The following is a 285,008-nucleotide window of genomic DNA, read 5'->3' as shown; positions in this document are numbered from 1 at the left end:
CGGCGGCGTCGTCGTCCTATCATTGACCGGTCAGTCATACATATATATTGATGCAGTTCTTTGATCATTGAACGTTTTCGCGGTGGACCAAACCAAACCAACGATTTGCCAATTGAAAAATCTGGAAAAAAATGCACTTGTACGCAATGATGAAATTCCGGAAATTCCTTTATATATCTTCAAAAGCCATAGAGCAATCTCCGCATAAAGAAATTGCATTGAAATTGCCGATCGATCATATGATGGCGGCAGCAACGACGCCGACGTGCGATAACATCAAATTAGCGAAAACACGCTTTTGTTTTCGGAGCAATTATGTTATGCGACAATCGTCGATACAAATTGATCACTTTTTATATTGTCCCCGAAAAATCGTTCACAAAAAGAAAATCTTGGAATACCTACCGCTCTACCGCTATACCGCTATCCCTACCCTACCCATATACTTGTTGGTATACTTAATTTTTTGTTTCGTCCTGAAAACATCGAATTGCAGTAATATAACTTTCATCTTAAAATAATGCCGACAAGCATCAGACATCAATAAGATTTCAGAGAAGTTCAATTTTATATTGCAGATTGGAATGCCACCTGGATTTACATTATTTCGCAAACTTTTTCTTATAAACTAGATATTTTTATGAGAAAATTAAAGTGTTGGATTTAATTTGAAAAGATTAAACTCTTTTCCTTAAAACTCACGACTGTTGTTATGCCTACTCAAAAGGTCACACCTGCCTTTAAAGCCTCTTATCTTGAACGTGGTCGTACGTTTAAATCTAGAAGTAATTATTGATTAAATGAATAATTTTCACCTGTAGCTGTAGGTATACTTTTTCGAGCCCTATGGCCCATCATTATATAAAGAGTATCTGAGCAAGGATATTTTGTCGGTTGTGCAAGGACAATGAAAATTACAAACTTATGTATGTATGTATGTTCCTGAATTGAATCCTGTTTTTTTATTTCGTTATAGTTGATGCTGCTTGAGATTTAAATACATCGGTTTTTTAGCTTATTGTATCTTCATGGTTTAGTTATATTGCAATGAAATCTAATCTAGCTCTAGAGAAATTGCATATCCATAAAAAGTTTTGGCTTGACAATAGAATCAAGATAGGATAAGATGATCCAAAATTTAAGAAGAAGTTGTTTAAATAAGTTTCAATAGTTTTTTAAAAGAGTATTGAGTTACCTTATGACCTTACTTAAAATGTCCATAGTTAGTCGAATTGAACATGAACATGTTTTATAACAACAATGCCGAAAAATATTGGTTAAAAAACGGACCCCATTTTATTTTATTTTAAAACATTTATATGCTACAATAATGCTTACATGTCTCTGTCATATTAAAGGTATTTAAAAGCCGTTTTTGAAACATGTCAATTATATTATTTAATTTAACCAAAATTTAAATGTTATGCTTAGTATAATATGAAATAAGTTTTAAGTCAATAATATGCATAAATCGAGCCGAAAATCAATTTTACCAATTTTAGTATAACTTTTTGTTTGGGATTTTATTTTTGTGAAAAATGATGTCAATTCTATTTATCTAGCAAGATGCCAAAAACGTTGTATATGTTGGAGGTAATATTATTTTTCGTTTATAAATATTCAAGGTAACAAGTATTTTTTTTAAATGTAAAAAAAATGTTTGTTAAACAGTTTTAAGTCAATGCTAATTCGGTTCTACTTCCACATTGTAAAATGTAAAATTTAATTGAATTATTATTTGTATTTCGTAAGATAATTGCAGCGACGAAAGTTATTGCTTTTTTTAAATAGGAAAAATTGCATTTCTTGATGTTATTATCTTTAAAACTAAATTTAATTGAATTATATGTTTTTATGGTCGACGAAGCACATTTTTAATTTGAAAAATCGAAACAAATAAAACATATTTCCATCATGTTAAGTTAAAATTATATCTTTCATTTTCTAGAATGGCAGGTGAACAAAATAACATGAATGGATTTTGTTTGCGTTACCAATTTATTCATATATTTAGACAATCTTACATTTTTTTTTTAATTTAAATGGCTCAAAATAGTTGGAATGCCTCATAACCCAGACAATTTTCTACTGATTTACTTGAAATGTTAAATATATGTATCTTATGTACTTTTTGGCAAATTTTATTACTCTTTTTAGAGGTGTACGATTTGTACGTATTTACAATAGTTATTATGTTTAAAATTAAAACAATTATTGGAACATTAAATAAATTAAATTAAACTAGGTGGCGAGACAGTCCGTAGAGAACTATAGGGCCTAGTGACTTGCAACTCTCAACCATTCCTTTGTGTGAGTAATTGCAGGGATGGAGGGGACCTACAGTTTATATGCCGAATCCGAAGGGCTAATTTGAGAAAGCACCTATCATGACAAGAATTATTCTTGGAGAATTTGTCAATTCCTCGCAAGAGGCAGTACCCGTGAAAAAACTTTAGGTGGCACAGGCAGGGATCGAACCCAAGACCTCTCGCATGACAGTCCAACGCACTTTTTTTTGTTTAATTCGTTTTTATTAATTTATTCTTAAAACTATCTTAAAGCTAGACAAAAATTCATAAAACTTGCCTAATTAACCATAACTTACAACTGCCTTACTGTTCCCACACAGACATTCTAAGTTAAAATACAACATTTAATACTGATGCCTTTCGGCCCTAAGATCTATTTTACTGTAATTCATTTTATTTATTTTTGTTTATTCGGAAAATAAAAAAATACTAATTTCAATATCTTTTTTACTTAAAAACTACTTAAAATTAGGTCCTTAAATAAAACTTTAAACTAACTAAAATTACCTATTCTACCTATAAACTACCTATACGACTAGCTCGTGCAATGTGACCTCGAACGAGTTTTTTCATGAAATTGTCAATTCTGTTGACTCGAGCCCCGTTGTATATGACCTCGTTGGGATAGTAATGCACGTAAGAAGATTCGGCTGTTCGTTATAAGCCGGAACAACGTCGTAAGCACTGCCGCTCGAACACCCGAAACAGAATTGTCTTCGACTTCTGGACATTTATTTTTAGTTTCCAGTCGTCGCAATATCGCTGAATCTTGTCGGAATCACGCTGCAAGAGAATTCTAATAACCTCAACCTTTCGGGACGTTATGTACGCAATTAGATCGTCGGCGTTTGCAATTGCCTTTGTAAGACTACCTATCAGATCGCTGGTGTAAATACTGAAGAGAATCGGCGAATTCACCGCTCCCTGTTGAAGATCATTTTTAATTAAGAATGTTGTGTTAGAAGTTACATTGCCACTTTTGACAACAAACTTTCTACGGTTAAGCATATCATAAAGTATATACAACAATGGCTGGCTTATGCCAAAACTGCTCAGTTTAAGGTAAAGACCCTCTAACCATACAGTGTCAAAGGCCTTTTCCAAATCAACCAGAACAACTTCTGTGGATTGTTGTTTTGACTTATTTATTGATATATTTTTGGAAATCAGAATCGAGTTTAGACTCAGCATGAATTGTGTCATGACCCGCCTTGAAAACTTTTCGAAAACTTATCGACCGAAGATTTGACGGGTTGGAGTTGTCATTTCCTTTTTCGGGAGAGGATGAACCCCAGCGGTATTCCAATACACTGGATAATATGCATTATTCAGTGCATTATTGAAGAGTTTGGTGTAAATGTCCATTGCCTCCATCGGTAAATGTCTTAGTACAACGTTGGATATACCATCCACACCTACCGACTTTTTTTTTTTTTTTTATTGAGTTGACGATGAGCTGAAGCTCAACCCTCGTCACTAACAAGGGAACAGTCCAACGCACTAACCATCATGCCACGGGTACTTTATTGGAACATTATGATGCAAAATTAAAGGAACTCTTAGTTCGGCGCTTTAACTGGCTTATTTTTCAGTATTTCTGAAAAAAAAGTCCCCAATTAGGCTATTTTTTCTTCATCTAGGTTGGCCTAACCTCTAAACTTTTAACTGTTAACTCCAAACCCCTGCTTTTACCACATTTGAACAGCAAACATACTTGCAAAAATTCTCCCATTTATGTCCAACATATGCACATGTTCAACCATGGTTGGATTCTCTTATGATAAAATAAAATTTTCAAAATCGCTATTACAAAAGGGAATTGTTTTTGTCATGTAATCTCATCTGTAAGTCGAAAACAATGAAAACAGACAAAATTCAACTGCAGAATTTAATAAGAACCTACCTCGAATCAAATCATTCATGTCGCTCACCAAAGCCAATTCAATACCACTTCATGCCCATAGATACAGATATCTTCAAATGAACCTACCCAGATCCATACCAAACATACATACATTCGAACAAAACAAACAGTTTTATAACTATTTTGAACAATAGTTAAATGAACCCATTCCTTCAAACTATGAGTACTGTCACGTAATCATAATGATAGCAATGAACTTCAACTGACAGTCGTTTATCTTTTTGTGCTGTTCGGAATTAGACCCAAGCAACTACCCCAGTCGCCAGTTGCTAGACCCCAGTCAACGAACTGGGGGTTTCTCTTATACCTACTTCCTAAGACTTGCCTGGCCACATATGGATAACCATTAGGACCCGCATCTCATGCTAATACGCCACCAGTAGAAATAATATGGCTTCTGCACTCTGTATTGGAGATAGAGACAGATGTTGAAGCTTGAAGTTGTATGAATTCTTTAAAGTTATGTATTTTTTTTTCAATTTCAAAATTGCATGTCGCACTTCACGATCATATTCTGGTTAAAAAAAAACCAAAGGAGTTAGCTGCCAGCAATAAAGAAACAAAACAAAACAGCGAATGAATCTTCAAAAGGAAAAGAAAAGAGGAACTATTTTGTCGTGTGCCATCCGTCATTAAAAAAATGGTCTTCATTTTATTGATCTGTTTACGGACCTTCCTTACCTTATGCTATGGAAGATCATGGCATCTTGCTTCACGCAGGAAACTAAAAAAAAGACCCAACATAAAAGTGATCATCGAAAACGACATACGGTGTGACGATTAGGGATCACTTCTGCAAGATTCTTCTTCTCTTGTAGTTGTAGGTACGATCTTTTGTGGATACTACACAAATTTAAAGATTTGTGGATTTTTAAATTGACCTTTGAAGGTATCTACTTCACTTACCTATGAAATGATGGAAATGTAATACTACTGTGTTACCACGTGCTGTCCAACTTCTTATTTGATAAAATAAGCGTTAGCGCGTGAAAATTGAACAGACAACTATACGTATATTTTTGGAGGAAAACGCTTGATATGAATATAAACGGCGGTGTTAGGCGAGGCGGCGGCGGCGGCGCTTTGCTTGAAAATATACTGTTTCGGGGTATTTTGAACAATTTATTAATTAGTGTACATTTCTAATATGTTCGTAAAAACAGCTGATGAATAAGATATAGCAACTTCGTTATAGGTCTTTTTATGAAAATCAGGGAAGTTTTGGCGCCTATTATAGCTGGTTTTAATCATTGGAATTTTTTTGGCAGGTCGTTTATATATGTAGCTAGGTTCCATTTAAAATGATTATTAACAGAAATCTGTTATTCGAATTGCGTAAAATTGGAACCCAAATCAGTTTAACGATTTGTTTCTTTCTTGGACATAAAAGGATCAGCTGTTCATTAAAATGAATTTCCGTCCGGAAAATAGAAAAATACATTTTAAGAGAAAAATAAATGCGTAATTACACTTTTTTTCTTAAAAAAAATCCTTGTGCGATTTCTGATCGATCAGTACATCATTTTCATTTCTAAACAAAGGAAAACACCGTCACATACCGATTCAAAAATGTTTCCAGATGTATTTCAATGTAAGGCGCCAGTTATAGCTATCATTGAAATCGATCCGGAAAATCTTTGAATCGGAATTTGACCGGGTTTCCTTTTCCTTTGATAAGAAATGAATATTGTATACCGATGGACAGGAAATCACACGAATTTTGTTTGAAATAAACTTTAGTTGCAAATGTTCAAAAGTGAAACGAATCGTTCCATTGGCTTGTGTTCCAATTTCACTCAATTCAAATGACAGATTTCTGTCAGTAAAAATTTTTCGGTGAATTTCAAACAAGACATTTTTTTCAATGACAGACATTTTTAATGATAGCTATAAACGACCTGCCAAAAAAATTCCAAAGTTTGTTTTGAATGATAAAAACCAATTGTATCTATATATGTTATATATATATGTTTTAGCTATCAGTAAAATCCATCAGTAAAATGTTTGTTTTTAGTTTTTGAACATGTTACAAACTTATTTCTAGCTAAAGATTGATGCAATAAGATGAATCCTATATTCAAGTATTTTTTTAAAAAGAAACTATGCTTTAATAGTTTTATTTAATTTATAAATCCATTTTAATTTTTTTAATGATGAAATTTCATTTTACTGAACAGCTGACTGTCAAAAGCCAAAACAAGATTCAATTTCGTTTTACTGTTGCAATTGTTTACTGTTCCGATCACGTCATTCAAAATATTACTGATGAAAGCAACAGCAGAAAAATTGTCTGTGGCGCGAAGCTCGATGTTATGATCGAAAGAAAACAACATTTAATATCTTAAATTTACTGATTGCTATAAACGCTCATCAGAAAACATTTCAGATTCCTTCTATTTCAAATTTTACTGATAGCTATAATCGGCCCTAAGCTAAAAATGTCCCCTTTATTACGTTTTTAAATTTTCCGTGCTAATACTAAGCCTTACAAAGAAATTGAATAGTCACTATATGGATTTATGAATTTTGGATCTAAACAGAGCACAGAGTTGATCGAAGCCAACTTCACTTATTTTTGTTAGTGGTTTGAACGAAAATGACAGTTCTGGTTCATAATTTTACCAGATGGTCTGCAAATATGTTGCTTTGATCGCTCGTAACTTTTTACAAAGCCAGAAAAGATAAACGCCAAAGGATTTCTTGTCAGCTACAAATAAAATTGTTTGTTTTATCTTTGTCCGAGGAATTCTGACTTTGTGTTTGCTTTCAGTTCAATGTCGAATCTGGATTCCAAGAAAGATTGGGATCAAAATTCCTATTGGGAAAAAATCCATATTCGAATTTTCCATAATCATGTAAGATGTATATGCAGTATGGTGATCAGTCATTTCCGGTTAAGACCAACAAGGCTTAACAGTACAAGTATAGATATGTCAAAAATGGTACCTTCCTAAAAAAATAAACAATTGGATTAAACCCAATAAATAGAGGAGTATAGTTTCAAGTTGACAACAAAACAACAACAACTGGCTCTTATTTGATTTAGTATTGATTTGCCTTTTAATACAAATCATCCAAGAAAGCGAAAATAGAATCCAATTTATGTTTCTTCAACCTGCTATAGCTGCAAATCCTTAACCCTTTTGTTGGTGTACTTAAAAAACACAGTTTCTTCTTAAGTATGTAAGAAATCAAACTAGCTATAGAATAAACAGGGTTACCATATCCTAAAATAGTTGAAAAACTAGTTAAAAAATATTTGTAGCCCAAAATTTGGAAAACCAGTAGATTAGTGCAAATCCATTAAACGTTTCTAAAAACTTAAATCATAATCGCAACTTATCATTTATTATTTATACATATATAATCAGATTTATGGTACCTAAATATCCGGCTACAAATATGACATCCTTACCAGAATTATCGTCAGTGTCAACCTCGTTTTTCTAAAAGTTCTTTTGTCTGTGTTTTGTTTAAATGATTTTTTCATACGATCTTATAAATTGACCAAAGTTAGATTTGAGCTATTTGTAGCCCAATTATAATTGGGCTGTCAGAATAAAATAGTTTTGAGAAATATTGGAAAAAATAGCCCAATTTCCTATAAATATCGAAATATGGTAAGCCTGAGAATAATCCCAGCGACCACCGATGTCAATGTACATATGTATGAATTTTTGTATTTGTTTCGTATCGCATACATGCTTATGTAGGTATTCATTCGATGTGCATTTTCTGAAGTAAATATTTCTTTCTTTCCTATAAAACTGTCAATCTGAATCCATACAACTGCATCAGTTTCTGATTAGCTAAATCCTTTTAAATTAATCCTAGAACCCTGACTGGGTTGATTAGAAAATCTAAACATTGTGACTTATTGTTGGTGGTGCTTACTGCTTTGTGAAATAAAAATGACATGATGTGTGAAGTAGTGGATGTTTGTCTTTATATTGGTTGTTGACAATATTGGCGACAATGGCCATCAACCTATAGACAAAGTATTTTTATTTTAAAGCTTAAGTGTCCAAAGCATGCTAAACGAAGAAGGCAAACAAAAACCCCTATATGTTAAGGTATATAGAGACATTATGTATCTGTTGGTCGAAAAGTACGTGTCTATGTATGTTCTTAGGAAGTTTTATTACTGTCATGTCATGTACTTTTCTTGGATATGACACGGAAGTCATAAGTCATATAAGAGCTCATCAAAGTTTTTGTGTGTATAACGATTTTTGAAACTAATAGACCAATATTTGTGAATTCAAATGTGACCTTTTTCAGCTATTCAGCGTTTCTGTAGAGTAATTTCATGGAACACCAATTTTCGCTTGGGAATCAGAGCCACTGGTGGCGCTAGCTGTACAAGAACGTTTAGGGGTGATTTAAGAAGGACATAATCTTAAAACAAGAAGTTGTAATGAGATAGGTGTACCTATATTATTTGTGCACTAATAGGAATTAAGATTTGTGAGGAAATTACAAGAAACAGCTATTAGCTCCGAAGATCAGCACAAAATTCAAATAAATCAAAATGTTGTTTAAATTTCTTAAGATTATTTTTATGCTTGTCCTGAATAAATGTATATGTATGTTAGATTTGCTCCATTTTTCACGGTTTATCCTGCGTCAACTCTGTAGATAAGATAAATTGACGCTAAGGATTGGATAAGCTTAACACTTCACAGCCATCCACACACAAGCTGGGTTTATGTAATCATTGGATATGTTTTGAAATAAACAAATCAGTCATAAAAGTCGAAACAACATGAAATTGATTTTTTTTTCCTGAAGGAAAGTGATCTTCTTCACGCCCAATGGGAAAACTTTCTTCGTAAACAGTTTTTTTTTTTTTCAGAGGAATGACTTGTATTATTTTATTTGAAAAGTAATCAGCTGGCTTGATCAGAAAAATTAATAAATAATATTAGAAACATGTATGCATCTAGATTGATTTACACTTTTATCACCTTGATATTTTGAATTTGTATTTTTCATGTTCGATGACGGCGTCGTAAATAATCCGTTAGAAAAATCCTTACTTAAATTTAGTAATTTTATTGACTTAATTCTTAATCTGTCTAGTTCGTAAAATCTTAATTACACAGAGCTATTTATAAGCAAATCAATAAATAATTAAACACTCACTACAGACACCTTAATAAAATTTGACAAAATTGTTTTTTCTGATCTTAAAGTATATGTTGCTTTATGAAAAAACTTTTTTATTTATAATAATTTGGATCATTTTTAAATTTCTCAAAAAGCTTCAAATATAGTTAATTCCTTAGCTTTTTTCTGTCTTTCTTTTAATTTCAAATTTTCTTATTTTAAATGGCCATTAGATGTTTTGATGGTTCCAGGTGAAGTGAATACAGGTTTTCTATGTGTCTTACGGCTCTTTTAGCACGTCTTAATGTAGTTGATTTATTATGTCAGTTTCCATTCAACCAGAAATCAAATTTTTAAGGATTTTCCTTGAATTGTTCATATCTCAGTTTGCAGCGAACTTAAATAATTACCTTTTTTGACTTGCTCAAATTTAGATTCGAACTAAAGTGATATGTATGGCCCAATTTTATTCTATAAGAAACTAAACCTGGTAATTTTAAAACAAACCAAAAGTAGTTTTGTGTTAAAAATTTGTTTTCTTAAAAAAATGGAGTCTAAAAAGAGTGTATGTTGAAGGTAAAGGCCAGTCGTAGCTTTCAATAAAATGTAGGATTTTTATAATTAAACATAGTAGAATTTCAAGTATTTAAAAAGAAATAATGCATTTGAAGCTTAATTTATTTCGTATATCCACTTGAAAAATAATAATTTTTTATTGAACAAATGAATGCCACAAAAAATTAATTTTGTTCCCGATTCTTTACTTTCCCAATGACATTAATCAAAAAAAAACTTACAGAAAAAGCAAAGAAAATAGCTTTTGTTGGGAACTTCGAATTTAATAACACAAATTTACTGATTGTTGTAAACGCCCAAGAGTAAAACATTTCTAATTCCTATACCCCTAAGGTTCCAGCTAAAGATTTGAATAGTTTTTATTAATGGACATAATAAAATAAAATAAATAAAAAATTTCTTGATTAAAGAAAATGTTCTTTTAACCAAAAATCCTATAACTCTTTAACTTCATTTTAATACCAAATATGATAAATTTACATTTTCAAATCGCTTTCAAATCTCTAAGCATAGTTTTAATTGATGAAAACAGTAAAAAGCTCTTACTCACCCTTAACACTTACTGATATCTGAAATAATTATACCCCTAGATCTGCAACACACGAAATTCACATAAAAAAATTACACTCAAAAATGTGTACTCAACTTAAACCTTTTTGCATTCTGGCATCACTTTTTTTTAATGGAAGATGACATTTGTCACTTGAGACAGAGCGGTACGTCAACACTATCCGACTGTGACTGTTGACTGATAATACGACATAATTGAACTTCGCATTTAATCATATATCATAATCATTTTCGGTGTTTTACTGTTTTATATATTTAAGCAATAACAGATTTATTTATCTTATTTAAAAACAAAACAATGGTCCTTGAATACATCTAAGAAAATGAAGCTCTCAATGAATACACTACTTATCTTTCTGTTAGGCTTAACGATATACCCTTCGGCTAGTGCCAATGACAATCTTCTTCGATTCTCTAGAGCCGCTCTAGCCAACAACGCCAAAGTAAACCTCATCGATAATCCGGCTTGTCCGGAAATAAAAAATCTGTGCGACCACTCAAAGTCACTTGATGACCTTTCCATTCTTGAATGTATAGAAACATTTCCACCTCACCAACTGGAATCTCTAACCAACAAGTGCCAGCAAGTCATTTGGAATAGCAAAAGACTCCTACTCGCTGACCATTCAGTTCATCAACTTGTTGACCAACCGTGTGAGAAACATGAGGCAAAGCTAGCCGAGTGTTACAATTCAATTGCGGCTGCAAATTCCGCTGATGGGACGTTCCTCTCCTGTCTTATCGATAAGAGCTCAACCCTTGACCAACAGAGCCCGTGCAAAAATGTGATCCAGCGTATTCAAAGTGTTGTCTTCAATGACTTTCGGTTTCTGAATGAGTTCTTTCAGGGGTGCGACAACGATATACAACAGCTGCACTGTGGCCGGATGAATGTCGAGCGAACTGCAGTCTCCCAAATAGAGACAGTAGCCTGCCTGCAGGATTCACTGGACAATTTAAGTCCAACGTGCAAGAGTTCAGTTGGGAAACATATTGAATACCAATTCACTCAGATATGTGGGGACGACCTGCGCCGCTTCTGTGTCAGTGAGCATCCAGGAACAAGTGCTGCCTACAAGTGCCTCGTGAAGCACAAAAGCAACCCCGACATGACCGGCAAGTGTAGGGAGCAAATAATTCAACGTGACAAGATCCTCGCCAAGGATTATCGCATGAGCAGAGGACTCGCAAAGGCATGCAAAGATGACATTCGTGTTCATCATTGCAGGCGTGGGGTGTCCGATGATAAGAATGTTCGCTTGGCGCAGATCTTACTCTGTCTTGAGTCCGTCATCAAAAACGGAACCAAAATATTGGAAGAGTGCAGGATAGAAATCAATGATCACCGTCGAATGTTGTTGCTGGACTATCAGCTATCGCCAGAGATCCTCATTGGATGTGCCGACGATATACCAAAGTTTTGCGGTGATAACGATTTCATTCAAAACACAGCAGGTGGTGAGATCATTCATTGTCTCATGGATCACGCACGTCCAAAGCGTCGCAAGGATCGTCGAGTAACATCGACGTGTCAGAGAGCCATTGAACAGCTTGTGAAGACATCGGACGTTGGAGAAGACTGGCGGGTTGATCCAGTATTACGACGCGCCTGCAAGCCTGTAGTCGATGTTGCATGCACCGACACAGATGGTGGGGAGGCTAGAGTGATGACATGTCTAATGGAACACATTGGCACCCAGGTCATGACCCCAGATTGTGAACAAGCTCTACTTTTGATACAATACTTTGTGGCCAGAGACTTCAAACTTGATCCGCAACTCTACAAAAACTGCAAGCAAGATGCAGTTAAATACTGCAGAGCCAAGAAATCCTGGGACGATGTCAACGACGCTCAAATGGATCCCGAACGAGGGCCTCTAATATTGCCATGTCTGCATCGAATCGCATACAGCGCCGATACCAAGATAGTGCTGCGCAGTGAATGCTACAAGGAGGTCAAGCGGGTGATGCGACAGAGAGCAATATCGGTTGAACTTATTCCCGAAGTCGAAGATGTGTGTCTTGAGGATTTATCAACATTCTGCTATGACAAAACCAAGAAAGGCGAGGAGATGAATTGTCTACAGGAAAATCTCGAAAAACTCCAAACTAATTGCAAGGTGAGTAGAATACGATGGATGTCCTGACATTTGTGTCTTTGATTGAACAAATATTGTAGGCAGCGGTGACGAGTTATACAGAGGAAGAAGCTGGTCATGTGGAATTGAATCCAATTATAATGTCAGTATGTTCCGACGCGATGAACACGCATTGTGGACATATTTTAAAGAGAAAGGATGATGGTGAGTAGTGTTTGGAAGCATTTTTTTAGAAAAATCCAATTGGTTTTGCATTTTATAGGAGATATGATGGATTGTTTGATTTCACACAAGAATGACGCCGATCTTCGTCAGGATTTAAAATGTCGAGCAGCAATTGAACATTTTCAAATAATTTCACTTAAGAACTACCACTTCACTTATAAGTTCAAAGAAGCTTGCAGACCATATGTGGTGCGGTTCTGCGCTGCCAGCACGACCAAAAACGAAGTGGTGTCCTGTCTGAGTGAAGTCATGCGAAACGACACGATTCGGGGACAGCGCCATTCGATTCCCAAAGAATGTCGACAACAAGTCAAAGCGCAACTCTACCAGCAACGAGAAAGTATTCTTCTCGACCCAAAATTGGCAAATGCTTGCAAAAAGGAACTTTCTGAGTTTTGCAATGACGCGACGGGACCTGGCCAGGTGATGAAAAATGCAAGTTCACCGCATCATGTTTCCATATCTATTTTTTATTTCAACTCATTTTGTTTTTGTTTAAAACTGTTTTCCCAATTGATATATAATTTGATTGTTTCTTTTTTTCTAATTTAAGGCTTTGGAATGCCTCTCGACGAACACAGCCCGACTTGGTAACTCTTGTCACCATGCCATGTTCTTGGTGAAGAAATCTGAGCTCGGAGACAGTGCCACAGACTACACTTTGGTTAATACCTGCCGCGAAATGACTTATAAGTTTTGTCCTAGCTACGATACATCAAGACTGCTGGATTGTTTAAAGGTGTACAAAGATGACCCGCAATTCGATTCAAGATGTCATTTGGTTGTAGTTAATCGAATGATTGAACAAAATACGGATTTCCGGTTTAATCCGTCCCTACAGTTGGCCTGTGGCAAGAATATTGACCAATATTGCTCACACATAGTGGCACAAGCCAAGCCATACGAAGAATTAAATGGAAAAGTGAGTATTGTTGAACTTAATAAAGATTTCCCGATGCTCATTTTAAATGCTTTTCTAAAGTAACCAATTTGCAAGAGAGCTTGAATTGTGGCACTGTATTTCGTTATAAAAAAGGATACGGGATGGATATTAAAATTAGGAAATAAAAAGTTGGTTTAGGAAAAGTGGGAAGGGTTGGATAGGAAGTGTCGGTGTAGATTGATTTTAAATTTCTGAAAAATTGCAATGACAGGGAAAGATAGAGGGTGGCAAGGCGTTCCACATTCGCGTAGTACGGCTAAACAATGAATCTTTGTTCTTGATAGTACGGCCGAAGTTGGTCTCAAGGGTAAACTGGTGGGCATTCCTAGAATCGCGAGTATTACGGTTGAACTGTTTAAGGGGAAGAATGCAGCTAGCTATTTCTCTAGAGTATAGACCATTAAAATAACGGTAAAATAGGGTGAGACAAGAAACATTTCGACGATGTTCAAGTGACGTAAATGATCTTATGATGGTAATATCACCAAGCTATCTGAATGCTCTACGTTCAATACTATCCAAGAGGCTTAAGTAAGTTGCAGGAGCAACAGCCCAGCAATGGGAGTTATACTCAAACGTTGGACGTATATAAGTCTTGTAAATAACAGCCAGATCAGAGGGGGAAAAAAACTTCTTGCATCGCCTTAAAAAACCCAAACATCTTGCGGCATTTTTGGCAACATCGCGTTTGTGATCTATCCACAAAAGGTGGTTGCTGATGCACATTCCGAGGATGTCGAGATTTTCCGTTTCGTTGATGCAAGTACACTTATAGATAGTTGCAAAGAGGGTTTATCTCGCTTTAGCATTGCGTTTTCGAAACATTACATTCCACACGAATTTTTATTCCCCATTGTACAATGCTGTGTAGGACGGAATTTAAGGGGCTAACCATATTTTGCCGTTGCAGTTCCACATCCGAAGAGGATGGTTGTGTGTCTGGAAACGAATATGAAAAGCTAAGAGTGCCATCGTCAGCGAAACAATGTATTGGATTAGAAGTTGAGACAAGATATCATTAATAAAAATGAGAAAGTCGTAGACAAAACGGGGCACACCAACATTTATTTTATGAGTTTCAGACTTGAATCCGTCCAAAACAAGGGTTCGAAAGAAAATTTCTAATCCAACGAAGAAGAGATTCGTCGATACCGAAAGCACGCATTTTCGATAAGACAGCAAGATGCCAGACTTTATCAAGGCCTTTGAAATATCAAGGGCAATAATCTTGCTTTCTCCAAAACGATGTAAAGATTTGTTCCACTGTTCGGTGAGATGAATAATGAGATGAGTGGACATATTGCTACGAAAGTGAAATGTTAAATTCTTTTAACAAGAAGTATTTACGTTCAATTAATAAATCCATTAGTGCCATTGGGTAAGAAATCCCTTTCAGCACTGATTTGTCTTTCATAAAAAAAGCTTTCTTCAATGGCATTTTTTCACTCTATTTTCATTTTAGACGTATTATAGATAGATACAGATTTCATTGAATCAAAGTAAAATTTACATTACACACCAAAAATGTTTACAAAAATCATAGGCAATTGCCGTCCACCAGATTGACAACAAAACGCAATGAATGTAAAAAGCCCACAATATAATTACTTTTAAACATTAAAAAAGGTATTTATAATTTTTTAACTATAAACAGTTCATGATAGATTTGCGGAGTTTTGAAAAATTCGTAAAGATTGATAACATTAATTTCATTCAATAAACTTATCACTTCATCATCCGATAAAAAGTCTTTTCTGAATACGTTCCTTCTGATTTCTCTGAGAATGGGGCATTGTCCCAAGAAGTGGACAATATCCTCTCTTTCTGATAGATTGCACATATTACACTCTAGGGGTAAATCAGGTCTGTGTGGAATGAAAATTAAATCTATAAGTTTGCTACGTAGTCTGACCATCATAGAAATCACACGAACATTATTGAAATCCTTAAAATAATTGTTCTCTGCAAGGTTATGATTTAATCTGCTATAAGTTGTTCTGTACAACGAATTAGACCCTTCAGTTCTACATTTCTCATCAACTTTTAAAAGACTTCATACAAGATGTTTTTAGCTGTTATTAAATCCTCAATTGGTAAATTAAAATTAATTTGACATTCCTCAGCAAGATCTTGCCACTCACGATACCAATCGCTTTGATCTTGTATGGCTTTTATGGCCAATTTTTTCACGGCCCGTGAATCATTCATTTTAAAAACGTTAAGCAAGAAGTCCGCTTGCAACTTGCAACTTCAAAGTTTTTATAAATAAAGGAGAGATACCCGTTTCCAGCATTATTACGTAGTTTTCCGTATTTGTGTGCAAATGAAATATTCTTATTATAAAGTGCGTTAGGAGTTTTTCAACCGAATTGTACTTTTATCATCCCCATATCTCCGATCCGTATAAAAGTATGTTCTCAGCTACTGCTCCAAATACTTTAAACTTGCTACTATGTGCTATATACTTATTCACGAATTATTGTTTCCAGGTCATGTTAATAGCAGTTTTCGCCTCAACCAATTTCTTCTCATTTTAGATCTATTATATTTTTTCATAATGGCTTTTTAAAAGCAGATCTACTATAAGTAATCTTACTGAATTAGTTCCTAGAATTCTGAACAAATTAGAGAAAGAAAATAAAATCGGACAAAATCAGTCACCAAATTATTTATTTAAACTGAAAGCAGTTGATTTTTCACCCTTTCCTATTTAGTGGATCAATTATAAACTAGAGAACTGCCAAAAGAATATTGTCTTCAGGTTTTCAATCTGCAAAAACCGGAGTTCTCTAAGGGAGTTACTTTAGTACGTTGGTATTTGTCTTAACAGTAAATGTCATTAATGATTCACCTGTCTGATGACATAAATAATATAGGTATTTTCTACTCCGTCTGATTCTAACTTTCTTGTACTCCAAAAAGATGTCGACCTTTTTCAGAGACTTGGTGCAGTAAACACTACTAAGAACTAAGAACTTTTAAGTTTTCAACTTCATTTTTATCATTTAATTAAGTAGGCCAACTCAACCCTCAAACTCCTCAAACGTTGTCACTAGATCCCCATACTTCGACTCTGTGATCTTGTTTAACTTAAATTTATCACCCTATTTAAATCAAACGATAAAATTAATCTGCATACCCCACAAAAAATCCGTTTATTCGCTGAAATTATTTTTGTGCAAGTTTTTGACACATTCATAGTCTCACCATTTCTTGTAAAATAGATTTCAATTTTTACTAATCCACGAAACGTCGGACATGCTCCTCTCTTTCGCTTTCTTATCATCGTCCAATTTAAAGCCTCTTTGAACCTATCTCAAGAATTCTGTGCATAACTAATTACTCACTTAACACCTTTCATAATCTCTGCAACTCCCTCTCGCCCCTTTTTAATAGTTTAATATTTTTTTAACTTGATTCTAAAAGCTTTTGACACGGGTAACTTCAAAAAAGCCAGCTACAAAGCGACACAAATATTTGTTGTGTATTGTCAGATGGCAATTTCGTGAATTAAAACTAAACAGAAACTCTTTTAACTAAAACACATCTTTCCATTTTTAATAACAGTTAAACAAACTCAGAACTCAACATCAGGTCTGACAAGTTCTTCTTTCCTTGGATCGTTAACGGCCACTCGAAGTTCCTCAAGAAAATCATAGCCAATCGAAATTCGTTCATCAATATGAAAATACGGTCCAGTTTCAGCTAAAAATTTACAGCATTCATATCCGAAATATAAAAAAGAGTATTTTCTATTGTCTTACTCTGTAGGGGCATTAAAGTTGGAGCATCTGGTGTTGCAGGCACTCCGTCGATAGCAAACGATGTCCATAAGTCTATCATCTTCTTTGAAATTTCAGTATCCCGTGCATTCAAATTGTGTGTCGAAAAGATATAAATGTTATCGTTTGAATGATGAACACCACCATTAAATGGATAGTGTTCGTTTCCAAATTCATAACCAAAACGGCTCCATTCGCCTTCATAATCGAAACTATAGACATAAGTTGGGCATTGAGACTTAGAAAGGTGCCTTGCAAATGTGAATATTGGTGATTTTATGAACATACTGCTAGCTTGCTATTAAAAATATAAAAAAATAAGAAATGTTTCATATAAAGTATAAAGTTCACAGCCTACATCAATGTACGAAGGAATGAGCTTTTTATGATCATTGCCATTTAGATCGGTAGCGTTATACAACAAAGTGGTTATTAAATTCTTTGCAAGCCCTGAGGGATCGACTTCATGCGACTCATCGAATAATTTTGACAAAAATTCCCTCGGAGTTATAAGGCTCATGTTTCCGATTGCTCCCTTAATTCCATCGTATAACGCTTAGAATAACACTTTCTTAGTTAACCAAAAGAGCATTAAATAGATACAAAATAAAACAATTACTTGCTAAGACGAATGATCCGTCGTGTTTGGTTGCCCCCGTCATAATGGGGTAACAACGTGTGTTATTATGTAAAAGCTCGATTGGCATTAATGGCATTACTCCGTACACGTCATTTATGGTCATACTAAACGATAACTAGATAAAAACTAATCAAATTTAAAATAACAAATAAATGGGTTAGAATAATAGAAATTTACATCTGTTGTGCTTTTTAATAAAGTGACTGTGTCTACTTCGCGTAGGCAGTCGGCTATGTCAGCAATTTGATCACAATTCGAACATAATCTGTTGCACACTTTTTTTGTGAGGTCAAGTGGTTTGCTATTAGTCGCCCAATTGGCTAAAACCGAACCAGATTGCATAACTGCCCGTTTGAATAGTCCCTGCGGAGTCTTTGGGCTAATGATAAGCATTCCAGTTACAGTTGCTCCTGCAGATTGACCAACGACAGTGACTTGTTCTGGATCCCCCCCAAATAAGTGAATGTACATTTGAACCCATTGTAAGGCAAACATCACATCCAAAACTGGACTATTTCCAGGCATTTCTTGAGTTTGAGTCGAGAGCCATCCTAGCGCTCCTACGCGATATTGTGTCACAACTAGGACAATATCTTTCTCAAGTAAATAGTTTGGCGGGTGGTCTTGAGATGAACCGTTGTAAAATCCTCCTCCGTAAACATAGAAGACCACCGGCCGCCGAGCGGTGAACTGCAATTCACAAAAGACTAACATTATTTGTTTTCATAATAAAAATACAATGGTTACATTTTTTGTATAAACACACAGATTTAAACAATCTTCCAAGTCATCGTTTAGATGATTATCGCTTATCGTATTGAGTTCAGGACAACGTTGTCCATATTTTGTTGCATCTCGTATGTTTTTCCACGGAGAACGTTCCACGGGTGCCTTTGAGAACAGTATTTTTTTTTCAAACAAATCAGAATGCAACTTATTTTTTTTTTTAAACAAACCTTAAACCTCAAATCACCACTAGGAGACTCTGCAAAAGGTACTCCAAGAAACTGATAAACTGTCTGATTTGTCCAAGCTGTATTCGTTTGAGAGCCTCGAATTAAACCTTGACCGGGCAAATCCAACAAAAGTATATCGTCGTTAGTTGCTAGCACGTCATTACCGATATTGATAACGAATATTGCGATCAGCGACACCGAAACAATAGATACGACCAAACACATTGCTCTGCGCATGATAACGAACTAAACTACTTTGTGCCTTTGTAGCTCTCTTTAATCGCATCGAAACACCACACTAATGATGCGTAATCTCAAGTAATTAAGAATTTATAACCGGAATTTGTGATAAAATAGATTTGTAAATTAGTTATAAATGTATACTTTCAGGTTATTGAGTGTTTGAAAATAAAGTTCCGTGAAGCACGATTAGAAGAGAAATGCGAGCAGAAGATTAACATCATACTGCATGATCAGGCGCTGAACTATAAACTGAATCCGTTGCTATTGAGTTTTTGTAAATCAGAAATTGAAGTACTTTGTAAGCCGAGAGGTGAGATCGAAGAGCATGGAATTGTCGAAGAGTGTCTGAAAACAGCATTTCTCAATCAAAAAATCATAAATCGGGAATGTAAAATCGAAGTGGCGACATTGATCGCAGAAGCCAAAGCAGACATTCATGTGGATCCAATTCTTGAAGAAGCATGTACCGTTGACTTACTGAGATACTGTTCGAATGTAAAAAGCGGAAATGGAAGAAGTAAGTTACACAATTATAACGCAAAGGATCGAATTGTTCTAATAATAAAATTCTCAGAATTAAAATGCCTGCAGACTATCCTGCAAGATCAATCAAAAGCAATGGAAGAGGACTGTCGGAATAAACTTCGCCGTCGCATCGAAATGTTCCAAAACGCCGATACTGTAAAGAACTCCCATTGCAATGTTTTAAAGCTTTAAATAAAAATTGTATTTTTTGTACAGGTTTTAGCACTGCCTCCAGAAAACATGGAACAACTGGTGAGCCAAGTGATATCATCGCCAGCTAAAAGATTTTTCTTAGTGATATTACTTACATGTTTGGGAATGGTGTTCATCATGGGCATGTTCTTGGGTCGATTTTCTAAACGGGCGATGACCTCGAAAAATAAATAGATGCTGCTTGTGCCAGCGACAATGATCTTTTCGTTCTACTTAATTAGCTTTTTTTATCCAAAAGTCCAATATTTTGCTGCGTCATTATCGTTATCTTGGATTTATTTACTTTTAAATTGTGTGTTTATTCTAGTTATATCGTCGCCTCAACACAAAACTACCAAAAATAAAAACAAAGCAAATCATATTAAGTCCAGTTAATGATAGGTTTAAAGAAGTTTGTCTCAGCAAGAATTAAATTCAGGTTTAAATTTTATAAAATATCGAAAAAGGAGGCACATAAAAAAGTCTGTGCTTCTAAATCATTTTTGTTGTATCTAAAGATTAAAAATTAAACAATGTAAATTATTTTCAAAGGTATTAAAAGTCGAATTGAATCTTCAAAAACCAAACGCTTAAATGGCGAATATTTAAAAACTTCTCAGACAACTTTTTCAACACTTACTTTTTTACCTTATGGAAACAAAACATCAATAATTATTGCTGATTCTGAATTTCATAAACTTTTCATGGATTAATTTTAGATTTTATTTTTGTTTTAATTCGATTGGTTTATCTTATAAAATTTTTGAATAGAACTTTGTACTGATTGTTTTTTTTTTGTATTTTATTTTCCAATAACTTACATTTAAATCATTTAAATATATTTTTAATAAAGGTGATAATTTTACATTTTTAGAACTTTCTGTCTTTAAATATTACAACGAACGTTAGATTCAAGGTGATAGTAATAAATGAATGACCTTACTATCACCTTCTTGTTACTAAGGATAATCAATATCCAAAATGAACCTCTTAATCGATATCAAAGAATCCTCTGACAATGGCAACAGGGACGAACTATAACGTGCCATATCAAGTTTTGGTATCCCTGGTACGCCTTATCAAGAAAGAAATATTGGAAAAATTCAGAGAAACTTTCGAAACCACCATGTAGCTACTTCAATATTAGCAATATCTTTCAGAAACCACTTAAGGGTGCGTTTTCTAGTATCGAATCTGAAGCGAACATCATAAATTACGATAAAACGAAGTAGATGATGTAACCGATGAGTGTCGATGCCCATCGTAGACTTCGGCAGAACGTGACTACTTATAGGTAAAACTTCGACGTGTTTAATCAATTTATCTAACTGTTAATTCTGACATCTTCCCGAGACGATACAATCATAAACTCTAGAAGCTATGCAGCGACTTGTCACTGATCAAAGAATTTCTTATTTAACGGCCAAAACCCAAGCGAACAGAAACCAGAGACAGAGACCTCATCATCGGTGTTGAGTCCGATACACGCTAGAGGTCAAATAAGCTGGCAGAATCTGTGCCAAGTAAAAAATAAAATATTCAACCTGAAGTTCAAAAACAGGAATTAATAATAATTTAAACATTAATAATTTAATGGAAAGACAACAATTTTTTTTTTTAAATAATTAAAAATGATAAATAAATGAAACGCATTTAAACTGCACCTGACCAAACGAAGATAAGACTAACGAATGAAGATTAATTGCTTAGTCGAAATTTAGAACCATACAAATTTTTCAAAGGATTACGATTTTAACTGAAGCTTGTATAAGAGAGAAAAAAAACTAAAAACTTTTCTCTCTGGCTTGTATAATCTGATTCTGGTAGTCAAAAATAAAATAAAGAAATTGGTTTTATGAATTCAACCAATGATTCAAAAACTGTTTTCTTTTTCAACGGTTACTTTATCCTTTTAATTTTAAATAACATCACAACATAACTGCCATCTGTGTAAAATATCAAATAACAAAACCCAAAGGGTTGTCTTACCCTCGCCACAAACAGATTTTCATCTTCTTAAAATGCTTAAAAGCCAACAAGGATGTCACAGGAAAGCTCTTTCTCTACGTGCGTACGTGCGCACTGCAATGGATTCAATACTTTTTTCCTTGCGGACAAAAAAACCCTAAATTCATAGTGTGTACGATTCAGGACAGTCTGAAATCTCTTTTACAAATGAATACATTTTCACAAAATGAAAAACGAAATAAACCTAAGAAATATTTAAAATCAAAAGAAAACTTTTCAATAAAATTGAAATTCATCTAAAAATTCCGCAATGGATAATCTTAAAGTAATATAAATTAATTCGGTTAAGAAATAAAATTTATTTTTGACTTATGTATCTTCTTCCAAAGTTTTAATGAGTGCATTTTTTGTGAATTTATTAAGAAGGAAAAAAAAGTGCGAATGAACTGCTAATTATAAAATTGTTAACAAACAAAAAAGAAACAACCAATGCTGAGTTTTAAGTTGTGTAACCATCATGTTGCAAATTTAAAGTCATAGAAGTGTTCTCACATCAATTAAGCGCACTCATACGGATTTATGCAACTTTCTTCGTTCTAGATTACATTTTAATCGATTTATTACGTGAACCAACGGCAATCTATGACCGAACTTCGAAAATATTATCGCAGTGTGCCTATATCTATACGGTTCTTGATTTAGTTAATTTTGTGAAGAGAACATGTCCTGGCTCCTGGCAAACAAAAAACACTACAATGTACAATAAAGCGGCTTTCATCTGGACTGTTGCATAAAAGGATTGAATGGAATTTAAAGAACTGCTGAGAACCCTCGCTCGTGTGTGCTTCATAAAGGACACTACTCAAAATCAAAAGTGGATGCATTACAAAACTAAAGACAATGTTCTGCTTCTTCATACGAATATACAAAATATATATGTACGAGTATAGTGGGGAAATATCTTTGTTAAATGTTTTGGCTCACCTTTGAATGAAAAAAAGCAGCATCTACCAGTACGGGTGGTCAAGGGAAACGGAAGTGTCATGTAATTTTCTAAATTATATACGTATAAAACAGAGCAGCCAGCAGCGCAGCGCTGAGAAAAAAATATATAAAACAAAGAAAGCTAAGCTAAGCTAAATGCAATGCGATCGGAAAGCAATTTGTGTAATTTAGCAAAAATGCCGTACAGTATTTTAGATTTAAGATACAACAATCAGAACAAACTCTTAGGGATACGTTGCAAACATCGAGTGAAAAAGGAAGAATTCGTCAGTTCAGACCTTCTTCATAAGGAAATTCACCAGCTGAACAAATTGTACTCTTTAAACGCTAGTTCCAACCGAACTAATGTTTTCTATCTATCTTTGCTTCTACTATTGTACTCGTGTGTGCTCATAAGAGCCTCGACTTCTATTCCGCCAGAAGATTCGACTAGGGCTGGCTATAATGATGATCGTAGTGCGTTGGCCCTAAATAAATCTTTATATCGGAATAGAAGCGACGAAATTACGTCATATATTTCGAGGGAGGAGACTTTACAACCAAGTAGAGTCACTCGTGATGTATCCAATGTGCCTGATGAAGAAGATGATTCAAGTTATCGCGATGACGAAATGGATGAGTACGATCTACTTATAAATAACAAATCCGGTAAGTTGTAGTTTTAAATAATAATAAACAAATAATACGAGTCAGCGTTGAATTTGTGTAAGGATGTCAAGGTTTAAATGTGCTATCGCATTTATAATTGTTGACAAATAAATGCAAAACTATAGTGACCCTGAGCTGAATTAGTAAAACTTGTTTAGTTTCATAAACAATTTCATACAAAAGTCGACTGGTTAAATTGAGAAACCAAACAAATTTTAATTATTTTCCTACTATAAGTGGTGTTACTTTAATTGAATTAAGATTTTTTTTTAAACTATATCATTGTATAATAAAAAATATATGCACCTGAAAGAAGTGATGGACACTTTAAAAAACTGAAATTTTAAACATACGAACATATAACTTCTCATTATATATCTAAATGACATCATTCTTTTTCGAATTGAAATCACTTAGGCGGCATTAGGTCACACTTGTCCAAGATTTATAATGCAAAGTTACATATTTATGGATTTAATTATTCATGATTAAGACTCAAAATCTAAAAGATGAAAGTATATCAATAATGGTGGTGCCAATCTTGTACTTCACTTGAAGTTTAAGTCAAAAGGTATAACTTTGGAAAAGAAGAAATAAATGTTCACTTTGGCGTATACTTACTTTTATCGTTTTCTTAAATTTCGAACAATTTTACTCTTAATTTTTGTCCTAATTTCGGTTAAAATTATCTTGTCAAAATATCAAACCAATATGTCTTTTCAAGACACTATTCAATTGTTCACAATTCATGGCTTATAGGTTATTACAGGTACAAAATTCCGGCCTCCCTCCACAACATGAAACCTCAAATTTTATTTCGGATTTCCTGTTGACTCCTGTTGTCGTATTAACGTCTTCAATTGATAGGACTTTAAATCTACGATTTTAGATACCTTGGTATTCTAATTGATTCGAATCGTATGTGGAATGAAATTTTATCTTTTAAGAACACTTTACTTCAAGAAAGCGTAAACTTTGCGCATTGACAACTGTACTATGGTTTTACTAATTGGGGAGGTGCATACGCAAATAGTTTCAGGCCCTTTTTGACTGCTCAAAAACTTTCGATTCGTATAATTTGCAATAAAAATCTATAATCGGAAAGTTAAAATTTGTAAAAGAAATTTATACATTTGTAATAATAATGCATAAATGTAATATTTAAAATTACAACACATTTTTAATCGTTCTAATTATTATTATTGTAAAATTAATTAATTACCTGTAATTATCATTGAGACTCAAATCCTTTTAACAATTCGTCAAGTCATTACCTAGTTAGCTATATACAAATTAGAATTGATTTGATTAATTAAATTATAGATTTCCTCAAAAAAAAGTCCTTAAATTAGAATAACCAAAAATTTAGTTTTTTTGGCATAGTTGTATTTAAAAACATTTTGAAATTGAACATAGCACTTTTTAAGAAGAAATTTACATAGGAAAGCATAACTTTTTAAAAAAAAAGTTTCTGCAATGATTCTGATCATCCAACGTTTAGTGTAAAAAATTATTAAAGTAATTATTTCCGTGTATGTTCCAAAGCCATCCCAAAATATGCATATCCATTACCCGGGACCTTTATATACGCTTGTAGTAGGTAGGCAAGACTTATTCCATTTTTAGCATTTACAAGAGATGCAAATATGATTTTCTTAGATCCTTTGTTTTGAACTCATTGTTTTATTTAGTTGCTCAGCTTCTATAATAAGAACAACAAAAGGCTAACAGATCAATATTAAGATAAATTTGAATAGCCTTACAAATTGTATATAGATGCAGCAATAAATTGAATCCACTTAACTTGTATAAATTATTGTTACAAGGCTTATGAGCGTCTATACAAGGCCGAGGAATTTTTGTTTTACTGTTTTTTATTTTTAACAGCCCAAATTACAGATACGAGTAAGTATGAATGTTTGAAGCTGCTTTTATGTGCCTAAAGCTTTACACATGATAAACGCTGGCTGGTATGAAATTTTAAGGAAGCTACTTATTCTACTCAGATGATTCTTTTGTGTTGTGGCTAGCTTTTGTTTTACTGTGGAGATAGCTATAGTGCACCTTTTAGTATACGTTTACAGTTGAAGTTACTTAAAAGTATCAACAATTATGCGTTTAAAACATGGAAAATTGTTTTGCGATATCACTTTTTTTGAACGGTTAACAAATCAAATCCGTTCAAACATTTGTTTACCTTAGGAAGAAAATCAATAAAAAATGAAATAATCATTCTTTCATGTTTTATCCACCGTTCAGCCTTGATTTGACATCTTGAAACTTATGGAAACTGATTTCATGGGTCAAAACAAGCTAAGAATATACCTTAGAGGCATCTCACGAGTGGTAAGACCTTTCAACGGCAACACTTATCTCTGAGTTACGCAACTAACTCAGGTCAAAAGAAGGACAGAGCCGCTTTAACGTCCGTCTAGGACGTATCGTATGAGTACTTGTTTCTTTGTTTTATACTTTACGCTATTGTCCTTTTTTTATAATTAAGTCGTCGTTTAAATGAATCTTTTTTGCTTCATTAATTTAGGTATCAATTTGCCTTTACAGAGAGGAAATATTTAAAAAGAGCGACCTTCGCATGTTTGTAAATGAATGACCAACATTTTTACTACTGCAAGCACTTAATCTCGAATTTATGATATTTTTGTGGCATTTTTTTGTTATTGTTATTTTTTGAATAGAATATTATGACTGTTCTCTCAATTAAATAAGTATTGTTAATATTTAGAATAGAATTTCAGTTTTCTGACCCGTTTTTTGTCTATAGTCAGTTTATCAAAATACAAAACTATAGAGTATAATTTAGATTAATTCAGTGTTCTTAAAAAAAAGTTGAGTTACGGCTAGTTATAAAATTCTATGTAATAATTCTCGGTTCCCTTTGAAACTTTGTTTTTAACATATTTAGAACTCGAGCATTTTTTTACTTTATATAATTTCCTGAGAACCTGGTGTACATTTATTAAAGAGTTTTCAACAGTTAAATCTCTGTTTTATAAAATAAAGTTCTAACGAATAATTCAATAAAAGTACTTTTGTCATTAATTTTACTTCATTAAATAAATTATTGGTTAAAGTTTAATAATTTGTATTTATTTGGAATTTTTACTTTTAATATTATTCGTTATTGTTTAAGTTTAATATCTTTATTTGGTTTAAATACATTTTCGACGAATTGTTTACTCTGAAAAGTCTGAAAAGATTATTGGTTCGCATAATTTAATGTAACTTAAGGTTTCATAAATATCCATTGGTTCCATGGGCCTTCTGTCTTTCTTGTAGATTTGATGTCCGTATGATCGCAATGGTAGGTTGGGGGTAAGAAAGTCACGGTGTCGAAGTATAATTGAGGTGTTGAGTGAGTAACGCAGATTTTTGTCGCCGATTAAACTTGAAACATTGAAACTTTTATCGTTTTTCAACATAAAATATGACCAAATGCCATTTATTTAATTTTAATGTTCGTGCATGCAATGACCGTTTGGGATTTGCAGCTATTTGCTGACATAATGCCCACAGCTTTTATATTCTCCTTGAAGTCTTAAGGTTCATGGTCGTTATGACTGCAAATGTAATATGTCTCTGTATAACGTGCAAACAATCAATACAAAATTTAAATTCATGTAAAATACATTCTGCTATTTCAAAAATTATAGTTTTATCTGAAAATGCATGTCCATAAATGAATGTTTTCATAATGTTTTATTATTGCTACGGCCGAATTAATAGGGGGCTAGGGGGTACTGCAGCCCGGAAATTTAAACCGTAAAACCGCGATATTGAAACTGTACAATCTAATAAACCCCAAAAATAAAAACTAAAATTAGTTGGCCCCACAAAATCCAAACTCGAAAGCTATATACCCCAAAAACGTTAAGTCCATATAGCCCAACTCACAATTAATCCCATAAACTTAAAAACCACATAGCTCAACTCACTAATATCTCCAAAAAGCCAAACCCACATAGCCTTAATCTTTTACAAACAGTGTTCAACCTTTTATTATTTCATCTAAACATATATGTATTGCAAAAAGAAAGTAGAAAAGTTACGAGTTTGTCTATAACTCGATAGTCGAAAAGAGCAGATGCCGTTAATGCTCCAGTGAATAATTTTGCTTGCATTTTTAATGCGTTAAGCTGCTTAGCTGATGATCAAAATCAAAAATTAGATACTCGGCATGAAGCAATATCTTGAAAATAGAAAATTATTAAACTTTGAAATGTCTTTTTGGCGGTACTCTGGAAAGAGATCTTAAGTAGATTTAACGCTACCAATTCGTTTTTGCAAAAAGTGGAACTAGATTTAAACGTACATACATACATAGCTAAAAACATGATGTTGTCTTTGATTGAATATTTAAAAAATACACGAGATAATTTTTCTCAAATTTAAATAGAACCGAAAGCCTTGAGCAAAGAAGTTAATCAGGAATTTTCTTATTTCAATAAAAGAAAAATTACTGACAGAAATGCACAAGAGGATTGAAGCTTAAAGTCTTACACTTATATCACTGATTCTTCGGATTTTTTTGCAATATTTTAAGTATGAGTAAAAATGAAGTAAAAACAAAAGCAAACAATTTAGTTGAAATTTATCATAAAGATTTAAAAATTGAATTAACTTACGAACTACAACAGCTATTCAAATGATGAAATTGCAGCCACAAGTGTTTTCTTTTCAAGTTCAAAAAGAAAAAAGTGAACTTGTTTGACTATTTAAAATACTTAAATGGAACGTTGAAAAACGAATGATTGACGTTTTTCCAAATGTTCATATAGCCCTTAGAGTATTCGTAACAGTACCTTTAGCTTATTGTGAAGCAGAATGCCTTTCTCAGTCCTTAAAAGAATACAAAATATGTACCGATCTTCGATGTTTGATGAACATCTTTAACTCGTTTAGCAATCGAATCCGAATTATTAAGATCGATTGAGTTTAATGATATGATTCAATATTTTGTAAAAATTAAATTAAAAAAAAAATGTATTTAATAATTTATTATTTATAATGTATTATAATGTATCTAATAAATCCTTATTACTACATTATTTGTTACTTTTAATTTTTAGAGTTTTGAATAATCAAAAAGGAATGGTCTGAAGGTCTGACGGGTTTGAGTTTATGGTTTTTGGATTAATTACAAATTGGGTTATGTGGACTTAACGCTTTTGGGTTTACGATTCTTTATTTTTGCGATTGCAAAATGAACACATTTAATTTTTCAAAAACGTTAAAAAGAGCCCCCGATGAATAAATAGCCTCGGGTATCAAAAATTCTTAGTCTTATCGGGGGTTGGAGCCCCGGGTTATTGGGTTGGCTCGCTTGGGTTTTAGGACGCTCTGGGTTATGAGGAGTTGGCTTGCTTGGGTTTATATCTTTTTTGGGGGCCTCTAAAATTTGTAATAGCCCTGAGCCCCATTTTCTTTAATCCGGGTCAGATATTGAACATAATGTTGTTATAAATTAAAAAAAAAAATACCTTAAACCTCCTCGTTTGTAAAGGCATTTCTAAGCTCCCAAATTTTAAGGATCTAATAAATCTAAATTCTATCCCAAATTCAGAATTAAATCAGAGTTCTCACGCTTGATAATTTGATGAAGAATTAAGTAAGAACTCAATCGATTTCTAAATTTACAGTAAACAATGTTTTTAGAGATAAGACTTCAGCCTTAACTGCCTTAAAAGACTTTTAAAAATGATACATACACATACTATACTTGACCGATATAAAAGATTCTCTTTAATTTTTATGTACTTTTATAATTTATTTCTAGCAAAAGGGAAGTATATCGGAGCACCGTGCAATGATTTCAAGTGTGAAGCCAGTCTTGTTCACGTAACCTGTGACAAGGAAACTCTCTTATGTAGCTGCGAAAAAAACTATCCAGTTGTACTCGGACGAACAAAGGGATGCGATAAACGTAACTACAGTCATTATAGACCTTCAAGATTATCCGTTATTTCCTGAACTGTTTATTTTTGAATTTGTATCATGAAACAACGGACATCCAAGATTACAAACGATATTTCCCGCGCTTATTTCTAAGTTTACATTACATTTTTAAATTTCAGCTAAGAAACTTGGCGAACAATGTTTTTACCATGAAACATGCATGTACAGTGACGAAAACTCCCTCTGTGTTCAAGTACGCCATAATGCGCGTTGTCAATGCGCTAATGGCTTCCATTCAGTCAGCTATACGAAACCTTCTAGAAGAGTCTTTTGCACTCAAGGTTTGTCAATAAATATAATTTGTTCGTTTAAATGGATTTGAAAATACAGATAGATATTCTTTTTCTTGTTTCGTTCTTTGTAGATATTGATGAACTCACATCGGACCTTCCAACCCTGCTGGGTGTTTCAACTGGTATCGCCGTACTCGCTGGATTAATTTGCATGGTCCTGCACTTGTTCAGCAAAACAAAATACCCTCGCCATCGGAATTTCGGTGATGCCAACCTGCCCCCGCCAATAATGTATTCCAGTGATACAGGTAACGCGAGGGAATAGACCCCCACCTCCCTCCACACCCCTCAATCATCTTCTGCGAATATGATATGTTGATCGTCTTCAGGTATCCCACTCACAGTTCAATCCGGACGGCCATCTTCACGTTCTAGCATGCGTTCCAGCGGATCGATCGGTTCCTATGGCAATCGGCGTTCATCCAGCACCATGCAATCGGGTTCTGGTGGCGGCTCGAAGGGTATATTGGTGTCAACATCACGAACAGGTGCGGCTAGATCAGCCGCCATATTGCTTATATCGTGTCACATTTCTGCAATTAGAAAAAACAAATCCCAATCAGACAATGGTGGTGGTGGTGGCTGTGGCGGTGAAGGTGGTGGTTTTGGACTCAATCATGATAGCACAATGACCAAATATTTACAAAAACAATTGAATCATCAAAGGCAGTTACTTAATTTAGAACTATCCCCAGCTAAGAACAATAATAGAATTAGACAAATGTTGGGCATAAACGGAATAAATAATAGATCCGATGATGACGAATTCAATAGTTTAGAAAACGGAAGCCTCCAAATTGGTGCACTGCCAACCCCAGCCAGTGACACGCCCAGATTCGCGGTAAAAAGCCTTCCTCTTCTCAAAATTCATGAAAAACAATTATTTTGTTTTTGACTTTTTTATTTTTAATAAACTTAAACTTAAACTTAATATTTTTATTTTTATTTATATTTATTATTTAGTTTGTATACTTTTTCAAAAAAATACAGTAAACAAAATTTGGTTCGTCATGTACTACTTGAATTGAATTTAGATCCGTTTTAATTTTCTTTTTTTTTTCTTTTAGTATGTATTCGATTTTTGAGAGAAAATGCCAGTCACTTGTTCAAAATATAAAAGTGTGTCTAGCATTTTATTTTGTTTTAAAGATTTTGTGTTAAGTCTAATACTATTTGTTAGAAACAATTATAACTTCTCGTATATATATATACATAATATATAGTTTAACAGTGACTCTAATAATCGTATATGTTTTCTAATCAGTGTTATGTGTTTTTTCGTATATACGTATGTAATAATTATCAAAATTGTTTATTTTCACCTTTTCCTCTTTTTTATATACCTACATAAACCATAATACATGATTATATCGATGTATACTCACACTATACCTACCCTTATAATATATACAAACACTATATAGTTCAGTAAAATAAGGCGAAAAAGGGGTTAACCTCGGAATGGGGTGTTTTAACATTGTTGTAAAAAGTCTCATTAAATCTTTTTTCCCTGTCGCAACGTAAATAACAGACTGCCAAAAGTTTCAAAAACTTTATCTTTAATTTGTATTTAAAAATATTTTGTCAAGACCTCAACCGTTTCAGAAATAGGGCAAAATGATTAAAACGCTCAGAAATTTACTTTTAACTAGTTGTGCTCGTCCACTAATAAATACAGCAACCCATCAGCACAATAATAGTATCTATTAAAAAAACAAAAACAAGAATAGTTAAGACATCTTTTAGAACGTGAAGAATGAGGCTGGGTGCCCCAAAACGAATTCCTAAATACATAATGAACATGCATTGCAATTCCAGTTTTATACAACTACAGCAAAAACCAGAACTATTGATACAATACTCATTAAACATTAATTTATGTAATTCATCTAGTGAAAAAGTGTTTATCATTGGCTCCAAAAATCCACTTCCATTTATGTCCAATGTCTATATCATTATTATATTTAATAATAGACACAGTTTAGATTAGATTACTTGGTAATCTTACACTTTTTTCTACTAACTTTAAAATGCTGAACGGTGTGCACTATTTGTCCTCCATCTCCGAAATAGTTGAGCGTATGAAGTAGTGCTTGAGACGATTTTTCTATGGCGTTATCACTATTGGAGGTATAAAAATGGTGATAACCACTTGGCCTTTAGCGGTCCACAACTTTCGATGGTGCAGAAACTAGGCTTTCATGACAGTTCTTACTCAATGCTTAGAACACCAAAAGAAATGTATTAACAAATTCCCGGCTTACTATTTCTCATTCCGAAGTGAAACAATTATTTTACTGGACTAAAAATATTGATACATGTAACCAGTTGATATACGAATGGAGTTTATTGTTAATTATACTCGTATTATTTTTTTTAGAAAAACAAAACAATTATCAAAATAAACCTCTTTTGACAAGTGATTTTCATTAATTTTTTTAATTAACTCATTAAACATATTATAAATACTTCTGCGCAGATCCATTATTATTCCTACATGTTTTAAATTTTGACTTTTAACAGAAATGTTAACACAAGAGCAATATGGCGGTGAATATGTTTGAAAAGAATTTCTACGTATTTCAAATATTTTATCTACTATTTAAAAAAAATGTAAAAAATATCGATTCTTATAACATTTTTTGACATATTTTTCTATAACATTTAACTTTTTTATCACACTTTCTTTTGTTTTTGTAAAATATGATACATTTAGAGCACACTACATCAACAATTTGTTTTTAATTTGTTTAAACAATTCGACAATACAAGAACTTACTTATTTATTTATAATTTCCATGCTATGCAATTAAAAATTCACGCGGTTTTATAAAAAGTTAATGCATTGTTCTGGGCTTTTTATTATTCTGTTATCAGTGTTTCTGTACGATAATTATTTTGAAAAATTAATAAAAATAACCGTAATACATGTGGAACAGCTTCTCGAAAGGAATGTTTGTATTTTGATCTATCTCTCTCTCTTTCCAACTTTTTTAAAAATAAAATCTTATCTAGCTACATAACTATTTTCATAGTTCGCGCTATATTTTCGCTTCCTTTGGCTGACAAAAATCAATTTAAAAAAAATATATAAATTATATTATACTATATTCTTGTATGTATCTTTCTCATTAATCCAACTTTGAGCTTCCTTTTTATTTTGAAAATAAGGGTAATTCAATGGATTATCGTGTATACATTAATTTGTAATAGTAACTCAAATTTGCCTGCAGTATTGACCGATTTATTTGATAACACTGACGCACAATCCTCAAGCTAAACCTTACTAATTCTCTCTTTCTATTTTGTTTTAATAAATTTAAATATTCGTAATTTTAATAAATATAAACAAGAACTTATTGTACCCTTACTTTGAATTACCCACTTTTTATGCTTTTATTTATACATAACTCAATCGCAAAATTTAATATAAAATCATACAATTTTTATTTAACAAATAAAAATACTCCTCTGTTTCTAATATTAAAAAGACGTAATTTCTTCCTTTTACAATATAAATCATCGTAGGTTCTCGACGACCAAGTCTAGCATCCGTTCATAGTACAAGTTCATCAGTTCGTAGTTATAGTATGATGCGTTTTGAAAAAGAAACTCAACAGAGGGAGCTGCGGCAAGAAATGAAACTAAGATTGGCACGGCTGCAGCATCAGCAGCACATGAGTCATAATAAGCCGCAAATCGTAATTGGAGACACTGCAGCAGTCCAACAACATAATGCAATTGCTAGAGTTAATGTGCCAACTCCAAGCCCTCTAACGCCTAATTCAACAGATGAACTATTGCCTTCCGTAGATGAAACTCAAGAAGTAAGTTGAAGAGTTAAATAGTTTAGCGTGTTTGGTATTTTGTTTTGTATTTTCGTATTTTTTCAAGTTTGCTACCAAGCCGGAAGCGGTGACAGCCCCAAACGCTTACAATGGTCCGTGTGCCTCTTCAACAGAAGATCTCTGAGTAAAATTATAATTTTTTAAACGATCGATATAGAACAATTTTTTACAAATTAATAAAAATGTAGATGGGGAACAAGGAAAAAATTCTACACCAAATATTATAGGTAAAGTTTGAGTTTGGTGTATATTAGCACGCGTATGCAAAGAAAAATCGTAAACATAAAGGTATTGCTTTTATAAATGTCATCGGTGCTAAATATATTATATTTTTTATTTTAAAAACAGAATTACAGAGAATTTTATTGTTATAAACTGCTTTATGGATTTCGATGTATTTCCTTCTGTGATGACGTTGCTAGCCCGATGTTTTCGTTTCCGTTTTATTCTTCCATTTTTATATTAGTCGTGTATTGCAAAAATTGGTGAGGATAAAATCAGAACAACGATTTTATCTCTCTATAGTTTTTGGAAGACCATTACGAATGGGTTATGATCTTTATCTTTTCAAACTCCGGTACTGAATAAGATTGGCAAATTTTTTTTCGAAAATGATCTCTAAATTAGCATTTCATTAAACTGTTATATTTGGTTTTTAGTTTAAGTGAACGCCAAGTCAGCTTTCAGAGTATAACAATATATGTTATGACAGAAATTGTCAGATGACATTCTCTAAGGAAAAAACGAATAAAAGTTTTCGGTTGTTCGAACGATTTGCTTCATGTAAATAAAAAAAACCAAATCATTAGATTTTACGCATTACATAATCTCTTTATATCGGTTCGCACAATTTATTTTGTTTCTGAGAAAAAGTATCATTCTGATCCTTCCATTGAGTCAGATAGTTACACAAAAATTGAAAGTGTATTGAACATTTGAAATGAATATCATGTAAGACGATGAGCTGTCAAAATATAAGTTACAGGCCGTATTTGGCAAAATAAATGTGAAACCGAGCGGGAAAACATAGCAAACCCATAAATATTTCGTGTTTTTTTCAAGAAAAAAATGAAAGACATTAACCTCTGAATTATAAACAAAATTTCCCATACATGTTTCTTACTGTGCTGAGAATTCTGAAAATAGAAATTGTATGGTTTAATTTCCCAACAATTTCTATCGCGCAATTCAAAACGGAAAGAAACAAATTAAAAAGCTATTTTGATTGCTAGGTGACATTAAATAGTGAATTCTGTTTATAATTTAGTCTCCTGCTTTGCAATCCAATTAGGAAAATTCTCAGAAATCTTGGAAATATAAACTTGCCAAAAATGTGTATTCAAAATTAAAAAACTCTTAACCAACTTAATGCAAAATTTAACGAACGGTTTTGTTACGAATCCGTACCAAAATCTCCAAACAACTCCCAAATGGATACAATATGACAGATGTAAAATAATATTTAAATTCGAACACTATAGTTGTCAGTGTTATATTTCTGTTGGATTAATTTCCTTTAAAAAAAAATTGGGACGTTCAAAACATTAATTCAAAGATTAAATTGGGACACATCAAAATAAACATGAGCTGAACAAATAACATACAAAAATCTGTCTCGGTTTTATTGACAGATCATCTGTCAATATCTACTAATACTAACTTATAAGCCTTAGCTTTCTAAAAACGCTGAAGATTGCGATTAACTCTTGTTGTCATATTTTCCTATATGTGAATAGGACGCTGATAACCAATTTTCACTCACGTAACATATTGTCAAAAGCTTTGACAAATTACATTTTAAAGTTTTTAAACATATTAACTGTTTTAAAAATAGATTTTTTTGGATAAAACAAAACAAAATTTTCAATGATTTTATTACTTTTCCTTTTTGGAAATTATGATACAAAGCAATATAAACCAACCTTTTGATTAAATAATAATACGGATGTAGAAACAATTATTTATTCAAAGTTCCCATCTAGAAGAGAAAGCAAAATCTTATGACTGGTGTAGATAAATTAATTAGGAAGAATTGCTGTTTGTGCATAGAGTATTTTTTTCCACAAAGATCGAAAGCCTAAAATTTATTTTTAATAAATCAATAAAGTCGTATCTATTGATAAAGATAAAATCGACCATTTTCAAACTGAACTATTGAACCGAAGTCATTGTTAATCGTTCATTTTAAACATAAGAGCACAACGTCAAAAATTGAAATTAAAACTAAACCAAACTCTACAGCTATTATTGTTCTAAAAAAAATCCATAGTATTAAAGCCTGAAATGTTAAAGTTTGCATAATTTGATGTTTTCTATATGAATAAACTAGTAAAAGCATGTCTTTTGCTCTTATAAGTTTAACAATATAAAAGCAACTAATATAATGTAAAAGAAACCAAATTATATTATAAAAGTATTTTCTAGGCATTTGGTATAGTATGTATTTCAAAATGATTTATGTATAATATTTGGTATTCGTATTATATTTAAAATGAGTTAATAATATATATTTTAAACGGCAATATTATTTAATGAAAGGTTTATTATTATTATAATTATGATATATATAGATATACATAAAAACAAGCATAAGTAGATCAAACGTGAATAAAAGTATTTAAAGAAAAATACGAGCTTTGCGTGTCAACAACTAAAAATTGCAAATTTTTTTATACACTTAAAAAAAATGTGATGCGAAAAACGTCTCGTATTACCTTGAATGTTGTAAAGTTAAAAAAAAAGAAACAAACATAATTTATAATATAATTATAAAAAACAAAAAACAAAATAATGTACAGGTACAGAGTTAGAATTTGATTAATGAAAAATCAGTATTATAATATTTATTACTGATAGAAATGTGTTATTTATCATCCATTTTAGAAATTAGAAAGTCAACTTGTAAAAATTATAGGAAAAAAATATGTAAAATATTTTAAGATATAATTTAATTTAAAAACAGACTGACATTTTGATAATGATTCCAACTGATATTTAAGAATTGATACGAGCAAAATTGAGTTACATTTTTGTTTGTAATATAATTTGTGACAGACAGGTTCATTCCCACTTTTTTAACACAAAAATTACATCCAACTTAAAAGTGAATTCATCTTATGTCTCTATCAACAGAATTACTTAATAGCAAGTACTTAGTTTATGTTTAATATACGAGTATATACATAAATAATTCACAATAAATTATTTTTTTTTGCTTTTTTAATGTTTCTCCTATCCCATTTAAGTATTTTTTCCAATATCAAAACACGAGTAAAAAATGTTTAGCAATGCCATTAAAACATAACATATGTACAAACTCTGTTTTTCGTCAGGATTGATTATCGCATATAAAACCTATAGTACTCTGCTGGAACATAAAATTTTAGTACATTGACAGGTTCAGCTGGTGGCGCTGGTGATTTTCCCATAATTTTAGATCTACCAGTATGAGTTGTTGGACGGCTGCCCAGATGTCGCCTCATTCGTTCCTCTCCATTAGATTAATGGAGGTTTTATATATAATAGATTTTGGCTTAGCTCCAGTGGCATGATGGTTAGCGCGTTGGCCTGTCATGCTAGAAGTCTTGGGTTCAATCCCTGCCTTTGCCATCCCATGCCTCTTGCGAGAAATTGACCAATCCTCCAAGAAATAATCTTGTCATGAAAAGTGCTTTCTCTGTAGGTCCCCTCCATCCCTGATAATAGTACACACAAATGAATGGTTGAGAGTCGTAAGGCACTAGGCCCTAGTTCCTAACGGACTCTTGCATCACCTAATATATTTATTTAGATTTAGGCTTGCGAAACAGTTTTGGATTTCTAAAAATCAGCTTGACATTTCATAAATCTTAAAACACTGTTAAATAATGAAATCCATTTTAAAAATTAACTTCAAGTATAAACATTGGCTTCACATGAATCCCTTTAAAGCTTCCAAAGGGCATATAACTCTCGGGGTTCGGTTCTCGGGTATAGGATTGATTTACATAAAAGCTTTGTATATGAAAACATATACAGAGATAAAATCTATCGATATGTCGTCTTTGTAAACTGTTTTATTTTTAGTGATGATTTCGTTGCTATACACACAATATTGCTAGATTGTGTTGTATGTTTAATACAAAAACGAAAGATCCTAAAATCGAAAATATGTGGAAACTTCAGATCATGAGCTATAAGGCACCACACTCATTGTTTGTTTTCGCATTCATTTATCTTTTGTTAATGCATTCAAAAATATCTAAAATGTCAAAGGTACATATTTTAAAATTTAATGAATACATTTATTTTATAAAACCAAAAGAAAAAATATTCTGTTTCATTAAGTTTGCTATTAAGTTAAAGAATAACTGGCAAAACTGGACTTGCTTTGTTCCAAATGATTAATACCAATGGATGTACCTACATCAATATCTTAAAAATTGACTTTAACAATTTCATAAACTTAATTTTTGGACCCATTATTTTTCTGCCTTCTCAATTTAACTTTTAAAAATAACTTTACTTAGCGAATCCTTTGTTCTCTAAGACCTTAGATAAACGTCTTAGAAAGTGAAAAGTTATCTTTAATGTATATTAATGTAATTTTGTTGGAGCCTTAACTTTACAGAAATTCTGTTTGGAGATGTAATTTATTACAACATTTTTTAATATTTTGTTTTGGGTCCATTGTTTTTTCATTTAGACTTCACTTCACTTTGGGTATGTAACTTAACTTTTTTGAAATAAGTTTTTTCCGTCTCTTTGCTTATTTCGTGTGGTCCTAAATATGAATGAGTACCAGGGGCGAACGCAGGGGGGGGTTTTGGGGGTTAAAACCCCCCTCGAAATATCAGAATATGTGCAGTAAACAAATATCCATTATTGTTCAACAGAAATGATACAAAATTAATTTCTCAAACTATGTTAAACGAAAAATTTGAATAAATTTGCTACAATTTCAAAATTCAATCAAGCAATCTACGGGAAATTTGAAAATGCGAAAACAAAAAAAGAGAACTGTGAAAATAGAAAAAAAAAAATATACATGCATAATGCATATGAAAATTAAGTTTTAGCTTTGATTTGAAGTCAAAGTTAAACTGTTTTGTGAATCGTGAAAGCAAGTCATTTTTTAGCATTTTTTGATATTTGGATCTGATTTATATTTAGTTTTTGAAAACTTAGAGTAAAATGAGTAAAAATAATTGTTAAGTTCTACTTTTTATGAAATAAAACTTAAACTTCGTATTATTTTTTGTTTATTCATGTAATAATTGTTAGCTTAGGAATAGGTATGTATATAAGTATAATAAAAAGGTTTAATGAGATACTTATTTAGAGGCGTGTGATCGGCTTAACTTACTGATGAAAAAGAGATTCACTTTAAGCTTTTTCAAGCTGATCCCAGCCATGAGATAAGAGAAAGGAAGAAAAGGAAAGAAGCCATTTTATAACACTTCACTTTTGTTAACAAAACAGGGTTGGCTTAAGGCCGTTTATAACAATAATATTCTGAAGTTTTTTAAACAGACAGTGAACACAAATGCTACAAGTGCAACAGTTACGAATGCTGACGAAAAAAGTCCCCCCACAAAAAAGCAAAAACTAGAGGTGTCACAGAACAGTGAAAACCGAAATTAAAGTTATTATATTGCAGTATACAGCTGCTGTAAAAACAATAGCACCAAAAACATATTTTCTTGTCTTTTAAGAATAAAGTTAAATCAATATCAAATGGAAAAATAAGCAACTGACTTCTAAAAAAACTTAAATTTTAATCATACATATAATTTATTCGAAAACTTATTTTTTTCAAAACCTACTTTAAAAATAGCCGGTGAAAAAATAGCATCACTACTACATTTCTTAACAAAAAATTATTACTTTGAAAAACAGGAAAAAACAATCAACAAAATTGTATTCTAAATAGTGTGTTGAAATAAAATTAATACTTCGTGACAAAGTTTTTGTTGGCTAGTACCAACTCACATCGCCTGGTCATCGATCCATATCCTGGAATGTCCTGTAGCGAAATATTTTTCCGGGAGACCTTTATTACGTCCCACAGTGCTTCGTTGCTAGTTGGTTTCATTTCTGGAACTGCTTTGTATAAGTCAGCCCACCACATTCTCAATTGGATTGAGATTAGGCCACTGGACTGGCCACTTTTTCACATTTATTGTATGGAGTTGAAACCAAACAAATAGCCTTCTTGCTCATATTTTTGGGTCTTTAACCTCTTGGAAGACCGACAAAAGCAGAATTTCTTGATTTTCATAGGATAGCATAATGTTTTTGAAAATGTCAATATAAACGTGTTGATCCAACATTGGTTCAAAGCCATAGTAGGAAAAGCAAGCCCAAATCATTATGCTTTATCCTCCATGACCTACCATTTTGAGAGTGAAATTTGAGTTGTTCTCCGCGTGATCATTTTCCTTCAAGCAAAACAATTTTGCTTTCGTCCGTCCTTAAAAATGACGCCATGTTTCTTATGGTGAAAAATGTATTAGGGGTACTATTTTTGTTACCGGCACTGTACGTATACTCTGACTGTATTTAAGACACACAATATTGAGTTTGTATTTAAAATAGAACAAGTACTGAGCAAAAGCTATATTTGTTTGTAAGATATTATACTGGTATACGGTGATAACAAAAAAAAAAAAACAAAGCGACATCAATTTGAAAGATAGATAAGTAAATTGATTAGTTTTGTTAAATAGATTTTTAGTCGAAAACAAATTTTTACCAATTTAAGTAGCATTTTTAAAATTTTTACAAGTTGGATGAATGAAATTGATTTGAGAGATGTCAAGAACCGAACATCAATTTTTACCAAATTTGCGTACTATATCTTGTAGATTTTATTTTTTTTATGAAAAAACGGACTGTTGGATTTTTATAAAAAAAAACTACTGAATATCGAAAACAATATATTTTGTGAAATACAAAAAGTTTGAAGACAATATTTTTAATTTTTGAAAAGCTATTTCAGTCGAAAATAAATTAGTATTTAGTATAGTTTTTATTGTTTTTTGTTAGGTTTTTATTTTTTGTAAAAAAAACTGAAAGTACTCATACGCCGTAGTGTGTGTGTCATCATCATCATAATCATCAATTAAATTCAAATAAATCAGATTGCAATTTGACAAAATCTGTGTTGCATTATTATTTTATAGTTGATCTAAAAGATAATGTTCTCGTGTCAGTTTGTATTATATACATACATATACAAAAGTATAGATATAGGATTTGAAAAGCACGTTATTTCCCTAAAATTGAAATTAGAGACAATCGTTTTTTTTTTATATACGGGAAAGCTACCTAGATACGGGGCTAGTGTGCCTCTTTTTAGAATTTATTTCTGCATACTGCATTAATACATAGGTACTATTTGACATTCTTTTGTATATGTAAATCAAACAAATAAATTATTCAAAAGCTGTGTGATCATTTTCGTTTATTCTAAATCTGTAAGTGCTAAGCTTTGCTATAGACCTTAGGTTACCAATAAAAAAAAGCGACAAGAAAAATAATGATTGTAATGAATATAGCAAGTCTTGAAAAACACCACAAAATCAAAATCTAGGAAGGTAGCCCCTATCTAAATGATACCTACATATATACATATATAAAATAGTGCCAAAAAAGCAAAAAAAAACACTTGAAATTTAAAATAAAAAAAATAATATAACATATATTTATTGAAACCCCCCCCGAAATTTTTTTCTGCGTTCGCCCCTGATGAGTACTGTTCATTTATGAGGTAAAATATTGCTGTTTTAATAACTGATACCGTGAACAAATTGGCTTATCAATTCTTTATACTTTTCTATATGTCTGTCACTGAAAATAACAGGTACCGTACCATTATACAAATGCCTTGCTATCTTAATACCTAGTTTTCAATCGTGGTGTAATTTTTGGCCAATATTGCTCATCCTCCCCTAACTTAAATTTATAATTTATCCAAACCAACAATTCAACTGACGCTCTGATTCTTCCTAACTCACATTAGAATTATATTTTAAAACAAAAGGTGCAGTGTGCAGACAATAATATTTTAACGAATAATTGTTCTAGACAACATCCTGAAACAGATTGTGACAAAATTGGTGTGTTTGGTTAACGAACGCAACTTACTGTGACAACTCATAGAAAGAACTCAAACTGAGACAATTTTCAGAAATTTTAAGTTACCAAACAAGGGTGCACAATCACACAATCCTGTGAACTTTCTAACTTAACTTAACTTAACTGTTTACTCAACACAACCTAGTCTCATAATAGTTTATTTCATATGTACATACAACATTTGTTGCTATAATTTCATCATTACTATAAAAATAAAATCCTTTGCAAAAACATACAAAAATGTTTCTACATAACATACAAAATAGTTAAACCGGACATTTAACCAAAATACAAAACACACGACCATCGAAATGTTTAACATATCGAAATTAATTTTTTGAACAAGCGTTAAATTACGTGTCAACTTAAACGTATCGAAAATATTGACATTTATTTAAAGTCTTATATCTTCTATATTATATTTTAGACAAAGCAAACAAAATGAAAATTGAACCTACTATTGTAAACTTATCGCATTAAGTACAGTGTAGATAGATAAATAGAACTATTATTTAGTAATTAAAAATTGTGTTTTAGATAAATTATAAATTGATTTATTGTGAGCAATTTAAACAGGAGATGCAAACAACACTAATAAATTATATTGTTATTAGCTGAAAATGGCCAATAAAATTAAAACGAGTATTCTTTGATTGTGTGTTGTTTTTTTTTTAATTTGCATATTTTTGTTCTAGATTTTCCTGGCTTAGTCAACCTCTTCGATTGTGGGGCCGCTGCTCGAGCCCCCAGATGGACGGGATGGTGATGGGCCGCCACCTGCTTGTTGGTACATTCTGGATATTATGGGGTTACAAATGTGTTCGAGTTCCTTTTGCTTATACTCGTACTCCTCCTTTTCAGCTTGCTGATTTCCATCTAACCAAGCAATAGTTTCGTTACATTTTTGTAGAATATTTTGACGATCCGAATCGGAAAGTTTGGACTTAACGTTTGCATCGTCGATTGTGGACTTCATCTGGAAGCAGTAAGATTCCAAAGCATTTTTGGAATTGATACGTTCACGTTGCTTTTCATCTTCGTTTCGATAGGTTTCGGCTTCGTTAACCATTCGTTCAATATCTTCCTTACTAAGACGCCCTTTATCGTTTGTAATGGTAATCTTGTTTTCCCGACCCGTGGATTTTTCAATAGCTGTCACATTGAGAATACCATTGGCATCTATGTCAAAAGTTACCTCAATTTGAGGGACACCTCGTGGTGCTGGTGGTATTCCGGTTAATTCAAATTTACCTAGTAAATTGTTGTCCCTTGTCATAGCACGTTCACCTTCGAATACCTGGATCAGTACACCTGGTTGATTATCGGAGTATGTTGTAAACACTTGAGTTTGTTTGGTCGGGATGGTGGTGTTTCTTTTGATGAGAACAGTCATTACACCGCCAGCTGTTTCTATTCCTAAAGAAAGCGGAGCTACATCCAAAAGCAGAAGATCCTGAACGGCTTCCGACTTATCCCCATGTAGAATCGCAGCTTGGACGGCAGCTCCATAAGCGACTGCCTCATCCGGGTTGATCGATTTATTGAGTTCTTTTCCGTTGAAGAAATCTTGTAGGAGCTTCTGCACCTTTGGTATCCTTGTGGACCCACCAACTAGAACAATGTCATGGATCTGGCCTTTATCCATTTTCGCATCGCGAATAGCCTTAGAAACTGGTTCCATAGTACCCCGGAATAAATCCCCATTTAATTCCTCGAAACGAGCTCTTGTGATCGAGGTGTAGAAATCAATGCCATCGCAAAGTGAATCTATTTCTATGCTTGCTTGTGAGGATGCAGACAATGTTCGCTTGGCTCTTTCGCAAGCAGTCCGCAATCGTCGCAATGCGCGCTTATTTGCTGTCAAATCTTTTTTGTGCTTCCGTTGAAATTCTTGCACAAAATGATTTACCATTCTGTTATCGAAGTCCTCTCCACCTAAGTGAGTATCACCAGCAGTGGATTTGACTTCAAATATGCCGTCTTGAATGGTGAGTATGCTAACGTCAAAGGTTCCACCACCAAGATCGAAAATCAGAACATTTCGCTCTACGTCACCTTTTTTATCCAAGCCATAAGCAATTGCTGCAGCTGTTGGCTCATTTATTATTCGAAGGACATTGAGGCCAGCAATGGCACCAGCGTCTTTTGTAGCCTGACGCTGGGAATCGTTGAAATACGCTGGCACAGTAATAACAGCGTCCTTAACGGTTTTCCCCATATATGCTTCAGCAGTTTCTCTCATTTTTGTTAAAACCATCGAGGAAACTTCTTCGGGGAAAAATGACTTTTTCTCCCCCTTAAACTCAACTTGGAGTTTCGGTTTCCCATCACTGTTGACAACCTCAAAAGGCCAATGCTTCATGTCGCTTTGTACCGTTGTATCATCAAATTTGCGCCCAATCAAACGCTTCGCATCTGAAATTGAATATCATTGCTGCATTGGAATTGTGTACTAAAATAATGATTGCAAAAGTGTATTTTTAAAATAATTCGTGTTTATTTTCGCTCAATTTTATAACAACAACAACAAAACTATCAATAAACAGCAAGATGTCATTGAAATATTGTTGCTTCCTCGTGCATTGCTGTTAAAACATATATTAACGAATATTTATAAACATTAAACATTTATAGTTAGCTGCATAATCGAATTGCATTCGAAGAAGAAGCGAAGACGACACAAATGCAAAAAACATGACACAAAATGAAATGAATGAAATCAGCCACAGCAATTAGTTCGTGATAGAAAAATCTAAATTTTCTAATTTTCTATTTTTATCGTGGATTATATGGGTACTTTTTTTTTAAATTTTGCAACAGCCAACAACTATGAAAAATAGAATATTCGTGAATAAAATCTAGACTTGCCCCAAATTTAATGCATTTGCGTGTTAAAAACATCATAGTCTAATTACAAGATGGCTCGCATTCGCACAACATTTATTAATGCTTACCAAAAATTGTATTGTTTGGATTCATTGCTACTTGGTTTTTGGCAGCGTCTCCAATTAGACGTTCTGTGTCAGTGAACGCCACATATGATGGGGTGACCCTGTTACCTTGATCGTTGGCAATAATTTCGACCTTGCCATGTTGAAAAACCCCGACACACGAATACGTCGTTCCAAGATCAATGCCAACAGCCGGGACTTTAGCCATTGCTAATGTTTGTTTTTCTAAAAAGTATAAACGTTTTTATTCGCCTTTTACTGTGTTTGATTGTTACGTAATTCGAGATACCTTTTTATGTTTTAAAAAGCAAATCGGTATAAATATAACGATATTACTATAAAAACTATTACAAAAGTAACGAATTGTAAAAATTCAATCGTTTTCTCCTTTTGCAGCTCCACTGCGTCCACTAGATTTTATCCAATAGAATGTTTTAACAGGAATTGATATCAATTACTATTTTTAAATTACTTAAAAATGTTATTGTACAATCGTCTCACAAGTCACTAGAACTGATCGCCAACGATATCAAGAGCCGAATGATGTAGAACTTGTTCAAGAAACGAGCAAACTTAGAATAGTGCTCTCGAAGTATTTGGCTATAGAAGATAGAATCTGGAACACTTGTTGGCAATCAAGGCGAATAAATGAAATTGAAAATATCTTAGATACTTGCCAATGCATCGTAAATTCTTAACCATGAAAATAGCATAAAGGTACATGTGTCTTTGAACCACAACGTGCATTCGTATCAAAGAGGAAAACAAAAGCACTAGGTTAATTTAAAGTTCTTGGGTTTTAAAAATCTATTTCCGATGTCTGCCACTTCCTGTGTTTCGTTTTGTAGCTTGATGCATTAATCATCGGATGCCATACCATCCCTGTACGGTCTCCCGCACAGAAAAGAAAAGATATTGTGCAACAAGGCAAATATCGCTTGTCACCTTGTCATCTTTTATTTCATGCGAGAAATATACCTTCAGAGTTCCCATTTATAGTAGATATAAAATTTAAGTTTAACATTTGTTGTTGAAGTAATTCGATGAAATTTTAGCAATACAAGCACGGCAAAATCTTATAATGATTTCGTTCGCTGTTTTCTTCGATTTCTATATTCACTCAGTTTCCAGTAGCAACAAACAAAAGTTACTGGTTATTTGGAATATAATGAAATCATTTTTGTACTTCCCTGTTGGAATATATCAATATGTCTACAAGATTTTTTTTCAAACCGACTTTAACATTTCTAAACGTTTATTTAGATTCTGAATTTATATATGTACCCATACATATGTTAGATAGAGCGCAGAGTGAAATATTCAGAATATTTATACATTTTAGAAAATTCGAGATGAAACACTATATGATGATATAAGTATTCGGTAGCCATTACGCTTTACATGATTAGTTTTTTAGCAAAACTTTTAAGTTAATTCTATACATATGTAAGTAAAGAAAGTCAAAAAATCTTGTTAGAGTTCACGTATTTTCATCGGCTTTATAAATGCACCCATTTAATCGAATGGTTTTTGGAGGTGAAAAGTAATGACGAACATGTTCATCTTTATAAAAGCATCTTCGTATACATTTTGTTAAGTTTATGACATTTTCCAATAATAAAAAGCGTTTGTCGATGTTGATTTTGAATAAAACACAAATTATGTAGGAAATTATTGTCATTTTTTGTATTATGATATAATATTGGTATTGGTATGGTTTATGTAAATATATCCAAATGGCTGCCACTGAGGCATACCGTTAATAGGCAGATTTATCTCATCATTCAGCTCTTGAATTGTTGCTGGCTTACACCTTTTCTTTCAAATAACCACAAAGAAATAGGTTCAACGATGTCAAATAACATGATCTTACATAACATGATCAACTGACATCACGGTCATTGAATGAATTTGTTGTACTAAAGAGCCATTTTTTTCGTTAGATGTGTGGCCAGTTTCACCATTCTGTTGAAACCACATATCGTTCACATAAATATATTTCAATTCGGGCCAAAAAAAGTTCGTTAAAATCTTACGATAGCGAACACCCTTCACCGCCAGATGGTGCCACCAGTACATACAACAGTCACTTTTTGTGGTGCATGGGTTTTTAAACAATCTCTTGGATTATCATTCACCAAAATGCGGCAATTCTGCTCATCGACGAATCCTCTGAGGTGAAAATGTGCTTTATCACTGAAGATGATTTTTTTTTAATTTTACTATTTTCTGCCACCATTTTCACCATTGACGGCGCTTGAAATGATCAAGAGGCTTAAATTCTTGAATCAATTGCTCCTTATAAACATGTAAATGCAAGTCTTTATGCATAATGGTCATCAACTACGTGCGTGAGAGGTGCAATTCTTGGGCACGACGGCAAGTTGAACAGCTTTTGTCTATCGCGAGCAGTTGCAATATTTTCTGCAGAACAGATATTTTCACATCTCCTAAGACCCGGTTTCCTCAAAATTTCGCACGATTTTTCAGGTTCTACGCACATTTGCACTATTACAATGAACGAAAATAAATGAAAGATAAAATGACGAAACTTATCTGGCATGGGTCGTTAAAAAAAAAAACTTTTCAGGAGTGGAATCGCGTAAGGTGATTGTTGATTGTTGACCATCAAAATTGATGATTTTGCTCCACGTAAGGTGATTATCAAATTGACTATCAATTTTTTTAATATGGTTTGTTGGTGACAGCTATTTAGGTGTCACTTTCATATATTTAGATTAATTTTTTGTGAAAAAGATAATTTGTGTGAACTTCAGCTCCACTTTAAATTCAAAATTTAGTGAAAAAAATTAAAATATATGAAAGTTAAAATAAAAATAAGTGAACAGTAATGTATACTTCAATGCAAATGTACTATTAGAGCACCAGAACGTGAAATAATTGCACAAAAGTTTAATTGCTGAGAATCAACTTAAGGAATAAAGCAACTTGGAACTTCCTAACCCAATGTTACTATGTAACTTTCTATGAATATTTATAAATAAGTCATTTACATTATGTATATACATAAATTATTTATTTCACATTCTTGAAAAATGTTCGATTGAACAAAGAAACGTTTGTGTATGTTTTGCGGTTGCTCCTATCCTTCAACTGGCTGCAACTTTAAATCTTCTTGGGGGTGTTTATCAACTGTGCTGTGGGTTCTATGTCCACTTTTCATTAAAATTGAGCCTTAGATTCAATAAAGAATATTTTTTTTTGAGAAATATAACAAATATTTTTATTAATTTATAACTAGTATTAAGTATTTTTAGCAGAAACAATACTGAGCTGATTGAAATGACATTTATCCCTGTTGCAATTTGTACACAGTTTCCCAAACTTGGCTAAGTGCTGCCAGCAAATAGTAAAGTTTTAGCGATCACTTTACACAGAACAAAGAAAGGTTGATAATCAAAATTGACTATCAAAACAGTGACAATCAACTATCGCCTTACGCGATTCCACCCCAGGAGATTCATTGAAAATTACTACACCTGCCATACCTTTCTATACCAACGAAAGGGTACAAAAACAACAAGCCATCACTCGCAACAAGCTGTTGAAGCACAAGATAGCTGATTCTCTTACATATTTTTTCAAACGTCTCCGATACTCACAAATTCCAGATATCCCCACAAACTATTATAATGGGTTTTTTAGAAGTGAATCTCTTGAATATTATAAATGAGCAAAAGATTTTGACGCTCGTTTATCAAACGTCAAGAACTGATTTCAAAATTGTATTTCACATATTTGTATGATAAGTCCTTCAAAGAGTCACGTCTGACTATAAACTAGAAGAGAGTTAGAAAAAAACTATAGAAATAGGATTTTGTTCTTTTTAATATTTTCGATTTAATACTTTCCTTTCATCATCCTATTGTATCATTTTTCGGAGTATGGCAACACTGATTTTCCTTGACAGCTGACAAAGCTGTCAGTTCAGTTGTAACTATTTTTACTTTTTTTCGCCCGGAGGATTTGGGATTTGGGAAGTCTAAGTAAATTGAGCTCTTATTTATTTTTTGATAATTAATCAAAATAATGAATGAAAATATTAAAATAACAGAATTGTAATACAGATTAAGAAAAAACCAATAAAAAAAAACAAATCATGGTAAGTACTGCTTCATGAAATAACTGGAATAAATGAGCTGTTAATTATGATCATTGCGAGAAATTAAGTGAACTAATTAAAATAATGTGCCTTTAATTTACACTTCACTCCTTCGCCCACACACTTTTTTGTAGAACGACAAATTGCCATATAATTTTCCCTGCTTTTTTAGGCAATTTTGGGCGCTCAGCTGGTCTTAACTCTTGTGATGGTTAGTGTAATTCAAAAATTCACACCACACTTCTCATTTGCTAAATGGGTTCTCTGCTCGACGGGCTTGTATCGATACCTTCATCCAACGGATGCAGAACTCAGAACTCGAGCTGGAGTTCCAAAAGAAAAACCTACCAAATCAAAGGGCAATCACCATAAACAGAGTGCCACGGAAAAGAGTGCACCGACATTTTTGGTTCCACGAGCAGTTGATATCCAATTGGAAACTGCTCCAGTTACTCCAAGCGACGTTGTTTACTTGAGATATTTCACGGAGTATCAATGGTTGTTGGATTTTAGTTTATACGCCGGAAGTGTCTACGTTATTTCTGAGGTTTAAAATTGAAAACAGGAAAAAATATTCTTTTTATCTAGAATTTGATTTATTTCAGATTTATCACTATTACTTGCCTTTGAAGGGAGAGGTTAACTTGAGCATGGTCTGGTGCCTTCTTGTTGTTTTCTTTGCTTTGTGAGTGATTTCTAAAATTCATTTGATTCGATTATTTTTCTTAACAAATTCAAAATTTAATTGCAGCAAACTTCTGACTTCCTTGACAGTACTTTACTTCCAAACTGATGAGTCTATAGGTGAGCGCTCGATGTGCATTGTGGCCGCACTTGTGTATCTTCTTGTTGCAATGGTTGTTCTAATTGTCGATGAGAGTATGTTGGAAACCGGGTTAGAAGATGCTTATTCCAGCTTCAACCACAGTGCTTCGAGGTTCCTCACCGAACAAGGTCTTCCTTCTTCGTAAGTTTTTAAAATTTTGTTATGTAACTTTTAATTTGCATACAAATTTAAACATATAATTAACACCTATTAACGCTTTGTATGAAAGTTAGAAACAATCTAATCTTTTTCGCACCAAATTAAGATATAGTTCGAAAACAAAGGTTGACTTCGGATTTCGAGGATGCTATGGAAACTTGGTTATACCTTTTTGGTGTTTAAAACATTGCGTAAAAACTCTCATAAGGCCTTTTGTGTCTGTGTCGGTAGTTATGGACCATTAAACAAATGAACAAAAAACAAATTTGCTTTAGGAAAAAATAGTGGGCGTGATCTGCAAAAAGTTGTATTTTTTTAATTTATTACATATTGACTAAAAGTTACTTTTTTCGAAATTTTTATATTATTTACTATTCATTTTTGAATGTTGTTCCTTATAAATAAAATAATTCTACATACATTTGTATAAACTGCCATCATTTCCAACCGCTAAAGAATACTTTTTTTGTAATGATTATTATTCTGCGCAAATCGAATGTATGTACATTTAATTCTTTTTAAAATTTTGAACAAGATTTTAGAAGCTATTTTCGTGAAATTAGTAGTCGAACCCCATATTTTTGCAATGCAAAATTAGAAGACCAACTATAAAAAAGAGGCATTTTAGAATCAGTCTTATGCTATTAAGAAAAATTAGCCCAATATTTATGAATTAATAAATATACGAAAGAAGCCTTAAATAAAGGTTTTTAAAAAAGTAACTAGGAACACGTATGAATCATAAGGAATTAAATAATTGATTCCATCGAAGAACCTAGAGAGGTTTCCTTACTGGTTCCTGCACTGAATAGATATCTGATTTTTAGGTTTTAAAACTTAAGTTCCTCAAAGGAATGAATTTGGAGGGCTTACTGTAAAACAGAATTTGAAATAAGCGTACAAAAATACTTAAGAGTGTCAGCTTCATTACCTAATGCTCAAAAATTTTGGGGAAGGTGCTATCACCATTTAATGAGCCTACCATGAAATCGAAATTGAAAACCAAAATCTATAAATAATAAATAAATTATGGTTCGCAACAGTCCTTAGAGAGGCAGAGCCTAGTGACTTACAACTCTCAAACGTCCATGTGTTCGGGTCATTTCAGGAGTGGATGGGGAACTTTTAGCTTATATGCCGAATAGGAATGGCAATTTGAGAAAGGACTTTCGTGAAAAACTAAATTTTATGTTCAAAACTCGGGGAACAAAAAGATTAAAAGACAAAGGTGTTAACACCATTTCAAGGGCTCACCATGAAATCTCGGTAACCAAAATCTAGAATGCAAACACATATATCGAACACAAAAATCTAGAACGCAAATATCTCGAAATACACAAATCTAGAAGAAATATGTATAAATTGACTATATTTCGGAAGTAATCAAAAAATTTAACTTTGTCTCCACAAAATTTAAACTGGTTTCACATAATCTGGGCCTGTGGTTTTTCCTCGTATTTTTTTCTTTCGCTCATCAAACTTAACTTAACTTACGCAGAAAAAAGACACAAAAAAGTTTATTGAATTTTTTGGTAAAGAATTATTCATTTTTTTTTAATTTTCGGAAAGAACTACTCTCAGACGGGAGCCTTGCCTACAACTCTTCTTAATCAGCTGCAAAAAATAATTTGTTTGACTATCCACATACAATACTGTGTTTTGCTTAGGTTAACCTCTTTAAACCGTTAAATCGAAACCTTGAATTAATATTTTTTCCAAATTCTGTCGTTCGAGATTCTTACATTCTAGATTTAAAAACATATTGTTTCGGGATTTGCAGTATTCGATATTATTTCATGGTCCTTCATTGAAATTAAACAAATTTTTGTAAATTGCAAAGAGTTATTCTGCGTTGAGGTTATTGCTGACACACAAAATATTCCTAGATTCTTTGACCTTCTCGTTAGCAAAAAAAAATATGCCAAGCTTTGCATCTAGTTGGTGATAATGCGCGAGATGATCTTTACCCACCCTACCTGGTTGTTTCCTCGCTAAACAACCCCTAAAACAACGTTCCTCTTCCTCCGCCCTTCTACCTCGGTTTTCTCATACCCTCATATCCTTCTTTTTAATAAAAATTCTAGAGATTCCTTTTTTTGTTGTATCTACGAGTATATGACGAGTTTTATTACCAAATTCTTGTTTATCATAATTATAATTCATAAATCTTACATTTTAAATTTGCTATAGATTAGTAATCAAGATTTTTTTATTTCAATTTTCAAAAATTTAAATTTTTAGGAATTGGCAAACATAAATATGTAAAATTACATTACATTACTTACTACTCAGCACAAAAATGTACAGAGTAGAGACACAGCACCTTGAGCGACTAAGACTATTATAATGTGCTAACAGCACAAGACATTAATATAAGACAGAGAAGAAAGAACAACAGACAGAAAGAACACATGACAACGGCGCGCGGTAGGTTTCGAGACGGTCCCCATATGTCTACTAACAACGCTCACTGATGCTTGATTTCGGTGATCGATGGAAACCCAAGCTTTATCAGTGACTAGGCCGTTGCCTGTATGTAAAATTTAAAAGGCTTAATAAAAAAAAATAAAGGAACATAATATTGTTCAGCCGAATTTAAATCGATATCATCGCATATCGTTATCGAAGAACCTCCACAAATCGCATTATCTACAACAATATCACCTGTCGCGATTTCCATGTTTCATGTTCATCCTCCATAGGCAATCTGGCACTACGTATAAGGATCCTTTTCGATGTTCAATCGGGAAGTCGTACCCTTGGAGTTCTAGGCTCCATCTGGCTTGTCTTCCTGATAGTTCCTTCCTTGACATGAGCTATGGCTGGAATGGTACCTAATGATTTTAAAAGGTAACCCGTCAACATAAGGCCGAAATTTTCGCACGCTTGACACGGCTGCGAGGCATTCTTCTTCCGTGGCCGTATAATTTGTCTGTGATTTGTTGAATTTCTTCGACATGAATGCATTGGGCTTCTCATGGCCGTTCTCATCCACTTGAAAGAGAACACCGCCTACTCCTTCGAGTAGGCGACGAAGCATCGCATTGGATGACAAAAAGTTTTAAAAAGTTAGGTTCAGCTAATACTGAAGCTGAAGTAAGAGCTGATTTAATTCTCTCGAAAGCACCGAGTGCTTCGGGGGTGACTTCGAATTTAGCCTTTTTTTGAAGGCAGTTGGTTAAGGAGCAGATACGTCGGCATAGTTACCAATAAATCTCCTGTACCAATACTATGAGATTTTTCAGCAATGTTGAGAACGCCACATGTTAGGTATGCACAAATATCCGCTTGACTATCTCCCTTGTTTACTGGACTTATATAAAAGATAAGTTAAGTAACTCACTTTACATATTAAAGTGAGAAACTCTTATGGACTTAATAGGTTTAATCTATATGTTTCCACAAAAAAATTGTATTTAAATTTGTACAAGTGTAAAATGTAACATATTATCTTTCTTTTACATTTTAATAGCGGTCCTGCTTCGAAAATCGTCGTGAAGTTCTTTATTGCACTTGGATGTGGCATTTTGGGAGCTCTTTTTACCTTCCCCGGACTTCGAATGGCAAGAATGCATTGGGACTCATTAAAGTATTATATTTTTCCTCACTCATTTTATGTCATAACGATGTGTATTTTCGTGTTTCAGATTATGTAAAGAAAATCGAATGATGCAGATTCTCTTGAACATCAGTTTTATTTTACCCTTCATACTAGTCATACTTTGGATCCGTCCCATTAGTCGAAACTATTTGACCGTGCGCGTGTTTGAGGGAATGGACAAACCATTGTAAACAAATATTTTATCCTTATAACTTTCTCATATTATTATATTAAATTTTAGACTTCAGCCTGAAGCTTTTGAGACAATTCGTCTCCTTCTCGTAGTCTTGACGGTGCTCCTTCGATTCGCTCTAATGCCTATTTACCTGCAATCTTATCTTAACATTGCCCATGACAGAATAGAGGACCTACGTACCGAAGCTGGTCGTATAACGAATCTGGAATACCAAAAGAAGGTGAGTTCTCGGCTCATAAAAAAACCATACAATGTGTTTGACGTTCTTCATTCATCCTCCGCCTGAATAGGTCTCATCGATTTTCTACTATCTTTGTGTTGTGACTTTGCAATTCGCCGCACCATTAATCATATGCTTATTCCTAACACTCATGTACAAAAGTCTGGGTGGGTTCAGCTGGACCGGTTTATTCTTTGACAATTCCCTACAAGGCGAATGCCCTGATGAGGATCCAGGAAAAACGGCAGCCCAAAGGATCTTTGAGCAAATTGACGGCAGCGGTCAAGGAGAAGATAACCAGTTCAATATTATGGAGTCAGCACAAAATATGCAAATTTCTTGGACAAGCCTTAAAAGCGTAAGCGTAGACTTCTTAAAAATGTATACAAGTTAATTTGGGCTTTTGCAGGTTTTTACGACTGAAGTTTTCAAGGGATTTTTGGGCTTCGCAACGTGGTGGAGTTACTTTACGCTCTTTGCCACATCTTCCCTCGGCATCTTGTACCAATCTTACTTCACAAAGACATAAGAATCTGTATCTGTAATTTTTTAAGCTAAAACAACACCAAATAAAATGAAAGCAATGAGTAGAGAGAATTAATTTGCATAATATAAGCATTTGATTATATTTGCCACAATTTTATCAATAATAATACTACCGTACTGTTGAATGAATATAAAATAAGTCCTACTTGTTACTCTAATAACTACTAAATTGCATCCCTTAGATGCATTGTTCCTGTTTGTAGACAGCGTGAAATGCATTCCTGATCAGGACATACGGGAAGCAGGATTCGAGCAAGTCCATTGTGAGGAATGGCGACTGCTTGACAATCTCGTCGAGTAGCAAATAGATCGACTCTCGGTTGCGAGTAGCTTCCTTATCGGATTCCTGGCCTAAGCGTAGCAGTGATGAACTGGCTAATGCAAGGAATTCCTTCATGCGATCTTCGATGTCTTTCTGTCCGCAAATTGTAAAGAGTGCTCCAAAGATGTTGTTTATAGCTACCGCCATGCAATGGGTGTTGTTTGAGTGACCGTCCATGGATGCGCGATAGAAGGAGTTGTCATTTCGAGCCAGCTTTGGAATGGACACGGCTACGAACACCATCAGTAAACATGCAATCAGATGCTCCCCTTCGTCGAATTCGGGTTTCTTTGATTTGAGGGTGGTGGTCAGAGTAGGGTCAACTTTGCATTGGAGGCCTGCTGCTGATGCCATTTCCGAAGCGACTTTAATCTGATCACCGCCAGGCAAATGCTCTTGGAAGTCTTTTACCGAGCTCAAGAGGAAGGGTATTCTCTTTTCCAGGACATCTTCCAGGGATTCGTGAACTAGATTTCTGAAACAGAGGATCACTCCGATTATTGTCATGCGCTGCAAGACGTTGTCTACGTGCTGAAGCCTCTTAAACTGATCCTTCATAACTTCTGGTTTATCGAAACTCGTGCGCAGTGTTATGAGAACCTCTTTGTTCAGACCGACGAGGCTCTTAAGCTCCTGTACTTGGTTTGAAATGTGCCACATGAGTGTCTCGTTCAGTGATTTTATTCCATACGGTCCGACCAGTTCCGAAAGAGCCCGCAATTCATTCAAATCTGAGAATTCCTGCGGATTAAATGGAACACATCCCTCCGGAGCAATCGCCACAAATGCCTTCTGATTCATTGAGTAGACGATGTTGCCAGCACTCACGCGTCGCAACAAGACCTCGCTGTACCAAGTGTTGTACAGCGCGGCGATGGTCTTCTCTCCATGCGAGTCGAGGCTTTGAGTCTGTTGCAACAGGCAGTTGTTGAAAACTCTGGTAATATCGATATGAACGTAGTTCTCGACTGTCTGGAGAACGTTCATGTAAGCGCGCACCGAGGCCAACAGCTCCGAGGGCTTGGCGATCTCCATTGTTTCCTGATTGAACATAACCATGCCAACCAAATCCCGGGAGAAGCGATGTTCCAGATTCTGGCAGAGATATTCGCGTGGGGCGAAGGCAAACTCCCACACGTTCACCGTGGGACAATAGTTTATGGCGAAACACAATTCTGTTAGTGCCATATGCAACTTATCCATGGTTGTTAGGTCCTCGCGGGTCTTGCGATAGCTTTCGTCTCCTGGCTTACGGATGTCATCGTACTGCTTCTTGGATTTATCCTTTTTCTTGCGAGTCGATGCGACGGAGAGAATTTTGGCGCAATGTTTTGGCAAGAGTGCGTCGGCCATGGTGCATTGCTCGTCACATATCGTGGTGATGATGTTCTTGGCTTCTTTGGCCATTTCCTCCAGGAAAATATTCACCACACTTAACGAACGCTCGCGTATGTGATGACGTTCTTCGGGGCACATCTCGTGAGTGCAATTCTGGAAGTGACTGCAAATCAATGGAAACGCTATAATATACCTATTTTGAGCTGGGAACTCCAAGCACATGTGAAACTGGTCGTCAAACATTTTGTTGTAGAAGCAGAATATCGAAAGGTCCGAAGTCTCTACGAGAATTTCATCGAGATTGTCTACGACGCGGGTGTGGAAGACCATTGAGTCGAGGAGTCGTGCTAGATCGATGTTCTCTGCAATACGCAAAGCCGCCTTTCCAACGCTCATGTAAGTCTGCAAGCGGAACCAATCCAATCGGAATGCCCTGAAGTCAAAAAGCTCATTCTCCTCAACTTGCTTCACAGTCAAATTGGATGAGGTGTTGAACAGCGAGGACAGAATTACGCTCTCATCCTCCGGGCAGACCTGCAGATTTTGCATGCGGATATTGAGATCGGTCGAGTCGAAGCCGGAGAGGTATTGGACGTAGTAGCGTTGCATTACTTGGCTGTACTTGCGAACCAGAGCACGCAATTCCTCCATGTGAAAAAGAAGCTCGGGCAATTGGCGGTCAACCAGGTCCTCGTTGCTTTTGCCCTTGTTTTTGTTTGCTGGCGGGTTGTCGTTATGACGAAGCAGCCACAAGATCTCATCCCGAGCCAAACACAGGCCAATGAAGATGAATATGGCCTTCGGGCCCAGAAGTCCCGGTTGGTCGGTCATTATGAGTGCCAATTCCTTCAGTGCGGTGCGCAGGAACTTGCGACGTTCTCGGTGCACCAATGCCGCCTTCTGGATGGCTGTAATGTAGGCGTCTTTAACCTCGTTGATCCGCTTGCTGTAGCCTTTGATTTCATTGAAAGTGTTCTGGATCAATTGGTGGATTGGAAGTACTTCGTCACGGAAAAGGGCTACCACCCAACTCGACTCCAAAGCCGATAGCCACATCTTATTGACCTCGGTGTATTGGCCCAGCATCTGATGATTGAGCAGCAGTCCGAAGATAATCCAGCGGTCCATGGTTTCCAGGGAAATGTACTCACAGGACATGGTATCGGTGCGGACGGCTTTCAGGAGAATTGCCGGGTTACCTACCAGGCTGAGTTTCTGCATTTCACGCCACTTATCTGCAGTTGAGTTCCGCAATGGGTAGATGACGGTAAGGGAACGGATCGCATTCGTCAAAAGTCGTTGGTGAGGAATGAATTCCTCTGAAAGCTTCTTGAGGGGAACCTCGTAGTCTAGAATCATTTGGCCAAGTCGTGGGAAGCCCGAATCGCTCTGATTATGCTGTAGTTCATGGGCGGCGTTGTACAAGCCCAGCACGGCCTTACGGTCTTCCACACGTGAAAGCACAATCATCAGCGAAACATACGTCACCACAAGATCCAAATAGTTCCTGGTTAGATCAAAGTTAAGAGTGATGTCCAGATGAATTTGGCAAGCATCCATGGTCGTAAGCAATTCGCATACGTTGTCCTTGAAATCCAATAAGTCCACAAACGTGTGATAGTACAGAGACAAGGATTTGATGATTTCCGCCTTGATGTTGACGATTGCTCCCAGTCCTTTGACGTCAATGTTGGGGAATCGCTTGACAATGAACTTAATCGATGACTCAAGTGATTTTTCGGAGAGGAACCCCGGTTTGGATTTCGTATCGCCGCATGCCTTTTTGATGTTGTAGATGCGAGTGAGGATGCCTATGCCGCGGTCATTGAGGATGATTAATTTCTCGGCAATTTTCTGCTGATTGGGATAGATTGGTCGAGCCATCTTATTGTTGGACTACAATTTGTGTACTCAGACGGGTAACAATCATCGACCCCGCCTATCTGCGGGAATTTGGGTTCTTTTGCAGCTTAGTTCTGACGTTAGGGGCTTCTTTGCAAGTCAATGTTTTATATTTTGAACTTATTGACAAATTATGTGGGTTTTCTTCAACTTTAGCCAAACATTTATTAACTTTTTCAATAAGAAATCGAATTTATTTATAATTAATGCAGAATTCTGAGACCTGACTTGAGAGAAAAAATAAATATGGATATGTTTTGGAAGTGACAGATGAATCAGAGAGAGAAAGAGATGTTATCGATATATTTGTTATCGATATTTAAAAGTGTTTTTATTTTTCTCACATGAAGAGGGACTAATTTTGTCCGTTTTACATTAACGAAATTTAAGTCTCCGTTCCCATCGACGTATAAACCGACTCAACCTAGATTTATGTGAATTTACTTTTAACTTACACTTAAAATCGGGATTACGATTGCAAACAATTGAATTTATCTCCTACATTTTTAAAGCTCTTTGGTGGAGTGCGTGTTTTATAAAAAATGTATAAAAAATGATCTACGGTCCCGTATGCATCGAAGGGGAGTGGAGGAGAAGATGGAACGACGAACTGTACGGGCTGTACAGCGACGTAGACTTAGCAAGAAAAGTAAAAGTCCAACGACTAAGATGGCTGGGTCACGTAGAGCGCATGGAAACCAATGCTCCGGCCCGGAAAGTCTTCGAATCCGCACCCACAGGACAGCGCAGTAGAGGAAGACCGCGGATCAGGTGGCGCGCACAAGTGGAAGGTGACCTCACCCAACTTGGAGCGCGAAACTGGAGACATCTAGCTAGGGACCGAGCTAGATGGAGAAGTTTGTTGGGTGAGGCCCTAGTTCACACAGGACTGTAGCGCCACCTTAAGTAAGTAAGTAAGTATATACGTCGAAATGTTTCTTGTCTCACCCTCTTTTACCGTTATTTTAACGGCTTATGCTCTAGTGAAATAGCCAGTTGCATTCCTTCCCTTAAACAGTTCAACCGTAATACTCGCGCTTCTAGGAATGCTCATCAGTATACCCTGGAGCCCAACCGTAATATGCGAATGTGGAATGTCTTGCCACACTCTGTCTTTCCCAGCCTCCTTTCAACCCCTCTCTTCCTTTCCTAGTGCTCACACTGTATCAACATAATAAGGGTAGTATATCCCTTTGAGTGTGCGATTATTATTATAAAAAAAAAATAAAAAATTCGGTCGAACGGTCAAGTACTTTTTTAGCTTATTGTAATGTACAGACATTAGAATCAAGAACATCGCCACAATTTTGCACGGGGTTATTGTTGTTTAAGTTTATTCGGAACAACCTTTCCGAAAGTTTCAAGCAAAACTTGAAAAACACTTTTGCCGATTTCATCGATCTTTTAAGTTCAACCAATGTTCTTTCATTGAACTCACAAGTAAATTATGCCAAATCAATAGAACGGTGGAGATTCAAGATTGTTTATTGTTAGAATAAGAGATACATCGTATGAAGTACGATGAGTGGATAATGCTTGGATTTACTTAGTCCCATGCTATCATATACATATGATCTGTATTTAACTGTCTCATTATTTTCTTTAGCTGCATAAGAATGTGGGATGCTTTATCCGGTTGAATATTTCCACCCCATGCAAGGTGCAGACATTATAAAAATCAATCTTTAGGTATCTTCTCCCAAATTCTGAATTGCTTGTACTGTCATAAGCATTATAAGATTCCGTAAAAAAATACTTTCTATGTGCACTTTCTTTTCATCTACAAAATGTACATGAGATATATCCGCGAAGATATTACACTAAGTTATGATTCACCTTTATATCTTCGAAGTCGGTTTAATAATGATTGCCAGCATGATCCCACTACTTCCTTAAATGAAAACTTGCTTTGCTCTGATGGTTGTTTTCAAATTGAGCGCGTTGAAAGTTTCAAATAGCTAGGTATACTTATTGACTTTTGGATGTGTTGGAAAAAACATACTTCTAACTTAAAAGCTTATCTAAACAAAGTTGTAAGGCAAATCTACCAACTCTGTGGTCTGTTAGTTAGTATACAATGGTTTATTTAAACCAGCTACAATATGGACTTTCTTCTTGGGGTGAGACGAATTATAACAAAATTGAACCATTTATTATTAAGCAAAAACATGCTATAAGAGTCTTAGCTAGGATTAATCGTTTTGGTTTCTTCAGGAATCTTAATGTTCTTCTACTAAAACATTTATATTTCTATAAAGAATTGAAAATATTCTTCGAAGAATCGGGATATTCCGCTTCTAGAATGAATGGATCTTATATTTTACGTGTCAACAGCATGAATCTAGTCACGGTACCCTAACATTAAGAAAGCGCACTTTTCACATTTTTTTAGTTACTGCCCCTCGTTCATTTAATAACTTGCCAGAAAATATAAGATGCAAGAGAGTCGAACTTACTTTCTTAAGAAATATTAAGCTTTTGCTATTTTCTTTGAACAACAGTGAAATAGATTATTATATGTAGATATTTGAGAATTTAAAAAAATAAGTTTAATTTCCTTGCTTGAATTTTACTCTTTGATTTGCTCTATTTTAATTTTATTAATTAGAGGGTACGTCCAACTCTTGTCCTTAGACAACAGGAAGTTCCTAACCATTTTATTTGAAGCTTTAAGCTATTGCTTATTTAGTTATTGATAGTATATTTGAATAATGTTAGCTTTAAGTTGTTGTTAAAAATAAAAATTAAAATTAAAAAAAAAGTTGTTTTTATAATAAATACATATTTTTAAAAAAATTCAATAGATACAACATTATGCAAACCTACTCTCACCTGCACCAAAATTGACCTTTTCCTGAAGGAGTGAAGAAAAACCGTTCACATGTTCCTGCCATAATCAATGATTTTTGTCAACTGCATTAGATAATACCTCAAACCAAAGAATTAAAAGAATACAAAGTACCTATCTAAATAATTGTATAACAATTTTATTTTATTATTTTTTATATAAATAAGTTAGAATAATGTTTAGTATTACAGATAATTTTGATTTTTAAGGTTTTAGCACACAATGGCTGCCGCGCATTAAATGTCTTTTGTTTATGATTAAAAAAAGAAGAGTATTAAGATTTTACTTTACATTTGAAATACTTTTTTTACTTCCACAGTTGGGAATTGAGAGAAGTCTGAAGGCGCTGCCCGATGTGGATTTCTTTGAAAGTACTCACCGAGAATCTCAGATGCTAGTGTTCTTGCTTCTCGCTCAATTGACATTCTCTGCCGCTTGTACATCTCAATGCTTGAAGCTTTAGAGGAAGGCGACGTCTTCAAGAAGGACAGTGCCCAATCGTGCTTCATTTTGGCCAATTGGTTCTCTAGCTCAATTATACGTTTGTCCTTAGCCTGTGGAACGTGGATGGGATCAAATAGTTTGAGTTTTTGTTTGATGGAGTCTGCCTGCAGGCGCAATCTTTCATTGCGCTCCTCCAAAAGCACACTCTTCAGGAGATTAACCTCTTCTGCAAGGATAGGTGAACCTGCAGTGACTGTTGCACTCACGATGTTTGACGAAGCTGGGGTAGTGGTGTCACTTCTCTTCGAAGTACTGCTGCCTGTGTTGAGCTTAAGTTTTTCGCGGAGTGTCGATTTTTCACTCTCAAGGGCTTCAATGTCACTCTGCAAGTGGTCCATGGTGTCCTCGAATTCTTTTTCTTTCTTTTTGAGGAGGTCATAGGTTTCTTCGTACTGCCGCTTCAGTTTTTCAATTGTAACTTCATGATCATGCTGCAGTACAGATAATTTCTTCTCCGCAATGTCTTTGCGAATTTGCATCTCAGAGAGCTCGCTTTGCTTCATCTTGGCGGCCAACTTAAGTTGCTTTATGTCAGCCTCACGATTTTCCAGTGTAGCAGCAAGGACATTCTTTTGTTCGAGTTGCTTCTTGATGAATTGAGCCCGCATTAGAATCGGCGAGACCTGTTTTTCGGCGACCTTGGCGTTTGCCCTAGACATTATCTCATACTCGTTATCCAGCAGATATTGAGCGAGTTGAGCTAAGTCTGTGTTAGCGGGAGCCAGTACGGCCTTGAAGTTCTGCGATGGACCTCTATCGTCCTGTTCATAAACGCGTTCACAAGCAGACGATAGAATCTCCCAGAATTTTGAGTGCTCAATTGTGGTCTCTGCCGCATTATCGCTCTCGATCGATGAATTAATTGTTTGCACAGCCTGCTTGGAAGCGATGTGCAGAGCGGACATTATTTTACTCAGAGAGGCGGTTATTGTGCGCATGGTTTCAATTTTATGTGGAGATATGTTGCATTTCACCACATGGAGATCTTGGGGCAGTCGTCGTTTGATCAACTTTATGTTCTGTTTCACATTCTCGGCATTTTCAATTACGTACTGCATCAGAAGTATCGTATCACTGGTGTCGCTGGTTTCCCGAATGATGGCGCGGATCATAGAACCATCAGTAAGGATGGAGTCACAAGCGGAGCCCAATGAGGCAACACAATCTCTTATCATTTGGGTTTCATTCAGGAGGTCTTCTCCGGCTAGAAGTACGGAATTCATTGCATTGAAGAAAGAAACACATTTTTCGATGTTTTCTGTGAAGGAGTTTTCATCGAGTTGGTTTTGCTTTAGGAGTTCTATGATGGAGTCTACAGTTTTCTCCTGCGCAATCATTTCAGGAAGTGAACCACCTGCTCGCAAAAGTGTATCAGGCTGGCAACAGTTCAGGCCATATAGAATTTGATGCAGAGCACATTGAAGGTTGTGAATGTAGTGCAACAATCTGGACTTGAAAGAGAATTGATGCACGCTGTGACCTTGGATGACTGCGTCCTTGGATATATTCTCAACGGCTGGGAATCTTTCGCGTGTCTGGCTGACAATTATGCCACATTTAAAAACGATTCGAGCGACGAGTAAAATTACTAAAATCGAGTCATGGTCCCCTCCTCTGTTCATAAAAGAGTCCGGCATGAAGGCAGTTAGCATTTGAACTCTTTCATTGGCTTGAGTAAGCTCAATCTGCCTTAGCTGGACATCAATGGCTCTGGTATAGGCTTTGGATTCTGCGAACATCTGTTTGTAGTCGATTGAATCATTTACCAGTGCATCCTTCTTTCCTCCCACACCACCGTTGTCGGACAGGGATGCCTTTATGTCTGTGCTCTCAGAACTCTTCTCGCGGAGTTCTATCATTTGCTCATTAAGCTTTTGCACCAGTTCTCGGAACTTCACCAATGTCTGGTCACGGTCGTAGATGGTTTCAATGGCAGCATCGCGCTCTCGGAGAATTTCTTTCTTAGCGGCATTTGCCATATCAAGTTCCTCTCGTAAGTCCATTTCCAAGTCGTGATTACTTTCTACCAACTGTTCGTGAATTTCCTCCAATGCTTCCAACTGCGATACTTCTTCCTCGAGCAGCTTCACTTTGTCTTCCAATTCCATTTTCTTCTCTGCCAACTGCTCAACCATTTCTTCAGCGCCCAAAGCTGCATCTACTTGTTCCTGAAGATCAGCAACGGTTGCTTCCAGTTCGTCCAACTTAACTGAGAGCTTCTCTTTTGTGCGTTCTAGCTCAGCTACTTCGGATTTCTTCATTTCAAGCTCTTTTGTTAGCTTCTGAATGTCGTGCTTATCGTGCGCACTTAAGTCCCGAAGACGCACAAGTGTTTCCTTCAAGCGATGGTTCTGCTGTTCAAGTTGCTTGATTTCGTAAGCAGTTACTGTTCCATCACCAATTGCTCTGTTGCCATGTTCTGAGTCAGCCTTGTTCTGGACTTCTGCTCGGAGAAGCTCCAAATCCAAAGTCAACTCTTCGATTTTTTCTTTCGTGGAATCTAATTCCAACTGAAGAGTGTCGGCTTTCTCCTCTGCCATTTCTTTGTCGAGAGTAATCATTTCCACGTTGTCGGATAAGTCAGCCATTTCCTGGGCATGCCGTTCTTTTGCCTCTATTGCGTCCTTTGCTTCCTGTTTTGCCCTTTGCAAATCTCTCTGGAGCTGCGTTTGGGCATTCATTATTTTTGACCTAAACTCCTGCATCTGCTCAAATTGAATCTTCATTTTGTCGAACTCTCGCAGACGTTCCTTGTCCTCTGAGCGACGCTGCTTAAGCGTTTCCAGTTTTTCGGTCAGATCATCTACTTGAGTCTTCAGACCGTCGATTATTTGCTGTTGTTCTGCGTTAGTTGCCTTTTCCTCGCCAGCTGAAGTAGCACCCAAGGCTGCAGGTGGAGTGGTGAATGAAGGAGATCGAATAGGCTGACTGGGAGTGAACTGAGGCTTCAGAATCTCCAAGAATCCCGTTTCCACGAAAGAAGCCCGCTTAGACGATGGATGAGATTCTGAAGAGGAAGCTGTGGAGGATGTTGCCGTTGTAGTTGTTGTTGGCGGAGTCATCAAACTTTTCCTACCCGCAGTGAAATTTCTTTCTGTGAGAGAAGTTGAGAGCTGCGTCCGAGAACCAGTAAGACTTTGCCTACTCGAGGAGAGCGAAGTACGGGAGCTACTTAACCGATTTCGATTTGAAGCGGCTGACGTTGGTGTGCCGTCTGTGAGATCTTCAGTCGATTCGTCCAGCAGAATAAGCTGCGTGGGACGCACAAAAGTTCCGTACTTATCTATGCAGTGGAAATACGAATGTCCCTTTACGCTTCCATTGTTCTTACCTTTGGGTTCGTCGAGAATTACACCAACCCATTTGCCACCCGCGAAGCCCGTAACACCAACATAAGCAACCTTCCCCCGGACATTCTTCCCAGCTATCTCCACTCTCGCATTTACCTTAATCGTTTTCTCAGACATTGTTTATGGGCGCCTGGCTTAGTGAAAACTAATTATTAGTACTGTCACACAATATGCAGTTTGTTTCTTACCAAATATTTTCTAAGGGGGTATTTTTTTGGTGCTGAGATGGTGTCCCCAATAGTGACGTAGTTTCCAAGTGGAACCACCTTTAAAAATGTATATCCAAGTATTTATCGAGGGTATGGTCAGAACTACATCAAAAATTATACCTATATCCCAGAAATGTTCTTGAATGGTTTTATCTTTGAACTAAAAGTCAATTGAGGCTGAAAACACTTAAAAGTTTGTTGAAATTTCTTGTATTTCTGAAAAAAACTATTGGGATTCGGAAGAATACAGGACCGATTGTGATGAGTGATGACTAGTGTCAGCAGTGTTCGAAGATGTACAAGAAAGTCCTCTTCTTAATGTCATTTGAAAATTTTCCTGTCTGTAGAAAATACGGACAGTTTATTTTTCTGAAATCCAAAAAGAGGAAACAAACTTTTTTATTGCTAAGAGTATCAAAACTTAAAATTTAAGTATTGTGCAGTAAACCACATGTAAAAAGAAGAAGATGTAGAAATGATGATAATTTTGATACCATTGATCCTAGTTTTTATGGCCGAATTGCTGAAGATTTCTGCAAGATTCTGCAAATTACGTTTAAAGATAAACATCATGATTTATCAGAAGTTCTCTGATTGTTCGCTGTGTAAAACAAAAATTCACACGTATCCTCGTTTATTTGTAGTTTTTTCAAAAAACTCTACTTTCACTTGAAGAATACATTTTGAAAATGCATGTTTTTTTTGAGACTGAAATGAAAGAAAAATGTTGCTTAGAAATTCATATTTGACTCGTTTCTCAATCTTAATATCTGGAGCCTATTTCCAGAACTCATTTTCATGAGACTGCAGAACTGAAATTTTAATACCACCCATTATCTCTGTTTCTATAGCTTCATTGATGTTAATACCAGCTTAAAAACTTAACAGCGGAGACAATGAACCTTATTAATAATAAATCGGTACACACATTAAGGTATCGTTGGGTTAAATAGCGAGTTAATTTGCGTGTATGCTAATAACCAAAATAAACACTTCTTTTACTAATTAGCCTTCTATTACAATGTCTACTACATTCTATGTCAAAAAGACAGCAATGAATTGACGGGGTTTACCACGATATCTAGAAATTAATTATCTAGAAAGTAAAAGCTCAAATATAAAAATTTCGAAAACAAAAATCTATAATGGAACAAATCTCGAAAACAAAAATCTAAAATATAAAATCTCGAAATGCCAAAATCTAGAAAAAAAAATCTCGAATGCAAAAATTCAAACATACATTCTGGATAATTTACTTCTCCTTAACAAACTAAAAGTTGACAAGTTAATTTATCAATCATACAATGGCACATTGCTACTCATGCACCGGTGAGAACAGTTACCCATCTAAACACATTGGCAATAAAAATGTAAGAACATCCACAGTAAATTCAGTATTATTAAAATTAGTCTAACGTGAGCTTCAAATTACCTCTCCAAAAAAAAATCTCGTAATTTTATTTTTTTTTAGAAATTTTTTTCTAGATAGTCTTTCGAGATTTTTCTTAATTCTGGATTTTTGTGGATTCGAGATTTTTGCGTTCTAGATAATTTTGTTTTATTTCTGAGATTTTCGGCATTCGAGATTTTTGGCATTCTAAATTTCGTCATGATCCCGAATTGACGTTCGTAAAATTTGCAAGCATAAACAAAAAAAAAATATTTGACTAAAATTAAATTATACAATATTTTAATTAAATTTATTGAGAGTTCTAAATAATAAATGTTTCGAAATTTTTGAGTGAAAAAATAAGAACAAAACAAATTTTTGAGTAACAATTATTTATTAATGACTTTTTGAAAAAGGTACATTTATACGTTGATTTATATTTTAAAACTGAATACTTATTCTACTTAAATAATACAAAGAAAATCACAAAAAAAACATAATGCTTATAAACTTATTTCAAAATAATAGTTATGTACTTATCAATAAAAAAAAACTTCAGCTTGTTAAGTTAGATTAGTTAGTTCAGTTAGATTTTTCAGACAATCTATCTGCCAATGAAATTCCAGTGAAGGAATTGAAGCTAAATTCATTTAAAGGCATAGTTCTCGTTCATTGGCAGATAAATTATCCATAAAATTCAGGTTCTGGTGGATTTGAATAAAAAAAGATATTTTAAAAACAATTACAAATAATAAGGAGTATATATTTTACTTATCAACATAATCATCAAGCCATATTGCATCGTAATCAAATTCTGCGGTATATTCAACAAAATCCAGATTGAAAATTTTAGCAATTTCATAACCGATCTAAGAAGGTTCCTCAGGAGGCTTTCCACCACTGGTCTCTCTCTAAGATCAATTAATTTGACTTAAATTGATCCGCGCCTCCTGTTTGTAGCTGCTCCACCGGTCCACCTGAAAAGTATTTGTTGCGTGTGCTGTCAAAACGACAGTGCAAACCATTGAGTTTAATTTAACTGTCTATTTATAGTTCAGTTTCCCAACAATAAATTCAACTGGACGTTAGCCCTTAACCTAACTATTAAAATGTTTTAGTATTGCAAAATATTTAAAACCCAGTTAAATATTTTAGTGAGCTTTAATTTTGATTATTGCTAAGGCCCAATGTTTACAACACCAAAAGGTACAAGGTACCAGGTGAAGACCGTACTTAAATAGAGTTTTTTGTGTTTCCCATTAAATTTTTTACTAGGGCTGGAAGCACGGGTAGATAAATGAACCAACCCAATGAAGTAAAAGCCGAGCGTCTTTAACTTTACTGTTTTCATTTTAGAAAACCAAATAAAAATGGTTATTAACACTGGGTTGATCTTTTTCTCCAAATAATGAACATGTCTTATTTATTACTTACTTACGTTTTACTTACTTCTATCATATATAAAAACCTTGAAACAGATTTTAACCTTGATTTACCTAAATCGGTGTGAAAAAATGTCACGATCTAACCTTGAAGATAAAATACCTAACCACGATTGTACAACTGGTATAGAATAAGCTATAAGCTATGATATTTTTGATAAATGATAGTAAAGAACAACGAATTTGATTTATGTAAGCTAATAGTCAAAGAGATAGATAAATAGTTGTCTATCAATAGCAAAAAGTGCGATATTAGTTTCCCAAGAAAGAAGTTTTTTTTGTGTTAATTTGAATACAGCTTCCAGACGCTTACAATACTCGCAATATTTTCTCAGTTATTTTTTTCCGGTTGACGCATTTGGCAATAGAAACAACCATATATGACGTTGGTTGATTGCCAAATCTCTTTTTCCATCCGGTCCCTACTTACTTGTCAACTTATTTGACGTCTTGCTGTCAACTCTTTTTCATGAGTGATTTTATTAGAAGGGAAAACTATTGTGTATATTTATTAAATAATATTTTCTTTTCCTTAAAAGCCAACTAAAATGGATGGTTATGAAGATGCACCACTTTGTCGATTTGGAACTCCTTTGGAACCGCTAGAAGAAGGTCAGTATGAAAATGATTTTCTAGTAAACAGTCTTTTCAACACAATGTTTATTGATAGATGAGGTACCTTCTAAGAAACCAGTGGCAATTGAAGATCAAATTGTTACCGATGAGAATGGAAGACGTAGATTCCATGGAGCGTTCACTGGTGGATTCAGTGCAGGGTTTTGGAACACTGTCGGATCTCTTGAAGGTTGGAAACCGCAGAGTTTTAAGAGTTCTCGCAGCGAAAAGGCAGAAAAACGACAACAACAACTACCGACTGATTTTATGGACGACGAGGATTTGGGAGAGTTCGGAATAGCACCTCAACGGATACAAGCAAGAGATGATTTCTCAAAAACCGATGAGTCGCAAAGTCGAAAACGGAAATTTGCTACAAGAGATAGCGGTGCAATACCTGGTGTCCCCATATTGCATCAACTTCTTGAACCGGCTAGAGAAAAAGTAGCCGTCCGACTCTTAAGACGAATGGGCTGGAAGCCGAACCAAGGTATTGGAGCTCGGCAGACTAAACGCGAAAAGAAACGCTCAAAACAGCGAAATGACAGAGAGGCCTATGTTATGAAGATGTATGGTTGCACATCCAAGTCGAATGATGACCAAGCAGAAAGCTCGTATCAACTTCGATCGGACGGATCTGATGATGATGATGACGAAGATGAAGAAGAAGGAGCATTAACTTTTGCTCCCGATGACTATGAGCCTTTTGTATGCGTCATCAAAGACAATGTATTTGGTTTGGGTTATAGTGGACTGAGTCGTCAAGTGGCGGGCGAAACAAAATCTCACATAAACTTGTTCGGACCCTTAGAAGTCTTGGGCAAGAGTAACAAAAAACTATCAATACAAGGACAAGCGTTCGGTGTTGGTGCGCTCGAAGAAGAAGACGAAGACATTTACGCCAAAGACGATATGACCCAGTATGACTTTAGTTTGGAAAGTAAAAAGAAGCGGGGTAGATCAAAACTACCTCCAACGCAAGATGTGTTGGTATTGGAGGGTTTTGCAGAACCATCTATAAATTCCGATATCCAGAAACCATCATATGTAGTTGAGCTAAAATCTAATTTTCAACCAAGAAACTGGTTGCAAAGAAAATCACGCTTTGATCCTCTTCCAGAGGAAAAGCTTGCACTTTTAAAACAAAATGAAGATTCGAAGCGAAAGGGATTAGGTCGTCATGACTTGAATCCAGATGACCGGAGAAGTATCCTTGAGGGAGAAAATAAAGTAACAGGAGAAGATAAAAAGCGCGAAACGGAGGATTCTAGTTCTGGAAAGTCTTATCTACAGCAAATCAATGAAAAATATAAGGAACGGGAAAGCAAAACTAAACGACTTTTAGATCTCCTATCGTCGAAACAGGATAATTTTGTGAAAGGAGGACTGGTAACGAGTGCCGGTGTTGAAATTATGCAGTCCACCGAGCTAGACAAATCCGTTAAAAGCGAAAACCAAGAAGTTTTATCGGAAGCCAAGAAAATTACCAAATGCTTACGTAAGTATATCTTTTAACCTAACGTAAAATTAAAATGTAATAAATATTTTATTTTATTTACAGCAAACACATCTGGAATTTTCAAACCATTTGCTGGGAACGAAGCTAAACAAGATCGCTATGAAAAGTTTCTGGAGAAGAATTTACAAAACACTGAAGATATCAGGACATTTTTAAGGACAATCCAACCAGTTCACCTGTCGGAATGGGACAGAGAAATGGAGCAAAAAGAGTTTGTTCAAGCACGCAGCATTTACAAACCTCTCAATGGAATGATGTCGGAAAGGTATTTGAAGGATTTTATTTAATTAAAGAAGAAAGATCATTTAAATGTTTTTTTTTTTACTGCAGATTTGTTTCAAAATCAACAGATGAAATTGTACCCCAAATAAAAACGAAGATATCAGATAAAAAGGTTGAGGTGTTAGTTAAAAGAACTAAAGTACTTTGGAAACCATGTTCCTTAATATGCAAGCGATTCAACATTCCGGAACCTTTCGGAGGGACCTTGGTTGAACCTAAAGTCCCGAAAAAGAGCAAATTTTCTGTTTTCGATTACATAGAAAATTCTATCAATTCCAAAAAAGATTTCGTAACACCTGTTATCATACCGAAGCACATTGAAAAAGTCAAACAAGTGCAAACCCAAAGCAGTCATGAGTCAATGAAAATTATTCCTCCAAACGAAGATGAAGTTGCCTCAACATCCCAAGAACCTGTAGAAGAACATATCCCAGAAGTTCTTTCTGTGAAAAAACTTAATGTGGATAGCAAAAAGACGAAAACTGAGTTAGAATTAAGAATTGAGGAGAGCAAACACAAACATCCTTCTGAGAAGAAAGATCTTTTCAAGTCCATATTTGACTCATCCAGTGAAGATGAAACTAGCCAGGACGGTGAAAAAGAAGTTGACACTGAAGTAGTGATTCCTACCGAGATAGCTGATAGCCTTGTTAAACCATCTGTCCCTATGAATATATTAAGAAACCATTCACCTCCCAGGGGCATATTCGCAGCTCTATTTGCAAAGCCTGAACCGAAAAAAGATGAAGAGCCAAAAAAAGAGGAAACCGAAAATACGAATAAAATAACTTTTAAGCCAAGGCATGAAAGAGTCGTCGTCAATGACGAAACTACTCCAGAACTTGAAAATATCTATGGTCCTAAAGTCCCAAATCACCTTTTAAACAATAAAACAGAAAGTAAGAATGAAAGTGATATTGATAAAAGGTTGGCTGAGCTACTGTCGTCGAAACCCTTGAAAGCAACCCGAATTGTAGAGGAATGGGTTGAAAAGAAAAGTTCATCCAAGAAAAGCAAAAAAGAAAAACGAGAAAAAAAGAAAAAGGACAAGAAGAAAAAATCAAAAAAACACAAAAAAGATAAACATTAAAATTAAAGTTCTTTTAACAAGCAATCTTATTTTATTTCTTTTAGTCGTTTTTGTATGTATACAAAACATCTTTATATTGCTTTGTGTGATTATGTTTAAAACATCAGTTAAGAGGGTAAGCTATAAAACTAGGAAGTTATATGGTAGAAAAACCATAGTGTCGGAGGGCCAGGCCAAAAAAAAAACAATTTCAGGTGTTTTTTCCCTATTCAATTTTTAAAATACAATGTAGTTTCTTACGACGAAGTTTTTCTAAAGTTAAGCTGATGATTTATCGTTGTGCACCCGGGCGTATACGAACTTTTTTTTAAATTTTAATAGGCTTATTCGATGTCAGTTTCTGAATGAAAGCTGAACTGCAATGCACTTTTTAAAATTATAGGATGATCAAGCTATATGTATAGTAATTGGTACGATGCGACGTAGTGTCTTAAAGTAATAAAATGTACGACTGGGTAGCACTGACTTGATCATGTATCCAAAGGGCGTGTTTAAAAATATTTCTTGCATTTTATTATTTAAAAATGTAGGTACATGCAAGAAAAGTTTGTTTTCAAAAATTTAAATGCCATTTGGTTTAACATAAAAAAAACCTAGAATTTAAAAATATTTATTTGAAAACCATCAGAGCGTTTTTTTTTTCATCAATTTTATGCATATGTACATATATTTTTTTAAATTTGTATATTTTCAGTATGCAGTTATTTAGAGGTTATTAAATTTTAAATTTCAATTTCGTAAAACAATGACGCATTTTCGAGACATCGAATTTGGAAAAACAATGGTTCATATTTTTTTAAATCAAAAATAAAAACAATGACGTTTTTGATCATCAAATATTACTGAGACGGTATACGAGTGAGAGCCTGTACAGAAAAAAAATGATTGAGATAGGTTGATTAATTCTTGTTATTTTTAATCTTAAAAAAATATGAAAAAACACCCAAAACGAATGGACTTAAAACCAAAATATTTACAAATTTGAAGTCCAACGAGCCAATGTTTTGGACACTGTAGGAGCGAGGGGCGAGGACAAACAGAAATAAAAATATCGAGTTTGACATTTTTAACGAATGCAAAACTTGCCGAATATTTTTGTATTTCTTATAAGTCGAAATAAAAAAAAAAAACATACTTATCCAAGCCAATTAAAGGTTTTTAGATTTAAAAAGATTAATTTATAAATTGATTTTGATTTTAACAGCTTCGCGATAAGGCAAGGTCGGCAATTCTTCCTACCATTTGTAGCTGCTGTGAAGAAACAAATCTGATTTCACTTCAATCTGGACATTTTCCTATGAAGTGGTTGACATCGTATGGTTTCATTAAGTTGCAAAAGCTACAGACAGATTTGATAGTTTATGTGAAAATATGTGTATGTACGTATGTACATACATACGTACATATGTATGTAGGTCACCGCTGTTTTTTAAAAATATTAACAATATAGTATCATCTTAAGAAACACAATTTTTTAAGAAGTAAAAACTTAATATTCGAGAATATGATTTGAACCTAAACTACAGCAATACTGTCTTAAATATATTGCTTATTAAAAATAAAACGTTTTACGATATGCTTAATTCAGAAAGTTTATAATGAATATCGTCAGAAAAATCGAACTCAAATACCTTGAAAAAAAAACAAAACATTTCGCAGTTATATTTAGTTCAGTCAAAATATTTTCATTATTTGATATTAATCCTATTTTTTCATAAAGTAATTTTATCTAATAAATACATTTTCAATTCCTAAAGGTAAATATTATTGTACATAGTGTTGCCAGCTTGTTTCTTCGTTTGCTATTCTCTTGGAAAAGAATAAATAAAAAAAAATACTAAAATGAATAGTTCTTTTTAAGTTTCTAACATTTTCCGACACTTATTTAAAAATTTGTAACTGTTTCATGTAAGAATTAATTAAGTAGTAAGAAATCGTCAAAAACTGCACTTAGATGTGTTAAAAAAATGTTGAGGAACAATTCTGAACAGCTCACCGAAAGAATACTTTGAAGCAAAAGTCCTACGAAAAGTGTAAAACAGGAGAATTTTCGAAGCGATACCTCGCTATTTTCGAATATGCACAAGTATAATATGCCTGTGCGTTCTACATATTTTTCACGGGTACTGCTCGGTGAATTGACAAATTTTCGAAGAGAAATTCTTTTCATGAAAAGTGCTTTCCCAAATTAGCCGATCTTATTCGACTCAAAACTGTAGGTCGCCTCCATCCCTAACACCAATACTCGCACTCAGGTTCTAGTTCTCAACAGCCTCTTGCGCCACCAAATTTATTTTGTATATACACAAATTAGTGAAGAGTTCAAACTTGTGTGCATTAATTCTTATTGGTGAGCTACAAATTACTTTTTCTTAAGATAAGTCCATTTTTGTAACTCCTTATCATCTATTTAATTCATTTTTTTTTCAACTTTACATGAAACGGACCCTTTAACATGAAGAAATAATTCGCGACCCCTTTTTTGCTTTTTTTCCGTACCGTCGAACTTCGATAACTCAAATTTTGTTTAATTAAAATAATGTGTCAACAGTCTTAAGAGCTTTACTTTTGTAAAGGCTTCTTTATTAAAATAATAATTAAGTAACAACGTCTATTCAATTTCAGCTCAAGAATAATAATAATAATTGAAAACATCAAAATGATAATTTCTATAAAAAGGTGTTCTAATGTTTTTTGTATATCACAAACAAGTAAAAAGTAAAGTTCTTATACTTTCATACATTTTAAATTTAACATCTCGAATAAAAGCTTGCAAGGGCGGGATGAAAATGTCATCACTGTTAAAGACAAACCCATGACTTTACAAACAAAATTGAATTTTGGTCATCGTCTCTTAATCGAAACCACTTACATAGATTCATTTTCCTCGACACAATCTTTTGTTGAAGAAGTCGGATGTGAGATAAATATCAAGGAATTTATACCTGGTATGAGAATGGTATTAGAAAAGTTGAAAAAAGAAATATGTCAATACTTCTCAATGGAAGAGATATCGAAGAATTTGAGCCAAGGTGGATCTTTAATCCGTTTTTAAATACTGCTGTAAATGAGGCGAAATTGGCAATCAAGATTAAGGAAAGTCTGCTGGATCTATCTGCTGATGGAATGCTGCAATTGGAATTTAAGCCTTTCAATTTTGATACCTTTTGGTTAAAAAGGAAATCAGAATATCCTGGATTAATATTAGAGGCTTTGAAGTGTTTGATTCCATTTGCCACCTCGTAACTGTGCGAGTTGACATTTGTATTAATGGCCAAAATTAAAAGTAAAAAAAGAAATCGCTTAAATTTGGAAAACGATTTAATTCTCAATATAGCAAAAAAGGATATACGTTGTGAGAAATTGGTTTCTGAAAAACAAGCGTAACCCTTGCATTAAGAATAACTTTTTGTTAATTTGAGACAAATGTTTAAGACGGATTATATCTCATAGGTAATTTTTATTTTTTTTTTATTTGACACAAATGAATATTTCCTTGAATTATCTCTTTTCTTAATAAGAAATTCCTCGTAAGAATCATTTGCGACCCCTCTAGAAAGGCGACCACATGTTGAAAAACACTGATCTAATTGATGGAAAAAATCCAAGTGATACTGGACACTTTTCTTTACAAAATCTAGCGTATGTGCGGTACGTTTGGGATACCTTATTCCATTGGAAAAAATTTAAAAAAAACACATATGTTATTGTACATATGCATATGTATGTATTTATTATTGTACAGTTGATACCATAAGATGTGCCGAAAGGACTATCAAAAAAAGCAGTGGGTGTTTTTATTACTAGAGCATTTTCAAAAAAATGGAACATTTTTTAGACATCAAATATCTCAAGAATCAATTACTCTATAAGCTTAAATTGTATATTGTGCATTGTGATCTTCAAATAAATTTTATGAATAGTTTTCTTATAAACCAAAAAAAAAACTAACATACAAATTTTCCACCTCGAATCTTTTGCGAAAGTCTGCAAAAATTGACTTACAATTTTGTATTTTAATTTAGAGTATGAAATAAAAATAGTTACAAATTTTAAAGTGACAGCAACATCCGAACCCCCAAGATATGTTACAGTAATGTTTATTATTATCTGTCTCAACAAACAAGGGCATTTTTCTCTTAACTTCAGACTTCAAAATTGAAATATCTTGGCCTCTTCTTAGATAATGTGTTAAAGTGTTTTCCACGTAGCAAAATGTTTTTTTTCTTTAATATTTTATCCAAGAATTTACCTTCCAACCAAATTTACAAAAACACTGCTTTTCTATGAATCATCACAGAGATAAGGTTATGAAACATCTAACGAGAGAAACTTATTGCACTCCAGCTGAGAAAGAAAGTAGGTATATTCTCGCAAAAACTCTCTCTCCAATAAATAATAACAAAGCAAATTAAATAATTTTATATTCAAATAACCAAATAATAATCAAATTTATTTATGCTCATTTGATTACAATTTCGTCAATAAATGAAGTGAATTCATGGCTCTTCTTCGTTCTCCATCCCCCTTTGCCTTTTTCTCTTACCAATAAAGAGACGAACTACCTCATGCGTGCGGTGCATTGCTTCCTTGATATGTCTTGCAATTATAAAGGAAGGTGTTTAACATTCATTGAAGACAAAAATTCAATAGAAATAAAAATAAAAATAATACATTTTCTTTAGAGAACTCAGAACCATTTTTCAGATGCTTCACTACTTTGATAATCTCCTTTCCATAAAACCAATCGAAAAATTTCAATTTATAAACGGTTTAAATATTGAAAACAACTTAAAGTATCCGTGCTAACCATATTTTTAAAACAACAAATTCAAAGAATAAATTAAGTGCAAACCTAAATTCCATCATCTGTTTTTTCTGCTTAGGTTCACTGCCTCTGTTCTGCCTTCATTTATCGTATACTTCATACAGCCCTAGTGTTACTTTCATACCTATAAAGGTAACATAAGGTAAATAGGTAGGTACAATTTTGCTATTAAGAGAACATGGTACCTAACCTATAGCACAGGTAAGTTAAGGTAAGGTAACTATACAAAAATAGATAACAGGTTAGGAGATACTCTTAACTCGGATTTTTGATTGCGCCACTTGTCAGTTTGCATGTACTCACGACTCACGAGTCGGAGCGGAGCGGAGTCGCAACTGCCAAAGTGCCAACTGCTGTGCTCAGTGCTCTGGACTGGCGACTGGCCTGGCATGGCATGAGAAGAACGAACCGAACAACGAAGTTGCTTGGTAACATTTCAGTCAAAACAAAGCCTGCTTGGTTAAGAGTAAGTCATCGTTATATTCGCGGGTTAACGTTGTGCAGTATAGTGTTTTATCGATACCATCTATTAACCTATAAAAATAAATAATAAAAAAGAAACGCTTTACTGTGATGCAATACGTTTCATGTTTCCCAAGTTCTTGTAATAAATTAAATTGTAAGGAACCAAGTCCTATTTTAATAATAATTTCGTTTATTTTTGTGACAGTGACTAACCCGTTCATCCATTGTTTCTAAATACAAAAATTTACCTTCCTTCTATTTATGACCTCTCATTATTTTATTGTCTCGCTTTTTAACAAAATTGCTAACGAAAAGAAGAAAATAAAGTTTAAACATCACATAATGTAAATAGATACTACATTATATACATAGGTAGTGGATCTTAAAACAACAAAAACAACCAAAGATGTTAAATTTTAACATTTCATCAATTATTTAATTAGTTACCTTTGTAAATTTTATTTTTGAAATGCAATAAAAGTGATTGAAGCAGTGTATTGATGAGTTTTAGAAATAGTTGATTCAATCACACGTATGTCTTATTCAATTATGAATAAACAAAATAATTTAATGAATATACAAAGTAATCAAAACACGAGTTCGATAAATTTAGAGGATTACATTTTGGATATGGAGGCTCGATCAACATTAGTTGGCCAAAAAGCTGACGGCGATATATGGAGCCAATTGCAGCAAAAGGAAGCGGATATAGTCTTGGCAGCAGAACTGGGCAAGGCGTTGTTAGAAAAAAATGAGGAATTAGTAAAACAACAGGAAAAACTTATTGAAGATTATTCTCAAAAACTTGAGGTAAGTTTATTCTTATTGCAGTTTCATTTGATATTTATCAATAAAATATGAAAAGAAAGAAAACTTTTATTTTTATAGGTAGGTAGGTGGTTTATTGATTTTGTACATCACACAAAAATATCCTAGTGGCACTTAAGTGGGCACTGACTCCTAAATACAGCGCACATACAAAAAACGAACGCCATTTTTGTTCATATTACCTAAATGTCCTTGAGTTTTCTCTGAAATGAAAATTTGAATAAAATATCTAAAGTATGGCACACATTGGTAATAGGTTGGTAGGTAGGATATAGATACGTTTATAGTGTAGCTAGTTTTATGTACCTACAGTGTTGGCCAAAACTAAAGCAACTAAATTTGTTGTTTTTTTTTTATTTTTGTTGTATAAAAAAGATGGAGTTATGGATACGTTTGAATACAAGGACATTGTGGATTGCTTGCTCCAAAAATTTGAGGATTATCACTTTTTAAAATGATACTTTATCATGTAAAACAATTCAATAATATTTGATGAGTTCGTGTGAAAATGTAGATGTTGAAAAGTTGAAAAGGGTTTGGATAAATTTTTGATTTGATTCTAGATCGAAAATAATATAGCAAAAAAATGCAGAAATGTTTATAGATTGTATACAGAAATTGCATAAGGTTTCCAGGATCCATTGTGTTGGATCTTTTGGTCTGTATGCCTGTAGGATATGCAAAGTGCTGATAAATCTCGAAAGTCTTTTCTTTCTCTCAAATATTATATTATTATTTTGTTCTGACTATTGGACTATTAATGTTCGTTTAGTTTATTGTTTACTACATATAATTTTTGTAACTATTATTATTTTGAATATATTAAGACAATTTAGTTATACAAAAGATGTTTGAAACATTTTTCAATTGATGAAATAAAAAAATCAAGTTGCTTAAATTTTGGCCAACACTGTAGGTAGATAAAAAATATCCACTCCTTGTTTGACGAGCTCTTAGCTCTATGACCCACAACAGGACGGTTATGATAGAAACATACATATGTATATGCATATATAATATTTGTTTTGTTTTGACATCATAGTTATTTTAGTTGAAAACAAAAACAAAAAATGGGAACGTCCATTTCAAAGGAATTAAGTTATGGCTCCCATTCATGAAACCGACATTTACGAAAATGTATTTAGGTAGGTATATAAAATTTCGCAGATGCGTATATATTTAAAAAGGGAATGATTATTTACATAAATGTCAAATGTATATATGTATGCCGATATGTATAAATGTTAAATAAGTGTCAACCGTGCCCATGTTTATAAATATATGACAAGAAGATACATTTAATATTTTATTATTGTAACACAGTCTCGAATATTTATTGTAGCATTTTGTAGGCTTACTCAATTTTTCAGAAAGAAAGTTTTCCCATATTTTGGATCAATAATAATTAAAAGTAAGTTTATTTATTGTTATAATAATTTATAATTACGAGACACACTTTGATCAAAGATATCCATGTGTTTTTGTATGTTCTCACGTTCCTATATCATTTTTAGAAAGGGGTTTCAAGGGGTACATAATTCAAGTCTTTTGTAGTTTTTATTGCAAATATTTGTATTGTCTAACTAATTTTAATTTTTTTAAATTCCAATGGCAAAGGAAAAATGCAAACGAAATTTTAATGCAGTACCATGCTGTTACTCAATTCCACCATCGGTTTAAAAAAAAGTTTAAATTAGGTTTAAAATCCACTTGTGGACTCATATACCAACATTTTTTTAAATTCCGGTGTTGAAACCTTCTTAAAAATATCTTTTTAATAATTTACTCAATTTAATCATTAATCATTCCGTTTAAATATTGAAATATGATTTTTGAAGTTTACAGACACACAAGGGGTTATTAATACCTTAACATTTTTTCGTTTAAACACAATGCCAGCGTCAGGAAGGGAAGGATTTAAGAGAAGATATCGGTGTACATTGGTCTTGAAATTATGAATATTATGATGGGAAGGACAGGGTTGGGTAAAGTGGTTAAGAAAGATTATCTGTACTATTTTTTATATTGAATGAAAAAATAAAAAAAAAATTAAATAAAAATGGTACCTAAAATTCATAATACCTTACAAATATAAAATGTAAATTTTTGGGAGTAAGAAGCCAATTATTAATAAATTGAAAATTTGAATCCTCAGTTTATTTTTTAATTTAGTGTAGATAACAAGATCATATTTTTCAATAAGAGACTAAAAACTTGCTACCTTAGGGGAGATAAAGTTAAAAAAATTCATATTTATTTTTGGAAATAAAAGTTTTAATTAGAGTCTTAATTAGAGCCTGCTCCTAAAAATGTCAACTTTATCAAATTCGTGTTCGAAACAAGTGTGGTTTAGTCTTGAATGCCGTTATAACAAATATATTCATATGTACATATACATAACTTATGACGCTCTTTCATTAATGGTATTTCCTTATCTGTTGCTAGATTCACTTGGACTAATAAATTTTAAGATAAAAGCTTTTGAATTTTTTGACATTAAAAAATAAGATAAATAAAAACGACTTATCTATATACATATGTATATGCTTAAATATCAAGTTCTTTTCACAGATCACGAAAGTACACAAATACATTTTAAATTTCTACACGCTCGATCGAATGGAGTGAATAATACGATGATAAACACAACTTTAAAAAAATATGCATATCTTCCATTCTTGGCAAACATAACTTTATTATTATTTATAAAGAACACCTTCAATACTCGTATAGCTTCTTTTGATTTTTGATTCTCATGATAAACTAAACATTTTAACTTATTTCATAAACAAATCACTTTTTGGAGGATGTTCTTGTAGAATTTTAGCTTTTAGCTTTTACTTTGACAACCGCTCAAAAAACAATCTTACATTTTAGCTATTTTCATAGTCTCTTTTGGTTGTCATTAAATGCAACAATTTTACATGTAAGATAAAAGTATCCTTAACTTTACTTTATTTTAATTGTATTTCACTTAGAATTTTTCAATCGTTTTGATTTTGATTTCTTTGAACATAACATAACAACACATTTAAAAATGCCCTTAAACAATGTGTCATATGTTTGCATTGTTATAAAATAAATTAGCAGGCGCAACATTCCGTAGAGAACGTGGGCCTAGACGCCTAGTGACATACAACTCTCAACCATTCCTGTGTGCAAGTCACGCCAGGGATGAACCTACGGTTTATATGCCGTATCCGAACAGCTTATTTGAAAAAGCATTTCTCTTGACAAGAATTACTATTGGAGGATTTATCAATTCCACGCAAAAGTCAGTACCCGGAAAAAAAACTTTAGGTAACACAGGCAGGGATAGAACCTAAGAACTCCTACGCACTAACCGCATCACGAAACGGGTACTACTTATGCTTACATTGCACCAAAATAAATATTCCAGTATCAGATCATATTTGCACCTTTCTGTTATTTTCACATCTTTACAAAATATCAAAAGGGGTCCTCTACACCGATTCTGTCTTGCTGCAGATTATTAGCGATCCTTGAATGTAATACATCCGGTACATAATAATAAGAAAGGTACGTGCCATGAAAACGGATAAGACCAAGGTTTTGTCCCTGGTAATAATATGACTCCGCAAAACATAACCTAAACTGTATTTTTGTATGAAAGCTAGTTAGAAACAGACTATGAGCTGGTCACGGAGGTTATTGTTATTCTTAATATATTTTTAAGTTTATAGGTTATGTACAGTACACACACTGTATAGGTACAATAATTTTGAGGTTAAAAACTGAACAAGATCAAAAATACAACAAATATTTGTTTGTCTCGCTATAGGTATGAGTTAAATTTTTTTGATTTAATAATTTTGTTCATATTTATAAAATGTGGGCGTTTTGATTAAAAATTATCTTTCACCAACAAACAATTAAAATATATATAATATTTATTCTCCAAACGAACTCACGAATAAAACTTGAATCTGAAGTCATCAATTAACATAATACAGTCAGAAAGCGCAAATCCGCCATTCAAACCCATCACCATCACTGCTAAACCTTGAGGAAAGCGAATATTTTAAATTACTCAAGCTTATTTATTGATCATTTAAAGAGCTTAAGTTTAACACACTCCAATCCAACTTTTGATGACTCACATACTGGACAAACAAAGCACAATACGAACCAGTTAACCAGTTTTATTTTGTTTTTATAAAATGTATATTTGCAAAATAAACTGGATTTACATATATAGATAGGTAGGTAGCTAAATATATTATGTGCATATAACAATAAAGGTAAAATAAATACATATATACAATATTATCATAGCTCCAAAAAAAGTTCCTTTCCAAATTATGATCTTTTGTTCAAAAACAGCAAGCTTTTGATCAAAAAGGAAATGACAAGTTTTGCTTATTAGAATGGAATAATAGTTTGAACATTTTCAATGCCCCTTAAAAAAGTAAAACAGAAAAATAATTAAAAGTATTAAGGGAAAATCAAACAAACTGTACTGATCCAATTAAAGACCTTGAAAGTCTATTATACTAATCATTTTGCATTTTAAGTAAGGGGTACGATTTTTATCATTTTCTCACTTTTCAACTTTTTTGAGTCCAATTACCAACCTATAGCTTTGTCATTTAGAAAATTTATTTATGGGAAGCTTGAGGTTAAGACTGCTGAGTGCTGGTTCATTCAACTCAAAATGAATCAAATTATAATTTCTTTAAGCACCCAATTTTAACGATCATGATTTTTGATTATATTAAAAAACAAACTGTCTTTGATGAAAAGTTGCAATTTCACTTTTAGGTTAGATACCATTCGAATCCGAAGAGAAATTCTTGCACTATAGGTACAAATATATGATTGAATAAATTTGTATTTTAATTGATCACACCACAGATCCCAACGACCGACGACGGACGCGACGCATGAGTATGAATTGTATCTTCAATATGCACCCCACTGTTCAAACTCATGCTCAAACTATAGTCTTAGATAGGTACTTGTATATAATTGTAATTAATTATTAAACTGAAGAAATATTTACAAATCATTTGAAAAGATATGCGTCAGGAATTTTTTACTTTGATAATTGTGTATTGCAAAATTTGTTTGCTTTTTTGTATATTCGTTAAATCATTTGTTATTTTTATTATTGTTATACTGCCATACGTTTTTGTTACTGTTGGCGGTAGATGACTCAGAAAGTTCCACGTTTAAGGTGCTTCTTTGAGAATTTTAGTTTCTCTTTTTCGTTGATAAATTTTTATGATAGGTATATAATATTAAATACTTTTTAAATAATATTTGCTTTATCAAACAATACTGGCTAGTTCAAGTTTTAAAAAAAAGCAAGGTTTTAGCAGATGGTTTAAGTTAAATGCAAATATGAATTATGTACATATGTACGTGCTTAAGCCAATATTGTATAAAAGACATAAAACTGTATGTTAAGTTATGTAGGAAATTAATTTACATGCATTTAGAACACGCGTGCCTCACCAAAAGTGAACAAATTTTAAAGAAACAACAAGTATGTAATATGAACATATATATGACCGAATACTATACATTTTTAAACTTTAAAAAAAAAAATGAAACAAACCCATGTACACAAAAGAATAGATACATTCGGTGAAATAATAAAATACAAGAAATACTTCATTGAACCTAAATAATTCACTGGCCAACAAAATGAAGCTTGTTTCGTGATACAAACATTAATTAATAAGGATCCGCCATCTAACGTTTTTTTTGTTACCTAGTGCTTATTTCGTGAATGGTAACACTTAGGTCATGTCTGATTTGACAGATAATTAGTTTTATCCTTCCACCAAACGAATAAAACATATAAAATGCTTGAATAACTTTTAGAGAAGATCCGATTTCTCCAAAAAAATCATCTTTTCAGATGAAGCTCATTTTGGCGAATATGTTAACAAGCAAAATTGCCTCATTTTGGGCACAGAAAACCTGCACGCATACATTGAAAAGCCGATACACCCAAAACGAGTCACTGTTTACTGCAGTGGATTATGGACCAGAGGTATAATTGTTCCATTTTTCTTCGAAATAAACTTGGTGTGGCCGTTACAGTCAATGACGAGCGTTATCGGGCCTGTTGAACGAATTTTTGTTCACAAAAATTGAAGAGGAGGATATTGTCAACAGCCGAAGCTACACTCGATGTTTTTATAGCATTTTCAAAAAAAAAGTTATTTGGCGGACCTTGACCTCTCCAAGGGATTTTGTTGTCTTGAATCAGAATTGTACCTTCAAATTTTTGCATTAAGTCAAATTTTTGAAATATACTTCTCTTGAAATCCATAATGTGGTTTTTCAGGCCAATGTAAGACCAGACTTAGTTCAAAACAAAAAGTTGTAGTTTTGATTTTGCAAAGAACTAACGTTTGGATTCTAGACACGCTTTAAATCTTTTAAGCTTCACTTAGTTTTTGAAAATTAAAGTTACTCACGAGCCTTGGTTTTTGGCGCTTATTTCAAATCTAATGTAGTGGGTCCGAATTGTCAAATTGAAAATTTTCACATTTCTCGACCTTTTAAAGTCCCTAGAGTCGAAATAAAAGATTTTTAGAAAGATGTCTGTGCGTCCGTACGTTTTTTCGTTGTCCATAGCCCAAGAACCAGAAGAGATATCGACTTTAAATAAATTTTGTTATACAGATAATAAGGTAGATGCAGAAAGGGCTCTCAAAAAAAATGCGTCGCCGGTTTTTTTACCATACCAGTTTAAAAAAAGGTGAACATTTTGGTTAACCCTAAAAATCTCATGAACCAAAAATGCTAGAGACTTAAATTTAATTTTATATAATATATTGTAACGTGATACCAAACAAGTAGGTATATTTTTCGAAATAATCCAATTAACGGTTTTTTTTATAAATCAAAAAAACTGAAAAATAATTGTCACGTCGAAAATTTTACGAATGAATAATGATTTTATCTCAAAACAATTTTGTGCACCGAAAAATAAAGTTTTGAACATCTGGTAAGATTTTGAGAAAAATCGACTTTATAAAAAATAAAAATCTAAAAAAACATTACCCAAATTTGGTAAAAATTGAATTTCGATTCAAATATCTTTTCAAAATTTTAAGATTATAAATTGCAGTTAATTTTAACTTACAAGAAATATTGTTTTCAACATTCGGAAAAATTTTGAGAAATATCTAATTGATAGTTTTTTGACAAAAAATAAAAACCTAAACAAAAATCGTAATAAAAGTTTGTAAAAATTGATTTTCGACCCAAATATTTTTTCAAAACTTTAAGATATTGGCTTTAAACTACTTTTATCTTTTAAAAAATATTGTTGTCTACACTCAGTAAAATTTTGAGAAAAATCTAATCAACAGTTTTTTTTTACAAAGAATAAAAACATAACAAAAAAAAATAAACTAAATTTTGTTAAAAATGTACTTTCGACACAAATAGCCTTTCAAAAATTAAACATATTGTCTTCCAGCTTCTTTTATTTCACAGAAATTATTGTTTTCGATATTCAGTAGTTTTTTTTATAAAAATCCAACAGTCCGTTTTTTCATAACAAAATAAAATCTACAAAAAATAGTACGCAAATTTGGTAAAAATTGATGTTCGGTTCTTTTATCTCTCAAATTAATTTCATTCATCCAATTTGTAAAAATTTAAGAAATGCTACGAAAATTGGTAAAAATTTGTTTTCGACTAAATATCTATTTAACAAAACTATATTTTAAACTAAACTATTTCCTTATATGAAAAATCTCGTTGGTAATTTAATTTATATTTATTATTTTATTTTTTTTTAAATAATTGAACTGACATTTTTTTTAACCCAACACGAAAAGTACAAAATTGTAAGCAAGACAAATCGACAGTAGGGATGGGAAGTTATCAGTGTGGGCCGCATCCCAGCCTCTGTTTCTATTTTAAAATTGGATCTAGTATAAGTTCAAAAACATAATAAACATATATTGAGAACATTTTTCACGGTATTAAATCTAAAAACAATCATTGTTGTCTACAAGAAATTGGGCATTATTTTTTAAGTCTTTATTGAAAAAAAATGGCTTACGTCACTTTTCTTTGAATACGATAACAAAAAACAACTTTCCTGAGAATCGGTCAAATAGTTTTGGAACTCATTTCGGCCAAACACTTTTTCACTAGATTTGTATGAAATGTTACGACAATCTACATCTTCATTTTCACATTTACATTTTTCATTGATGTGCATCTATCATGTGCATACAAATAATTAACCACAAATGAAAATGTAATCAAGCAGAGACTAAATTCATTTATGTAACATTGCTTTCTTATTACCTTTACCAATAACCAAAAACTTTAAATCAATACACCTTAAAGATGAAAGGAGTAGCTTGTGCAGTTTAAATCTTTACATTAAACCAGTGCGTATTGGATGTTAAATTATGCATTTCCTCTCAAAAAAAAAACACAAACATCTCAATATCAATAAAAACCTTTATTCTACTTTCAATTTTGAATCAAAATAAAACAAACAAAAAAAACAATAACTGTTTCCGTTCAGATATCTACCAAGAATAAATCACTAATGAAGAAGAAACGGAAATATTAATCTAGTTTTGAAATGGAATATTTTACAAGAGGCCGCGGTAACACGAAGTTTAACCTTATATACTAGAGATGAGTTACGAAAAAGTATATGTAGACTTTTATTTAGAACTAGAAACAAGTACTTGAAAAAAATAATGAGGTCTCATTGAAGATGCAGTGAGATTCAGGTGATGGCTTTTTTCTGCGGTGTAGAATCTTTTTCTATGTTGAGTTGCGTGCAATATTTTAGTACAGTACAGATTCAATTTCATGAGGCAATGTTACAAACGTTCTTGCCAATGCTTATATGGGGTTAATTTTAATGTCAAACCAAGTGCAATGTTATCTAGTTCATCTTCATTAGATAACATGCATTGTAACAACAACCTAAATAATACTTTCTGTACATCCACTAAGTTTAAACTTTTGATTTAAACATCAATTTCTGACAGTGATGCAATAGCTTTTGTGAGGCATCAAGAAGCTTATAAAAAGATGAGACACCTTAGTCATTTATGTATTACAAATGATGCAACTGGCGTTTTTTCTTATGACTAATTTTAAGTTAGTTTCAACAAAAAGTACAAACTAACCAAAATCATTAAATCAACAATGTTATTTGTAATTCCTTTTTGTTAACATCTCTACTAAGGCATATACATACTTGTATATAATATTTCGCTGTGAAATGAATAAAAGAGCATCTTGAAATAGATTCTCTTTTACGGAACGCGGTAACATGAGATATTGTATACATAGACACGGTCTTACTTGTAACGACATTCAATTTGCTTAAATGGTAAGGTATGGATAGTAAACTCTTTTTTATCTTCGTTCCAAAGATTCTAGACTAGATCCTGAGTAGCAATTGGTATATCTTAGTATAAAGCAACTTCATTATTAATAGAACATTTAAGAAGCATTTTTGTTGCAATCGACTTCCAATCGATTTGTTTAGGGACCCTTAAAGACAACACAATATTCTGAAATAGAATGAGTAAAACAACAATGCAAGGTTTTTAAGCTAAAACAATCCTTTTAATCCTTATAGTTCCTTTAAACAAAACACCCAGGATGGAATTAGCTTTGAAACATTTCATTTAGGTACGATAGTGATAAACAAAAATTATAATACAAAATCAACGTCCTTACTAATTTGTAGCTATGAAAGATGGGACAAACAGTTAATTATTTTCTTAACTCTAAGCTTGAATTAAGACAAATATTAAGATATTTATTTTTGACAATTTACCAACAGTGATGAAAGTCTTCCTTTAAATGGTTTAATAATCAGTGATGGTTTTTCACTGTTATTTTAAGAGCTTTTTATTGGTCATGGTTCATGAATATGTAAGTTTGAATGTGGTTATTTCTTAAAGTAAGCAATTGAAAAGAATGCCTTAGTTAGGGAGGAATTGTTAATGTCTCACTGTGCAAACTAAGGTGTTCTTCAAATTAAATACTTGTACTTCTACTGTTACAGTTGTTGTGGTTAACTCAAAAAAATACAACAAGTACAAACAAATAATAAGCAACTAATAATAATAATAAAAGTAAGAAAATAAAGAAAAAAAACGGTATGTAGATATTTCGTATGAAAACTTTTGTTTTGGTTTTTGTGTTGTTATTATTTATTTGGAGCCACTAATAGACTCTTCAACCTACCGAGTTAATAGTAAGATCTTTTTTTCTGTTATTCTAGTATTGATTTTGAGTAACAGCTATTTTTATAAACAGATTTTAGTCCTTTTTGCTAACAGATTTAATTTTCCAACTTAAAAACAATTATAAAGATTTTCTATGTTTCATAACAAAAGTGTCATAGCAGAAAAACTCACTTTTACAAAATTCAAATTGTTTAAAAACTTTTGAAAATGTTACTTAGACACTTTGCACTGTCAATCAATTGATGTCTTATTTGCAAATTTAAATCAGAAACATTAACAGTGTTTTTTTGGAAAAGTCATACGCAGTACAGTCAAAATTTATATAGATGACAAACATAACATCCGCAGTAGAATCAATCCCGATAAAAGGCGAAGTAAAATCCTGCCTTGCATACAGATTTGACTTTTATTTAAGTAAGGAATTTTCAAGATTCTTAGTCCTGGGTATGTGATCTTAGAGTAGTATTCAACATTCAAAACACTTTGACGTCACCCAATATGAACTCTGATATTTATACAGAACTTCTTTTTAATTTATGTACTTGATCTAATATTTGCTAATTTAATAAATTTAATAAATTGCGTATTTATTAATCACCTATAAATGTTTGAGATTTCTTATTAATTTTTACAAAATTTTTTGGCAACTGCGTATTGTTTGTAACACCACTAACTATCAGCTTTTTAGGCTGTTAATTTATTTTACGCCGGCAACAAATTGATGTCTTTTTACAAATTTATGTTTTTGTAAACATACTTATGTTGGTATTTGGATGTGCTGCACGTGTAAGCATTAATTAATCGACCAACATTTGTTTGTATCTCTAAAGATTATGACTATCTATCAAATTATCTACCTATGGGCAGGTACAGGTACCTTAGTTTTTTTAAAATCTTCTTTACTTTTAGCTTTTATTCTTAGCATCACAACTGTGCCAATACAATGTCAAATGGAAACACGCAGTCTAGCATAAACCAACGGTTTATTAATTAGCTTTTTTAGTAGTACAATTGTTGTGGCTTGTGGGACAAAATACAAAAAGTTGTAGTAGTTGGTTCAAAAGTATAAATATACCTACCTACCAACAGACTTCTTGTATGCTTTTTTCTTATGTTTACGCTTCGTTAAGGCCCTTGTAGCTTGTAAATCGCACCATCAAAAACATTCGTGCATCATGACTCAGTGCGCTCTGACGCCATTTTGAATTGTACATGTACACAAGTATATACAATCTTATTAATGAATAAAGGTAAGATGTACATATATATGCGTAATTTTAGATTGCGTTTTCACGTTCATACTGATACGTCCGTTCGACGCGTTTGACTCTGATGTTGAATTTATTTGGCGCATTCACATTTGCCGCTCGTAAAAACAATATAACATCATTATGGATGGTTATAAGATATAACTCTTTAACCTTACCTTTTCAGCGGAAAGAAAAGAAACAAGAAAAAAACAACCAAAAACAAACATCCGTTCAATACTTTTTTCTTATAGCATTTGTAACCGTTAATACAAATTACGATATTTCAAAATGATTAACAAAAAATTCGGTATCTACGTAAGTAAAAACGCAAATTACACAACATTTACCTACAGCTACAATTCATTAAGTGATTATTGATGTTTTAATGCATCTGCATCTACACAAAATGTACTTGCTTAAAAGAAGGTAACTATCATCATCTCAAAATCAACTTCAATTAGTCATTATAAACATATGTATGTACATTGTACAATTCTAAATAGGTAATTGGTCAGAGTCTTAAACTATCAATTTCTTTAGATTTTGACATTTTAAAGTATAATACTTTTATCTACTACCTATAGGCTATATACAAGGTTGCCATGTCCTGAACTAGCTTGATGGGCCAATTTAAAATATTATCGTCGTTTATTGAAAGATGCTTAAACTTTACGTTTTCCTATTATTAAATTATAAAGAATTTCAACTTTCGAAATAATATAAACTTTAGATGTAAATATCATAATAAAAACAAACCTAGGGAATTTTAATATAACGGGACAAGTTATAGACCGAAAACGAAGTATAAAAACAGGACCAAATAATACCCCAATTTCGTAGTATACCCGAGACACGATAGTTAGTGCGTTGGACTGTTATGCCAGAGGTCTTGGGTTCAATACCTGCCCTTGCCATCTAAAGTTTTTTCCACGGGTACTGCCTCTTGCGTGGAATTGACAAATACTCCAAGAGTAATTCTTGTCATGAAAGGTACTTTATCAAATTAGCTGTTGGGATTCGGCTTAGAACTGTTGGTCGCTCCAATCCTGGCAGTAAAATATCTTCCACAAAAGCGTTGCTGACACATAAGTTTGAAAATGCGTTAAAACGTTCTGTTTGCATCATTTATTTGTAAGCTGTCACTGTCATACTAACATTTGAATTTGCAGTTTTGAAAAAGACTACACCTACTTTGGATAAATAGCTCAATTTCGCAATCCTGCTTATAGATTCCTACTTTCTTTGTTGTATAAATTCTTATACACGGTTAAAAATTTTAGGATGTTTTTTAATACAGCACTTGTATTACAGCTGTATACAATACAGTAAAAATTACTTTTTAATATTTGATAAATATTAAAGATTTTTTGTAATTATTTTGTATTAAATTCTTATAGTTTTGTATTAAACTTTTAGTTTGTAATACAAAAAATATTAAAATATAATTAAGTGGATTAGAATATAATTCTTTTAATATTAAAATATAAAAGAAAAAATTAAATTTTAACCTTTAATATTAAAATATAATATTTAAAAACATTATTTTAAACGTAGTCTTTAAAGAAATTAAAATTCAATATTGAATTGATTAGAATCTAACTCGATATTAACTTATATTTTATCATTCCTAAATTTTTTTTTAATACATTTAGGTATTAAAATTTAATTTGAAGAAATAATTTTTAATGCATGCAAATTAAAATTTAATTCTTATTACATCGTCTTTCTTTGGCCCTTATTTCCATTTATTTCCTTTTTGAGAAATAGTTATACAAAATGTAATAAAGGTAATATAAGCCTCACTACCTACATATATTGTTTTTTTTTTTTTTTTTAATTTAATAATTGGAATTTCGCATGATATTTTAATATAATTTCATTATAATATAACCCATTTCTATTGAAAACAAATACATATATATTGAATTTCAAGTTTGTATCTATGTACCTATTTAAATAGCAAACAAAGCAGACAAAAATGTATATAAAATGTAATATTTAAGTGTTTAAATACACCGGAGAATTAAAATGTTAGTTATTCAGTATTAGATTTAAATACCACTATATTCAATTTTAATACCACTATATTATATTTTAATTCCGTTGTATTATATTGTAATATAACTGCATTATAATATAACCCAACTGAATTGAAAACGAATGCACGCGTGTTTAATTTCAAGTTTGTATCAACTAGCAAACAAAGGACACGTATTGCGTCATTCACAAAAGTATCGCCATGGAGTTAAGTGCGCAATTTTAAAACAAAAAAAGTTTAATTTGTGAAAATAAAAAATAAATGTGATAGTTTTGGTGTTTCGTCTGAAGAAAGTCCAAGGGAGGTAAGTTCAACGGATATTTTACTTTCAGGTACGTAAAATATTGTTTTGAAATACATTGTATCTATATTAGTAAAATTTTCTGCCGGGTGTGTAAGGCGCCATATAGTATATAGGTCCGTTTAGCCTCCAAATTGGTAGACAGGGTCTTAGGGCATCCTACAATATCAATCATTTGGTTAAAATAAAGTTTTCGGGAAAAGTCTTAGGAACGGTAGCAACCATAACACTGTTTTTTTTTATTCAAATCGGATTATTTCGTTAACTCTTGAGCCATTTTTCTAATAGTTCTTAAAGTTACCCCAGAGATAGAATCAACCTTCACAATCAGAGATCGCGATGGGGCTGAGATCCTAATTGAAGATTTAGACACAACTGTAAAGAGGTATGGAATCTGCAATTATTTCTTAATTGAGATAGTTCCAACTGACATCAAAAAGAAAATACGCCAGAGAACTTTGGAACTTTGAGTAGCTTTACAAAGAGGTATCAACGTTAATTTTTAATTGTGAACACACAAGAAAACAAGAATACACAAGCATATACACACACAAAACATTCACATTATAATTATGTATGTATGAAAACGTCGTTTTTGTTCAGACTATGTAGATTTTTTCAATCAATTCAATTTGTATCAATTCTGGTCATTTGTATCCTTTAATATCAGGGTTTAGAAGCAAGGCCAGCGAGCACGGCCATATACTGCCTGAATATTCGCAATCAAAGACATTGAAGGACACTTCTCGCAGAGCTTTGGTAGCCTGTGCCACTAATTATCTGCGGAGCTTGTGTGGCAACTACACCTCGAAAGAAGAAAAAGTAGCGTGCGCTGAGGCTATAATTTCATTATTTCCTTCCTACAAAGTTCTCAACAGCAAAATTGGCGGAATTGTATGTACATATATACATATTCATATTAAAAAAATTATTATCTGTTTTAATTTTTTTTCCGTTTCGTCCTAGGACTTATTCTATAATCATATTACCAACACCGGTTATCTGCTCAATAAAATAAAAAACACCAACATCAAGCGACAAAAGTGTGAGGGCACATACGGCAAATCAAAGATTTTAAAAGAAATCTGCAGTCAAAACACTATACCCAGCGATGATTCCGACATAGAGGCGGAAGATAGAGATTTTTGTGAAAATTGTCTAGCTGTGGAGCAGGAAGACGCCATAAAGGAGCGTCTTTTCAAAACTTTGCCCAAAAGAAAGAAAATAAACAATCACAGTGAAGACATTTCTCAAAAATATGCCTCCTTCTTTTTTAATGCGAATTTGGTAGGTTCCTTTTTAACTTACGTTTGAATTAAATTTAATTTATTTCTAATAACTCGAATATTTTTAGATTCTGTTTGACTTCCATCTAAGATACCCAGGGAAAGAAGGGAGTCTTCTAGACGATTATGTCCCTTTTGTCAAGGACAATTAAAAGGAAACTATATGTGATGACGCAGAAATAGAAGGTTTGTTACCTATATTTGATTGTGAAACTACATTCAGTGCTAAACATTTAATGGAATTTAATTCAATGAAATTTCATAAATTTGTTATGTTTGTTTTTGTTATAAAAATACTTCCGTGTAATTTATTATAATAAAATATATATATATATATATTATTATATACAATAAAGAATCATTACTTTGAATAGCCTTTTTCTTGTTTCAATTTTTGTTTTGGTAAGGATGCAACTTTTACCCTGGTTGAGAATGGATCTGCAAAAGAAACTGGTTTGTATACATCTTCAGAAGTGAACATTGAATACTCAATAAGATCATATATTGAATTTCAATCAATGTTTGGATTAAAACTTATATTAAGCATTTTATTAGCTTTTAATTCAATTTATATTAAATTAAACGAAAACAAAATATATTGAATTTAAATACAAAAAAAAGTTGAAGTGTAATACAACATTTTATTAAATTTTATATCATTTTGTATTAAATTTCCATTATTTTTTATTAGATTCTAAGAAAAAATGTATTAAATAACAATACGTGTGTGTATCTAAACGTAATACATCAGACATTGAAAATTAACCTATTTTGTTTTAAAGTGTAATACATTTCGTATTACTTTTCAAGTCTTTAGGTATTAATTTTAAATATAGGACTATTAAAAATCATAAACAGTTTATATTAACTTTTAAGATATCGTGGGTTACATTTCAATACATTTGTAATATTATTTAATTAAAATTATATTATAAATTAATACAGCATTGGTGAATGCTAATAAAGAAAGTAATACGTTATAATACGATAACATTATAAATTAATTATATTTTTATTAAAATATAATATTTTGGTATTAAAAGTACTGTATATTTGCAATGCACTTTGTATTAAATTTTAATATAATCTTATTACTTCTTGTAATATGATTACATTAAATTCAAATATATTTTTTATTAATTTCATAATTGTAATATTTGCGTTGTATTAAGTTTTAATAAAATTTTGGTGTTGTCATATATGCAACCCTAAAAATATTAAAAAGTACCCCACAATTTTTAACCGTGTATTTATCTGGGAACTTTATTCGTGAATAGATGAACCGAACATAATTGGGAATTATGTGAATTGTTGCTTTTTACAAGATCCAAAATCCTTGATTTGAAGTTTAATTTATTTAATGAAGCAAATTAGTTAAAGTTTTATTTCTATTTAATATATGAAAAACTAAATCGTAATAGAATTCAAAATACCAAGCCGGCTTCTATTAGCATTAATTGCTAACAAAAGATTCACCGGCAATTTTCGTTTTTATATTCAAATCGTATTCAATGTATGTAGGTATAGGTAGTTACCATTGTTTACATTGAATCAATGCCCTCTTCAAAATGCTAGTATAAGTAGATACATCCATATACATAAGTACATAATGTAATTATAAAATATTTTTTTTCATGAGTAATAAGCTAACATAATAGATGTTGTTTATACAAACTTGAAAAAAACAATCCCGGAAAGTTTGCACTCAAAACCATGAAAAAAACTAAGCACTTGTTCCTGCTAACAGCAGCTTCAAAAACAAGTTTTTAGATCTCACGCTCTACAAAAAGTAGTCAAAGTTAAGACCTCGAATCGAGTTTCATAAATGTTTTATGTGGGTATGTATTTTAAGACCAGGGCTGGGTCAATGCACGCGACAGAGCACTTACATTTGATATAGGGCGCATCCATATGTTATGATTCATAACAAAAAAGTTGAAAAATTATGTGGTGAAAATGTAAGTTTTCTAAGCTGACTTATTTCGAAATCTAAAAAAAAATCAGTCCTAAAATGAAATGAAAACAGGTAAATAAAAAAAAAGTTAATTTTGATTGACTGAATTGATAAATGAAATAAACCTTAAAACAATTTAGGAGTCAAAAACCAAAGTGCATTTAAATCCAAAGAAGAAGAATAGAACAAACTATAACATTTTCACTTTGAACTTTAAATTAAAGCTCTTAAAGAATAGAGATAAATCGAAAACATGAAGTTTCTTTTTACATTTAAGAAATTAATAAGTTAATAATATTTTGAAATTGTGTAACATCACTAGGAACATTTAGATACAATTGAGTTGTTAAAAATTAGGTGTCGTTACAATGGATTTGAATATTGCATTGATAGGGAGTGGTAAGGCATTCCACATTCGAGTAGAACAAATTCCTGTTCCTCGTTTGGCTTACGGGTAAACTGAAGCAAGAACAAGAAGCACTGGTTAAACGACTTAATAGGAGGAAATCAACTGGCTATTTTAATATGGCATAGTCCCTTAAAATAACAATACAAAAAGGCAAGATACATAACGACTATGTTTTGAAGGACGTAAATGAGTCAATTATGTCATTGTCACAAATTATTTTGTATGATCTTCTTTGAATACCGTCCAAGAGTAAGATACTGGACCACCAGCCCAGAGTTGGGAGTTATGCTCAAGCTGAGAACGTATATATGCTCTAACAATGTCTAATCCGACACTGTGTACTTAGATGACTAATGTATAAAAACCTAAATCTGTATGCACTGATTTTGTATTTATAGGTATTGTAGACTAGGCGCTGCTTTATTCAATAATTCAGAACCCAAAAGGCATTGCCTTTTTAAATGGCTAGACCAGTTTCAACTGCGCCTACATACAACTGCAGATAGCCACCATTACAAAGCAATCCCACCTAACCTATTTTCGCTGCGAGTGTTTCAATTCGTTAAAGGTCTGAAGCTGAAGCTGAACAAGTATCTTGTATTTACTGAACTGGTTTAGCAGAAGTAAGTCCATTGGTGTAAGCATTACTTGTAAGCCTTTTCGACGCTTAAACCTTTGACCTTCTTTTTTTTTGTTTGAAAATACCAAGAAATACAAAATGGGATCATAGGAAACAAGTTTCTTTTTGTCATTTTTTTCCATTTGAAAACAAATGCATATCAATCTCAATCTCAAGCTGTGAAATGATAACAAATAAGAAGTGACGACATTATGATATGGGAACTACTAATCATTAATTCCAACCATTTAATTCATCCAACTTGACCGTGAAGAAGAGAAGTAGGTGCGATAAATTTATGTTTTTATTCATTTTTTTATTATTAAATTAAAAACAATTCAAAGGCCAGAGACGACTTGAGACGTCTGTTTTCTGAAAAAAACCGTGTCTTTTATGGTTTAAAATTTTATGGGAATTTTGACATAATGTATAATTTCATAAAAAGATGGCTGAGTGGTTAAGGCAAAATAAAATTTTAATTAATGTTTGTTGTTTGTTTAAGATATGCATAGAGAAAAGACGAAGCAAAAAAATGCCCAATGCTCTTTAAGACTTTGTTAAAAGCTTGGTGAAGCAATTCGTAATGTCACATGCATACTTGCTGCCAAGTAAGTAAGTTGTAAGTAATTTTCTCATTGCGCAATCGGAGGATTAAGGAGATTTTAAAGATTTTAATAAGATATTCTGCCCGAAAGAAAAGTGATACAAAGTTTAAAATTTAACAATATTCATACTTAAGCGTTTATCTCTATTGCAATCGAAAATTCATTTATTATGCCCTATTTGCTTGACTAACTTCCTCTTCTAGGTACATAAAGTAGATATTAGTCTTTATCATAGCTGGTTTCATTAAAGAATATGTATTGATAAGTTTAATTTAAAAGTATTAAATGTATAAATTTCCAAAGCACAACGAAAAAACAAGTTACTAAAATAAGTAAATACTTTCAATGTTCTACAACTCTTCTAAAACAAGTGTATGTTTTATTTCGTTTCTTTTTTAATATTAACCTGATGGTGATCTCATGGAAAAAGCTACTTTTTTATATTTGTTTTGAAAGTCTGTATTTGAAGAGGTGACCCATTCGTTTGAATGATCTAATCCTTTGCAGCTGACGTTGGCGTTTTTTTTTCAATTCCAATTCAAATTCAACCTACACAAAATATAAGTTCGCTATCTATTTAATTAAGAATAGAAGCATCACATCCACGTGTTTGATTAGAAATGTAGCAAACGAGGAAATCAAAAATGTACTTCAATTAACACGTAGATAGGCAATAGACTTATGTTCCATCATTTGGTCTTTGATAATTTTTTGCGAAGTTTTAGTCTTTGTGTTCTTCTTTGTCCAAAAAAATGTTTCCATTTTTCAAACACATCTCAATGCCAGAGCAAATTCCCATAGATTTTTACACAAAACTTTGTTATTAAATTGCGGAAGTGTTAAAATTGTTCGGTTCATATAGTTTGGCTATAAAACATTGTAGGCCCCTAAAAAAAATACAAAGCATTTCACCTGATTTGGTTATGCAGAACGCAGCTTTGTGTTGTCGTGAGAAATAAGTACCTACCTTTGCCACCTCTGTCTATCTAACTACTTAATAATGGTAGATATAGATACGTACATACATGGTTACTTGAAAATGTTTTTCCTTGTCTCTTATCTCTTTTGTTTAAATACTTTGGTGGTTCATTTATGTAGGTATCTAGATATGTATTATTATTTAAATAAAAACACATATGGAAGACAATAATAATTGCTTTTAAGTAAAAAAAGTCTTTAAAAAAGAAGTATGTAGGAATTGAGATAAGAAAAACATATCAACTTAGGTCCATTTGCTCAATCAAAACTTTAATATTTTTTCTTTTATTTAAAACAAGACAAAATATTCATACTTTGTGAATTGGAAAAATGTATCTAATTTAAATTGCGATTTTTTAACAGTATCCAAATGCAAATGGTTATAAATATCAGACTATTTCCTATTTTTGTGGTACCCGTGGCATGATGGTTAGTGCGTTGGACTGTCATGCTAGAGGTCTTGGGTTCGATCCCTGCCTATGCCATCTAAAGTCTTTTCACGGGTACTGCCTCTTGCGAGGAATTGACAAATTCTCCAAGAGTAACTATTGTCATGAAAAAGTGCTTTCTCAAAATTAGCCGTTCGGAGTCGGCATATAAACTGTAGGTCCCCTCCATTCCTGACAACATTACTCGCACACAGGAATGGTTGAGAGTTGTAAGTCACTAGGCCTTGGTTCTCAACGGACTGTCGCGTCACCCAATTTATTTTTATTTCCTATTTTTATGTTTTGATATTTAACATACCTTCATTTCAAATAATACGAAACTGTATTTGAATGACTAATAGACCAAGATCAATCAACTTATAAGGAACTTCTTGATTTCACACATCCTTCAAATTTGTGTCAAAAACTTAGAGGGGCGTGGTATCTACCTGTTTGTTCGTAATTGTTTTGAAAAGGTGAAATTTGAAATGAAACAAGCAGTCATCACTTCTAAAGAACACTTGTTATTCTTGTCTAAGAATTAATTTGGTCTGAATTTTGTACAGTCTTTAAATCTGTGTTTAAGGATATAAGGGGCGTGGTATTCGCCTACTTTCTCGTAATTGTTTTGAAAAGGTGAAATTAGAAACGAAACAAGTAGTCTAAGAATTAATTAGGTTAAGCAAATTTGAAAAGATATTTTTCATTTAGATGGCCGGGAAGAATTGGTAACTGCTGCGGAATAATACGATTTTGTACATTAAGCTTAATGTTTATGCTGTTAAGTCTTACGATCATTGATAGCTAGACAAATTATTTACATTCAAAATTGCAATGAATGCTATTTTTGGGTTAAGAGCCACTAAAACATAAATACAAAGAAAAACAAGTTATCTTGGCATCAAAATAATTTAAAAGTACAGTAACATATACGAGTAAAAGAACAAAAAACTTTGTATTTTGTTTAACGGTATAATACAAATTTTAAAAGAACAAACAAAAGTTAAGTAAATTGTACATTTCGAAATCAAAAACTTAACCACTTAAAATAAACCTTTAAACTATGTATGTACTTTTGGGAAGTACATTATTTCTAGGTTGGGTTTCGTTAAGCCTTGACCCCTCCATTCCTAAAACTACGCGCCTGTCTTATAGTGGCTACAGAATTATGAATTTTTTAAATGTTTTACGCTACAAGGCTGCAATTAGAGTTTAAAATAATTACATACAAGTATACTATATGTATGTACTGTAGATTCATGCATGTGACCCTGTTGACCATTTGCTTTGCATTCAAAATCAAACACATTCTGAATACTTAATTACTAATTAATTACTAATTATTTAAGGCTCAAAAAATCATTCAATTTCATTTAAATTTGATAGTGGCATTTTCTTTTTTGCAAACTATAAAATTCAAACAACAATACAAGTGAATACAATCAAGATATGTATGTGTATATTTCATATCACATTTGAACAAACATTATAAAAGATATTAAAAGTCCAGCTAACCAAAACTTTGCGAAAGGCTTTTTCATTTTTTTTTTGCCAAACTGTTTGCCCTTAACTCCGCATTTTTCACAAAAGTTTTCTGACATTTATTGAAAGACACAAGTTAACTAACCTTGAATATTTCCAACTATCTGTGCATATGAGGGAAAAAGACCGAGGTTAATTAATTCTCTTGATTAAGTTAACATCATACAGGGACCTAATGTACGGGTTGTATGTACATTTAAAAACGTAAGCTAACTACTATTCACATATTTATACAATTCTATTTGTTTCTTTTTTTACAATGAAGAGATAAATTAACAATTGTACATCAAAAATTGTTTTTTTTTTGTTTATAACATATAAATAATATCACACTACACAATAAGTCACTGAGAAATGAATGCAAAAGAACAAAGCGTGCCATAGTTAGTTTCTATATTCGTTTCGCCATCAACCAACGCCAACCACTTCATTAAATCTGCTGAGGAATCTTCAGACCATTGTTAGCAATATTCCATGGAATGATGTTGGCGAAAGTAGGAATCTATTTGATAGAGTAACCTATGTAGGTATTCAATTCTCTAAATTTTAAGGTGAAAGCGTTTTCGCTTTTGTTTGATCATCACAACGCAGTAGGTATATTGGGTAGGGACAAATATAAACATTTTATAAAAAGAACAGTTTTGGAAAAAAAGTCGATGCCTACATTAATATCGTATTAAAAAACACCTACAATTTGTATTTTGTTTTACTTTTTTCGTTAAGGGTTGACGAACTTAATACACCATTTAATCGTTACATTTAAGACTCAAAATAACACCCCAACAATCACGAATAATAAATAAATAACAAAAATAATTTTAAAAGGTACGTGATCGAGATTATAATTTAAAAAAAAAAAGTAATTTTCAACTAAAAACTGTTTTTTTTTTTAATTTTCACAATACAAATAATTATGAATCCGTGAAGGCCAATTTGAAATGGTGGCTCTTATGCATAGTCAAGTTGTGTTTACATACTAGAACGCTCTACTTTTTTTGTTTGTCCCACAGCAAATGGTCATTTTGTTTTATAGATGTCAGGTGGGAGATAATAAATTTATTTCCTAACATGAACATTATCAACACCATTAAAATGAACTAAGACTGAACGACCTTCAAAAGTGCAAATACTTTGCATAAATAAAACACTGTTTTAATGTAAATCGGACTTGATACAAAAATGGGTTGAATTTAAGAAAGTTCAGGTTTTGCTATCCATATTGATGATTGGTGACAAATCCAAAACGAAACCAGTATTCAAAAAAATGGCGAAACAAATTAAATTGGTGAGTGGGAGAACATGATCCAATAGAGAAGTTATACGGCGTAGAAAACATAAATAATAGCTTAATAAATATTCATGACAAAAAAAAACTTTAAGATAGTAATCTATTTACAATAATGATGCATTTGACCTAAACGAATAATTGTATGTAGCTTTAAGGATTTACGAGCATAAATCTACTTTATTTGTATTTCCATGATTGTTTTATGAGTTTAAAATAAATGAAATGTTAGTGGGTACCTACACACGAAACTCAACAGTTGACAAATAAAACAATAATTGTTTATACATTTTATAAGTTCGAAATGGTCTTAGAACTCGGTTAAAAGACTTTTCCTTCGCTTTTGAAAAAAAAACAAGTCTATCAAACATAGTAATTCAATATTCTATTCAAAAAGGTAATCATGAAAAAGACACCTGATTTTTTCTATTAAATATACATGGTTAAATATTGTGAAAGCAATTAATCTGTGCGGTAATAGTAGGATAACTTAGGTGACAAGATATTATAACGGAATTGTTTAGAACAGTTAAAAATAAGCATTTTTTACTATGGAAGGGGAGGTCACTCCTCGTTTAGGCGCGAGGGGCAATTTCAAAAATTATTACTTAAAATGGAAAAAAATAGTTAAAAATAACGGTAATACTTATAATTAATTTTATACGTTTTTTTAAAGCTAAAATTGCGTTCTATTAGTCAGGTATATCTTAATCAATATTCGATTTTTAGTAATTTTTAATTTTCTTGACAACTAGTAAACATAAAATCATCTAGTTTTCAGTTTTTGAACAAAAACAAATAAGAGCAATGAATTCTAAAAAAAATAGTCAATAATCTTAATGTTTTGAAAAATTACACTTTAAACTATATTTTTTACTTTTTTTAAAACAATTTTTTTTTTCAAAAACTATGCATAGTTTTAACTTTATTTAAAAACAAACTAATGGGAAAAAGTGTTGGCTTTAAAAAAGTATAATATTAATTTGTAAGTATTACCGTTATTTTTTAATTTTTGTTTCCATTTAATGTACATATTTTTTTAAATTGCCCCTATCGCCATAGCAAAAAATGCTTGTGTTTACCTGTTCTATACAAATCCGTCATTGATCAATTCTTTAAGGGCTTTGTTTTAAAAAAAAATCTTTCTAAAGGAAATCATAGATTTCATAGAATTTCCATTTCATTTCAGTCTGAAGCACTTTATGTATGTATTGACTACCAAAAACTAATACCACCTAATCACTGATGCAATCAGATAAATGTTCAACTGTGGGTTGAATTTTTTGGATAATTTAACATTTAGTTTACTTGGGGTTCTGACGTTTAAAATTGTTTAACCTCTCGGAATTAAAAAAAAAACAATGTTCATACATACATACATATATGTATGTATATGATGTTCTCAGAAACATCCATTTCAACAGTACACATATAAAATTCATCAAAATAGTTTGAACATTTTTAGAAAAAAATCGTGCGACGAAATGTTATTTATGCTACTATGGCATGGCGTACCCGTGCAGTAACCCCCAAAACAAATTTTTTTTTAAGTGAAGGAAATCAAAATTAATTATGTATACCAACATTTCTGTTGATAATCCAAGAAAACCTTATAGCAAAAAGACTTCAAAATATTAGAATTCTACATCAGAAGAATGCCAATTTAGTACGGGGCTCAACTTTGTGATGCTTCTCGAAAACACAAACGTGTCCGTGAAACTTCATTGAAATAAGTTAATTAACTTTTCATAAAAAGTTATTGTAATCTGTCAGATTTTCGAATTGAAAATATTAACATTTCTCAACATTTCAAGGTCCCTAGAATATAAAAAAAATCTTTAAAGAGATTTCTGTACGTGAGTGTAAGTTCGTACGTTCGGAAGCAATTTTCGTTGTCCAAATCTCAAGAATCAATTGAAATACGGATCTCAAATAATTGTATAAATGTTGTTATACGGATAATAATGCAGAGAGATGCAGGAAGGACTTTCAACAAAATTGTTTAACCGAAATTATCTCACGAATCAATAACGCTAACGACTTGAAATAGTCAACATAACATACTTACATATATTATGTATTGTGACGTGTTCCCAAACTAATAAAATTTAAAAAAAATCAATTAAAAGTTTGTTTTTAATAAAAAAATGAAACAAAAATGTTAGACCTCATATTTTATGAACAAAAATGATTTCATCTCGTAACAACGGAAAATATCGTTTTTGACGTCTGGTAAAATTTTGAGAAAAATCTAAATTGGCAAGTTTTTACAAAAAATAAAAACGTATAAGAAACATTACTAAAACTTGGTAAAAAATGATTTTCGTATCAAATAACTTTTCCAAAATTTAAAATATTCGTTTCAAATTAATTTCACTTTATACAAAATATAGTTTTAAAGTTCAATGAAATGGTTTTAATGTTTATTCCCAAAATTAAAATCTACAAAAAAGTACGCAAAATTGGTAAAAAATCATATTCGATTCTCGATATCTCGTGAATAAATGAAGGTTTGTCTTTAAAATGATTTAAGGTTAGATATTGTCTCGTTAACAAAAATAAATTCAAATTATGTATTCATTATTATTATTTATCCCACACAAAATATTGTTTTAAATATTTTGTTAAAGTTTTAAGGAAGTTATCAGTGTTTTTTATTTACTTTGTATTTATGTAATATTTTTATGTTAATATTATGAACTATGAAAAAAAAATGTTTTTTTTTGTTTTCATTTTGTAAGTTAATTGATTGTAAGGAGGTACAAAGTTTTCCGGCCAGCTAGTTTTAAATGCATAATATGTTTCTTTTATGCTTTTTAAAATAATACCTTATATGCCTTGTAATTATATATATTTATTTATTTTCTGTTAAAATTAACCAAACATCTTATCTCCTTAGAACCATTAAAAGGCGTATGTGAGCATCAATAGAGCAGAAACATTAAATACCAATTGCCATTTAATCATTTGTTTTTTATCTGTTTATACTGTATACCACTTCTGTTGTGCATTTTTTATCATAAAATACTTTAATTTAGGTGTATCACAATCTTATCTCTTTAACTGTGATGAAAGGCAAAAAAGATAAACTATTTTGCAATAAAAATGTCTTGTTCCGATAGATGATAACGTAGATAATAATCAAAAATGAATCACTTTCCATTGTTTTGTCTTTTCCATTCGTATTAGTATATGACAAAATAAAATAAAATAAATTGGGGTAAATTCATATATGTAGATGTTTTCACACTGATATTAGATTAAACTAATGACCAAACATCAATCTAGTGTTTTAGGAGCTAGTAATCATTGAAAGTCCTTATCATTGAAAACAAATTTTCTTGAATGTGGTTAAGTATTTTAAGTAAGAGTCAATCACTGAAAGCAAAACTGACAGGTTTTCATTAAAAACGTAAAGTTATTGAATATAAAACTTTTTTATTGCACCTGACGTTAAATGTCTTTATTTTCGATTCTAATTTTAGTACATTTTGCCAATAAATTACGGTTAGGTTAAACATTATAAGCAGTTGCAGAATGGGGTTTCTTAACTTTTTAAGTAAAATTGTTAACTTACAAGTTACAAGTTTAGTAACTCTCTATAATAATGGTCCATTGATTGCACTTATCATAGGGAATCAGCAGGAGCATTTAATTTTTTGTTGTATTTCTATTTAAGTGATTCAAATTGTAATCAATTTTATAGCAGGATTTTTGACTTAAGGCTAATTTAATATTTTTACAAACAAACTTTTTAAAAATCAAAAAAAATATTGCATATCAGAAATTCCATACGAATATTTTTGGATCTCCAAAATTATAGCAGATACTTTTTTTTTGTTAACAAAAAATGTTTGTGTATTATTCAACTCTTATTAAATAACACCATTCTAGCGATATTTAATGTATTATAAAATCCAAGAAATCGTTAGGCATTTGATATTTGAGGCCAACATATTTTGAGTTGTTTTGCCATTTGCGGAAATTAAAATTCAAAGTCAATTAATTTATTAGAGTACAAATATTGTGTGTAGGCAAATTTTAACAAACCAATTATGGTATTTTTTTCTAAATGAATTGGATTATGATTGAACTTTTAGCTTGCTTAACAGAAATTTATAAAAAGTAGGTCTTGCTGCCCTCAATATGCAATCAATTATTTTAACTTTAAATACATTAGGTATTGGTCTGTTAATATGTATTTAAATAGCCTTTGCCAGGAAATTACTTAAAAATAAACTTGGCATCTCTAACAGTCTGGTTTCGTCGAGTGCTGTGGCTTTAAAATGATGTTTTTCTTGGAAGATGACATCATAGTAGGAAAAATTACATTTTAATCAAAATTCAAGACATCATTTCAAATTGGTCAAGTTCATCAACGCTTGCGAATGTACAATGGGAATTTCGTAATAGTACCAACACAAAACATGGTCTAAAGAAAGAAACTAAACGTAAACTAAGCGTTCGCTTGCGAGTAAAACTAAGTGTTTGAGCTAAATCAACTCATGGACCATATTGCATGCCTGGTTCAGTTTTAGAGGTGTTACAGCTTGCAGATTTCTTCCTATACGGATAAATGGAGCAACTACTTAAATTACTTTTAATGGGCGGGCTTCTTCATTGGTGTTTATGCAACGTTAAAAGACAAAGCCTTTTTTTATTTTTAAATCGCTTTGCCGTGAGCTCAGGGGACTAGCTTGAGCTCATTGTGTAACCATTTTAGGTGTCAGTGTATAACTCATGTAATATATGCGAATAAAGACTCTTGGATGCATTAAACCTTATTTTGTTGTTGAATTTTTGCAACTGCTATCATGTCACGCAAACAATTGTTTTTAATTATCTCTCCGTTTTATAATTTAAACAGTATTTATTTATATACATATTCATGTATGTATAAATATATTGTTATTAGGTGCTACATGGCTGCTTCCCAGAAGGAGAAAGTGTGTTTTTGAAGGCAGACTTAAATTTGTAGGTTCTTCAAAACAGCGAATTAATTGTACCTTTATTTTGTATACATTGTATTAAATATTTGTTCACTTGCCTTATTGTCGTTGAAGAATTTTTTCCACTTATGGACAAGTGTCTTACTAACTTGTTTATTCTCAAAGCACTAGAATCCAGAATACAACTTTTAACCTTTTTGTTTTTGGTTTTTGTTGACAACTGTTAATGACGTCCACGAAAATAACATTTATATACCATATTTCAGAATAAGCTGAATAAATAAATAATATAAATCAAATAAATTTAGCGAGGGAACCAACCTACGCAGTAGCTTTTAAAATTGCTTGGATAAACTCACGATTTTCAGATAATGGGTATGACAATGATATAATCAAATTTTTAGGGTTTTTGTATGTGTTAGGATTAAGGATAGGATAAAAACATACTTATTTTTGGAATACTTTTTCGCATAAAACTCATCAATTTTATTTGTTCTTCATTTTAGAAATTGGAACAAGAAAAACACGTTTTGCGACAAAAACTAGCCATTGCAGAAGAAGAAAGTGATCAGCGAGTTTTGGAATTACAATCTGACTTAAATGAACTAAAAGACAAATTGCAAGCACAAGTAAAATTGGACTTAACTATACATTTACAAGAATTACTATTAATTTTTTTAAATTCTTAATCAATCAGGAAAACGCAATTCGACAAGCAGAAAAAGAGAAGATAATTCTTATTGATGAATTATCTAATCAAAACTCGAGACTAACGGAGCAAATACAAGAAGCCCATTCAACAGAAGCTAAACTCATTGCACAAATTCAACAGCTCAAAGACCAGTATAATTACAGGAACTCTAGTTTACAAGTAGGACATATTTTTGGAGATGTTTTTGAACAAAATTAAGTTACTTGAATATTATTTAGGAGCATGTCAACAGTTTGGAATCCATTAAAAGTGAATTGAATTTAACAACTGAGAAGCGCCAGGACCTTGAAAGGCGCTTGCAATATGTTCAGGAAGAAAAGGAGTCGCTCACTTCAGCATTGGAAGAAGCATCCGACAGAATACATATGCTCGAGAGACATGCTCGAGAGCAAGAAACTAAGCTTGAGGTATATTAATACATTTTGTATTTCTTACAATATACTCAAAATTTAAGCTTTTCTCGTTTTCTAATCCTATAAGACAACTTTACAAGCCCTTGAAAGATCCCAAAGGGAAAACAATGTCCTCACTGAGCGTCTGGGTACGGATGGGATTTCCAGTAGTTCAAACAGTTCCCATGGAAAAAAATCACTACAATTTGAAATGGAATGTGATGATGACATGAATGACTCAAGTTATTCAGAAAAGCCAAATCAGATGTGGGTTGAAGCACGATCTGTATTCATTCAGCTGAAAACACTCGTTGATTCGTTGAAAATAAGTGATGAAGAAGACTCAGGTAAGAGCGCTTTTCCTTTCACCAATATCTTTACCTACAATTTCTGTTTTCCCAGGTCTACATTCCGACATATCATTGGAGTCAATGGATACCACTCTCTCAACGTTCAAATCCGAGGGAGAAACTGATTTCCGACAAGGCATGCTCTCCGCAATCGCAGATGAGTTAACTAGGCTTTTACTTAATTTAGACGCAGGGAATTTCAAGAAAATGTTGGACCAAACACGGAATATTGTTTTAGAACAGGACGATGAAATCAAGAAAAATCAAAGCATTATCAAAGAGCTTGAGTCCAAAGTATGAAATAAATAAATTTGTTTCTCTGTTATTTTGAAACTAAGCTTTGACTTTTACTCTAGCTCACTGTGGCTGATGTTGAGTTGGCCAATGTGAAGGAGGAACGTGATCAAGCTCGCGGAGATCTATCTGAAAATGGAGATCGTGACGAAATACTTGCTAAGGCGCAAAAAGATCGAGATGCAGCCAATACTAAGAGAACGAAAGCTGAAGTTGATTTGGCCAAGGCAAGAGTTGATCTTATGCAGGCAAATAGTCAGCTCTTGGAAGCAATTCAGCAAAAAGTTGAACTATCTCAACAACTCGAACAATGGCAGGTTAGTTAAAGCTTCAAAGAAGAACACAAAATATTGGTATTGAATATTTTTAATATAATTTAACACTTTTCTTGATTTTATAGATGGATATGCAAGAGTTGATTGATGAACAAATGAAGAGCAAATTACGTTCAAGCAGAAAAGCAAAACAGCAGCAGCAAACACCCGAATCCATTACTTTGGCCAAGAGAGTTTCTTCGTATAAACTTTGGAGTCTTTTTCAACGGTAACTCCAGAATAATCAACCTATTGCATTTAAATTAAACAAAACAAGAAAAAACAAAAACAAAAAACTTAAAACACAAATAGCTTTCTTTTGTATCTGATATTTTTATTATTTTTTTAATCAAGAGCAAAATCTGTATTTCTTAAAAAAAATGATTTTATTAAGATTTTAATTAATATAAACAAAAAAACGAAAAATTTTATGTAGATGAATAGTAAATATTTATGACAAAATTTAAAACAATATATTTTATGTGTAGTTGTATAAATCTTTCACAACTTGCCTTATTGAAAAAGAGATCAATATATTATTTAATTGTAAAACAATTTTAAATTGAATTAATAAATGTTTAACATCGAAATTCACGTAACTCCAATGTTTTACTTAAAATTAAAGAAAATAATTATAGAAATGGATTTTCTTAATTTTGTTTATATGAGTCAGTAAGTTATAGGCCGAAGTTCATAACCATAATGGAATTGAATACATATTATAATGGGTTTTCCAATAAAAGGTGCTAATTTGATATTAAGAGACAAGAGTATTTTTAAAAGAAAGCAATAGATTTTTCTTTTTCTTGTAGAATCACATTCTTTTCATAAAATTTTCAATAGCTAATTCGCACATTTGCGGCTTAATGGGCTCGACAACTTCACGAATTTCACATTTAAGGTCTTGAATCTATAGTGTAGCAATTGCTAAGACGTATGTAAGTATTCTCGTTGACGTAGCTCGAAAGAAAAAGTCTAAGGCTTTTAAACGCAAAACATCGATGGACTTTTTCATCAAAATAACATGATCAGGAAACTTTTCTTTAAAAATATCGAATGTTTCCTTTGACGATGCACTGTCATGCGTCTTCTTCAACATCGTTTTGGAAAGAATTGTGCAAAACTCAACCGTCAACACTAGAGGCACAATCTTCCAAAGATCCATCCAATTACTCGGATACGCAGATGATATTGACATAATTGGAAGATCAAAGCGTGATGTCAGTGGAGCGTTTTTGAGCATTGCGACGGAAGCGAAGAAGATGGGTTTAGTGGTCAATGAGGGCAAGACCAAGTATATGCTGTCATCAAAAAAGGACACTGAACGACGACGTATTGGACAAAACGTCACCATGGACAGCTATAACTTTGAGGTAGTTAAGGACTTTGTCTACCTAGGCACCGCTGTTAATGCAGACAACGACACCAGCGCTGAAATCAAACGAAGAATAACTCTTGCAAATCGCTGCTTCTTTGGACTTAGAAGGCAATTGAGAAGTAAAGTCCTCTCTCGAGCATGTAAAATCACCATCTATAAGACACTAATCATCCCGGTTCTCATTTATGGCGCTGAGGCCTGGACCCTGTCAAAGAAAGATGAGAGCGTCTTAAGATGCTTCGAGAGAAAAATTCTTCGGGTGATTTTTGGTCCCGTACGCATAGATGGAGAATGGAGGAGAAGATATAACGACGAACTGTACGGGCTGTACAGCGACACTGACCTAGTTAGCAGAATTAAAGTCCAACGGCTTAGATGGCTAGGTCATGTAGAGCGGATGGACATCAACGCTCCAGCCCGGAAGGTCTTCGAATCCAATCCCGAGGGACAGCGCAGTAGAGGAAGACCGCGACTCAGGTGGCGCACCCAGGTGGGAGAGGACCTCAACCAACTTGGCGTGCGAAACTGGAGACAGCTAGCTAGGGACCGAGCTGGCTGGAGACGCTTGTTGGTTGAGGCCCAGGTCCGCCCCGGACTGTAGCGCCACCTTAAGTAAGTAAGTAAGTTTCCTTTGACACAAAGCATATAAAATTCAAAAAATGGCAGATTTAAAAAAGGGAAACTACAAAACAAGAGACTTTTCAAATTGCAACCGCTTATTGGAAAAAAAACATTGAAGTATTTTAATAAATGGATTATTATATTCAAATGATGATTTTTTAAAAATTAACTTACATATACATATGAACATCATTTAAATTTACTCTTAAATCTTAATCTTTACGGAATGACAAGGATTTGAAGTATGTGCATACATATGTATATGTACGACTCTTGAATGTTTGTATAATCGTATCAAATTTTAATATATTTCAAACAAACGAAGTTTAATTCTTCATTTTCGATGTTTCCTTTATATTAAATTTAGGAACACGATCTTTTTTGGCAAGAATTTTGGAAGATAAATCCTCAACATTTTCGCTGATTATTAAATTGATTCGTCGCTCTACAACTCCCAATATCAATTTTACATTATGTACACTTAATGCTGTTTTTGAACTTAGAACATTAAGAATTGGCGAGTTATCGCAATGAATCAAGCTGTAAATAATCTCAATTCCCCCTAGTAGCTTGCTTAGTTGTACTTCAACCAATTTTTTCCTTGTAGTTGATTCTACGGTAAAGTTTTCAATAGCAAGGTGTTCGTTTGTAAGATAAGCAATGTCTTCTGTTTTTTGTTTAAACTCCTTTTCGGCTTGATCGGCTTTTTGTCGTTCTGAAATTAAAAGTAATTATTTAAGTGTATTGAAATAAAATTGAAATGAAACCTACCTATTTCATCGTTCAATTCTTGAGTGGAATCATTTAGCATTTCAACTTCATGGCTTAGTTCGTTCACATAGCTAAACAGGGCAAAATTTTCTTCTTCTTGTCTTTTAAATTGTGCTGCCAAGCATTTATTATCCTCTTCTTGGTAAAGCCGCTGTATCAAGTTCAAGAAAAATATTAATATTGAATGTTTTAATAAATTGCAAATAATATTACTTTAATTTCTTGAATAATTCCATCATATTCGGATAGTTGTTTTTCAAAGTCTTCTTTTTGTTGTTGCTTCTTATCAAATTCCCTCTGTTCCAGTTCTGGGTTAGATCTTCTCTGTCCCTTGACATCAAAGAACTGTTGAAGCTTAGCATCATGCTCTAATCGACGTTGCATTTCTCGCATTTCCTGTAGTATAAAAGTATTCTTCAGAATAATCTACTCTATAAAATGTAAACAAAATAACCTGAATATGCATCAGCTTATCATTTTCATTTCGGTCTTTAAGTGATTGCAACTTGGTGCTCAGTTCCTCCCGCTGATCAAATGCAAGTGTTGATTGATCGATCAGTTCAATTATATATTTTTTGCCCTCATTAAATTGTTCTACCATGGATTGCCACATTTCATTAAAACTAGTTCTATAATAAAAAAATGTAAGATTAATTCAAATGTATGTCTTTGCTACATCTAAACTTATTGAGACACTATACATAATTCACCTTCATACATATGTATAAAAAATAAGTAAATTTTGTATGCATTCAATACCTATCCTGTAGCATATGATCTATAGAGTCTCGTAGTTTACAATTCTCAGTCAAGACATCGCTATATTTCTTATTAACAACATCCAAACGGTTTTCGAGTTTGACAACCCGCTTCTGGACTTTGACGATTGCTTCTTTGTAGCAACTATCAGGAACTTCAACTCTCCTTATTGATTGAATTTCTTTCTCAATCTGTACTTTAATCCCAATATAGTAAAATGTATCAAAAAGACAAAAATCAAGTATACAACCTTTTTGATATGACCTTCAAGTTCCTGTAAGCTAGTTTTTTCTATCTGAATAGTTTTTTTCTGTTCAGCAAATTGTTCCTGAATACTTATTAGTTTCTTCTCAACCTGAAATTAAAAAAACAACACATTTAAAGGACTTTCAAATGAGATTCTCCAATACTGACTATTGAATTTTTTTTCGCATGAGTTCCACTCTCAAGACAATTTATTTGAACCAACAAATCATTATGTTCCTGTTGGAGAACTGAAATCATTCGATTCTGCTTTTTCAATTGTTTTGTTTTATCATCTAGAAGCTTTCTTAATGCCAATTGAAGTGCCCGGAGCTGCAAAGTTACCAAATCATGATTTTTTTTTAAATACCAATATCAATGCGAGAACTTACTTGTTTTTGGAGTCTAGCGTACTCAGCAGCTGCAAGTAAATCCAATTCGGTTTGTTCAGTCATAATTTTAACTTTTTAATCATAGAAAATAAATCGTATTTGATTTCTTTAAATTTTGTCACTCATTTAGATAATGGAAATATCGAAACAATTTGTATCCCCGGAAAGTATTTATCATAGTAACCAAACCAAGCATGGTTACAAACAAGTCCGTAGCAAACTCATGTGATGAGGGGTTCGTAAAAGATAATCACTACGGTTTGTGCTAATGTGAAATGAAGAAATTTAAACTTATAGTCACTGCGGTGTTATTTTGTTTTATTTTATACATTTTCCTGTTCGTCTGTTTTAAAGAATGATAATAGCACGTTTGCTAAATAATGCACATTCGCCTCAGTGGCCATACAATTTCCTCCTAAAACAGATACCGGTGCTATCCAATAGATTCAATGCAGAATTTTCAGTCCAAAATTTAATTCAAATGAGTGTTTTAATCCACTCAAGTAATTTGCCTTTCGTTATTAAATTAAATATTTTACGTTTCGGGAGCCATTTTCTATCAATATTCCATTTTTAAACTCTAACACAAATTTACTTAATAATGAATTTTATATAGCAGAACACCCATTATTACGTCAATGTTAAGCTCAACATGGCTGATACTCAAAATCGGATGAGGAAATTCTCCAGGTAAGTTTTTAAAGTCTTAAAAAGATCAAAATGGAACGAATTTCCGATTTCCTTCGAAAAATATTTTTTTTAACTAAAAACGTTTTAAAAATTCTGGTTAAATATTAATTTTTATTCATTATTTAATTTAATTAGTTAATCTACTTTTAAGGAATACAAATATACATATATATGTCCTATTTAATTGTTAATAGAAGTTAACACAGGCATCTTAAGTCACATATCTATACAATCTCAAAATTAAATTAAATTAACATTAGCAATATTTACAATATTATTCAGAAACTACACGTACTCTTATTGAGTCTTATTAACTTCATAGCCTTTAATAAATGGTAATCCTGCTGGCACTTTCTGCTGATACTCATAATACTGGACGCCAAAAAAGTTTAGCAATGTTATCTCTTCCACGAATATCCTGTCTTTGAAGAACTTCCAACTCACAATTGTGTAGAGACAAATGCAAATAGGGTTTAATAAAATAATCTAGAAAAAATAAAAACACATCTCTTTGTTATGCTGCTGCATTCTTTGTTATGCAGAAATTACTTACTTGAGTGCCAATCGACCACCAGAACCAGCCCACATACGAAGGATGCCTCACATAAGCGTACACGCCGTGTGTCACAAGTTGATGGTCTTTGGCTTTTACGTATTGCACCTTAATAATTATAGAGAATATTAACTGGTTTCAATTGTCATAGTTAAAGTTACAGGTACTTACAAGATGGTTAAAGTTTGACATGGCTGTTATCATAGCTGTCTTTCGCATTCCTTCTCCAAACAGACATAGTAGCACTCCAATAACCCAAATTGAGTAGGTTGATTTAAAGTCTGGCAAAAACACAGTTTCCAGTATAAATTCTGTCCAGCTCATTGTTGCAGCAACGGCATAGTGCACCGAGTGATTGAGGATGAATGAATCTATGGAGAGGCTTGATGGATTCGACCAGGCGATAGCCAAAAACTCCGAGTAGTGAAAGAACGAAAGGAAAAACCCATAAACTCCAAATTGGTTCCACGAACCAGGCGCAAAAATGACAAGCAGAGCACTAACAGCAGATACAAACCCCAATAATGAAGCTCTTATAGCGATCTGAAATATATCATAACCATCAGAAAATTATCATTTAAAGTCAACATGCATTTAAATGGGACAGATTGAACTTAAGGAAGATTCATCTTACCTGATAATCATTGTTTTTAAGAGCAAATCTCAAAATCATGTTAATGAGAGCATAATACAGAAAAGGACCCCACAAAGAGGCGCCCCAAACATTTGGCACGATATCCCAGAAAAACTGAGGCACACATAATGCTAATACAATGCCTGCTGTTCCAAAAAAGCAGTAAAGACTTAGTTTCCCTTCATGGCAAAGCATAGTTTAATCATTTAAAAAACAAATGCTTTCTTTGGCAACTTTGAATTTTATATTTATTTTTATATCTGACCTGACCAGCTGGTGCTTGAGTGAGCACCCGAATAGTTACGTATATATGCATTTGGATTTTGGAATTGGAAGGGACTTGTCGAATCTGTCAAACAGCAAAGTTAGCAACGTTCAGAGACCTTTTTATATTTTGTGTGTTCAACTTTAATACATTTAATAAGGCATTGAAATTCAAGAAATAAAAATATGTTAATGCCTATGATTAGAAAGTTGACATATAAATTTAGATGGATTCTAATGATGTTTTTAGGTTTCATAAAACTTTTAATTTTTAAGTTTTCATTTGAAAATCAATCAAATTTGTAGAATTTACGAAATCATATGAACCAAAAGTCATAATGGCTTTGCCAAATCTAACGCGAAAGCTAAAACTATCCGAAATTTATTTACGATTCTAATTTAAAATGGGACTCTCTATAATTTTCGAATAGACCGAAAATGTGGCATCTACTAAATATAATACCAAAGACCTGTTTCACATTTTCAAAGTAACCGAACCGCAATTGTTATCCAGTCAAATTCTCATGTTTGCAAATTGTGCTTTTTAGTCCATTTAGCTCGTTCTTCTTCCTTTTAATACGCAATCCTTATAGATTTTATTATCTAATGTATCTAATAAAATATCCATTTTATAAAAAAAAACTACTAATTATCGTTGCTCTTCATGGCAGTACTTTTAAAACTATTAGCTATCAGTTATCTGTCCTGTTGGGTTCTTCATCTATCCAGTGAGTTTCTTGACACTTTGGTCCTTACTAATGTTAAGTTGTTCTAAGATAAAATACTTTATTAATTAATAATATCGTTTGTACAAATCTTAACTTAAACTTAATATAATTTTTAATTTCACGATGCACTCACTGCAACCTTTTGTGTCCACGTCTCGGGAAAGAAGAAGGAAAGACATCTTTTTTGATGACAGCTGCTGCAAAAACTTGCAGTAGGTATGTTTGTTTTAACAGGTTTCTTGTAGTGCGTTCTTTTTATTGGTACTTGTCGCTACACTAACAATAAAAATTAAGACTCATTTAAATGTGTTAAAATGGTGTTAAATATTTTACCGTACCAATATTCCCAGTTATATTTAAATGTTGGGACACTTAACTATAAAACGAGCTAAGATTCGTTGTGAATGTTTTTTAAATATTAATTTGTGTTTTAGTTTTTATAAATGTTCATCTTTTCAAAAATTGCAAATACACGCGAATTAACTCTCTGTTAAAATTTGACCCGAAGTGTGTTTAGTGATTTACTAATGAAATGTCGCAATAACTTCTTGTTACACCTATCCAGTAATTGGGAAAGGCTTATATGAATTTTATCTGCTGATTAGGTTTCTAGTTGTTTAACTACAAAATGTTTTAACTTCCGAATCGAATTACAGAGCAAATCCGCTGAAGTCGGCCATTATCGGCTATTCACATGGCCATCTTCACGTGAAACATGAAACTATTTATTTAAGTTCACTCAATTTTGATTGCAAAAAAATTCATTATACATAAAATTCACCAGCTCCCCCAAAAAATCGAAATTCACAATTCATTTGAAATCAATTTTTGCTCCGAGAAGTCGTTTCGCACGTGCAGGGATCCTATTTTCCCAAAAAAAAAACAGCATTTAATAAATAAAATATTTAGACTTAGCTACCTCATTCCGAGTTCAAAACAAAAAACACCATGGTAAGATAAAAATCGGTTTTGGAGTAAAAGTTTTGTACGAGTTTTTAACTCGAAACTTGAATTCGAGACTTCTGGAACAATTTTATCTGACAGTTGTGTAATGGCTGAATTTCTAATTTTACTTTTCACCGGCACAGAGTTCAATCAAGAAACTAATCCCCATGCTAGATCGCATCCTCATCAAACGTGCAGAGGCAATTTCAACGACAAAGGGTGGAATTCTGATCCCTGAAAAATCCCAAGCGAAAACCTTGGAGGGTTTGGTTATTGCTGTTGGGCCTGGCGCCAGGAACACAGTAAGTTGCGTCATTTATGGAGATATGGTAAAATGCTAATTGTTATCTCTTATTTTCAGAATGGACAACACGTTTCAATGGCCATCAAGGAGGGAGACAAAGTTTTGCTGCCCGAGTTCGGAGGCACCAAGATTGAACTTGATGATAAGAAAGAGTACATTCTTTTCAGAGAGTCAGACATTCTTGCTAAAATCGAATAAGTCCAGCTTCATCAACTATTAAGAGCATGTTAACATTCTGGCAATTACTGCCATTCTGTCGGAATCCTGTCATTTAAAATTGTTATGTTTTAGTTAACAAAAAATATAAAAAAATCATACAAGAATTGTTTTATGACTTATTACTTTATTTTCATATCATTCATCATGTTAGACAGACCATAGACTTGATTCATTGTAGATCTTTCTTTAAGATCAGGTAGTCCATCAACCGCTGCTCTCTCTCGGGATATTTTAACCAGAGATTCGAAGGATTTGGGCTCCCAGATGGCTAGATCAGCTAAGACCTTTTTGTTGAGCAAAATGTCACTTCGGATAAGACCTTCTTTGAAGGAATCGAAAGAAATTCCATATTGATTACAACCAGCTTCAACCCGAGTCTTCCAGAGCTGAGGCGAAAAGATTTAGTATTTATTTATTCATAACTCAAACTCCTACCTCAGCCATGTCCAGTTTTTTAAGCTTGCGTCCTTTGGTCGCATAAACCAGAGCTCGGTGGACACTTCTGATAGCTATGGAATAACAATTCCTCGATCGGTTGCGATAATGCTAGAAGAACCAGTAGAGTTGTTATCAGCATAACAAGAAACCGCCGAGACGGTAAACTTACTGCAGCCATTTTAAAGATCTTTCTCTTCCTCCAGAACTCATCTGGGCCGCGCGAACGAACAAGAAGAGCTAATGTTTGTGATACCATATTTTGTAATTGAAAAGTGAGAATTTAGAAAAATAAAAGCAAAGAAAACACTCCGTTTTACAAATTAACTAGACTACAGTTTACATAACCTGCATTTTTTCTGACTACTGGCCAAATGTCAACATTGAATGAACTTTCGGATGAACTTTAAAATATACGTTCTGGGGTACAGAAAAATGTGTTCTCTGTTTCCTCGAGAAGGTTTATTAGTTGTACAACTTTTTAGTAAATAAGGTTAGAAAATGTATGAATTTATTTTTTTTATTCACAATCAACAACAAATAACCATCGAATATCTATACTAATGTTTTGTTTGTTTTTTTTTTGTATTAATCTTGAGTTTCTAATTTTTGCAAAAACTCTTAAATTAAAGTGACAGGGTTCATTAATTCAAAATCTGACTTTTCATAAATAAAGTTTTAATTTTGAAGTTTTATTGTTATTTTTGGTTGTATTTTAATTGTTTTAGAACCTAAAGTAAATGAGTTTTAATAAGAGCAAGAACAAGACATCTTTAGCGAGTTTTTTTAGTGTTCACTATTTGCAATTATTGTTTATTAAAATTGTGCAAGCTCATTTGCAAATTTAATACATATTAATTTAACCTTTATCACAATGGTTTTCTAATCATTGTTCTCTTTTGAAGGTAATAATTTTAACTCCTCATAATTGTAACATCTTCTCAATTGATAGGTAAAAAGAGATAGAAAAGTGAGACAAACCTTTTACGGGAAGAAAATTATGAGTAGGATTGATAAAATGATATAAATGAATGATAGGCTGCCACGCATGATGGTTAGTGCGAGAGGTCTTGAGTTCGATCCCTGCCTGTGCCATCTAGTTTAATTCACGGGTATTGCCTCTTGCGAGGATTTGACAAATTCTCCAAGAGTAATTCTTGTCATGAAAATTGCTTTCTGAAATTAGCCTATCGGATTCGGCATATAAACTGTAGGTCCCTTCCATCCCTGCAATTACTCGCACACAGGAATGGTTGAGAGTTATGTAAGTCACTAGGCCCGGTTCTCTAAGAAATGCTGCACCACCTAATTTATTTTTAGATAAAATAGCAAAAAAGTCCAATGCTGACGGCAGGGCTACTAAGTCATAATTTATTCTTATTTTCATTCATAGAGAAATATATCTACTAAGAGGATCGACTTATGGGGTTTACCCTCTTTCGACTTACAAGCTCAATACAATATCGAAACAATTATCAAAAACTTACTCTTAAATCCGAAACACATTGGTTTGTTTTGCAAAATTAAAATTGTGGGATTGCCATTTTTGACAGGTCACAAGAATTCCATATGTTGTTTTTTAGCCCAATCCCCCATTTTGCTTTTTTTCCACCACTCTCATGTATTCACTGATAGAGAGAGTTCACCTCAAATAAAATTTTAGGGTGTTTCAGGTAAGACGGAAACCGGTCGGTTCTCTTGGTAATTATATTTCTCTATGTTTTCACTGATAGCGATTTTGAGAGAGTTCACCTCATATAAAATTTTAGGGTGTTTCAGGCAAGACGGGTACCGGTCGGTTCTATTGGGAAATATATTTCTCTATATTTTCATTTGGGTATTAAGATTTTACTACAACACTTTTAAAAATATATAAAAAGGAGATTGGCATTTTTGTTAGTTTTAAGGGTACACACAAGCAATCATTTCTATCTTGAGAATAATATCTACTAATACTGAGTTGAAATTAGAACTAAAACGCAAATTTCAAATAAGAAGTTACAAATTTTCAAATTGAAATTAGATCTTTTTCTTTGGTAGTATATTACATCTTTAATTAAAATTATATATTTAACTAATAGTTAATTTTGTTTTCGGCACTGCAAATTAAACACCGAACTTAGATATTTCATTCTCCTTGAAAAAATATACCTATTTCTATTACTTAAGATAATGTTTTGATTATGTATAGGGCCACAAATTGTTATCATATTACAAACTCTTTAAACTAACTTTTCTACTTGGGAGAGTCTATATTCATGGAATTGTATACAATCGCATATCAAATAATAATCTTTGATATTTTAGAAAATTTTCATTAAATAGTTTAAACATGTAATAACACTAAACATTTTAAAACGTTCTATTAGCGGCAATAACATTGAAATTCACCGTGAGCCTTGAACCAATCGAAATAACATAAAAGTATAATATAAAATTATTCCAAAAATTAAGCGTACACTCATACGAAAATAAGTACTTCGTTTCTTTTAAAATTTAAGATGCTGCTTTTTTCGAAAATTCTTTTTACGTTTTTTTGTATTATATTTGAATAAACTTATTTGGGTCTGAATGATGGCAAGTTATTGCACTTTAATTATTTAAAACAATAAAACAGTTATTTCTTTTAAGTGTACGCTCAATTTTGAGAGTAACAGATTTTTAAAGGTTTTAATTGATTTTTAAATATTGAGACAACGATTGGTTTTAACGCTGTAATAACGTAAGTTGCTGAAAAAATACCAAAATTTAATGTGCCATGAATTCAAATGTAATAAAAACACAACCAGATTTCCGGGTTAGTTTAAAAACGTTTATTTCGGTCGATGCATGGCCTGATTCGGCTTGATCAAGGCGTACATTTATGAAACACAATATGTATTCTGCGCACTATACGAATTAAAAAAAAAATTCAAGTTTACATAAAATGATAAATATTTTTATTTAAGAGAGATACATAACAACATTACAATGTGTGTGTATATATATATATTATAATATTATTACTTTTGACTAATTAAAATATCTATTTATAGCTTAAAAATCTTAAAATATTAAAACGATTTTATACAAGAAAATTAACTTTAGATTTAAATAGTAATTAAATGTGAATTATCAACATTAATCAATTAATCAAAACTTAAACATGTAAATTTAAACTAGTTACAAGAACAGAGACTTAAGTCACTTAAAAATACTCATGTTACAATTTTTTCACAATACAAAAACAACGCATCAGAATGAGTTTTGTATACATAATAGGCTAGGCTATAATATTTGGTTTGTTTGCCAGGTCCACACTTCCAAAAAATACGTTTTTCATTTATCTACAAAAATATGCACATCTTCTTTTTCTAAAACACGTCCAGAAAATGCTTTTGTTACTTCGTGTAAGGTAAAAATAATTATAGTAAATGCATATTGAATATGTTAAGTTAACTTACATATTGATTTCTAAATGCTTTTCTTTTCAATATAATATTTTGTATAAGTGTCCACCTTTTCTTTTTCGTTTTGTATCTTAATTAAAACTTGGGGAATTTCGGTAACAATAATTCTGACGTTCAGTCTTAAAAGTTATTAGCTCAAACATTTAGTAAAATTTGGAGCTGAATGTATGAGTGTATGCATCAACATTATTTTAGTGAAACATCAACAAACAATTTGTCTTTTCGAATAAAATCCATAAAAACAATAACAAATGACATGAAGCCATTGGGCGCTTAAAAACTAGCTATTGTATAGTTTGCTTCAATCTTTTTACAAAAAAAAAAAGAACTATATAAACATAAAATTTTAATGGCTCATTGTGGAAGCGGAATTATCTTTCTCTATCTTATAGTTGCAGCTTATTGTGGTGACTTTTCAGTGTGTGTTGTGTTTTCCATAGTTTGTCCCTCCAATAACTTTTGGATTTCATTCAAAGATTTACCTTTCGTCTCCGGTACGAAGAAGTAAACAAATATGAAGCCAACAAATGTAATACCTGAGAACAACCAGAATGTCTCTCCGGAACCTATCGCGTCCTTGAGACTCAAGAAAGCTTTGGTTACAATGAATGCCAAGACCCAGTTTGTTGTTCCAGCAATTGATCCAGCAACACCTTTGATGTCCGAAGCGAAGAGTTCACCCATCATCAGCCATGGGACTGGGCCAAATCCAATCGAAAACATAACAATGAAGACACACAAGGACACTACTGGCAACCATCCAAGGTTATCCACAGAACTCTTATCATTGCTTTGCATGTAGAAATACACTCCCATAAGGACGGTAGAGATAGCCATAACAGCAGATGAAGCCAGTAAAAGAATTCGGCGGCCAAGTTTGTCAACAACCATAACAGAAATAAATGTGGCAATAACTTGCATGATACCAACAACAATTGTAGACAAATTTTCATCAATTCCAGTCTGAGCATCCTGTTGATATTTATAAGATAGAAAGTATTGAGTTAGTAAAAGTTGTATTTTTCCAAGTTGTTGTTGAACTTACCCTGAAAATGTCAGTTGTGTAGAAAATTACAGCATTAATTCCACTCAATTGTTGGAAGAACATAAGACCCAAGCTTATAATCAAAGCTTTTATTGTCACCCTGCGAGTTAAAGCCGACATTATTGATACTGGATTTTGCTTGATTTGGGCATCGATTTCCTTAAGTTCCTCGAGTTCAGCGGTGTAGTTGTATTGATTACCACGAAGCCATTGAATAGATTTAACAGCACTTTCGTTCTTTCCTTTACTTACCTAAAATAAAATAAATTTATAAGTAAACAAGAAAAACACCAAAAGAAGAAAAAGCGAAAAACTTACCAAATAAGTTGGAGACTCTGGCATGAATACAAAAATGGCTCCGAAAATCAACGGGATCATAGCACAGATGATGCTCAGCCAGAAAACATTAAATCCTGCCCCAAGGGCGTACACAAATAGAATACCAATGGTTATCATAAGTTGGAAGAAACTTCCTAATGTCCCACGTATATCCTTTTGGGCTATCTCTCCCGTGTACATAGGCGCCGTTACACAAAACGCGCCTCCAGATATACCCAATATGAATCTAGCAATGAACATCATCTCGAAGTTTTGTGCCCAAATAAGCAAAGCCCATCCAAGTGTGAAAGGAAGTACCAATAGCAACATAGTTAGTTTTCGTCCAATAATCGTAATCAAAAATCCAATTGGAATGCATATAAAAGCCGCTCCTAGAGTCACACCAGAACCAACCCATGAAAACTGCTCGGGAGTTAAGGGGATCGTATAGTTGGGGCTGATTAATTCTTTTTGAGCCGGAGATGTCCAACCCAAAAGAGCACCAGCCGCCAATGCTCCTCCAGTAGCAGCCAAGGCCGCCACATATTGGCGAAACGTTTGCGATTTATTTTCTCCACTGACCATAGTTAGTAGGTTTTCCTGTTCCTGTAAACAAAGAAAAAAAATAAAAGTTTAGTTAACTTTGAACTTTTTCAATTCTGTAAGAATATTTAGAATTGTTGTTTTTCTTTATTTCTACTCCTTTAATGAGTAAATAGTTCATCTTAAATCAACAACACAATTTTAAAATTAACTTTTTCTTAGGACCATTTTATTATGGAATGATATTTCACTAGATACCCCCTTAGCTTTATGGTTGAAAAATATTAAAAATTTTAATCAAGATCAACTTTCAAATTTTTCAAATCCTTACAGAAAAGTTGTTGATAAAGCTGGTTTACCATCGTAATGCATCGTCGTGATGTTTGTTTCTGTGTAAAGCTGGTTCTATATTTCTACTAAAAATATGCATATTATTTTGACAATTGGTGTAAGGACAGTTTTTAAATTACAACTAAATATTCCGAAATTCCTTAATTTTTTCAAAAACGTTATTATTTCGAAATATGTTAATATTAAAAATGCAAACAACAAATGTACATTTCATTTCGTTACAGTTTTTGAAGTTTTGTTCTTTACAAATTTTTCATTTTAAAACGCACACGTATTTTAAATTTAATATTACTATTATAAGCTTGAAATTTGTTTGTGTCACGGAATTTTTTTAGATTTTTGGCAACTCTAATAAAATGATCGATTTTGTTTAGAATAATTCTTAAGTGCATAATGTATTCTTCAAAAACAAGTTTAAAATTAAATGGAACAAGAATCAAACCACGAACAATAATAATTTTGTATAGGTGGAAAGTGCTGTATTTGACGAGGTAGGTAGGAATTTTTCTGTTCCGGCAAGTCTTTAATAATTTAATTGAAGGAAGCTATTTTAAATCTGAACCTAAAATTAGCCGGTAATCTCACATAGAAGTCTGCCTATTATAGTGTCTTTTGAACTAACGCAACGTAGATAAGCTTTGTTAAATAATTCCAATCTTATGGATCTTTCAAATTGATTTAACAAAGTGTGCAATTAATAAAATGGTTAGTTTAAGCATGCAAACTAGTAGTAGGTAGTTCCTATTCTAAAATGGGTCCGTGTTTTGTTATTTTTTTCATCATCGTCATATTATATTATATGCCTATATTTCGCTTTTGTTTTTTATTTGTTTAACAAATACATACATATGTGTATTATTTGCCTATTTACTCCCATTAAAATTGTCAAGGTTACATACAAAAAATCGCTTTCTATAAACCTTATACATAAATATGTACTTATTGTAGAAGTGCATAGTCGAATTCAGATAATAAATATCGATTTTTTTCATGAAACCTACTTTCCATCTGCCAAATGTAAACAAGTTAATGTGTAGAAAAACATCATACAGACACTCCTAATCATTTAAATAGGTCTGTTTACAACTAAGTTTTTTTTTTTTGTTAAGGTTAGGTTAGGTTAAAGTGGCTGTCCGTGAGGGAGTAGGAAACAGTTAGATCAGTTTAAGCATCTTCTAAGCTCAATGAAATCAGTTTGAGTCTCTTACGAAACGTGAGATGCTAATTATGTTAATATGATAGAGATCCTTTAGATCGTTATAGAAGAATTCTCCTAGGCAATGCTTGTGTTTTTGATCTAGAGCAAGGCATGTGCATAGGAGGTGAAGACCTGTTTCTTCCTCATCCATACAGTTTCTGCAAAAGTCATTTGAAAATACGGCAAACCGCGTGGCGTGCTTTCCTATTAGACAGTATTCAGACCGATTATCGAGCTTATATGCGATCTGCTTAGATATAGCAAGCTGCACCTTAATCGCTTTAAATCTATTGAGACGTGGTGATGTTTTTATTAATTACAAATTAAAAAAAATTGAATTTTGTATATCTTCCTAAAGATAGTGTTATATTTTTATTTTTTACTTTTAGCTACACCGTTATTTTTTCTATTTAAAAAATAAAAGAATTTGCGAGTCCAAATTTTCATTAAATCAAGACTGTTGTCTTAAAACTCGCATTCCGTTCACATGCGTTTTGACAACTTTCGGAAACTAAGTTTCTATATCTATTGACTATGGCAGCGTTCGTATTTGAGGTCAAACCACAAAAAAATGCCACGCTTAAAAATTATTTTTGTTAACATAGAAGAAAAGTATAGTTAAGTTTATGCTAATACGTGATTTTGTTTAATAAAGTTTGTGGAATAAATAATCACGTTTCTAAAAAGCTCACTTAAAAAGAACAATTTTTGTAACTGCGCGTGTTTATAAAGCCGGGATTTTTAATTCTTCACTAAGAATTATTTTATTCTTTTAAAACTGAAAATAACATTCTGATACCTTACTTTTAATTTTAAAAAATGCAAATATTTCTGTTTTAAAAGTAAGTGTAATTTGTAACTTAATGAGCTTAACCTTTGAACAAATCGATTGATTTTCCTATTTTGAAGTCAATTCATATCATCAGGTGAATTAGAGCATAAGCCTAAACGTCAACATAAACATTGACCTATTCAAAAAACAAGGAGTGTAAATAATGTTGCAATTCGATTTAAAAATGAAATGTATTTTCGATCAGGTAATTGTATCTATAAGTACCTACACTGGGTGTAGGACTGTAAGGCAGATAAAAATTAAATAGGTATATTATTTACATTCCTAAAGTTTGTGGTGTAAGAATACCTAGCTATAGATACCCACTTGGGTAATGGGCGTGTGCCTTTTTGTAGGTCATTAAACTTGAATCTATCCTAGCTGTGCTGCAACTATACAATATACAAGGTACATGAAGTTTAACGAGTACGAGTGGATTGTGCTTGCGAGTTGGGACAGAATATATTTGCATTCATTCCGGTTTCCATAAAATTAAATCGATCCAAGCCATCGCACCACAACAGGATTACGAAACAACTTATGTGGCAGCGCAGCTCACGATTATTATAAATACCACTATAATTTTATAGATAAAGACGCTTCTAAAAATTTAACGGGTTTTTTGTTTTTGCAAATCCTGACTTATATTTTGAAACATCTCCAAATTAAAATAAGTGGTGAATATTTTTATTCGCACACAAAACTGCTTCTGAAAAAGCTTTTAAAATTATTGTCTGAATAGGTAAGTCATTTTCAATGCGTGAGTAACTTTGAAACTTTGCCAAATATAAGTTGGTTAATCATTAATGCATCGAAAACAAAAATTATACAATACGCGAGTAATACTAGTCAACATCATCATACTTAACATGTATACAAATAGGCTTAGGAGAGGTCTTATGACCTAACTCTGCTCTTGGTGTTCCTCTATGTAAAGTTAATTTGAGTGGAGACATTTTATGGTTATCTACACCTTGGTCTGACACTCAAATGCTTTTATAGATAATTAATGTGTAATCAAGTACGTAGCCTAGCTATACATACTTACTTAATTTATGTAACTAATTTTGGCTAGCAAAACAATTCAATTGACCTCATCTGGTTTTAAAAAGCTCTACAACATGGAATGCATTACATAGGTATAGAATATGTAGATTATACTTGTTTTAAACAAAGGTTGACCTTTAAGGCGATTTTGTGGTACATCCAGCATTGATGTGACGCAAAAAGTCCCAATATGCGTCAGAGGCAACAAGGACTTTTATGTGAGATGAATTTTGGTATGTAAACTCATAACTATGTAGGTAGGTGGGTAGTTACCAAAAATACCTTATTTATAATGCGCTGATGCGCACAATAAATTCTTATATATTCTTATAAAAATAAACCAGATTGACCTAATCGAATTCAACAAGTTATTTTTAAAACTCAAGCTGAATTTTTAAAATTAAATAACAGTTTACCTGAACGGATAATTTAACCGGTTGTCGGACTCCATAGCTCTCCGGATTGGTGGTTTCCAAAAGCCGTGAGCTTTCCTCTGTGCTCTCAATCATTTTTGTTTCAGACATTTTTGTTTTAAGTTAAGTTTTAAAGATATACGTAGGTAGGTTGGTATGGTAGGTAGGTATTGATATGTATATTTAGGTAGGTACGTAGGTACTTTCAAGAGAATATTATTTATATTTACACAATAAAAGAAAACACAACACAAAACATGAAATTTAAATATTTTCTATTGCTAGACAATGCAATCTCCCAGCAGCAGCAGTTTTTCTTATTTGTTTTTGTTTAACTTTTAAAAAATCGAGCAAAAGTAAGTATTGAAAAGACAACCAGACTTGAAGAGAGTTTTATTGTGAATATTAAAGCTTATAATGTGCGGGTGGCAATAAACCGTTTGCCCTTCGAAAGTTATTGTCATATGCAAAAGGAAAAGCGCCAAGGAGTAGGTAGGTATATGTCCTTCCAAAATTTAGAGCATGCTCAGAATCGTTTGACTTTGAATCTGCTCCTTAATGTCACAAGCTACGCAACAAAAAACAGTTTAGCTCGAAACAAGACACAAGAATGATTTGATTTGATATGATTTTAATTTAAATTTAATTTAACACGATTCACTTCTTACTGCCGCGAGATATATTAAGCGTTTGATACCATCATTCGAGACGAAACACGAAAACGTAAGCAACAATATTTTATCACCACAATCCAAACCCACAAGCACAAGACAAAGTGTATGAACGAGGAAAATTCCGTTCGCAGTTGGTACGAGTAGTTGGCATGGAGGGTTTATATTTAGTACAAGTACACGCACTGCCGATTGACGTGCTGCTTCTCCAACTGGCGAGAAACTATTTTTGATGCCCAGCACAAGGAAGTGGTCATTAATATATTCGAATTCGATTCAGTAATGATAGAGCTTAAGCCACGGAGTACGTAGTACGGAGACGCAAAGGGTGACGAAGACGGCACGGAGAGTTGTTTTGTTGCTGAAAGAGATTGTGACTAAAATACACAGCCGTATAAGATTTACGGTACACAAAACACCAAAAAAGCAAAAGCAAACCAACTGGCAGCTGAATTGATATAATCTTTGATGTTTGAGCAGGTATATTAATTGGTTCGAATCGAAGCTGGTGGCTTTATTGGGGCTTTAAAATTTTAATTTGATAAAAGCTCCCGAATAACAAACATTTATCGATATCACACCACTAATTTCAAATTTATGAAGGAACACGATGGAAGGTTGTGGGCGACCCCGAAATTCTTTTTTCTTTTTTTTAAATTTTTATCGACACACTTAGACGTAGTGAGTCGCAAGTTATGTCGTTACTCGGGCTCGCACTGTTGTGTAACGACTTTATTGTTAAACTAAAACTAGAAATGCTGACGCGAGAAAGTTGTGACGTGACCACAGTAGCGAGTACCAGCCCCCAATCGAAACCAATAGCAAATTCGTATTCATTCCACATTTTTACATTCCACAAAGTATCTATACTGATTAAAAGAGTAATACTATGAACGAAGAGAAAAACTCTTTAGCTAGGAATAGAAAATTTTGTATGTTGGACTTATTTTTGTTTAGTCAGAGAGAAAACAGAAGCAAGAAAATGACAACTCCCCCCGCACTCTGATTCTGTTGATTGTTTGTTAAAATGAAAAATAGACAATAGAATGTTTGTCTTGAGCATTTGCGTATGCTCTTACTTAGATAGGTATTTAGAAGAATAGTTTAATAGTTCTCTTTCTCTTGATTTTCTGTTCTTTGTTGACGTCATAGGTAATCGCAATTGTGAAATGTAATGTGATGTCTAACGGAGGTACCAGAGTGTAAGGGGTCGACTTTTGTAGGTGTGTACATGCAACCTATAGATAAAACATTTTGACCAGGTCGCATGAACTTAGTGAAGTACATACTAATCAATAAAATAGATATCTACAAACATTTATCTATTCTACAATTAACCTAACTACCTACTATGTGTTAATAATTTAAAGGCTACACAAATTTGAATTTTGTCACTATTATTGATTAAAGTCATAAATGTTGTTAAGTTTTATTTATTTAATTTATCTCCTCATTTTATCAGTTGATTACAAAGAAAAAGTAATCTTACACATAAAAAAAAAACTTTTAAAAACAGAATAATTTTAAAGAGCGTGTACCGTTGCACTAAATCAGTTTTTTATCCCATAATGAGAGATGTTAAAATGTACGTGTTTACAACGTGAAAAACTATACATGTTAAGAAACCAAGTAAATAGAACTTATTCTATTATCTAGATACAATTTTGTTTATAAATATGACGCGTTAAATTTGCCTCCGAAAGTGGCTCCAAATCAACATCTTCAAATATAAGATATTGTACCAATCAAATTTAATTTTTAAATCATAACTCATTAAGCGTTTTTAAATTGTTGCAATCCTTTTGATGGTATTTTCATAGCATTGTGACAAACCAACACAACAATAATTCATCGCTGATACACAGTCAAAATCATTTGAATGTCGTTTTAAAAATCCTAATAGTGAATATATCTTAGAAGCAATATAATCAATACGGGACGAAAATCTATTATTCAGTCAATATAAACTCTTACATCTTTGATAATAATAATTACATTGTCTTAAAAGTTTACATTTTGCATTGTTGCGTTATTAAAGAAAACTCTTAATTAAGGCTTTTATAGAGTTACAATTTATCTAAGGGAGAAAAACTAACTTCTCATTTTGAAAATTTATAAGAAGTGGAAAACTTCAAAGTTTTGTTTTTACTTTTATTAAGAAAGTTAAAATTTGTTAATATATTTTTATGTTACATTTAAAAGATATTATTATGTTGACAATATAGCTATCAAAAAAATAAAAATCAAACTTTGCTTTCAAATTGCGTAAGCTAAAAATGTACCAATGCAAAACATTTGTAACAAACCAACTCTCTATGGTAACGAATTGAAGATTTATATTAAGATGAAGGACCATGAATTTTGGTATTGATTTATTATTTAATAATCTGTTATGGTTTATTTTCTTCTTTAGTTTTCAGAACGAAAACATATACATATGTACAATTATTTTTTCTTAAATACTAACACTACATTTTTACTTTTCGCAAAACTTTCTTTCAAATTCAAGGTTAAAACATATTATGTTCATATTCGTGGGAGTATAAGTATAGAAATTGTTTATGGGTTTGAAACATGTGACGTGTGTGACAAGATACTCATTGAGAAAATAAAATAGAATAGATCGCAAATATATTTTTAAACTTTTACTTAAATCAGATTCTTTATTTTTTTCTCTGTTAAAAAAAAACACACCTTTGCGTCAGTGAATAGGAACAAAAGCAATGCGATTCAAAACATCTTAAATCCTTTCCTCAGATTCAAAGTCAAATAAGTAACAGACAGATGACACATTATCTCTTTTTTGTTTTTCTTTTTTTACTGAAGAAATTCCAAAAACCTCTGTTTACTATTAATATAAAAGACCTATTAAATGGATCTATTTAAATATTGACTACCTTATAACAAAATATAGGATTCTTTTGTGATAAAAAATAATAATTTCATCGTAGGAGATCCAAAATTTGTATGTCAACAATAATCGTGATTAAAAAAAAAAGAAACAAAGAACTACGATAAACTCATGTTTGTTGTAGCTTTTCATGCCAAACAGATATTATAAAATATTTAAATAAACAATCTTGGACACGCCTTCTCGCTTCTCGCATCAAAAAGTTGAAGAAAGGTTAAACTTGTTTGGCAATTTTCCAAAAACGTATCGCAAAAATAACTTAAAATCGCGCCATACTATACAAGGGGTACGTATGTACATGTATATACAGCAATTCGTATAGTCATAGACATATAATTACCTATATAAAATGCGTTTAAAAAATAGATGTGCTCCACCTAGCCCATATTTGTTGCCTTAAAAAACAAAATTTTCTATAAATAAATCTGAAAATAAAAAAGAATGAGTTTTACGAATCACGAGTGTATGACTGCAGATATTTTTTGTCTGAAGGAAGGCTAAGGAGGGAAAATTGAAAAATCTTAAATCCGAAAATCCACGAAAAACTGATGATAATTTTTTACGATAATGTTTATAGATTCTTAAGGTAGTATAGGTAAGTTTGTTTAAATAAAATGTAGATATGTATACAAATGATTCGAGTTGGCAGTTTTATAAATATGGTGAAAAGTGTTTTTTGTGTGCCAAGCCAAACCATAAGAACATTATTTGGACATTTTTAAATATATGTCTGGTGATAACGAAATATCGTAATAAAAAAATTAAGAAGAAAATTTGCAAAATTATCTTATAGGGAAGAACGATTTCACTTTTGAATATAGTACACGAAATCTTAAAACATGATTTTAAACAAAATTTAAAAATCGCCCGTAGAATTTGAAAATTTATTTTTTCCTTACATATTTTTGGATCCGAGTCATAAGGTGTAAAATTATAAAAATATAAAAACAAATTAAAAGCATAAAACTTAAAACTTCGCAATATCATTACAATATGAATATTTTTTAGATCTGGAACTCTATAAAATATAAATACATACAATCTCAGCAGGTTTTAGTAACCAAATAGGGGTATTATTATAAATTCCATGATTTTTGTTAAATGCTCTAATCGGATTCAATGTAAATAAAACCATTTCCGCTCCCATTAAATTTTCATTTTCTTTTATCATCAACTTACGCATTTTACTGAACACGAATATAATGTGAAGCATTATGGTGGTATTGCATTGATGAATTACTAGAAGAACAAAAATGCTGGTTTATCTTTTAAACTAACATCTTCTAAGTTAAACTTCGTTTACATTCCCATAATCGTGTAGCATTTTATAAAATAAGAATAAAAGACTAGTATTAATTTACCAACTCCAACGATAACTTTTGCATTGACAAAGACTGCTTGTCAAGGAGCGCAGTGCGGTGCGGTGCGTTGTTATCTTACTGAGAAGCTATGAATAAGTATTGTTTTATAATGTTCAGAGCACAGCAAAGCAAGTTTCCGTTTTTTATAAAGAATATTTATTATTAAGACAACAGAACAAATACAATACAAACAGGACCATATTTTTGTACTACTTTTTTCTTCATTGATCCCACATTATGTGGACATTGAATGGAGGAATAGCCGGGTGATGACGAATGTATATTACACGAGATACGACGATAATATAGGTTGATGGACTTTGTCTGAATAGAAAACTCAAGGACTTCGCGAGGTATGAACGTACCTTTACAAAATAATAAAAAGGGAATCGTGTTTCAAAAAAAAACTTCCTTTGTTCATTTCAACAAGTTCACATATATCTAAGTATTCATATGGGGTTTATTCTGGACGGATTCAATCTAAAGTTAAAAAAAACACAATTTCACTATCAATTAGACAGTGTTAAGACTACAGAGAAGACTCACTTCGCTTGAGACATCAGGGAAAAGATATTTTAATACATTTTTTAAAGATAAGATTGGCGCTGAGAGCGAGATAAAATGTTAAAATGTTTTCAAAAGTCTTAGAGAAAGTAGTAATTGTTTCAATAAGTTTGAATCCGAACAAATTGGACCAAAATACAAAACAAACATTTTGTTTCAACTTTAATTTTAAACAATGTGTAAATAAATTATAGTCTTTTGGTTATTTAAACTCTTGAAGCTGTAAGATTGAAAATGAGAATAAACGTGAAATGTTATTTTTGACTATAGACTTTAAGTAAAGTCCTTTTAATTAAGGTCCCATTCTCTTAAGGCTGGATGTTAAAAGACCTATACTTTAAATAAAATTATAGGTAGCGCAACAGTCCGTAGAAAACTAGTGCCTAGTGACTTGAAACTCTGAAAAGGATAACTTTAAGAGGATTTGTCAATTCCTCGCCGAAAGCATTACCCGTAAACAAAGCTTTAGGTGCTAGGGATTGAACCCAAGACCTCTGGCATGACAATCGTACACACCCTAGAGACATTTTTAATATTAAAGAATTTGGTAAATACAAAAGAAGAATAGTTAATTGAACATTCATCAAAATTACATATCTTTGATAGCTATTATCACTTCGTAGCTTTACAAAAGCTCATACTGTTGTACTTAAAAAAAACAGGCCTATTAAGTACCTTTGTATATTAAAGATGGTCAGAGCAGAAAACTTCAACTCACAACAACTGTTCACAATATCATTATTATTCATCCCTGTTAAGAGTAGAGCACAATCTAAAAAATGTATGCGTATTAAACTCAAGCAGGAAATTAAACAATTAGGTTCACGGCAAATTGATGGTTGAATATACTTTAATGTACATCGTGTTTTTCTTGTGATGCATGTACTGTACATTGTAAACATCAAGCACCTATTTAAGGGCAAGTTATGCGCTTGTGAAAAAATTAAATAAAGAAATAACATCCACAAAATGTATGAAATATATTAACTTCAATCGAAAATTTGTTTTCATATACATTTCTTATCCGAGCTGAAAATTGGAAAAAAACACATATTTTATATCTTGCGACTTCCGAGACGTTTTCAAGTAGTAATGTGCGACCGACTTGTACTCTTTATTACTTAGTTAAACAGCTCAAGAATAAGTAAGCAGGAAGAAACACATTGTCCAAATTGTTCAAGTAGATTATTTTGCTCTTTAAAGAGTGAATGTTATTTTTGTTTATCTTTTAATGGGAACAAAGTGAATAAATAAGTTTATATTAATGCGAACTTATAGTGCTTTTCTACATTCTTTTAAAGGGCTGAAAATACGTCGAAATAATCATTAAGAATACGGTTCGGCGGGAGTTTTAAATCTGTCATTTTAAGAAAGGTTATTATGTGTACGTGATTGCATCCGACGAATGGAAAGACTTCAACAGAATGCCAAGACTCCACTAGTGTCTCAAATAATTACAATCAATTGATTGCATTCGCACTGGTTAGGGGATAAATGATGTCATTTTTCTTAAATGTATGAAGATTGAATATTGCAAAATTTGAAGTCTCAATCTAAAGATGAACCTAATGAATGCAGTCTTTGAGTTGAATTAAATAAATTATGCTTTTACAAGCCTATGCACCAATTTTGTATAAGTAAATAATCATAGATGTGAAATTTGTTGACCTTGCTCTTATTGAGATTATATACAAGCAAGTACTTATATCTTTACCCACCCCAAAAAACAATTGATTAAATGAATGTTATCATTCAAGTTTAAAAAGAAAATATTTATAATTTTTCCAACAGAAAGATCAACACCCATTATGTATTATCATACTTAATTTTATGGGAAGACAAATATATTATTGTTGTCTTATCAACTCAGTTGCATGGTATTAAGTTTAAATGCATCGGCTTTTATTCATCTTTTATTTTTACCATAGGTACATATAATAATAACAACCCATCCTAAGTGTCTCTTTGAAGACGGTATACAACTATTTGCTTATATTGTCTATATAGAGCCAGACTAGCGCTTTCAAGTTTTAATTATTTATTTTTATATTAAAAATAAAGAAACAACAATTCTTTATTTCTTGGAGTTTGAAATAAATGTGTTGACCGTATACTTTAATGCGTATTAAAGGCTTATGCTTGATTTTGAAGGATTTTTTTTTTATTTTAGTTGGTAAACATTTTTATTTGAAATTATTTTTGTATTACGTTCAATTCTAGAGAACATAAAGGAAATTATGTGCAGCTCAAGGTTTTTCTGGAAACAAAACGTCAACTATTATTCAAAAGCGACAGATTCAAATTTCAAAAAACATGTTTTGAAATTCACCAAAAAAACTACACAAAATTTAAAAATCTTTATCAAATAAATACATTTTTACCCCATAGACAGTAATATTGCTGTGTTAAATTCCACTTTCTTCGTTCCTAGATGCGATGGAATAATATTTTGATGGAAACTATTTTATTTGCGAACATTTCAGTAAAATTCCAATCCGAATGTTTTCTGAGAAGAACCTCTACGAACTTGGTTGATATTATCCCAGCTGTCGATGTTTTGAAAGCATATGTGAAGAAGGAAGTAATTAATTATCTTCACATTATGGAATTTTAGAATTTTCTTAGAACAGAATACATATTTTGTTATCGACAATTGTCAATGAGCTTGGATTCGATCATAGTTATAAAGTTTATCATTTTCTAAATAAAGTAAGAATGATAACAAACATTTTTATTTGCTCAGCTTGAGAAAATTAAGAAAGTTGATATGTTTTAAAAAGAGACAAAGATTGTTTTGTTAAGGTTCTCGTATTTCAAAAAGAAAAGAAGAGTTTGTTTTAAATTAATTATGATAAGTTTGCTGAATTTTTGCAGTATCGTTAAATCGAACACAAAAGACAAAGTTGTATGATCTTAAGATGAATAAATTTTATTGTTTCAGGATTTTTGAATGGTTTACAAAAAAAGTTAAATAGTTTATTTATTGACATTAAAAATGGATAAAAGTATTTTCTATAAGCGAAGCACTGATAGTAACACATCAGTATAAAAGTCGAAAATATTTGTACCCTAATTTAAGTTTTCAAATTGTATAACCTTTTTTTATTTACCATTTACCAAACATTGGAATCATTAAAACAAATACTTGCGATACAGTAGTATATTTTTAAACAATAAACATGATTTATTAAATAAAATACTTTATCTTGCTCCAGACATTTTGTCATAAAACAATTTATAATTCCTGATAAATTGATCACGCAAAAACGGTTTGATTTAAGAACCAAATTATCAGCATTCTATTAAACAAAATTTATGTGGTCTTGATGCTAAAGGTAAGATTTCGAAAATATGTATTATAACATTATATATATTTCAATAACTTATGGCCTTTATAAAACGATATATTTATAAAGAGCAGCAATCAGAAAAAAACAATCATTATAATATATTTCTAAATATTTTATACTCATACATACTTAAAAACCAGATCCTTAAGAATAAGGTCTCCAGATAAATTAAAATAATAATTAATATTATCTCGCAGCTAAATCAATTTGTTTTCTACTGGTTCTAGTTTAAAGAGTCCACATCTTCTTATCTGTATTCGAATATTAATATATGCACACCTTTTAATGCATTTTTATCTTGAAAATAAAACTAAAGTGCTTCTACAATGAAGTTAAGATTTCATTGAAAATTGCGTCGTGGGAAAAAAAAATTACCATTCCTACATCAAAATTAAGAAATGTTAAAACATAAATTTAAATTTTTAATATCGTTTAAGCTATTTTGATAAAATTCAAGATTTACTTATGTTTAATTTTAATAAGTGTTAAATTCAAGTTCCATTATGCAATCAGTTCACATCAAGACCAAAATTCTTCTCTCAATTTAAAATTCAAGTATAAAAGTCTTTCAAAAAAATGTGTGCTATTGAATGAAAACAAACTTTATGATGTAGATAGAGTCGAATGTACGAGTATAATAATCATAAATTACATTACACAAACTTATAATGTGAAAATATAATAACAAGGAATTAAGTTCTATGTATCACAATGTTTAATCAATAATAAGTAGGTATAATAATTTTTGACCAATTAGTTTTATAATAGGTTTATGAAGAGGATGCCATAAGATCCAATATAGTTTTGCAATACTGTTTCTGATCCAATTTCAAATGTTGTAGGTACATTATGTAAAGTTGTAGTTAAACTCCTAATCAGTATGATTTACTCATACCTATGAGTACATAATATTTAAGTCAAAGCCAGATACTAGAATTCGATTACCTTGATGCATATAAATGAGTTATCAATTTATTTTGTTTTATTAATCTATTTTATTAATCATGTTCAGTGAGTAATGCGACCTGGAGAGGCTTGAGTTTTATTCGAATTGAAATTCATCACCACTTACGTATCTAATTTCTTACAGGATAATGTTAATTTTAAAACGGAAGGAATTTAGAAATATACAGTAGTTAAAAATGCTGGGTCCCATACTGATTTACATCATGTATAGCTAATTTAATATGCTCAACTTTATTTTATTAATTTAATATTGATTTTAATCAATAATTCCTTATCCTTGTAAGCTTGTACTAAGCTTCGTAAATGAGGGTTAAGTCCCCACTAAAATAAGATTACACTAGTAATTACTGGAAACCAACCGGTATACTGGTGGGCATTTGTTCCTTTTTCTTTCTCGTATATGAAAATATTACAAAAAAAGTCAGCACTAAGCGCTTTATTCAATATGCACACATTTGTCTTCATCACAATTTTTATAAATTATGGATAAAAACATCATAACTAAATATTCTTAATCTTATCCCACCAATTACAGAATTGCAACATTTTCTGATTAACTTTTAATGTTAATTACCTTGCTTCGGGTTTATACTAAACTACGTTTTAAAATTTAACGTTATTTTATTTGTGTTGATAAAACGGGTTGCGCATTCTAGCTGTAATGGGAATTTTCATCAGAGCACGTTTTTCTAACCCGCATTAATAGTTTTTGTTTTTCGTTCGATTCAATTGGAAATTCCCATGAACTATGATTAGAGTAGTATCTAAATATTTTCCTTTACCGAATTTAATTAAAGAAACGCAAAATTCCACAATTGCAGTTGCAGGTGAATATTGAAGGTAAAGCCTAGGACATCTACCGTTTCAAGTTAAATCTAACATTTTGTATTGTTTCTTACAAATATATATGTGATGCCGTTTTTAATGCATAAGAGTACAAAGTTTTCAAACTTCGTCGCGTTCGGCGTCATCGTCGTCGTCGCGTCGTTTGATGAGATTTGAGATATTTGTACGTAAGCTCCCTTCCCCATTATTGAAAACAAAAACAAGATGATAAGTCGATCTTACGTTCTATTGGTTCTAAATTGTGGGCACGTCATTCGATCTAATTTTATTGTTTGCCATAATATACAATATGCACAATATGCAGAAGTTTTATTTTGCGTTAATTGACGTTTGAATTGTTTATTTTTCGATTACACCTAGATTTAGTCACATTTCAAGTTCAATAATGTTATCGTTTGTGAATGCAAATCGGAAAAAATCAACGCTCGAATGTTTGATTTCAATTAAAATCAATTCACGATTGTCAAAGAGCACGTGCCCGTAGTACTTTTGCGGAATTCACTTTGCTAGTACATATTTTTAATTATTCAAAATAAAATAAATTTAAGTTTGTGTCTACAGATACAACGTATATCTATAGTACATCATATTGTACGTATAGTTATTGCAGTTTATATGTACATTTATTGCGAAAGATCATCATGGTTCATTTAGATTTGGCGAAGATACAATGCACTACGGCACGTAGTTGTTGTATAGAACTATACTACAAAAAGCACATCGGAACATTCCGAGCAAATTTTTGTAGTACGTTATAGGGTAAAACGGTCTAAAATGGGCAAATTAAACTTCTTCCAAGATATAATCTTTCCAAATGGTCGCAAAATAACGTGATGATACTATTTTCTTGTTAATACAAATATTTTTGACGAAATAAATTCAAAAAGTATTACACATTTCTGTTCCAGATGCTTACGTACAAAATTTGCTGAGATTTCTGGCAATTGTTCAATTTTACTCGAACCAAGAATTTAATTGCAAGTTGGTTTATTCTCTTAAAAAAATTAGGGTGCAATCAACTATGCGAATAGCTCTACGCACATTAAAAAGAGTAGAAAAAAAGCTAAAGTAGGCAAAATAATTTTCACGATCGCTTCTACTTGCAGATTGTTTTTTGTGACCACAATGCCACTGTCTAGAAGCACCACCTGACTGCAAAATGTTTAATACTGTGTTTATATTACTTCCGCATTTCTTTGAGTCTAATTTGGCAAGTGCCTCTTTATGATGCCGGCTAAACAGAAATTTAAAAGCGAGCAAATCTAAAAAATCACAAACGAGAACTTTATTGAAAGGGTTAGTATCAAGGTACTCTTGACGCCTTTGAACTTCAAGAACATTGAATTCATTATGCTGCTGCAATATACTTACGTTATGTTTTTAGGTATATTCTTGATATGAAAATATTTTAAAATATGAAAACGCCCATTTAAACTGTCCTTAACCTTTTGGAAGGTATAGTGTAGACAGCAATAGCCAAAATGACGACGCAACTTTAAGTCATTTGGGGAGTCTTATGTTAAGCGATAACAATCCACGCCTGTTGCTTTGATTGGTAAATTCCTACAAACATATTATGTGACGTTAATGTTATTATTTGATGATAACAAAATCGCAAAACCTAAGAAAAAGTTCAAGACTTTTTAAAACATTATATTCTTTTAAACTCTCTTATCAGACTTTTGTTTTATTAAACTTGAACCGTAAATATTTGTGTCAAATAAAATAATGATTATAAAGTCAATCTTAATAATAATAGAAAGTAAATATATAAAAATTGAAAATAATAGAAAAATATGTGTACCTACATCGAAGACAAAAGTTCAAAGTACATCTTTATATTTGAATATACCCTCAAATTTTAATCACACACGTGTATAAAGTTCATAAATCTTGTAAATATTTTGTGGTTCCTATATTGATATAGGTATAAAAATATTTTATATGAGATAACAAACAAAATTGCGGAAACATTATGAATGGATTTTCAATATAGAAAATATAACAAGATCGTTTTGTATTATGTATGTTGAAGCTCCAATTAGAAATCGGATCCTGCAACATTATAATTGCATGTTTAACAATTTAACGGGAGCACATTATAGGAGTATAGACACTAGAGACCCAGTGGCGAGCAACATGCAATGACACTTATAGGAGCAGCATAGAGTTTCATTTCACTATAATTAATTTGTTCCAAATGGTTTTGGGTTGAAATTAAAACAAAAAACAGCTTTAGATAGGCAAAAAGTATGCAGAAATATGTACTTATAGTATGTACATAATAAAAATAAATATATTTTATTTATATATCGAAGTGCAATGACTTGGGAACTTTAAACTCCCCCTTTTCTGTTATTTTTATATTATATACAAAATTGCTTATACCTTTAAAAATAAGTAAAAACAACAACAATAACAGAAAAATTAGTGTAGTAACTTATACGTTATAATCAATTTGTGGGTGTTTTTCCTGTTAAGTTCACATATTTCTACAGCAAGTAACACGTTATCGAAACCGAAACATTTGCATATGTGATTCCCCCCATCTAAATTACAGGTAAGTTAATAATAAAAGTAGAATACAATAATTATTTTGCGACTTATTGCTTTTGAAATTTCGTATTCAATCTACGGATAATAGGGCTAATCTGAGATGAACTGCGTTTTATTCTCTATCTATAGAGATTTAAACTATTCGAATGTTTAAATAAGGCGAGAATCATTTATAATTGTTGCAGGTACATTCGTAGACATGCAGTATGTTAGAAAAATTAGGTACTTAATTCTTTATGAATTGAATATAGACAGGTACCCACGTTTTTTGTAAACGAAAGATAGCGTATTGAATGTCAACGTGACTTTCACATAAGTTGTGTAATTTACAGAATGCAATTTAAAGTTGCTAAATTGTATAAAGTATTTAAAAATCATAACAATATCCTTAACCCAGACCAAATACTTGTTGAGATACTTTTGTAGGTTTTGAAGGAAACTTGAAATTAGTGAGGTCTAGATAGAGAATACTACGGAGTGTCAGACAACATAAGGCCAAGGCAACTAGTTGCTCTTTGAGTTAAAATTGATTTTAAACCTGAGAGATGCCAAAATACAATTACTGATCTCCAAAAAAAAAACTCCTCATACCAATTACCAATCCATTATTTTGATTTGTATGTGAAATGGTACTTATTTCTTACCAATTTGCAAGAATTTTGTTTGAGCCAAACTTAAATTCAAATTATGAAATCAAATTGGGGAGTAATCAGGTTCGGGCTTATATGTAATGAAATAGTACGAAAAACTAATATTTTGACACAAGTTAGACTTAACTTGATAAGGGAGATTTTTCTTGACTAAATTTCAAGTCAATTTTCCAACAAGGTTGCCTGAATTAAGAGGCAAGTTTTTGGCAGCTAGCCAATCAATTACGAGAAACTTGCCTTAAATACAGGTAGTCTCTTATGTCGTATGAACCTGCTTAATATTTCTTCTTAAAGGAAGTGGTTTTCAGAACTGACCAAATATAACTGTTTCGATTCATGTTCCTTAATATAATTAAACCAAAAAAGAAAAGGATTTCATTATTTACTCACAGACTTAATCTAACTGAGTTAGTTACTCACTCGAAACCTGACGAAATTATTTTGCAACAAATTTGGAAATAGTGTATATTGTGTAAATGTCCTTGTACAAAATTTATTGATCGATCGAATATAAGATCTTACGAAAATAGATGACGGTTTATATAAACAACATAATAAAACTAAGGGCAACACAAAATATAAATGTGTCATAAATAGTTGATTCAGATTAACCATTCCATTTAACTAATCAATGTTTTTATTTGGTTTTTATTGTTTGTTTTTTGTTTTATTATTATTTGAACAAAAAAGTAATATTTACAACACTATGCAGATGCTTATCGTACAATATAACGAATAGGTAAGGTACCTATATTTATACTTAATCTTATCTAAAGGCATAAATATTGTGTGAATTTCCAAGTTTTGCAATTTAATTTAATGAACCCACATGTCAAGAATAAAAGATAGATCTAAATGAACCTTCATAGACCTATATAATATATCCACATATTATAATGTAATATTAGTATATAAAGTTCCTTCCGCTAATAAACAAAAATAAAAGTTGTTTCTTTATTAGATTGATTTCTACTTGCATAACATTGTATTCATTTCGCTTATGGTTACTCACTCATAAGTGTGACTATTTTACTCCTTTATGAATGGGTAACTATTTCCGTGTTCTAAGCTTCCAAATTAACTTCCATATTCAATTCAATATTGTACTTATTTCGATTTTGTTGTGATTTAAGTAAACGTGATTTTTTTGCAAATTTAATTAAATTAAAACATTTACTAGGTACTCTCATATGAGTACGCGTACACCTACTCGTACTCAATCAAATAGCTGCCGAGCCGACGACTGACTGACTTAAGGAAGCAAGTTTTCATTTCATTGAAAAACTGATGTACGAGACACTATACGCGAGTAGATTTCTTGGTACCTTGAAAAAAATGTGTTTAATATTCAAATTACGTGTGGCGCGTACCTATAAAACAACCAGAGAGTGAATTCCCATTTAATTTAGTCATTAAGGTAAACTCCTTGCAACAGCCATCAACCAATGCTGTTAAAACTTTAAATAATGCAAAACGAAAGTACAAGTTGTAGTTCCCCTTAATTGGAATTAATATGACAAATGGAAAACACTTTTTTTATTAACAATTGTTCTTCGATTGAAATTGTCATTGAAGGTCATACCTATTTTTGCACTGATTTCAAACAATAACAACCCCCATCCAAGTCCATAGGTATACATATGTACATATGTTCCAAGGACCCTTAACAAAAAAAACCTTTGTTGTTGGTTGGACTTTTGCACTTAATAGGTATATGTTTAATATCACTTGGTCATAAATAGATATATTTTAATAAAGAGCAAGAACCTAGGTACTATACGATATTTGAAGCTAATTTATTGAACTTTACCTAATTAATATAAACAAAAACAGGTGTATTTAATTTTCAACGTACCTTTTATTTGAATTTGTTTCGGTGGTTTCCGGTAAGAAAATACAAAAACACACTTGATTTATCACTTTTGTTTTAAATTCACAATAAAATAATAATTATGTTTTGGAATGTTCGCTTATCCAAATTTAAAATTTGTGTATATAAGTTCAGGAGATGTGTATATCCTTTGGTTTGATTTTAATTTTAAACAAAAGTTGTGTAATTGTTTTTATTTTTATATTTTTATTCAGTTATTAATATTTTAGTTCTTTTCCTGTCCAGCACGGCGGCGAAAACACAACTGCGCTGATATCAAATTTGTCGTAACGTTTTCACTTCGCAAATACTTGATACGGAATGTCATTTGGTTTGGAAGACACATTCATTCAGTCAGACAAATTTGCTCAGAATCAGAACTGAGTTCTGATGATGACGTAGACGACGACGACGGCGACGACGAGATAGTCGGCTTCATGTGTATGTGAGCTCGCGCGGGACCAGTCGCAGTCGGCAGCGCCAACTTTTGTGGAAAAACACACTCTGACTTCGGACTATTCTGGTAGCATCAATGAGATGTGTGTTATCAACATCAATTGGAAAAAGGGGTTGCAATCTTGCAATATTCTGCCTCTTTTACACCGGCGCCGGTAATGGTGACCGGTCGAACGGACGTTAACGGTTGACGGTACGCTGCTGATTTGAAATTATGCTTCCTGTTTGTCTGATGGTAAGGTAGGTATTATTTTTAGTCTTTTTATGAGGTGAGGATACAATATCAACGTACTGTTAATTTATTTATTCTTTGAATTCAGATACCGCTCAGTTATATTTTTGGACGTATAATTAACTGGAATTAGGTACATACCTACAATGCAATTTACGTATGTAGCTATTAATAAGATTGAGATTCGAATTCGACCTTCAAAAATTTAACGATGTCAAATGAGAAAAATGATGAAGACGATGTAGAAATCAAAAGTTCAAATATTCTTCTGCCTCTAGATGTAATGTATGTATGCGTGTGGAAAATAAAAACATATACATACAAAAAGATATTCTATATTAACGATTTGGCAAGAACGGTTGCCACTTAAAAATTAATTTTGTGCTCAAAATTAAAAAAAAAATTAACAAATTCAGTTGAAAATTACAAAAATAATTTAAGTCTGAAAAAGGGTACAAGTTCAGAACAATTTTATCATTTATAGTTGAAATTTAACACTCTGAGCTTTTATTAATTTCTTTTATGAAAATTCGAATTTGAAATCTATTAACAAACGGACCTTAAATCCACTATTATATTCAGCTGTTAACGAACATACAATTGTACATACATACATATGTATGTATGTATGTACATTAATCATAGGCATAACTAGAACGAAATCATATTTTGTTTATTAGAAACGGAAAGTCGTATATCGTCGCTGAAAAATCAAAGTTATATACATAAGTCAAAATATTCAGGTATACTATTTTCTACCCTAAAAAGAATATTAATTTTCTTGCAGACATAATTACTAATTATAAAATCAAATATTAGAGAAAAAGAAATCATAAAGAAAATAATTTCTGAAATTTTGACTTGATTTCATTTAAAAAAACACACATTTTGAAGTAAAACACAATTTTGACATACATATGTATGTACATATATTACTTTGTTTTTTTTCAGCAACGATAAGTAGTTGAAACTAATCCATAAGAATTCTTAAATTCTAATTATCAATAGGAAAAGTTGTATGAAACGAATGTCGGGACTACTTTTTACATAAATGTTGTTAAATTTAAATTTATGTAATAGCTTATGGCTAATTTCATTTTCTTATAACATTATACTGACCAAATAAAATATAAATATGCATTATTATTTCCGGAATAGATTAAGAAAATCTCTTATTATATACATATGTATATTCCAAAATAGATTTCATAAATGATTTAAATGCGATTTGTAAAAGATTATACGTTCATGTGATTTCGGATTTGGCATGGCGAATACCAAAATTACAATTTATACATTATTTGTAACTTCATCTTTTGTATTTAAATTCAATAGAGAATGACAAAATACAAGATCTCACATAATATGAATAAGTGAATAGGTATACATTTATTTTAAAAGATTTGACATAAAAGTGTGTGCATGTGAAACGTTAGAGATTATTTAAAAGCATAGTTTTAAGTTTTCCAGTCGTCAAATGCAGTTCGTCAGTTAAATACGTTAAGTCAGAGTTTTCATCATAGGATAAACAAAGAGCTTATGTTTGCACTTAATTTTTGGGAACAGAAGAAGAAAAGAAGTCTTTTTACTTCATTAAAATTATAACAAAAATATCGCCAAAAACTACCAAAGTGGCAACCATTTTGGCAAGGCACGTTCATAATCAGACCATACCCCTCAACACATACAAAAGCAAAAAGAATATTTTTGATTAGTGTTAGTGAGTAAAAAGGGGCTCGTCCCTGCTGCTAGTACAAATGACGTCATAGGTAAAGACTCGTGAAGAAAAATAAGAAAAATCGTTATTTGGGGGGATGAATGCATAAATAAACTCTTGGCAGTCGCATCCTAAAAGAACATGAATACCTGCGTGTGCGTGCCAAACTGCATGTAGGCATTTTTCGTTTAAGAAAAACTTAAATTATAAGCATTTGTCATATCTATATGTGTACCTATCTTACCTTCTATGGAATGCGTAGTAGGTTCCTATATGATTCTATTTGTAGATAATATTATCTCCTCTTTCAGTTTGTATAGAGTTATATGGACAAAAGAAGGGAGACATGGCTTTCAGCAAAAGCACCAAGCTTTAGCTTACACTAAAAATAGAAAGAAATTTTGTTATCTTGAAAATAAAGTTTTAAATTTTATAAATTTCCTTTATATGTTTTATTGTTAAATAATTGAACATTTTTTGTCAATGAATGAAACCTAGAATCTAAAGATAATAAGATATGCAGAGGGCCTTCATTCAATTAATTTGATAGTTTTTTAAGAGTACTACAAAAAAATGAAAAATAAATATTTGTTACTCCAAATATTTTACATCGTGCCTGACATTTTTTCAAACTTTTCAAGAATTTTGTACCAAAGTTAAAAACGTGAAGAGTTTACAAATTGTAAAAACTAAATTTACGACACAGATAACTTTAAAAGAAATATAGAAACATATTGACTTTAAACTTATTTCGCCGAATGAAAATTAATTTTGTTAACTAATGTTATTAACTCGAATATTTTTGATTGCACACTTTTCGAAGTTCTTTAAATTAAAATTTGGTAGAAAAATAATCATGTTAAAGGGCATCAATGATGGAAATTTATCCGTGTGGATCACATCCCATACTCATTCCATCTGCTTAGGCTCAGAGAAAAGTGTATGCAAAAATCTTTACCTCCTTTAAATAATGAGAAAACAACAATTCCACTATAAAACAAAGCAGTTTATTTAACCCTATTTAAGTTTTTAAGCAGGTAGCTATAAGTTTGAGTTCTGTAATGTTTATAGATTATTCTATAATAAAAACTTCCGAACATTATCTTTTTTTAAATCAAATTTTGTAGGAAGTTTAGGTACTTGAACTATTTTTTTACACATCTTAAAAATTCTTGTAAGAAATATGTTTCCACCTATCTAATAAGTAGGAATACTTCATAAAAGTATTGATTTTTCTTGCTTGAATTCTTTAAATTCGTAAAACAATATTGAATAGGAGAGTAGGTATGGTTTTAGTGTACATTACACAACAACAAACAGCTGCAAGGTAGCAAAATAAGATTTAAGATTGAATTTCACAATATAAAATCATTCAACTTCGAAGGGTTGGTTTTTTTGAGGATAACCCACAAAATATAGTTATTCATTGATTCATGGAGACACTGTGTAAATATAGGTACCTAATGAGTATCTACCTATGTACGTGTCTTACGGAATTTATTTTTAAATTATCGAAACGTTTCCTTTTCCCATGGTCATATTAGTTAAAACATGTTGTGTTTTCCCGAATTCTATAAAAAGTGTCTGCAAAAATGACGAAACAATTAATATTCATGATGCTTGGGTTTTAGATGATGCAAATAAGTCTCATGTTAGGCCTTTCTGTTGATGATGAAAAACAGTTGTCACATTTCATGTAAGTAATTAAATTTCATTTAAAAATCAGTTCTATTTGTTATAAGATTACATCTTACGTTATAGAAATTATTTTTCGAAAGGTATTGATTCTAAAAACAATAATTTGTATCTGCAAAAAAAACACTTTTGTTTAATGAAAAACGAAATAAATTTTGTCATGGATTTGTAAATTAGCTCTCAGGGGAAGACATATAGGCACAAACAGTAGTTTGTAAAATTGTATAAGATAGATCTTATATTCCTTGCTCATTTAACACATCCATTCCTAATACTGATTATTTAACTATAGACTATATTCCAAAAACTCATTTGTCTATCATTTTTTTCGTAAATCAGACATTTTAGAGTAAGATTTGAACTTTACTTATTTTTCGAACGAGATCGATTGCACATCACAAGATTGAAATATTTTAGGATTTAATGTGATTCCAATGTAATACCAAACATTTATTAAAAACGTTTGACTGGGATGTATTAAAAAAGGTAATGTGAGTGAATTTTGATAAACAAATTATTGTATCACATTTGAATTATATTTAATGTGTGTTATCAATTTGTATAGAGCTTATAAAAATGACATGGATTGATTTCTTTATCGACTTTAAATAATAATTCATTACTTGAGTATTTCTGCATTATAATTGTACCTTCACAGAACATATTATACCTATGCTTGTATTAAAATACACGTGTTTCTATTTCTTTTAATGTTGTGTCTTTTTTATAATATTGTCTAATCAAAAATACGTTTAAATATAAACATTCTAGTCTCATACACCTTAAATTTCCTCGAAAATATAAAGTTCTCTTTGCCCGACCGGTTTGGCAAACAATGGGGTGGTTTGATATTTTTAATTAAGTAGATGTAATTATAAATTAAATCACCTATATAAATTAGTTAAACAGGATTGTTATAACTTTTTAACTAACATTGATTTTGAATCTTTACAATATCCGGTTAAATGTGCATTCCAAGAATCATTTGTTTCCGTAGAATCTTTCGGTTCTTGAGAATGCAAATATTGTTAAACCTGTATGTAGTAATATGCCTTGTTATATGCATAACTTATAAAATGCTTAACCATTGCGTTTCTTAATATAAAAAATAGTAGGTATTTTATTGATTGTGGAAGTATGCAGATGCAAACAAAATGTTACAAAATATGTCCGAATAAAATTACTGCTTTATGAAGGTTTGCCCCTAATGAAGGAATTTTAATAAGCCAAACTTAATTTCCAGGATAAGTTACACACCACATACTTTCACCAATATGCAGCACAATAGTTTGATGAAAATGTTATCTTACCATTCCTAGCTGTACGAAGCTAACCTTTTACTCACGTCATTGCCTTGTTTTAGTATAGCTAAGAAGCAAATCAGCTGACTCTTTGACAGATTAAATGTGTTTCTGAATTAAAAGAAGTTGCAGGAAATTGTCTTATAATATAAATGGAACATATCGTGACGTAATTTTGAAATCAATACCTATTAATAATTTGGAAAAAAGTAATGCTGCTTTGAGTTAAGGGAGAAAAGAACTTAAATATGCTGTAAGTTGCTTCCAACTACTTGGGCTTAACTTCATTGGCCTACTAGATATAGACTGCTAGTAGCCAACTTCGTATAGGTTCCGTGGAAATATTTGTACTTTGTCAAATAAATGTCTTTACTTTCTTTTACAAATAAAACTACTTGTAAGCAAAAAAAAAAACAGATGGCGTTTGAAAATTATTTATAATATTTTTAAGGTGGAATTACTTTTAACCAGGGTTTTGTATGACAATTTCCATACCCATATCTAGTATGTAATATAATTGAACCGAAAATTATTAAAAATTTCTCAGGTGGCAGAGTGAGCAGTATTAAGTTAACGAGCGTAATACAATCTGAACACAAAATGAAATATTTTAAATTTCAGATTTGTTAGTGCTAAATACATACTAAGAAAACAAATAAAATTCAATTTTACACTTTTCGACTCACCAAAATCACTGAGATCTTTCGGTCTGCCACCCACTACACAACTCAAAGGTGCTCCTGCTTCATTCGTTTATTTTAGATTAACACGTACTTATACGCACATCTTTGTAAAATACAATTTTTATACACCGCTTTTTTCCTTCCTTAAAAAGTTTACACTCATACTTACGCTTTTAGAAATGTCCATCAGTTTAATTTTGAGCCTTACTTTGGTCGCCCATTAGTTTACATTGTTGTATTTGTAATGTAGACAAATTCCACCAGAAAAATTGACGTTTTTTCACGCGTACATATAATAAAGTACTGAGTTTTTAGTTGGAATTTCATAAATTAAGGTAGAAATAACACGCATACTTAAATGACTTTATGAGTCTGATTTCCGGTTTAGCTTGTTGGCGAACCAAGATGGAGGATTTATATCTTTATTAGAGTCTTTTTGGTTGTATCACGCTCTGTGTTTCCCTATTGTTTAAGAATTCAAAACCAATACTTGTATACCGACACCTCATTTTTTAGTTTTTTTTCCTACGCTCACTCATAATATGATCAACTGGAATTTATGTTCTTACTACCTCGATCGATCTGAAAATTATACTTCCAAACGCAATCCACATTATTTTCCAGAACATAATTCTAGTGTGCGTTCAGAAAACAAAGAAAAATCAGTACATCTGGCAATGATACATTCTACTGCCATCAAACTGTCACTTGTAAATTTAACCTGTCATTTTAAAACGTCACCAAAACAGGAAGTTTTAATATTTTTAATTGAACACATTTGGATTTAGGTTTTTTTAAAAATAAAAATGGAAGAATATAAAATATCTGAAAAAGCATATGCAAAAATGATATTTCATGCTGCAAAGTATCCCCATTGTGCCATAAATGGGATCTTACTTGCCGAAAAACCTACTTCTGGTCGCAACGAATCTGTGAACATCTCCGATGCAATTCCACTTTTTCATCAATGTCTCTATGTCACTCCCATGGTTGAGATAGCCCTTGCCCAAGTAATAATAATTAAAAAAGTACTTTTAAATTATTTAACCAAATTCTTTAAATTCAGATTGAAGCAATGGCAGACAGCCAAGGCCTGATAATTGCTGGTTACTATGGTGCTTCAGAAAATTTCTACGATGCCTCTGTGGAAAAGGCTCCAGCTGGAAAAATTGCTGACAAGATACAAGAGAACTTTAAGAATGCATGTTTTGTGGTAATTGATAATAAATTCGTTTGTCACACAGCAGAAAAACCTGCAATCAAGGTATTTTCTCACGGAGAGGGACATTGGAAGAAGGCTTCGTTTACATTAATCCATTGCCAGAACACATTAGATGCAGTCAATTCGCTTCTGAAGCGTGGTGCCATGAAAGACATTGTTGATTTTGATAACCATTTGGACAATCCAGAAAATGATTGGACAAATCAATATTTAAATAGAGATCTTAAGCAGATAATGGCTATGTATTAAGGATTTAAAAAACATTACTTTTTCGTATTACCTAGCATTTGTGGAGGTATTAGCATTTAAACCAAATAACGTTTATATGTAAAAGCATATTAATAAAAAAATATAACAAAAGTTTTATTGTGTTCAACCTCATTCATTGAAAAGTAATATCAATAACGTACCATCAACTTATTGCTAGAATTTAACATAGTCAATCATAATGGTTTTGAGTCCAAAAAATATATGGGTGTCGTCTTTTAGTTAGAAATATTATATCCTAATTAAATTTATTTAGGTCATTGGCTTAGTAGTCAGAAATTTGTGCTTAAGAACTCTACCTCCGCTAAAAACATTCAAACTACTATTTACCATTTTAGAAAGTTAATAATTCGACTTGCATGAAAAAAAAACAGTTAAAAATTTATGAGATTTGACCTAGGCAAAGAAAAAAAAGACTAAAGCAAAATTAAAAAAGCATTAGACTTACACAAAAACGGTTAAACAAAGAACGAGGACCGATTAATAAAAATTAAACTTACAAATTTGTGATTCTGGTGAGATGAAGAATAAGCAAATTATTATTATAATTTTATTGAAATACAAATAAATTCCATTATCAATAATTAAAAACTAGATAGACCGATAGCTACCAGAACTTTTCGCTAATTTTGTAATGAAAGAATATGTATGCATTTATATAGATAATTTTAACTTAAGAATAATTTTATTAACTGATCTTATATTAATGTCGGATATGTTTGCTTAAAGGTGATGGAGGTCTCTATTAGAGATGGTTTTGGAGATGGAGTTGATTTTTTCGCATATATGAGGTATTGTAAATGTTGGTCTTTCGTCACAGAAGTAGCAAAGTGGGGCTGGTTCCTTGGTGATTAGATGTTTGTGCGTTGAATTGGTATGTCCCATTCTGGGTCTTATGTAGATTTTAGTCATCGAGGCTGATAGGTAGCAGGATATAAAGGTGTTTCAGCGCCTGGATTGATCATTGAATAATGATGTTGATATTCGCACCAGGACTCCTTCATCTTATTTTTGTTAATTGTTGAAAGATATTTTTTTAAATCTTTTCGGTTAAATTGATAAAATTCCATAAGAGGCTTCTCCAGTGCGCTTTTGGCTTCTCTGTCTGCGTTTTCATTGCCAACGATATCTGCGTGGCCTGGTACCCAAACCAATCTGAGGCTGTTTTCTTTCGTAATAAGTTTGTTTCAGATATCAGCAATAATGATAGAGTTGTAGTTAATGTTTTTGATGGCATTAATTGATGACAGGCTATCAGTGAAAATAATTGTTTTTTTGTTTTTCAATTGCCTTTAGTATACCAAAGGCTTCTGCAGTAAAAGTGGATAATGTAGAGTGAAGCAAGCCTTTGCTGATGATAGAGCCGTTTTCATCCACTCCAGCGAAAGAAGTTCTGTATTTTGTTTTGGACGCGTCAGAAATCCAAAGTTGCCAACCCAATTTTGTACAGCTTTCTTTTATTTCAAGGAACATTGCTTTATATACTACATTGTTTGTAGTTGCTTTTGGATATTTTTCTTTGGCGATTTTGATGTTGAGGTCAGTAGCTGATTGAAAAGCTTTTTGGAGAGCTGAGTAATATTTCGGAATTTTTTTCCGCTTCAGCAATTTCTTGGTATCGTCATGAATAGGTGTGGAGTATTGTGAGTTGATTTTTTGGATTATATGCCAGGTAAGAAACTGGTTTCTGTTGGTAAGTGAAGGGAGTTTGACTTCGGTTAAAATATTTTATATGGGAGTTGTGCGAAACGCTCCAAGACAAGTCCTTAATGCAGTATGCTATGGTGTTTTTAGAAGCTGCAAAAAATGTGGAACGCTTCGCAATTTTGCGTGTCATCCTTGCGCAGGGGCCAAGCTAATCTTCTCTTCGAATACGCAAATACATATATATGGAACATAGTGGCAAGACTTATGAAAAGAATTATATATGGAACATAGTGGCAAAACGTATGAAAAGAATTAGCTACGAAATAGTGTACCAACATACGAACATTTATGTCATCCTAAACAATGAGAATTGGCTGCAATTTCGAATAAATAAATACGAATTGTTTTCATTTTATATATTTTTGTATGAATTTTCATCACGAATTACATTGTTCATAGTATCAACAGGGGAACATGTTTTCATGTTAGACTAAACATAAATACCACAAAATGGATAAGACGAACCTGTCATCGTACGAACGCTCTGTGAAAAACGTCTTTGAACAAAAGTTATTACTGTAGAGTACATGGTCGATGGACAGTTAGTTTTATTTACTATAGTTTTCATAATTACATATTTCAGAGATTTAGTTGTAGTTGAATAGACATATACTATACTCTAAAAATATACTTCTTTTTATACCGTCCATGGTTTACAATTCTTCGACCATTCTTTTTCATTCATTCATTTATTGTATTGTAGATTAAGGTACAAAAGTCTTACATCTAACTTAAGAGTTTTAGAACTTAACATTTTGTTCTTTTCAGCTTTAACATATTTGTATACAATAAAAAATAGATACATTTATATAATATTAAATTAAGAGAAATTTCCACAAAACAAAACCTTTATGTAATACTCATAAACTAAATTGCACATATGTAGATCATTTATTAGACTGCTGTCCGAGAATTGACATTTATACATAAAATCTGATACATATTCTATAGAAAGCCTAGCAACAAGATTGACATTAATTTTTTCATGTAATTTCAAAATAGTTTAGGTAATTTGAAAATTATTTTAAATACTTTACTTTGTATTATTTGTAATTTTTTTTTATGGCAGGTCGCGCAATCGCACCAGACAGGAACACCGTTCAATAAGATAGGTTGAAAGATTGTTTTATATAAAATGAGTTTGTTTTCGGTACTAAGCTTTGAACTTCGACTAATGAATGGGTAAAGTATTCTAATATACATATTGACTTTGTTTATGGTATCCATAGTATGTTTTTGAAAATTTAACTTTTTATCCAATGTGATACCCAAATATTTACATTGACTTTCCCACTGTATATTGGTATTATAAAATTCAAGAAAAGTTGATGGTAAATAACTGCTTTACCTGCGACGTGTAAGGAAAACGGCTTGATACTTAGTATCATTGGTTTTAATTTTCCATTTCTTAAAATAATTATCAATCTCTTTAAGTGATGTTTGCAATGAAGACAATATTTACAGGGTTTACATTGGTAGAGTGTATTGCAGTATTATCTGCAAACATTGTCCAATGTGTATTGTTACATGTGACCCTAAAATCTGACACAAATACATTGAAGAGGATAGGACCCAAAACTGATCTTTGAACGACACCAAAAGGAATATCCAAACATTCTTAATTACGGTCTCGAATAAATACAGAAAAAAGTCTGTCTTTTAAAATTTTATTTTGATCAAGAATAGAAGAAATATACACATTTTAATTTTATATAAAAGTGCTTCATGCCAAACAGTGTCAAATGCTTTCTCAATGTCCAAAAAAACCACCCTGTACCTAAACATTTTTCAAGCCAAGCCTTTTTTTTTATATAATTTTTTAATCTAACAACTTGATGGTTTAAACTATTTCCCGATCGAAAGCCAAATTGTTGTTTTGGCAGTATTTGATTTTCTGTTATGTGTTTAACTAAATAGATAATAGTAGGAATCTATGAAATTTAATACAGGAATTATAATCTATGTATACTAATTTATTATAAATGCGAAAGTAACTCTGTCCGTCTGTCTGTCACGCCTAAACTACTGAACAAATTTGCATGAAATTTGGTATGGAGATATTTTGATACAGTAGAAAGGACTACTACTACTGCGTCATTTACCCGGCTACTTTTGCGCCGGGAAAATGACGCATTCTCATTTGAAAATTCAGGTGGGTCGATCGCTTTTATACCTAAACTACAGATTTGAACAGATTTAAATAAAATTTGGCAAGGAGATAGTTTGAGACTTAAGAAAGGACATGAGTTACTTTTGACCTCGGGAAAACAACGCATTCCCATGGGAAAAATTACTCTGATCGCTTTCACTCCTAAATTACCAAAGATTTCAATAATATTTGGAAAGAATTGGTATTACGAGAAAACAAAGCATTTCCAACCCTTATGAAATAAGTTGTCGAACATTTTAAACTTATCATAGACTTATATTAATGCGGACTTTGGGCACCACGAGCCTCAAGCCCTCAACGTTAGACGTAAATTGTGGATCGCACAAAGTTGCTCAAGCTTTCATCGCCAAACACGAGCCATGTAGGTACAACAAATAATTCACTGGGTCTGTCTTCTACTTCTGTTTCGGCTGAAGCGCGGGGCAAGTGCGTGGATGGGAGTCGCACGTGGTAGACAAGGCAGGTGGCGTTGGTGGAAATGCGGCCTTCCCGCATGCAATTTACAGAGAAATTCTGCAAATATTTTATTTGTCGTGTAAATTTAATTGTTTCTTTAATACTTAACGATCTACTCGGCTCGTCTTTGATCATTCAATTTACCAGAAGTATAAGTAGATAGTTTTAAATTAGTTTCTTTAGTTCTTCTGCGTATTTCTTTTAATATTAATACGTGTTAATTTTTTAGTTTAGTATACAATACCTACTTAATTTCTATTTATTTTGGTTCCTTTTAGTCTGTAAGTAAAACTCAAATGCAAATAGTTACGACAGTCGTTACAATACTTACTTAATTTAAATAGAAGCTTTTAAATAATCTACGTTTCTTTTAAATTTATAATTAATCATGGTTTCGTTTACTTTAAATTTGATATCACGCTAATATGCCTGGAACACGTAAATCTAAGCTAGCTCGTAGTTCTAGCAGAGCTCGAGCTGCAAAAATAGCTAGAAGCCAATAGTTCGAAGAACATGCCCAAACCCATTTGGCCTTAGATGCTGAGAGCCATAGGGCTCATAGAGCTTCTGAGCCTGAAAGAAGGGTCAATCACGACGTCTTTTAGATGCTGAGCGTAATAGGGCTCAAAGAGCTTCTCTGACTTAAGATCCTTTAATGAATTCAGTGCAATATATTTTTAGACGCTTACCTCGATATGAGTATATAGGTACAGTACGGAATGTGTGTATTAAGTATCACCCTAATAATATATGTATGTCTGCTACTTAAACATATAACATCATTTTATTCAAGAGAACCATTTGCTTCTTTTTTTATTAATTCATAACATGATAAAAACATTCCTTATAATTTTGAAATACCATACATAATAAAGCAATCTTCCTTAGACCCAGATGCGGCACTGCTGATCCCAGCTAGTTGAAGCTAAGCACATACCATTTGGGGTCATAGCTATGCAAGTGATGCGGTTTTCATGACCAGTTAATACTCCTTAATTAGTACAAAAATAAAACAAAACATTACACAATTGAGATTAACCATTAATGTTAAAATATATAAAGCCGTACCATTGTGAACAACTTTCATGGTATCCCACGCATGAATAGTTCCTTCGACTGCACCGCAAATAAGATATCTTCCACTATAAGATAGAGCTTAAAAAAATAATAATTTTCTTAATAAGCTTCCAGTTTTCTGCAGTGTCCTAATTTATTACCACAAGATGTAAAGCCCGTATTTTTGTTCGGTGGCTCGTAGTGGCCAATTTGCTGATCTGATCGTATGTCATATAAACGTGCTGTTTGATCCTCAGAGCAAGTCGCAAAAGCATGACCACTATTGTGATACTATAAATCGGTATATGAAGTTACATACGTGTTATAATCTGTAAATAATATAGAGAAACTAATTTGTTTAATACTTACGCAAACAGAATTAACATCCATTTCATGTCCGAAAAACATTTGTTTATGTTTATCCTCACGCACGTCCCAAAGCTTTGCAGTTTTATCCACCGAGCCTGTTATGTAGGTCTTCATGTCGGGTGCTAGAGAAATTGAGGCAATATCTCCAGCATGTCCGTTAAAATCCATTGTTTTAACACCCTTCTCAAGATCCCAATGACATCTGCAAAATATATAATATAAAAACCAATCTGTTAGAACTCGAAATATTCGTTGTAGTTTACATTTTCATATCTCCTGAGCCAGTGATAAGAGTGTTATCGTCTAGAAATCGACACGAGCTTAAAAATCCTTCATATCCAAGAAGTTCTCTAGTCATTTTAGCCACACCAGAAGCGTCGCGATTGTTAACATCATAGATTGTGCATTGATTGTCCATCCCTCCACAAGCGACGAAATTTCCTGATGGTGAAAAGGCTACCGTCATAACCCAGGCCGATCGTAATGGTATAACCTAAAACCACAACTCTTAAGGAACCCTAATTCCTTTGAACTTAAAACTATTTTACTGACTTGAATTTTATTAGCTGTCCATGTATCCCAAATGATTAACTTTCCGTCGAGTGATCCTGTCACACAATGTCGATTATCACCAGCGAAATGAACGGAATTTACTTTGTTAATGTGTCCTTTAAGGATCTTTTTCGATACAAGTCTTATTTTCGGTATATCCGACATATCAGAACATTTTTCCTCTAGTTTGCAGTCTGCTTGAGCTTTTCCTGCATCCTTTAAAATACGTTATTGTTAATATGCTTCATATCCTTTTTAGTTGTAATTTTAAATTCCAAACCTTGAATTTTTGTATCATATCGTTGATTTCCTGCTTGAGAGCAGCTGTTTCGGGATCGTCTTTAACCATTTTGATTGATTATGGGATGTCCTTAAAGTAACTGATATCCGTTTCCGTTTAACTCTTTTGTTTTCACTTTTCGAGGAGTATTTCTAGCTGGAATCGGTTTCCACCGCTTTAACAGAACAAATCGAACTAAATAGTTGGCATTTCAAATTCAGCGAGACAGTGCCAGTCACGTAAAATGCCAGTTCTTTTTTCTTTAATGCAATTAGCTAACTGGATTAAACAATTACAGCGATCCATTCTACTAAATTTTGTATTGCGTTTCGAGGGTTGTTATGCTTCCAGATGGCAACTTAACAGTTGTTTTTCTTTAATTTTTCAAGGGTCTAGGTAGAGACAGAGAGGAGATAATGATAATTTCTTGGGAAATTCTTCTAAGAAATTCTATTCTGTTCCAGTTTCCACAAATTCTTCTAATTAAATAGCTTCTATTTTATTGATTTAAACTTTGTTTTCTTTTACAAATGAAATATGATTGCACAATTTGTGTGTTGCTTTCATAATGAGACTTTATTTAAGCACTTGAATGAATCACGCATTTGCTACTTGCAAGTTGCAACATTGAAAATCAATAAAAACCTATATACGAGTACCTCGTTGCGATTGCGATAATCAATGAAGCAGAAAATTATAAAATTACTTTCCACGTTTTCTCTTGGTGGCTACACTTCCTATAAATTAGTATAAAAGTATAGTAAATCAATTGACGCAAAAGGAGTTAAAAGTTGTGTGTTGCAGTCTTGACCGTTTATTTTAGTCTTATTTTCAATTGTACTTTAAATGTTTTACTTTGGAAGTTTACGTATAATTTTTAATCTGTAATTTATTCATCATCATCCGCTAATCAAACCGGATCCAGTCCTGGCGCCTTCCATAAAATTTACTACAGGAATCGTGCTTAATTTTTGTTCACCATATTTTCTCCAAGGTAGATTACAAAGAGTTTATGAGATAAAAAAGAGACAGGTTTTTAATTTGTTTTCTATCAGAGAGTTTTTTTTTTTAATTACCATTCGGTTTAGGGACGTTTAATAAATAGTTTAACACTTTCCCACAGCATCAATGGCGGATCCAGGGGGGCATAGGGGTCATGACCCCCCTTGGGAGATAATTTGTTTGTTTTTTCGTAGGAATTCCCTTCAATTCAAAACTAATCGTACTGCGTTATATTTTGAATTATTTATTTTTTGTATATGAAAACAACAAGTCAAAACAAACTCAAAAAAAACTCAAATTTTGATTTTCGCTCAATTTAAAATTTGAAAAAACTTAAGTCATGGTTTAAATTATTTTCATAAAAATTGTTTCTAAGAAAAAGAGCAAATATTTATGTTCTTAAGAAGAATCCTTGAAAAAGAGATCATCAAATTTATATTAAGTTGCCTTTAAATTCCTTAAATTAAATTTTATCAATACATATTTTTGACACACATAAATAGTGAACATTGAAGTGATTTTTACTTTCTACATATAGGAACTATATAGCAAGTTTTGCATCAGTAAACAATTTCGAAGTAGAGTTTTTAATCAAATATGACATTACAACAATAGAGATGTCGAAAAAAGTGGGTACCCCGATTCCGTCCGTCTATCTGTTTTTCCTGGCCCCTTTAGTCCAAACAATTGTGTTGATTAAGATTTTCAGCCGATTAGTGTAAGGCCTTTTTTTTCATTTTATTAATACGAAAAATAACAGCAGTCCCCGAACAAATTTTTAGTTCAAACATGTGATTTATCTAAAACTTTTTCTAAATGTTGTGTTCTTTCTACAAGAAAGACACATTTTCTTATTGCTCCAGAAGGGTACTTCACAAAAAACCTTTATTGTGCTTTTATGTTTTCTCGAGAACTAATGGAACGATTTCAAAATTCTTCTTTCTGTGCAAGCTCTTGTCAATGATCAAATTGATGATGATTTTTTATGATCAAAAATGTTTTTTTGACGCCTTTATAGGATCAAAATACGAGTAAGCATATTGATAACGATGGTAATAAGGGACTCCCGGAAATTGAGTTCGAAAAAACTACGTCAAAAAAAGCCCGACATTTTTACTTATCAGATCCTCTCTAATTTTCTGGATTTTTAAATTTTTGCAGTGTTCTTCGCATTAATAGAAATGAAAACAAGAAAAGTATGTTTTGTTTTTGGAAAAGGCAGCGTTTCAAAATAATTTCCTACATTTCTGCAGAAATGCACCAAAAACCATCTAAGCTATTGCATTTTAGCTCTTAAATATGGCATATTTATAAAACTGTTGAAATCTTGGAATGCTTTCATATGAGTCATCCAAATTAAATAGTTAGACCATACCTTGCTGGACAATAGTGTTCTAAATAATTTGAAAACTAAAGTTGTCATTTTAAAAATTATTAAATTTTGTTAGCATCCTTTATAAAACATTAAAGCACATTTTTAATCGGTGAGTAAAAACTCTTCAAAGTGTGTGACCCCCCACCCTGATGAAAGGTCTGGATCCGCCCTTGCATAGCATTCTAACCAGATAATGAGCTTTGGTTATTCGTTATTTTCGAAAATTTTATCACACGGTCCCAATTTCGGAGTTGGTATAACTCTACAGTTGCAGTTGCCTCGAAACAGGTTTATTTTTTAGTTTTCTTCTCTGGAAAGTATCACTTTTTTTTATTATCCTTTGCATCGTTGTTATTTTTGGCTGATACCTAGCTGTTAGCCCCCATTTAGTCGATGGTAGAGTTGAATTTGAGACAAGCCATAGAATAAACTGCTTTTCTCATGATGTTCTTGTTTCTGCCTCGAAGCTTTTCTGATTGTTCCCATATTTTTGTAGATCAGCAATATATTTGCTTACAGCAAGTGTCGTTGCAATTTCACGCCCTGAGAGTCCTTAATCCTTCAAAGCATCTATTTTTGCTCTTTCTGTAGCAGTCAAAGTGTTTCCAGTTGTTTAGATATTCTATATTCCACTCTTTTAGATATTTTATATAAAAGTTTTAAGAAGATCGACTTGTAAACTCCTGCATAAATATTCGCAGTGGCCTTATCCTAGTAGAAGCCTTTTTGGAATTTTTAAATTGGTTCAGAGTTAGTTTGTCTTTCCTTAAAATCAAGTATGTTACTACTTTTAACAATGGGCAGGCACGGACTTGAAAGTAAGACAAGATTCTAGCATCTGATTGGCCAGCTGCCAAAAAATTGCCTTTCAATTAATGCAACTTTATTGGAAGTTTGATTGGAAAGTTAGTCAAGTCTCTCTAATTATCAAATCAAGTCTACTTCTGTCAAAATGACAGTTGATCATGTCTCTTCATTCAACTGAAAGCTGACCATTATTACTCTGTAATTAATTTATTTTCTGCACAACTTCATTTATTGTTTTCTGTAAAAGGGTTCCTTGTCAAATTGGAAAAGAAATAAGTTATATTTCTTTACAATACAAAATACAAATCGTGATGGACTTGTAGCTTGCCTGAGGAGTGGTTTGTAGAAAATAATGTTTTTGGTAGTTTTTGTACTACGAACTTAAAGTAGAGTTTTGTGAAGTAAAGTTCTGAATTTTAAATTCATGACACTTGAAAAAATAACTAGTTGCCTTGGTCAAAATTCACGTTCAAATAATGAACTTGACTGCAAATGAAGTCCCTTATGTTGTCGGAACCTGCCAATATGACGTCATCGCATCATTCCTGAAATTATTGTTGAAGTGCCAAATAGTTACGATTCCAGGTGAGTTACGATTCGAACCACACACTTTTATTATACCATTTCCAATGTTTTTGGGTAAAAATAAAAGTAAATATAGTCGTTTTGCATACGAACTTTCATAAAGGCTTGTGATTATTCTTAACTTGTGCTACAAAAGTGGACTGGTGAGTTTTGAAAGTTTACTAAAATGTTATAGTTTTAATTACGTTCCTGGTCCTGTAAGTTGACCAATATTTGTAATTCAATATTTGTTTTCAATTAATCTGTTCACATTTAACCATAACTCTTTAAAACCTATTTTTTTTCTCAAGCTCAAGAATTATATGCTACCTACAGTCAGATAGGAAAAGCCTACAGGTATAATAAAAAATGGTATATCATTGCCATTAGCCTTAAAGTAAACATAATTTACTGTTACAGAGGTTAGGTTAAAATGGATGTCCATGATGGAAACGGACACACTTAAACCAGTTTAATGGCCCAGTGTGATACCACATGAATCTTGAGGCTTCCTTTTAAGCTCAATGGAACCAGTTTGAGTCCTTTACGAAACTTGAGAGGCTCATTATGCTGATATGATTTAGATGGTTATAGAAGAATTCTCTCAGGTAATTCTTGCGTTTTCGAGCTAGAGCAGGGCATGTACAGAGAAGGTGAAGAACTGTTTCCTCCCCTTCCTCGTCCAAACAGTTTCTGCAAAAGTCAATAGAGAATACGCCTAACTGCTTGGCGTGCTTTCCTAATAGACAGTATCCGGTTTTATGACATCTATTATCGAGCTTATATGCGATCTGCTTATAGAGGTAGCAAGATGAACGCTTTAAATCTAGTGTTGGCCAGATGTTTTTCGTGACCTGACACGTGGTGTTTGCCTTCTTCATAGCGCCTTGCATTAGCAACAATTTACAAATAGCGATTGTTAGTTTGTCCCAAACGTGCCAGTTAAGGCAACTATACTAGATTGGAAGGTTGATGGAAAGTTAGTCAAAAATCTTCCTTAATATCAAGTCAAGTCTACTTATGTCTGTATGCCAGCTGATCATGCTTTTTCATTCAATTGGAAGCTTAGCTTTATAACTCTATGATTTATGTATTTAGGTGCTGTAATATTTGTTTTTAAAATTTTGTGTAAAAGTGTTCTTTGTCATATTGGAAAAGGAAAACGGACTTTACAAAAGAAAACAGAAATTATGGTAGACTTTTAACTTGTGTAAGGAATTTTATTTAAAAATAATAATTGCTCTTTCTTTCTTCAAGTAAAATTTCAACATTGAAATTAATAACATCTTTCTCTTACTTTGCGTTCAAAGTATGCAGTTGACTGCAAGTGAAGTCCATTATGTTTACCAAAATATTCCAGGTCCATATTTCAATTAGGAAGTTGACTGTTGAATTGTTAACTGCCATTTGTTGTCAATTTTGAAATGAAAACAAGAAGTAAAAGATCCATTCAATTAAAAAAATCTAAATATAAATTATCTATGCCCATGAAGTCAAATTTAACATACCTATTTGAAAATGACTAACAATTTATTTTAACTAAAAGCGTTAATTTAGCCCTTTATAGCTTATGCACAGACATATTCGTGACATAAACAATTTTCAAAACTCTCTGGCAGAAATTTATTTTCATGTGCTGCGATTAATTAAATCGCCTAATATTTTTTATAAGTGAATTTAATTTTTAAAAAGTGAAGAGAAAAGCACAATTTAATAATTTAAAAAAAAGCATTAAATTTAAATTGAATACGTTAAAATTATTTTGCACTGCCATCTTGTGGCAAATAGAATCCCAACAAATCTTATTGAGTGAAAATAAAATTGGAAGAAAAATAAATGAGTACTTTTTGTATAGTATATAACAGCGTTGCCGGAAAAAATTGTTTGTGCCAAGCTAACAACAGAATGTGTGATTTTAGGCCAACAAAAAAGTTGGACCATTTTATGTGTGATTTTTAATTTTATTTGTTGCATCTCAAACTTTAAACAAATAATAACAATAAAATAATAGAAATAAATATATTAAATGAAAGAACTTCATTCAACGAGACATAACAAAAAATAATTAAATGCATCAAGAAATTTGACAATTACCAATATAAGTCTTTAGGTGGTATAAAGTGCTGGCAAGTTAAATCCTTTATTATTTATTATATATTTTAATGTTAAAAAAAACCCTTTCAGCTGATGCACTGTTACATGGTAAAACTTTTTAGTACATACAATCATGAATTCTTATATATTTGAAAACATTTGCTCGTCGATAACACTTTCCATATTTTCTAATTCCATCCAAGACCTTGTTGTATCCTGAGAAAACTTTGAATCGAGTTCTATTTTTGAAAATGTATTTTCCTAGAATGAGTTTAAAATGTTTAAGTTTTTAAGTACCGCAGTGCCATTTAAATTAAAAAGTGCACAAAGGTGCCACTCCGGCAACGCTGGTATATAATAATTTCTTGGCAACCATTTTTGTGTGAACTGTGAAGTGAGTTCGAGTTATTTCCATTTACAATAATTTCAATCGAACTCTTGAGCTCGTTTCGCTAGGTTGTAGTTGTTCGTGGCTCGTTCCCGGCTTGGTTTTTTAAAGTGTTTTGTTTTTCCTTTTGTTTTATCACAATAAACATGAGAAATTAAAATTTTGTAATTTGATATTAAAAACCTTTTTGTAGATATCTTGTATTTTATAAAAAATAGAAGTAAATTATTAAACCATGGGAAAAATCAATATCCAACTGAGTGTACTGTGCATTTTTATCATTGCAACAAGTAATCCAACTTGCTCCAAGGAAGCAAAATCTGGTGAGTTCATACTTCCTAACTAAAATATTCTTTAAATTTGTAATTGTAGTTTCTACCTACAAATATCTATGTTCATATATTTTAATGTTCTATCCAGATCTAGACTAGAAATCTATTTGTGATTTTATTTTGTATAAACAATAATTATAAATCGACTCATGAGAGATGGGGGCGCAGTTTGTGTTTGTACACGAAACTAAACATTTTGTTGAACGTCCGTTCCAGAAGAGAATGCAAAACATGATCTCATTTCTCTACTCGCATACCTACTCTATCCTTTCAATGCATGTGCCGCTGATAAATTGGCTAAATTAAAAAACACATTGCTTGAGTATGCAATTAAATAGCAGCTAGCATTCAGATTTCAGCGAACTCAAAAGCGTCTCCGTCTCCATCTGGTTACTTCTCTGTCCCATAAAATTGAATTCCCTCTATGTTGTTTTTTCTTTTTCATATTTTTCCTTCTAGGTCTGGAATCCATCAAAGTGTTCACTGTTGCCACAGAGAGAAATGATGGGTATCATCGTTATTTTCGATCAGCAAAAATCAACAACTTTGAGGTAAGTAAATGGGCGCCTTTGATATTAAAGTTTGGCACTTAATAAACCTAAAGCTCTATAATCCACATCACAATCCCATATTTTATATTAAAGCATTTTATTGTCCATAGTTGAACTCAGTCATCTGATTTATTAACTCCTGAAAATGAATATTTTAGAATACATATTTATGAGCTTCAAACAAAAATAAATAAGATAAGTTAAAAATCAAAAAATTCAATATGATAATGGTCCATATCATAGAATAAATTAAACTAGAACAGTTACCTATAAAGTAAAGTTTCTTGACCCTTTCTAAATTAACATAAATATCTTAGCTTTTTTACATATTTAATTCCCCGGCATCAGTTTCCAAATATATGTACATATACAAACAGTTTAAGTTTTTTTCCAGTGCATGGAATGGAATGATTGTGATGATGCACTACGCAGCCAGATGTTGTACAACATCTGGAATACGTATTTAAACTCATCCATATCCGGTCACTTATGAGTTTTTTAAAGATTAAAAAATCCCGACAGTATTACGTGACCAAATTATTGTTTTGCGTACAATACTATGGTTTTGTTTGAAAAATAGAACATGGTTTTCAAAATAAAGTTTTCGAATTGCTTTTGTGGAATGATAATGATAATATGGCATCAACCATAGTTTGACCTATGCGAGAAGAGGAGCAAGATTAAAATATTTCTTATCAGTAGGAGTGTGTGATCACGATGGCTCTTTTACTAAGTTGTTCTAGAATAACTATGTGACAGATAAAATTTGAACCATATAGATTAGGATTCTTATTAAATTTATGCAAGAAGAATTTAATTTTAATTATAATATACTTTTTTTTAGGTTACACCACTTGGAATGGGTATGGAATGGAAAGGTGGAGACATGAGTGGCCCAGGGGGTGGTTTTAAGATTAATCTTTTGAAAGAAGCTGTTGCTCCATTCAAGGATGACAACAATACAATCATTATGTTTACGGATAGGTATGCTTTAAGAATATACATATTTATATATTATGATTCTAATAGAAATGAGTGTAGTTGTATTCGTTTTTTAAAAGTTGACTCAAATAAGATCATTGTAGTACCCGTGGCATGATGGTTAGTGCGTCATGCAAGGGGTCTTGGATTCAATCCCTGCCTGTGCCACCTTAATTTAAACAAATTAATTTGCGCGGGTACTGCCTCTTGCGAGGAATTGACAAATCCTTCAAGAGTAAATCTTGTCATGAAAAAGTGCTTTCTCAAATTAGCCGTTCGGATTCGGCCTGAAATTGTAGGTCCCTTCTATTTCTGACAACAGTACTCGCACACAGGAATGGTTGAGAGTTGTAAGTCACTAGGCGCTGGTTCACAACGGACTGTTGCGCCACCCAATTTATTTATTTTTAAAATAGGATCATTTAATGGTAGGAAGATCAAAAAAGTCTGGCTTTATTATTTATTTGAAGATTTGATTTAACGACCCTAAGCTCGAAAGTGATTTCTTGCGCCCAAGAACCTTATGTTTCGCGCCTTTTATTTACTTCTAGGTATTGAACTTAAACTGACGTAATCTATGGCTTTGATTATGTTGGAGCTTTAATAAACCCTTAGAATCTTATCTCGAAGTTCAATATTGAATGGTAAATACAAATGTTTATACAAAAATCGCACGACAAAAAACAGCCAATTCAACTTTATCGGTGCTGATGTATAGGGTCATCCATTTTTCGGTTTCAAAATTAAAGCTAAATAAAACACAGCGATACATTTTTGATAAACGTGTATTTTGACATTGAGAGTGCAAATTATTGGGTAGGCTCAGATCACTTGACGGTAAGGAAAGTTTTAAATATCTGATTAGTAGATTAAATTTTTAGATCAGATTAGTATCCAATAAAGTAAGCCAAAAAAAATGTTTCTTACAATCAAGTCTACTTATGTATATCAATTTGTCAGCTGATTCATTTAGTGCCCAATTTTATTTGAAGTTTTGTGCAAATTAACTACCTGCCTTTTCTTACTTTTACGTTGACTACAAGCGAAGTCCATTATGTTGTCTGAACCTGCCGAATATTATTCGAATGGCAACCACGAGAATATTCGTAGCATGCGATTCGTTTGAGATAATTTTTACCCATTCAGTATAACTTGAGTTATATTGGTTTTAAATGCCGTTAGGATTATTCGTCCGAACATGGCGTAGCCCCTCAAAAAAAACGAACAGTGTTAAAAAGTCTTAATTGTCGTGTTGTGTGACTTGTTTTCAAGTCTTGTTAGAACCACATCTTCTACCGAAAAAGGGAGATATAACATGTAAGCAACATATAACAAGCAAAATAACATATATTTGTAATCAGCAATACTAACTTATGCAGCAGTAATATTTTTGATTTCCATCATCTTCAAATTTTTGTAACAGCTTTTACGTTATTTTTGTAATTTTAACACATTCCTCGCTTTCAATTTTATTAAGGTTTGGTCAACCAGAAAATTCCAGTTTAGTATAGTGTAATACAGTGCAGGTTTATGAAAACTGTCATGGAAAAAACGTCGTGCGTCTGATATCCAAAAAAAGAAAATAAAAACAATTAGGGGAATTGTTCAAAACAGAATTTTATAAAGGTTATTAAAATATTATTTATTAAATTATTGGATTAATATCCTATTTTAATTAAATACTGTACAAAACATTTGGATCTAGAAATTCCAACATTTTTCATTAAAAAAAAATTGTTTAGAATATCAAACAGCAAAATTATTTCTTTAGTTTGCTGAACGTTTTTGATATTACGTTATAATTGGTGGAAACAAAATTAACACTCTTCACAAAAAAGTAAATAACCTTTTATTTTATTTTTAAACGGCTGTGTTGAAACGTTAATTTCCCGATGGGCATAGACAGAATGGTGCTACAAACGATGTCTACATAGTCTTCAGACTTCATTATGCCCTTCACTTGTCGAATTGGCCCAAATTCTTGGCCATAGAAGCAGTCCCAGACCAAAGAAGAAATTTGTAATTTTTAATCATCTTTTGGTGTGGTGCTTCCAGACCTTCCTCCTGTTTGATGGCATAACCCATTTCCACTTTTAATGCTTCAACAAATAGTCGATTTTTGAATGGAATACCTCTTTGAAATTTCTTTTTGTGATGTTCTTTTTTTGAAAGCACTTAAAATTCTGGATTTTATTTTTTATAATATTTGTTTGCCGCAATTTTTAAAACTAAATCTTTTTTTCAATTTAAAAAGAATTCATCTTAAAAAACGTTTTATCGATCAAAGTCCCCTAAAACTAACTAAACAAATCAAGCAAGTATAAACTTACCAACCTCAAAATAAATCAGATTAAGTGTTGTAAAATTGAGACGAAAAGAGAATTGGCCACTAGTTGCAAATTTTTTGCACAGCCGAAATCAATTTTTTTTTTGTAAAAGTAGTGCATTTGTAGAATTTGCCTGTGGATCAATGCTTTAAGATTATGAACAATAAGGTTACACATTAAAAAGTCGAAAGCAATACAAATAATTTGATTGGGACAACTTTTATGTGTTATGAATGTTCGTTTTTAACATAGGCGGTGATAGTTGCAAAAGTTTTGCACAGTACTGTTATATATAAAAATACAACGCAATTTAAATAAAAAACAAAGCCTGACAAAGTTTAATTTTATTTGTTAACAAAATATAAAGGATTAATGACAGTTTTTAAAAATCTACAATCTGGTTCAGGATAAGTGTAAGTCAGTTCAGACGTTTTTTAATAAACGACAAACACTTTTCTGCTCAGTGTGATCAAGTGATCAAGTACAGCTGCTTGACAGACTTGCAAAAGCTTGAGTCAGTTAGTGACTTATTGGTTAAAAAAAAATAAGTCATGAGAAAGTTAATGGCTTATAATCTAAAACAATATAATTCATGAGCTAATGGTTAAATTCTAATAAGAAAAATTATAACGTGGAAATTGTTTCAGCTAGCACGATCAATCTATGCTTTGCAAAAGCTTGAAAACACGCATATTGATAATAAGATTCAATATTTTGGAAGCAATATTCGTTTGTAAGACGATTCATGGTTAAATTATAGACCAAACTGAAGATGTTTGACAGTAAAACAAAACACGAAACGTGCGTCAGCTTCTTAAACCAATGTTACCAAAAAGGTGATAGCTAAAATAACACCCTTTACTTTCGTTGATAATTGAATGATTATGTAGTCAAATTAAGCTGAATAATTTCCAATCTACCAATTAGCTCACGAATTATTTTTTTAAATTCATGAGTCCTTAACGTACTAATGACTTTAGTCACTAACTAAGTTATGAATTAATTTTTTTAATTCAAAAACCATCTACACACTTATGACTAAATGGTTTTTTAATTCAAAAACTCGAAACCCCAAGTTGACAGGTATCAAAAGGAAGCACTACCGACTTGATACCTCGAATTGAATGGATCTGTATTATTCGTTATATTTTTAAGATCCTATAATTCTGAAATATCAGATATAAGTAAGAAATAATTTAATACCAATAATTTATATGGACAAAGTTTAATATACAAATTTAAGCAATTTTTTGTAAATGCATTTATTTCTTTTAGCTATGATGTAATCTTCACGTCCACTTTAGACGAAATTCATAAGAAATTTAAAGAAATGGATGCTAAAATTGTATTCTCCGCCGAAAAGTTTTGCTGGCCCGATAAGAGTCTTGCATCAGAATACCCTACTGTTTCTTTAAAAGCATCTCGTTTCCTGAACTCTGGAATGTTTATAGGTAAGATCATATTTGTTTAAAAAAAAGTTAATTTCTAGGAAAAAAATTAAATTTGTAGGTTACGCTCGCAATATCTATGAATTGATTAAGCGCCCAATCGAAGATACCGACGATGATCAACTATTCTACACAAAACAGTTTTTGAATCCTGATCTTAGAGAACACCTTGGCATTAAATTAGATGTTGAATCAAAGATTTTTCAAAACTTGAATGGTGCTAAGGACGATGTTAAATTGGATGTGAATGTTAAAACCGGAGCTGGTGTCTTGCAAAATATCGACTTCTTGACAACTCCAAGCGTTATACATGGCAATGGACCAAGTAAAATTGAATTGAATGCTTTTGGAAATTACCTTGCGGGCACATTCAACGAGAAATGTATAATTTGCGAGGAAAATAGACAGGAATTAGATGTGTGTTTGTATACGAAAGTTTTATTGTTTCATTTCTAAAGATTGTCTTTTAATAGCTGGAAAAACTGCCAATTGTGACTGTAGCTCTTTTCGCCACCAAAGCAGTTCCATTCTATGAAGAATTCTTGGAGAAAGTACTAAACTTGAATTATCCTAAAACTAAAATCAATCTTTTGATTTACAGTGGTGTAAGTAAATCCTGATTTGAATTCGTTAAAAGAAAGTTATCTATGTTTTACCGTACATAGGTCGAATTCCACAATGAATTGTCGAAATCATTCTATGTGGCTCATGAGAAGGAATATTTAACTGCGAAACTAATTGTTTCCACCGATGAGATTGATGAAAAGCAGGCCAGGAAATTAGCCGTGTAAGTAGAATCTTAAAAATAAAAGATCCGAAGGTTTATTTCATAGGATTTGTTTTTAAATGCCCACAGCAATCAAGCAAATCAGAAAGACAGTGATTATATGTTTGTTGTTGACGCCGAGGTACATCTTGACGATCCTGGTCTACTAAAGCATCTTATGACATACAACAGGTAAATAAATTGATCCATCAACTTTACAAAAATTGATACCATTTTTTGTGTTTAGGAATTTCATGTCGGCAGTTATCACTCGTGACAATGAACTATGGAGCAACTTTTGGGGAGCCATATCAGACGATGGATACTACGCCAGATCACATGATTATGTTGACATTGTAAAAGGAAATATACTGTGAGTATTTTTTGTTTTTATTACTTAAATAAGAGCTGCACAAAATTAAAGCAAAACAAAAATAAAAACAAGAGCGGATACCTATGGCACGACTTTATTAAAAACTGTTATTTGTTCCAAATGCAAAAAAAAATCACTAATCAAAAGCAATAGAGAAATCAGTTTTGAAACTTCTTCTGTCTATCGAATACATATTATCTGCTGTGCATTCGTACACTCCTGCATCCATTTGTGTGGCAGGGTCTATTTCAATTTTAGATTTGACTCTGTCCTCTCCGATTCTCCATTCATGTACCTTGGTCAAGACAAATTGTTTTTAATCAAAGTCAAATTTCAAACCAAAAATATATTTGACTTACATGCATGTAGAGATGTTGAAATATCTCCGTTCCATCCTTGTACCAGGTTATATGAGGCCTTGGATTCCCCTTTGCCACACAGAGGAAAGCAATTTTGTGTCCCAAAACATATTCATAATCAAAATGAGACGCTTGCAAAATCTTAGCTCCCTTTAAATATATTTTGTGAAAATAATCACGCGCTTATTTTGTTTTATTAATTTTTCTTACATTATTGTTGTTGTAGTATTGATCCGATTCAGGATCTCTGTACTTTCCAGTAATAGGTAATCCAATTTGCACCTACCAAATATGACACTTAAAAATAAATCAAATTAAGAACTTATCGCTTTTTATGAACAAACTCTCGATTTGGTCCTTCCTCTTGTTCGACCTCTTCTAGCTTCGCACAAATTACACGTTAACACTAAGACTCCAATGAAAACTGCCAACCTGAGATTCATTTTGATTTTTTTAAACTCAAATTTTGAATTTGTTAATTCGAAGAGCTGCAGGCTATGGTCTCAGCAGTAAACTATGAAGAAAGAAAGACTGCGCGACTTTCGATTTGGACCAAACTCCGACAAATTCGAAATATAAATGGAATTAATCCAAATGCACAAAAAATCTCTGTATGTGATTGTTTTTTTTTTTGCTTTGATTAAATGGCAACCATCACCCCTTCCGGCTCACTTTAATTCAAACATACATTTGCACACACTTAAACAGATAGTTTAGTTTATTTTTATTTCAACAACTACCACGAATTATTGTTTCGGTTTCGCTTAAGCCCGCTGTTCTTCGCAAATGATATTGCCTGAATTAAATAATTGAGCCAATTGTGCAAGAGTTTTGTGTTGTGCCACTTGCAGAACCGCAGTAATAGTGTCCCCCCAATTGTAGCTAGAACATATAAAAATAAGTTGTGTGGCAAGCTTGATGGACCAAATTACTATTATTACAACTAAACAAAAAAATAAGATTTAATTTGGTTTTCGTTTATCTTTAAGCATTAAATTGCTATCTAATTGAATCTCTACATTGTATTACAAAAATTAAAAATTAATCATCACGTAATCAGTTCGAAATCCTCTCCGATCAATGGCGTAGATATTATCGGCTTGGCACTCATAATATCCTAAACAAAGTTTTACATAGAAGTATAAATTTTGTTTATTGCTGAGAAATTATAATTTACCTGCATCCATTTGGGTTGTTGGGTCTATTTCCATTTTCGATTTTATTATGTCACTATCAACCATGGATTCATGTACCTGGATATATATAAGAAACCTATTAATAAGTTGTTCAAATGAATCTAATTCAAGTCGTTACCTGAAAGAATCGATGCTGGTAAAGCTCAGCCCCATCCTTGAACCAAGTTATTGTAGGCCTTGGTTGTCCTGTAAAATTGAACAATTTGCCAATCTCATCAGACATTAGTTACAATGAAAATGCTTACCCTGTGCCATACAGAAAAATGTAATTTTCCTGCCAAGTGTGTAGTCTAATTCAAAATGAGAGGATTTTATAATTTTTGCACCCTAAAAGAAAATAAGTTAACGAGTCTGTCAATATCAGAACTTCAAAGTTCTCACATTCTCATGGTCGTAATAATTCACTGCGTCTTGTGTGCGGTGCTGAATTAACACTGGCTTTTTTCCGGTATAATTTCGCCGTAAGATCCCTCTTCCACCGACGGATCCTGTACAATTAAAAATACGATTCGAATAATGAATACTGCACTACTTAAGCACTTTGGACCTACTCTGAGCAATTGAATTGTTGTTTGCTAGCAGTCCCACAAAAACAAGTATAATTAAATAGTATTTCATTTTGAATGCAGGTTATTTTTTATTATTGTTTTCTTTTTTTTTGCAACTAGGATTATTCTTTTTTTCAACCGATAAATGCTTTTCTATCCACCTCTAATAGGCAGCTCGGAGCGAGCATCTCACATCTACTAAAAGGTTGTTACTAATTTCGCCCACACTCGAGAATCTGGTTTTGAATGTTCGTTGACCGTCTCCTTCGTTATTTTAGTATAGGGTTGTTTGGTGTGGTTATTTTGTTTTGCGTTGTGCTGGTCTCGCAGTGGTCGTCGACTAATGGGCTCGCATTTTGATTTAATTTTCACGCCACATATAAATTCAATTATTATTGTTTAAAGAGACTGAGTAGGGAGTTTGATTTGATGTGATTTGATTTAGTGGCGACTCTTGAAAGAAGCAGATGCACGTACAAAGTGCAATGGTCATGACTTTATGAGCATACGTAACAAGATACCTTAATATGCTTCGCAATTGCAATTGCCTGGCCAAGTACAATTTGTTTATATTAAGATAGTTTTTTTTTTTAACATTGAATATATTTCAAAATAAAAGGTAATATTGAAATGTAAATACCGTTTATTTTACAAGGAGGTTTTTCAACCATCCGCATTGCGTTTTTGACTATTTTTAATGTTATTTAAAATTGGCTATAATTCTTACCATTACAGTTTTTATAGCTGGCGTCTAGCTAGGGTGGTAATTTGACTTTGGATTCTCTTATAATTTGATTGCCTGACTTTAAGGGCTGTCAAATACTAGTATTGGGGCTCGTTAAGAATTCCAAACTATTTCATACTATGGGGCTTTGGAAATTTTAAACCTCTCAGGAATGTAATAATGCTTTTAGAAAATTATTTCAAAGAAGCAACTTCGTCTTTTGACTGAGTCCATTTGTTTTCCGTATCAATAGATGTATCGTTCTTATAAATTCAAATTAAAAAAATACTTCGGAAAGATTTTTTCGTCGTCTGCCAGGCTTCTTAATTATCTTTTTCTAAGGTTTTTGATGACTTTATTTTAAATTTGACTTCAAAATCATTCTATCGCCTCAAGTTCTTGAGATACTTACTTACTTACTAAAGGTGGCGCTACAGTCGTGTGTGAACTAGGGCCTCACCCAACAAACTTCTCCATCTAGCTCGGTCCCTAGCTAGATGTCTCCAGTTTCGCGCTCCAAGTTTGGTGAGGTCACTTTCCACTTATGCGCGCCATCTGATCCGCGGACTTTCTCTACTGCGCTGTCCTGTGGGTGTAGATTCGAAGACTTTCCGGGCCAGAGCATTGGTTTCCATGCGCTCTACGTGACCCAGCCATCTTTGTTTACAGTGGATCCTAGGTAGACGGTTAAACCCATTTTTGCGGCCTCTGCCTAAATACTCACAAAAGCCCCATTGACATCACGCTGAGTTCTTCCGATAATGTCAATGTTATCAGCATATGCTAGTAATTGGACAGACTTTTGAAAGATAGTGCCTCTAGTGTTGAAGTGTGAGCTCTGCACTATTCTTTCAAGCACGATGTTAAAAAACATCACATGACAGCGCATCACCTTGTCTAAAACCTTTTTTGACATCGAAAGGCTCTGTTAGTTGTTTTCAAACTTTATGGAGCAGCGTGAATTATCCATGGTTATCCTGCAGATCCTTGAGATACAGCTTTTTAAAATTCAAGGAAAATTATATTACTCTTTTAAATTCATGATAATTGTTTAATAAAATTATTAAAAATGTTCCAAATCTATAATCTCTGTCTTTAATATTCCGTTTAAACATTCCCAGTATCTTATTCGCCTTTTTAAAGATCCTCATAACTTGTGTGGCTTTATTTGTCCTACAATAACTTTGAACGACCTCTGTAACAATTATGTTGAAACGGTTTTAACCGCAAAATTCATATTTTTTACAACGAATTCTTCGTATAAACAAGATTATCACATCATTTTTTTTCAGTATCTCAATGTTGTTAAAAACGATTAAACGGAGTTCGGATTCCGAGTCAGAACAACAAATTTTAAATACAACGTATTTTTCAAAACCTTAAAACATTTATTAAAAATAAAGACTTGAGTCATCACAAAATTTCCGAAAAGTAAAAATGATTTACATATAAATTAATGTTATTTTTTTTATTAAAGTGGCATGTGGAACGTTCCTTACATTTCAAGTTGTTATCTTATCAAGAAAGACATTTTCAAGAAACTCAATTTCGACCACAAAGTTTTGGATGCAGATATGGCTCTGTGCGAAAATTTGCGCAACGAGGTAAGTTAAATAATATTTCGTAAAACATTTCATTTATTTTCTAACTTTTTAACAGGGAGTCTTTATGTACATAATCAATGATAGAGACTATGCTCATTTGGTGAACTGCGACAATTTTGACACAACCGTTGCTCGTCCTGACTTTTACACATTATTTACAAACCAAAAAGATTGGGAACAACGTTACATTCACCCAGAATACTATGAGCAACTGAAACCAAACAGAACTCATTTACAGCCATGCCCCGATGTCTTCTGGCTAAGAATTGGAACAGAACGATTCTGCCAAGATTTGGTAGCTATTGTGGAAAACTATGGAAAATGGTCTGATGGTAGCAACAAGGTAAATCAATATTGTAATTAAATTCGTTTGTGAATTTTTATTTGATTGAATAAAATTTAAGGATGCTCGATTGGAGGGAGGTTACGAAGCAGTACCAACTCGAGACATCCACATGAAACAGGTCGGTTTGGATGGAGTGTGGCTTAAATTTCTGGACCTATTTGTGCGTCCATTGCAAGAATCTATCTTCATTGGATACTTCCATAACGTATGTACACAAATTATCAGCATCTTGTTTTTGTGTTCTTATCAGAATTTTCATTATTTAGCCACCTCGCTCTTTGATGAATTTCGTCGTACGTTATCGACCAGATGAACAGCCTTCATTGAGGCCACATCATGATTCATCAACATATACTATTAATATTGCCTTAAATCGTGCAGGAGTAGATTACGAGGGTGGTGGATGCAACTTCCTGAGATATAATTGTTCTATCACAGCAACGAAAATGGGTTGGATGCTTTTACATCCAGGTCGTTTGACGCATTTCCATGAAGGCCTTAAAGTGACTAACGGCACTAGATACATTATGATATCTTTCGTTGACCCATAAGATAAATATTCGTTTTATTAGAAACATAACTTGATACTCGGATAGTTTTAAGAAAAAATCAAATGAAATTCGTAATAATATTCGCTATGCGCGTGTTCATAATGTAAGAAAATCGTAGATATAAAAAGCCAACGAAAAATTGTTATATAAATAAATTTCGAGCACGAAATAATCTGCAATTATAATAATTCATATTATTTGCCATTGATTTCATTCTTTAGTAAGCTATAAGGTCACGAATAGTAAATCAAACTTTGACATATGTATAACAAAACTTTTCGTTTTAAGATATAAACAAAATATTATGTGAATACGTTAGAAACATTTTGTACTTTTCTAGAGATAAGAAAACAAAATAAATCGAAAAAATACTCTAAACTTTATTTGTTTTGGCTCGCAGAGAAAAGGCAATAGCAAATGGCTTTATTGGAATTTAAAGTAGAGTTTTGTTCCCTTTGAAAATGTGTCTGCTATCCCGATCGAAATACAGTTTACTTACCACATTGCTACACCTTTTAACTGAGTATTTATAGCAAAAACAAAAGAGTACCTAATTAAAGGACAAGTTCCTTTTTCAAATAACAGATTCGTTTTAAAACAGTTAAGTTTCCCAATCACTGGCTATACTAAAAGATCAGACATAGGTTTCATTGAATTGTTAGAATTTCATATTTTTCAACTCCTTTAAATGTATATAGACAATATTTCCCAAACAGAATTAATTAAGTATTTCAAATTGAAGTTTAAACGACACATTAACATACACAGGCGTTTTGAATGCTTATTCTCTTCTAGTGAAATAAATGAATAAATACATCTATTTACTTAGAGTTAAGAATATGTGATGTATGGGGACTAAATACAAAGCACAAAGGTTTTTTGATTGGTATAGGGAAAGTTAAGTTGCTTTATACAAACATTTTAGTCTTCACTTATGACCCTAGATACAATTGGAAGTTCTTATGTGCAATGCGTTTCAGACAGCCTCTTTTGTTGGACATTTTAGTTAGATGATATCATAAAACATGGAACTCTGTGAATGATGAAAGATTTATAATACGGAGTTACATATTTAATGGTCTCGTATGCATACAAAAGACTTATATCAAACAAGGTAAAAACTCTTCAGCTAACTAACTGTAAGTACCAAACAGTGAAGCAATTCTTTTGCTATAGTGAAGAAGTCCTTTCTGTTGTCTTTTCTGTGAATAAAATATGTTTTAAATAAATAATGTCGTATTGTAAAGAAACAACAATTCAAAAAATTCCGACAATGAGAGTGTTAGATACTATCGTTCAATAGCTCTGGCCAAACATAGAAACAAAACAATATTTTCCAAAGGATTTTGTTTTCCTGAATTTAAATACATGGTTTTTGAAACACACGTCTTTAAAAGAGATAAAACACAACAAGAAATTGTATGATAATTTTGCAAAGTACAAGTCTTTATCATCTAAATACTATCATTTTAATATCTCACTTATGTAGTTTTCGAAAATTCTCAGTAGTTAAAAGATGTGCTTAGAGCTTTCATTTTATTTGAATTTGAAAAAATAAGTTTCAGAGTTAATTTTTTGGCACTGATATCGAATGCCAATTCCGAAGGTAGATATTTGCAAACATCCGTTTTTAAAATAATTCAGTGTCCTTTAAGTATAGGGTCCGCCAAATTACTTTTTTTTTGTAAATGCTATAAAACATCTTGCTTGTGCCGTACTGTTCAAACCAAATGTTGGCAATATCCTCCTTTCCGACATTGACTGTAACGGACACACTTTTATCTTGATAATTTTTGAAGAAAAATGACCCAATTATGCTTCTGGACCAAAATCTGCACCAAACAGTAACTCGTTTTTATATCGGCGTTTCAATGTATGCGTGTGTTTCCTGTGCCTAAATTGAGACAATTTTGCTTGTTTACATACCCGCCAAGATCAAAATGAGCTTCATCTGAAAAGATGATTATTAGATGGCGGACCTTATATATGTATATATTGCTGAACGGAATATTGGAGACAGGGCTTTGGAAAATCAGCACATATTTTATTGAAAATAAAACCTTCTTTATGACTTAACAACATGGCCTCAAAAGGCTAAAAACTTTAGGAAAAGTATATTTTTTTTTATATTGTGTGCGCATTAAAAGGGTTATGAATACTCTTATAATGATTAGACACAGTGCAATTAAGAAACGAGGATAGGATTAGAAAGGAGAAACCAATGCACATTGGTTTTTTTTGCCTGCACATTGTAATGGGTGGGAAACATTGAGTCTGGTAAAGCATTCAACATTCGTGTAGTGCGTCTAAAAGAAGAATCCATGTACTTAACAATACGTTCAAAATTAGGTTTAAGGGTAAACTAATCGTTATTCCTAGCAGTACGGGTATAACGGTTGAATTGTTTATGAGGAGGAATGCAACTGGCTATTTTACTGGAGCAATATTTATACAAATAACAATAAAACAAGAGAAGCAAATGACGCGGTAGGAGAACGAGCTCCTATCTTTTTTATTCTACCCAAAAGACTCAAGTACGTTATAGGGGCCCAAGCCCAAATATGAGAATTATTCTCGAGTTTTAGACGAATAATGGCTTTGTAAATTATGGCCAGTTCAAAAGGGTTAAAAACCTTCTTGCAATGTCGAATATGTGATCATTCCACAACAAGTGGTAACTAAAACTTAAAGCTGTTGAGTCTCCTTGATGCAAATAGCACCCATGGATAGTGGCATTAAATTCTACACGATTTCTTATTCCCCATTCGAAAATGCTGTCAAGATCAGAATTTAATGAGTTCATCATATGCTGCGGTTGGTAGTTCACATCCGAAGATCAAGGATGAGGATTTAAAAACTAATATGAGAGGCTGAAAATACTGTCATAAACGACACAATTTTGATTGCTAGTGTAATTTTAAATCATCACTTTCACATCACGGTTAATTTATTTACAGATTCCAAGATAATTTTCAAACGAAACTATCTAGTACCTACATACATAAGTATATGTACACATGTGCTTACATGTAATAAACAATAATAAATCAAAAAATACTTGGATTCTTTTGGATTATAGTAAGAATTTAGATTAATAAGATTAATGTTGTTGTTTAAAGTTTAACCAAAGACAGGTATTTGATTGAAGGACAACTTAAAGCAAATCGCGTGAACCATTATCTATATAAATTTATATAAGTTCCTTCGTGATTTAATCATCACAATAAAAGTGAAAACTAAAAATTTGAATTTATTTTAACTCCTGGATTTGGAAATCTAACTTGGTTGTTGGTTCCCTAAACTCAAAACATATGTATCTTCTTCTTTAGTTTCAAAAGATTGTTTTTTTCTTTTTGTTTACTGACGGACGTCATGAATCATCTGAATTGTAGTTCCTATTAATGAACATTATTCTTTCAAACAATCAAATGCGATGTTAATTGTGCTTTTCTTATTTTTGTTACACATTTGCCATTTGGGTCATTACCTTTCAATTGAACATACTCGTACTATACGACGATCAAAGGGACTTAAACGAATCAAAAACACAATAAGCTATTGTTGATCCAACCAAGTTGACTTCCAAGACCGGGGCAAACTGGTTGACAATAAGAGAACAAATCTATTAAAGGCATTTTATATGTACTACATATATTTTTCTTTATAAATTGTTATGAATGGCTATTAATGGGCCTTTCAACAGTCTTTATCACTCGTTGTCCGAGTATCTGGGTGATAAGCTAAAGAAAAAAATAAGAAACCATTACTGCGGAGCGGAGCGGTGCTGTTGCTATATCTTCATACACATATATACCTATACCTACTTACTTGTAGCCTCCGATAAGACTTGCTCAGAACTCATATGTTCAACATCTTTTCCAAGTAATCCCAATAGGTATTAATGCTTATATGGATTTGCTCGTCGCTTCGGTCGTGTAAATGCTTAACACTATAAGCGAAAGCGGTGTGTTCTATTCGAATATGTCTACGAGCTACGAACACGAGCGATACGACGACGACGCGACGTCCAGCTGTTTCCTTTGGTAACTCTCTTTTTATTTCCAGTTGAAAAGAAATTTAGCGGTGGATAAATTAGGCGAGAAAACAAATAGGTACTTTTGTATTCCAATTCCATATCTAAAGCTTAGTTTCGAACAGAACAGAACACATGCAAATGGTTCCTCCCCTAAAACGCAAAGTGTTGCTCTCGGTCTCAGTATGCTCTCTTGTCGCCGCGCCGGGGAATACTCAACATTAGTCTAGTCCAACGCATACAACCAAACTACCTACATCATGAGTTGTCATCGTCAATTGCGTGGACTCAACTGCGCCGGGCCGGGCTGGGGCTGTTTCGGTTTCAGTCATATTATTTGATATCTTCCCCCAGTGCCAGTGCCAGTCCCAACAGCCAACAGCAAAATATTGCATACATCGGCAAACGGAAAAGACAGCTCAGCTAGTATCGAGATACCAACCGAAGTCGCCGCCGCCGCTGCCGCTGACGCGATGAATAAACGTCTATATATCGGACAGATTAATAATTATATTTTATGAGAACATATCTGATACAAAGTTTTTTCCATTGCAAAAACCTTTCGAAAATCCTTGTAAACCTCAAATTCAAAATATATAAAGCCTAATTTCTAACCTCGATTACAAAAAGCTATGTAGGAAGCTATTCCGAAAAGTGACAAAAAGAGTGCTAACATAAAATCACCATTAATGTTTTGTGTACGGAAACAAAAATTAAAGGATTGTGTAGGTATTTAATTTTAATTGCCTGAAGCAATTCTACCGAGTTTAGGAATGGAAATGGGAATGGAAAAATGTATCTATTCACTTTGAATAGGTACCTACATATTCACTTGTGAAAAGTCAAAAGATATAACCTTGAAAAACGTTTGATCCAGAGCAACTATACTCTTATTGCGGATATCCTACATCGCCATATAGTTTATTTTTTGTTTTTTTATTTTTATCCTGCATTGTACTTTTACTGGCACAGATACGAGATACTATGTCGCCATCGCCTCTGCCATCGCCTCTGCCATCACCATCGCCACTACCGACATTGTGGAGTCCTTCTGTCTCATAGATTTATAACGATTTATTGTTGTAGCTTGAGCTTTTACATAGCTCGACTCGGCTTTCGCTCGGCCATAGGCATATTTTTATCGCGAAAGGAAGTAGGTACCTACATTTTTTGTTTTGTTCTTGCTTTATCAAGAAAATGTTTAAGTTTTATTGTTGTGCTGAGTAAAAATGTTAAAAATAAACATTTTGATAAAATGCAAAAAAAAAGTCAAAGTCGAAACCGTTGAAAAAGTTCTTCACATTCAGCTTCAGAATAGAAGAAAAGAAAAGAAGTGTTATTGTTTGTGTTTATCTCCAAAGTAACATTATACCCAATCCTACCCTATCATTGTTTTGGTTATGCTTATAATAGATACTTACCGCTACAGCACAAATTTATGTTGTAAAATAAAACAACAGCTCAAAAAACGGACATATGGTGTATTATGTGGTGTTTCTGCGGTAACATAGTTCTTTCTTATGTGCAAAAGGTGTAATTTTATACGAAACGAATAAAATATACATGATAAAGTGCATTTGGTATTAATAATAATATTGTTGCTATAGCCGAGCCTTTAATGCTATGGAAACATAATGACAACAAATATTAAAAAGATCTCAGTGGTTAAGTTAATAAATAAATAAATAAAATAATACAAATCTATAGCGCAACAGAAGAACAAACATACATTCAATACTTGCCTTCCTGTTAAAAAGTTTCAACAACCCTCTGAAGTTAATCTACGCTTTTAAGGTAAATTGTATAGTTTGGTTAATGTACGTGCATACAGTGGTGGTAAAATAATTAGGACACAAAACGAATAAAAAACTTTGCTAAGCAACTCAGATTTCTTTTTCTTTAACTCCCATTCACAACTTTTATCTACATATTTAGAAGAAGAACACTTGTCAATAATGCAAGTGGACAGATAAAATTAGGTCACTTAAACAATGTTAGCTTATTATTATCTTCATCGGTTTTAATTGAAATGTTTTCAAATTGTCTATCCATTTATTTTGTATGTATTTCAACTGGAAAAAATAATATTTTACTCAAATAAACAGAAAATTAGCTCAACTCTATTCACAAAACAGCTCTTCTAAGTATGCTCAATCCAAAACCTTGTTAAAGTACCAATCTTTTATCAAGGTTAAGTTAGAAGTGCACTTTATATTGTCAAAAGTTTTATTGTTCCAGGATTTATAAAGATTTATGCAACATAAAACCCTTTGCTGAGGATATACTCGTATATATACATTATTGGGACATATTTATAGACATTTTAAACCCGAGACTAATTAAACTAGTCTAAATTTAAAATCCAAGTTAGACACAGACGCTATTCTTAAAGATTTTGGCAGTCCTGTTTCAAGTGTCTTTTCAGCTATTCTGCTGAATTTTGGCTGAGAAATTTCAGGTATGTCGCCTGTTGTAATAGAACATCTACTTATTGTGGTTAAGAAACGCATGTATAGCAAACATTACACTAACTTTATGTTATTTTATTGAATATTTCGAGAAAAAAATATTAGTTAAACATTGGCAAACCTTCTATTGAAGTTCGATCGTCAATATTATCGAACCGATACCTTTCAAAGAAATCGTCTTCACTTTTTTCAAGGGGTTCAATTCGGGTTAAAAGTAGAGCTTTCATTTTCTGTTGGGTGGTACTATTCCAACATTCAGCAAAATATCAAAATCTTGGTCGATTATAAGTCCATTGACATTTTATTCTTTTCAATTAAAATGGCTCGCAATTTAATTTTCCCAAATGATTAAAAATCGGCACAAATCATAAGAAGGTAGTTCCAGAATCAGATTCTGAATGAAATCTTTGCTGGACAAAAACAGTAGGGTTGAAATAAAATAAAAAACAAGGACTTCGTTTCGTTCAAATACATAATCACAACCGTATTTTTGGAATTTGACGTTCAAATTAAAGAATCCAAATAAAAAGTGTTTGGGCATTGATTGAAGACCTTGCGTTATTTACTTAAACAATTTTACACCAAATAGATTGCTGAGCACGTCGAGTCATCAGCGATGGAATTAGGATGTTTCACATTTCACTTCAATCGAGGTTGATCCTATATACAAATCAATACAATTGACTGGTGTCCTTATTTAAGCATGATTTAGATAATTTATGCGGTATTCAAAGAGGTCAGTTGTCCCCAAAACCAGTTGCCCCCATGACCAAGGTCTATCTCTGGGCAATGATCCAGCCGGATGTTCATCGCTTGTCACTACGGTGTTAGTGTAGAAGTTATACTACACAAAGTATTTTCAAAGAAATACTACCTGCATAGATTGTTAAAGTTTAATAAAAGCGTAAAAAAAAACAATCTCGAAGTACAAAACTCGTAGATAGCGTAACTATGTGTTCACTTTATTTTATGAAATTTGACAAAAATCTTTACAAACTGCGTTTAATGTGTAATTATGTTTAAAAACATATGAATTTTGAAAATAAAAAAGTAGTTACAATATTAATTTTAAATTAAAAACTTTAACTCCAATTATTGAGTGGTGGCTAAATTATGTGACCACAACTGTGTGTATGTTCCTGCATAGATAACAATCAATTGGTTCATTTGTTATAAGGGGGAGTTAATGATTGGCAGGTGACTTCATTTGGTCTGAGTATTGAGTCTATAAAGTCGGAAAAACTTCAGCTACAACTAATGCATTTGGTTTTATGAACAAATTTATAAATTATTTTGTTTATTTTTAGGAAGGTAGATACACACATTAATGTACAATGAAATTAATTAGGCGTAGCCTTTGAGCTTATTAAATGCGCATTATGTATTATAAGTAAGTGTTGCTTCTTCCCACTTTATGCATATCATGCTATAAACAAATTGCAAATTGATACAAAGTGATGTCCCTATTTTAAAATGGGTTTTTCTATATAAAAAGGTGTCCCTAGTGTGGGGTTGATTAATTTTCTTATGTTTGACTGCGATATAAAAATATGGGACACATTCGTAGACTTCGTGGCAAAAAAAAAGGAGACAAATGGGACACGAAATTATAAGTCTTTCGATAAAAACAGCTTAGCTGATTTTTATCTTTGGAGTTACTTGTATCTAGCTACCTTAATGTGAGAACTGATGGTGGATGAAGGGTGTGGGATGCTTGTTTGTTTGATGGGCGTGTGTGCAGATACGTTCGTGCAAACTAAAACTCCTTTTTGAACGCAAAAATCACTTTGTCCTTATTTGGACAGAAATCTAAAAAACAATAAGGAATGACTGGACTGGATAAGAGTGTACGTCTTAAGTTTTTAAATAGTATTTAATGGATTTTATAGGCTGGTTTAAATTATCAAATATTTTTAACGAACTTCATAGAAATCAACATATTTTGATATTTTACTGATTTGAAAACATACATACAGCAAAATAAAACCCGAAACACATTTATTTGTTAGGAAAGATTTTAAACAATTAATCATACGTATACAAAAAAACAAAGCTTAATTTTACGGCGAATTGTTTTGACATAAATTTAGTTTTTGTCTGTTTCAAGCATTAATCAAGATTCAAACGAAATGATTTTTAGTGTGTCATTTCCTGTAGTTATCGGTCAAATATTAAACAAACCATATTTTTTGAATATACATATGCATTTGCGAATGTGAAATACAGATCGGGTTAAGAAAACTTCCATTTTTATTTAAGGTAAAAATGATCTCAAATAGCAATTACTAAATGAAAAAATGAATAAAAGTTCATGTACCTAAGGTAAACTGTATTATATGATTTGTGGGAGCATCCAATCGACTTATATATTTTAACGCCCTAAAGTATTGGTAACGCCTCATTGCATGTATTTATCACCCAAAAAAAGTCTTCAACGGCTTTTTTCACTTCCGTAAGCACACTTCTTTTCTAGGTGTCTTTCCTTGAAGCGATTTTCTGTTTATTTAAGTTAATTGATAAATTGTCTATTAATTAATGTGTGAAGTGGTTAAGCTTTTTCTATTTATTTATTTTTTCACTCAACCTAATAACCTTATCATCTTAAAAAAGGGGTTGTTGTTATTATGTATTGTTTTGTTTCAGTTTTTTAAAGGTGTGATTACATCTAACATTCAAATATAAACTTTGCCAAATTAATACCTCATTGTGCTTCGCTGCTAAGTTTTCTAAAAGAACGGAAACTGACCGGAAGCATTCATGTTTAACGAAACAATGTATAATAAATTTTACTACTTTGAAATACTAAAAGATATAGTTTTGAGTCAAAAAGGTGGCTAAGTGCATAATTCGCATTCTGTCCATGCATAAAAGTTATGTATTAATAAAAAATAAAGTTATATGAGGCCTACAAATAAATATCTTTAAGAGAAGTTCAAAGTTGCGTCTGATAGAAAGTGGAATACCATTCCACGGGGATAAAGAATGAACGAATGCGCAAATGTTTAGTGCTATACCGACAAATAAAGCAATTTTTGATGCATTTACATCTAAATTATTTCTTTGTGTTAAATTAACTTAACTAAACTCAAAATAAAGACTTTGCAATGAAATTAATTTGATAAGTTATGAATGTTTTATACGGAAATGTTTTATTCTACTTTTCCAACACGGGTACAAAAACGATTTTAAGGTCACTACACCTCGATATTTCAAATATTTTAAACGAAAATAATCTTTTATTTGTGAGTTGAATAATTTTTAATTAATTCTTATATACCTACAAGATAACATTTAGAGTCTGTTCATCAGATATACATACATACGTATGTATGTACAATAGATAAAAAACCGATTTCAAAAATTGTTGTTCTGAAATCTAACGACAAAATATTAAAATGTAAACACTGTATATTTAATGCTTCAATATTTGTAAGTGTCAGTTAACTTGGCACTTGAATTTAAGAACAACTACATAACAATTACAATTCTTGTACTTGAAATTTTTAAGCACAAGTACTGAGACTTATAATTGAATATTTGTTTTCGTAAACTACTTTAAAATTACTCTGATTTATATTTTTGGCTTGCTGCAATCTTTTGTTATTTCAGTATTGAAAATTTGATTAATATAATCTAATTTTTTAATTGTATTTCTTATAAAAAACTACTTCCTTTTGGTTGACAAGTGATTTAATGAACTTAAAATAAAGTGAAACTGTTATGTCACAAGTGACTTTTTATAAATTATGATCAAAATAAAATCAATTAGCAAGAAGAAAAAAATTATTAGATAAGATAAAATGTTATTTAAGTTTAAAGACACTTCACATTAAAATGCCCAACTGAGTCACATTACGTACTTTCTCTTATCTATTTCTATTATAATATATTTATGTATTTTGAAATATATTATAGAAAAAAAAAAAATAGAAAATAATGAAATTAGTTCCTTAAACTTCAAAAACCTCAAAACTATTTCAAACAAGTCTGAACTGCATAGGTATACAAATGTCATATTAAATAAATGGATTCAAGGTTTTGGAAGGTTTAAAACACAAACAAGTACGAAGAACCAACAGGTAAGACACCAGCACATTTAATTTTAAAAATTTTAGTCATCTGAGAAACCGATTGTGATACAAATGTTGGAACTCTTTTAGTTTGTGCTTTAAATCTTACCCAATGATGTCAAATTCTAGAAGAGTAGTAAAGAACTGATACAACAAGAGATATTTGTAAAGAATTGAACGCGCTCCCTTCCGAGGTGTTAAAATTACTGCCAATGATTCTAGTTCTAGTCGATAATCCTGTCAAATAAACGAAGTTTTGTCTCCTCATGTGTCAGGACTTATAAGGCCAATCTACAATTCTGGCATGATCAGCAAAATAATCCTTTGATTTTATATATGAATTGACGATGAAGGTTCAAAAATTTCGTATCTCTTTCGTACATTTTATAGCGCCAAAGTTTGCGATGATGGTTGCTAAAGAAATCGGTTGCACTGTATATTAGGTATTTGGGTATTCGTTTTGGAGTACGCAACCCTGTTCCTGGGCTTCTAATTCATGCCCTAAGTCCTAACCGTTCTTGTTTTTGAAAAAAAAAAGATACGGTTAATGTACTGATGAGATGCTGTTCCTATCGGTTGAAGAGTAGAAAACAAGTTAAAAGCTTACTAATTTTAAACAAAAAATTATTTTTTTTTTCCATTAACGAAAACTTTAGCAAGCTTTATGCTTGATTATTTTGTGAAGGTGTTAACCAGCTATAGAAACAAAGACAGTCGCGAACTTAAGCGATCTATAACTATAACGACATAGATACGAGATTTTATGAGATATGTTTAGAACACTAAAAGGAACATATAAACTCTAGTTCCGAGGTTGACCCTTTTTATTACTGGTCTATTTTTTTCTAAATTTAGCTTAATTATTAAGATTAAAGTTAGTTCAATTTTTGAATTCAAACGATGTAGGCACTTTTATTTCGGGTGATACAATTTGTTTGTCCAAGTGACTCGTAGTAGTTCTGATTCAAATAGTTGTCGTATATGGCTCTATTGCCTGTGATTTTGTATGATGTCTATTAATATTTTAAATATAATAATCTACAACATAACCTAATTTTTAATTTCAGTTTTATAAAAAATAAATCCAACTCGACTGTGATGCATTGTTGTTAACGTTTACTTAGCATTGGATATAAACCGTGGAACGATTTAGACTTAACTAATTAAGAACAAAAATAAAAGCACAAACACACAAAATGGCGATAGCAAGATCCTTCAAAATGTACCTGACTATATTCATAGCAACAACATGCTTTTACATGGTGCTGTATCAGTATCATATTTCCAAAGGCAATTCTGTGCTACCAGCAGAGGAAATAAAGGTAAGTTCTGCATTCAAATGCACCAACTTTTTAATCTCAAAAATTGTTTTCAAAATTAACACACAATAAATAAGAAAACATATAGAATGTTGTAGGTAATAATTTTTAACAACTCTCCACTTATATAGGACATTTAAGTGTTTTACTTATGGATTGATATTAATTTACTGCACCATTCACTCCGTATAAATATAAAATCTGAATGTGAGTTTAATAAACAATATATAAATATTTAATAGATATTGAAATTCAAATAGAATGATGGGTCCACTGCAATATTAGGAATGTTTTTTAAATACACTTTTGAACTTCTTTTCCAAGTGTCCAAGAGAATATCGATCAATTTTGTTTTTAATTGTACAATTCTTGCAGGCTTCTAAAACACGAGCCAAAAACAGATCACTTCAAAAATACAGTGTTAATGTTGGATCAACTCCATCGGTAGAATCCCTTGGGACCAACAACATCAGTAACTACATTATAAAAGATAGTACTCCAAGTGCTACCACAATAACTACTCCTACCACCTCCATCACCACAATCATATCCACCAACGCCCATACAGTCAAAAACAAAACAGCTGAAAATCTACCCGTAAATAAAACAAAAACTAATCGTCTTAAACTTATAATAATTATTCTACATTAAACAAATAATTCAGTCAAGGAATGGATTTCAAAAAATCTTAATCTTTGCGCGGACGGACGTTTGCTTTTTTTCAATATTCAATATAATTTAAATTAAAATTTATGTTAAAAACAGACTGCGTTACCGTGATTGATGATTTTTTTGCTTCATATACGGAAATTTTGCTAATTGAAAAAAAAAAACTATTTAACCGAAGCGATCTTGGCTTTTGCTCCAATATTATGTTAGGTAATGGCTTCAGGTTGCTACTTTATAAAATTCAGTTCTTCTTCCTCTTCATTTTTAGTGCCTTCTAAGCAAGTTAGGATGTTCTGGTTTTCACCATGTGTAAAAGCACCTCAAAAACTATCCCAACCAAAACAAAAAAAAAAGTAATTTGTTGAACAATAAGCCACCTTTTCATAGTCCGGGTCACAAGAGTACTAAATATTAACTTTAATAGCTTATTTAAAAAAGTGCATTTCTTAAATTTAATCATGTTATATTTTACTTATTGCTTTTCCAAGGGTTGATTGTTAACATTTTTAGAAAATACTTTAATTGAAATAGAGCAAACGAAAACAAATCAAAAAATTATAGAGTTCAGCTCTCAGTTCATTGAAAAAACATAATCAGGTGTCATTTTTTACATAAGTAGACACGACTTGATAGTTAGGGAGATTATTCTCGGCACCCTTTCAAGTTGAAATAATTGAAATTGGACAATTTTTTGGTCAATCAGGTACTTAGTTACCAGAAACTTGCCTTCAAGGACCTAATGTCGTCTGAACCAAAGAATGCAATTGACTCCAAATTAAGTCCCTGAACCTGAACCTGAACCTCTCCAATATTTTCTATCCTAGTAAAACAATGGGGTTAAATGGAATAGACCTTGCTTGATACTTCTAATTTAGTATAGTTAAATAATCAATTAGAGGAACACAAACTCAAGTAGAATTCCTCTTTCCAAATTCAGAAAAAACAACATAAAAAATAGAAAGTTTAAAAGCATATCCGCACTACAATCTGCCTCAGTGCCATTCTTTGACTGAACTATTAAAAATAACCTTTTTTATATCTCTGAATAATGCATGCATAAATGGTCTTCCACTAAGAAATGAAAATTATACAAAGAAAAACATAAATATGGTTTTATTTTACATCTGCTTTGAATGCCGCTTCTTTTAACAAAATTCGGATAACTATGAACTCTAACTTTTAAAACAACTTACTGCATGAAAATACTTTGAACTTTAACAGCTGCATGATTGTGCACTTATAATTTTACGAGTATGTACTTATGCCTTATTGTCACTTCAGCCTTGTCATTTTATGAAAAGTTTTCTGTACATAATATACTCTTATCTAAATACATTATGTATTTGCACGTAACTAAATTAATTTGTGGGCTAACATCATTATGATCTATTTCCAGCCTCCATTGTATATTATTACCCCAACTTATAGGAGACCTGAACAGCTTGCCGAGTTAACTAGGCTAGGATATACCCTCAAGCATGTTGCCAACCTATTGTGGTTGGTAATCGAAGATGCCAACAAGACATCTGACTTAGTTAGCAAAACTCTCAACCGAATTGGTATTCCCTATGAGTATTTAATTGGTGAGTACCTTCTAAAATCAATTTCAAAAAGCTTTTTGGACTTATTTTACTATAAACTATAAATATTTTTACCACAAAAAACAACAAACAGCTCCTATGCCAGAGGAATATAAAAAAAAGAACAAAGCGAAGCCTCGTGGAGTTTCGAACAGAAATCGAGGCCTGGACTGGCTGAGAGAAAATGCAACCGAGGGAGTTTTTTATTTTGCTGACGATGATAACACTTACGATATTTCAATTTTCGAGCAGGTGAGAAAAAGTTAAAATGAAAAATAAATTAAGAATTTATGTGTGTACGTAGGTACCTACATATTGTTCTATTAAAATTGTATAGGTCTTCATAATTAAGTACGTTTTATGTATTGTAACGTAGGTATAGTTATTTTTCGATATAAACACAAATTTTATAAGAGTACTCTAAGTAGGTTTATAGAAATATTAATAGAAATTTTAGTCGTTTTTGTTATTAAAAGAAATAACACATTTTTCAAGCTGGAAGAAATTTTAATGAGTCGTTAAATACGCAAATTGGTAATTTTTGAGAAATTGCAAAAATTCTGCAGACTTTGTTTAGAATAATAAGTTATTATTTTATCCAGAAGGTGATAAAACAAAAACACAACTGGATCAAAGGTAAAACCCACACCTTAAATAAGTCTAGTTAAAAAATTGCATATTTTTAAATTTAAAGGGAAAACACATTAATAACATATAAATGTACAAGATCGACGCAGAAAATGACAATCAAAAAACGTGAAATTGTATGGAGGTTACCTTGCGATTTTTCAAACCGAGCGAAGACCACTTCGCGTCGTCGCGTCCTGGTCTGCAATCAAATCTGTTTTAATTTTTCAATCGGTCGCTGAGCTCTAAAGTAATAAAATAAATGCAATGGATGCGTTTATATTGCACATCGTACTCTAAAAGTTTGTCTGCTTTTTGTGAACAGTTTTAAGTTTTGAACTCAATCAATCTGAAAATCGGAATTTTTCAATTTTTTATCTAAAATAAATTAGTTGGCACACACAAACAGACCGTTAAGAACTAGGGCCTAGTGACTTACAACTCTCAATCATTCTTGTGTGCAACAACTGTTTTAAGCCGAATCCGAACGGCTAATTTTCAGAAAGCACCTTTCATGAAAAGATGCAGTACCCATGAAAATAACTTTAGATGGAACAGCTTAAATTAAAACTAGCCTATTAACCATTAGTTTGCCATACGGAAACTCTAAGTTACAGTCCAACGCACTAACCATCATGCCACGGGTACAACAATTTTTATTTAATAAATTGAAAATAAAAACTTTCGAAAAATGTCAAAGAAAAGTTACAATCCTTAAATGAAAGTTGTCACATAGGTATTGAAGAGTATGTTTTTAAGCAATAAAACTTCTTAAATTTGATTTTATCAGATCAAGCGATAAAAATACCTTGACTTTGAATCAAATTTCAGTTGGCAAAAAATGAAACTTGGTTCTAAGGGATTATGAGGATCATTTACGTTGATAAAAAAAGTATTTGTCATCACTGATTTTTTGAAAATATTTTAATTCAAAATTCGTTTTTATAAGAATTATATAAATTCCTAATATCTCAAAGTATGTATACACCAGAGAAGAATATTTAAGCTTATATTGTAAAGCTTAAATAAATACCTTTTATTGAAAATTGAAACAAATAAGATCTGATGCCGAAATAATCGCACGTTGCTTATTTCGTGACGGATAAAAGTTTATATTTTAAAGTTCTATTCTAAAGTTCATAAGCCCTATTGAAACTTCATCTTCTTATTTATTATACGTAGAAAAACTAATAAAAATATTAAATAGTTTTTACATAGAATAGAAGTATATGTTTTCCCATAGGAAGTTATTGGAATCGGTCCGATTTGTCTAATTTTGACATTTATCGACGTTTTAAGGTCCCTAGACTCAAAATAAAAGATTTTTAGAGAGTTTTTTTCATCGCCCATACCTGAAGAACAAATAGAAATATCGACTTTCAAGACATTTTGATATATACATAATAATGCAGAAAGATGCAGAAAGGGCTCTCAAGAAAATTGAGTCGGTGGTTTTGTTACCATAACGTATATTGTAACGTGATACCAAACTAGTATATTTTTTGAAAAAAATCCAATTAACGGTTTTTTTATATATCAAAAAAACTGAAAAAATATATTTGTCACCTCGAATATTTTACGAACTGATTTTATTTCCAAAATAATTTGGTGCAAAGAAAAATAACTTTTTTGACATCTGGTAAAATTAAAAAAAAAAGAAGGGATCGTTTTTTTATAAAAAATAAAAACCTAAACAAACATTACTCAAAGTTGGAAAAAAATTGAATTTTGACACAAATATCTATTCAAAAAACTAAGATATTGTGTTCAAATTAATTTTATCTTGTAAAATATATTGTCAATATTCAGTGAAATCTTGAGAAAAAAAGCTTTTTTTACAAAAAAGAGAAACCTTAAAAAAACGATACCAAAAGTTGTGTAAAAATTAATTTTTGACTCAAATATCTTTTCAAAAATAAAAAAATAGCTTTAAACTAATTTTATCTCACAGAAAATATTGTTTTTGACATTGGATAATTTTTTTATAAATAAATAAAATCTACAGAAAATAGTATCTAAACAGAATTTTTGGGATAAATTAGCAATCTGGGAATGCTTTCATTATGTAGGGAGTCATACAAATTAAATAGGTAGATCATACTTTGCTGCACAACAGTGTTCTAAAATAATTTGATAACTAAAGTTATCATTTTAGCAATTGAAATGCGTAAAGATTAGGTTAATATACTCTTAAACATTATGTTATTTAAATTTAGTTAGCCTCCTTTACAAAAAATTAAAAAAACATTTTTAAGTGGAGTGGGGGGGGTCTAAGTGTGTTAAACTCCACCCCCCCTAATGAAAAGTCTGAATCCAACCTTGGTCGCATTCCAGCATCTTTTTTACTTGCGACATATAGGAACTATATGGCAAGTTTTGCATTCGTGCAAAATTTCGAACTCGAGATTTTAATCAAACATGATATTACGATGGTAGAGAAGTCGAAAAAAGTGGGTCCCGCGATTCCGTCCGGTCGGTTTTGTCTGTCTGTCCACGCTCCTACAGCCTAAACCATTGGGTCGATTGAGTTCAAACTTGGAAGTTAAGGTTTTGAGCAGATTCGCGTTAGGTGTTTTTTTCATTTTTTTTTTAAGATCTAAACTAACAGTGGCCCCCATACAATTTTTTTGGTCAAAAACCGAAAATTCGAATTTTCTCAAAAACAAACCGATGGATTTTTTTAAAATTTTCTCTAAAATTTTATTTTTTAACTTGGCTTCTTTTTATAAGAAAACCATATTTTTGTATTGCTCAGGAAAGGTACCGCTCATAGAACCGTTATTTTGTTTTTTAATTTTCTCAGCAACTTATGAACTGATTTTAATAATTTTTTTTCTGAATAAGCTCCTATATTGCCTTAACAATATTTGATTAACAAAAATGCAATTTTTAATTGTTTGGGTTTTTTAAAAAATATTGAATTTTTATTTTTCAAAACTCTATATCTCAAAAACGGGTCAACAATTTTTTACGAAATTCAAACGAAGGACGTATATTTACAATCACTTAACAACTGCATTCCAAAAATATTTTTAGAACAAAATTGGAAAATTTTATATATAAAAAATTAATTTAAAAAAAAACCGCCCTAACGATTTTCAAAATAAAAATTTGAAAAATCAACGGTTTTTTTATTTATAAAATGGCATTTAAATTTTTGAAGACAAACTTATTTTTCAGGTAAAATTTTGAATCTTAAAATATTATTTTTTAAATTATTTTTAGTGTGCATGAGCCCGAAAGAGCGCATTATTTTGACAAAATTGTAATTACATTCCTATCTTTCATCCAAATTAATGTATTTGGTACACATTTATATGATATATTTAATCAACAATCTATTTTAAAGAGTCTATCAAGAAGTATTATCTTGGTAACTTTGTATATATGTATATGATTTTAAAATATTATTCCTTACGAATAAGGTTGTTTCCCACATGATTTACTGGCCTTCGCCTATATAAAAAAATAAATACTTAGTACCTACAAGTTAAAGAAACTGGCCAGAGAGAGTATATGTATTTTCTATTAGAATCACTTTTTCAACGCATACACATTGTACCTATTTATAAAGGTATTACGTACAACTTCTACAACTACTGCTTATTGCTTACGTGTCACTTCTTAACTAAAATCCAAAACGCACAAGAGCTTGACTGTTAACAACACATGAACAGCAATTTCTTATACTTGTTCGTATGCTTGTTTTTTAAAACTTTAGTGAAAAATATAGACTGAACGTAATAACTCCATATGTTTGCGCTGAAAACTTAAGAAGGAATGTAGTATGTACCTTCTAGCCACCAATAACATTCCTTCATTATCATCACAAACATGTCCTTATCTATCTATCTGCATAAAGCTAAGCACGCCAAGTGAACTATTCTATGGTCGTTTTAGACATCTACCTACCTGTTACCACAGATAATAAATATACAGATGTCTCACCCTTATGGCGAGAAATGATATATGAAACTGAAATCAACCAAAAAAAGAGCTTTTTCAAAAAGTTCAACACATTTACTAAATGAATACACGAAAGCTATGTTGCTCGTCTTCTTTCCTATGAATGAAAACTAAGGCAAAGAAAAATCTGAAATCATTTTTGTATGTTCTTTACCTCTCATAATCCTAATGCACGGTAACACATAATACACCAAGATTATTCTTCACAAATGAAAACAAAACTGTTTTATTTTGATTTTTTGTGGTGTGGCTGGTGGTGATGCGTTGAAAATAGGTGCAGGAGAGTTGATCGCTTGTCGACGACGAGAAAAAAAAATATTTACAGTTGTCTTTGGAAATAGGAACAAAGCTATTACAAGGTTGTCTTTATAGCTCGAGTTCTTATAATCGAATATGTAAATGCTAGTTTCGTGCATTCATGTGGATTTTTTTTATAAATTCTTCTTTTTCTTCAATTTTGTAAAATCTCCACAAATACATTTTTCTGTTTTAAATGTTTTTAAACGTAATGAAGTGTTGTTGACTGGTGTCAATTGGATGATGAGGAACCTACATATGTCCAATGTACATGTATGTACCTCATTGTACATAATGTGTCAACAATTAAAATAATATTTTTTTTTCTAGTTTAAAAAGAACTGATCTTATTTTTTTATTTAAAAAGATAACTTCCTTAAAAATGGACAAGTAGGTAGATTTTGTGCAGCAAAAAATAAAATATGTACTGTTTTCTGTTCAAATAAGGGTCTTCCTGTAGATTTGTATTGTCTGATTTGTATGTTTCCTTGACATAACTGTATAAAAAAACGGGTTTCTTTTTGATTATTGTAATGGGTTCGATTTGTCGAATTGAAAATGTTGACATTTCTCGAAGTTTTAAGGTCCATATAGTGGAAATAAAAGCATTTTGAAAAAATGTCTGTGCGTGTATACCTACTTTCGTACGTTCGCGACTTTTTTTTTGCTGTCCATAGCTCAAGAACCAGAAGAGATATCGACTGCAAATTTTGTTATACAGATAATAATGTAGAAAGATGCTGAAATGAATCTCAAGAAAATTGCGTGGGTGGTTTTTTTTACAATAGCAGTTAAAACAAAAGGCGAAAATTTTGGTTAACCCTAAATATCTCAAGAACCAATAACGCTAGAGACTTCAATTAAATTGTATAGGTATTATATATTGTAACGTCTATATAAGGAAGATGGATGGGGCAAGTGTAATCCTGGTTGATCTCTGAGAAAGTTAAAACCACAGGACGAACGTTTGCGATAAAATAATTTTCGCAAAAGTCTTGGTGGTTTGATTTATACATGCATTTTATACGTGCTTTTCAATTGTTTTGCTTTTCGTCCAGTTTTTTTTTCAAGTAGGTATGTTAGTCTTGCCATTCTTGAATCAGACTGTGATGCAACCCAACCTTATAATCTACCATTATTGTCTGTCAGATATTAAAAAAAGGCTCGGATGCGGCCCACACTGATTACTTCCCATCCCGTTAATTTATTTATTTTTACAAATTTTAAAATAACCAACAAAATTTAATATAAGGAAATAGTTTAGTTTGAAAATCTAGTTTTGTTAAATAGATTTTTAGTCGAAAACAAATTTTTATCAATTTTAGTATCTTAAATTTTTACAAATTGGATGAATGAAATTAATTTGAGAGATATCAAGAAACGAACACCATTTTTACCAAATTTGCGTACTATTTCTTGCAGATTTTTTTTATGAAAAACGGACTGTTAGATTTTAATAAAAAAAACTGCTAATTATCGAAAACAATATTTTCTGTGAAATAAGAAAGAGTTGAAGACAATATTTTTAATTTTGAAAAGCTATTTGAGTCAAAAGTAAATTTTTACAAAGTTTTAAAATTATTTTTTTGTTAGGTTTTAACATTTTTTTTAAACTTTCAGTTCTATTTTTCTCAAAATTGTCTTGAGTCGAAAATCAAATTTTACCAAATTTTATTAATTTTCTTGTTTAGGTTTTTATTTTTTGTAATAAAACTGTCAATTTGATTTCTCTCAAAATTTTTCAGAATGTTGAAAACAATATTCCTTATAAATTAAAATTGGTTGGAAACCATGATCTCAAATTTTTAAAAAGATATTTGAGTCGAAAATCAATTTTACCAACTTTTATTGAGTTGTTTTTTAATTTTTTATTTTTTGTAAAAAAACTGTCAATTCGATTTTTCTCAAAATGTTACTGAATGTTGACAACAATATTTTTTTAAATTAAAAAGTGGTTTAAAGCAAATATCTAAAAGTTTTGAAAAGATATTTGATAAAAATTTTGAGTAATGCTTTCTCAGGTTTTTATTTTTTATAAAAAAAAACTGTCAATTACATTTTTCTCAATATTTTACCAGATGTTAAAAACTTTATTTTTCGTTGCACAAAATTGGTTTGGAGATAAAATAATTTTGTATTCGTAAAATTTTCGAGGTGACAAATTTTTGTTTAGTTTTTTTTTTGATTTATAAAAAAACCTTTAATTGGATTTTTTTCAAAAAATATATTTTTATCTGTAGGTATAACAAAATTTATTTGAAGTCGATATCTCTTCTGATTTTGAGCTATTGACGACGAGAAAAACGTTGCGAACGTACGATCGTACGAACGTAAAACACAGAAACCAAATCATCTGCACATTCACTTGCCCCTTCTTGCCCACACAATATTTTCATATAGCAATACACAAGAAACATCTTCTATTCTCCTTACCGGACACCTAACAATCGACATTCACAAAAAAATACGCACCAAAACGCGCATAACAAAAAGATATACCTACATTTGTTTGCAACGGACCAAACTTTGTTTTTGTATTCGTTGGCACACAAAATGACAAATGAGAAGAGAAAAGTTTCTAAAACGAAAAAAAATAGCAAGGCAAAAAGAGCTTTCTCAGCTTTATTTTTAAAAGCTCTTGTCTGTTAAGGCTTGTCTGTTAAGAGAAAAAAATGTTTCATTTTTTCCTGCTGGGATGAGACATCTGTATAAATTTATTATCTGTGCTGTTACCTAACTACACAACCAATAGGCGATCGCCTTACAATTTAAACATTCATGGTCTGCCTCTTTCTTATCTTATTTATTTTCCATCCTGGTTCTTCTAATATGAAATTACAATAAAGCTATCTAAAGGAAAAAAGCTTTTAAGGAACAAGTTGAATCTATATGAATCGCATTGTAGCTTTATAGGTAATAGAAACCATTTTTCATATACAAAGATCGTACACAAGTAAAAGCAGACTTGTGAATGTAAAAAAAAAACAAATATCGGTAAAAGATCCTAAACAGCTGACGTAAGCATGCAAAAGTTTTTTTCATCCCCTTATTAGATACAATATGAAGCCATTTTGTTTGTTATATAAAGTGCATTGATATAAATAAAACAAAAACAAATTTATCAACCTTCATATGGAAGCTCTTTTCTTGAAAACATATACGAGGATAGACTCAAATAAAATGAAGGAAATTGTGTTGACTTTTTGGGTCGAAAATTAATTATCTCCCTTATTCTGCTGGCTGCTTATGGGAATGGGAATAATATTTTTCTCTCGCTCCCGCTGAATTTCTCTACTTTCAAAACTAACGCCACGCCAACGACTCGGCATCTGGTCGCCCTAAAAATTTCTGCTCATGAGAGTACTATGGTTTTCATATAGGTACAAAGATCGTTCGGTTTTTTTGACAATTCATATAAGTACTTTTTTAAACAGACTCTTTGCATACAGGAGCAAGTTCGTGCGACCCAGTCGTGCATTTTATTTAGTTTGTTTCTTTTAACCTTATTAAGAAGATCTCAAGTTCAGTACTTACTTTAAATTAATACAAATTCAAGAAGAGTTTCCTTATTGCATGTTTGTTTTTCTGAATGAACCCGTACACCGTACTCAACAATACTTTTTTTTAAATTCTTTTCAGAGTCTAATGAATTTTAAAAATAAAAACCTAAAGAATATTATATAGGTAGATAATAATAATGTGTGATATCATATCATATCGCTAACAAAAAATCTAACTAAATGTGTTCCGATACAATTCTTCTCTTAAACAATATGCCCGTGTTAATCAAGGACTTAGGTTTCAAATGCTATCGAATTGTATTTTGTTTATTAAAGTATAATTTCACAAAACATAAGTTTATTGAATATACAATAAATGTTCGTGCATAAAATTAAGCTCAAAACACGAGTTAATTCATTAGGTTTTAAAGACTGACCTAATGTGTAATGTTTACACAGATGTTTGAAGCACACAATTGATAAAGTTCAGGAATACACTTTATATCAATAAGACTGAAGCTGTTCAAACAAGAGAATAGCAAAATATTTGTATAAAGTGTTCCTCACTTTAACAATTAAATATCTTCTAAGGAAGTACAAGTTCTGCAAATAAAAAAACAATGCAATATGTCTACCTCGTAGTTCTTTTTATTGGTTATATTTTAAATAAAGTAAATATTTTTATTTATTTTCCTAATTAGATGCGCTACACGAAGAAAGTATCAATGTGGCCGGTTGGTTTGGTAACAAAACTAGGCATCAGTAGTCCAATCATACGAAATGGCAAAATAGATGGTTTTTACGATGGATGGATAGGAGGCCGAAAATACCCCGTCGATATGGCCGGATTTGCTGTGAACGTAAAGTTCTTACTCGAAAGGCCCAAAGCAAAAATGCCGTTCAAACCTGGCTATGAAGAAGATGGTTTTCTGAAGAGCTTAGCGCCTTTTAACAATACTGACATAGAGCTTTTGGCATCTGAGTGTACGGAGGTATTTTAATTTTGATATTTTGGTTATCTTTAAAAATCAGTATTAATACCCTTGAAATTTCAGATCCTAACGTGGCATACTCAAACCAAAAAGAATCCTCCAGCGCAGATATTAAATATGACTAAATTTCACCACACGAATCTAGTCAAGCTAGATGTAAGTTTAATTCGCACATAAAATTTAGAAAAACAAATAAAAACAAGGCAACGTTAAAGCTGATTAAGTGGTGTACATCGCTTTCGAATTTCTGTTCAAAAAATAAAATTCAATGCATTTTTGAAGAGTAAACAAAAATACGATAGAGATTTTTTATCGATTGGTGAATAATAATAAAATTTAAAGTTGTCTATCACTATCAGTATTACAAAAATAATAACCGCAATATTCTCTCTGAAGTAAAACTACAATCGATTTTCTACTTATTCCTTGATTGAAAAGTACATAGTATACTGCTGCGAGAGCTATTTTTTAACTACAAGTTTTATAAAATATTTACACTTACTTTTCAAAATAATAAAAAAGAAATAAACAAACATTCCTATTCAACAAATGGAATGCTAAAAAAAAGCAAATATTAAATCTTTTAAATTACTTTTGGTACTTAAATTAACTCTGTATATTACTGTAAAATTATTTAGCACTAGTGTTTAATATTATTATTATAACTACTGTAAATTAGATAGGAATTATAAATTTTAAATTTTTAAAGCACTAATTACAAATTAATACTACTAAAAAATAAAATTAAAAAAAAAAACTAATTTTACAATATTTTGCTAAGGAAAACAAAATAAATCGAAACAAAAAATAAAAATAATTCAAAATTAAGTGTTTGTTTTTTTTAAGTCTTTATTATTACTTTAATATCTCCTTTTTGGTTATGTTATATTTATATTGATGAATAGTGGATTTAAAAGGAACCAAGAATATTCCAAAAGAAATAGGTTATTTCATTTAATAAGTAATAACTAATTAATAAGTAATAACTAATAAGTATACGTTTATTTTATAATTGCAAATAGCAGATAAGAAGTCAATATTAAAATCAGTGATAATGATAAAGCAAATGAATATTTATTCAGCGTAATACTCGTACTTCTCGTCAGTTTATCCTTGAGCTCAATTTCGGGCGTACTGTCAAGTATAGATATTCTTTCTTAAATCGCACATCGATAATGTGTAATGCTTTGGCCAACTCTATTTTTCACTCCCATTTTGTTCAGAACTTTAAGACGAATGTGCACCGGTATCTCCTTTTAAATCATTCCCTATTTTCCTAACGCTCGCACTGTATTTAAATATAAACATCTAAAGGGTACTAATAACCCCTTGAGTGCCTGTGAATTAAAAAAAAAAAATAAGTTGAAATATAATATGTATACTTCATAGAAATAAATGAATGAATGAATTAATTTGCTCCATTCAAAATATTTGAAATAAGTCCTTATAAAATATTTTTATTTGACATTTTGAAAGAATTTTCTTAAAACAAAAAAAAAACAAAAACTCGCGTAACTCAAAGAAATAACCTAATTATTTCTGTAATACTTTTTTAAAGGCGCCTACTTTGATGACATTTATGAACTGGTTTATGATGTTGTATATCTGCTGCAGCATTCTTGCAGTAATTTTTCTGATCATAAATACATTGCAGGAATTTTGTCGCCATGGCTTGTGCAGCTAGTTGCATTTATGAACTCACGCACAGTTTAAATCATTTTAGTATTTAACTTAATTTTCCTTATTTCCCATTATTTATGAGGTGACTTATTATGGGTATTCATTTGACTCTATTTAAATTTGTTTTTGAAGGATCTTATGAAAGGATACTTGTACGACAAACGTACAGGTGTAATGTAATTTATTTACCGATTTGACTTTCGAGCAATAGACTGTTCTTTTATAACGAGAGGTTAATCTTCTTGTAAAACTTGCTCTTCTTCAAGTACAAACGGTTCATTAAATTTTCCAGTCTATTGTGTATTAGGTTTTAAGTTATACAATTAATACAATTCAGATTATTTAGTAGTTAGTTGTAAGAAAGGTTAAGCACGAATAAATGCCAAAACGTGCACACCTCGTGTATCTAAATGACAGAAGGAAATGCACAGTCATTTTTGTTGTCATTGTTGGTAGCAATGTTAATCAACGGTTACAGGGTGAGTATGTAACACTCCTTCGCCCAAAGATGAAACTTCTTCCGAAGACTGAGTCTTTTTGCAAAGTCTATCCGATCGACGAGCTTTAGATTGTATGAGTACTACAATAGGCTGAGTATTTTTGCGAAGCCTATCTGATCGGCGAGGTTCTGGTCGAATTGCTGATAACGTAGTAACTGGTGGTGGTGGCATCTCTGCTGTAGGATTGTCAGATCTCTGCTCCACAGACCTTCGACGGATCTGGTCTGCATGACGATGAATTTCCTTCCCACCTTTGGATTCGATGACTACAGAAACAGGACCCTTAACTTCTGATATTCGACCTGGTTCCCATCTTGGTCCTTCTGCATAATTCCGATACCAAACTGGTTCACCACTATCGTAATTGTTTTGCTTCGAGACATCTTGTTGCTGTGAACCTCTTACTTGAATTGGTATCGATTCAGGATGCAGTTTGTCGAAATATGTGTGAGGTCGCCGATTAAAAATCAACTCCGCAGGTGACTGCCCAGTAGAAGAATGTGGTGTTACGTGTTGATCTAACAAGAATCGTGCTAGACGTAAACGAATATCTCTGTTTGGAACCTTCTTTAAATATTCTTTTGTAGTGCATACCATTCGCTCCACTTGGCCATTTGTTGATGTGTGGAATGAAGCTGAAAAGATATGTTTTATTAAATTATTTTCGCAAAATGTATTAAAATCATAGGATGTATGTAAATGCTGAGCGATTGTCCGAAACAATGCCATCGGGTATGCCATAGGTAGCAAAAAGCTGCCTTAAAACTGTCATGGCACATACGGACGATGTAGAAGCAACAGGATGTACCTCCAGCCACTTGGAGTGTTAGTCTACAACTAGAAAGAAAAGATTTCCCTTGAATGGACCCGCGAAGTCTATATGAATCCTGCACCAAGGATTTTTTTCTTCCTCCCAAGTATATCCTTTGACAGGATAGATATGTCAGAACGCGTTTGCTGGCAGATATTTTCGGCCACCAAACATAACTCCTTGCTAAAGGCTTCATACGAACTATCCCAGGATGGTTTGCGTGAAGTGCGGTTAGAAGCTTTGAACGATGAATTTCAGGGACTACCACTCTCTGACCCCATACTAAACAGCCTCTGATAGATGAAATCTGGTTCCTTAAACAGCCTCTGATAGATGAAATCTGGTTCCTTCGATCAAAAAACACCTTATTGTCTGGTTCAGTTGTAGTTCGCCATCCTCTTAAAGTCCAGTGTAAGACACGTGACAATATCTTGTCTTTTTTGGTCTCTTTTGCAATGTCGTTCGCCTGTAGAAGTGGCGAATCTAGTAGTGCGATCATCAAGACTACTTCTTCTTCTTCGTCTTTTTCAGAATCATTTGATTTGTCATCTGGTAAACGACTTAACGCATCGGCATGAGCAATTTTCTTTCCCGGTTTGTGCTGCAGATTGTAATTGTAGGCGCTTAAGAAAATAATGTTAAGAAGCATCCTCTCTGAAATGGTATTTGGAGTGGGTTTGCAGGGTGAAAACAAACCCAACAACGGTTTGTGGTCCGTATATATCAAGAATGGTCTACCGTATAAATATTCGTGAAATTTTTTGATACTTGTGATAATCGCTAGCGCTTCTTTATCTATTTGTGCATAGTTGCGTTCTGAAAAATATTCCGAATTTTTTTTTCAGAGAAGTAACTTCCTTTTATGTTAATGTTTCTAGTTTTAGATTCTTGGATATTTGTGGGTAGCTTTGGATTCTTAGGTTAATTTTCGATAATTCTTAAGGATCTTAATTTTCAAACTCTATTGGATTTTGGATCAAGTGTACGATAACCTTTTGAGTTTAGATCGTAACCTACTCAACTGATGTCCTCTCAAGACTGTTACTGGGTAACCTATTCTGCAAATAGGCCGCTGTTAACACAGCTTCTCCCCAAACACGATTTGGAAGTTTGGCATCAAATTCGGTTCTTGCGTTCTGCTAAAAAGTTTAGGTGAAGTGTGCATGGAACCGTGTTCCATACACACTTCTTCAAAAATTATTGAACATAGCTTTTATAGCCTTTTATAGCACTAGCAAGTTTATCTTTTGATTTCAGCAAATTCACCACGATGTAACTAGAAAAATCGTCATTTAATGTTAAGACATATCGGTTACCTCTCGAAGTTGATGTCTGTATATGGACGCAGATATAAAAATAAATTAATTGTGAAGGTTGTTTTTCTCTATTTTGTCTCAAAGGGAACTTAGTCTAAGCCAGCTTACCTTTAATGTAATGTTCATAAATGATCTTCTCAGAGCACTTTCTCAGATAAATACCAGTTGCAAGATCTTCTTTTACAAGATTCTGGATATCTTCTAGATCTCTATGACCAATTTAGATGCGACTGATGAATGCACAATGAATTGTCAGTTTTACAGAACAGTTTGATAGACTTTCCAGTTTCCAACTTATAAAGACTGTAATTTCGCTTTGCTTGGCAATAACTCGAGATCCAGTGTATATTTGGCATTTTGTTTAAAAACAACTCCAAGTCCTTGGTTTGCTAACGCTTTTAACGAAAGGAATCCTCCATCCAGCTCAGGAACATATAATACTTCTTTCAGAAGTATCTTCTGGTTCTCGCCATTAGATTCTAGCCAATTCAACCAACCAGATCGACTCAAAGAAATTTTTATCATTGGTTATATGAACTGTAGCTCCAGAGTCAATGTACCAGCCACAACACTCAGCTCTAATGTACTTCACAAACTGCAAACGAGAGAAAATCTTGATTCCTGATGTTATTATGTGATGTCGATACTACAGATGACTGCATGTTTTCCTTTTTGTAAATTGACTTGTATTTGTAGCAGCTCGCTTTTAATGTCCTAGTTTGTTGCAGTTAAAATCCTTGTTTCTTTAATATCCGTCTTATTAGGTTTTGAAAGTTTCGAATTTCTTATTTGTTTATATCACATATTGAAACTTCATCTTCGTTTTTATTTTCATCGAACACTTTACCAGTGAAGTGTTTATTCGTAAAATGGGCTTCATTTCGAACTTCGAGTGCAGTGACGAGCCCAGATAATGGTTCTTCTTAAGTAGAGCCGACTTCCAAAAGTTGACGCCTTATACTTCTTAGAGAAAACTTCCCAAATGCTGATTACATGGGCACTATGCACCAGTTGAACATCCTTTACGCTCAAAGTCAGATAAGATTTCGCTTTATTATTTTTCTTTATCCATTCACCATTGATTTCTGATAATCTCGGTTAAATTATAAGATCCCGATGTTCAATCCTTATAAGGACAGCTTAATTTTTTTCCAAAAAATATAATTTCCTCCATTTAAAAAAGAAAATAATATAATTCTATTATTATTATTTATTCCACGATGCTGAGCCCAAAACCTATTTAAATTTTCTAATGAAAGGATGTTTCCTTTAGAAATAATAAGACGACTTCTTCATCGGAACGAGAATGATTTCATATAATAATTAATTTAATTTAAATATTATTAATTTATTAGAAAAAAAAATTAAAGCAAAGTATCAAACAATGTGAAAGCGTATTTCCACCAGTTTTGAAAAACCTTGAATGCAATTCTTTTGGACTGTTAAATAATTCGTTTTAGAGCTAATTTCAAGTGCTAATTCTAAATCTAAACTCTATTTAAGCTCGAAAATACTCTTTTTTAACAAAATTTTAATATTTTTATCAATATATTCAAAAAACTTGATGTTATAACCTTAAGACTACGAATAAGTAAAAAGATTGATTTTGAATTCAAACTCGATCTAAAGCCATCAAAAACCTCAGATAAAGTAGACATTATTTGATTGGCAATTATTGAACCCTAATCGCTGGGCATTTACTGTGTGCTTTGTAGATGGCAAAGCTTTTAGAGTAAGAGCCTACCTCATTATTTCGCAAACTTTAAAGTGTCTGGGGGAAATTACCGCCGATTTTAAATTTTTAATGAAATTGTGTAAAATATATACACAAATTATCACTCAGACTTCAAGAAAAGTAAGAGATTTTTGTATTTACTTTTAGTAACTGGTACAGGTAAATTGGCAGCGTGCCCGGCCCAAGCTACCATTTATGTATAGGTATACCTTAAGAGTATACACTTATACTATTCTGTACGATACATTTTGTTACTCAGAAAATAAGTAAAGTCTGGACGCCCTGGGCTCTTGGACTATTAGTAAAAATATTGTTCTTGATTCTGGCTGAATATGAATCATTTTTTGTAAGTTGAATAGTGGTCTTGTTATCATACTTTGTTGAATCTCTTTTAATTTCCGTATAAATTTTTGACAACATTTGCTAATAATTATTTTGTTTATGTCTGTAGACTGAATTATAAAAATCCAAACAAAACTATAACAAACTATAGGTATACTTTTTCATGCAAGACGACTTTAAATCTCTTCAAAAACTCAATCCGAAGAATTTAAATATTCACATTACTTTGATTTGAAGCATTTATTAATTTTTCTTAAGGTGTTTAAGCTTGGAGTTAATAAATTCATACGTTAAAAGTGTATCAGTTTTCACACTGCAGTGCATTTTAATAATTGTTTTAATCAGAATTACTTTTTCATGTACATATACTCTTGGGTACAAGTACTTATAAGTGCAGTATTTATTTCATTTAATTGCTGAATAAACAACGAACGACCGAAGTGGGACAGTGAAAAGTGATATAAGCATCTCCCCACTTTGTATGTATCAAGTGAATTAGTGGCGTGTTCATGAGCTCCTCTTTTCCCTCAGTAGGAGCAGGGCCAGACAAACTACTTGAAGTACTTTCAGCTTTTTGGTTGTCCATAGCCGCATTAAACTCCTTTAATCCTCTGTTGTCAATTGTCATCGAAACTTCATTACCAGAGCAACTGTAGTAAACCAAATCGAACCGACTTTCTGCATGGTAATTTCTGAGAAGATCTTGGTTATTGTTGAAAACTACTCCAAAATATCCAATGCAACTGGTTATCCATATTGGAAGGTGTGGTGTTTTTAAACGTGACCCAGGTTGTAGAATTGTTGTCTTTTAGTGGATAAGATATGTTTTCATAAATTGAAACAATAATGGTAAAAGTAAGTAGATACCTGCTTCTTTTCGTTTTCCCAAAGAAGCAATCCAATTGAGCACCGATTTAAAGTACCATATTGTGGAGCAGCCTTCAAAGTCATACATAAAATAAGGTTTTGATTTGCAAAATGATTAATTAAACAAACATTACATAGCTATTTTCATCGCCCGCATGAATAACACCGTTATGAATGTATGGAGTAGCTCTTCCAGTCAATAGTAAAGTTACTATATTTAAAGAGCCCTCTTCTTTGTTTCCGACCAAAGAAACTGTTCCTGGTCCTTTAATATCCATGTCTGACCGAGTTCTTTAAGTTTAATGTCATCAAATTAAAAGGATTTTCGTTAAATAAAATTAAACTGCACATATTTACTTTTCTATAGTTCTTGTCAAAACTGCACTGTACAGGAACAGCATGGCACCTGGGCAATCTTCGGCCGTGTACTATGGAATACAATCTTTAATAATATAACCAATTTTGGGATACGAAAGACTTACGAAGTGTATATTACGTTTAAGGAACGTTTCTAAGGCCCCTTTCGAATCAAGCTGAAACAAATAGAGCTAAAAACAGAAAATAATTATTCAAACATTTTAAAGATCTGAAATAGCTAACTTTTTCTGTGATTGCGTCCTGAAAGTATGTGATGCTGTGAGCAATGAAGGACTCTTCCCCAGGCAGGGCCACAATAAATTTATCGGCTTCGGATATTTGAGTTAAAATTTCCACCATGGATGCGATTAAGGCATCAATTTGCTGTTCTTCGCTAGGACGTAGCAGGCTTTAGATATATTTTTTTATAAACAAAATTAAATATTATAAACCTTTGCACAATCTTTTAAGTCAAATAACTCACTCGGCAGGTGGAGGACCTCCTCCCAAAATGCGTGACAATGACCGTTTGAAAAGTAAATTTTTTAAAATAAATCCTTGCAGGACGGACAATAATCCTCGGGTTCCATTCCGAGGTGATACCAATCCATAAGCATGCTCTTCCTTTGGTGGAGCAAAATTCAAGGCTGTTGTAGTCCATTCACATCTAACCGGCACTGCTGCTGTCCCAAAAATGAACTGCCTTAGATTCTGGCAATGAGAATTCATTAGATTAAACAATTACTTAAATTTTAAAAACACCGACTATGGCCAATTCTGGAGCAATTGGATTTCCACCTAAAGCCCGAAACTGTGTATCCATTCTGAATTTAATTTTTCCCGGCAGTGGCGGAGTTTACTCTCAGGACAGTCAACTGCTAGTGTTGAGTTTCTATTTCCGTCTGAATAGCAGTCAAAAAACTAATTCCAAAATCGCTTGTGAAAATATTTTTCTTTGGCACTTAAGGGTTTTCGTGATTTCATGTTCACACGACGCACGTTTAATATTTAAGACACCCGTAACATGCATCCTTTGCCAAATTCATTGTTCAACCGTTTCCTATATGAAATTCAATAAACCGATAACTTGTCTATCCTAAGTTATGTACATATAAATGTTTCGTGAATGTAGTTTGGGGGATTTAACTGTTTGAAAAGCAGTTAAAAGCGTGAATTGAATTTCGTGCTAACAACTTTTGGTGTAAGCAAAAAGGATCGAAAGTAATTTTGAGCAGAAAAAGAGTGGAGTAGTTTTTATTTGCATTTCTTTATGAAACAATAGACTCATCACCTACAGTATCAACTAAGTTAATTTTGAAAACTTTTGGAGTGGGAGTCTTCAAGGTTGTAGCTAAAATAAGGTCACGTGAATGAGGTATATAAAAATAACAACAAAAAAACAAGCGGTTAATGTTTATTTTCATATAAATACCGGTATTAAGGAATCGTTCTTACTGAAAGGAAATACTCTGGGCTCTTTGAGGAACCACTTTGAAACTTATTATGTAAATTCAAATGAAAAAATTATCACGAGGTATGTTATATTTATTTAACATTAAGAGTGACGTGTTTTGGGAAATTTATAAATCAATTGTATCTATTCCTAGTATATTTTATTGGGTGATTGAAAAACGTATCTACTAGAACATTAATTACCAAAAATATTTATCTTTTTGTTTCAGTGGATATATTAACACTTTAGAACAGTAAATATTATTTATCACTTATTTTTGTTCTGCTTGGAAAAATCAAATAAAAAAGTTTTAATTTAACCTTTCACATTAGTTTTGAAAATCACATAAGTCATAACATAATGTGTTAAATATTCACAATTTATAAAAATAAATGAAGTCAGATATATGTATGTGCATAATGGTCAAAAATGGTCAAAGCTATTCGTAGTTTCTTCAAAGCCATCTAACAAAGCACTTTAGAGGAAATACCTGTAGAGCTACGTCGATTTTATAGTCAAGGCGATGAGAACCGTGCACTTTATGATATGGCTAAGGAGCAGTATTAAGACTACCATTTGTTAGGAGTTGAAATTTATGCAAAAGTATTGATGAAGAGCAATCTGAATTTTCTTTACAAATTTTAATAAATACCAAATTTAACAATTAAACAATCAGTTTAATTTATTTTTTTAACAATTTGTGATGTGGATCAATTCATGGAGAGTATTCCTACCAAAAAAAAAACTGTACAATTCTTTCATTTTTAATCGTGAAATTCGAAAACATAGAACAATGTGACGAAGTGAATTGTTTTTTTATTAATATACTAAGGGCGATTTTGTTGACTATTGTTTAACCTGAAGCAAACTTTCAATTTGACAAACTTGAGAGTTGACTTTAACTCGAGAGTTAAAACAAAAGTTAAGAATCTATTTTGTTCACTATTTTTTTCATAACTCTCGAGTTTGAAAAACAAAAGTTGGCGAACTTTCAGTTTTGAAAATATCCTTGGGATATTTGTGACAGTCAATACAAATTATGTCAGTTTTTAATTTGAAAAGCAAACGAGCTGTTGATGTTTTGATTTTAAAATTAATAAAAAAAAAATAATAAACATGAATATCAAGGAAACGAGAAAACTTACTTACTTACTTAAGGTGGCGCTACAGTCCGGGGCGGACCTGGGCCTCAACCAACAAGTGTCTCCAGCCAGCTCGGTCCCTAGCTAGCTGTCTCCAGTTTCGCACGCCAAGTTGGTTGAAGTCCTCTCCCACCTGGGTGCGCCACCTGAGTCGCGGTCTTCCTCTACTGCGCCGTCCCTCGGGATTGGATTCGAAGACCTTCCGGGCTGGAGCGTTGATGTCCATCCGCTCTACATGACCTAGCCATCTAAGCCGTTGGACTTTGATTCTGCTAACTAAGTCAGTGTCGCTGTACAGCCCGTACAGCTCGTCGTTATAACGAGAAAAAGAATGTCTAAAGTGCTTTATACTCCCGAAGAGGAGGATTGGTTTGTTAAAAATGCTCTTTTATACAAATCAGTGATAGAAAATAAAGAGACAGACAAGGTAACCAATCGCATAATACCTTAATGCAATTAGCAATTACGTGATAGGTCGTAATTCACGTGATCTTTTTAGAAAAATGAAAAATATTTCACTTCCACACTTCAACCAAAACGAGAAAATGTTACCTCCTTTCATCACACGGCAAGGAATCCTTTATTTCTTCTAGCACCATCATTGTCGTGCGTTTTGAGAGACGGAAACGATGCAAAAAGTCTAGGTCATCCCACGTGTTTAATTGAATGCGTTTTCACATTTTATATTCCCGTCTCTCAATTTGCAGGCTTTCTTCATCTTCGCTGCTTGAAGATGAATATGCCGAATTTTCCCAAAAATAATTTCTTCGATACATTTTTGTTAATTTTTTTTTAGTATATAAAACAAAAGTTTTCTTCTTAACTTCTACTTTTTCGGGAAGTTATGAAAATCAAAAGTTTGTAAGCCCTCGAGTTTAAAACCGAAAGTTATAAACGTCAACTTTGAGTGAACAAAACCGAATTCTCAAGTTGACAATAAAAATCCCCAAGTTATGTTCAACTTCTAGTGAACAAAATCGCCCTAAATGTGTAAAGTTTATTCGTTTTGGGAAGTAGAATAGTGTTCATTAATTTCTGTACAAGAAAACCGATGGAAGTCATCAAACTTAAAGTCAGTACATAATAATAACCAGAACTTAAAATGTAACATATTTTGAGACACTTTGAGGTAGGCCCTTTTTCTTTCCGGTTCCATAATAGTCAGAAAGTGGGTTATAAGCTATTTCCTGTATATACATATATGTCACCGGAAATGTATGAAAACTAGGAATTATATACAATTCCTAGGAAATGCATAAAGTGATGTATACATTTCCTAGGAATTGTATACAACTGCTTAAAAAAACTAGTAAATCTCTTAATTTTATATTATGTATATAAAAAATCTGGAAAATAAACCTTACCAACTAAAAATAAAATAAAAAGATTTTTTCTCAATTGTGTATGTACTTATTTAATGTTTATGTTATGGGTGCAATTTTCAATAAGACCAAGCGAACTACTCAAATAAAGTTACACATCATTTGCATATATGTGTGTGAAAAAGAACTTCAAAATAGATGGGAGTTCATTTATATAAAGAGAATAAAGAATAGGGCCCAAAATCGAACCTTGCGGAACACCTTTCAAGACTGGCAAAAAAGGAGAGAGCATATTGGAGACGGATATAGCCTGCTACAGAAGACGAAAATTAGATTGGTGTTTTAGCTTACGTATAAGAATAGAGTGGTCAATTGTGTCAAAAGCTTTTGAAAAATCCAATAGAACCAAAAAACTCACCTTATCGTCATCAAGATGAAACTCTTTGACATTAGAAGTTTTGGGTACAGAAAATTTAAGCCTAGACACAGTATCAGAGATATCATATCTTATTTATTACAGCAGTATGATTAAGCGAGGACGTACCGGGCAAGGTTAAGAATTGTTTGTTCAACTCACTACTATCGATGTTAAAACAATCATTTGAGCTTGTTTGCCTGCCAATTCCGACCTCGTTTAGGTTGTTCCACAGTTTTCGGCCATTAATTACCAAATTAAGGCGACTTTTAAAAAATGTTGACGAGGATATTTCTGGAGTAAAGCACGTTTGGTTCTTTCATATTAAGATTTAGTTTAGCCGATGATGCCTTGGCAGAGAGTTTTAGTTTTTTTCTCTCTGGCCTTGGCATCTTCTTCAACATTATGTTGAAGGTTTTTAATGATTTTCTCTAAATCTTCATCAGTTTCGATGTTTTGGGTAAAATCATTTGGTAACTGTAGACCTACCTTGATCCCAAAAAGGGATTCATATGGAGTTCGCTTGATGCCAGCGTAAAATGCCCTGCTTTTCATGAGGTGAACAAAACTTATACCCTCGCTCCAATGTGAATTATTATTGTCTTGAATCCAAGTGGTAAGCATATTTTCGATATTCTGATTCGCCATTTGCACACTTCCATGACGGATAATGACAGATTATTTACATTTCCGAGCGGAGAAGTTTAAAACCTAGGATTTACATACAATTTATATTGCAACTTAGGAGATGTATAGAATTCCTAGGCAATGTGTATAGAAAAAAATAATTCACACATTTCCTTGCGATTTTTAGCATTGTATTCATTTCCTAGGAATTATATATAACGACGAATTACATACATTTCCGGTAACATATATACACAGAATGGAATTCATCAAGAGACAATAATTGTCTATAATTATTATAGTTTCTTTCTGAAGAAGTACATTTGCTATAAGATTATGGTAATCTTTCTTTCGGTCTTACTATTATGAGGTATTAAGAAATACAATTTTAAATCTAAGCGTTTTGACGAGATAAAAAATTCAGGCAAGGCAAATTTCGTAGATTTAAAATAATAATTTTTCTTTTGCAAAACAACTCGAATATTCATTTTAATGTCAGTGTGTTTAAAAACAAGTGCAAGTCTTTTTTACTGTTGAAGCTTTAATTTTGTCATATTTCGAATTAAAGGCACAGATTAATTTTTATCTCAAGGTAAATAAATAAATGAAAATAAAGAAAAAACTATTAAAAATTGTTTATAACGAAAGACCGGATAAAACGACGAATGACATCTCCAACAAATGTTTAGCATGGAGAAGAAGTCACAAAAAACCTTATATGATGAAATTATTAAACAAAATAATGTTCCATCATACCTATATCGTTTTGTTGGAATAAATAAAGCACACACATAATTCGCTTCTCTAATATTTATATTTTAGGTGGCACAGCCACTTATTGAACCAAAGACCTCTAGCATAACAGTCCCACGTACTAACCTTCACGCCACGGTTACTACAATTTAGAGAAATTAGACATTTAAGGACAAGCATGTTAATCTTGTGTTGATCCTACTAAAAGTATAGTTTGTATATGAGATTGAAATCCGCATTTATTAAGAAGAAAAACCAAACTAAAAATAGAAAATGAAATATACCGAGCAATACCAATAGCAAGTGAACTTCACATTGGAATGAATTATATTAATCGAAAGTCAGGCCCTTATCCACCTTGGTGTCTTAAAAATAATAACGTCAACATAACTCTCGCTGGGTATCAAATAGCCTCATCTGCCATCTTCAAACAGCTTTACAATGAACTTGCACACCACCTTGCCTCGTACAATTTTGCCTTTTATACACTGACGACTCAAAAATAAACAACAACCCGGCATACGCAGTCATTGATCAGCGAGGAAATACGATTCAAGCAAGTGCTCTTATTGAACTCAGCTCAGTATTTACAACAGAATCTGCTGCCATAATTATTGCTATTGAGTTTGCAGAAAAGAAACGTGCTATGTTCTGTATTTTCTCAGATAGCCTCTCCACTTTAAAGGCAGTTCTCAACTTAAATAATAACCAAGTTCCGATCACAACGATTCGTAACAAATTATCCCAATACCCCAACAAACTTAAATTAGCCTGGCTTCCAGGCTACATAGGTATAGCAAGTAATGAGCAGCTGACTCTGCTGCCAAGCAAGCTACCAATTCGTCGTATTCAGTGTCAAATATTTGCAGCATCAATGATATCCGAGCTTATATTACGGCTTCTTTGAATGAAACGAACATCCAAACTTAAACAGGTATAAATAATTATTATTCAAACCTTATTAACCCTCTGTGCATTCCAGCCAAATATCCACCACAATAATCACGACAAGAAAATACAGCCATTCTGAGACTGACAATGGGCAACACCCCCCTCACTCATCAGCACATACTTGATCGTAACCTCAGAAATGATTCCTGCTCCTACTGCAACAACCCACCAAAAATGACAATAGAACATCTTCTTACCATCTGCCCTATCTTTCTATCAAATCAAAACAGTTTCGCCTTACTAGAACTCATCAAAAACCCTACATTAGATAATTTCATAAAAGTACTTTCATTTCTGAAAAAGATTAATTTAATTTCAAAATTATAATTTTAAATATTGCTATATCTAACGCAATTCTATTTTCTTTTTTACATTTGTACAAATTTAAAAACAAAAGCTGATGGCTTTTAACTAATTATTTTCTGTAATTTTATATTACTTTAAATAAACTTAAATTAATGATAATAATATTTTATATAAAATGGCATTGGCCCAACTTATTTTGCCAGTGATTTGTGTAGTAAAAAATATTTAATTATTCTACCCACCAAATCTAAAAAGTATTTAAAATCAAAAATAAAGTGATGAAAAAAATAATAGAAACGATCTTGCAAATTCTATTGTAATTAAAAGCGTGTTGTGAAGAGTAGGATAAACGAATATAAAAAATAACTTACACCTTACCATGCTTTAAGGAAAAAATATCATACTAAATTATTAAACCTTAACAAAAGGAAATAATTATAAAAAATATCTGAAGTATTTCCCACAAATTTGCCGTCAAAAAAATAATAGAAACGTATTAAGAATGGTACTGTATTTTAGTAATAGAACTATTAAATGGTTAAGTTGCTAGTCCGTAAATACATTGTTGTTGCACATTTAATTTTAAAAAGCATAATCCCATCCTTCTATATAGAATTTACTATCAATGTCTTAAAAAGTGTAGAATAACATCAATTTGTCCTTGTCTTTGACCCTGCAGTTTCTTTAAGTTCACAACAGACAACAGATTCCATTATTTTAAAATCAAACTATTTTGATAAGACTTCCATTAAGTATGAAGATTATATTCTTTCTACAACTTTTACGAGTGCTCCGGTTATTACCTTGCGTGAATCCACAATAATTAACATGTTCTTTTCGGCTAGAGACATCATTTTGATACGTTTCTTTTAATTAAAATAATTGGCTTAGCTTCAGATGGTGAAACAAAAAAAACTAGGAAAAACTCATAGTGTTTTCACCAAAATCCTTAACTATCATCTCCGTGTAATAATTATCGAGCTTAAAGTTCCTTGTTCATCTGACAGGATTTTGTTCATCTTATCTAAACAGATTTGTCTTTGTTTTTCTAAATAGACGACCAAGAAACTCCAAATTCGATCCCAAATACACGAAAATGATAGTTAAGAATTTAAGCTAGTTTTTTCATTGTTTCTATCTACAGGGAAGAGATGTATGTGTATGATATTTGGCATCTCTACCAAACTCGTCCGTTTGTGCAGGATGACCATGGAGAATTCACGCAGCTCCATAAAAGTTGAAAACAATTTACAGAATCGTTCGATGCCCTATAATTTTTTCCATCGCTGTATTTAACACTCAGATCCTAAAAGGGGTTATGTTCATTAGCAAAATAATTTTGTATGGTATTAAAATACTTTGCAATGTATGTTTTTTGTATTCCAAAATTTCCTTAAGGTAATTTTACTATATTATGTTTAAACCAGCAAATATTCGTTTTTAAAATCAAGCTATACAGCGGATATCTAAACGTAGTCAGCGGACCTACTACGTAGCAGTCTCATACCTTCAAAACAGATAACTTTCTTGTCTATGATTAATAGTCCATCCTTGACAATTCGAACTTATAGAAAAACACATACTCATGAAACATTTCTTTCCGAACTTTATTATAATAAATTTCTATCTACCATATTATACGTTGAGGCTCGCTGTAATTCGACCAGTAAATTTCCTTTTTGAAAAAAATCATAAACGTTAAGATGTTAATTGATAAGTTCCACACTAATTCAAAAATGATATATCTTCGGTTTCGGATTTTTAAATTTAACCTTAAAATCATAAACGGTATGAGGAAATACCGAACCTCCAGCAGTTTTTGGCAACAAAGAGCAGTGAAACATGATACCCAAAACATGAGTTGAAAACCGCTTGATAAATGTGCCATAGATAATTGAATTACTTTCAAAGCAAGCACGTAGAGAGGAACTATAACAAATCTAAACCATTCGTATTTTCCATAAAAACGATTCCAAATGTAAAAAGTATAATGTCGATTATCGGCAAGCAGGTAGGGATGAGCCATTGTATTGTAGCGAACAACAATCAGAAATATAATTAAGCTAGCAGCATAGAATTTCTTTGACTTTGTCAGTGTTCTCAGAGTTTCTCTTGCTTTTTCAAACAAAACTGGTGCTCCAAAGATTAGCGTGAAAAGTCCAAAGTAAAAGATCTAAAATAAGAACATTTAATTTTATGCATAAATAAAATTGATTTCGGAATCAACCTGAGGAACATGCAGAGTGGCTTCATGTGCACTTTTATCCCCAACGACTATCGAACCATTGGAAACCACAAATGCTACGAAAACGACCATGACCGTGATGTATCCATAGAATAGCTTCAGGGTGTTAACGATGCTTTGTAGAACAACTCCCCAAGAACTCGCGATACTGGCTATAGTCTAGAATGAAAGCTTGTTATAAATAATAAATAATTTGCAATATTATTCGCACCATGCCTTCACACTACACAAAGAAATTGTAGATTTCCTTTTTATTCCTTTGCGGTAAGCGTACATCTCGATGAGCTCATCCAAGAAGCAAACGCCCAGTAACAATACCACCCACACAATGTTTGTCTGTCGTACAAGAACACTGAAAGCGCCTAAAACATTTTTGGAAAGTATATCTTTTTAAAAACAAACAAACAAGTTATACCAAAAATTGCAGATATTCCGTGAGAACGTTTGCTCCAATAATAGTACATGGCGAGGAAGAAGGTCATAGATAGCACGTCAGTGTAGTAAAGGTGGCTAAAGAAGTACAAGGGAGGCAATAGTGAAATCGACATTGACTCAATAGCCAGGACTAGAGAATTTCGTTGCAACGGCGTCGCACGCTCTCGTATTTTAAAAATAAGGTAAACATTGCAAGTAGATGCCAGCAATGACACCAATCGTAAACCATAAACGTTGCACATATCGAACGGAATAACTATGATCGAAGCTATGTACAGTCCAGGGAATGTAGTTATCTTTGGATCCCACTGCAGATAAAAGGTTATACTTACTGGAAGGTGAAACAAATTTGTTTACTTGCCTCTGAAAAGCGTTTGTGACAATAATGCAATCCTTGCCGAAGATGAAACTCTTCGTCAATAACCGACTGTGTTGTGCCATATAGCTTATTAAATATTGGAATTGAAGCAGCAAAGAATATAAGTGGTGACAAAATTTCGATAGCCTTATGAGCCATAGTTAATTTAAATAAACAAGAATTTATAACAATTTGTAAATGTTAACATGTCCTCTCTAAAACTAGCCGGTGAAATTAATAAATTCTAATCTTCATCTATCAAACTAAACGTCAGTTTGACATTTAAAAAATACAGGGATGGTCATGTGTTTGTTTTGAAATAATCACCAGGCTGTAAAAGATGTATTGCTCTAAAAGTTGAACAAGGTGGCGCAAAAGTTTTAATGTCCCGACGACAATTTAGGAAAAGTGAAAACTTAAGCCTTGGCTCGGTTTCTATTTCTTTTTACAATCAAAGCTAGCTGTTCGTTCTATGAGCTCTGAAAAAAATGATCGAGAAAATGGAGTTAAAAGCTGAGCGTGGCTGAATTCACGTTTGTTTCGTGTGGTATGAAAGAGACAGATGGAAAATTCTTAAGCAATTGACAGTTCATTCCTCTAGTGTGCTTCATAAATAAGTCTGAGAGCTTTGATCAAATTGTACTTGGATCTTACTCGATGCGAAGGCCTTGAGCTTAAAAAGAAAAGGCGCTATTGTTATTGAATAGGCATTTTGCAATACATTTCATCTTCGGTATGACAAGGTTTTATTTAATTCACGTTCTTTGTTACATGGATTAAATAATAAAGATCTGTATGTACACAGATCGTATAAACAGGGTAGACAGCAGTCCTAGTCACAGAAGGCAACCATGGTTTCCTGAGCTAATTTTAATATGAAGTTATGATTTAATGTTCTTATTTCAGTTTCCATTTCAAATTGTAACATTTGTTACTTTGTAAAATTCGACCTATAAGCGTTAATTTTTTATTAACTTAACTCTATATCTTTTTTCAGAAAAATATGTTATTAAGTATGAATAAAAAAGAATACAAGAATACTTAAGAGCAATACAAATTTTGAAAAAAAAACGAATTGATAAAATTGTTTTAAAAAATCCGTTAATCAAAGTTATTGATTTTATGGAAATGAAGACTTCTTTTTTGTCTAGTTTTATGATGGTTACGGCATAAAATGTACTTATTGTGCAATAACTAAGTACGTAAGTAATTTTTAAAATTCGAAAAAACAATGAAAATAAGAAAATGGCAAATCGGTTTGAAGGTTAATTTATGATTTTGTAACGAATCTGTTCTCTAAGAATATGGCTCCAACATTCATTTTTTGAAACATATTGCAAAAAATATAACCATCATTTTGTAAACGTGAACTTTTAAAGTTCAAACAGACAATAAGAATCGAAGTTCGGATTCGAAAGTAGCACTAAAAACTTACTCCTAAACGAGATTTTTCGAAACCTCGAAAGAGTTAAATTCCAAGTTTCTCAAAACTTCATATAGAGCCAAAAACAGACTCATAAATATAAACATCCAGTAATTGTGCAGGGTACTAAAATTATTAAAACTGTACTCAGAAGATGAAAATATCTTTTTTTCAAAATGATCATTAAATTTATTGTTAACGTTGTCTTTTACCTTACCTTAGACTTAAAAATCCGCTTCTGGATGTTTTTAACATTTTTAGAAATTAAAGTTCAAGAATACTTTATGATTTAAAATTGTATTGTTGTTTTGGTTTTGTGACGGAAAAAAATAATTTTGTTAATTCATTTTATAGCAATTCATATTTATAAAAATAAAATGTTATCTAGCTTGTCATTTAACAAAACAAAACTTAACATTTCTAAAAGTATATAATTCTAGCAACTGTTTTAGTGTATCAAATCAAATGGGGTGGCGCAACAGTCCGTTGTGAACCAGGGCCTAGTGACTTACAACTCTCAACCATTCCTATGTGCGAGTACTGTTGTCAAGAATGGAAGGGACCTACAATTTTAGGCCGAATCCGAACGGATAATTTGAGAAAGCACTTTTTTATGACAAGAATTACTCTTGAAGGATTTGTCAATTCCCGCGAAAATTATTTTTTTTTTAAATTAAGGTGGCACAGGCAGGGATTAAACCCAAGACCCCTTGCATGACAGTCCAACGCATTAGCTATCATGCCACGGGTACTAGTTTTAGTGTATATCGTAGATATTTTTTCAACTTTAAAAAACGCCCATTTGGATCTCGGATCTACATATTTTTGGTTTCTTTTTGGTTCACACAGTTTGGAATCTCTGAAATCGAGAACAGTTAACACCAAAAAACGGCGATTTGGACCTCGGATCTGTTTTTGGTTTCTTTTCAATTCACAGGAATCTCTCAAAACCAGAACAGTTAAGACCAAAGAAACCAAGATCGCTATGGGCAAAAATAAATTCACATACTTACATATGTAAAACGTTTGGTTCAAAATGATTATAAAACGATATAATTTCATCTGGAAACTGTAAGTTTTGAAGCAGGTCGGCTTAAAGACCGTTAACTGTAAGGAGAAATTTTCCAACAAACAATAAAAACCAATTACAACTAAAAGTTCATCTTTTTATTTCCTTTATTATAAAAAAAAGTTAGAGTATTGCTGTTTTAATCGATTCCCATCATTTATTTTTATAAATCATCGGTGCTGATCGGTCGTTTGTCTTAGTATGCCTCAGCTTAACTGTAGCAAATTGCGATGCTCTGTGAATTGAAAATTGGATTACAGAAATAAGATTTTAAATAAATTATCACATTCTCAGATCCAAAAATACATTGAATTAATTTAATTTTTACAAAACTTTAAATAAAACTTAAACAAAGGAATGCTAAGTATATTATTTAGTATATTCTGTGGCAAACCTTATTTAAGAAATGGAAACGGAAGCTAAATTCTATTTGCGGGAAGGAAGTTATAGTTTTTTCAACGTTAAAGTTTGTGTGTTGTGTAGGAAGACTTAGAGAGGGATGTAAATTCGAGCTTTTAGGACGGTTTTGTATCAGAAACTTATATAAATGTTGCTAAACCGTCCTCCCTTTCTAGAAAAATAAAAGATTACAAAATATAATGTACCTTATTTTTATTCCAATTTATTTCAATTTTAAACCAATGTATATATTGTATATGAAGTATATTGTGTGTTTTTATAAATGTACAAAATAGATAAAAGACTTTATAGCACTTGCTTTTAACAGAAAGCATACAATACAACAAATGTAACAATTTAAATATATATAAAATATTTATATTGCATAATATACAAACAAAACAATTAAAATATAAAATGTAGGTAGGTATGTAATATAAAAATAGGACGGGACTAGGGTTATGCCAATTTATAACGCCATTTCCGGTATATGCATTAAAATAACGCCGACCTCGTCGACTGAATCTTTAAATCTTAAAAAAAAGGTCATAAATTGGCATCTCTGTAGTCACTTCCATAAAAATAAGCATCTTACGGTAATTTTAATATACAATTAATATGTGTTTTTTATGTTTTAAGCGGTTGTCATACGTTACACAAAAAAATATGGTGAGTTCAATGCGGACAAAAATACCCAACAAAAATTATTAATGTTTCATAAAAACAACTAAGTAAAACGTGAAGCCCATCAAGTTCTTATAACTGGGGTTATGTGGCCAAAAATAATTAATTTTCTACTCTTCAAATTTAACTTGCTTTGAAATATTTATAGTTTGAGTGTTCCTTTTCAATCCGGTTATTTTGAAGCACGCTCCTAGATAAACCCAAGCCTCTAAAGCTTAACCCATACATATTCCTATTGAACTTTGCACATTATTCGTTTTATGATTTCCTTTCTCCACTTTTGAAGATACTCATCGATACAACATAAGTATTATTTCTATAAAAGAACAAATTCTATAGAATGGTAGATAAGAAATTGAGTCTTCGAAATGGGCACACTTCTCAATTTTGTCAAACTGTTAAGAACCAACACTTAAAAAGTATACAATATATATATATAAGGTGCTAGGAAGAAGAAAGTGACATAAAGTACAGAAATAAAACTCTTCCAAAAGTTAAAGCACAAGTCTTTGGACAGGTTAAGCCAACATATGGGACTTCATTTGCAGTAAACTGCACACAAATTTAGACAATGGAAAATAATTACGTTTTCAGGTGCTATTAATTTCAAACATGTAAATTTACTTCACAAACCTTCATCTTCAGAACACATACAGATAATTATCTACAAAATGTTCTTCTTCATACAAGATGCAAATCAAAACCGTCGTGAAATAGTGCTATTTACTCCTTTTCCAATTTGACAAAAAATATTTTTCTTAAAATGATAAAATGAAATTATTCAGTAAAATGAAAAATGTTACCACCTGATATTCTAACACAAGCACACTTAATATCTGATGTGAAAGTTAGGAAGATTTTTCTTAATTAGCTTTCAATTGCCCAAATTAACAGGCTAAATTTTTAGGAGCTGGACAATCAGATAATAGAAACTTGCCCTTATGTCGTCCGAACCTGTCAATTGTTTGTGTTCAAATATTACCAACTTTTATCATTATTGCAAAAATAAAAGCAAATAATATAAGCTCAGGTTCTCTGATACTTTTTTTACTAAATCAAACAATAAGTTATAAACTATGCACTGGGAGAACATGAACTTATCGATGTATCTTCACTATTCCTTCGTTGGAGAATCACTTTTTTTGGATTGGGTATTTCAAGTAACATATATTTTAAAACAAAATGACAAACTTAATTCTTTATAACTTTCGAACTGTGAAGAGAATGGTCCTCAGACTGTTGGTCTTGGTGATCCCAAAAGTCATACCATGGACCATAGGTCTTGGAAAAGCTTTTTCCGTTTTCGGCGTTAAGGTTTGCATTGTTTTCCTTTGTCTTCTTCAGATTCTTTTCTAGCGTCAAATTACTTGATTTTACGAGTCTGGTACGTGGCAAGATTGTCGCTGTTTGACCCATTGATTTCGAGTCCACCATATATGACTCGGAGTTCCTTTTGTGGTGTTCATCATTTTTAGCACTGCTATTGTTAAGTGTACTAGGTTTGCTGCTGTTATTACCAGATGACTTTTTTGGAATAGATCTGAAAGTTTGAAATTCCATTTGCTTCTGGTAGGAGTTCACATGTCTTCGATTCTTGTCATCCTTCCGAACAAGATGGTCATTTATAACGATGCAGTCATATGGGTCAGAACTTGTTGACTTTATGTCAACATCAGATTCCTCGTCTTCACTGGTGTAATATTGCTTGAGAATATCTTGTCGTTTAACAGTTTTCATTACCATTCCAGTTTCTTGGGCAGCAATGTCATCGAAAAAATTATTTACATCACTCATTTTCAATGTTCCATTATCATCGTCATCATCATCATCATTATCTTCACTGTCCTCCGAAGAAGGTTGTTCACGGGGCTTACTTATCATCTTCTGTTGCATAAGTTGCTTTCCATTGCTAGCTTGTTTATTGTTTGCTTTCTTTGAAGACTTTCCATTGCTCAAATTAGTTCCTGATTGGACTTTTTGTTTTTGATGAGTTCTACTGCTGACAGATTGTTGAGCGTTTTCCCTATAATCGTTATTTTGGCCATGTTTCAAACTGTTCATCCGCTCAGCATCTGAAGGGTTTTCAATGTCGATTTCAATTGTCTTCATTATCTTCATTCTTGATTTCGGCATATGCTTTTCCTGAAAGCTCTGGTGTGCATTGTATTTTCTTTGAATAGTGTCTTCATGCATTGGAGTAACTCCGTAGATGTTTTCTTCTTCGAAGTTCTCAACAGTAGAAGAACTTTCTTTTCGTTGTTTGGTCTCGTTGGAAGATATTGATTGGCGGGAAGAATTTTTCCCTAAAAGAACAGATGATCTTGGGGATTTTTCAGATTTCGGCTGAAGTCTTTCCATTGTTTTATCATCGGCTTCAGGTTCTGGAAGTTGGACAAGGTCTCTGTGACGCCATAACGACATTCCCGCTAATACTTCATCGGATTTTCCGAATCTCCAAAAGGACTTCGTTCGTTTTATACCTCCACCTCCATTTAGAATCTCATCATCACTTGCAATGATATTTTCAAAGCTCGTTGACTGTTTAATTGGTCTTCTAAGTATTGTTGACACTTTTTGTTCGTTGTCAGTGCTACTCTTAAAGTTTCTACTCAAAGTCCAGGAGTTAACTTCTCTGGATGACTTGTAGCTAGCATCGTTTCTACGTCTGAGTTGTTATGTGAACATGTTGTGTATATGGGGGGACATGGTTACAAAATGAAAGCATGACATTGACGACGAATGCATAAAAATAAATAAAACAAAACAAATAAAGTTAAAAAAATAAAAATTAAAAAAAAAAACATAAAAAAAGGAACGGAAATGAAATGGAATTGTGTTGTATTATATACTAAACAAAATTATGAATATAAATTAATATAATTATTTAAATTAAAATTGATCTTCTTTAAACTGACCATTTTTTGGGGTTTGTATTAAAAGAACTAATAGGGATTGTTTAAGATTAAATAAAATATAAAAGATATATGCCTAGAGTTTAGATTGTTCTATAAAACAAAACAAAACTAACTGAAGAAAGATCATTAATAAATTAAACAAACAACAGTGGACTCAGATGACTCCCTTGAGGTATTCCGGAATTCATTTAAAATTGACTACATTGTTTCTTTTGAAAAGTAAACTTCTGTTTTAACTATCAAAACCCTTGCTGAGATTAAGAAAATACTTTACAATCTACCTTTGATTTAAAGCAAACTTTGTAAATTCTAGAAAAGCATAAACAAACACAAATATGTTAATATGTCGGGCAATTAAATCTAATAAATTTTACAATACAATTCCAATTTTATTCCACTCAAAAAGCATATTATGGGAAATATGATTTCTTAACCACTTACCTTATGGGAACTCTATTGGAATGTTCTTCATCGGAGTAATCAACCTCTGGCTGTGGTGGGGGTTCGTTTGCAAAACCACTGTCATTACTACTATGCAATGATGTTTTGGCAGTTCCCTCACGTAGGTGCTTCTGGTGGCCATGTGTCATTGGCTGTTTAAGGGTAATACACACATAAATAAATAAAATTGGCTTCAGATCTTCGTTAAGATTAAATAACCTGTGTTGGTGGAGGACCGTTCTGATTCTTATGCTTTCTTCGCTCTATCAAAGGAGGTCCATTAGGTAAACAGAAGCTTTGCGATGAGTTAAGCATTCGACTGGAATTGCTTCCAGATGGCACTGGTGCTGGCAGTGTTGGTGGAGGACCTGGCTTTGGATTTCCTCCTGTGACCCCACGATACTTTAAAGCAAAACAAAATATTAAAATATGATTAACATCATCATTTTACTTTAATTTATTACCTTTTTCTGATTTCTATACATGATGGTATCTCCAAACATCCTGGTTGGTGATGATTCGTCTGCACTATTATTCCTCTTTCGATAAGTAGAGTCACTTTCGGCAGCTGCATCTGCTTGATTTGAAAGGTATTCCTGGTAACCTCTCATACCATTGCGATCAAATTGTACATTCTCATAACTACTATCCCTTTCTCGGTCCCGATCTGGTTTCTTTTCATTTTGTTCGGCATTTGTATAGGCAATAGGGAACCATCCGAACATTTGGGTTCGTAAATTTTCTCCAAATTGCCAGCCCTTGGCCTTAGTACCAACTAAGGCCACTCTGTCTCCTTCAGCAAATGGTAGTTGGTTCTCTCCCGATGGCATGTATGCATATAAGGCCTTAACAACAGGTCTTTGATCCCAATTTTCATTGCCTTGATTAAAAAATGTTTTAATTTAACATACTCAACAAGAATTACATGTATTTTCAATTTTTAAAGATACTCACTAATGTTAGATGCTGAAGCTGTTAGATTAAAGTCTGATTTGGCACGGGGCAGAGAATTTTGGGAATAATTGTGATCATTGAGGGTTCTCATATCACCATAGGGAGCATCTACGCTCCGGGCTTTTTTAAGCATTGACGATCCAGAATGGCTTTCATCTTCTTTAAGTTTTTCCTTTAATTTTATGTTTGTTTTAATAGTTTAACATTCTTAACTTAAGTAAAGTTTTAATTACCATTCGCCGCAAAAAGTTACTATCATAAACTGTAGGGATAACTTCTCTGGAGGAAGCGACTTCTTGCCAGTTATCCAAGTTGTTTTCGATGACACTCTTTCCGTGGGCATAGAAAGCCATCCAATGTTTCGATATTGAACATTGTCTTTCTAATACAAAACCATATCTGCGACGCTCTTGTGTCATTGCCTATACAACAATTAATGTTATCATTTATAAGTTGTATTTTATTTAAGAAAAATAAGGTTTAAGACTTACACTTTTGTAACTTTGTTCACAAAAGTTATCTAGCTTCTTTTTCTGATCATCTAAAAGTTGAAGGCTCTAAAAATTAAGATAAATGTGTTATAAGTAAATTGCTTAGCTTTAAAGACATTCAAATTTCCCTTAATTTTCTGATCTTTAATTTTAAAATTAATATATATTTATTGAGGGTACGTATACTTTTTTTAAGAAAAGTACATGATCAAAATTTTGCAGCATGTCTTAAATTCGGTATTTCAAAACACAGTGAAATTCGAAAAATTGCAATAATTTTCTATTTTAAGAAATCTGCACTTGCATAATAGGCAGAAACAGAAAAATCATTTTAATTATGAAAAAAAAGGGTGAGAAAAAAAAAGATTTTCTTTTGCAACTTATCAACCTGAATTTTTTAATACTGATTTTAGTTTAGCAGTATTTTGACCATAAATTAATTTTTTTTTTCGTTAGAGTTTCGTAATACAGAATTTTTGACTTATGTACATTGTTATAACTCAAACAGGATTTTAATTCCAATCCCTGACATATGAGTAAACCTAAGAATTTTCATTGCGTATTTACCTTGATTTCTTTTTCAGTATTCTCCGGGCTGTTCTTTTTTTTACGTTGCTTTTTCATTGTCGATATAGCCTTTTGATAACTTTCCGTTCGAACCTTATGTTGCTGCATGAATTTCTTTTGTTCATGCTGAACGACTTTTGTATCCTTTTCTAAATTTGTCTCTAATGGCACGAGGAGGTCAACATAGAAAGCCTTAAGCTATGTAAAAAAAATCAAATTTTCAAGATATATTATTAGTTTCTATAGAATTCGGTTGAATAACTTACAATGTTCATCTGTTGATCTTGGATTTCCTTATATACTGTGACAACATTCATTAGTGCTGAACCTTTTTGTTAAAACGAAAGATATTGTGTTAGAGTTGGTGTTTGCTTAAATTTCAATACTGTATTTAAGTATTACTTACCAATATCTCCAGTGCCACTTTGTTGAGCATTCATGGCAATCTTAGCTAACGCCTCATTGAACATTCTTGAAGCAGAAGCAGCACCTATGATGTAAAATGTAATGTTATTCATAATAATAATAAATAATATAACTCAAGTGTCAGTCATATTAAAACAGATTAAATTGAGAAACATACCATGTAAGGCCTTCAAGTACGCTTTGCCGGCAGTTATCAGTTGTCTAGCACCAGGGTTGAATTTCTCCAGAATGTTCTGTAAAAACATAATTTAAAATATTGTACAGTCTTGCAATAACAGATTAGTTATAGAAAACAATTTTTTTTCAATAGCGAGGTAATGCAATTTTTTAAATTCTTCAGTTGCGTCAATCAGTCGCACCTTTTTACGAAAAAATATTATAATTACATTTTTTTGTTTGTGTTAAAAATTTGTTTTTATAGAAAAACAACAACAAACCCAACTGAACAAAATGGCTGGCTAAAGAAGGTTTTTGAAAAATCCTAGCAAATCCAAAAATGCAATCTCTTTCTTCGCAAAACTTGCTACATTTATGAATCTAACAACAATCAATACAGAAGATTGTAAGATGTGCAATTTTATCAAATCAATCCATATTACAAAGCTGCCAATTAGTTGATAACAGCCAAATACTTTTTTAATGAAAAATTGTATCTTTACTGTTCTTTGTTTTCTCTTCCTATTCCCTCTTCAAGAGTTACCAAAGATTTTTTATGGGATTAAAGTCTCGAGAAATTTTTCCTGCTGTTTAATAAAAAAGTATGAAAAGCTGAGGTACGTTCTTTTTCTAACTATTGTAAACAATCGTTAACTATTGTAGTTCCTCAAAGTTAAGATTGTAATGATTTGTAATAATAAAAATCATTACATCGTTCCTAAACGCATTGTTGAAATGTCAAATATGTACATACGATTTCTCAGCTCAGGCGCTGAGTTGAAGGTGTTGAGCTGTCAAAATAAATGATTTTATTGGAAACAAGTAATTACTTTTTGTGGATTGAAAGATAAAATTAACTCAATATCAACTTGTCATTTAAATTAGGCATAGAATTTTTATTATTTTCATTTTATTCCACGATACACAGTAAGCCAATGTTATTCTTTGACTGATATTTTGCGGTCCATCTTTTTGTTTGTTGTATCTGATTGTCCAGCTGCCAAATGTTGCTTCCAATAAAGGGAATTTCATTGGAAATTTGACTGGAAATTTAGCTAAGAAAAATCTCCCTTACTATGAAGTCAATTCCACTTATGTCAAAATGACAGCTAATCATAATTTTTCATTTAAGTAAAAGCTGTACTTTATTACTCTGTGATTTATTTAAAAGAATTTCTTCCCAAATCAGAAAAGTATTAAATAATATTTCTTTAAAATACAAAATACAAAAACAGTAGCTTGCCTGAGGAGTGTTTTACAGACAATAATGTTTTTGGTAGTTTTTGTAGTCGTTTATAAATGATTTTAACAAATCCCAACAATTCGTAACAATGACACTTGAACAATTTCTCAACAAGAAGACTTAACTTTTATATTAAGGGACATTTTTCTTGACTCAACATTCCAAAAAAAAAGTTGACTCGATTGGAAGGCCCTTTTCAGCAAAAATATATTTAATACTTCATTTATCTTCAAGTTCCTTATGTCATTTAAACCTACCCTATTTCATATTCGGCTGGACAATGACACACAATTTTAGGTCCGCTAAAATGTACCATATTTGGACATTTTTTAACGACAGGTCGTAGCAGACATCGTCTTTACTTAATTTAAGGCTTTTTAAGTTTTTAGTACTTTATCCAAAAATAAAGCTTATTCGACAAATTGAACAAAATGAATATCAATTATGTTTTAGAACTAATGCCAAGGTTCTAATTTTACTCGAATTTATTATTTTTGATATTTTTTTTCTACATTACATAATGTCTTTCCAAACAAACACTAATTCTGAAAAGTCAATAAATATTAAATAAGAATAATTCAGGTTCTGCTCTAAAAAAAATGGTATAGTATGAGTTTTCTATGTACATTTATGTATAGCTACGGTTGTGTATATTCTTTCAAAAGTCTGTAATACTATTAAATATAAAAGAAAACATGACAGAGCTAAAAAGCACAGCCATAGAAAACTTTATTCTAGTTTCTTTTTATTCAAAAAGTGTGTTGAATTTTGTTTCTACCTAAGACTATGTAAGTACTAAGTGTGTGAAGTAGGTGGCATTTACCCTATCAGTACACTTTCTGAATATGGAAACACATTAAGTAATTAGAACTGACCACCCTCAATGTAAAAAGAAACCATTCAAAGCTCACCTACCAACAGTTCTATAATATAAGCAAAGAATTAAAAGAATACTAAATCGAAACTTTTATGGATTCCATGCTGTTCTTTATTTTTTAATGTTTTTCGTTTTCTGTTTGCCGTGACAAGGTGTACATTGTAGATAGTTTTGCGAAATGAAAAAAACTAGAAGCCCTTAATACTACCCACTTGGAAAAATGTGTATGTCCACTGTTCGGTTCGATTCGGTATGACAAAAACCAACACAAACTTTTTAAAACTTTGCATGCAAGTGACTTGTAGGCTGATCTAGAGTTTAACCTTCGGTATTTTAACACTTTAGTCACAACTCTCGAATGTAAAGCAAATGACCTCTATCTTTTGAGATCTCTCATCGAGTAGGAACTGGAACTGGGAAATAAAGTTGTATATTAGGTTTCTAAACGAATGTGTATAAACTGTAAGTAAATTAATTGAATTCTTTTATGGGCCTAATCGTATTAACAAGCAGCTCAACATTAAAAAAATGGCAGTTTATCAAAACATAATAGTTAGGTTAGCTACTGGCTGAACAATTCTTAACTCAATTACTTTTTACTACGTTTTTATATACTATATCACAAGGAAAAACCTTAAGGCCTGGGAAGTGTTGGATTTAAATGTCCACCGGCGCGGCGCTACTATTAAATTGTATTAACTATAATGATGTCATAAAAATCAGGTAAAGTATAAGCGATTGTTGGGTATGGTGTATTTTATTAATGAAAAAGATTTTAATGACTATTACAATACCAAGTTACTTATATATGGTAGTCAACATTTATTTTTGCAAAAAGTATGAAAATCCAAAAACGTAAGTACTTTTTGTAAATTTTATAAGTTATCCATCCAATGTCTATGTCTTGTGGTTTAAAAAAAAAAAACTTAATTTTAAAAACCTACTTCGCTCCTCAAAATACTTAAGAACCGAATTAAGTATAACTATCCAGATTTTGTCCATTCTTGATTTTCTTCCCAAAATTTTGTAAACCGATTTGGTTTTTCAAAACAATCGGCATCAAAAGTTGAGAAAATATTACGGCGTCCATATAAGATTCAATGTTACGCAGACAAATTATAAAACACATAGGGCAGGTTCAGACGACATAAGGGCAGGTTCAGACGAAGTAAGGCAACTTGTTAGGATCTGATTGGCCAGCTGCCAAAAAATTACCTTCCAACTTTAATGGAAAGTTGACTGAAAAGTTAGTCAAGAAAAATCTCCCTAACTATCAAGTCAAGTAAACTTCTATCAAAATGACAGTTGATCATATTTTTGCATTCAGCTGAAAGGTGAACTTTACTTGTCAATGATTTATTTATTTTCTGTAAAACTTCATTTAATGCTTTTTGTAAAAGGGTTCCTTGTCAATTTGGAAAAAAAACTAATATTTCTTTACAATATAAATTACAAATCTTGGTAGACTTCTACCTTGCCTCAGGAGTGTTTTGTAGACAATTATTTTGTTGGTAGTTTTTGTACTATAAACTTAAAGTAGAGGTTTGCGAAATAAAGGTGTGAATTTGAAATTTCTTACACTTTGCCTTGGTCAAAATTTACGTTCAAGGAATGAAATCCCTGATGTTGTCTGAACCTGCGCATAGAAAAATATATAGTCCAGGATTTTTTAATTGTAATTTTGGAAGTTTTAATAGAAAAGTGGAAGGGTTTATTATTGATACTTAAGTCTAAGTTCTATGAAACGTTAAGAAACGTTCATTAACTTTAAAGACTAGTTAGGTAAATAATAGTAAAATCTATTTTAAATACTTGACGGAAAAATAGTTATTAATGATATAACTTGATGTTAGGACAAATTAAAAGATACAATTTCTAGTTTTAAGGAGGATCTCCAACTTTTTTTGAGTTATTTAGTGTTGTTTTTGTAAACAATTTTTTTTTCTATTTTATAAGCATAAAAGTCTGCCCAAACCATGTACTCAAATTTCTTAACAAAAGTGGGCTTATACCCGATTTTATAACATTTTTGAAAATTAAGGTGATACGATTGGATTACTTATCCAATAATCTAACTTGAATGTTATTGTGTTGGCTTAAAAATGATTTATTAAATGTAAATACCTGTTCTGCTAAACATTCACTTGAAATTCTGTATTTTGTTTTTCGGCAAAAGGAAATGATCAGTCTAAAATTAGCACAATCTTTGTTATACATTATCTTTCATAAACTTTTTCGAACAGCCAATTTCTCGACAAAGTTCGAATCCATAAAATTTGAACTAATGAAAAATCAAGTTCGAAAGCGTTAGAATTCTAAAATCTTAATTGAATAAGAAGGGAATTAAAACTCGGTAAAGCAATTTTTATATTTCTTCTAAAAGACCTGACTTTTATGTGATATTACATTTTAGAATACATTTGAGACTGGAAGAATTTTGCATGTGCAATGATAATAACTTTTTTTAATCCATTTCGAAAAATTGTAAGTATTGTCGACTTGAATAAATCAAGCTAGGAACTGCTTTTCTTATAAAATAATATTTATATGTATATGTTAAAAAAAGACAATAATACTTTTTTTGTGTCAAGAATTTCATAATAACCATTGACTATGAATTTGCTCAAATAACAGCTATGAACATTATGTATAGAAAAAACGTAAATGCGGCGATTGACATTTTGTAAAAGAGTTTAAACCCGATTTTTAGATAAATTGATAGTCGTTTTGATGATAACCGTCTCTGTCTTGTTAAGAACTTTGTTTTATCAAATTAAAACTAAAGAAATGATATAAAGTGAAGAAATGTTCGAGTTCTTAATATTTTTAAAACTAAACTTCAAAGAAAAACCCAGAAGTTTTAGCTTAAAATTCATTTCATCAATAAATTAGTTTTTTTAATTGGAGAATATTAATTGATTAAGTTTTAAATGTGCAAGGTAGAAGGTTAGAGTAATTAACTCAATCAACTTAAATGGAACATTTATATGAATCGAACGATTCGATCATGTGTTTAAGAAAAATTTTGTCCAGCTAAAGAAAAAAGTGGTTTTATGAACATATAACATTAACTTAACAAAAAGTGAGAATAACTTGAAACTGGTCTCCTGAAAAATGCACACTTGAACCTACATATTAGATTTAATTTTGAAAGTTTTGTACAGGTTTATTTTTTGTACAAATGCTTACATACATATGTACATATGTACGTAATTGATTAAATTAATTATTTGATATTAAGTATTTCTAACTTCAATCAAAATTAATTGAAATATCAAAGTATCATTTTGTTTTTACACTAAGTAAAACCAAGTAATACCCACAGTCCACATTCCAAACCCATAACTAATCCAAATTGATGACATTAAATAGGTTCAAAATCAAGTTTGAAAAACAAAAATTTAAACCATACCAATTCAATAAAATATCCATATTAAAGTATACAACTAACAAATTTAAAAAAATAAAAGTAATACAATAATAATAGATAATACATATATTATTTAAGTATATTTTGTGCACCTTATAGACTCCATCAACTAGTTTTGTAATTTCCTCGGCTTCCATTCTGGATATCTTGTTTTTATTTTTATTTTTATTTTAATCAACCGCGCACAGCTTTTAAGTTGTTGTTTGTTTTATCTTGAAGATATTATTTGATATTTTAAAGTAAATGGGCGAACTGAACCAGTTATGCCTACGTTTCGTTGACCCTTCACTGGAAAAAATGCGATGTATTTGGTTAGTGATATTGAATTTGTTATTATCATTTGGAGGTGGTTGTATCTTTCGATATCATTTTGAGTTCGATATCTGAAAAGAGAAAACAAAAATATATAATGTTAACATGGAACTTTTAAATGAGACATAAGCACAGTGTGAACAATTAAAACAAATACAAATTATAAAACATGTTCTTGCAATTATATGAAACACAGAAAACAAGTAAGTATTCCACTAAATGCTTCGCTTAATTTAATTTAAAAATGTTCGTACATATGTGAAAGTCTTATATGAATATATTGCTAAGTATAGAAAATTTAAATCTTTGTGAGGATTGACAATATCCTAAAACGCAAACGGTGAACATTAAAGTTTTACACCAATGTACGGAAGTAAGTAATAATTTTGAAATTTGTACAAAACAGCGATAAAGCTTTAAAAAAGTCCCGTCAAAGTTGAATTTTGGTGAAGAGCTTAATGTATACGTCCTTGACACTTTCTTACAAGTCTTCTTATTTTGAATCGGGGCCAAAAATTTTATACGGGTGAAGGGGAAGCCAGGAGAGTCATTCCGTAATTTTCAAAACGATAATCGTCAAAACGATTATCATTAACGTCTATAATTTACTTCACATAACTGTATCTCTATCGCTTCGTCAATCGTTTTCAGTACAAGATTGTTCACTTCTCATATACTGTAAATGAAATGTCAAAATGAAAGATAATGCTCTATAAATCGAAAATGGACAGGTTCCGTAAACATAAGGGACTTCATTTGCAGTCAACTTTATTCTTTGAACGTAAATTTTGACCGAGGCAAGTAGTTAGTTTTCAAGTGTCATGAATTTCAAATTCAGAACTTTTCTTCACAAATCTCTACTTTAAGTTTATAGTACAAAAAGTACCAACAAAATTACTGTCTTCAAAATACTCCTCAGGCAAGCTACACCTGCAAGTCCACCACGATTTGTATTTTGTATTTTTTGAGAAATATTAGTTATTTCTTTTCCTAGTTGCGAAGGAATTCTTTTACAGAAAGCCTTAAAAAAGTTTTGCAGAAAATAAATAAATCATATAGTAATAAAGTTCAGCTTTCAGTTGAATGAAAAAACATTTTAAACTGTCATTTTGGTAAAAGTAGACTTGACTTGATAGTTAGCGAAATTTATCTTGGCTAACTTTACAGTGAAATTTCTTTTATAGTTGCCTTAATTGGAAACTTGTTACTTTTTATGGGAAATTGTGAAAATTTGCAAGAAATTTCTTGTTACCAAACATAACTATTTTGTGTTTTTATATTTATATAAAATTTTAGTATTTTATGTAATTTATTTAGTAAATTAATAAATCAAATTACAATATAAATACATAAGTCAATAACGCAATATTACGTATTGAATATTTTTTTTATAAAACCATTGCTTTGTTTCCGACTTCCAATAGAAAGACTCCGTTTTATACATTTACGAGTATTTGCTTCCAAAATATATATTTGTTGTTTTCGAAATTATTTATGATAATGTGTTTTGTGCAAAACCGAGTCAAAAATCGTTGCCTGTCAACCATTGTTACTCTTTGTCACCCAAAGTCTCAATAGTTTTAGCAAATCTTAGTATTGAAGGTATAATCGTATATGCAGAACGACAACCGTCTTGCAAGTTTATTGTTTCCAGTATCTTTAAAAAAGCTTCTGTTAAAACTCAAAAATGATATCGTCTGACGAAAATCGTTTTACAGAATAACCCCCCAATATAATTTCGTGCAAGTTACTTGAAAACTGTAGGTTTTGAAAAGTGATGGAAGGTACGAATTTTAGCCAATGTAATACTACACTTTTTGTTCATAAAGTTGATAGATTCTAAGAAAAACGGTCACAAATGTAAAGTGGTACTACATTTAGTCAACAAACCAAATCATATTTATGGTTATGATTTCTTTTCTGCTGAGTAATGTTTAAAAAAATATTGTTTGCTATAAAAACAAGTTTCAAAGTTGTACGACAAAGGAAACACCGCCATTTTGAAAACAAATATTTTGTATTATAACTCCCAAGAAGTTAATTTTCTCACAAAATAATCTAAGAACAACCAGCAGATAGAATAATGACATTTTAAAGACGTGTGTAATTCAATTATCTTTTTAATTTATAATATTATCTTCATCTCAGGTGGAGATTCCACAGAAAAAGCCTAAATCTTCCTACCCATCTTGACGAAATAATGAACAATGTGCATTGCGTAAGATTTAAAAAAAAATTACTTAGAAAGGTTCAGATTCAATTTTTCTAACCAATCGATATCGGCTGATTTGCTAAGTACAAAGTTGATGATTTAAACTATGGATTCCTTTATACGAAATTTGGTTCACAAAATTGGAATCGAAATGATACAAAACCGGAATAATCATCGATCACAAATGACCCAATGTTAACAAATTAGCTCCTTTTGGGTATTTCCATTCAATCAATGTATTCCACAGAAATCGGTTAATTTTGTTTATTTCTTGTATCTTTCTGATTAAATTAATTTAAGGCATTAAGTAAAGTAAATGAACTTAATTTCATAAAGAACAAATCAAAACAAATTTTAAACTATGTATAAATATCCAACTGTATATGATTTAAATTGTTATTCGTTTGAATATGAATACAAATTTAGAGAAATTGATTAAATTCCGGATTCCACGTTGCATTTTCGAGTAATTTTTATATTTCAAAAGAGTTTCTCTTAACAGAATTTACAAAACATTCCTAAAAAGCTATTTATATACAATTAACGATAATTTATACTTAAGAACGATCTAGACACTCTCGGATATTATCATTTTTATTATTAAATTTGGTATTTAATCAATGCAAATTTATTCGCAGTGTGATTGTTTCTTAACTCGGTTGTAACTTTTCCGTATAGCTTCTTATTACATATAGTTAAGTTTGCTTTGATGTGATCGTGCTTGATGAGTCTACCTAATGCGGACATAGTGCCATGCTGCTGTGCCATTACAGGCTTACATACAAAACAATACTTTACAGCCAAGAAACTTACTCTAGGTAAACATATAGGTAAGATACAATAACAAGGTAGAGTATTTTATCGTTTTGTAGTAAGGGAGGTTGTGTTGATTATTCTATGAGACTTCTTCAAATCACTTGCACTCTTGATTAATAATCTAATCACATTTCCAAATAAGCTCAAAATTAAATTCAAGAAAATGTTTGTCTTTTAATTCTGTACGCTTGAAGATGTAAATAAAATCTTTAAAAACAATAATAACTGGTAAAGCTTGTACATTGTAGTACAATTTAAAACAAAACAAAAAAACTATTAAAAAGTTTGTAACACAACTCTCAGGGCTATGAGGTGTCATATTAAAAAGGCGAGGTGAATTATTTTTAACAATGCTGTTGGTTGAGAATTTCGAAAGAGTTTGTGTTCATTTTGCAAGAGATTTTCTTGACTCATTTTGTCGCTTGGTTGCCCAATCACCTCTTGACTTTTTTCAATCCTGGTTTCAGAGTAAAATATTTTAAATTATTTTATTTTTCTGTGAAATAGAATTTACTAAGTGCATGACTGCAAATGTTGTAGATAAACTAGCTCTAAAGATTTTCGGCGTACTTTTTAGCAAATAGAAAAACTTAAATACCTTAAAAGGATTGCGATATACAGCTATGGCCAAAATAATAGGGGCGTTTCTTACATTTCACTTTAACTATTAATTATATTAAAGTTAGAAAGTTGTCAAACTATTGAATGACAAATTTTTGTTGTAACGTAAACAATAATATTGCTTTAAAAATAGGTATTAGTAGGAATTTTATTATAATTAATTTTGGGATTTCATCTACCTTTTTCTAAATATGAGATATTCATATCACAAGGTGCTGCGCAACACTGAACTAAAAAACGTATTTAAATTATTTCAGTACTGCATAGTAGGATCGTATCCAATATCCATAAGTTACAAGGTAATGATCAATGATCAATTTTCTGCAAGGCGTCTGTTATTTTTTGTTTTTGTTATTGTTAACTATTTTTATCGTTAACTGTTGACTTTTCTAAACTTTGAGATTGTTATAATATGTATCAGTTGACAAATCAGCTCTGGAGATGAGTTAAAAGCTTTCAACTGTTAAAGTAAATAATTTGCTTGTAAACAAACAAATGTTTTTTTTCGGTTGAGAGGAAAAAAAGTAATTTGCATCTTAATCGAAACACAAAAAGTAAGTATGCAATAAACCAATTATTTTCATAGATTCCTTTATTTGCTTTTTATCCTTCAGGGTAGGTTTAAGGGAAGGTTTCTGAAGCAAGATTAGAACAACTTCAGATGTCATGTCGCAGAAAACAGAGTAAGATATCAGTTTAAAATTACTTTTAGAGAAATCTTTGTATGCCATCAAGAAGTATTCAGCACAAAAGATTGTCACGCAAATCAGATCTTGGATGACCGTGATCCCAACTTTAATTATGGAAAGATTTATAAAGAAAAAGTCGTACATTTGCATACATATGTATACAAAGTATGTTGACTATAACAATAGAATGTTGCCTCTACAACAACATGCCCCACACGGTTGCCAATTGAAAAAAAAAATTAGCATGACCAAAGCTGATAATAAAAATGACCAATCGTACCAAAAAAGAACCAAAATAATTATTGTCCGCAACGGTTTTTAACTTCTAATAGGAATAAGTTGTGAATTGATTGCGTGTGTAATCAATGATCGTGCATTTGTTATGGGGTGCATTCAATTAAAAACATTTATGTACCGTTTATAAATGAAAAGTAGTTGCATTTTATTTTTGAAATTAGAGTCGTGTTTTTTTTCAATTTCTTAAAAAAGGGACCAAATGTAGTAAGAAATGACCCTTCGAGCAAGTAAAAAAACTATAAGCAAATTTGGTCGTAATCGACCAAACTGGCAACCATGACCCAGGTTGCGGTTTCCGCAGTTTAACGGTCCCAAGTATAATGTAATATTAATAAAGCTCTGATTTCAAAGGAACACAATTTATTTTTTAAACTGCACTGAAATTTTCAATAACCGGAACTGAATCTCCCTGAGGACAATTAAATTAAGCAGTCTTCTAACAAACCCAAACTGCCAAGGATTGTCACTGAAACGTGGCATTAGCTCCTCAATAAAAATTAAATTATTAAATCAATTAATATTCTATCAACAAATAAAATCAATTGATTGAAACACTGTATTAGTATTTGTCTAGACATTTTCTAAAATCTTGGTTATAAATTAAGAAAAATTAACGCAATATTAACAATTTAAATTAAATTGTTAAAATTTATATTTGTTGTGTTGAGAACATAGTTACCAAAAATGTATTTGTGTTCCGACGATTTTGCCCATAGCTGTACATATTTCCTCAAATTCAATCTTATTCTATTAATTTTCTAAGATCCAATAATTAGCTTACATCATTATAGAGTTCATCTTATACCAATATGTGTGTTAATATATTATTTCATACATATCTACATTACCTTCAATATATAAATAAACGGGAATATGAGGTTTCTAATATCCTCTCTTGAAATTGCATCAAAACGAGGTAAGCTGATACAAGTTTTACACCTGACTTTAAATTCCTTCCACTTTTCATCACCACCAGACCTCTGTTTTATCCATCATCTGTTTGTTATTTGTCATATCTGCTTACAATTACAATATCCAATGTACACCTTTGAACATTATTATATTGCTTCCAAGGTTAACGTGATATATCTCAATGAATGATTATTATTTTCACACAATCATTTTCATCTCATTGAGGTCGCTTTTGCTGTATAGACTTGTATACCTTACCTACCTACAAGTTAGTGTTATATGAAAATGCGTAGATTTATAGTTATAAACATTATAAGACATTCTTGTGTTTGCCAATGTATACTAACAAAAATATGTACATATTTAAATATTTGTACTTTATTTGAATTTAATTAGAGTTTTATAGTCACAGAAGTCCCCTTCTATATACATATATCAATTGACTCTAGAATATAGACTTTGTTGGTAGTAAAGTAAATATTATGTTTACCAAAATTCTTACTTATTGATTGTATATGAATGTTGAAAGAAGAGTTTCAAAATTCACAGATTTCATAATTTAATTTTAAATGATTTCATACGTAGGCTAAAGATGTTAACACTTTAAAGTAATTACAAATCAAAAATTTAGATCAGTGTTTTTTCCTTGACGGTTTATTTAGGGCGTAGAAAAAAGTTATTTGTTTTAAATCTTTGAAGAAAAATAACTAATCAACTTAAATTGCACATAAATTAGGCACATACAAAAGTAAGCGACATCAGAAAACCAAATTGATGTGATCTGAAACATATAGACGCTTGCTGCATATTAAGCAGCTATAACCTCGTTAAAGTAAAAGATAATAAGTGTATTTTTATTCATTCTTTAATTTAACATTCAAATTAAAAAGATATTTGTTAAAAAATACTGATATCTGTTGTTTCTTCGCGCAGGATTATTACTTCGAATAGCTTTTTGTCTTTTCCAAAGCCATAGTTGTATTTATACTAAGATTTATTAATTGTTTCTTTGGTTAGTTTGTAAAGGTGTACGTCTAAGGACTGCTCCTGCACACACGAAATGACAAGTTCAAGCTAGATACTTATATGCTAAGTTCGATATTTGTAACTAACAAATTAACATAAGATACAAAGTGTAATTTTAAAAATTTATTTATAGCTCACTTCTCTAAGAATAATTCATGAAAAGTGCTTTTCTAAATTAAGCGTTTATATTTGGCATTAAAACTGTAGGTCCCCTCCATCCCTGAAATAACTCGCACACAGCCACAGGAATGGTCGAGACCAAGTCATTAGGCCCTTATTCTCTACGGAGGGTCTTTTGAGCCACCTAATTTATTTTTTATATTTCGGAAATAAAAGCTGGCACAAAAAAAATAGATAAATATTGTTCCTTCCCTTTTTATAGAAATTATCATTCATGGCAGAAAGTGTTCCTACTTAGTTGCCACTTGTCGTTATATTTCTTTCAATTATATGTCTTATATAAATATTACTGTAAGGTTTTATTTAAATTTAATCTAGTCTATAGCTATCAATCGTTTTCATCATTGAAACCGATCATTGGAATTTAATAAGTTCGTTATGCCTATCATTGCATCAATTTTTTCCCAATTGGAACCATTCATTTGGGGTTAGAGTTGATCATTGAAACTAAAACTGATATGTGTTAATACAAATAGAATGGAACGACTTCAGTGGAACGATTGTATTCCGTATTATGAAATATAATATCCGCTTTTAATTGAAAAATATTTCATCATTGACAGAGTAACAGTTGTAAAATTAAAATTAAAGTTCTTTTTTAGTAAAACAAATCTATACAACTCATAAGCTTTATTTGAACTCCAAACACAACAAATTTGACTCGAATATACATACATACATACATATGTAATCGTTTTTGAATCTCGAAACAAAATGTTCAATGATGGAAACCAATGATATCTATAAATCTTAGAAGGAAAATGAAATTAATAAATAATGATCCATAAAATCATTAAATACCTTCACATATTTTCTATTACAAACGAAAGTACCAATTTAACTAAATTTAAATCTTCTCAAAGACAATTAATTTTATCAGCGGTTAATTTACGACAATTTGCAAAGCATTGACTTTCACATTTTCTTGGCATCAACCAAATTGACTTTCTTCCTGAAACTTCAATCTGAAAACATATTTCCGTTTATTCCATGACGCATGGAAGGTATAGGCAAGGCGTATCGACAAAGTAATGAAATTGCCGCCAGTAAAAGTTGAAAAGTTGTTAAACTTGTACATAAACGTGTTTTATATTATCTCCATATAAATGCTCAAAGATGGTAATGTCCCAGAGGACGATAATAAATTATGTCGATGGTATAGACTAGAGGTAAACATATACACATAGCTTATAAAAATTCGAATAACAAGAAATTTGAACTTTAACTATTACATCACAGCAGACATAATATATAGAAAAAGTTCAATGAACACTTAAATATTTTGATTTTTTTTATCGATCAAAATTTTTAACTCACTTTTCAGTTTATCTTTCCAATAATTCTGATACGCAACAGATTTTGAGTGAATTAAATTAAATAATCTTAAGAATAGCAACATACAAATTGCAGTCATTGCGATGGAAAATAATATATTTTTATTTTCAGACCACAAAACCAACGTGACGTTACTACTAAAACCTAAGTCACATTATTTGCGTCGCTGGCTGGCTGTAAGCGTGTAGAGGAAAGCCAGTAATGGCATTTTTAAATGTTGAAGTCATTGTTATTCTCACGAGCAGCACTGTGCAGCTTAGCAGCCCAAGTCTAGGTAATTTTATCTCAAAGATTTCAAAGAATTTGACCATGAGCTCAACACAACAATATACAATATTGTTACCAGCTTGAGTTAAGTCTAAAAGGCAGCTATTGTGTGCTTATTACAGTGAGGAGATTATGTTCTGCGGGGCCTTGATGCAAACATTTTCTCAGGGCTCCTTGTTCTTACAATTTCTTAGGCATTAATTTTGTATCGACGGCAAGAATTTTGTTTATATTCTTTCCCAAATTTTTAACGTGTTTTCTACTAAATGGTCACTATTTCACAGTTTTTCTGTGTTATAGAAAAAAATAAAAAAAAATGTTTCTTAAAGTGCCCTTATTAGATTCAATTCCGTTTCTAATTATCTTAATTTTGTAATAGAAAGTAGTTCTTTTATTTTTCACATCCCGATTTATTATTTAATGTGCTACTAATTTGTAAAAGGAGACAAAAATTAACGATTAACAACATTTTTTTCGGGTTGGGTTCTTTTTGGTCAACCAAAGTCAGCGGGATTTTCGGGATTTGGCGGGATTTTAGAAGACGAAATTTAATTTAAAAAAAACAGGACAGGGATTTTTGTAAAGCAAGCTTTTGAAAAAGGGGATTCCGATACGAAACAATTTATTTCAATAGTGCTCCATTGAAATAGCAGTGTTGGTCAGGTTAGTAAATAATTCGCTTAACAATATGAAAATTCTATTTCTTTGTACTCCATAAAGCATGTTAATAAGAGTTGTGAGAATTAAAGTTAGAAATCTTAATTCAAAAGCATAATTTTTGATTATACTCACAGAACTGTAACCCATGAGTAAGATTCTTCTTCCTTTCAATAGAATACAATTCTACATACTTATTCAACTGATCGAAGTTTGAAGAATTGCGAATAATTGTTGTATTGAGTTGCAATAAAATATAATTCTATATATACTCAACCAAACTGTGTATTTACTCTAGGAGTTAAAGTTTTTCAAGTATTTCCAAACTTAAAAGTGGCCTGAAGCGAAAAAAATCCGCCACACTAATTTCTTGATGAACCCAGTGGCAAACCTTGTCCAGGGCTCTGGGGCCTCACGCCTCACTCTCTTGTTTGTACGATACTGCCTATTGTTGATGCTAACCTAATGTTGTTTTGTTTTGTATTTATTTTTTAATTCTTCAGTATAGACTATTAAGTACTTATGGAATGGAATATCATGACGAAAGTAGAAATAATTTTTATAAAATTATAATAATTTTCTTGGACTTGTTTCTTAATTTAACCGTGTACACAATTCAAAAAGCACTTTTATGCTATCATACAAAACCACACCTTATTGTTGCATATTATGAAGGTATGTTCATTTATTTGTTAAGTCAAGATATTTTCAAGTCAACATCAACACGTAGAATATCTACTGGCTTTATGGTTTTTAATACACTTTCTATCAAGATCTTATTATTTTTGTTTCCATTATTCGTATGTTTTTTATTACCTACCTGCAAAGGAAGAAAAAATGCAGAAGTAGGTACTCGTACATATATAAACTTCGTATATATACTTTTGTACCTAAGCAAACTATTGCACGTAGATAGATTTTAGTTTATGATTTCGCTGCGCAGATCATGGCAGCAATTCTGAAAACAAGTAATGTGACTTGATCTCGTTAAGGTAACTTAAAGCTTGCTTCAATTTTTAAATTAGTTTGTTTCGTTTAAGCCTGGACAACAAAAGTAATGCTGTTAAGTTACGGCTACGAGAAAGCAAAGAAGTATGAACATTTTACATTACATGAATGAAATCAAAAACGTTTATAAAACTACACAGTTAAGTTTATGTTTATTTTGTTGATTATCATCATTGAAAGGTATAAATATTTTCCAGATTTAATTCTTCGTTTTGTACATGCTCAACTGTTTAATATCTCAACTTATTTAATCACATTTTGATGTAAATAAGTTTGATAATCTACAAAACAAAGCTCCAGAAATAGACTTTCTATCAAGAAATATTCAGGTACAGTTTTTGGCAATTTACAAAAGAAAGCCATTAAGACCATTCAAATTTAACTTGCCTTAAATACATGAATAATTAACCAATTTTTTGCGTGTGTTGCTTTGATATTTAAGATTGATCTTAAAGATGAAGTTGGAATTCTACTTCAAAAAAAATCAAAATTGATTATAAAATTTCTACAACTCAGAAATTGTATTATCTTAATTACATCGCAAATAGCAATGTCAATTAAATTAAATACAAATAAAAACAAAGACTAAAGTTATTATAAGCAAAGTTTTGACCACAAAAAGTTGGATATATGCCCAAAAAGTACGTGTATTGCATATAAAAGTGATTCTTTTTGTCACGTATTGAAAAACATTAAACTTAATGTCCGCATTGTGCTTTGAAAAAAACTTGCAGTAATCAATTTTAGTTTTCATAGAAAACGTCTGACTGTCACTGGCCGCTGCGGGCCCCAAATGAAAACTTTAGTTTTCAGGTCCACCTGAGTCGAAAAACTAAAGACATATTTTTTTCTCTTTTAGTTCCTTTTTGATTTTCAAGAAGTGTATTGTTTTCACAGAAGCGCGAGTATTTCGGTTGAACTGTTTAAGGGGAGGAATGCATCTAGCTATTTCTTTAGAGCATAAACCATTAAAATAACGGTAAAAGAGGTCGAGACAAGAAACATTTCGACGATGTTCAAGTGACGTAAATGATCTTATGATGGTAATATCACCAATCAATCTAAATGCTCTACGTTCAATACTATCCAAGAGGCTTAAGTAAGTTGCAGGAGCACCAGCCCAGATATGAAAGTTATACTAAAGCTTTGTTCGCATATAAGTCTTGTAAATAACAGCCGGATCAGAGGAGGATCGCTTTAACGATTCAAGACATCATTGCGTTTTCGAAGCATTAAATTCCACGCGTTTTCTTATTCCCCATTGTACAATGCTGTTTAGGTCGGAATTTAATGAGTTTATCATATTATGTCGTTGCAGTTCCGCATCCGAAGAAGAGGGGTGTGAATCTGAAAACGAATATTAAAAGCTAAGAGTACAAACAATGTATTCGAATAGATGTTGCAGACAGGAGATCATTAATAAAAATGAGAAAAAGTGTTGGAGATAAAACAGAGCCCTGGGGCACACCAGCATTTATTTTGTGGTTTTCAGACTTGAAACCATCCAATACAACTTGTATTGAACGATTCGAAAGGTAATTACTAATCCAATAAAGGAGGGATTCATGAAAACCGAAATATAACTGTCGTATCGAAACGAAACAAAGCTTAAGAAAATCTCTGCCCTTAAACTTGATGTATCTCATAACTTGGGTTTTCAAACTCGCAATTGGAATGTTTTTTAACTACATTAGTTTATTCCAAAAAATGTGCTAACTAGAACAATTTTAGCCTTAAACGAAAGTGTTTCGTTTATGTTATTTGAAAATAACCATAAAATACTGAGAGCCATCGATGATGGTTGTGTATAGAAGTAAAACAAATTATTATCAATCGGACGAATTTGATGGATTTCCATAATCACCATACCAACTATCAACTTCACTTTCTCATCATAACCACTCTGATGATCTTAGTATCGCATGGTATAATAAATAAGTACCTACTTTTTAGTGATTACAGAAATTGTAAATGCAGCTGACGTTGATGTTCAATCGTGTGAATGAAAGATTTAAACCTATCTTAAAGCAACAACCATATATTCATGTTTTGAAGCTGCTCCCCATTCTCCCTCCGTCAACTTTCTATTTTCTGCAACCACTAAACTTTGCATACACGTTTTGTGACCTCTTGCCATCATGCATTTCGTTTTTTTTTTACCATTTATCTATACAAAAATTATTGGTACCGAACGCCAACGTACCGTGGATTAATGGAGAGGAAAATTTTAAATTTGAGTCCATTACATTATATTCCTAAGACCCATGGCACCCGAATGGAACAGAATTTTCTAAAAAAAAAATGAAAGAGATAATTAAAGCAAAAAAAGTGCCCCTTGTCAAAAATTTAACAAACATCTACGAAATATTATATTTATAGAAATAAATCCAATAAATAAGTGAAGGTGTTTACCTCATTAACTTAAAATTAAATAAAAGAAGTAATTTGAAGATTTAGTACGGTTTGAATACTAGACATGTTAATTCGTTAATTAAAAAAGTACCGTTGAATACAATTTTAACAATTTTATGATTTATTAATAAGTTAAAAAATTTAAGTCACCTTAAAATTAGGAACAATTCAATCCTAATGCTAATGTAACCATCTTATTATTCATATAGATTTGAGGATTTATTTATAATTAAAATAAAAAAAATATGAAAACTGACTCAATTTTATACAAAATTGATCTAGAGTCTCATCTTTAATGATTTAGGCATACAAAAAACTTTTCTTTTCAATTTTTGTCTGATTTCCATGAACTTTAGAAACAACGCATTAAAATTAAAGTTACTTTGTAAAAGAACAAGCTTTTTGTATTTTGGAAAAACTGTCGAATCGAAACGAAAAAAATCTTCCCCTCAAAGCAAAAAGACATAAGTCAAAACTTTTTTTTTATTTAAAAATCGGTCTATGTGTTAAGTTATAGAAATAATTTACGTATCGGAATTGACTTTAAAAACAAATATGTCTGTCTAGAAGAAATTTAATAAAAAGCTCAATGTCAGGTTAAAGGTTTAATGTGAGTTTTATTTAAAAAATGTTGTCTTATAACGATTTGCTTCTGGGTTACGAAATTACATTTAAAAAGTGTATGTTTCAGTTTGTATTGTTCATGCAAATGTGCTTTTTCAAAGTCAATACTGTAACTTATTCTCTCAAAGTTGATCCGAACTCTTCGCAAAAAAGTAAAGTTTATTTAGGCAAATAAACTAATTTTTGCATTGATTTGAATGAACAATATTTTAATACTAAAATCAATATTGTTACATCTTATTACAGAAGTTTTTTTGAAACAAGTTTTTTTTAATATTATACATATTTATAAATTAATTATTATTTTTGAGAGTTAACTAAATTTAAATTTTTAAAATAAAACAAAACACTCACTTTCTTCTGCTATTTTTTCTTATAGTTTGTTTTATTAACTTCCCATAGGAAGTTATTGTAATGGGTTCGATTTGTCAAATTGGAAATGTTGACATTTCTCGACGTTTCAAGTCCCTATAGACGAAATAAAAGATTTTTAACAAGATGTCTGTGCGTGCGTGTGTACGTATGTACGTTCGTACGTCGTCCGTACGTCTGTACGTATATACGTTTGCGACGTTTTTTTCGTCGTCAATAGCTCAAGAACCAGAAGAGATATCGACTTCAAATAAAATTGCGTGGTTGGTTTTTTTATAGCAGTTTAAAAAAAAGATGAAAATGTTGGTTAACCCTAAATATCTCACGAACCAATGACTTCATAAAAAATAAAAACCTAAAAAAAACATTACTCAAACTTGGTCAACATTTAATTTCGTACCCCATATTTTTTTCAAAACTTTCAGATGTTGGCCTTAAACTACTTTTAACTTTAAAAAAATATTGTTGTCAACATTCAGTACAATTTTGAGAAAAATCTAATTGACAGTTTTTTTTTACAAAGATTAAGAAAATAAAAAAAAAAATACTAAAACTTGGTAAAAAATTCCTTTCGACTCAAATAGCTTTTCAACAATTTAAAATATTGTCTTCAAACTTTTTTTTATTTCACAGAAAATATTGTTTTCGATACTCAATACCTAGTATTTTGTTTCATAAAAATATAAAATCTACAAAAAATAGTACGCAAATTTGGTAAAAATTGATGTTCGGTTCTTGATATCTCTCAAACTAATTTCATTCATCCAATTTGTAAATATTTAAGAAATGCTACTAAAATAAGTTTTCGACTAAAAATCTTAACGAAACTAGATTTTTAAACTAAACTATTTCTTTATATGAAAAATATTGTGGATACTTTTAATTTTTTTAAGAATAATTCAATTGACAACTTTTTTACCCAACACATAAAACTAAAAACTTTTAAGCAAGACAAATCGACAGACGGGATGAGAAGTTATCAGTGTGGGTCGCAACCCAGCCTTTTTTTAGTAACTTTATAATTATTGTAATTGATACAAAAAATAAGCTTAGGTAAAATATTTAAAATTTTAATTTTTAAAACATATACCTACTTAACATTTATCCATTTATTTGTCAATTTATTTTACTACTTAAAACATAAATCAGTAGTTGAAACTATGCAAAATTCCATTGGAAAAAAAAAACAATTACCCAGGTATTTAAAAGCCAATTAAAAGTTGAAGTGATGTAACACTTTTAAGAAGAAATGTTAATAATGTTGAAAATAGATGCATTATTTGATTTTCTAAACATTTAAATTTAAAACAAAACACTTTATGATCACTACATTTGCAAAATTAAAATAAATACTATCAATAGCCCCATAAACCGTTTGAAGTACGGCATCTGGCATCATTAACTTTTATTTGCATACATTTTGAAAAGATTTGTATTTTAAAAACATTTTCCAGTTATTTAGATAGAGGTTTGTAGACCTCATTTGGGGACAAAAACCGAAATTCGGAACATAACTGTTATAAATTATGCAAACAAAATTCTAGGAATATTTGTATAAATTAAACAAAATTTACATAAATATAATATTTGTTTTAATCTTTCATGGCTCACCTTTGTAACTTTTAGTTTGTTTAATCAAGTTAAAGTTTAAATGCAAAAATATCCTTAGTTAATCCAACAAAATTGATTTCGAAGACTCACTCAATCGCATAATGTACATCTAAAGAAAAACACAATATTAAATTTTCACAATTAAAACATTTAAAAATAAACACAATGAACATAACATATTATGAACAATTTTTTGTATACACGTTACAAATTTTTATATTTCGGTTTATATGTAGATGAAAAATGTAAAACAAAAATATCTAATTCCTCTTACTTTTTAAAGTAAGCTTTCGTTTTAAAAATTGTTAAGAAAAAAAACACTTAATTTTTTAGCATGAAAACGCGTCGTGGGGCGGAGGAGGTACATAGGTAGGTAGGTTGGTACTTTTCATCAGTTAACAAAACAAAAACACAAGAAACTTACAAAAACGTTGATCTCAAGCTCAACATGCATTCCAAGACGCGAAAACGAACGAAAAACCTGTCCCGTTACGGTCAAATCAATGGAAATCTTTTTTTTTACTAGCTATTTAGTTATTTTATATTCACTTGTTGTTGTTGCTGTTGTTTATTAAGTTAAGTTTTTGGTCAATTCTTGTAGACTTTACGCGCGGACAAATAAAAATTTTGTATTCACGTGTGACTTCTCCGTAAGCTAACTCACAACTGAGTCTTGTCTTGAAACTTAAAAGAGAGCCTCACAATATCTTGAGTACCATACCAGTGCCAGTACCACTGCCAGTACCGAACAAACCAACCTGCAAACTACCAACAACGGCTACGGCAGCAAGCAGCAGATAGAAGGTAATAATAACACACCTAGGAGCCACCACCAACGTCTCTGACTTAAAAATGTATCCAACCTGTATCATGCAGCAATGTATCTACGGCTTCGGCTATGCCTATGACAATCGTGTGTGCCTATCTAGCTTTTGTATACTACTTTCGCTTTCGTGGAAATGGTTAGAGCTTTTTTTCTATGGAATAAGGTATGTTCATATGTAATTAAAGTTTCAATTTTCTTGAGTAATTTAATAAAGAATCAGTAAAATATATAAACCAATAGATTCGTATTATTAATTAGGTAAACACTTAACAATATTACTTAGATGCAACTATCTATAACCAATTCATCGATATTCCTTTTCAGTAGGTGGAATATTTCTTAACTTAAATTCCAAAATTTAATTAGCAGAAGAGATCGCTTAGTTTTTGCTAAAAAAAACTCGTATAAACTGGCAAAATAAGCTTTAATGTTAACCTCACACATGACCTCATACCAATACGATTCTTGTCAAATAGTTATTCAATTGTTGGATGCTGAACCTTTTTTAAAAAGAACTACTCACTTGGTAACGACCTCCGAAAAAACTATAATTTCTGTCCTAATTCATTTATTTCTGTCTTAATCTTTAACCACCTACCAACTATTGCGGTCTCTGAGACTGCTTACTGCCAAGATTTAAGGCTTACAGCGTTAATGTAACTTAAAAAGTGAATTTATGTTAACCATCAACTTAAGTAACATTTCAAAACACGGATGAACTCAGTCATAGGAAGCACACCTTTAAGAATATTTGAATTTGAAAATTTTACGCGGTTAAGAAATGTGTTCTTTTATTTAAGACTTTTTTTGTATGTAAGTAATGTTAAATATTTTAAACTACCAGCTCCTGTATGTGTATGTTTTTTTTTAATCGGCTCAGAATTAGCCGGTTTCATAGATGTCATCATGTTTCACAGATGTCGTCATATCAGGTTCCCGAAAATTTTGTTACGCTACAAATTGGAACAAATTTACATTTTAAGAACCGAATGATATCAAAAAAAAATCATTATTGCACAAATATGTTAAGTTTAAATTTTCATTTGTTTCAAGATATGAAAAAATAAATAATTATTCTTTATTCATCTTCCGATTTGATTTGTTCGCAGTGTAAAAGGGATTCAGTTACCGTTGTTTGTAGCCTTTGCTTTGAATCCCCTTGCATTCTTTTTTGTTGTCAGCCATTTTATTCTTGATGCCTTCAAATCTGTCCACACCTAAGAATTGATCTAAATTGTAGAAAACTTAACACTACTTAACGCCAGCTAGAGGGGTTCTTATAATATAGGCCGAAGCACTTTAATTACTGTTTTTTCTTTTTCCTTTATATAGATTTTCGAAAATGATTGGACAAATTCAGGTTTTACTTGAATCAATCCAAAAACCCTTTGCATTGAAACTGAATTATTTTAATAATAAATTTATTGGTCCTTTTTCACATGAAAACAATTAATGAAGCATAAATGTTTTTTCTTTTATTTTCAAGGTAACCCTTAAAATTATTTAACTTTCCAATAAAAAAAATAAACCTTCTCACAGGTGCCGTCGGATGAAACTTGTACCTCAGTTGACAACAAAAAAGTTTCATACCCCTTAGGCAAACAATAATGTCCAAATTTTGAAAAAGAAAAAAAACATTAATTGGCATAGCTTATTTGTGAGTGCTTATTGAAGAACGAATTTTCTCCGTCGAAGCCTGTGCTAAGGCACAATGTAAAGATGAACCTTTTATCTTAGTTTCAATATTTAAAAGTAGTATTTCCCATTTCCTGTAAACTGGAAGCCTTGAAGGTAAATTTAGATAAGTAAGCGAAACGAATTGAGGCGAAAATAAGCCGTCACATAGAATTCGATAATAACACTGGTCGACAAAGCATTAAAATTGCACTTTTCAATGGGTTCTAGTGGCCTTAATTCAAATCCAACTTAAGAATTAATGTATCACATCATGTTTTTGAGGTATCACTTTTTAAAATCGTATCTAATTTTATGAAGTAGCTTTTTCAATAAAAGCAAAATTAATTCAATATTCAGTGGAAATATTTACATACATATATTATTTCATTATAATATTCAAAAAAAAACTTCAAAAGCTGTTAGATTTCTCCTGTCTTACAAAAATCTGAAAAATTGCTAAACCATTTTTGCTAAAATAGTTTTCAACAGAAAAATGCAAAAGGTTTGAAAGTATGTTTTGTTCTTGTAACGAGTATGTGGTCTAAACAATTTTATTATATCAAGTTTTAGAAATATGATAAAAAATGTAAAAAAAATGTTGAAAACATACATATATTTTTAAAACTTAAACAAATAATTAAAATTAGAGTTTGGATTCGAAATCAGCACTTAAAATTAAGCCCAAAACGTATTTTCCAAAACTATTAAAGTATCAAATTCAAGTTTTTCTCGAAACTTCATATAAATTCAAATAAAGACTTATAACTAATGAGAATCTCCAGAAACTAAGTAAGATATTTAAATGGTTTAAATTGTATCTAAAAGAGAAAGATTTGAACTTTTTAAAAACCCCATTTTTTGTTGTTTTTAGCATTTTTAAAGGTGTATATTTTAAATACCTGGGGCTAACGAGTTTGCCATTTTTCAATGATTGCTTTTGCTTTCGCCTTCTTTGTTATTAATTCGACCAATTAACGATTTCGAAGGCGAATCTGAAATGTTTCTTTCATTTTTCATTCAAGGAAAGATAAAAACGAGCAAAGAAACCGACATCCATTTTTGGCTCTCGTCGAATTTATGATGAAAAATAAGGGCATTTCAACTAATTCCTCCATTTCAGAATAAATACATATAATACACCACAAATGATTCCATTTTCAAATTTAATATTGTTTATTGAATAAATCACCACAAATTCAATCAAAACAAAACAAAATTTGTGGAAAGCTTTCAAACCAAGAGTGCCAAATCACTGGAATATAGGAAGAACTATTTTCGCTTCGCAGCGAATTCGTTAATAAAGAAATACGACACGACGCGAATTGGAAAGGTCAAACTAAAAACGATCCGCCGCGAACCTCATAATCAGGCCCCTGATGTGATTGAAGAATTTAAAAACGAGATTCGAATTCGAATCGAGGATATCTTAATCCTTTAAAAAAGCAATGTTCTGTTTTCAACAGGCAAAAAACTTACTTTTGTATTAATCTTGATCAATAAAATTGGCCACGCAAAACGACCAAATCAATGTTGTTGACCCTAAATATATAAAGAACAAAAATTGTTTTCAATATGTCTTTATTGTTTTATGTTTATAACAGTAGTTAATTACAATGATCGTGAAATGAAACAATGTGGTGATAATAATACGACAATTTTTTACAAGTCAAACTGCTGTAATATGTTTTCTTAAGTAAAAACTTTTGTATGCAGTTGTATCCGAACTGACATGTTAGAAAACGCCTTTTATATAATAAGTACTTTTTGTATAGTATATAAATATATGTTTTTTTTTTTGTCTAATTTAACATCATAACGGTAAAAAAATGTGTAAACGGAACATTTATCTCATCAAGGTGTAGAGATTCTAATTATATAAAAAGAAAATAAATAATATTTTTAATTTCTTGATTTCTGAGATTTTTTCGCAATTTTAAATATTACATGCGGATAGAGAAAAATAATATCACTATACGGGTCAGTAGGATTTTTAGGTTATTTTATTAATTAATAGGATCAATCTACAAGTTAGTGTCGTTAACATAGAAAGTACTCGAACTATCTAACGCGTACATAATTGACAAAATGTGCCAACTTAAATTTTTTAAAATATTTCTTTGGTTCGATAAAAAAATAACTTCAAACAAAGAATTTCACACACTTAAGATTCTCGTTTGAGAATTAAGATTCCAAAACACCTTGACTGTTTTTTTTAATTTCAAACATTTTTGAAACACAATTTTAATATAACAAAACGTTTCTTTACTTTGTTTTCTTTTTTTGTTTCTTATAATTATTAAACCATTTTTAAATTAAATGCAAAAATAATAATTAAAACTGTTATCAAAATAATAATATGTTGAAATTGATAAAATATTTCTTAAATCTGCACATGATTTGGTATGAAGCTAACAATGATGGACAACTAGTATTTTTTCTTCTTAATTTTAAATTAATTAATTTATGAGTTATTTTGCCTTTTAAATATTAGTGTGCAGAATTAACTAGGCAAAACAAGTTTACATAGACAGAACATTATAGCTGCGCTGAGGATAGCAGTAATGGGAACTGTTACAATCCAAGCGTAAGCAATGTTTCGAAACAGATTCCAGTCGACGCTGCCTTTGGGTTTAGGTGTTATCGTGGACGTTGTTCCGTTTTCTAAATTAGTAGATGCGGAACTTGGTTTACTGTTGCTGCTCGTTTCGTTTTCGTTTTCTTGGCCCTTCGAACTCACATATCCGACAAAGACCACAGAACCCACTTTGCAATGCGTTGTTGAAATTGGCAAACCAATTTTACTAGCCAGTAGTACAGTGATTGCAGCGCCAATTTCAATAGTAAATCCGCTATTTAAATAGTTATTTAATTAAACCGTGTAGATAGATGTACATTGCGTGTTCAGTCATTCACCAGCACCAGACAGGAAGTTTTCTTTGTATATCTTTTTACTCAAGCGTGGAATTAATTGTACTTTACTGTCATAGCTTTGAATCCGACTGATCACGAAGTAAACTTACGTTGAAGATGTGATTTTTGTTAGATCATTGCCTATTGTCTCAATAACTCTTCGACCCCACAGCCACAGACCAATCGAAATTCCTATACCACCGAATATAAGTATGTAAATGGGGCTTTCAGCTTTCTGCATAACCGAACCTTCTCGGTAAATCATATACAAGGCGATCAAGGGTCCAATGGCATTGCTTAAAAACAAAATAAAAATCGATCCAAATTGATACGAACGTTTTTTTGTTTATAAATTCCCTTACTTACCTCACATCGTTCCCACCATGCGCAAAGCTTCCAAACGTTGCAGTCAATATTTGCAAAAACGAGAACAGCATGGACACTTCTTCAGTTTCTTCACCATTGTTGGCAGGAATTGTAAATTCACTCAGATCCTTGCTTTCTATTAGAGGCACTTTACTAGAATTGGGCGACAGTGTTGACGAGATCATCAGCTCTAAGCTCGAGCCACTTTCAGTTACTTTAAGCTCATCATTACTTTTGGAAGCACATTGATTGGTTGAAACTGGATTATCAACAAGCAAGTCAGTTGCATCTGGATTGGCAGTTTTGTTTTGATTTTCGCCTGTGAGCACAGGCGATTTTTGTTGATTTTCCTTTTTCACAAAGTAGTCTTGAAGTGGTTTGCTATTTGGTACCATTGGATTTCCGTTGCCATTACTATGCTGCTCATCAATAAAGTTCAAACTTGTTATGGTTAGGTCGGTGTTATCAAGACTAGCCTTTCCCAATAGATCCTCTGCTTTTTTCACAATATCAGGATTGATTTTGTAGCTTTTTTCGTTTGCATAGCCCTTGGAAATCGAAAGCTTAAAAGTTGTTGGGGAATTGTCGGTTAACGATACAAGCTCGGTTATTTCAGCAATAGCTGGCAGCTGTTTCCCGTCGCTGACGAGTGAAACAGGACGTCGATTTTTTCGTGGACTACCCGATGGGGATGATTCTTTAAAGAAAGATATTTATTGCTTTTTGTAACCAGAAAAAGGGAAGAAGAAAGGTACACTTACCCAATGAGTCCTCAAAGTTGAACTTCACTGGTTTTGTAGCTTGAATTTTGCTCTTGATTTTTCTCCCTTGCAGAGGAACAATAAACAATTGAGTTAAAAGTGCAACAACCAAACCCAAAACAACACTTGAAGCTAATGCCATCCAAGCCGGTATGTTGTCCATGTATAACACTGAAAATGGTTAATCCATTAGTGTATGAATATCTTACTAATATTTCACCAATTACGTTTAGGACCATCCAAAACAATGCTGATTAGGTTTATAAAGAAGGTTACTCCGTAGAACACTGGTAAAGAGGCAAGTCCTGCTTTCAGAGGGTCACTTGCTCGTAAAATGAACTTTCTTATAAGGATAAACAGCGAAATGCTAACGATGCCACTCATAACCGGCGATATAAACCAAGAGCCAACAATTGTCGCCAACGTTGACCATTTAAGTCCTTGCGTTCCACGCGCTACTAAGCTAAACCCGATAGTCGATCCTACAATACTGTGTGTCCCCGAAATTGGTAACTTAAGAAAGGTAGCAACTAGAAGCCATGCAGCACTGCTTGCCAGAGCGGACATGCAACCCAGCATAAGTTCGGTTTCCGAACCCTCGTATAAACCGACTTCAAGAATTCCTTTTCGCATTGTGTCCGAAACTTTATATCCTACAAAAAAAATTAAATGATATTTTTCAAATAGTATGCGATTGAAAAAACTTTGTTTTATTTATTATGTTTACTGATCTTCATTTTTGTGTGAAATTGGTAAAAGATGAAACTATTTTTAACAACATCATAACAATTTATTTGAACATAAGAAAATTTGAAGCGATTTCGGGAACGTTTTTACTCTTTTTTTGTTTTGATAAAAAAATAAAAATGAGCAAACATGTTACAAAAATAATCCAATTACTCTTACCAATAAGTACAGCTCCCGATATCTCACAAACAGTGGCTAAAACGCACGCCTGCCGAATGCTCAAAACACCAGAACCAACACTCGTTCCAAATGAATTCGCAACATCGTTCGCACCAATGCCAAAAGCCAAAATGAATGCAATTATAAAGCCAATTATGACCATCCACAAAAGTTCCGGTGAATAAGGATCCATGTTTGTTTTTTTTTTTAAGTTATTGTTTTTTTATTAAGTTAATGCGTTTTGTTAATTTTATCAGAGTGTATTTAATCCCAACAGAAATAATAAGCAACACGTTGTTTTTCTTATGTAGATTAATATGAATTTAATTTGTTACGAAGAATAACGAAAAAATGTTCAAATAAAAATGTGGGTCTTTTGCTTAGGTTAAAGGTGTCCGAATAACAATCCTGATTGACAACAGTTCATAAATACACAAACCAAAAAAACTTAAAATTTAGATAATACTTCGAAGTGTATTTCAAACATTTAAACAACCATATTTGCGTTTGAATTTCATTTTTGAAATCTTCATTGCTGAGATAAGTGGTTGTATGAAAAATTTGTTTTTTTTAAAGCCTCTTAAAAGAGCAAACAACGTTGAAATATCTTTAAATCTTTAGAAGAATTTAAGTATAAATTCGAAAGAAAAGAGCTTTGCTCTAAATTCAAATTTTGTTTAAAAATAAAAAACAAATTAAAATTTAAAAATTTATAACAAGGCAGTAAGTACTACAACAATATTATAGGAATAATTTAAATAAATTAAATAATTGGATTAGTTTCTATTTGCTGTTGGTAGTTTAACTTTGGTTTAAATTTTTAATTAAGTATTATTTAGTATTATAAAGGTGTGTTTAATTGTTTATTATTTTTTAATTACGTTGAGGACGCCGACGATTTGATCTAAAATTATATTATATATGAAATAATTTGTGTGTCACTTAAAATTTGTCAAAGCTGATTGATGGGATGCCGCACCTGGCGTTCAGGACAGCATAAATAGTTAGCAGTTTTGTGAAGTTTCATGTCTGTAATAAGAAAAATCGTAAGATAACAAAAATTAGTGCATATTTCAAAAAACTTTAGGAAATAAGAATAAGGAATTGTAATTTTGTATAATACATTTTTTAAATGGTCTTTAAGTATAACTAAAATAATTTAAGTAAGTAATATTATGTATTTTGATTCAGTGTAAGTTTTAAGAGATTTTTGATGTTCAAAAGCCGACTTTTTGCTGTTTTCTGAATAAAACCTAGAATCTCTACTCAAAAGCTCCAGAATTAAGTACTTAATTAATTTTAAAGTTCTTTGTATTAAAAGGACTAACAGCATCAATGTGAGGCACTCCTGCCTCCCTAATCATTGTAGGGTCTTCCAAGCGGAAGCGATCAAAGAGGTTCTCTCCTGGCTAAGAGAAAACGTGATATCAACTTCTGATATCCGCATCTTCTCTGATAGTCAGGCTGCTATTAAGGTCTCTTGACGGTGTATCAACCAATTCTCAAACGGCCCTCGATTGTCGATCGTATCTTATGGAGATGGCGCATCAATTTAACATTAAACTATGTTGGAATGGAATGTATGGAACCGTCATGCCTATTTCACCTGAAAGGGAGGAGATAGGTATACCGATAGCTACATGTAAACTAATGCTACGTGTAAACTCATGCTAAAAGAAACAGCTTTTGCGATAGCCAATACTAGGTGGCACAATTTACCAACATGCGCAGCCACAAAACTCATATGGCCTTCACTGGACCTAAAGTGCTCTAAGGACTTGTTATCTCTAAGTGTGTGGATTCTAAATTCGCAGCCACGTTAACCTAACCTAACCTGTAGTACAATGCAATCAAATATTTTTAAACAATATATTTAAAACGCCAGGAATAATTCATACATACAATTGTGGTCAAAATAAGGATAGAGACCTTTTTAAATTAGTTGAAAATGTCCCCTCAGGTTTTTGTTCTTTTCTTTCGAAAATTTCTGTTTGAGATTTTGTTTCAAATAAAAAGAAGTGATTTATTTTGATATTTACTACCCAAGAAGTGCTTCATTATGCTAGTGCTAAAATGCCATTGATTTGGATGTTCTAGCTACTACCTAGGCAATGACAAAAAAAAACACCAGAAAAATTGCTTAGGAATGGTTTGAGACTCACCACATCAACGTTTTGGAATAATAAGGATGATTGGGGGCCCGATCTCGATCTTGTTGAGAATTTGTGGTGTGATGTAAAAAGATAACGATAGTTTATTCCGAACTTATAAGTAATTTGCAGCTTTCAAAATCAAATGGGGTGGCGCAACAGTCCTTTGTGAACCTGGGCCTAGTGACTTACAACTCTCAACCATTCCTGTGTGCGAGTACTATTGTCAGGAATGGAAGGGACCTACAATTTTAGGCCGAATCCGAACGGCTCGTTTGAGAAAGCACTTTTTCATGACAAGAATTACTCTTCAAGGATTTGTCATCATTTCCAAGGGAAACATAGCAAGTCATGTAATAAAGACTATGCAACGAAATCTCATTAAAGTTCAGATTTGAGTAGCATTATAAAAAATCATGTAAATTTCCTTAACATTTGTTTACATTCATTCAAAGATAGGATGCAATCACGATAAACTATAATCACTAAAATTAAGAATCCCTAAAATTTTGAACGCATAAAACTAAAATCCCGAAAACCAAGAATCCCAAAACCTAAGACCCATTTTATACAATTTTTCTCTCATTTTCGGATCAAATTGTGTACAGTATTGTGCCTTATATAAATATTATTTTAAGTTAATATTAAAAGACGGCGTGCCAACATTTGTATGCCGATAGCAAATTATTATAATACGGTAAAAACGAATTATCAGATAAATTTTATTAATTTATTTGTAAAAAGTTGAGGATACTTAAACCAGAGAAATATTTTATTTTCTGTTAGGTATGTTGGTCTTTCTGGATATTGGGTGTTCGGGATTCTGGGTTTTCAGAAATTTGGCTTTTTGGGATTCTGTGTTTTCGGGATTTTAGAATGTCGGTATTCTATTCTATTTTCGTGATATTATTAGTTTTCTGGATTCAATATATTGTGTCCGTCTTCCTGCCAGAAACTCAAACTTCTATTACCTTGACTATTTCTTTTTAAAGAATTTGTTGTTTTAAATAAAATAAAATGTATGTTTTATTTTTTTGTTCAGGAATATTTTATAAAAGCCTTTAACTAAGACACACGAGTTTAAAACCGTAAACGGATTTGTCTTTTCTTTTTTATGCCTGCAGTTTGCATTACTCAAAATTTCGACCTCTGCTATACCTATAAAAGTGCAAACTTCGCTAAATTACTCAGGGTTGTCAGTACGTAATTGATAAATATTTTTGAGTTCTACACTATCTATCAAAACAAATATGTAGCCCTACATAAGGTACTTACAAACAATTTATATACACATATTTTATATACACCGGGAAGTACCTACATATAGGTACTAACGTTATGAAAAGAGGAACAATTTTATAAATTGCGCGACAAGAATTTCATAGGTATTTGTAATTGTTGCAAATTTATTCGATACATGCCTATTGTCTACATTATTTAAAGTGTGATGTTTTCAAGTTCAATTCTTGAGAGACTCATCTACCTTTATAAATAAGCACATAATTCACAATATAAGAACATCCGATTAATTTATGCATGAGTGGACAATGAATCAATTCAAATTACGTTTCTAGAATAAGGTGGGTTACCTATACAATAATCACTATATTGTAATTTCTCTTAATTAATGAAATTGTCAATTAAAACAGTGATGATGCAAAATTTCTTCATAACATGGAAAAATTAACTCTGTCAAATTCAAACTTAAATGTATATAGGTACGTAGGTATTTGTACCTAGATAGGTGTATTAAATTACTGACGTCCAAACACTTTACACAAAACATTTATTACGAACGAATTGGTTCGTTTAATTTATTATTGAGTCAAAAATGATCAATTAAAATAAACAATAATAAATGATCAAACCGAAAACCGATCAATGATCGTCTCTATGTCAACTTTATAGAATTGTTTACAGTTTGGGTACACACAACAAATTTAAGATTGTCATCATAATGTACTCTCGAGGCACGATGATCCACTTGAATCAGAAAATAGAAAAGTAAACACAAACCTACGCAATACGAAAACGATCCAACCCGCCTATCATAAAGATTATAGCGACGACGACGACGACTAAAACGACCTCGTCATCGTCGCACATGTTAAAGACACGAGACGAGATATAAAAAGATCATAAACAAACCAATGAGGGAATCCCTTTTAGCTTACACTAACTAAGTGACTCATGAATTATGATAGTGGCAGTGGGTCATATTTGTTCGTTCTGAGTTAAAAAAAAAAACATGATAACAAAATAATAAGGACTATACCTATAAGAAGGTGAACCCCATCCACAACACGTGCTTCCATAAAGTTCAGTGTCCTTGAAAAGAAAATGGTCAAAAAAAACAAATTACCTCCTATAATTAAGTCTGTTCCAGGATTTCCGGTAATAATGATTCTAATAGAACGACCACCAACCTCGAGGCAAATTTATTGAAATAAAATTCCTATAAGCAATTCCAATAGAGAAAATATGCAATGACTTTTCAAAGTGAATTGCACTATGGAAAAGAAAAAAAAAATAAAAACAAAACAATTTACACAAATAGCTTCAGCTTGTTGCAATTGCAAAACGCTGACAGATCGCAATAAGTACACATGTCGGCTTTTATTTATTTCATTTCTATTCCTTAGCTATAACCGTGACGTTAACAAAATGATAAAACATTTCGCGCAGCCAGAACTTGAACAGCAGTAATTATTTATTTAATTTTGTGTTTTAATTTCAATCAAATCGAAGTTTTCATTTCTGCTACGAGGTACAGTCGAGCAGGGTAGGGTAGGAAAGAGTTATGAATCATTAAGGGAGAATAATCCTTGTCCATTGCATAATTTGTTTATTTCTGGAGTGAGATTTTCTATGTATTCTTCGCAGTTCCTCCAAAGACCAAAATACGTACGTTTGAATTTTATTGATTTTTACAGAACTATATTAACACAGGCAGGGACGAAGAGTGGACTTTTTTTTTAAGGTATTGAACTAGAAAAGTTGGATTTACATATTTCAAAATCTCGTGCAATAAACTTGTTTCTTTTCATGATCATGGAAAAGGATTTGTTTGGTATATATTATATAAGGATTCTAGGAATTCACAAAATACATAATTTTTTGAAATTACTAAATGATAACAACTGACTACATACTTGAGAAAATTCGACTGAAAAATTAACACTGTGCCCGACCCCGACGACGACAGAAACAGATGAATACTTTAAACTATTTTGATTTTCATCGGATTCGGATCGGTAGCGAGAAGAGAAGCAAGTTCGTTTCGTTCTAAGTTCTTTCTACGCGATAGCAAGAAGCACGAACACGAAGCTCGGGGTTTGCTTTTGCTGGCCTGGCGCTGCGCTGATGTTTGGCTTTGGCTTTGGGCTTTTCAGTTTTCGCTCCCGTCGTCTCCTGTGTTCCGTCTTGACTCTTGATTATGGGGTTGCTTTGCTGGCTGTCGTTTTGACTGTCGGATACGGATTACGGAATCTATTTTTTTTTTGCAAAATTCATAAGGCTGGCTAAACACTTTTGTTAGCTTTTACACGGTCACTCAAGGGTTGTTGAGTGAGTCTGGAACATTATGCCTGTTTAAAAACGTGAATTTTTCTCCGTAACACTTCTAAAAATGTTTCATAAAAATTGAAACGATATTTTACGAATCTATATATACATAATAATGGTTTTTATACTCCATTGAAATGCGCAAATATAAGTGAAAATGTCAACCCATTTTGTGTATACTTGACACTAGAATTTTGTAATGACTTTTACTAAACAAGAGAATCTTGGATTTCGTTTAACTCACCGGGAGAGATCATAAAATATTAACTTTTTGTCTCTATAATTTCAATATACACAAATGTTCTAAAAATCCTCATAAAACGTTTGAAGTTAAAGAGATAAATTGACAAATAAATTAAGTGGAGGCTTTTATATTCCACAAAGTTTGTCTAGAAGAAGATAAATGTTTCCAAATCAGTTTTAGGCAGTAAATTATGTACTTTTTAACTAATGATATTTTTCTTTTCAAAAGTAGAAGTCTTGATTTTAATACTGGAAATATTTAATAATAAACTGTTGAGATTGAGACACAAGCTTTGAATATCAGCTGTTGTGATAGGATTTATGTCAAATTAAAAAAAAAAAAACAATTCTAAATATAACAAAATATTGTATTTTTGTAAAAAAAAAATAGTAATCAATAATATGAATTGCATTGAATACCCGAAGCTCATGCAATTTTTCCTCACTCGCATAAGTGTGTTTTTCTCTAGTCATCTCGAATTTCTTTCAAAAAGTCACTTTTCCTGCCAATATTTCAATGCACTATTGTCTTACGAAGGTAGCTCAGCAGAAAATGTAGGGGAGTAAGACCTTTTAGGTAGCTCACAGTTAAGTGGTATTCACATGAGCGCGACCAACGAACGGCAATGAATTACAAAATGTGAGTTTGAAGACATATTTCCACACAAATTCTTAACAAAACGATAGCAACATAGTTTCTATTTGATTTATGATGCATACTTTCACTTTTCAATATCATATATTAATAAATTTAAGAAAACAAATTTATTCGTGGCGAAAAAAATTGTAGTTGAACTTTATTCGCGTTCCACATTATACACACTCGCAACGAATAAAATAATCGCGAGTACTTAACCTAAAAAAATCATTCTTGGTTGGATTTCGGTGGTGAATGGTGTTTGGCTGTGGCTCCTTGCCAAACTTCATCCGCGACGAATTAAAAACTCTCATGTGAAAGAAATGTCAAAATCGACGAATATTCGTTCATTCGTTGGTCGTGCTCATGTGAATAGTGCTTTAATGTAGTCTTGGTTTTGGCGAAAATTCTTGTTGACGTGTAAGAGAGGCCTTATGTTGTTTTAAAATTATCGGTAATACAGTTTTGTTTTCTGTCCTGTCACTTGTCAAATAAACTTCAAAATCAAATATCAAAGTTTTCATTATTCATTTCTATTTATTTCTATTACTACAAAAGACAAACAAAAGGAATTATCATGGTGCGTAGAATTTAATTTTGATATATTTTTTGTATAATAAAAATATATATACAAGTAGCGTTATTCATTGAACTAATTCTCAAACAAGTATTAAAAAGTCCAAAGGAAGAATTTATGTTGAAAAAAATATTTTAAAGCTCTCGATATTTGTTCTGTCTCTGGATAGGTAAAACAATGTACCTCTACCTCTCTATGTACGATGTTTTCTAAACAATAACTTTCGAGACTTCAAAAATTTTGTTATTCGCCTATGACAAAGATGAAGTTAAGACTCGTTATAATCGTATGTTTCTCAATTAAATATCGAGGTTAAAAAGTATATTTTCAACATAAATTCAGACTTAAGATTTAAGTAATTTGACTGCATTATTCTTTTTGCTAAAACATCATTTTGATTTATTTAGTTTCAATTTGGTGGATTTAATATGATATTCCCGGATGTCGGGAGGAATTTTCAATCGTCCTACAAATGCTTCTCAGTGTCCATGCTTCCGGGAAACGAGCGACACGACGTCGAAAAGGGTGGAAAGAGTAAGATTTGTTGTTCTTTGAAATTAGTATAAAATGTGATGTAATAATTTGGGCTTCAACTGCTGATTAAAAACATTAAGCCGGCTTCAAAGACATTATTTCTTCCATAACTCTTAGTTTTAAATCGTTTAAGAAACCAAATCAATGATGATAACGATGCCATTGTAATTATCCTGAATTTTGATTTAATTATAATTTGTAGCATAATTGAGTCACACTGGTTAAGTGTTAAAAACTAAAGAAAAATAATTTTTAGTACAATAAAAATCACGAGTTCAACGGCACTAATGCCTAATGCATGATAACCTCATGCGCTATGCCTTTATACAAATCTTAAAATTATTATTATTATTATTTAGTTATAATGCCACCATCGGCGCTTGATGCGTTAACACGTCTCAATGTAGAATACCCAATGCTCTTTAAGTTGATCAACAGTAAAAAAAATAGAATTTCCCATGCTGGAGTCTTGGAATTCGTTGCAGACGAAGGAAAAGTTTATCTTCCATATTGGGTAACTATTTTACAGTTTGAATCTTTGATTTGTAATACTATAGAACATTTTGGTATGTAGATGATGGATAATTTGCTGCTAGAGGAAGGCGATATCATAACTATTGAAAGTGTATCGCTCCCGGTGGCGACGTTTTCGAAATTTCAACCTCATAACACAGACTTTTTGGACATAACCAATCCAAAAGCTGTACTAGAGAATGCTTTGAGGAACTTTGCTTGTCTAACCACTGGCGATGTAGTTGCAATAAAATACAACAAAAAAGTATATGAATTGTGTGTTCTAGAGACGAAGCCAGGAAATGCTGTCAGCATCATTGAATGTGATATGAATGTAATAAATTATTCTATTTACTTAGTCCATTTTCTTAAGAAAAACTATTTTGTTCTAGGTTGAGTTTGAGGCCCCAGTTGGGTACAAGGAGCCCAGTACATCGAAAAAAGTAGAACAACCCGAAGAAGAAACTGTTGAGAATATGGAAGAAGAAGTCAACACTTTCAGTGGTTCCGGAAATCGCTTGGATGGTAAAAAGAAGAAGGAAGCCCAATTATCGCAGCCTGTCATGAAAAAGGTAACACTTGATTCTTTACATCATGCTAAATTTAGAACATTTTGATTTCTTAAAGACCTTGCCACGAGGAATTCCTGACTATGATTATCAAAGAGATGTTATAAAATTCGATCGAAGCGTCATACCCATCAGTGATCGCGTTCCAAAAGAAGAATCAACAGCTCCTGAACCAGATGACTTCCAAGGCCAAGGGTTTTCTATGAAAAAATCAAGAAAATAAATTTGTAACTTGAAAAATTATTATCTTTTAATTTGATTCTATTTGGGGGAGAACACTTAAGTCTCGTGAAGCCTTTTATAACAAATTGATGAATTTAATTTGTATAATTTATTGCAGCAGTGGAGAACATGAATTTGGATTTTTTAACAAAAAAAAAATAAAATTTGTTTTTAAAGAATTTCTTATAAATTAAGTGTTAGTTTAATTGTTTCTTCTGGTGCTACTGGAGGTGGTTTGATTATTGACATGGGAGGCAATCTTCTAATTTTGCGACCATGTCTACCGCTTTTACGTTGCCATAAACCAGAACGAGGCCGGTTACCCATTTCTCTCATTTTCTGTGCACTGCCCACATGCTCCTTGTTGTGCTCAATATTGGAGACACGACCTGCAATTTATTAAAGTTATTCCACTTTATCTAAAGCAGTTTTTCTGAGTAGACTTAAACCTACCAACTGTAGCCATGCACGTTTTATCAAACGCATACTCCCTCTTGGAAGGTAACTGAACAACAACACGATCATCAAACTTTCTCAGAATAGTTCCAAAAGTCCCAGCAGAATGAATCAAATGGCAAGGTTGACCAGGATTCTTCTCAAGACAATGGATTCTTGTGCCTGTGGGCAAAGCTCCAAGGGGGAAAGCATCTCCTTCATTGGGGCGAACTTAAATAAAATAAGAAAAAAAACATTGTTCAATTGAAAATGTTATGTAACGATGACAAAAATACCTGGAATTCTGGGAATAAACCGAGATGTCTTTATTATGTCACCTGGCTTCATGTTTTCGGTTGCCAATATATATTTCAACTCATCGCCACATGCAACCAGTGCCACTTTGGATGTTCTACAACCGTCAACAATAACATCGACGACTCGTTCCAACTGTGGTGGGCCTTCGAGTGGTCCATCTCTCACCCACTTAACCCAGTGATATTGTTGTTTAATACCTCCACCGATGCCCTTTGCTACCAAACGTCCAGTCTCTGGATCTCGTCCGGCCAAATGGCTTATTTTCAATGGTTCGACGGTGTAGCTTTCGGTGAAATGCACAATTCGACGGAACGACTTTCCGCCTCCTGGTTTTGGTTTTTCAACTACTTTGCACTTTTCACGGCATTGAATTGCAGATGCAAGGGTTGTTCTTTGACAGAGTCGTAGGTTTTGATTGAATAAACGTGTCAAGCTATTCATTTTTTGTTTGCCCTTTGTATTTTAAAATAGTTATTGAAAATGTGGTTGTAGTTTTTATGTGAACCTTCTAAAAACGAATATGAAATGATGGGAGTCCAGATGTCAGTCACAGAATTCCGAAATTATTTTATTTGTGAATTGTCAAAAACAGATGATGTGCAGTGATGCCAAGAAATTGAAAATTATATATTCATTTAGCCATACAGACATACGTAGGGTTAGAAGCGAGTTAAAATTAAAAATAGTCGAAAATAATAAAAAATTGAATCTCCTTAAAATTAATCCAGTAAAACTGTCAATGATGCGGTTAGCTATTTCGGTTTTCAGAAAACCGGGGATGCTTAAGGCTTGCGAACAAGAAGATAATTATTAAGAAGCATGAGTGGTATAAATGTCAATCCAGGCTTGCCAACATTTTTAAACTATAATCGCATTTTATATAAACAAAAAATACCGGTCAGTTAAAAAACATCTCAAGAAAAAATTAGTAAAAAACCTCAAAAATCACATATCAATGCATATTCTAAATTAAATAATATTTTTGTTTACTAAAAAAAAATCATATAAGTGTAATTAAAAATAATAAAGACAATAAAAGAATTACATTGTTAATTAAAATAGTTAAACTAATAAATTGATTGTTAACAAATGTTTAATTCTCAATCAAGTTATTGCAACACATTTTCTTAACATGGGAATGAATCTTTAATCACAAAAGAGGCTTGTTTTTTCTTCCATTCTTGTAGGAAAAAGCTCTTTCTACAACTAAAAAAGACAAAAGACCACTAAGGCTAGGCGCACACATTGAACTTTTAGTTTCGAAAATGTTTGGTCTCTAAACTGAGCACTATAGAATTATATAAGAGGTCTTGGATTCGATCCCTTCCCATGCTATCTAAAGCCTTTTTACTATAACTGCCTCTTGCGAGGAATTGAGTAACTCTTGTCATGAAAAAGTGCTTTCTCAAATTAGCCGTTCGGATTCGGCATACTGTAGGTCCCCACCATTACTGACAACATTACTCGCACACAGGAACGGTTTTGAGTTGTAAGTCACTAGGCCCTAGGACCTAGTTTTCAACGGACTGTTGCGCCACCCAATTTATTATTTATTTATGAATAAATATTTCTTGTGCATTATTTTATTTCGTTGATTACTTTCGAAGTTGCTTATGTGCGCGATGGTTGGGCAACTAACGATCGAACTATTTGCTTTCGAAAAGGTTGCATGTGCGCACCTAGCCTAACACGAAAAAACTCCAAATCATCCTCAACTGGTGCTGTCTCAAAATATATTTCAAACCATTTAACAATTATGCAATGTACATCCAACTTTTCAAAAGATTCATGACCGAAAAATTCGAGCAGTAAATATTGCAAAACAATCGAGATTACGCAAAACTAATTTTTGTAGAGCAATTTCATTATAAAAAAAATCGCTATCCTGTCAAACTATTATTCCGCAGTTTAGAATTTAAAAAAAGATTGAAATGTGTATCACACTTTAAAATAGTGCTGCCAGAACTTTCAACAAGTTGTAAGCTTTTTTCCAAAACTTTAATTCACAATAGAAAAATGAATTATTTTCAGTCTCTCATACCTTAACCTACCATTTTGCGTTTTCATTCGTCGATATTCAATTGACGTGAGTTCGTGGTGTGATTGAATTTTGCAATAACTTTTATCCTTAATAAAAATCATAGAAAATGCCTGCTAAAGCTGTTTGCGTTATTAACGGTGATGCGAAGGGAACAATTTTCTTCGAACAAGAGGTAAGTACTTTTATATAAATAGTGTAAAATTTACATATTAATTCGGTGTAGAGAAAAAACCTTGAACTTGATAACTTTATTATCGTTGTGCCTGCATAATCATTGTAGGTAGGGACGGTGTTTTTGAATTCATTACGAGTTCTGCTTCTGAGGTGAGGCCACCTTCAACCTCTCTGTCCCCTTGGATCTTCATTTTCATGTTATGTTAAAGGATAATTAAGTAATATCTAAACAAACTGCAGAATGTCGCAAACACGAAGGTATACTTCCTAAAAACTTATTATTTTGTGTCGTTATCTATACTTAACTATATTCCATTTTCAATTTCAATATTCAATTGTGAAACCGGTGAATGATTCTTAAAAATTGATTGTCATTCCGTTCTTATCACCAGGGTTGCAATGAAACTTCTGGAATGTCTTGAAATTATCTTTCTTCCATTAATCAAACTTTTATATCTTTAATTATATAACAAAACAAAAAATTAGTCTGAATTATTTTGTTTTTAACTAAGATGTTGATGTTACGCTTAGCTTAAATTTATTTACTTAGTAACAAAATATTGTAAAAAATATAAATCTATACCTATGAAGGCGATGAACGATTTTATTTGGTGCGTATGTAGATATCTCCATATATGTATATAGGTACTTATACGAATTTATTAGTGTGGATGTCACTACACAAGTTTGTAATGATTGGTTTCAGTGGTTTTAGTAGGGTAGGGTAGGTAAACCATTATTCGGCCACTTAAACTGCATTTTGAATTTGAAGTGATAGATGAATTGCTATTTCCCTAAATTGTAATCTACAGTAAGGTTTAAAACTTTCCCAATTGTGAAAGAAATTCAAATTTCCATAAAAATATAAACCCAAAATTGCTCTTTAATAATTTTATTTTATTTTTTTATATATTAGATACAAAATTAAACGCAATAATGAAAAAAAAAACAGTTACAATTTCGTTGCGTATTTTAAATCAAGAAATTATATTGGACCACTTTTGCACCGTTTTAGAAAAAATAAATTTAAGACCCCTTAATATTTAGTCCAAAAACCTTTTGCCTGTTTTACTGCTGCCAATCACCTTGATATACTTTTAACGAGTTTTTCGCAATATTTAGCAGAATGATTACCCCATAGATCTTGAACCCTTTCTCACAGTACTTTGATTGAAGATGGTGGTGATTAATAATTGTTTAACAAACTCTTTTTTAAGTGTGACCACAAATTTTCTATCGGATTTACGTCTGAACCATTCCAGTACCTGAAAGTCTTGATTTTCTAACCATTCCTTAACAATCTTCGCAGTGCGTTTGGGGTCGTTGTCATGTTGGAAAGTTATTTCGTTATATATTTTCTATAGTTTCAGTAAAATTATTTTTTAAAATGTCACGATACATTTTTTTCTTCATGATACCATCAATTTTCCGAAAAGAACCTATTCCATAAACAGTCATACAGCCCCACATTTCGACATTGCCCCCAACCCCATTCTTAACAGTTTGTATATAATCATTGACATTTATTTTCTCTCTTCCAATTCCATCTGTACAGTATCTGTTAATTTTTGTTTCTTCTGACAATATGACACGACTCCAATCATCATCTGTCTAGGACGCATACCTTCTTACAACTCAAGTCGAGCTTTTATATTTTTCTTTGAAAGCAAAGGTTTCTTTTTTTTTCTCTAAGGCTCTGAAGCCGACCAAATGTAGGGCTCGTCGCACTGTCCACTTGCTTACTTTTTTGCCAGTAGTTCTGCGAACTAGGGCTGCTCGATTTGAAGCCGTAGTTGCTTCTCCTGTAGCAAGATATCTGACAACATGTCGAGTATCGGTAGCGTTTTGTACTCTTTGTCTTCCTCCAACATTCTTTTTCAGTTCTCTTTTAAACTTTCTTCTTATTCTCTGCACAGCGCTTTTGCTTACTTTCAACGCTTTCAACGTTTGGCCAATTTTTCTTACGGAATCTCCTCCCTTTAACTTATTCAATATGCTTTCATTAAAAAATTTTGTAAATGGTTTCATTATCTCAGTTAGTCACAATTGTTTAAATTTTATTGAATAAAACAACTGATAACTGAATTTTAGACTACACTTATAAAATAAAAACTAAATTTTATAGAGAAACAACCAGTTTTGGCTAAGTACTATACTGAAATGGCTTTCTAAGCATGATCGTTGCATAACTGTCCCAATGTAATGCTGTCTTTTTTTTCGCGGATTTCTGATTTTTGTTACTGTACCATTCATGATGTAAGTAATTACAACAATAATTGAAATCCTTAATATACAAAAACAAAAATAATGGAACGTATCAAAATAAAAACCCTTGACTTGGGACAATTTTGCGCCTTACTGTATATCTACCAACAAAAAAGAAATTAAGTAGGTATGGCAGGTCAATTCCGAGGGTTGCTCATTTGAGAAGTTGAAAAAATCTAAACTTATTAACTTTAGTTCAAATCGGAAGTTAAAAACGTCAACTTTGAATAAACGAAAAGAAAATACCGAATGGAAAGTACAAACCAGATTTAGAAAAAATAATAATATAAACGATGCCGCTATCCATATCTTATGGAATGATCACATATTCAACATAGCAAAAAACGCTGCTAGGTGTTTAGGATTTCTCCAACGCTGAGGAAATTTGTAAACCCTTCTAATTTGGCTGTAATTTACAAAGCCTTCATTCATCCAAAACTTGAATATAACTGAATTATTTGGGCAGGTGACCCCTAAAACAAGTTGAAATCTTTTAGATGGGATCCAAAATAGAGCTTTGAAAATGATAGGCGTTATTTACATCTCTCGAACATCGCCACAAAGTTTCATGCCTTTCGTGGTTTTACAGATATTTCTACAAACAATATTCTGTCAAATTAGCCAGTTGCATTCCCCCCTCAAAAAATTCAGTCGCAATACTCGCACTTCCAGGAATGCTCATCAGTCTTACCCTTTAGCTCAATTTCTGAACTCGTGTTTTTCACTCCCATTCTAATATTCAAAATTTTAAGACCAATGCGCACCCCTTAAATCCTCCCCTATTTTTCTAACATTCGCACTGTGTTTAACCGTAAACATGTTAAGGGTATTAAAAACCCCTTAACAGTAATATACATTTCGTAACTATTTTCAACTCTCATATCAATTGCAAGTAATTAGTAATTGTCATTTTTACATTACAAATACACGTAAATATCATTCAAAAAAATATTAATTTCAATTACTTGTAAATGTTATTAAAAATGTAGTTAGTTCTTGAGGGAAAGCACTTTTAAATTGCAGTCAAGGTAATTCATTTCTAATTTATTTATTAATTCAAATCACACACAAGAACTTAGTATTCCTGAAAAGTAATTTATATTATTGCGTTAAATGTAATTGACAAAAATAGTATCGAATTACATTTGTATGTAATTATTATTGGAAAAACTAATCATTCCTTAATTAAGGTGGCTCTACAGTCCTGTGTGAACTAAGGCCTCACCCAACATACTTCTCCATCTAGCTCGGTCCCTAGCTATATAAGACCCTTATCATCCCGTCCTGCTATACAGTGCAGAAGCATGGACAATGTCAAAAGCGGATGAAAGTTCTTCGGGTGATCTACGGTCCCGTATGCATCAAAGGGGTATGGATTCGAAGACTTTCCGGGCCGGAGCATTGGTTTCCATGCGCTCTACGTGACCCAGCCATCTTAGTCGTTGGACTTACCCTCTTTTTTTTTTTTAAATTCATTTTTATTAATTCATTCTTAAACCTATCTTAAAGCTAGACAAAAATTCATAAAACTAGCCTAACTATCCATAACTTACAACTAACTTAATGGTCCCATACGGACACTCTAAGTTAAACTATAACACTTAAAACTAATGCCTTTCGGCCCTAAGATCTATTTTAACTTCAATTCAATTTTATTTATTATTGTATTAATTAGAAAATTTAAAAAAAAAACTAATATCAATATCCTTTTTATTTTTGCTTAAAAACTACTTAAAATAAGGTCCCTAGTGTAAAACTTAAAACTAACTTAAACTACCTATTCTACCTATAAACTACTTAAAACTAGAACAACCACAGCAGCAAATCCAACGTTTTTTGTTTTTATATTTTACTGTCTTTTTTTGATGTTTTTTTTTTTTTTTAATTTTGTTTGTTTTTTTATATTCCATGTTTTTTTTTTTTGATTTTTCTTCATTTTTTTTTTGTTTTTTTTTTTAAATTTTTTTTGTATTTTTTTCTGCCACCATGCCTATTCTACTTAAAACTAAACCCTAAAACTATAAAACAAGTATGTAAGCCGGCCAAGGCTTAAACCCCATCCCGACAACCCACTATCAAGTGCCGATTGAAGCCACCAAAACTGATTCTCCTGCTTCACCCTATCAGTTCGGTCCCGTTCGGACACAGCCCTACTGAACCGAAGGATCTCTGCTCCACCTTGTGCCATGACGTCCCGATTGTACAGGAGTGGCCTATCCACGGTTCTTCGTCTGACGTGGTAGATTAACGGAACTGCCAATCTATCCTGTATCAGACCGCATGCCTCTGGTGGAATAAAGCCGCTCAAGCGTGCACTTTCAAAATACTCGTCGTTCGGATAGAACGCCCCGAAAATTAAATTGTTGGTCGAAGACATAGCTCTTGCAAATTGTCAATTCTGTTGATTCGAGCCCCGTTGTATAGGACCTCGTTGGAATAGTAATGCACATAAGAAGACTCGGCTGTTCGATATAAGCCGGTACAGCGTCGTAAACAGTGCGCTCGAACACCCGAAACTTCTCCATCTGGGAAGGGGCAACGCTGAACCACACAGGACAGCCATAAACGATCATTGGCCGTATGAGGGCCATGTAGCAAATTACCTTCAATCTGGGGTCAAGCCGACTGCTAAAAAACAGCCGTTTCGTTAGAGCGAAGGCTCCTCTGGCCCTGGTCAGAGCAGCATTTATATGTCTGTCGAAATATAAATACTGATCTAACCAGATACCGAGGTACTTCACTAGACTTTTGCTCGCTAATGGCTGCCCATGAAGATCAACGATGACCATCTTGCGCCAGTTCTTGGACGTATCCCTCGTGGCCCTAGCCAACGGAGTCCGGAACAGAATTGTCTCCGACTTCTGGACAGGACTTACCCTCTTAGTCCATGCTTCTGCACCGTATAGCAGGACGGGGATAATAAGGGTCTTATATAGCAACACTTTGATCCCTCCAGAGAGGACCGCTCAAGCGTTATTCTGCGTTTGATCTCAGCGCTGGTGTTGTTTTCTGCGTTTACTGCGGAGCCTAGGTAGGCGAGGTCCTTGACTACCTCAAAGTTACGTCTGTCGATGGTGACGTTTTGACCAAGCAGTCGGTATTGTATGTCCTTTCTTGACGACAGGATGTACTTTGTTTTGCCCTTATTAACCGTTAAACCCATTTTTGCCGCCTCTGCCTAAATACCCACAAAAGCCTCATTGACATCACGCTGAGTTCTTCCGATTATGTCAATGTCATCAGCATATGCTAGTAATTGGACAGACTTTTGAAAGATAGTGCCTCTAGAGTTGACGTGTGAGCTCTGCACTATTCTTTAAAGCACGATGTTAAAAAAATCGCATGACAGCGCATCACCTTGTCTAAAACCTTTTTTGACATCGAAAGGATATGTTAGTTGTTTCCAACCTTTATGGAGCAGCGTGAATTCTCCATGGTCATCCTGCACAAACGGACGAGTTTGGCCAAAACTAGACATGGCTCTATACAGCTCGTCCCTGTAGATGCTGTCATATGCGGCCTTGAAATCGATGAAAAGATGGTGGGTTTTTTCCAGGATCTGCAGTAATGTGAATATTTAATCGACTGTGGACTTTCCTGGTAGACTGATTCCTCTATAGTTGGTGCAGTTTAGAGGGTCTCCTTTTTTCTTCGACCGCACGCTTCTCATGCCCTCTGTTTTTCTTACTGAGAAGTCGGTGTTCCTCTCGCCTCATGAACAGCTCTCGGCCTTTGATGCAGCGCCGCTTTGTGCCTGTTGTTTGGCGGCATTTGCCTGCCGAAATTCCTTATCAATCCTGGGGTTCCTTGTTGGTGGCTGCTTGAAACCCAGCACATCAGAGGCACATAAGTTTTTTCACTTTTATATAATTAAGTTGCAAATAATTGAAGAATTACAAATAATTGTATAATATTTTGAATACAAATTCCCAAGTTATGTTCAACATTACCTGGAAATAATCGGCCTAAATATTGACAATTCAATGTTGCATTTTTAAGCTACGATAAATAAAATGTTGTGTTATTGTTTTCGTATGCTATCTTTAAGATTAAAATTCATTATATCATAATTTAATACAAAAATTGAGTAAAAATATGCACAAAGCACATAGATAAGCTTTTGTGAAGTGGACAAAAATACCAAATGTTGAGTAGAAGAATGCAATAGAGGTTTCTATTTTCATTTAAAGTTCAAAAAGATCAAAAAGCGTTTTTTCAACTTTTCCTAGCCTTTCACAACCCAAATTGAAATGTTGTGACGTGATATTAATTTGTCTTCTTCAACATGTCTCTCCGCACCCCAAAGCGTTAAGCTTGCTTGTCATCCATCCAGCGAAAGTATGATCTACCACGCTGTCCATTGTACTATAATACTGTTCTTAATATAATAAACCTTTTTTATTCGAAAATAATGACATATCAACTTGATAGCTATTTAAAATTTAGAAACAAAATTGCTTTCAACAAAATAAATTATATCCAAATAAATAACAACATTTGAGTATTATTGTTGCATCAGCTTCATTAAGTTGAGCTTTTTACGTATCGTAACACATTCATATTAATAATCAGGCCCGTATTATGAATTACGAAACAAGACCACACAAATATGAAGTAGATTTACATATTTGATAAGTGCTCAAGGGTTTGCTCGTAAACCTTATTGTAGATATTTTACTTATATTTTATATATAATTAGTTTTATTTATGATGGAATTTTTTTTTTATGTATACAGAACGAAAATGCACCCGTTACTGTGACTGGAGAAGTAACAGGTCTTTCCAAGGGAGAGCACGGCTTCCACGTTCATGAATTTGGAGACAATACAAATGGTTGCACTTCAGCTGGCCCACATTTCAATCCTCACGGAAAGGAACATGGAGCACCTGTTGATGCCAACAGACATCTTGGCGATTTGGGAAATATTGTAGCCTCAGGAAGTGGCCCAACAAAGGTTGTTATCTCACGACCTTTTTATTTGTATTTACATACTTAACAAATTATATCTTTGCAGGTTGAAATCACAGACAAGTTGATTACTTTATTCGGAGCGAACAGTATTATTGGAAGGACTGTTGTCGTCCACGCTGATCCCGATGATTTGGGAAAAGGAGGACACGAATTGAGCAAGTCAACTGGCAATGCTGGTGCACGAATTGGATGTGGTGTAATTGGAATAACTAAAGCTTAAATATACCCTTAAATAAACTGGAATTCAATGTTGGTTTTAAATGTATAAAAAAATTATTATATGGCTTAATAAGAAAATAAACAATTTTTCCTTTGGGATATAAAGGTATATTTTTGTTATTTGTTTTTTGTCACCATGTTGTTCGTTAAGAATTTAGGTTTTTAACAGACCTGATTTCTTATAACTTGTAAGTGTCTGAGGGCGTTTTTGTATAATATCATGATATTTTGTGAAATTAAATTAAAGCTTTAGCTGTTCTCCTCAATCTCCTTGTACACCTCACGTTTGTATTCGTCTAGACCTCCTTCAATGGCTCGGACAGTTCGATTGCCGCATACCCAAAGCTCTTTGCAAACAACTTTAATTAATCTTTCGTCGTGGGAAACTAAAATAACTCCACCCTAAAAAAGAAACTCTTGATGAATTGCATTTTTTAAAAAAATAGAAAAATGACAACGCACCGCAAATGTATTAATAGCTTTTCCAAGGGCATCAATTGTCTCAATGTCCAAATGATTTGTAGGTTCATCAAGGACCAGGAAGTTTGGTTGAGCTATAATTTAATAATTAGGAATTTACTGGTTTGTGTAAAATGACCATCTTTTAAACTATCAACTTACCCATGCACATTTTTGCGAGAGCAACTCTAGATTTTTGACCTCCAGACAAACTTGCTATGCTCTGCAGGGCCAAGGTACCGGAAATTCCAAAACTACCGAGTTGTCTTCGATATTCTTCATCTGGTTTTCCTGGGAAAAGTTCTTCCAACACACCAACGCATGTAACATTCATATTCAAGTGATCGACGTGATGTTGAGCGAAGTAGCCTATTCTCAGACCCCTATGCATAACAATGTTTCCATGGATCGTACTCAACTGACCGACAATTATCTTCAAGAGCGTTGATTTACCAGCACCGTTTTCGCCCACCTTAAAAATGTGCAAAATATGTCAGTGGATTGAATTCGAGACGAGGAATTTTTAAAAACTTACAATACAAATTCGGGAATCGGAGTTTGCAGACAGATTAACGTTTGAAAAAACTGGAAGAGCATCGTTTTCATTGTAACGAAATTGGATATCGGACATAGCCAAGACGGGCGGATTAAGTGGATCAACTTCTGGGAATTTCAGCTTAACTTCTACCTCTTTTTCGACGGGTTTCAACTCAGGTCTATGAGTAAAAAGTGAATATAAATACATAGCTTTTGCATAAATCAGAGTCTTGAAGACTTACAGTTTTTCAAGCATTTTAATTTTGGATTGTACCGAAGAAGCTCTGTTGGCGTTGTAACGGAATCTGTCAATAAACTCTTGAACATGGGACCTGTGTGCCATTTGAGCTTCGTACTCCCTTCTCTGTGCCTTCAACTTTTCGTTTTTAGTTTTTTCAAATTGCTCATAGTTGCCCCTTGGGAAAAAATTAGCAGATAAGCATTTACCTCGTAATTTTTCTTAGAAACTTACTTATAAACATCAAGAATTTGGGAATGCAAATGAATTATGTCCGTTGGCACAACATCTAGGAAGTTACGATCGTGAGAAACTACAAGCAGAGTCGTCGGCCACGTTTGTAGATAATTCTCAAGCCAGATAATCGCCTTAATGTCCAACATGTTAGTCGGTTCATCAAGTAACAAGAGGTCTGGTCGAGAAAACAGAGCACGAGCCAGAGCCAGCCTCATTCTCCAGCCACCAGAGAATGACTTTGTAGGATTACTTTGCATTTCAGTGGTGAAGCCCAAACCCTTGAGGATAACCGATGCCTTGGAAACGGCTTTGTCAGCCTCGATGTTTTGCAACTGAATGTAGACTTCACTTAATTCCGCACTTAGTCCCGCATCCTGAGTTCCATTGTTCAGCTCGGCGAGGATTTCCTTCTCTCTCTTCAGCAACCTGGTACGTTCGAAGTCGCATTCAAGCACACTGTCCACTGCCGGAGTGTCGTCACCAACTACTTCCTGCTCGACGTGCAGTACCGAAATATGACTTGGAATGGCCAATTGGCGGTCAGATATCATACGCAATAGAGTGGTTTTACCCAGACCATTACGGCCAACCAAACCATACCTCCTGCCAAATGAAAGCAGAATGTCGGCATTCTGAAGGAGAACTCTGAAGAGAAAATATTTACAAAAAAATCTTGACCAATTTTCCTATATTTTGCTTACTTATCGCCAAAAGCTAAATCAAAGTTTTCGATTTTGATATCCATAGAACGGTTGGTGCCTTTCTGTTCCATTTTATTGCTCTTTTTGCTGATAACCTGCGACGCCGTTGCTGTCTGCAATTTGACCTGAGTTGGCTGGACAGTTCTGTTGTCTAATCTCTTTTCCAGTTTTTGCTGCAATTTGGCTTCGGCCTTCTCCAATTTTTTTGTGTCGACTTTCTGTTAAGCAAATTCATGATCAGCAAATGCCCTGTTGCAGGAAGCTCGAAGACAACTTACATTTCCGGCATCCTTGTTGACGACCCATATACTTTGAACGTCCTTGTCGGTGGCTTCCATGGTGGCTGCCATTTCAGCTATGTTCACCGGGGCATTAAGTACCTTCTTCGTTTCATGGGAGGATTTCAATTTGATGATATTGAAGAACTGATGGCAAAGATCTCTGTAAAATGGGAACTCATTCATGTTTTTCTTTTAAAGTTTTTCTATTTAAGTAAAATCGCAATTTCACAAGTGAGAACAAAAAACAATCCCGCCGCCTTGCCTTTGCCGCGCCACACAATTTTGCTAAAATGTTTACTTTACCTGATATTGTCTTCAGTTTTTTCTGCATTTATGCTCTGCAAAATGTCTCCAACTGCTTCGTAGATATCATCACAGCTTTCGAAATCGTCCAGGCTGCCGCACAGCACACCTAAAATAGTTTTAGGATCAAAGTTTTGAGCATTTAGATTTGAAATTTGTTAAATTTTGCTTGCCCTCGACGTAGTCTTTCAACTCATCGTCCATTGCGGGAAATTCTCGTCGCAGAATTCCAGTGAAAGCACTCATCTTTGTAGTTTAGTTTATTAATGGAATTATTGAGGTAATAATGCGAGATTTTGGCTGATTTCGTCAATATTGTTTAATTAATTAACTAAAATGTGACAGAATTAAGAAATTAAATTCCAATCAACACCTGTGAATGGATTTTTGGTTGGGGTTGAGTCTTTCTTTCGGTTCGTGACTGCTGACTTGACTTCCCTGCTGCTGGACTGCTCTACTGTAGCTGTGTGGCTCATGCGGTTGGTATAATCTTTGACATCTGTCAAATCAAGGGATATTCTGTAATAGGGTAGAGCACACTTTGTGCGTAGTAAACTTTCTTTTGATCTACACGATGAGGTTTTCCCTGCACGACTTATATTAATAGGTAAGTTGTTCTTGGTTATTGTTGAAATATTAATTATTACTTGTATCTTTGTATATATATTTGAATAGTACTATCATGAAGAAGGAACGCTCGACCTGACATCTTTTTCCGCCTTCCTAAACAATTCGTTCCACATGTTTTCAATGTGGAATGTATTGGGGTGGGGGCAAAAATGAGTGAGAATTCCAATATTAAATAATAAATTTCCAGATTATTAAAAAAACAGAAGATAAAGAAGAATGTATACAAATTCAGCGAAAGTTCGAGGGAGTCAATGAAAATACATTTTTGTTATAATTTATTATTTATATTTTGTATAATTTGTTATTTTGATTATTTGATTGGTTGATTGGCAATGAAATCATTTTAAAAAACACACAGGACACAAAATAGAAGAAAAATTAGAATATAAACTTTTAGTGGTTGCCAATTAGAAAAATTAAGGTTTTCCCTATTTTTTCGAATCATTTTCAAATGAGACAAATATTTTTAAACCATGCTAATAATAGTGCGAACATATTTAACTTAACATTGGAAGTTATTGTAATGGGTCCGATTTATCAAATTGAAAATGTTGACATTTCTCGACGTTTCAAGGTCTCTAGAGTCGAAATAAAAGATTTTTAGAGAGTTGTCTATGCTTGCGTGTGTACGTTCGCGTGCATACATAGATTCTCATTTTTTCGTCCATAGCTTTAGAACCAGTAGAGATATGGACTTGAAATTAATTTTGTTATACAGATAGTAATGTAGAAAGATGCAAAAAGGGCTCTCAAGAAAATTGCGTGGGTGGTTTTTTTTGACATATTAATTGAAAAAAGGGTAAATATTTTGGTAAACCCTAGAAGAAATATATTTTTTTTTAAAAAATCCAATAAAGTTTTTTTATTAATCAAAAAATCTGAAAAACAAAATATTGTTCGCCTAGAAAATTATACGAACAAAAAATGATTTCATCTCCAAAACAATTTTATGTAACGAAAAATAACGTTTTTGACATCTAGTAAAATTATGAGAAAAATTTAATTGACAGTTTTTGTACAAAATATAAAAAAAAACAATACTAGTACTTGGTAAAAATGTACTTTTACCTCAAATACATTTTCAAAAATTAAAAACATTTGCGACATTTACCTAATTTTTATTAAAATCCAACAGATAAGTAATTAATCGGAATGGGAAGTTATCAGTGTGGGTTGCGTCCCAGCTGCTATATTGAAAATATACTTATGTTTAAATAACAGCTTTAATGGTCACTTATTTAAAAACTCTTTTAAGTTAATTTGATGTTAGCACCATAGAAATAAATCAATAGTAATGGAGGTGAAAATTAAAATTGACAAAGATTTAGTTCTTCAATGTTAAGGTTTCTTTATCTTTATGTCTTAACTAAATTCCTTAAAATTTGAATGTCATTTTTGTAACGTGATTACTTAAATAACTAATTACACCTGACAAACCAAAACCATTTTCCCTTTTTCCTAAGAACGCAAGAAGCAAGAAGAAGATAGTGTAGTAATCTTTAGCCATTTGTCCGTTTTTTAAAACAACCAAAATAAGGGTGAGAAGAATAGTAGGTTCATTAACTAATTTTGTTACCTTTTTGGTTTAATACATTATTAATTTAACAAAATTATTCCCTAGAAACTTCCCTACATTTTTGTCAACGCAACAACCTGCCAACCTAAACACATACTGTCGTACTTATTCATGTACCTATTTTAACTCCAAAAGAATAAATATAGAAAATATGTTTTAGAATATATAAACATGCATAAATTCTCATTTTTTTTTATATGTTTGTATGACATCACAGAGTCAACGCGTTGGCCCTAAGTTGATTGTTTAATTCTAGCTTGAGTCATGACTTAACTCCAATTACGAAACGAATTAAGTCCTTACAATTCAGCTAAGTACACACCAACCTCCTTAATATCTACTTTTCTACACCTACCTACCCACTCACTACCCACGTTACAATAAAAAAAAAAAAAAAAATTAAAAAATACCTACATCGAATGAATTTGCTATAGAAAAATTCAAAATATGGCAACGTAGCATTGTATCAAAACTTAAATTTGAAAACGTTGCTTTTAAATTTTCAGATTTCACAAAAATAGAAAATCTAAAATCAAATGAATACAATTTTCTGCTAACAAATCTAAAAAACATACAACAAAATGTATTGTATATGCATATCTTCTATACATTGATAGGTATGAATAAAACAAATATCAGGTAACGTTGGCAACGACTGATTTTTGTTTACATTTGAGTAATTTATTTTATTTATTTATTTCAATATTTTTATACTTCCAGTCGCTCTTAGATTCCACACTTAATTTTCGTACAGGCAGCGCCCCCATGGTCCGCCTTTCGTACCAAAATTTTGTGTTCCATAATAGTACTATTCAAATTAATATACAAGGCTTGTATGTGTACTGTAAGTACAAGATGGCGAAAAATGAATCTTTGTTTTGGAAGATATTATAATTTTCACAATTGTTTAAATTTTGTTGATTAGAATAAGAGACAAGCAATGCTGCCATTGACCTATTAGGTATAATATGGACATTGGACAGCTTAAGTGCTAGTAGACATCTTCGCATTGATGTTATCTCTTCCTGTTCCTTAATGTTACTACTATCCCTTTTGTAGTTTCAACGGAATTATAGAGACAAACTTTTGTCAAAGTTTATAATAACAGATGTCTTTAGTTTTTAAAAAAAATGTATACCTAGAAACAATGGATAGCGTTTTACTATTATTTTTTCCACCAAACTTACAAGAGTGAACGCATAGCTAAATTTGTGGAATCAGTTTATGGAAGGTTTTACATGGGAATATGAATCAAGTAGCAATCCATTCAACTAATGGAGCACAATACACCGCAAGAGCTTTGAATAATTGTGTATATTTATTTGACCATTGTATTCGGTGTTGTTCTGCCGAGAATATTGCGATTGTGACTGCTGTCATCGATAATATTGTAAATTAAAGTCAAGAAAAATATGATAAAATCGCCACAAACGTGTATCAAACTGGCAATTGATGCATTTTATTAAGATTAAGATTAAGATTAAGATTAAGATTAAGATTAAGTACCCGTTCTGCCTGATAAACCTAAAATTCTATATAATATAACTATTGAATTATTACAAACACATATAAGTGGACACATAAGTTTTTTTTCAAAAGAGGGCATGTGCTCTGCAAAAAATTAAAGGTTCTCAATTGAAAGGGTATTTAAAGAAATCTGATATTTATTCTTGTTTGCTGCTAAAGTAGTGCGTTCTTTGTAAAATAATATATAAACCATTATTGAATAATTACAATAGCTCGCATAGCGACGTAAATAAAAAAAAAATATAATTTGTGTTACTATAAAAGGTTAATTTATTAAAAATGGACGTTTACTCATTTTAAAGTATTTAGGTTAGGTTAAAGTGGCCTTCTAGAACACAGCTAGGCCAGTTTATAGGCCCATTGTGATACCACATGAATCTCAAGGATTTCTTCTGAGCTCAATGAAACCAATTTGATTACCTTTGAAACATGAAAGACTGTTATAAAAGAATTCTCCTAGATAGATCTTGCATTTTGAGCTAGATCAGGGGAGAGGAACAACATTTTTCTCCTCTGCAAAAGTCATTTGAGAATACACCAAGTCCCGTGGCAGACAGTGCCTGGCTTTGACACCGATTTTCAAGCTTATCCGCCTAGAGGATTGTTTTTCGTAACCTAACAAGTGGTGATGTTATTCTTCCTGATGTTTGCCTTCCTCATACCGTCATGTAAACATGTAAACACATATATAGTGACTGGTGAATGGATGCCAGCATTAGCCAACCGTCATATAATTATTTCTATTTTACCATTTCTGGCGAGTGCATCTGCCTTACAACTTTCTGGAATGTCTCTATGGTGCAAAGCAGAGGTGAATGTTAAACTGTTGTGCCATCTCCGTTTGAGATTATGATTATAGAGTTCGTAGCGACAGAGTCCAGAGACTTGATAGCGGCCGGACTATCTGAGAAAATACGGATTTCAGATTTTGATACCACGTTATCTTTAAGCCAGGATAAGACTTTTTCTTTTATCGCCAATATTGAAGGATTTAGTTTTGTTTGTTTTCTTCACAGAAATCTAATAACCTATTGCCCATTATTAGACAATTTTGTTCACAAGCCACGGTAGCACTTATTTTTATGGTTATTCAATGTAAAAATACAATTGGTAAACCAATTTAAAAACTTAATACTGACGCAATATCGTCGTGGCTACCGATATAAACAATATTTTTGAAAGTGTTTTATGATCAAAAAGATCCTGAATGATACTTTTAGGTTTCACTATTACCCAATAGATCTTTAAAAATATATTTGAGAACTCGGCGCCACATCTATTTATATTTATTCAATGGTTAAACTTTTTATATTCGTTATTTTTCTCAACATTTCATTACTTTTTATTTCTTCTTATTATAACTTTAATAGTGTAATGTGTATAAACTCTTCATCTCTTTCACTCTAATATCGTGTTATATTAGAATAAGTACGTAGTTGTATTTGTATTGGTAAACACTTGTGTAGGACATTTAGAATTAGGGGACACATCTAGTGGTTGAGAGGAGAACTCGCTTCGTTAAGTATCGAGAACATTCAGCACCTACAAGAACCTAGTCATTTCTCGAACCGATTTGAGAGATATAAATAGGCGCTCGGAACCGAAGCGGTTCATTATTGATTGTTAACTGGCGATAAAGTAAAGAAAATAAAGACTTTGTTTGAAAAGAAATAATTGAAAGTGTTGAATAAATAAGTTTGGAGAGTGAACTTGTGTTTTATTTAATAATAAAAGTATAAGTTTTAATTGCCGGACCAAGCCGAATATAATAATAGGTTATGGGACAATAGGTTATGGGACCAAGATCAGCTAGTACCCGTGGCATGATGGTTAGTGCGTTGGACTGTCATGCAAGGGGTCTTGGGTTCAATCTCTGCCTGTGCCACCTTAATTTAAAAAATTAATTTTTGCGGGTACTCTACTGAGGAGTTGACAAATCTTTCAAGAGTAATTGTTGTCATGAAAAAGTGCTCTCTCAAATTAGCCTTTCGGATTCGGCCTTAAATTGTAGGTCCCTTCCATTTCTGACAACAGTACTCGCACACAGAAATGGTTGAGAGTTGTAAGTCACTAGGCCCTGGTTCACAACGGACTGTTGCGCCACCCTCTTTATTTATTATGGGACCAAGATCGTTATAAGTTTGAATTTGGTTTTGAAAGTATTTCTTAGCATTGTCATTGGTTGTCATTTTTTTTTTTTATTTTTTAAGATTGAAACTACATTCGTCTGGTAAAATTAATTAAAAAAAAAATGTTCTACAAAGAAACAACTGAAAAACTAGGTGGTGGTTAGAATTACTTACTTTTTCGTAAATCCCCGACAGGAGTGATAAGAATTTGCCACAAAGTAGAAAAAATGCATCTTTTTGTACCTGGTTTGGACTCCGTTGAGACCCTAGAGGTTTCCCAAAATGATACAATTGCCGCTCAATTGACCCAATTGAAGGGAATCACCGAAGATTTCGTCCTTAACTGTCAAGGAAACGCTTTGGAGAACGATGCCTGTGTTTGAATGTGTCCTTTGAATTGCATGGTAAAGTGCACCGTTCTTTAGCTCGTGCCGGTAAGGCCAAGAAACAAACTCCTAACATTTTATGTATAACTTTCACAAATGGAAGTTAGCAAATAAAAACATTTAAGAATACAACGAAATGGAAGGAAATTTTGCAGGTCCTGTAACGGAAAACAATATGGCAAAGCTAAAAGCAATGATCGTTTTGTCCATTTATGAATCATTTTATGCAGATTATCAGATTAACCCTGCAGTTGTCGCGCGGATTACTATTGTAATCCACTCATACAAAATGGAGTATTCCTAAGAAACTAGTGGTGGGGATTTTTCGTCTCTTTTAGTACTTACCGTTAAGTAGTTAGAACAGTTAGTTAACTTTACTTAATAAAACATGTAATTACATTTTAAAGCCAAAATGAATTTAAAAAAATTAAAGCATTTTGGTTTTATTCTAATTTTAAAATGGATTACATATGTAATCCACGCGACGACTGGTGTAACATTTTGTTGCGCGACGACTGCAGGGTTAAGACGATTGCATATAACATTTGGATAAAACTTAAGACTCCGAAGATAAGTACAATTTGAAACCATTGTTTGTATATCTGAATATTTAAATCAAATTTTCGGAACAGCAAATTAATTGGCTGTTTTTAGTTTCTGATCTCTGCAGAATGGTTAGGTTCCGTATTGCTTGATGGACTTTACGACTTTAAACCGTTTATCATACACTTCTTACTGGCGAGGCAATAAAGGCTAGGCTATAAGACTATGACTACCAGAAATTTGAAAGTGAACATTCATTACTACAAATTTGTCTTCTGAATCTAATACAATTTTTAATGCTACGAATAAGAAAAGTAAAGGCATATTTTCAAAAGCAGTCCAAACAAAAACGCATTTTCTGTGTTATCATGTCGAATAAAAAAAGATACCGACTGATATGTTGACGGTAGTGTTTCTTTCTATTCACGTGACCTCTTATAAATAATCATCACTATTACATCACTTCGAAAACCGTTGAATAGGAAAAGCTACCATTAGGCATATAGTGGATTCTAACAATGAACAAGAAACGGAAATCCACAATGTCCTACATGTTCCTGAGCTTTCTTATAGTAAAATTTGGTAATAAGCCAAGGAGCTGAAATTACAGAATTATGATCAATGTATCATACTTTTATACGTGTTTTTATAAGAAAAATCTTCCTATAATTCACAAAAAAATCAAATCAATCATAAGCTCTATTCTGGGCCCTGATTATGGGATTCGCGATGAATCGATTTGCTAGCGAGTTTGCCATTTTTCAATTATTGCATTCGCATTCGCGGTCTTCGTTTTGAATTCGACCAATTAACGAATTCGAAGGCGAGTTTAAAATGTCATAATGTTTGTTGGCGAGTTGAAATCCGATAGCTTTTATTTGGCGGATTTTCAGAGAGTGTTCATTATTATTCACTGTTCGATTTGGCAGATTCTTTCTTGATTGTAATTAAGTAAAAATGAGAGTTGGATTTATTTTAATTTTCTTATAATTTATCCACAATTCACACTAAAATATCACAATTTCAATCAAAACAAAACAAATTTTGTTTGGAAAGCTGTCAAATCACTGGAATATAGGAATAAAAATTCAAACCAAAGTGTCAATTCACTGGAATATAGGAAGAGCTATTCTCGCTTCGCAGCGAATTCGTTAATAAGAAAATTGAAATTGAAACGATCCGCAGCGAACCTTATAAGCAGGGCCCTGCTTTCATATCCGAAACAATCATTAGATTAATGTTTAATAAATTTCGTTGAGACTACTTTTTTAAAATGTAAATTTTTCAAATGCAAACGAGTTGATACAAAACACAGACATTTAATGCTCAAAAATATATTTTATTTAAGTATTTGTATGGTCTGTTCCAAAATAAACAAATTTGTGTAAGTAACAAAAGGCATGCCTTAATAAGTTATTACTGAAATTAAAAATAAAAAAAAGAAACGTACATACAAAATACGTACATATATGATGCTGCAAACTAAAAACAAAAACAATATGTTTCTAAAAAGTGTTCCATGCTTCATTCAAATAAATTAGTAACATTTTTATAAAGTAACTATAGGAATAATAATTATATTATAAATGTGTATATATAATTTGTATATGTAATTTTATATACATTCAATTATAACTCTAGTGCCTTCTGTTGGAAATTTTTCAAGTCAAATTTGCAGCTGCCAAACTATCAATAAATTGAAAACCAGCATCTTTAACTTTTAACTAATAAATTAAATTAATTTATCTACATCGTTAATTATTATTATTTTTTTTCTGTTTTCTGTACAGATTTATTATTTCTGTACCTCAGTATTTTTATTATTACAGAACATATACAAATATTAAACAACAAAGCTTTGTTGCATTGACCAGGGTTATTACAATTATTAAAAAAGAAAAATATCTTCTAGTTTAGTTTAACTTTTCAAAAAGGCAAACCAACTGCATTTAATGCAAGATTATCTTGTGACGAAAATACAATATTATTGATCGTTTGGACCAAAAACTAATGCATGGAGTTTAAATAAACGTTGTTTTATTGACTACGTAGGCACGTTTGCCGCAATCGATTTACGATTCCTTGCTCCGCGTCCCGAAAGTAAGTATGATACATCCAAAACGCCTTCATTCATATGAGTATTCTTCTTCGACTTTAGCTTCTTTATAATTGCCAATACCACTTCCAGATGATTTCGTTTTTGCTTCCTTGTCTATAAATTAATGATAAGTAAGAGAACAATTTAAATGGTTAATAAATTAAACTCACTTTAACAGGCAGATATTCTTTTCGTTTCTGTGATACAGAAACAACATTTGTCTTTCTGTTGGGTTGAACATGTGTTGGAGTTGATTTTGGAGTCACAGCTGTAGTATTTTCTGCCGCGTCGGTCTTCTGGCGTCTGGGCTTAAGTAAGGCAGGGTCAACATCATGGGGCTACAGAATAAAATTGTATTTTAATTAAAGTTATTTACACATGAATGCTAAAGCAAATCCTACCGCATATGTCTTGCAGATTCTTAATTTCTCATCGAATTTCTTGAACGCATAGCTCTTGGTGCACGTTGGCCAGTTTATTTTTGCTTTCGCAAAAAATCTCGCAGACTTGTCAACTCTCAGCTCACAAATGAAAACATGGTCTTCATTATTACAATCAACCGGGCGACCTTTGCAAAAGGTGGTACGATCAAGAACCCAACAACGACCGATAACGAGATCGATTGGCACAAGTTCGTACAAAGGCACACGTACAACTTCATTCGGATAGAATCGCCTCGATGGTTCATGAAAAGTCTCATGGGGCCTCAGAAAATGATGACCGAAAATAACACGTTTCCCATTTGCATCCTTCCAAAGCCTCTCCACTCGGAAGATGTCGCATTCTGAATAGTCTATTTCACCAATTGTCTTGTACGTGTGCTTTTTGCTGGCACAAACGACGCCGTTCTCATCCTTCATGGGGATGTCACGCAACACATAAACAGTATCACCCTGACGAATCTGCAAATCACCACGCATCAGGGATAAATAGTATCTATGGCCGTCTTCCGTGAAGTCATCCAAGGGGATTTCCCTATCAACAACACGCGAATCACACCTCTCGCACAAGTAGCTGTCTGCGTTCACATCCGCCTTTGTACATTCTGTATGCTGCCAGACATTGCACCGTGCGCATTGAATCATCAGACCTTCATCCTTATACAAGCCACAAATGC

At 32.1% G+C, this 285,008-nt stretch overlaps 29 protein-coding genes, 1 long non-coding RNA gene and 1 pseudogene across 54 annotated transcripts in view; 12 read left to right on the top strand and 19 right to left on the bottom strand.

Annotated features, from left to right (window-relative positions):
- Window positions 1-10,637: 10,637 nt before the first annotated feature.
- Window positions 10,638-20,675, top strand: LOC129942945 (Golgi apparatus protein 1). 2 transcript variants are annotated; one of them, XM_056052109.1, is made up of 7 exons: window positions 10,638-12,608; window positions 12,668-12,791; window positions 12,850-13,235; window positions 13,366-13,734; window positions 19,524-19,893; window positions 19,951-20,057; window positions 20,118-20,675. In XM_056052109.1, the coding sequence occupies exons 1-7, from the start codon at window positions 10,812-10,814 to the stop codon at window positions 20,286-20,288; spliced, it is 3,324 nt and encodes a 1,107-aa protein (XP_055908084.1). In that variant the 5' UTR covers window positions 10,638-10,811; the 3' UTR covers window positions 20,289-20,675. The 2 variants fall into 2 exon arrangements, with proteins under 2 accessions (XP_055908084.1, XP_055908083.1); XM_056052108.1 differs by having other exon boundaries at window positions 12,850-13,247.
- LOC129942946 (glutactin) lies at window positions 17,284-19,437 on the bottom strand. The gene is made up of 7 exons (XM_056052110.1): window positions 19,134-19,437; window positions 18,925-19,068; window positions 18,355-18,867; window positions 18,157-18,292; window positions 17,896-18,092; window positions 17,520-17,835; window positions 17,284-17,460 (listed from the first exon to the last, which is right to left on the bottom strand). Exons 1-7 carry the CDS (start codon window positions 19,368-19,370, stop codon window positions 17,333-17,335), a joined length of 1,671 nt encoding a protein of 556 aa, XP_055908085.1. The 5' UTR covers window positions 19,371-19,437; the 3' UTR covers window positions 17,284-17,332.
- Window positions 20,676-22,217: 1,542 nt separating the features above from the next.
- Window positions 22,218-34,159, top strand: LOC129942944 (uncharacterized). 3 transcript variants are annotated; one of them, XM_056052106.1, is made up of 7 exons: window positions 22,218-23,714; window positions 29,509-29,655; window positions 29,807-29,968; window positions 30,052-30,228; window positions 30,325-30,468; window positions 33,509-33,807; window positions 33,875-34,159. In XM_056052106.1, exons 1-7 carry the CDS (start codon window positions 23,207-23,209, stop codon window positions 33,950-33,952), a joined length of 1,515 nt encoding a protein of 504 aa, XP_055908081.1. In that variant the 5' UTR covers window positions 22,218-23,206; the 3' UTR covers window positions 33,953-34,159. The 3 variants fall into 3 exon arrangements, with proteins under 3 accessions (XP_055908081.1, XP_055908079.1, XP_055908080.1); XM_056052104.1 differs by having other exon boundaries at window positions 30,310-30,468; XM_056052105.1 differs by lacking the exon at window positions 33,875-34,159 and having other exon boundaries at window positions 30,310-30,821; window positions 33,509-33,669.
- Window positions 34,160-42,088: 7,929 nt separating this feature from the next.
- LOC129942940 (heat shock 70 kDa protein cognate 4) lies at window positions 42,089-45,534 on the bottom strand. Of its 2 annotated transcripts, XM_056052099.1 has the most exons (4): window positions 45,370-45,534; window positions 45,187-45,307; window positions 44,901-45,122; window positions 42,089-44,361 (listed from the first exon to the last, which is right to left on the bottom strand). In XM_056052099.1, exons 3-4 carry the CDS (start codon window positions 45,103-45,105, stop codon window positions 42,653-42,655), a joined length of 1,914 nt encoding a protein of 637 aa, XP_055908074.1. In that variant the 5' UTR covers window positions 45,106-45,122; window positions 45,187-45,307; window positions 45,370-45,534; the 3' UTR covers window positions 42,089-42,652. The 2 variants fall into 2 exon arrangements, with proteins under 2 accessions (XP_055908074.1, XP_055908073.1); XM_056052098.1 differs by having other exon boundaries at window positions 45,187-45,533.
- Window positions 45,535-48,862: 3,328 nt separating this feature from the next.
- On the top strand, window positions 48,863-54,619 carry LOC129942943 (transmembrane protein 161B). The gene is made up of 9 exons (XM_056052103.1): window positions 48,863-49,020; window positions 49,193-49,567; window positions 49,626-49,705; window positions 49,772-49,987; window positions 53,478-53,594; window positions 53,653-53,793; window positions 53,848-54,022; window positions 54,093-54,380; window positions 54,432-54,619. The coding sequence occupies exons 1-9, from the start codon at window positions 49,018-49,020 to the stop codon at window positions 54,549-54,551; spliced, it is 1,515 nt and encodes a 504-aa protein (XP_055908078.1). The 5' UTR covers window positions 48,863-49,017; the 3' UTR covers window positions 54,552-54,619.
- Window positions 54,611-58,391, bottom strand: LOC129942938 (membrane-associated protein Hem). Its single transcript, XM_056052096.1, has one exon. It carries the CDS (start codon window positions 58,110-58,112, stop codon window positions 54,747-54,749), a length of 3,366 nt encoding a protein of 1,121 aa, XP_055908071.1. The 5' UTR covers window positions 58,113-58,391; the 3' UTR covers window positions 54,611-54,746.
- Window positions 58,392-61,097: 2,706 nt separating this feature from the next.
- LOC129942937 (dynactin subunit 1) lies at window positions 61,098-65,321 on the bottom strand. Of its 2 annotated transcripts, none has more exons than XM_056052095.1 (3): window positions 65,162-65,321; window positions 65,021-65,098; window positions 61,098-64,966 (listed from the first exon to the last, which is right to left on the bottom strand). In XM_056052095.1, exon 3 carries the CDS (start codon window positions 64,947-64,949, stop codon window positions 61,266-61,268), a length of 3,684 nt encoding a protein of 1,227 aa, XP_055908070.1. In that variant the 5' UTR covers window positions 64,950-64,966; window positions 65,021-65,098; window positions 65,162-65,321; the 3' UTR covers window positions 61,098-61,265. The 2 variants fall into 2 exon arrangements, with proteins under 2 accessions (XP_055908070.1, XP_055908069.1); XM_056052094.1 differs by having other exon boundaries at window positions 61,098-64,962.
- Window positions 65,322-68,332: 3,011 nt separating this feature from the next.
- On the top strand, window positions 68,333-71,381 carry LOC129942939 (G patch domain-containing protein 1 homolog). Its single transcript, XM_056052097.1, has 4 exons — window positions 68,333-68,485; window positions 68,544-69,986; window positions 70,050-70,272; window positions 70,338-71,381. The coding sequence occupies exons 1-4, from the start codon at window positions 68,422-68,424 to the stop codon at window positions 71,377-71,379; spliced, it is 2,772 nt and encodes a 923-aa protein (XP_055908072.1). The 5' UTR covers window positions 68,333-68,421; the 3' UTR covers window positions 71,380-71,381.
- A 5,154-nt stretch (window positions 71,382-76,535) lies between these two features.
- LOC129942941 (bicaudal D-related protein homolog) lies at window positions 76,536-108,028 on the top strand. Of its 3 annotated transcripts, none has more exons than XM_056052102.1 (9): window positions 76,536-76,673; window positions 77,286-77,482; window positions 105,874-105,996; window positions 106,065-106,238; window positions 106,298-106,486; window positions 106,560-106,818; window positions 106,874-107,115; window positions 107,178-107,432; window positions 107,516-108,028. In XM_056052102.1, exons 2-9 carry the CDS (start codon window positions 77,303-77,305, stop codon window positions 107,660-107,662), a joined length of 1,569 nt encoding a protein of 522 aa, XP_055908077.1. In that variant the 5' UTR covers window positions 76,536-76,673; window positions 77,286-77,302; the 3' UTR covers window positions 107,663-108,028. The 3 variants fall into 3 exon arrangements, with proteins under 3 accessions (XP_055908077.1, XP_055908076.1, XP_055908075.1); XM_056052101.1 differs by having other exon boundaries at window positions 76,658-76,826; XM_056052100.1 differs by having other exon boundaries at window positions 76,658-77,482.
- Window positions 108,029-109,695: 1,667 nt separating this feature from the next.
- Window positions 109,696-111,721, bottom strand: LOC129941491 (coiled-coil domain-containing protein 63). The gene is made up of 8 exons (XM_056050133.1): window positions 111,594-111,721; window positions 111,373-111,534; window positions 111,209-111,313; window positions 110,959-111,149; window positions 110,654-110,828; window positions 110,413-110,595; window positions 110,200-110,350; window positions 109,696-110,143 (listed from the first exon to the last, which is right to left on the bottom strand). The coding sequence occupies exons 1-8, from the start codon at window positions 111,654-111,656 to the stop codon at window positions 109,755-109,757; spliced, it is 1,419 nt and encodes a 472-aa protein (XP_055906108.1). The 5' UTR covers window positions 111,657-111,721; the 3' UTR covers window positions 109,696-109,754.
- A 653-nt stretch (window positions 111,722-112,374) lies between these two features.
- LOC129939326 (protein-S-isoprenylcysteine O-methyltransferase) lies at window positions 112,375-113,780 on the bottom strand. Its single transcript, XM_056047301.1, has 4 exons — window positions 113,471-113,780; window positions 113,008-113,379; window positions 112,837-112,944; window positions 112,375-112,769 (listed from the first exon to the last, which is right to left on the bottom strand). The coding sequence occupies exons 1-4, from the start codon at window positions 113,663-113,665 to the stop codon at window positions 112,581-112,583; spliced, it is 864 nt and encodes a 287-aa protein (XP_055903276.1). The 5' UTR covers window positions 113,666-113,780; the 3' UTR covers window positions 112,375-112,580.
- Window positions 113,781-115,252: 1,472 nt separating this feature from the next.
- On the top strand, window positions 115,253-116,034 carry LOC129939325 (10 kDa heat shock protein, mitochondrial-like). The gene is made up of 3 exons (XM_056047300.1): window positions 115,253-115,413; window positions 115,551-115,709; window positions 115,769-116,034. Exons 1-3 carry the CDS (start codon window positions 115,411-115,413, stop codon window positions 115,907-115,909), a joined length of 303 nt encoding a protein of 100 aa, XP_055903275.1. The 5' UTR covers window positions 115,253-115,410; the 3' UTR covers window positions 115,910-116,034.
- On the bottom strand, window positions 116,035-116,735 carry LOC129939324 (39S ribosomal protein L20, mitochondrial). The gene is made up of 3 exons (XM_056047299.1): window positions 116,538-116,735; window positions 116,366-116,476; window positions 116,035-116,316 (listed from the first exon to the last, which is right to left on the bottom strand). The coding sequence occupies exons 1-3, from the start codon at window positions 116,622-116,624 to the stop codon at window positions 116,050-116,052; spliced, it is 465 nt and encodes a 154-aa protein (XP_055903274.1). The 5' UTR covers window positions 116,625-116,735; the 3' UTR covers window positions 116,035-116,049.
- A 2,546-nt stretch (window positions 116,736-119,281) lies between these two features.
- LOC129942934 (facilitated trehalose transporter Tret1) lies at window positions 119,282-141,433 on the bottom strand. 3 transcript variants are annotated; one of them, XM_056052090.1, is made up of 4 exons: window positions 141,292-141,433; window positions 121,178-121,783; window positions 120,860-121,111; window positions 119,282-120,786 (listed from the first exon to the last, which is right to left on the bottom strand). In XM_056052090.1, exons 2-4 carry the CDS (start codon window positions 121,760-121,762, stop codon window positions 120,214-120,216), a joined length of 1,410 nt encoding a protein of 469 aa, XP_055908065.1. In that variant the 5' UTR covers window positions 121,763-121,783; window positions 141,292-141,433; the 3' UTR covers window positions 119,282-120,213. The 3 variants fall into 3 exon arrangements, with proteins under 3 accessions (XP_055908065.1, XP_055908064.1, XP_055908066.1); XM_056052089.1 differs by lacking the exon at window positions 141,292-141,433 and adding an exon at window positions 125,565-126,942; XM_056052091.1 differs by lacking the exon at window positions 141,292-141,433 and adding an exon at window positions 122,052-122,625.
- Window positions 140,340-143,360, top strand: LOC129942935 (uncharacterized). 4 transcript variants are annotated; one of them, XR_008781128.1, is made up of 4 exons: window positions 140,340-140,483; window positions 140,617-140,853; window positions 141,012-142,002; window positions 142,083-143,360. It is a non-coding gene; the product is annotated as an uncharacterized LOC129942935 (long non-coding RNA). The 4 variants fall into 4 exon arrangements; XR_008781129.1 differs by lacking the exon at window positions 140,340-140,483 and having other exon boundaries at window positions 140,490-140,853; window positions 141,012-141,146; window positions 141,208-142,002; XR_008781130.1 differs by lacking the exon at window positions 140,340-140,483 and having other exon boundaries at window positions 140,490-140,853; window positions 141,012-141,997.
- A 4,748-nt stretch (window positions 143,361-148,108) lies between these two features.
- On the top strand, window positions 148,109-148,975 carry LOC129939331 (ER membrane protein complex subunit 8/9 homolog). Its single transcript, XM_056047308.1, has 2 exons — window positions 148,109-148,400; window positions 148,457-148,975. Exons 1-2 carry the CDS (start codon window positions 148,197-148,199, stop codon window positions 148,859-148,861), a joined length of 609 nt encoding a protein of 202 aa, XP_055903283.1. The 5' UTR covers window positions 148,109-148,196; the 3' UTR covers window positions 148,862-148,975.
- A 1,706-nt stretch (window positions 148,976-150,681) lies between these two features.
- LOC129943625 (U6 spliceosomal RNA) lies at window positions 150,682-150,779 on the bottom strand (annotated as a pseudogene).
- Window positions 150,780-153,965: 3,186 nt separating this feature from the next.
- Window positions 153,966-155,684, bottom strand: LOC129939615 (guanine nucleotide-binding protein subunit beta-2). The gene is made up of 7 exons (XM_056047689.1): window positions 155,470-155,684; window positions 155,190-155,405; window positions 154,901-155,130; window positions 154,638-154,839; window positions 154,430-154,559; window positions 154,281-154,367; window positions 153,966-154,203 (listed from the first exon to the last, which is right to left on the bottom strand). Exons 1-7 carry the CDS (start codon window positions 155,536-155,538, stop codon window positions 154,097-154,099), a joined length of 1,041 nt encoding a protein of 346 aa, XP_055903664.1. The 5' UTR covers window positions 155,539-155,684; the 3' UTR covers window positions 153,966-154,096.
- A 6,063-nt stretch (window positions 155,685-161,747) lies between these two features.
- Window positions 161,748-174,183, top strand: LOC129942929 (procollagen-lysine,2-oxoglutarate 5-dioxygenase). The gene is made up of 13 exons (XM_056052084.1): window positions 161,748-162,022; window positions 162,491-162,582; window positions 163,427-163,566; window positions 167,166-167,341; window positions 167,400-167,755; window positions 167,812-167,943; window positions 168,004-168,125; window positions 168,195-168,296; window positions 168,352-168,477; window positions 172,782-172,908; window positions 172,964-173,251; window positions 173,313-173,459; window positions 173,521-174,183. Exons 1-13 carry the CDS (start codon window positions 161,935-161,937, stop codon window positions 173,803-173,805), a joined length of 2,181 nt encoding a protein of 726 aa, XP_055908059.1. The 5' UTR covers window positions 161,748-161,934; the 3' UTR covers window positions 173,806-174,183.
- Window positions 168,544-169,441, bottom strand: LOC129942931 (immunoglobulin domain-containing protein oig-4). Its single transcript, XM_056052087.1, has 4 exons — window positions 169,181-169,441; window positions 169,047-169,118; window positions 168,837-168,986; window positions 168,544-168,772 (listed from the first exon to the last, which is right to left on the bottom strand). The coding sequence occupies exons 1-4, from the start codon at window positions 169,277-169,279 to the stop codon at window positions 168,614-168,616; spliced, it is 480 nt and encodes a 159-aa protein (XP_055908062.1). The 5' UTR covers window positions 169,280-169,441; the 3' UTR covers window positions 168,544-168,613.
- LOC129942930 (immunoglobulin domain-containing protein oig-4) lies at window positions 169,798-171,122 on the bottom strand. Its single transcript, XM_056052085.1, has 6 exons — window positions 170,584-171,122; window positions 170,414-170,520; window positions 170,278-170,359; window positions 170,151-170,218; window positions 170,014-170,089; window positions 169,798-169,953 (listed from the first exon to the last, which is right to left on the bottom strand). The coding sequence occupies exons 1-6, from the start codon at window positions 170,648-170,650 to the stop codon at window positions 169,871-169,873; spliced, it is 483 nt and encodes a 160-aa protein (XP_055908060.1). The 5' UTR covers window positions 170,651-171,122; the 3' UTR covers window positions 169,798-169,870.
- Window positions 174,184-178,166: 3,983 nt separating the features above from the next.
- Window positions 178,167-198,154, top strand: LOC129942927 (galactosylgalactosylxylosylprotein 3-beta-glucuronosyltransferase P). 4 transcript variants are annotated; one of them, XM_056052081.1, is made up of 7 exons: window positions 178,167-178,563; window positions 185,444-185,698; window positions 186,071-186,292; window positions 187,761-187,947; window positions 188,039-188,196; window positions 197,036-197,326; window positions 197,390-198,154. In XM_056052081.1, the coding sequence occupies exons 2-7, from the start codon at window positions 185,573-185,575 to the stop codon at window positions 197,501-197,503; spliced, it is 1,098 nt and encodes a 365-aa protein (XP_055908056.1). In that variant the 5' UTR covers window positions 178,167-178,563; window positions 185,444-185,572; the 3' UTR covers window positions 197,504-198,154. The 4 variants fall into 4 exon arrangements, with proteins under 4 accessions (XP_055908056.1, XP_055908055.1, XP_055908058.1 ...); XM_056052080.1 differs by having other exon boundaries at window positions 178,167-179,632; XM_056052082.1 differs by lacking the exon at window positions 178,167-178,563 and adding an exon at window positions 184,214-184,385.
- Window positions 198,155-203,925: 5,771 nt separating this feature from the next.
- On the bottom strand, window positions 203,926-205,848 carry LOC129940332 (inactive ubiquitin carboxyl-terminal hydrolase MINDY-4B). The gene is made up of 8 exons (XM_056048639.1): window positions 205,701-205,848; window positions 205,419-205,645; window positions 205,178-205,343; window positions 205,060-205,125; window positions 204,935-205,005; window positions 204,712-204,868; window positions 204,578-204,649; window positions 203,926-204,515 (listed from the first exon to the last, which is right to left on the bottom strand). The coding sequence occupies exons 1-8, from the start codon at window positions 205,755-205,757 to the stop codon at window positions 204,120-204,122; spliced, it is 1,212 nt and encodes a 403-aa protein (XP_055904614.1). The 5' UTR covers window positions 205,758-205,848; the 3' UTR covers window positions 203,926-204,119.
- A 7,638-nt stretch (window positions 205,849-213,486) lies between these two features.
- LOC129939312 (putative Dol-P-Glc:Glc(2)Man(9)GlcNAc(2)-PP-Dol alpha-1,2-glucosyltransferase) lies at window positions 213,487-215,248 on the bottom strand. Its single transcript, XM_056047287.1, has 5 exons — window positions 214,945-215,248; window positions 214,564-214,891; window positions 214,365-214,510; window positions 214,131-214,307; window positions 213,487-214,076 (listed from the first exon to the last, which is right to left on the bottom strand). Exons 1-5 carry the CDS (start codon window positions 215,098-215,100, stop codon window positions 213,531-213,533), a joined length of 1,353 nt encoding a protein of 450 aa, XP_055903262.1. The 5' UTR covers window positions 215,101-215,248; the 3' UTR covers window positions 213,487-213,530.
- Window positions 215,249-217,516: 2,268 nt separating this feature from the next.
- LOC129942922 (brain-specific angiogenesis inhibitor 1-associated protein 2) lies at window positions 217,517-246,222 on the bottom strand. 7 transcript variants are annotated; one of them, XR_008781124.1, is made up of 15 exons: window positions 245,792-246,119; window positions 245,368-245,476; window positions 230,109-230,399; window positions 224,468-224,543; window positions 224,291-224,374; window positions 224,151-224,212; window positions 223,885-224,082; window positions 223,318-223,383; window positions 223,060-223,248; window positions 222,827-222,998; window positions 222,337-222,752; window positions 222,092-222,274; window positions 221,873-222,024; window positions 217,828-218,004; window positions 217,517-217,668 (listed from the first exon to the last, which is right to left on the bottom strand). XR_008781124.1 is itself a non-coding variant. In XM_056052070.1 (14 exons), exons 3-14 carry the CDS (start codon window positions 230,151-230,153, stop codon window positions 217,587-217,589), a joined length of 1,725 nt encoding a protein of 574 aa, XP_055908045.1. In that variant the 5' UTR covers window positions 230,154-230,399; window positions 245,368-245,476; window positions 245,792-246,119; the 3' UTR covers window positions 217,517-217,586. The 7 variants fall into 7 exon arrangements, 6 of the variants coding, with proteins under 6 accessions (XP_055908045.1, XP_055908046.1, XP_055908042.1 ...); XM_056052070.1 differs by lacking the exon at window positions 217,828-218,004; XM_056052071.1 differs by lacking the exon at window positions 217,517-217,668 and having other exon boundaries at window positions 217,675-218,004.
- A 3,209-nt stretch (window positions 246,223-249,431) lies between these two features.
- Window positions 249,432-258,393, bottom strand: LOC129942918 (sodium-dependent phosphate transporter 2). Of its 3 annotated transcripts, none has more exons than XM_056052055.1 (8): window positions 258,116-258,393; window positions 253,793-253,842; window positions 252,814-253,717; window positions 252,135-252,560; window positions 251,908-252,078; window positions 251,147-251,843; window positions 250,891-251,076; window positions 249,432-250,719 (listed from the first exon to the last, which is right to left on the bottom strand). In XM_056052055.1, exons 3-8 carry the CDS (start codon window positions 253,004-253,006, stop codon window positions 250,371-250,373), a joined length of 2,022 nt encoding a protein of 673 aa, XP_055908030.1. In that variant the 5' UTR covers window positions 253,007-253,717; window positions 253,793-253,842; window positions 258,116-258,393; the 3' UTR covers window positions 249,432-250,370. The 3 variants fall into 3 exon arrangements, with proteins under 3 accessions (XP_055908030.1, XP_055908031.1, XP_055908029.1); XM_056052056.1 differs by lacking the exon at window positions 258,116-258,393 and adding an exon at window positions 257,326-257,344; XM_056052054.1 differs by lacking the exon at window positions 258,116-258,393 and adding an exon at window positions 257,326-257,350 and having other exon boundaries at window positions 252,814-253,842.
- A 1,520-nt stretch (window positions 258,394-259,913) lies between these two features.
- On the top strand, window positions 259,914-261,843 carry LOC129942919 (ubiquitin fusion degradation protein 1 homolog). The gene is made up of 6 exons (XM_056052057.1): window positions 259,914-259,987; window positions 260,392-260,518; window positions 260,878-261,032; window positions 261,093-261,365; window positions 261,424-261,603; window positions 261,659-261,843. The coding sequence occupies exons 1-6, from the start codon at window positions 259,985-259,987 to the stop codon at window positions 261,821-261,823; spliced, it is 903 nt and encodes a 300-aa protein (XP_055908032.1). The 5' UTR covers window positions 259,914-259,984; the 3' UTR covers window positions 261,824-261,843.
- On the bottom strand, window positions 261,825-263,130 carry LOC129942920 (39S ribosomal protein L2, mitochondrial). Its single transcript, XM_056052059.1, has 3 exons — window positions 262,554-263,130; window positions 262,276-262,488; window positions 261,825-262,211 (listed from the first exon to the last, which is right to left on the bottom strand). The coding sequence occupies exons 1-3, from the start codon at window positions 263,014-263,016 to the stop codon at window positions 262,006-262,008; spliced, it is 882 nt and encodes a 293-aa protein (XP_055908034.1). The 5' UTR covers window positions 263,017-263,130; the 3' UTR covers window positions 261,825-262,005.
- A 1,497-nt stretch (window positions 263,131-264,627) lies between these two features.
- LOC129942916 (superoxide dismutase [Cu-Zn]) lies at window positions 264,628-272,355 on the top strand. The gene is made up of 3 exons (XM_056052053.1): window positions 264,628-264,788; window positions 271,792-272,010; window positions 272,071-272,355. The coding sequence occupies exons 1-3, from the start codon at window positions 264,723-264,725 to the stop codon at window positions 272,245-272,247; spliced, it is 462 nt and encodes a 153-aa protein (XP_055908028.1). The 5' UTR covers window positions 264,628-264,722; the 3' UTR covers window positions 272,248-272,355.
- Window positions 272,332-275,466, bottom strand: LOC129942915 (ATP-binding cassette sub-family F member 3). Its single transcript, XM_056052052.1, has 10 exons — window positions 275,176-275,466; window positions 275,003-275,111; window positions 274,697-274,859; window positions 274,419-274,636; window positions 273,715-274,362; window positions 273,485-273,658; window positions 273,241-273,421; window positions 272,868-273,177; window positions 272,709-272,800; window positions 272,332-272,648 (listed from the first exon to the last, which is right to left on the bottom strand). Exons 1-10 carry the CDS (start codon window positions 275,246-275,248, stop codon window positions 272,496-272,498), a joined length of 2,121 nt encoding a protein of 706 aa, XP_055908027.1. The 5' UTR covers window positions 275,249-275,466; the 3' UTR covers window positions 272,332-272,495.
- An 8,105-nt stretch (window positions 275,467-283,571) lies between these two features.
- Window positions 283,572-285,008, bottom strand: part of LOC129942913 (histone-lysine N-methyltransferase ash1) — a 13,087-nt gene continuing 11,650 nt past the window's right edge. For both annotated transcript variants that reach the window (XM_056052042.1, XM_056052043.1), the window contains exons 7-9: window positions 284,293-285,008; window positions 284,062-284,229; window positions 283,572-284,005 (exon numbers count right to left, since the gene is read on the bottom strand). The exon at window positions 284,293-285,008 is cut by the window's right edge and continues 429 nt beyond it. In XM_056052042.1, coding sequence (XP_055908017.1) covers window positions 283,838-284,005; window positions 284,062-284,229; window positions 284,293-285,008 — 1,052 coding nt within the window. In that variant the 3' untranslated portion in view covers window positions 283,572-283,837. The remainder of the gene's footprint in view (window positions 284,006-284,061; window positions 284,230-284,292) is intronic.

The sequence above is a fragment of the Eupeodes corollae genome, chromosome 1, assembly GCF_945859685.1.
Source record: "Eupeodes corollae chromosome 1, idEupCoro1.1, whole genome shotgun sequence".
In the NCBI taxonomy this organism is placed as follows: domain Eukaryota; kingdom Metazoa; phylum Arthropoda; class Insecta; order Diptera; family Syrphidae; genus Eupeodes; species Eupeodes corollae.
The sequence above is the reverse complement of the archived record's forward strand: the minus strand, read 5'-3'. Positions and strand labels throughout refer to the sequence as shown.

Bases quoted from the DNA above. Each gene is read 5' to 3' on its own strand.
- LOC129942930 (XM_056052085.1), bottom strand. From the start codon at position 170,650: ATGAAATACTATTTAATTATACTTGTTTTTGTGGGACTGCTAGCAAAC. The intron at 170,219-170,277 runs GTAAGCATTTTC...TCAATTTTACAG, and splicing joins ATTTTTCTGTATGGCACAGG to GACAACCAAGGCCTACAATA. The intron at 170,090-170,150 runs GTAACGACTTGA...ATATATATCCAG, and splicing joins ACCAGCATCGATTCTTTCAG to GTACATGAATCCATGGTTGA.
- LOC129939326 (XM_056047301.1), bottom strand. From the start codon at position 113,665: ATGCTTTGCCATGAAGGGAAACTAAGTCTTTACTGCTTTTTTGGAACA. The intron at 112,945-113,007 runs GTAAGTACCTGT...ATAATTATTAAG, and splicing joins TGTCAAACTTTAACCATCTT to GTGCAATACGTAAAAGCCAA. The intron at 112,770-112,836 runs GTAAGTAATTTC...TATTTTTTCTAG, and splicing joins GGTGGTCGATTGGCACTCAA to ATTATTTTATTAAACCCTAT.
- LOC129942920 (XM_056052059.1), bottom strand. From the start codon at position 263,016: ATGAATAGCTTGACACGTTTATTCAATCAAAACCTACGACTCTGTCAA. The intron at 262,489-262,553 runs GTATTTTTGTCA...ATTTTATTTAAG, and splicing joins GTTTATTCCCAGAATTCCAG to TTCGCCCCAATGAAGGAGAT. The intron at 262,212-262,275 runs GTAGGTTTAAGT...AATAAATTGCAG, and splicing joins AACGTGCATGGCTACAGTTG to GTCGTGTCTCCAATATTGAG.
- LOC129941491 (XM_056050133.1), bottom strand. From the start codon at position 111,656: ATGACTGAACAAACCGAATTGGATTTACTTGCAGCTGCTGAGTACGCT. The intron at 111,150-111,208 runs GTTGTATACTTG...ATTAAAGTACAG, and splicing joins TTGAAGGTCATATCAAAAAG to ATTGAGAAAGAAATTCAATC. The intron at 110,829-110,958 runs GTATTGAATGCA...TTTTTATTATAG, and splicing joins GATCATATGCTACAGGATAG to AACTAGTTTTAATGAAATGT.
- LOC129942916 (XM_056052053.1), top strand. From the start codon at position 264,723: ATGCCTGCTAAAGCTGTTTGCGTTATTAACGGTGATGCGAAGGGAACA. The intron at 264,789-271,791 runs GTAAGTACTTTT...TTATGTATACAG, and splicing joins CAATTTTCTTCGAACAAGAG to AACGAAAATGCACCCGTTAC. The intron at 272,011-272,070 runs GTTGTTATCTCA...ATATCTTTGCAG, and splicing joins CAGGAAGTGGCCCAACAAAG to GTTGAAATCACAGACAAGTT.
- LOC129939324 (XM_056047299.1), bottom strand. From the start codon at position 116,624: ATGGTATCACAAACATTAGCTCTTCTTGTTCGTTCGCGCGGCCCAGAT. The intron at 116,477-116,537 runs GTAAGTTTACCG...TGGTTCTTCTAG, and splicing joins AGATCTTTAAAATGGCTGCA to CATTATCGCAACCGATCGAG. The intron at 116,317-116,365 runs GTAGGAGTTTGA...TTTTCGCCTCAG, and splicing joins AAAAACTGGACATGGCTGAG to CTCTGGAAGACTCGGGTTGA.
- LOC129942939 (XM_056052097.1), top strand. From the start codon at position 68,422: ATGGATGGTTATGAAGATGCACCACTTTGTCGATTTGGAACTCCTTTG. The intron at 68,486-68,543 runs GTCAGTATGAAA...GTTTATTGATAG, and splicing joins TTTGGAACCGCTAGAAGAAG to ATGAGGTACCTTCTAAGAAA. The intron at 69,987-70,049 runs GTAAGTATATCT...TTTTATTTACAG, and splicing joins GAAAATTACCAAATGCTTAC to CAAACACATCTGGAATTTTC.
- LOC129942944 (XM_056052104.1), top strand. From the start codon at position 23,207: ATGCGATCGGAAAGCAATTTGTGTAATTTAGCAAAAATGCCGTACAGT. The intron at 23,715-29,508 runs GTAAGTTGTAGT...ATTTATTTCTAG, and splicing joins ACTTATAAATAACAAATCCG to CAAAAGGGAAGTATATCGGA. The intron at 29,969-30,051 runs GTTTGTCAATAA...CGTTCTTTGTAG, and splicing joins AAGAGTCTTTTGCACTCAAG to ATATTGATGAACTCACATCG.
- LOC129942929 (XM_056052084.1), top strand. From the start codon at position 161,935: ATGGGAAAAATCAATATCCAACTGAGTGTACTGTGCATTTTTATCATT. The intron at 163,567-167,165 runs GTATGCTTTAAG...TATTTCTTTTAG, and splicing joins ATCATTATGTTTACGGATAG to CTATGATGTAATCTTCACGT. The intron at 168,126-168,194 runs GTAAGTAGAATC...AAATGCCCACAG, and splicing joins CAGGCCAGGAAATTAGCCGT to CAATCAAGCAAATCAGAAAG.
- LOC129942937 (XM_056052095.1), bottom strand. From the start codon at position 64,949: ATGTCTGAGAAAACGATTAAGGTAAATGCGAGAGTGGAGATAGCTGGG.
- LOC129942922 (XM_056052067.1), bottom strand. From the start codon at position 230,153: ATGGAAGCCGAGGAAATTACAAAACTAGTTGATGGAGTCTATAAG. The intron at 224,544-230,108 runs GTGCACAAAATA...ATGTTTTTACAG, and splicing joins TAGTTGATGGAGTCTATAAG to AACATTCTGGAGAAATTCAA. The intron at 223,384-223,884 runs GTAAATACGCAA...CTTAATTTTTAG, and splicing joins ATACTGAAAAAGAAATCAAG to AGCCTTCAACTTTTAGATGA.
- LOC129942938 (XM_056052096.1), bottom strand. From the start codon at position 58,112: ATGGCTCGACCAATCTATCCCAATCAGCAGAAAATTGCCGAGAAATTA.
- LOC129942946 (XM_056052110.1), bottom strand. From the start codon at position 19,370: ATGCGCAGAGCAATGTGTTTGGTCGTATCTATTGTTTCGGTGTCGCTG. The intron at 18,868-18,924 runs GTAACCATTGTA...TGTGAATTGCAG, and splicing joins TGTGTGTTTATACAAAAAAT to TTCACCGCTCGGCGGCCGGT. The intron at 18,293-18,354 runs GTAAATTTCTAT...GTTTTTATCTAG, and splicing joins TATTAAAAAGCACAACAGAT to TTATCGTTTAGTATGACCAT.
- LOC129942934 (XM_056052089.1), bottom strand. From the start codon at position 125,672: ATGTCTGAAACAAAAATGATTGAGAGCACAGAGGAAAGCTCACGGCTT. The intron at 121,784-125,564 runs GTAAACTGTTAT...CTTTGTTTACAG, and splicing joins CGGTTAAATTATCCGTTCAG to GAACAGGAAAACCTACTAAC. The intron at 121,112-121,177 runs GTAAGTTTTTCG...ATTTTATTTTAG, and splicing joins CAGAGTCTCCAACTTATTTG to GTAAGTAAAGGAAAGAACGA.
- LOC129942915 (XM_056052052.1), bottom strand. From the start codon at position 275,248: ATGAGTGCTTTCACTGGAATTCTGCGACGAGAATTTCCCGCAATGGAC. The intron at 273,659-273,714 runs GTAAGTTTCTAA...TTTTTTCCCAAG, and splicing joins CAAATTCTTGATGTTTATAA to GGGCAACTATGAGCAATTTG. The intron at 273,422-273,484 runs GTAAGTCTTCAA...TTTTACTCATAG, and splicing joins ATTAAAATGCTTGAAAAACT to ACCTGAGTTGAAACCCGTCG.
- LOC129939325 (XM_056047300.1), top strand. The intron at 115,710-115,768 runs GTAAGTTGCGTC...TCTTATTTTCAG, and splicing joins GGCCTGGCGCCAGGAACACA to AATGGACAACACGTTTCAAT.
- LOC129942940 (XM_056052099.1), bottom strand. From the start codon at position 45,105: ATGGCTAAAGTCCCGGCTGTTGGCATTGATCTTGGAACGACGTATTCG. The intron at 44,362-44,900 runs GTAAGCATTAAT...ATTCAATTTCAG, and splicing joins TCCAAACAATACAATTTTTG to ATGCGAAGCGTTTGATTGGG.
- LOC129942943 (XM_056052103.1), top strand. The intron at 49,706-49,771 runs GTGAGTGATTTC...ATTTAATTGCAG, and splicing joins CTTGTTGTTTTCTTTGCTTT to CAAACTTCTGACTTCCTTGA. The intron at 53,595-53,652 runs GTATTATATTTT...TTCGTGTTTCAG, and splicing joins ATGCATTGGGACTCATTAAA to ATTATGTAAAGAAAATCGAA.
- LOC129942931 (XM_056052087.1), bottom strand. From the start codon at position 169,279: ATGAATCTCAGGTTGGCAGTTTTCATTGGAGTCTTAGTGTTAACGTGT. The intron at 168,987-169,046 runs GTAAGAAAAATT...ATATATTTAAAG, and splicing joins AATACTACAACAACAATAAT to GGAGCTAAGATTTTGCAAGC. The intron at 168,773-168,836 runs GTAAGTCAAATA...GTCTTGACCAAG, and splicing joins TTCAACATCTCTACATGCAT to GTACATGAATGGAGAATCGG.
- LOC129942945 (XM_056052108.1), top strand. From the start codon at position 10,812: ATGAAGCTCTCAATGAATACACTACTTATCTTTCTGTTAGGCTTAACG. The intron at 13,248-13,365 runs GCAAGTTCACCG...TTCTAATTTAAG, and splicing joins CTGGCCAGGTGATGAAAAAT to GCTTTGGAATGCCTCTCGAC. The intron at 19,894-19,950 runs GTAAGTTACACA...TAAAATTCTCAG, and splicing joins AAAAAGCGGAAATGGAAGAA to AATTAAAATGCCTGCAGACT.
- LOC129942919 (XM_056052057.1), top strand. The intron at 260,519-260,877 runs GTAAGATTTGTT...ATTATTATTTAG, and splicing joins CGTCGAAAAGGGTGGAAAGA to TTATAATGCCACCATCGGCG. The intron at 261,604-261,658 runs GTAACACTTGAT...GATTTCTTAAAG, and splicing joins CGCAGCCTGTCATGAAAAAG to ACCTTGCCACGAGGAATTCC.
- LOC129942927 (XM_056052081.1), top strand. From the start codon at position 185,573: ATGGCGATAGCAAGATCCTTCAAAATGTACCTGACTATATTCATAGCA. The intron at 188,197-197,035 runs GTGAGAAAAAGT...TTTCCTAATTAG, and splicing joins ATATTTCAATTTTCGAGCAG to ATGCGCTACACGAAGAAAGT. The intron at 197,327-197,389 runs GTATTTTAATTT...TTGAAATTTCAG, and splicing joins TGGCATCTGAGTGTACGGAG to ATCCTAACGTGGCATACTCA.
- LOC129942918 (XM_056052055.1), bottom strand. From the start codon at position 253,006: ATGGATCCTTATTCACCGGAACTTTTGTGGATGGTCATAATTGGCTTT. The intron at 252,561-252,813 runs GTAAGAGTAATT...TTTTTTTTGTAG, and splicing joins ATCGGGAGCTGTACTTATTG to GATATAAAGTTTCGGACACA. The intron at 251,844-251,907 runs GTAAGTGTACCT...CTTTCTTTAAAG, and splicing joins CAACTTTGAGGACTCATTGG to AATCATCCCCATCGGGTAGT.
- LOC129939331 (XM_056047308.1), top strand. From the start codon at position 148,197: ATGGAAGAATATAAAATATCTGAAAAAGCATATGCAAAAATGATATTT. The intron at 148,401-148,456 runs GTAATAATAATT...CTTTAAATTCAG, and splicing joins TTGAGATAGCCCTTGCCCAA to ATTGAAGCAATGGCAGACAG.
- LOC129940332 (XM_056048639.1), bottom strand. From the start codon at position 205,757: ATGGATACACAGTTTCGGGCTTTAGGTGGAAATCCAATTGCTCCAGAA. The intron at 205,006-205,059 runs GTAAGTCTTTCG...TGTATTCCATAG, and splicing joins TTAAACGTAATATACACTTC to TACACGGCCGAAGATTGCCC. The intron at 204,516-204,577 runs GTATCTACTTAC...ATCCACTAAAAG, and splicing joins GGGAAAACGAAAAGAAGCAG to ACAACAATTCTACAACCTGG.
- LOC129942941 (XM_056052100.1), top strand. From the start codon at position 77,207: ATGTCTTATTCAATTATGAATAAACAAAATAATTTAATGAATATACAA. The intron at 105,997-106,064 runs GTAAAATTGGAC...TTAATCAATCAG, and splicing joins AAGACAAATTGCAAGCACAA to GAAAACGCAATTCGACAAGC. The intron at 106,819-106,873 runs GTAAGAGCGCTT...CTGTTTTCCCAG, and splicing joins AAGTGATGAAGAAGACTCAG to GTCTACATTCCGACATATCA.
- LOC129939615 (XM_056047689.1), bottom strand. From the start codon at position 155,538: ATGGTTAAAGACGATCCCGAAACAGCTGCTCTCAAGCAGGAAATCAAC. The intron at 155,131-155,189 runs GTCAGTAAAATA...TTGTGGTTTTAG, and splicing joins GGACAGCTAATAAAATTCAA to GTTATACCATTACGATCGGC. The intron at 154,840-154,900 runs GTAAACTACAAC...TATATTTTGCAG, and splicing joins GGCTCAGGAGATATGAAAAT to ATGTCATTGGGATCTTGAGA.
- LOC129939312 (XM_056047287.1), bottom strand. From the start codon at position 215,100: ATGGCTCATAAGGCTATCGAAATTTTGTCACCACTTATATTCTTTGCT. The intron at 214,308-214,364 runs GCATGGTGCGAA...CTTTCATTCTAG, and splicing joins TTTCTTTGTGTAGTGTGAAG to ACTATAGCCAGTATCGCGAG. The intron at 214,077-214,130 runs GTTGATTCCGAA...TTCTTATTTTAG, and splicing joins CCACTCTGCATGTTCCTCAG to ATCTTTTACTTTGGACTTTT.